The sequence below is a fragment of the Eretmochelys imbricata genome, chromosome 24 (assembly GCF_965152235.1).
Source record: "Eretmochelys imbricata isolate rEreImb1 chromosome 24, rEreImb1.hap1, whole genome shotgun sequence".
NCBI classification, from domain to species: domain Eukaryota; kingdom Metazoa; phylum Chordata; order Testudines; family Cheloniidae; genus Eretmochelys; species Eretmochelys imbricata.
Genome location: NC_135595.1, coordinates 5,626,232 through 5,861,225, shown reverse-complemented (window position 1 = coordinate 5,861,225; position 234,994 = coordinate 5,626,232). Strand labels below are relative to the sequence as shown.

At 52.8% G+C, this 234,994-nt stretch overlaps 7 protein-coding genes across 8 annotated transcripts; 3 read left to right on the top strand and 4 right to left on the bottom strand.

Moving 5' to 3' along the window:
* Positions 1 to 1,274: 1,274 nt before the first annotated feature.
* RXFP4 (relaxin family peptide/INSL5 receptor 4) lies at positions 1,275 to 2,504 on the top strand. The gene has a single exon (XM_077841603.1). The coding sequence runs from the start codon at positions 1,275 to 1,277 to the stop codon at positions 2,502 to 2,504; it is 1,230 nt and encodes a 409-aa protein (XP_077697729.1).
* Positions 2,505 to 18,955: 16,451 nt separating this feature from the next.
* On the bottom strand, positions 18,956 to 30,259 carry LOC144279897 (tyrosine-protein kinase Fer-like). The gene is made up of 12 exons (XM_077841602.1): positions 30,253 to 30,259; positions 29,045 to 29,190; positions 27,886 to 27,946; positions 26,866 to 27,164; positions 25,830 to 25,958; positions 25,362 to 25,415; positions 20,860 to 20,978; positions 20,673 to 20,767; positions 20,265 to 20,388; positions 19,895 to 20,052; positions 19,314 to 19,436; positions 18,956 to 19,098 (listed from the first exon to the last, which is right to left on the bottom strand). Exons 1-12 carry the CDS (start codon positions 30,257 to 30,259, stop codon positions 18,956 to 18,958), a joined length of 1,458 nt encoding a protein of 485 aa, XP_077697728.1.
* Positions 30,260 to 30,748: 489 nt separating this feature from the next.
* On the bottom strand, positions 30,749 to 122,005 carry ARHGEF2 (Rho/Rac guanine nucleotide exchange factor 2). Of its 2 annotated transcripts, none has more exons than XM_077841234.1 (22): positions 121,890 to 122,005; positions 71,400 to 71,550; positions 51,391 to 51,458; positions 50,480 to 50,543; positions 46,042 to 46,171; positions 45,597 to 45,706; positions 44,986 to 45,132; positions 43,426 to 43,676; positions 42,494 to 42,619; positions 41,886 to 42,003; positions 41,056 to 41,313; positions 40,627 to 40,703; positions 39,349 to 39,518; positions 38,479 to 38,546; positions 38,046 to 38,237; positions 37,316 to 37,411; positions 36,248 to 36,309; positions 36,008 to 36,049; positions 35,581 to 35,631; positions 34,412 to 34,843; positions 33,258 to 33,411; positions 30,749 to 32,635 (listed from the first exon to the last, which is right to left on the bottom strand). In XM_077841234.1, exons 1-22 carry the CDS (start codon positions 121,911 to 121,913, stop codon positions 32,550 to 32,552), a joined length of 2,877 nt encoding a protein of 958 aa, XP_077697360.1. In that variant the 5' UTR covers positions 121,914 to 122,005; the 3' UTR covers positions 30,749 to 32,549. The 2 variants fall into 2 exon arrangements, with proteins under 2 accessions (XP_077697360.1, XP_077697359.1); XM_077841233.1 differs by lacking the exon at positions 121,890 to 122,005 and adding an exon at positions 89,109 to 89,294.
* Positions 122,006 to 167,574: 45,569 nt separating this feature from the next.
* Positions 167,575 to 176,362, bottom strand: SSR2 (signal sequence receptor subunit 2). The gene is made up of 6 exons (XM_077841277.1): positions 176,282 to 176,362; positions 171,044 to 171,198; positions 169,658 to 169,756; positions 169,104 to 169,212; positions 168,742 to 168,819; positions 167,575 to 168,370 (listed from the first exon to the last, which is right to left on the bottom strand). The coding sequence occupies exons 2-6, from the start codon at positions 171,196 to 171,198 to the stop codon at positions 168,260 to 168,262; spliced, it is 552 nt and encodes a 183-aa protein (XP_077697403.1). The 5' UTR covers positions 176,282 to 176,362; the 3' UTR covers positions 167,575 to 168,259.
* A 3,711-nt stretch (positions 176,363 to 180,073) lies between these two features.
* TSACC (TSSK6 activating cochaperone) lies at positions 180,074 to 184,812 on the bottom strand. Its single transcript, XM_077841044.1, has 5 exons — positions 184,673 to 184,812; positions 183,667 to 183,735; positions 182,572 to 182,601; positions 180,851 to 181,009; positions 180,074 to 180,465 (listed from the first exon to the last, which is right to left on the bottom strand). Exons 1-5 carry the CDS (start codon positions 184,752 to 184,754, stop codon positions 180,257 to 180,259), a joined length of 549 nt encoding a protein of 182 aa, XP_077697170.1. The 5' UTR covers positions 184,755 to 184,812; the 3' UTR covers positions 180,074 to 180,256.
* A 114-nt stretch (positions 184,813 to 184,926) lies between these two features.
* Positions 184,927 to 200,671, top strand: CCT3 (chaperonin containing TCP1 subunit 3). The gene is made up of 14 exons (XM_077841043.1): positions 184,927 to 185,194; positions 186,782 to 186,843; positions 188,479 to 188,529; positions 188,616 to 188,678; positions 191,292 to 191,388; positions 192,380 to 192,497; positions 193,152 to 193,338; positions 194,875 to 195,024; positions 195,448 to 195,580; positions 196,313 to 196,394; positions 196,694 to 196,874; positions 198,369 to 198,614; positions 199,289 to 199,420; positions 200,286 to 200,671. Exons 1-14 carry the CDS (start codon positions 185,164 to 185,166, stop codon positions 200,388 to 200,390), a joined length of 1,638 nt encoding a protein of 545 aa, XP_077697169.1. The 5' UTR covers positions 184,927 to 185,163; the 3' UTR covers positions 200,391 to 200,671.
* Positions 200,672 to 206,435: 5,764 nt separating this feature from the next.
* Positions 206,436 to 215,291, top strand: GLMP (glycosylated lysosomal membrane protein). Its single transcript, XM_077841520.1, has 6 exons — positions 206,436 to 206,534; positions 209,473 to 209,730; positions 210,326 to 210,514; positions 211,806 to 212,024; positions 212,910 to 213,187; positions 213,692 to 215,291. The coding sequence occupies exons 1-6, from the start codon at positions 206,442 to 206,444 to the stop codon at positions 213,858 to 213,860; spliced, it is 1,206 nt and encodes a 401-aa protein (XP_077697646.1). The 5' UTR covers positions 206,436 to 206,441; the 3' UTR covers positions 213,861 to 215,291.
* Positions 215,292 to 234,994: the final 19,703 nt, after the last annotated feature.

Here is a 234,994-nt window from a genome sequence, read left to right as displayed (position 1 = left end):
AAAGGGGGTTCCAAAGAGGATGGCTCTAGACTGTTCTCAATGGTAGCAGATGACAGAACGAGGAGTAATGGTCTCAAGTTGCAGTGGGGGAGGTTTAGATTGGATATTAGGAAAAACTTTTTCACTAAGAGGGTGGTGAAACACTGGAATGCGTTACCTAGGGAGGTGGTAGAATCTCCTTCCTTAGAGGTTTTTAAGGTCAGGCTTGACAAAGCCCTGGCTGGGATGATTTAACTGGGAATTGGTCCTGCTTCGAGCAGGGGGTTGGACTAGATGATCTTCAGGGGTCCCTTCCAACCCTGATATTCTATGATTCTATGATTTGTATCCACTGGAATTTAAATTCAGGGCAACGTTGGTATTGACATTCGAATTTTGTTGCTACAAAACACCTGAATGTTGGACCCAAAAGCTGTCCTGACACTGGCCCTTTAAAATACACTCCCTCCCCCCTCACCACACACACACACACACACGCTGGGCCTGATTCTGATCTCCCTTCCTCCAGGGTAACTAGATTAGTCACCTGGTGCAGTGACTTAGACCGGCGCAAAGAGGGTGCCAGCCATGAGACGGCCAAAGGAGAATCAGAACCCACCCAGTTCATTCCTGGTTCATCCCAGGGCCTGTGGTCCAGCCGGGCTTGCTGCATGCACCAGCGGTTGCTTTGGAAGTCTCACCTTAGCATTGGCTGCAGGTAAACAGCTGAACAGAGAGTCCAGCAGCAAGGGGGGTGAGGAGGAGGTACCTTTGTTCCACCTGCTCCAGGAATGAAGGAGGAGTCTTGCCCTGCCCCTCGGGAGGGCCAGCCTTCAGTTGCTCGAGTGTCACACACACCCAAGACAGCTCTTCTGCCTTGCACAGTTCAGTCCACACCCCCTGCGCGGCTGGACTCAGGAGCGCAGGAGAGAGGAGGTCGGCCAGCCTGCATCGATTGCCACCGACGTGGGAGGCCCAAGGGCGATGCAGGAGCTCAAGGGCCGACTCGTGCCTGAAGGATTCCCCCTCCCAGCTGTGCGAGCCACCGCTGGCTTATTGCATGGGGCTGTCCCGGTTTCCGTGCCGCGGACCCAGTGGTGCGTGCATTCAGGGTGAGCGGAGCTGCATGGAAGAGCACTGACAGGGAATGGGCTGGCTTCGGGCAAGGATGGCTGCACTGGCCACGTGGTGAGTAGAGGGGCCACTCTCCTCCTCCGCGCGCCGGGTGCTGTACGTCCCCAGGGCCACAACCCCCCAGCTGGGAGGAGAGTGTGTTGAACATGCAGGAAGGGGGGATGGGGCAGTTGAACAGCTCAGCACGGCCCGACTTCGGGAACAAATCCCTGCTGGACGCTTGGGGGCTGAGCGGGGATGATGCGGCCTCCGTCCCGGCTGATGGGATCTTCGGCCTGCGGATCCTCATCTCCAGCATCTACTTGGTGGTGTGCACCGTGGGGCTGCTGGGCAATTCCATGGTCATGTACTTGGTCCGGGCCCAGAAGGGCAGGCCGGCCTCTCCCATAGACGTCTTTGTCTTCGGCCTGGCGCTGGCTGACTTCCACTTTGCCCTGACCCTGCCCTTCTGGGCAGTGGAGACGGCCCTGGATTTCACTTGGCCCTTCGGCAATGTCATGTGCAAGCTGGTCCTCACCTTGACCGTCCTGAGCGTCTACGCTAACGTCTTCCTGCTCACCACCATGAGCGTCACCCGCTACTGTTCCGTGGCCTCTGCCATCAGGCCCGGCCTCAAGCTGACCGCCAACCTGGCCAAGTGGATCACCGTGGCTCTTTGGGCCGCAGCCTTGGGAGCCACCGTACCCACCGCCATCTTTGCCACGGTGACAGATGTGGTCGGGGTGGAGTTGTGCCTGCTCAAATTCCCCACCAACCGGTGGCTGGGAGTGTATCACCTCCAGAAGGTGCTGGTGGCCTTTGTGGTGCCCTTGGTCATCATCTTGGCCTCCTACCTGCGGCTCCTGAGCTTCCTCCAACAGCACCGTGTCAACACCAACAACCCCAGGAGGCAGAGCCAGATCGCCACGTCCGTCTGGCTAGTGGTCACCTCCTTCTTCGTCTGCTGGTTCCCCAACCACGTGGTGACCTTCTGGGGGGCCCTGGTGAAGTTCAGGGCTGTCCCCTGGGACAAGACCTTCTACTTCCTCCACACCTACATCTTCCCCCTCACCACCTGCCTGGCCCACAGCAACAGCTGCCTTAACCCTGTCATCTACTGCCTGATGCGGAGGGAGTTTCGCAGGGCTCTGAAGGAGGCTTTCTTGAGCCTCTTGGCCCAGGCTTCCTCCTACCTGCCTTCCTCCACCAGCAAGGGAAGGGAGGAGGGCACCGCCCAGGTGGTACTGCCCTTGCACCAGAGGGGCACCCCCAGCAGCCTGCAGGTGGCAGAGAAGGAATACGCCCTGCTGTCTACCACCATCACCGTCATGCCTGAGCTGAGAGCCGAGGAGGCCAGCCCGCAGGGCGAGGTAGGGACGGCCCTGGGGCAGGCTTCAACGAGGAGATACTGAAATGACCGCTGGTGAATCACGGCCTCTAAAACACATGGGTGGCTTTTGGGCTAACATCAGAGGAGCCTGGGCTAGCAGGGCATGGGGCTGCCGTTAGCACCGGTCGTGCTACAGGCCGTGATCTTTTGCACCCAACCTAACTGGAGGTCTTTTGCGGTGAAGGCCGGCAAGAGCAGCGATTCCACTGTATTCCTGTGAGGAATGACGGGACCTGACTCTGGAGATGGAACTCCAGCCAGGGCTCCTTCCTCTAGCCCTAACACTCCTGAGACTTGGGAGAAGCAAAGACGGACTTTGTGGCCCTTATTTCCACAGGGCATCCCACAAGAGCCCCAGAGCCAAGCGAACCTTGGAGGAGCTCAGCCCCTTCCCTGCTGACGACCGGTCTGATGAGCCAGATGGCACCTGCATTTGAGTTTCGTGGCTCCTGGCTTTACATTTCCTTTGGCTTCATTTGCCTCTGTCAGCTGCTGATAGTGCAGACGTCACTGGAGATCCTGTCCTGTAGTGGTCTTGCCACCATCCAGGGATTGAAACCCACAGAGGACTCCAGATCTTAAGGAGGACTTCAGCACATGCCCGCAGATCCCAGGACCTTCCCCGCTTGCACCCACAAGGCAGCTTGGGACTTGAAGACCTATATGTGTGCACCTCTTGACCCCTCTAAGGAGAGTGCAGCGGGCTTTGGCATCTCCTGCCGGGTCTGCGGAGCAATGGCCAAGCCCAGATGCAAGAGCTTTTTATGGAGCAACTCTTCCCACGGGCCTGGGGTGGTACCCTCGCCGAAGAGGGCCAGGTAGGTTTCCTCTTCAGAGTCCTGCTGGCAGCCCTAGGGCGGCAGGGCCGTCTACCCTGAACAGCACAAATCATGTTCCCCGTTGGGGCAATTCCCCCAGCCTAAGCAGTGCAGGTGGGTGAGGAATTGAATTACGATCTCCCAGCAGGCCAGTGTCCCCGACCCACCCACCCACAAAGCACTTGGGGCCAAAGCAATCGTCAACTGCACTGTAACCCCGAGGCCAATGGGGTTGGTTACTCCAGGGGTCAGTCTGGCTTAGTAAACAGTGGCATAACTTTCCCTGGGCAGAGGGGTGAGCGTGTGTGCGGCCCCTCCGTACAAACTCACTTCTGCATGTACTTCCGGGATTCCTACATGCTCAGTGCATGGGGGTCCTTGCCCACTCACCTTAAACCCCAGATGTCCTTGTTCTTATTGCCCATCTCTGTTCTGCCGGGCGCCCCCAACCTCCAACCCTGGACAGACGGAAGATGGCTCTGTTTCACGGCTAGATTCAGCAAGATCGGCCGGGGGGGAAAAAGAAAAGCCAACTCTTTGGCTCCCAGATTTATGGGGCTCGCGTGAGGTATTATCGACTCCAGCCTGTGTCAAAGTCTAAATCAAGGCGGGGCTGATGCTGCTCCCAGCACCTGATTTGGCTCCAGGGAAGAGGTTAATGAGGAACTATACCGCGGCTGAAAACATAAGCCCTGGTAATGCTTCCAGCTGTGAGGAAGCACAAGTGTTAGCCAGGCTGAGGCTGCCCCTTCTCCCCCCCCACCCGGCCCCGCCCCGAACCGCTGGAGCAGATGGATTCCTTCGCGAGGGAATGTTCCACAGCATTATCCAGCACACGAAGGGTTAAAAGGGTTAAATCCATCCTAAGGGTTTGATTGTGGTTGGTGCTAAGCTCCATCCGCTCCTATTGAAGTAGGGCAGGAACGTCGTGGGTGGGGAGAGAACAAACCTGATCGTCACGCAGGGTTTGTGCCTGTTGAACAACTTTGGCCTGATCGTCCAACTGAATGGGATTAAATCAGTCAAACTCCGAGTGTGGATGTAATAAAGGTGCTGTGTGGCCTAGCAGATAGAGCACTGGGACTTAGGAGACATGAGTTCCAGTCCCTTCTCTACCACTGGCCTGCTGGGTGACCCAGGGCAAGTCAAGGCCCTGCTCTGTACCTCAGTTTCCCCACCAGTAAAATGGGATGATCCCAACCTCCTTTGGAAAGTGGTTTGAGATCTGTTGATGAAAAGCTGTAGGAATTATTATTATTATAATGGTAGAGCCCTTTCCCTTTTGGTCACAGGGACCACGCCTCCAGGAAAAGAGAAGTTTTACCCCTCTAGTATGGATACAGATAAGCAATACCAATAAAACTGCTTTAACTATACCAGTGTAATTAAAGCTTGTGTGCAGAGAAGCTCTTTGGGAGAAAATATGATTCACTTGTTCCTATAGCTATAATTCACTCCCAGCCATCTGATTTATGAATTGCTTTGCAATGCTGCAATTAACGTAGGCAGTACGTGTGGTGTGGTGTGTGTGGGGGGGGATCGTCATAAAGGACCATCAAGAAGGGACAAATCGAAAAGGTAATCAGCTCCCAGCCCTTGAGCAAACACAAAATCCCAGCCTGTTGGGGGACAAGCAGGCCCATTTCCTGTTTACAGAAATGAAATTTTGATTGGAGTCAACTCTGAAACCAGGGCCACTGTTTTGCTGGGAAAGGAGCAAAGCGATGGCCTAGACGGAGGAGTTTAATTGCACCCATGTCATGACTAAGGGGACGGAACCTTTTGCAGGGTTCAGCACATGGAGTCAGAGCAGGCTTTTTCCAAAGAGCCCATTGAGGTACCAAGATAAGTGGCTCCATGGTCAACGGAGCTCAGAACATTAAATTCTGGCCTTAAATATCCTAATGGGATGCTGAGCACTCGTGAAAAATCTGGCCCTGATTTAGGGGCATCAAGAGGAGATGAGCACTAGGGGAAATCGTAGAATCATAGAAGATCAGGGTTGGAGGAGACCTTGGGTGTCATCTAGTCCAACCCCCCCCTCAAAGCAGGACCAATCCCCAACTAAATCCTCCCAGCCAGGGCTTTGTCAAGCCGGGCCTTAAAAACCTCTAAGGATGGAGATTCCACCACCTCCCTAGGGAACCCATTCCAGTGCTTCACCACCCTCCTAGTGAAATCGTGTTTCCTAATATCCAATCTAGACCACTCCCACTGCAACTTGAGACCATTGCTCCTTGTTCTGTCATCTGCCACCACTGAGAACAGCCGAGCTCCATCCTCTTTGGAACCCCCCTGCAGGTAGTTGAAGGCTGCTATCAAATCCCCCCTCGCTCTTCTCTTCTGCAGACTAAATAAGCCCAGTTCCCTCAACCTCTCCTCATAAGCCATGGGCCCCAGCCCCTTAATGATTTTTGTTGCCCTCCGCTGGATTCTCTCCAATTTGTCCACATCCTTTCTGTGGTGGGGGGCCCACAATACTCCATTACCCCATTTGTGGGTGCTGGGAAATCGTCTTTAAAATCTGGCTTGACATGGGCATAATGGGGAGCAATGGTCAAGTTAAAAACAGTATTTACAGGAAGACATTTTTTTACTGGGGAAGTGTGGCCAACCCTAAGTGTTTAAAACTCAGCAGGTTGGGGGAAGGGGGTTAAGCCAATCACAAGATTTTGTCAGATCATTGAAAATCTTTTCTCCTACGCAACCTACCTATGGTATCATTCAAAAATCCTGAGCCCAGAAGGCTGATTGCAGATTTTCCATCAAAACTGATGTTTGAGGGGAAAATCGGGTTTTCAGCTAAATGGAATGTTTCACAAAAAAACACCTACTCTGTGCAGACAGTTTGATGTTTCATCCAAAAACCAAATGCCCCCAAAGTAAAACATTTTGTTTTGGAAATGCCTCCATGTGCTTCATAGGAATTGTAGTTTTAGGGCCACATGCTCCCTTTCTCCTCTATTGGCTAGGCTCCCTGGTCAGACAACTTCTCCCACTATGCACCATGGCCATGTGACTGCCATGATGCATCAAGAGGGGAGACTGTAGTGCATCATGGGAGATGGAGTATGACCAGTGAGTCCAGCCCACAAGGGGGAATGGGAGCATGAAGCACCCAAACTACAACTCCCACGATTCACTGGGGCAGCATTTCAGAATCACAATGCATTGGTTTTGAGAAAAGATATGAAAATTGTCATAAAAACTTTCCCAATTTTACTGACATTTTGAAATGTTTCACACCCAAAAGGGCTGGAAAAGGCAAGGCAAGGTCACAAACATTTTGTCGACATTTATTTCCACTTGTCGATGATTGAAAAAATGTCCACCATCTCCAAGTCAGAACTCCAACTCATGTGACACATGCAACTAACTGGTGTGGTGTGCATTATGGTGTGAGACCCAAAGAGCTAGCCAGATACCATTTGATCAGCAAACATTTGATAATTTTTCAGCCGGTTTGCAGACCAGTTGCAAAAAGGAAGGGAAGCAAATAAATTATTCACTATGATTTAGCTGGCAACACTAGCGATAGAGGGGCTGAGTCCTGTTTATGCTAAAGGCCTCATTCTGGTAGCATAAAGAGGCATTAACATGGGTACCATCCTGCCATTTCAAAGCTCTTTTACACTGTCAGGGTGTTTGTAAAATGGCCTTAGCTTGACCGACAATCTAGGGGGTAGTCAGTGTTCCTTCCAGAGGGGATAATCCCCGAGATGGTTATCAGCTGTTGTGTTTTCTTCCTGCTCTAAATGCACAGGAAAGCACACAGGAAAGCAACTCTGCTCATGGGTCTATTTTATGTTTCATGGTTTTATCATTAGTCCTGCTGGGGACAGAGACTGGGGGAAAACCTGGGTTGTTTAGCAATTAATCTCGTCTGGCTCCTTAATCAAGGCTGTACAAACCACGCAAAGAAACTCACCTGTTTCTGTTCCAGAAGAGCCAGCCGAGATTGGAAAGGGCTAGACACGCTACAGAGCATGAATCAACCTCAGAAGCTCTCCTAGGTCCTTGTCTGGCCCCCATGATCACAATGCCCAAGAACTTTACAATCTATAATACAGGTGTCCTCACAACGGCCCTGCGAGGCAGGGGAATGGAGACCCCAAGAGACTAATGGACTTCAATGAGAGTTAGAGGTCTAAAGACCTTGAAGGATCTGGGCCAAGATCACAGAGGAAATGTGTAGCGGAGCAGGGATTTGAACCCAGGTTTCTAATGTCCCAAGTTAAAGTCCTAACCATGTCCTCTCTTACCTGGTGGTTCTGAAACCTGCTAGCTGTTCGGGAGATACATCCCCAGGAAGCAGGTTATCCCTGCGCTGCCCCTTCCTCTGGGGCAGCTGGGGTGATGGGAAATCTGGTCTAGAAGGACCACAGGTCGGCTCGTAAAAGCGCTGAGGTCTGCAAACCTTCTGAGAGAACGCAGAGCCTGGGGCATCAGAAGAAACCCAGGAAGAGACTCAGGATGCTTGGCTGTCCTTGAGTTTATCACTCTGTCCGTGGGCCGACACCGGGAGTTCTAGGTGTGCAGGTCTCCGTCATACTGGGAATCTGACAGAGGCAGGTTCAAAGCCCCCTCTCTGGTGTTCAGGGGGTTTTGCATGGACAATCCAGTCTGATTCATCTCTAACGCATCCCCTCTCCAAAATCAAAGGCGGCAGCGTCCTTGCAGAGCTGAGTGAATTGCTCTGGAGTTAGCTTAGCCCGAGAGACCCTGTAGTGCCCTGTGTCCACACCGGCGCTGAACTCACTCGTCTGGGGCACATGCCATGGCTCATAGGGCCTGAGCCGGTCTATTAATTCTTGCACAGCGGAGAACTTGTCTGTCCTTTCTGGGCACATGGGAAACTTGGCCCACAAAACTCACATAAAGCCACCTTCCTCCCCAAACACATAATGGTTGCGGAATCGCCTGCAAGCCAAAAAGATACAGCTGTCACCCTAATCTTCTCTTTGCAACAGCCTGGCTGGTTGCCGTCGCCATATCGTATTGTCACCAGGGGAAGATTATGGCTTCAGGTGCTGGGGGTGGGTGGGGGGGGAGAAATTAGCAGCAGGTGCAGCAAAGATCTGGCGTTTCTTGCACTAAGCAATAAAAAATGTGGAGTGAAAAACGGGTCCAAAGCAAAGAATGGTTTGGAAAGTTTTCCTGCATTGGCGAGAGCGATTTCAGTTCCAAAAGAAAGGACAGGGGAGGACATCAGCCTGGGAAAAGCCATGCTGATTTGACTTCATTCCCGCAACACCAGGCAGCCTGACCTGTGAGCAGCAGTGCCCAATTCTCTCCTGCCCTGCACTGCGTGCAACGCTGCACACCAGGGCCAAGTGGGTGTGGAATGCTTCCAGGTCACGGCCGTATTATTAGTCACTAGTTTTAGCACGGCACTGCCCAGGGAGAGCTCAGGAGTGGATCCCCAATGCGCTAGGTGCTGTACAAACCCGGAGGAGCCCCATACACCCACTTTGCACAGCTGTCTATGATGCGCTAGGTGCTGTGCAAACCCAGAGGAGCCCCATACACCCACTTTGCACAGCTGTCCATGACTGCACAGGGTGATGGGGGGGGGGATTAGAAAGACAGCAGCTGTGTTTTTAAGGGACCCAATTCAAACTGTGCATGCAAAGCCATGTCTCTTTTTCAAGGGGTTTAGGGGAACTCTCTCCCTTTTCTGCTGAGCAGCACCCGCTCAGTCGATGAATCAAAGGGCGTTATTTCCATGCTCACTGGCTCCAGGCACCTGGACACTTACCTGGCAATGCTGAGAGCTGATTAACCCTTTCATGGGTGCAGGCTGCTGTCCATTAACTCAAGCACCTTGCTGCTTTCTCCTCTGCGGGCACCAACTTTCTCAGGCTGCTTGTCTAGGTACCTACCTATGGATTTAGGGGCCTGCCTGCAGGCACCCGAGTTGGAAAATATTTATTTTTTCAGGGACCACCATCAGATTCTCTCTCTATTGACTATGGCCACCCATTGCCATTATATCTGAGGACCTCCCGTGTCAAACCTGGGAGTAAAGGAGGGGGCTCATGGAGCCTCTGGCTTTTCTCCTTTCAGGGAATAAATAAATCTGCTTCTGGGGCAGGAGTTGTGGTTTGTTTTTAATGCTATTAATTGACTTTTTTTCAGATTGATTCTTTTGGAGGGAGGTGATTGGGGAGAGGTCCAGTTGGTTGCATTTCAGGGGAGGAGGGGATCAATGTGGCAAAATAAACCCTCTCAAAGCTCCTCCTTTCACCTCCGCCAAACCCCTAAGACTCACCCGTGTGACCCCACACCCAATGCGCATGGTGCTTTGTCCCCCTCAGGTGCTGGCTGGACCATGCCCCCCCGAGACATGGCTCAGCCATGACTGGGGGACAGTGCCCCCACCTTGCATGGGTTACCCCCAGTGGCTCGAGAGGAGCTGAGCTACGTCACGGACACAGCTAATCTCCAGGAAGAGACGCCTCGTCCTCCTTCACCCCTCCTCACTTGTTAGTTCCAGCCACCTGCTGCCACTTGCCAGCCTCAGTTGTTAGCTCCTGGGGCACTGTCTCTTACCATGTTTTTGTACAGCACCTAACACAACGGGGCCCTGCTCTCAGGTGGGACCCTGGAGGCACTACCGTAACAGAAATAATCCTTGAATAAAAATAATTTGTGGTTGTAATATTGTAAAGAGGGACTCCTTCCCCCATATGCAGAGAAAGTGACCTGTCTGCGTGGACCAGCTAATGGGATTTCCACCTTATACTGCAAACCGCCAGCCCCTCTGACTGCAGCTGTGAATGAGGATACTGGGTGCAAGGTTTGCCCCTCAGAAAGAAAGCTGGGCTGAAAACGACAATGCTTTTTTTAAAAAAAATGATGCATCTCCAAAAGGATATTCTGCTTCCAGCTTAAAAGCTAGAACCATGGCTTCAGCCTGCAGGCATCAGACCTCCTTCCCCCCCCCTGCCCTGGAGAACGGACGTGCGAATGGAGGATGCATCAAAGAGATGCGAGTGCAGACGATACATGGACGTGGTTGCCGGGCATGGGGCAGGCAGCATTTTCAGTCCTGGGGGATGGAGACTGGCAGTGCCCAGCTCTGGGCTGGGGAGAATCAGAGAGTCTTTTGCTCTTCACACAACACTAATGATACGAAGGACTCAAAAGGGAACAGCTGAGTTCCAAATACACGTTTACTAACGGTATAGGACCATGCTGGCCTTGCTACCTGCATCTAGCTGCTGTGGAGGATCTAAAACATAGAACACACTGAGCGCCCCTAGAAGGAACACATGGTATTTAAAGAGATACCGCTCTATTGCCATGCACTAGAGTAACCAGCCACAGAGCAGAGATCATGCCTTTGCGGCAGATTGGGGAAGAGGGTAACTGCAGGATATGATCATTCCTGTTTCTCTCTCATCATCGTTAAAAAAGGGATTTACGTTAGTGCCAGTGGGAGGGCCAGAGAGACAGACAGCAGCCATAGATTCTTCACTTCCTGTCCTGAACCACTGCACAGCGCCCCACCCCAGAGGTGGCTGCATTGCACTGCTGGGCGAAGTGATTCCTTTATACACCAAACACATTAAGATGGAAGGTGCTGGATTGAGTATCATTTTGCAAAGAAAATTAAACCTGACGGTTTGGTGAAGTAGGCAGGGCACTAGACTGAGACTCGGGAGACCCAGGCTTCATTCCTCTCCCTGTGCCTGACCTGCTTGAGTGACCTTGGGCAAGTCCCATCCTCTCTGTGTGCCTCAGTTTCTCCTCCGAACCTGTGTCTATTTGGACTGCCAGCTCTTTGGGGCAGGAACTGTCACTCACTCTGTGTCTATACAGCACAATGAGGCCCCAATCTTGGTTGGGGCTTCTAGGCAAAACTGGAATATTCACTTAAATGACATTATTTGTAACACCCCCCCCACACACACTAAACTCCCCCACCAGTCCCTCAAAATCCTGCTGGGCCAGGCTGCAGGCAAGTGGTTCTCAAACTTCTGTACGGGTGACCCCTTTCACATAGCAAACCTCTGAGTGTGACTCCCCCCCATATAAATTAACCCCACCTTTTAATATATTTACCATTATAAATGCTAGAGGCAAAGCGGGGTTTGGGGTGGAGGCGGACAGCTCGCGACCCCCCCTGTAATAACCTCGCGAGCCCCCCACATTGAGACCCCCTGCAGCGGAGGGGTTACTGGGAGCTGTCTGTGGTGCTGGACGTGCCCTGAGTCCAAGCATGAGCTGTCCAGTGCTGACGGGTCGCACTCAACCTCTAAGGAACTGGGGTTTTTAAACATAAGGTCAAGGTGAGGGCCTGGCCCTGGGACACATCCACAGCCCTCAGCTCTCACTGACGGCTCAGCACCCAGCTTTCCCTGTCCAAAACCATCGTTCCAGTAGCCTGTGAGACCCCCACCAACACAGGCACCGGCTTGTAATTTTCCCCGGGGATGTTCAACCCTCACTCAGCCCCAGGGCCTGCCCCCACTCCACCCCTTCCCCTAAGCGCCCACCCCGCTTCTTCCCAGCCCCACTCCACTCCTGCCCCCCAAGGCCCCGCCTCGCCTCTTCCTGCCCACTCCTCCCCTTCCCTCCCGCCACCTCCTGCATGCTGTTCTGTGCTGGAGTTGATCGGCGGGAGCTGCCGGCGGGTAGGAGTGTGGGGAAGGGAGGGGAGCTGGCTGCCAGTGGGTGCTAAGCACCCACTAACTTTTCTCCGTGGGTGCTCCAGCCCTGGAGCACCCACGGAGTCAGCACCTATGCCCACAAAGATCAGGGACCCATTGCACTGTGCAGACACATTCTGAGAGACAGGCCACAGAAGCTTACAGACTCAGGATACAAGACAGACAACAGACGGATTGTTACCTCTGTTTTACAAATGGGGAAACTGAGGCACAGAGCGATGATGTGACTTGTCCAGGGTCACACACGGAGTCTGTGGCAGAGCAGGGCATTGAACCCAGTGCTCCCAAGTCCCAGGCTAGTCCCCAAACCACTGGGCCTTTCTGTCACAGCTCAAGGCAACTGCCACCTGTATTCCTCCTCTATGATCCCTCAGGGCCTCCCATGCTAGGCTCCAGACTCCCCAGCCATCACCTCCTTTGGGTAAGGACCTGCATCTCTCTCCCTTCTGGCCTGGCTATTGCCAGGCTGAGGAATTCTTTGCCTTCCAGGTGCTATCTGACTACTTCAACAGGCCTGCATTGCTTCTCTCCGCAGAGACAGTTCCCAACGTACCACCCCAGTTCTAAGCTACCACGCCGCTCTTTCCCAGCAAGCAGGTTTTATTCTTAAGGTAAAAGCAATACAGAGAAAACATATTTACAATCATAAAAGAACCTACACATGTGCTGATAAGCTCCCCAGAGACCACCTCCAACTCCAACGTGGGCTCTGGCAGGTGAGCAGCGCTTCCAACCCCACAAAGGGGTGTCCTGGGGTGTGGGTCTCATGTTCATAACACCTTTTTGCTCAGATTAAGAACAACCCTTAGCCAGATCAGCCAGCCAATGGGTCTCTTCAGAAGGCAGGATTTGGGGGTGGGTCATTTGCCTTTCCCTCTCCCCCCACGTGTTTCCTAACAAATTCCCCTCACATGCAGTGTCCCCAAAAGTCCCTCATTTTCCTAATAGCTCCCTGAGGTTGCATTAGTCCCATCTTCAGCCTCAAGCAGGTCCATACACTCCCTCAAACATTTGCATTGTGAATAAATCGGGCTCCTAAAAACCATAATTCATTAAGGTTTGCCCAGGATATTGCAGGAAATCACCATCTGTTGCAGGTCCTCTCTCTCTCGTGCCGGGGATCAGTAAAGGAAGCCTACCACGAAATGGCTTGTGGGTCTGCACAATTGAAAAAAAGAAATTGACCGGGTCTTCTGGAAGAGTCTGCCAAACTGCATTTGCTTGGGGGGAAAGCTCCAGCACGAAGCAGAGAGGAAAAATGGAGGGACACTTGAGGGCAGGCTGGTGGGAGAACAAATGATTAACGTCTGCGTGTAATTTCCACAAAGCAAACAGGGAGGAAATCTGAGCTGCCAAAAACTGCAGCCATCGGAATGGAAGAATAAGGCCCAGCTTGACAAAGCCCTGGCTGGGATGATTTAGTTGGGGATCGATCCTGCTTTGAGCAGGGGATTGGACTAGATGACCTCCCGAGGTCCCTTCCAACCCTGAGATTCTATGAATTTTACCGAGCGCAGTTGAAATAGGCCTTAGTGACAGCAGACATCTCCAAGCATTACATTAAAATATAGGCCAGCCCCACAGCTAGTATGAACTGGCATAGCCCCATTGACTCAGATGGAGCTACACCAGCCGAGGATCTGGCCTCTGCTCCTTGGTATCTTGTCTTGCCTTTTTTGAAAGGACGAGCTCGTTAGAGCAAGGAACACATTTTTATCAATGTTTGTAAAGGGCTGGGAAACTTCCTGTCCTATTCATACGACTTCGGCCCTGCTACCAGAGGTGAAAGTAAGCCGGTGCGCCCCGGGGTGAATCGGCTTCCCCAGGAGCAATTTACAGGGCCTGAGGCTCTCAGCAGCGGCTAGAGCCCCCGGCCCTTTAAATTGCTGCCAGAGCCCTGCTGCCGGAGCCCTGGGGAAGCGGCGGTGGGGCTCCGGGGACGACTTAAAGGGCCCAAGGCTCTGGCCGCCGCTACCGCCCAGGGCCCTTTAAACCGCTGCCAGAGGCCCCAGCTGCCACTGTTACCCCGGGGAGGGGGAAGGAGGCACTTGCTGGTACAGGGTGGGCTGGGGCTGGCTCTGACCTCCCCCGGCCCCGCCCCTTTTGGGGGCCCCAGCCCTGTAGTGGTAAGTCCCTAGACTTACTTTCACCCCTGCCTGCAACCCACAATCCTCTGCCCTTCCACAGCATCTCAGGCTCTCTGGCTGGCATTAGTGAGTTTAGCCTCACACCGCCCTTAGGAGGGAGGTTATTATATCCATTTTACAGGTGGGGAAACTGAGGCACAGAGCAGGGCAGGGACGCCGTGGCAGAGAGGCATTGAGCCCACGAGGCCTGACTCTCAGCCCTGCCCTGCTCTAACCACTAGACCATTCTCTTCACATCAGGGGAACTGGAGGCAGCCCTTCAAGGAGGAAGGATGATCTTGGCCTTGGCCTGGAGATGTGGGCTCACTTCCCAGCTCAGCCAACAACTTCTTGTGGGACCCTGGATTCCTGGCTCCCAGACCAATGCTCAGACCCCCTCCCCCCACAGCTCCGTACATGGCCGACAGCAGCAATAGCTCCTCCTCCCCACCTCCATGCTGCTGCTCGGCCAGCAGGGCTCAACCCTGCCCTGGAAGTGGAGCACTTGCACGCCATGCCCCGTGCGGTCACTGGCCTCCCCATGAGGCCGCCGGCCATCCTGGTGTTCTGTAGAGATGCTGAGCTGCTGGCATGCCGCCAGATGAAATTAAAGTGCCAGGCGTTGTGGTCTCAAGTGCTGTGTTTAAGATGAAATTCTTCCCTAGTCACAGGACTCCAGGAGCTGGAGCTTCAAGCTTCGCATCACACACCACGAGAGCTGGCAACACTGCAAACCAACGGTGAAGTGCTAGAGCGTAATTCCCTGGGGCTTTAACCAGCCAGAAAGGGAAGAGCCACATCTTCCCCCCTAGCCCACTTCCACACAGCTGCCCCTTCCTTTCGTACTCCAGCCCGAGCAGTTGTGGGACCCATTAACCCTTTCCAGACGGCCATGCTTTTCCTTTGCCACAGCCTTGCTTTCCCTGGAGGAGCTGGCAAGGCTTCGGAGGACCTGGCTCATCGTAAAGCCACCTCACGGCCGACCCTTAACCCGAATCATTCGAGAGGATGGAAAGAGCCTTGGGCGATAGCTCCCCTCTAACAAGAAGGGGCTTGGAACCCAGCTGCCTTGCTCACATCCACACTTAGAACTCAGCGCTGGCGTAAGTGGGCCGCTGGCGAAACTGGATTCGAACCTGTGCCCAGGAGGCTCAGTCCAGCAGGGTGTTTATCAAAGGGCCATTGATAGGCAGTGCAATCTAGCACCATCTGCAGCCTTTCACTCCCGTAATCAGCTGTTCCTCATTGACAAGGGCCCTAGATCAACACAGCTGTGAGATAAGAGGAGCCTGTCTATGGGGTTGATTATTGTTCCACTGGCAGGAGTGCTGGTGGCCTCTCGCCCTGGAGACCATGCCAGGGTTTCATGGCAGAGCCGCCTACAGCCAGCGCCTCAGCTGTGTCTTAATTAAAGTCGCTGGACGGGGAAACGGGAGGTGGGTGCATCATCCCAGGGGCTGCCTGAGTGTCTGTGGTGATGCAGAAGGGGCCAGGTTGCTGCCCACTCTCTGAGGGTCAGAGTCTCCTGAGGTTCTCTTTGCAGGGGGTTGCTACAGCCCCGAGCTTAGGTGGGTAAGATGGATAATCTGCAAAATCTTGGGTGGGCAACGCTGCAGAACAGCTGGGGGAGCGAAGGGGTGGGCGAACTAGAGCCGCTGCAGAACAGCTGGAGGGTGGAGGCCCTAGGGGCTGGGAGATGTATTTCTCTCTGCCCCACACTGGAAGCCCAGCGAGATGCGCAGCCAGGAGCAGAGGATGCAGGACAAGAGTGCTGGGGTTTAATGTGGGTGCATGGGGAACGTAGGGCCCTTCTAGTGCCATAGGCTCTCCCCAATTGCCAGGGCTGGAGGAGCCATTCTCTGTTCAAGCCACGGCTGGTTGGGGTGGAGGGGAGGCAGAGAAGTGACTTGTGAGCTGTTGAGAAGCTAGACGGCCCAGAAGGAAAGGGTGGAGGCGAGTGCAGGGACCCGCAGCAGTGGAGTCCAGTCCAACTTCTCCGCGGAGCCAGAGGACATTGGTCTGCAGGAGGGTCTCGCTTCAGGCTATTTGCAGGGCCCAGCAGGGCCTGCCGATGAGCAAACGGTGCCAGGAGAGCTGCAGGATTCCCACTGGCTTTGCTTTTTCCAGGCGGGGTAGGGAGGGAAAGTGACAAACCAGAGAAGATCACACCCAGGCCTCACGCTACCTGGCCCCTCTGCTGCTAGAGATGCCCACGCACATCGTGACCATCTCAAACTGCACCTTCTAGCCACGGCAGTGCAGCGACCAGCCAGCTCCCGCCAACTTTATCAGCCTTTCACCATGCCCATCACTATGGGATTTGGGCACATTCCAGCCAGGCATCAACTGACCAGAATCCGTCACATGGGGCTCGAGACAAAGGGCGGGGAGGGACAGAGGCCCGGGGAGAGGAAGTGGTTGCCACAGGCATGTGTCCTCTGTCCTAGTCCAGTGCTCGGTCCTCTAGGCCATGCAGCCCAGCGCCTGCCTTCGAGCCTGGGATTCTGCCTCTCTGCAGCGATCAGAGCTCATTAAACTGAATGAAAAAAAAACATCCAGGAGGCAGGGCACCCCCATCCAGCCCAGACATCAGCCAGACACAGGGCGAGGGCTCCAGGACCACCGGCCCTGAGCAGATCCGGCTGCTCTGACCCCTTTATCATAGCAGGTTAGATGGAGGACGACACACCAGGGAATTATCGGTCTGCGCCGCTTCCAGGCTTAGGCCTTCTGAGGGCAACACACAGCCAGCACGCCTGGGGGTTAGGAGACAAGCCTGGATATGGAGAAACGCTGCTCCCATCCTCGGGGCTCTGTCTCTGGAGGGCATGACTCGGGTCGGGGGGGGGGGTGGAATCCCGCAACAGGGTGTGGAGAGATCGGCTTTCCCTTCTGTGCTACCGCTTGTGAGATAAACTCTGGCAAGCCTGTGCCCTGAGCCGTTAGCATTTACAAAGCACTATAAATCAGGTGTAAATCAACACGCTTGCTAAATGGGCCACAAAAATGACAGCCAGGGCCTTATCTCACTCCTGCATGGCCAAACACAACTGGCTGCACATCATGGCCTGTAATGAGTGTCATTTGGACTGTGCGTGTTTTTCTAATTGTTCTGCTTTTGCTTGGCTGCACAAGGATTTTTAATTTCCTCTTTCTATTTAACTATCACATATCTGGAGCTTTAAACACTCATCCTCCACATTACTCCCTCGCTGACTCTAGTCACTGCATTACACGCTTCATTTATTTCCAGTGTTTTCCCCCTACAAACAACTTCTGACGAGGACCAGCGAGACCTGAATAGGTTATCTAGGGAAGTGGTTGAAACCCCATCCTTGGGGGTGGGACGAACACCTGTCAGGGATGATCTAGGGCTAGGTTTATTTGGTCCTGCCTCAGCACATGGGGCAGGACAAGATGATCTCTCGAGGTTTCTTCTAGCACTATATTTCTATGATTCTACCATCACCCAGCCTCTTATCTTTGCCAGACAAGAAGGTGGATCTTGACTAGAGATTAGCCCGTTCAGAGCCAAACATTCCCAGCATTGTTGGAGGTGGGGGGAAGGATTTGGATCAGGTGTTCCCGATAAGATTCAAAAACTGATACGAAGCTGTGTGGTTTTTTCATGTATTGCACCGTTAATCCGTCATTGCCACAACGGATCGTTGAGGTTATGTGGTTCGCAGGATTCCAAAGAGGAAGCCAGATGGTCTAGGTATATTTAATCCTGCCACAGAGTGTGGGGATGGACTCGCTGACCTCTGGAGATTGTATGGTCTCATTAGCCGTATAAATCACAGAAATGCAGGACTGGAAGCAGAGGTATTGTAGCTCATACTAAACATCAAGAGATCGGAAGGGCTATAAACCTTTCTGTGTCAGTGCATAAACCAGCCTCTAACAACTGTGGGAAAAGGGGAGATTTCTGCAGGGGAAGGTTATTCCTACGGCAGGGTTCTTGCACTTTTCTCTGAAGCGGGTGGGGCTGGCCAAGGCCACAGACCGGACACTTGGCTAGACAGCCCTTGGATCTATAGGCATCATCTCCATGGGGGCTCCGGGACTCAAGCACCCACGAGGGAAAAATAGCAGGTGCTCAGCCCCCACGGGTCCCAGCTGTTTGGAGGCTGGGGAAGGCATGTGGGGAAGGGTGGAAAGCAGCGAGCAGCAGGGCGGGGATCTCAGGGGAGGGGTTAGAGCCAGGGCAGGAAGAGGCGGGGAGGGGGTGGAGCAAGGGCAGGGCCTCGGGAGTAGGGGCGGGGCCTCGTTCATGAAGGTGAACCTGTGCTGGAGTCCGATTTTCACAGAACCGTTAAATTCACAGGCCAAACCCAGACCAAAGCATCAGTGACCAGGACTTCATGGAAGACAACGAAGCAGCGCCCAGGCCCGCACTGGCCCAGCTGCTGTCGCATTGTTACCTGCATTCGGAACGTCTCCACCTACGTGCCGCATGCCCCATTGCTCAGCCCTTGTGGGTTTAAACTCTCCTTCAGAAGTGGAGACAACGTCTGAAGTTCAGGGCAAGAAAAATCACCAACGTTCCTCACTGATGAGCCAATCGGGAAGCAGAGTGGGTGCCTAGCCTGTCCAATTGGCTCATGGGGGAATCATTTTGACCTGCGCCGCAGCCAATCATTTGGCAGAGGAGCTCTGATTGGTTAACGGCGGGATGTAACGGAAATATTTAAAGTGGGCTCAAACCACCAGCCCTTCTAGAAGCCAAGTTCCAAGTATAGAGGGTGAAGGGCCAGGGGGGAAGGCCTGGAGCAAAGGTATTGAGAGGCTTTATATAGATTATTTCGGTGGGAGGGCGGATACATATTACAAAGGGGAAGTGGAGGCCCGTGGTCACTCCGAGTTCCAGCTGAGCTGCGTCATCTCCTGCTGGATGGCACTGAACTTGGGGCGCAGGCTGGGACTGGCTTCCCAGCACCTCAGCATCACGTCGTAAACTTCCACCGGGCAGCGCTTAGGAGCTCGCATGCGGAAACCTGCCAAGGCAAGAGAGGCTGGAGACACACAGCACGGGGGCCGGTAGCTCTGCGGGGGACTGGGGCAGGAGCTAGCCCTATGTACGGGACAGAGGTATTGCAGCAGAGCCAGGAACTGAACCTGGCCTCCTGAGCCTGAAACACATGGCCACCCACCACCTTGCGCCCCTTGCCCAGGACCTGGGCTGTGATAAACACCAGCTCGCGCTACTTGCCTCGCTCCACCTGGCTCACCACCTGCTGGTTCGACATGCCGGGGTAGGGGGCGGCCCCCAGGCTGAAGATCTCCCACAGCAGGACCCCATAGCTCCAGATGTCGCTCTCCGTCGAGTACCGGCCTGTTATCAACCCACACGGGGGACGTTAGTGAAGGGGGCCCGATCCCGTAGCCCTTTGCCACGTGATCAGCAGGGTTACCCGTGAGGCTAGGGTAAGCCACCACCGCGTCCCCAGAATACAGGACACTCCAGTGGTGTCATCCTGAACGAGAAAAGTACCGGTATTTCCCGAACTGCATGGGCCCGCCCCGGCCTGAGGGCATCCTGCCTTCACCAGTGAGGTCACACCGGGGAGGGTGGATCAGTGTGCTCTGCACCAGAGCATCCTCCGGTGTCCAGCTGATACCAGACAAACCCAGGAGAAAAATTGCTACTGTCCCCTCAAACCCTAATAGGGGGTGTGTTGTTGGCCTTGACCAGCCTCCCCTGCCCCAGACCTTCCTGGACCCTGGACCCTTCTTCCTGCCCCAACCGCTGTGAAATCTCAGCGAGGAGCAAGCTGTTCCCACGCCCCTGACCGTATCTCAGAGCCTCCGGCGCCGTCCACTTGATGGGAATGTGCTTCATTCCTCCCCGGGAGGTGTAGACGCCGTTGGCCTCCTGCCGCGACATGCCGAAGTCGCTGATCTTCAGCACGTTACCTTCCCCCACCAGGCAGTTCCTGGCTGCCAGGTCCCTGCGGGGAGAGGACGGAGGGCTAGACGCACCCTGGCGCTGGCTGGATACTCCCTGGATGCAACAGGCAGGACTGGCCAGCAGGGGAGCTAGACAAAGAACCTTAGTGCTGGACTTTGTTCACTCTTTGGGGCAATCGTTAACCCTCTGGGTGCCTGGGGTGTCACCTTAGCCTCCCGGCAGGTGCTGCAACGGGGGGGGTCTCATCCATACCTGTGGATGCAACCGTTTCTCTCCAGATAGGCCATCCCCGCTGCTGCCTGAACTGCAAAGTGGATGAGGTCTGGAATCCAGAGGCGGCTCCCCTCGGAGCGGAGGAACGATAAGAAATCCCCACCTAGGTGCGGGGAGAGAGAGAACAAAAGACCCAGATGATCCAAGCCCCTCACGCCAACTCACCAGCTATGGCGGGATTTCAATCTGCAGTCAAACTCAACTGCTGCTTTCACTAGGTTTTGCACAGGAAATAGGGCATGCATGGACTTCAGGCCGCGACCCCCAGGTGGTGACATTCCCAACCGTGTTGCAGCAGGCCTGACATTGCACCCAGGACGCAAGGGGCACTGAGGTCACAGGCAGACACGCAGAGCGTGCTGTTATGCAGAGAGTTCTCCTGCTCACCGGACACCAGCTCCATGACGATGAAGACAGGCTGCTTCCGGGCACACACGCCAATAATCCGGACGACGTTCGGGTGGTTGTAGCACCTCACGATCCTTAGAAACAGGAAGGAGCAGCGGGATGAGGCCCTGAGCCGACAGGGCGGGACCGTCGCCCGTTGGTCCGTCAGACCCCATTGCTGGCTGACCTGGCTTCCATGAGGAATTTGTGCTTCGTCTCCGGGGCCAGGTGCTCTCTGCAGGTTTTCACAGCCACGGGGGTGTTGTCATACGACAGGCGGCCGCTATACACCTCCCCGAAATTCCCCTGGGGATGGAGAAACAGCGGTCGGGGGGAAGCGATCGGGCAGTAGCGCAAGGCCTGCTCGGGATTACATGCAAAAGGGAAATCAGCCCCAGCCTCTCCATAGAGAGAGCACAGTGTGTGCACCCCGCACTTGGCAACATGCTGCAGCCACTGCCAGAACAAAAGGGCAGCTGTCTCCACCCACCGCCGGAGTGCTTCGAAATTTAAAGGGGCTGCACACCCAACTCCTTCCCCTCAAACTATGTCAGGGTTTCAGCCCGCGAGCTTTGAAGCCTGGAGAGCTTTCTAGCTGCCTGGCACGACGACCCCCTGCCAATGTGCCCTTGCTGGGAAGGATTCCCCTCTAGGGATTAAAGGAGAGTTTGGTCCCTTCAGTCCTTCTGTTCTATGCAGGTTCCTAGACAGAGCCCATCACCGTGGTATCTGGGCACTTCTCCTTGCTTTCGCTTTTGAGGCTGCAAGTGAAGCGGGGCCCACAGCACAGGTGGGTTTTTTATGCTGCGGACCCATCCTGCAAACATCATCCCGAGACCCGCCAGCTCATTTTGCAGAGGCCACTGAGCTCCCAATGATGTCAAGGCTGCACCTGAGATGCCAATCACAGCGCCTAACAACAAATCTTACAGCTCAGCGGCTGTGTGTCCTAGCGGATAGAGCACTGGATGGGGAGTCAGGGGGATCCGGGTGCTATTCCAAGCTCTGCCACTAGGGTGACCTTGGGCAAGTCACTTCCCCTCTCTAGGTCTCAGTTTCCCCATCTGCAAAATGGGAATAATGGTATCCGCCTCCTTTGCCAAGTGCGGGGCATTCTAATGATGAAAAGTGCTAGGTAAGAACTAGGGATTATGATGTATGATCCAGATGTCCACTGCTGCTGACTCAGACAGGCACCACAGATTCTTCCCATCATTGTCCTTCCCTCCCCTTCCCTTAGCAAGGCGCATTACATTCCTGTCCACTCTCTAGCCCCCTAGACCCACCGCCCCTCATCACTGCTCCGAGAGCCTTTTACGGGACGCAGCAGCACGAACCCGTCAGATCCAGATTTCATAACACGGGACAAAGATGGGACGGCAGCTGCTGCATGAAATATTCACGTTGCCCTGTGGTTAGCATCATTGTCTCAGAGCTGAGGACGTAGCTAACAAAAGGGACTAGGAAGAGAATGCCTCAGGCAGATACAAGCACCGCAGAGAGGTGTCACTTTTCAAGGGATTTTGTCCATATGCTACTAGACACGGCGGAGGCAACGAGAAGATACATTTATAGTTCCCTCTAGAGCATAGAAATGTCGGGCTAGAAGGGACCTCGAGAGGTCATCTGGTCCAGTCCCCTGCACTGAGGCAGGGCTAAGTATTATCTAGACCAACCCTGACCGGTGTTTGTCTAACCTGCTCTTAAAAACCTCCAATGACGGAGGTTCCACAACCTCCCGGCGAACTTGTTCTAGTGCTTAACTACTCTGAAAAATCTCTCTTGCTCCAATTTAAGCCCATTATTTCTTGTCCTGTCCCCAGTGGTTAAGGAGAACAACGTATCACCCTCTTCTTTATAACAACCTTCTATGTCCTTGAAGACTGTTGTCACGTCCGCCCTCAGTCTTCTCCAGACAAAACAACCCCAATTTTTTCAATTTTCCCTCATAGACCATGTTTTCTAATCCTTTAAATCCTTTTTGTTGCTCTCCTCTGGATTTACTTCCGTTTTTTCCACGTCTTTCCCGAAATGTGGTGCGTGGAACCCAACACTTGAGGCCTTATCAGTGCTGAGTATAGCGCAGGGGTGGGGAAACTTTTTGGCCTGAGGGCCACATCAGGGTATGGAAATTGTATGGCGGGCCATGAATGCTCACGAAATTGGGATTGGGGTGCGGGGGGTGAGGGTTCTGGCTAGGGGTGTGGGCTCTGGGGTGGGCCAGAAATGAGGAGTTCAGGGTGCAGGAGGGGGCTCTGGGCTGGGGCAGGGAGGGTGGAGTGCGGGGGCAGGGGTGCGGGCTCCAGCTGGGGGTGCGAACTCTGAGGTTGGGGCTGGGGTTGAGGGGTTTGGTGTGCAGGAGGGTGCTCTGAGCTGGGACCGAGGGGTTCAGAGGGTGGGAGGGGGATCAGGGCTGAGCTCCCAGAGGCAGCGGCATCCTTCCCCCCCTCGGCTCCTACATAGAGGCATGGCCAGGCGGCTCGCCTGCGTGCTGCCACATCCGCAGGCATAGCCCCTGCAGCTCCCATTGGCTGCGGTTGCCACGGAGGCAGTGCTTGGGGTGGGAGCAGCATGCAGAGCGGAGCCCCCTGGCTGCCCCTACGCATAGAAGCTGGAGGGGGGACATGCTGCTGCTTCTGGGAGCCGTGCAGAATGGCCCCTGACCCTGCTCCCCAGCTGGAGCACTGGGGAGGGCAAGCCCCAGACCCCGCTCCCCAGCGGAAGCTCAAGGGCCAGATTAAAACCGCTCGTGGGCCAGATGCAGCCTGTAGGCTGTAGTTTGCCCACCCCTAGTATAGCGGAAGAATTACTTCTTGGGCTTTGCTTACAATACTCCGAGTCCTGCTAATACATCCCAGAATGATGCTCACTTCTCCTGCAATAGTTACAGCATTGACTCACATTTAATTTGTGATCCACTATAAACCCCAGACCCTTTTCGGCAGTACTCCTTCCTAGGCAGTCATTTTCCATTTTGTATTTGTGCAATTGGTTATTCCTTCCTAAGTGGAGTACTTTGCATTTCTCCTCACTGGATTTCATCCTATTTATTTCAGGCCATTTCTCCAGTTTGTTATATCTTACATACTACTGAGCACGTGGAAACTGAGATTTTCAGAGGCTTATAATTTGGTCAAATTTGAGTGGAATTTCCAGGGAAAAGGCACTTCAGTGACCCCAGGGTGACTTGCTTGCAAAATACAGTCCCTGCTTCAAAGCATGGCTGTGTTAGAGCTTTGCAAGAAAACGGTTGGAGAATTCTTTTAATATGAGCAAAACAATCCTAATCACGTTCTCGGAAATGGAACCATTTTAGCTGCAACTTTCCAAAGAAATCAGCCCAGCATGGGAAATTTCAGCACAAATGGCTCAAGGCTGTTAAAGTTTATATGCAACTGAAACCAGCATCTTAGAGTGGAAAGTGCCAGATAACTTTAATTATAAGCATTGCTACCAAATCTGCCTATAACATTATAGATGCACAAAGAGAAAACACCCCAAATTGGTGTGTGTGTGTGTAAGATTCAATGCAAATCTGAGTCCCTGGTTCTGGAAGCTGAATCCCATCCCTGCCTCCCAGTATCTGTATCTCCAAACCCTGATGCTTTTACTTTTGGGGTACTACTCACTCCTTTAAGCTTCCAAAAAACCCCCTCTGTGCATGGAGAGAAAAGCCATTTGCAGAGTTAGAATCATAGAAATGTCGGGCTTCAAGGACCCCGAGGGGTCCTTAGGGCCAGCCCCCCACGCTGAGGCAGGATCAAGTAAACCTATATCCTCCCTGAAGATGGTTTGTCCAACCTGTTCTTAAAAACCTCCAGCAATGGGGAGTCTGCCACCCCTCTGGGATGCCTGTTCCCCTGAGAGTTGGAAAGTTTTTCCTAACATTGTAGCCTGAATCTCCCTTGCTGCAGATTGAGCCCACTGCTTCTTGTCCTGCCTTCAGTGGCCAAGGAGAACAATTGATCCCCATCCTCTTCATAACACCCAGAAGATATTTGAAGACAGTATCAGCTGCCCATTCAGTCTTTTTTTTTTCTTCTTCTCAAGACTAGACATACCCTTTCCCCCTAGATCGAGTTTTCGACATTTTTTTTTTTTTTTTTTATCAGTTTTGCTGCTCTCCTCCGGACTTTCTCCAATTTGTCCACATCTTTCCTGACGTGCGAGGCCCAGAACTGGACACAGGACTCCAGCTGAGGCCTCACCAATACCAAGTAGAGCAGGATAATTCCCTTCCGTGTCTGACATACAACACTCCTGTTGATGCACCCCAGAATGATGTTAGCCTTTTCCCCAACCGTCTCCCATTGCTGACTCGTATTTATCCGCTAGACCCCCCAGCTCCTTTTCAGCAGGACGACCGCCGAGCCAGCTATTTCCTTTTTTGCAGTTGTGCCTTTGATTTTTCCTTCCTAAGTCTAGAACTTTGTCCCCGTCTTCACTGAATTTCATTTTTGCTGCAGCATGGGGTGGGATGCACACACTGTGCTCTCCCCAGGGAGATGGCGGGCCTGATGCTCATTTATAGACTAGAGGCACAGAGGGGGCAGTGACTCGCCCAAAGCCAGGCAGGCTGGAACAGCGCCCTGGTGCCCTGACTGTCAGATTGCTGCCCTGTCCACAGTTCACATCAGGCTTCCTGCGTGGAGCAGTACATTGTTAACAGCCAAGAACGGAGGCACTTACGCTGCCCAGAAGCTCCCCCAGCACCACGTCCTCATGGCTCAGGTCCCATTGGGCCTACAAAAGAACAAGGCATCGGACAACAAGGACTGGAGACCACAGCACTGATAGCTTGCGTGGTGGGGCTGATTCTGCTCAGGGGCAAAGTCCCCTCGTTGACTGTGGGGATGGGATCGGGCCCCATGGGACAATGGGGACTGACGAGGGTTGGAGCAAACACAGAGAAATGGGCCTGATTCTGGGGCCGGCCCAAAATTTTCCATCCAAGCTGATTTTCACACCCACTCTTATAACCTTACCCATGGGGGCCCCATGCCCGCCAAGGGGGGGAGTGGAGCAGAGGTTAACCCCTTGTTACTGCCCCTGTCCCAGGCCCCCTTCTCCCATTGCAAGCCCCCACGGGATCTCTGCCATACCCCACACCCTCACCTGCCTGGGGGTCCCGGGCATGCAGCAGGGCAGCTGGCTTACCTTGGCGACCGGGTTCCGCAGGAGGAATGGGCACTTCGTGGTGAGCACCTGGCGTGATTGCAGGTGGTGGTGGATGAGCGAGGGGATGGTGGGTGCCCCCACCCCTCCAGGCTCAAGCTGGTACCTGCCCTGCAGAAGAGCCCAGATCAGTACAGAGTGAGCAGGGGAGGGGGGAAGTCAGCTGATTGGCACAGAAGCTGCCATTGCAGCTGATAGACAAGGGGAGTGTAGCGGCCAGGTTGGATGAGCCCGCTCTGGGGGGGGTCCCCAAATTTTAAAAACCATGGGAGGGAGCAGGGAATCAGCTGCCTTGAGTGAGCGAGAGCGTGTGCACTGCCCTCTGCTGGAATGAATCAGAACTCTACTGTGTGCGTTACAGGCCCTATACTGCTCCCAGCCAGTGGGGAGTCTCCCATAGCAGGGGGCCGTGCTTCTGGACCAGGTGGCTCTGAGTTCCAGCCCCTCTGCTGCCGTGCACTTCTGAACAGCAACAGCTGCGAAGCCCCCAGGTAGCCACTGATTGGTTACAAAACCCTATATTTGCATAGCGTCCTTCGGTCTACGCTGTAAAGATTTGGAGCCTGATTCTCCTTTATACTAAGGTCCCCTTTGCAGAGCGCTGGCTGCACGATGGGGCCAGCAAATTAGCATCACCATTTTACAGATGGGGAAACTGAGGCACAAAGAGGTCTAGTGACTTGCCCACAGTCTCAGCCGGAAATAGAAGCCAAAGCCCGTTCCTCTTTGGCGCTGCAAGTCCAGCCAGTGACTGCTGGAGGGACGGCCAGAGAACTAAGTGTCTTGATTCAGAGAGATCAATTCAACTACATGAACAAGCATGAGAACGGCCCTCCCACCAGACTACCATGTGACAGCACCTTCCGCCAATGTCCATGTGTCCTCGGTGGCCAGGCAGCACTCCTGGGGACCGGACGCTGGCTGTAGCCACGGCCTTGAGGCGATTAGCCCTTCGGCGGGCTGGCATGCACAGCCTGCGGGGCTCACCGTCACGTCCCCTCCCCACGGAGCTCCTCACCTTCCGGCACTGGATGATGAAATGCCTGCACTGTCCTCCAGCCAGTGCGGACAGGACATGGGCTCCTGGCCTCCCCTGGCTTGCGCGGACCAAGAAATCCCCCTCGCTGGTCAGCAAGGCCTGAGCCTCATGTCTGGGGAGCGAGCCGTGGTACCAGTCCTGCTGGCCAAGGGGCCTCTGGGCCACCGGCACCAGCGGCACCGGAGGGGGCAGCTTGTGGTCGTAAGAGAACAGGAGAGAATCTAGGGTTAGACGCTTGCCGGGCACCCATCTTTTTAAGAACTCACTGGGGCTCCTGCCTGGGAGAGGGGTTGGGGTGGCAACCCTAGAGATGGCAGACCGGGGCAGCCCCCTCCATGCCAGGCGCTGCTCCTTGCCAGCATGCCTCAATCCTACCCTGCAGCGCTCACCTCCCCAGCAGGATGCTCCGGGACTGTCACCCCCACCCAGACACTCCCATGCAGGGGCCAGGCCGGGCCAATGGACAGGGTGGCTCATTTGGGATGCGAATGCTTTTGCATTCAGTGCACCGAGACCTGCAAAAATTCATCTCATGCAGCGGCTATGGTGCAGCCCCTGGCAGGGACTAACGTTCCATCCTTGATGCTAGACACTGAATCTGGAGCAGCGGCCATTCCCCGTGGTTAACTGCAACTTCACTGGATCGTGTGAATTCCACCCACTCTCTTGCCCAACACCAGGGATTGAACCGGTGACCTGTACAGCACAAATCTCCACAACTTGAGCTAAAGCTCCCTAACCGGCTCTGGCTCAGGGACCAGCAACACACCCTGAGCTGTGGATCACACCAGCAGCTAAGCCTCCCCCCGGATCACTTAGGGGTTCCTATGGGGTTTATAAGGGACACACTTCTATGGGGCTTGCTGCCTCCCCCTTTCTCCGCATTGTCGCACTGTACCCGGATGGGTCTGATGGGGCGCAGCCTTTCGTAAGTGCAGCCCCACGCGTATTTCTGGCATGAGGGGCAGCTCATCCTTCATTCCACCTAGTGCCGTGCACCTGTAGGCCCTTGTAACGCAGCATGGGAACCTGCCACCCGGCCACACTCCGGGGAGCCTGTCTGGGGGGACAATGGGGTATTATGACATCAGCAGTCACGTGAGACCGGACAGACTCTGGGAGGAATGCGTAGGTTTGAGACATGCTCAGAGTTACACCCACAACAAGGCAGCACCGGCCCCACTGGCTTGGGCATGTAAAGCCAGGCTGGAAAATGACGCAGGTGAGAGTCCAACACCCCGAGGCTGAAGGAAGAAGACAGAAGCTGCCCCCAGAAGATGTGTGTGTATGTGTGAGGCGGGGGGATGTCCTAGAGGAAGGCAGGTCAGCCTCTGGGATCTGGCATTGAACAGAGCATGCTGGAGGGGGCAGCCCCGTTTGATGGCATTAACGCCAGGACATAGTCACGCGATGCAGGCCCTTTGTTAGACACATCGCGTCAATATACAATTCTATGCATTTAAAACCAATAGGACCTGATTCTCAGTTATGCTGAGGCCCCTTTCCACCGCTCGGGCCATGCCAGGGGACCTTAGAGAGAGTTTAAAGGGAATTTGTGCCCACTTTGCACTGCCAGAACTGTGGAAAGGGGCTTTAGACAAGAGTCTCCCAACCAGACCCAATCGGTTGTCTCCTGTGTTACCAGCCCCCCACAGAGAGGGGTCTGGCCGTAGAGACCTGACCTTCTTTATGTTTCCCCACTAATGCAGGCTGTTAGTGTATTGACCCTTCCCTGGGCTTGGCTCCTTCCCCTCTCTCTTTCTAGTCGGGTTTGCTAGAGATTTAAGGCCAGAGAAATCTGGCCTTAATTTCTCTTGGCCTCCCAGTCTGTAAAGCGGGGAGAATCACTGGCCTCTCTCCCAGCCGTTGTCCGTCTTCATGTCTATGGCAAGCTCTGCGGGGCAAGGACGCTCCCTCAGACCCGTGGTCGCTCCAGGCCCTCACGCAGTAGGGCCCTTGTCTCAGCGAGTGATGCTTTCATCCAAACAAACTGCAAGGGAGGCAAAAGACATGGAAAGAGGCCGCGCTGCTCGCTGTTTATACTTCAGCAACATCTGGTTCTTTTCCCAAGCTCCCTCCATAAGCCTTTTGACTCCCCGACATATTAGCGCTCCTGTCCCCTTTCCCCGCTCCATGCTAGTCCTGGGTGGTCTGTTACCGGCACTAGCAGCCGGAGCACCAGGAACTGTGCTTCAAAGAGCCCAGCTCCTGCGCCAACGGGCGGCGGAGTCTCTCCGGCAGGTGGGAAGTTTAACATCCCCCCCGCCCCGGCCTCTGTTGTCACAAACTCATGAAGAGTTTGCTCTTGGAACAAGGATCAGACCCGTAAACAGAGACTTCAGCTGCCGGTGGGAAGTGAAGAGGATCTGGCCTCAACCAGATTTTAACCCCGGGAAAGCAGAAGGATGACCCGTGGCTGGGTGGCCTGCAAGGACTGAACCCCTGGAGCTTAGAGCAGGATCACAGCCTCACAGCCTGTAGCTGACCCATCCATGGGCTAGCCACTCGGGGGGAGAGCAAGAGCCATGCACGGGTAGCCCAGGGCACCACAGCAAATCACTACATCAGCGGGTGAGCTGACTCTTCCTGGATTCCACGGGGCAGACACTGAGCCCTGCCCCAAACTGTGACACTAGACACCAGAGAGAACCACAGGGCTGCTGTGGGTCCAGCAGCCTCGCTGGACCCTGCCCCCCGACCAACTGATCAGTCCAGTCCCCTGCTGGGAGATGATGTCAGAGCTGCAAAGTGGAACCTGTGCAGAATGCCCTGTGTGACCTCCAGAAGGATGTCCCGGGGTGGCTCGTTAGCCCCTCCCAGCGAGGTTATGGGACAGGCTTTGAGTGTCCGAGTAGCACGAGCCAGACAAGGGGTCGCTGTGGACGCTTCTGACTTAAACAAAAAAAGTCCATGGAAAACCAGAGGGCTGCAACCCCTCCCCAAATGAAACTGGAAACATCTTATATTCAATACAAACCTCCTGCAGTTTGGACTTTTCATCCCCAAATCTCCCCCCCCACCCCCAATTACTGTCCCAGCCTTATAAACTGGATTCTAAATAACACGTCCACTCCACAACAATACAGTCACTCGGGGCCTGGATCTCAGATACTACTCCCTGCAGTACAGCGCCCCCTACTGCCACCCAGGGGTCAGCACGGACTCACTTCCCGCAGTAAAGCGCCCCCTAGTGCCACATGGGGGTCAGCACGGACTCACTCCCCGCAGTACAGCAGTTTGTCCTGCATCCCAACCGAAGTACAGTCGGGACGCCATTTGTCCCGATATTTTGTTTCGGGCGCAATTTTTTCCCCCTTAGGCAGCGGTGACAGGCCGGGGGAGCGCTTTTTCAATTGTTACACTCACCCGGCATGCCCAGGTCTTCGGTGGCACTTCGGCAGCGGGTCCGTCAGTCGCTGACGGGCTTCGGGGGCGGGTACTTTTCTTCACCGGCGGCGGTCCCGATATTTTGTATTTAGCATCTGGTCACCCTAACTGGGGTCAGCACGGACCCAGCGTGCCCCCTCCTCCTCCTCCTGTGCCCTACAGCACCCCCTCTGGCCCTGCACTCCGCACTGACCGCAGAGCGGACCCCTACGGAGCCACCCACACCGCCTCACGCAGCCCCCTGGGCTGCCAAATACAGCAACGGCTGAAAAGCACCCGTCCACTTTCCATTTGCCGATGAGTTCATTGGAGGCTCCTCTTTGCAGGATCGTAGCTGGCAACACTACCAGCCTCCTGAATCGTGTAAGCAACCAAGACACCAGTTAAAAATTCAGGAGAGATTTCTCTTGAGGAGATTGTTTTGACTCGAGTGAATCCAGCACACACATACACACACACACGGAGGGTTGATTTTTTTAATTATTTTTTTTAATACAGTTAAATCAACAGGAAACGATAAACCAATTAAAACTCCGTGTTTTTTTGGCGTTAATTAAAAAAAATTCCTCCCTTGCGGCAACATCTCTGGCTAAAGGTTTCTATTAATAGGCTTTATTGGCCAGCAGGTGTCTTAAAAAAAGAAGATTTTCTGTGGTCAGACTTTTTAAAAACCCAAACCTTCTGGGACTATTTCAGCATGCGCCAATCCCGGTTTTCCTCCTAAGATCCAGCTGGCTGGAGTAGATCTGCCGAATATTTTAAACACAAAGGCCAAGATGTTGCCGTGGTTCCTAATGGGTCTGCAGATCTATTCTGGAGTCCCCCGCCTTTCCCCCGCAAAATGAAATGTAATAAGGAGGCCGCATTTTATCAGCGGGCTGATGGTCTGTGCTACCCGTACATCGGACTCCTTTAAGGGAGGGCTCCAGTGAGGACCCCTGGAAAATGGCAACACCCCAAAGTCAATCATCCCTCTGGGAAATATCAGAGCCCCAAACTGTTTTTTTTTCCCTATCTTTTTTTTTTTCTTTTTTTAATTCTATTTAATTACAAAGAACTCCAGCTTTGGTACAAACCTGCCACCTGCTTCTCTGCTGCCCTCTGACACACCCCAGATCCCTTTGCTGGAGTTGCTGGATACTCACACGTCGGCAGGCAGCAACGTCCGGGAGGCCTTGGGATTTGGGGAATGCTCACATTCATCTGTTTTTCAGGGGGCGGGCAGGGAAGTGCCAGGACAGGGAACAGTGCTCCCACACTCCAAAAAAGTCTGGGAAAGGGCTGAACCCTGATGAGATCTCCCTCATTTCCAACTCCTTCCCCGCCCCCCCCCCCCAGCCCCTTTAAACATCACATTTATGAGCCTTTTTTAGGTTTAATCGTTTCTTTTAAAGGGCCAGTAGAACCACTGCTTATAAATACCCAGAGATGCTATTTAGGGCCATTCGCTGTATCTTTAAGGGATGCCGCCCGGCAGCTGTTCGAGAGCATTGAAAACAGACAAGGCTACAGCAGGAGGTCAGTTCCTTGCTCCCTCCCTTATGTTACACACAGCGTGGCTCTTCCCCAGAGTGGCTCGCACTTATCCTGGCTCAATGGCAACTCCGAGTCAACTGGGGTAAGCAATATCTTGCATAATTAACCAGTTCAGACATCCTTGACTGCTGGATCTTCCAGACATTGCTGCTGGGCACCACAGCAGAAGGGTTAAACCCTTCACCTCAACCTGCCAGGAGGCCCCTATAGTGTTGGCTTGTGCGTGTATTCGCACAGGCACATCTAGTGTGAGCTTCGTGCAACGTCACAGAGAATGGACCCAGACGGGAGGACTCATCCAGCTGGCATCTGACCGAACCAGCCAGGGGAAATGAATGTTTGTCCTGGATATCAGACACCTGTGGCTTCCTCCCAAGATCTGATCAGCTCCCAGCCAGGGACGGCAAATAATCCAAACCCTTCCAGTCCCTCCCGCCCCGACAAACTAAATAAATAAATTAATTGGCTCGGGAAGCCGTGGCAAACTGGCCACCCCCTCCCCAGGGGAAGGAATAAAAAAGGAGCTGTGGATCAAAGAGTTAAAAAACATCCCATGAGCCCAATGTCCTGGGGCAGCTCGGGAACCGGGCCATGGTCCTGCTCCCCCTCCACGATTTGGTTTGTATTTGGTGCAGTTTTTCCCAGGGTCTCTTCCCTCTTTTGGCCAGGGAAGTCTGTGGCAGCAGCTTCAACCCCTTGGCAATGGGTGGGCGGAGGGGTAGGGGGGTCGGTGCCCCTCTCTAGCTGTCCAAGGAACTGCCCTCCCCGTCCTTGATCTCCTGGCTGCTCTCCACCTCCTCGGGAATGTCCTGCATCCTCGAAAAATCTGCAAGGAACCGAACACCCCAACTGATGAGTTCATGCACCAAGACGTCATTAATTCACAGACTAACACCCCCTCCCCAGAGCACCAAGTCTGCACTAGGGGCATGGCATCATTCAGCCCCATTGTCCAGACAAGGAAACTGAGGCACAAGTGGGGGGGAGGACTTAGCCAAGGTCACCCAGATCCCAGGACTCCTGACTTCCAGCCCCTCCTGCTTGAGCCACTAAATCCTCCCCCTTCCCAAGGCTGGGAACAGAACCCAGGCGTCCTGACTCCCAGACGCACCATTCTGGAGAAGGGTCGGGGAATTGGGTGTTCCATTGTAATGCTTAGGGACACCAGAGACTGCCCAGTGCAGGACAGGTCCCGTCCCCACATCTCATTCACCCATTTCCACGTCGGACCCTAGGCAACCTTGCTGTCCTGAAGCCCCAAAGCTCCTGCTAAGTTGCACAGGGACGAAATGGTCCCCTACGTCCACACGCCTGGAGCAGGATCAATCCCAGCGCCTCCCGCACCGAGAGTGCAAACTCCTGCACTTGAGCGAAGCGTGCTGGTGCATTAATAGCTGGCTGTTGCCACGGCTGGGGGTGCCCCTAGAGGGTGACATCACCACACTGACCTCGAGGGCTGGGAGGCGGAGACGGATGGCTGGCCGTGCCCTCATCCTCAGACAGCGCCTCTAAGTCCTCGTCGCCCTCCTGCAGCTGGGCGGGGCCGTCGCCTAAGGGATGGTCACTTGGCAACAGGCTCCCGTGGTTGCTCCCTCGGCTCTGCTGCAGAGAGGGAAAAGAGGAGTCATGTGAAAGCAACACCGCGGCCCTGGGGGCGTCATCGGCAGCGGGGATCGAACACAGGACTTAGCGGCTGAACTAGGAGAGCCAAGGCAGGGCAGCCTCCTTGACATGGGTGTGTGGTCCAGCCACCACTAGAGGGGGACAGAGCGCCACGCGGAGTGGGCGTGGCTTCCAGCCCCACCCCTCCAAACGAAGCCAGGTTGAACCGGGGCAGGACAGCTGGGCCGCTCTAGGAACAGGAGGGCCAAGCACTCCACGGGTTTTGTGCCAAAAGATGGGAGGATCCTTGTGCCCCGGGCTCCCGAGGGGAGGGACCCTGCCAAGGATCTGGAGGGGGCGGTGCAGGGGGCGACCCTGCCCTGGGCGGGGGGCCAAGAAGCAGGTACAATGGGGTTGTGGGATTTATATAATTTTTTTCAAAAGGATGTGAGATTTTTTTTTTCCAGCCCCAAATCAAACTGCACCCAGGGCTTTTTACATCCTCCTCCTGCCCTCGCTGTCTGGGACACCGCACAGACTGACCGTGGGCGCCAGGAACCAGAGGTGCCCTGTGCTGGGGGCAGGTGCTGAGTCTCCAGCAGAGGGAAACCCCAGAGAAGGCTCCCGGCCGCCCCCCCCTTTCAGCACGTGGGGGCAACACGGCTGTTCTGGGAAGGGCGGCGTGTGAATTGCTTGGCTGGGGTCGAGAGCCCTGCGGACAGCAGGCCCCATTGGTTGATACAGCAGGGCGACCTCCCGCCCCAGCCCTGCCCTGCCAGGGACCAGCTTGCGCCACCCTTTTGCTGCCCCCGGAGCGGAGACTCACAAACGCCCTGAGGCTGGGTTACTCCCGACCCAGTGGGGAGTCGAACCGGTGACTGAGGGGCTCCCTGCCGCGCCCCCGACCCCCCGCCCCCCAGCCCAGCTGCCAGGCCTCGAGCAGCGGGCTCGCAATGCGTCCCCCGCACCTGGCGCCGCCGTGCATTGTGGGTAACCCTACCTGGGGCGGGGTGAAGCTGAGATACAGGGCGTCCCCCGCGGGCAGGCTCCGCCTCCGAGGCTCCCCCCGCTTCCGGACCCACACCGCCTCGGCAGCGCCCCCTTCCGGCCGCAGCGCGGCCACCTGCGTGCGGGCCTCCTCCGCCTCGCGCTCCAGCTGGGCCCGCTCCCGCTCGCTCTCCCGCAGCCGCGCCTCCAGCACCCCGGCCTCCTGCGCCTTCTCCTGGCACAGCTGGTGGCAGCGGCTCAGCTCCTCCTGGAGCAGGGTATGCTGCCTCTGCAGCAGCGCCAGATCCGTGGCCTGCTTCTCCGGGGCCCTGGCCGCCTCCCCCGGCGCCCCCTTGCGGGAGTTGGCGCGAGGCGGCTTCTCCTGCCGGCCGCCCCCGTCGTAGAGGTGCAGCTCCAGGGCGGTGTCCTGCTGCACCACGGCAGCCTGGGGAGGGGAGAGGAGAGGGCGTCACTGGGGCTCTCGCGGCCCCACGCTCAGCCGGACCTACAGGCCCCAGGGAGGGCAGGGGCGACCCCTAGGCTGGGATCCCGGCTCCGGCAACTCCCTGGCCACCTCCTGCTGCAAACGCTGGTCTCTCGCGCTCATTCTGTACCTGTGTACTCTGCCCCCCCCCCAGGGACAGCTGTGCCCCTGTCCCCAGGCCCTGTGCCTCTCCCTTCAGCCCCCTTCATCGGGGCTCTGGGCCTCCTCCCCGCTGGGGACTTCTCCTACCCCATCCCCAGTGCCCAGCTCTGCACCCCTCGGCCCTGGAACGCCTCCCTGTTTGCACTGAGCTCCACGCACCCCCTCTCCCCTCCCAGCGATTCTCCCCCCTCCTACCGCCATCCCTGGCACCTGGTTCTCAGAGCCCTCTCCCCAGGACTCCCCCTCCCACCTCATGCCCTGCCCTAGGGGTCCCCCTACCCTCTTCCCTCCATGCTACAGCAGCTCTATGACCCTCTATGCTCTATGACTCCCTCTGCCCTAATGACAAACCTAGGCAGCAACAGGGGAACCCCACCCCCACCCATAGGGACATGCCTCAGCTCCCCACCAGGATGGATCCCACTGCACCCACCAAGGAGAACCAAAACCTTGCTTTACAGCTGGTGGGGAGCACAGCTCGAAGTTCCCCCAGCCAGCGGGCATATGGGATGGGAGGGAGGTTTGATGGTACAGACCTGCAGGCCATGGAGGAGGGCGTAGAGTGCCACGAGCCGGTGAATCACTTCCTGGGAAGGAAGAGAGCAATAAATCCACATAAATAATAAATCAACAGCTCTTTCTAGCCGTAGATCTCAAGAGGCTTCAGAAAGAAGCTCAGTATCATTATCCCCATTTTATAGATGGGGAAACTGAGGCACAGGGGGGACAAATGACTGGCCCAGCAGGCCAGTGGCAGAGTTGGGAATAGAACCCAGGGCTCCCAGCCCAGGGCTCTAGCCACTAGGACACACTGCCTCCCCACAAATCCCCACACTCAGCACAGCTGTTTGGAAAACACACACTGAGTTACAGGGTGCAGAGCCAGGACTCCCCTCTCCTATTAACCCCTTCCCTCCAGCTGTATAAAACCCACCCCCACCCAGAGGCCGCCAGCCCCCGTACCTCATGGGGTACCTTCTGCTGCAGCTGGTTACCATTCCCGTCCTACAGAGACAGAAGGCAGAGATTAGCCATGTGAAGCCCCCCACAGCCAGCACCCCTAAAGTAAATGTGTGTGTTACAGGCCCCCCTCTGTGCTGATTTACAGGGGAGACGAATCTGTCTCCCCTCGCGCTAGCTGTCACCCCCCGCCGTGGTGGACCCACTGGGACTGGCGCCCTGCCGGGGCAGAAAGGGGCTTACCCGCTGTTCGGAGTCAGCTCTGCAGAACTCCAGGGAGCCGTTGAGGCTGCTGGTCTCGCTGTCTGCGGAGGGAAGAGTGAGCAGATGAGACAGGCCGCGCTAGCCCCTTCCTGGGCAGAAATCTGCCTGCTTGTCACCGACGCAGGAGGTGCTGAGGGGCTCGGCCCTTGCTACATCTAATTTTAGTGGATTGTGCTACGTAGCACCCCCATAGGGGTCAAGAGACCATTGTGATCAGCCAATCTGACCTCCTGCATACCCGAGAACCTCACCCAGGGACGGCTGCATCTGGCCGGGCTGGAGAGGCACTTTCAGGAAGAGACCCCCGGTTTTGATTTAAAGACTGAGGCCTGGTCTACTGCAGGTTTCGCTGGCCGAGCGGTCAGTCCCAGGTGCGATCCCCAACCCAGAGCGCAGCCAGCAACAGACCCATGTGTAGACACAGTTATACCAGTACAAAAAGTCCATTTGCCAACAGTTTGGGGAAAATGGTTGTATGCCTTTTGCGGGACCCCCACTAGGAGAATTGCCCAGTGGAGCTCTCCAGTATAGCTATACTGACAAGCCTTTCTAGTGTAGCCACGGCCCCAGGGGTGGAGAATCGCCCACATCCCTAGGCATGGTGTTCCAATGGTTAACGACCCACACTTAAGAATCTGCACTTCATTCCTAGCTAGGTCTCCCTTCAGCTCCCACCCATCGGCTCTCATTCGGCCGCTGGGTTAGACACCCTTCCTCCGTCACAAATCTCCTCCGCCCCGGAGGTGGTCCTGGGATAGGAACCCCGTCGCCCTCCATCTATTTCGCTTCCCACAAAGAGCAGGGGCAGCTCCTTAGGCATCTCACTGCAAGGCAGGTTTTTCCAGCCCGTGAATCATTCCCGTCCTTCGCTCTAGAGGCCTCTCCTATCTTGCAAGATACACACAGTAGAAAAGGAGCTGGCACAAGTACAAAACACTGATCAGCTCCAGGGTCTACATGGGCAGCATCTGGCCCTGCAGCGAGACTGCGCCACGCAGTGCCCCCGACAGGGCAGGGAGAAATCGGAAGGGAGGCCTCAGCTCGTACTCGGGGTGTCGGAGCCGGAGCCGCCGTCGGGATCAGCAGGGTGGTTCTGGTCTCGGTCCCTCACGGCTCCCACGAAGAGATCCTTCAAACACTCCACTGGGGGAGAAACGCATGGTGAACTAGGGCTGGCAAGACACTGATATTCCCTATCTTTCAGCACCGTGAATCCTCCTGCAGCCCTGGGGTCTGCTAGCAATGGAGCTGGGGAGAGGTTGGGCACTAAACCGAGACTCAGGACACATGGGTTCAATTCCCAGCTCTGTCACTGACTCCCTGCGTGACCTTGGGCATGTCACTGCCCTGCTCTGTGCCTCCGTTTCCCCATCCGTAAAATGGGGAATTAGTACAAATGCCTCTTTCCCACCCTGCGTCTGTCTGGTCTATGCAGACTGCAAGTTTTGGCCGATCGCTCCCTGTTAGCACCGGCTGTTCTACCCCTGACAAGAGATGAACACTGGGAAGGGGAAATCTTCCTGCTTTGGGCCTTAAAACTCATCCTAATTAGAGGTTTGGAGGAGACCCATTGTGGGCAGATTATCCCACAACTGTCCACCAGAGGGAGTCCTCGCCCCTTGCTCTGAAGCAGCTGGTGCTGTCAATGTGTGAGACCAGATACCGGGCTAGATGGGCCCGGGGTCTGATCTGGTATGGCAGGAGATCTGGCAGGCTGGCCCTGCAGGAGGGAGGGCACTGAGAGTGGGGGGGTGTTTAGTCCTGTGGCATCGGGTACCTTCACGGATGGCTTCATGGAGCAGCTTCTCTCCACGGGGCCCGTCCAATGACTCAGCCCGGAAGAGGCTGCGGGGGGTCGGGCAGGCTGGGGGGTCCTCGCATCCGCTCTGCAGGCTGAGCATTTCCGCAAACAGCCCCACCTTCTCCTCCAGCAGCTCAGTGATCTCCCGGTCCCGCTGCGCCATCTGGTCTGGGGAGATGAGAAGGGAGGGGGATGAATGACGGGGGCTGGCAGGGCAGCCTGGGCCGGGGTGGGGGTGGGGTTACTGCTGAGGTGGGGGGGGAGGGTCCGTTATTTCTGGGCCAGGGCACACTGGCGGTGACTGTTGGGGTGGCATGGCGTGGGGTGGGACACAAGGGCCAGTGACTGCCGGGGACACACCGGGCGGCGAGGAGGGGGCAGTCACTGTGGGGGCAGGGCGACCCCCTACCTTTCAGCTTGCGCAGGGAGGCCTCGCTCTCAGTCTCGATCAGGGGGAAATCCTGGCGACTGGGGCACCTAGAGCAGATCAGCCGCGTCAGGGGCTGGAGCCACAGGCTAGAAATCCCCAGCCCCCCTCCCTCGGCACCCTCTGACTGCAGATCCCAAAGCACCACCCAGACACTAAGGGCTTGAGCTCCACCCGCACCCCTGGGGGGGGGGGTCACGATCACTCTCCCCCCTGGGCCGCCAGGGATCACGGCTCCCTTCGTGCCCGGTACAGCTCGCAGCACTCTCCCTGAGAGCGGGGAATCAGAGCCGGCTTAGTCTGCCCAGCCAGACGCTCCACAGATCCACCCCAGCGGTGCCCCCTCCATAGCATCCAGCGCATGGGGATGGCTGCCCCCCACCCGCCACCTTTCCCCACGGGCACCCTCTTCCCGCTGATGCCATCTTCACCCCTCCACTGGCTGCTCATGTTGGTCACCCCCATGCCACCCAGTAGCAGTCTGATAGCTTATCCACTCCTCCCTCCCAACCCCCCAGAGGTCCCAGGGTTGCAGGCACCCCCCCACCCCATATCTCTGACACCTCCGTGCCCCACCTGCACTGGAGACAGGGAGTGCTCGCTGCTCACCCCCTGCCCCAGGGCAGGGAGACTCCCCCGGAACACAAGGCCCACCCGGGGCGTCACCACTTGGGCCAACAGCGGAACCAGAACCTGGAGCTTTTAGTGCTAAAAGCCCCAGCCTCTGACGCTTGAGCTGGAGAAGCGGCTCCCTTTGCCGGCAGCTATAGTAAAGCTTTTATCCTGCCCGTGCCGAACCGGAGGCAGACGGAGTCCCTCCCTCTCCCTCTCCCGCTGGGCGGGGGCACTCACAGGCGGACGGTTTGCTGGATGATCTTCATCCAGGTGTTGCGGTCGTCACGGGAGGCGGCATGGACCTCGTACATCTCCGGCGGGGTGGCGCTGATCAGGAACATGCCCTTCTCCTGGTTGGCGATGTCCCGGACGATCAGGTTCTGCAGCGAGATCACCGCCGGCTTGTCCTGTGGGAGGGGGCGTGGCAGCCCATTAGGGGGGATGAAGGGGAATGGGGGGAACCCAGGGGTTCAGGAAGAGAGAAGCTGTGAGGACTGGCAGAGTCATTATCTCCTAGTGTTCCCCCGTCTGTCTGTCCATCTCCACCAGCTGTCTCTTGTCATACTTAGATGGGAAACTCTCTGGGGCACTCTGTGGTGTCCACAGAGTGCCTGGCCCAATGGGGGGCCCAGTCCAGGATTGGGGCTCCCAGACATTACCGTAACACCAGATCCGTCCGAGGGGCAACACGCATGGGAAGGCTCACCCATGCCAGCGCGGCTAAGACGACCCAGGAGCCGGGGCAATGCGAGCAGGTGCTCAGGGTCCCGGGCCAGCCCGTGCGGTCACAGCGGCACAGCTGGTCTTCACCAGGCTAGGGCGGGTAAAGCTCGGGCAGGTCTGTCTACCTGGACTGCAGGTCAGACAGAGCCGTGGGTAACGAAGCCGGACACAGCAGATCCACCGGAGCAACACGGTTATTGGTTCAGGCTCCGGATGGGACTCTAGACAGCGACTGTTCCCAGCTCCGCTGCTGACCCGCTGGGAACAGTCAATGTGCCTCTGTTTCCCCTCCCAGCCTTTGCCTTTTCCATGTAGATCTGAGGCAGGGACTGTCTCTCGCTGGGGCTGTGCAGCGCTCAGTGCAATGGGCCCCTCTCCACTGCCATATAAACAACAGCGATAGCCGCAAAAGAGTGACACAGGGAGCAAGGGAGCAGACGCAGAGACCACCGGGCACAGGAGGGCTACGAGCCAGGCAGGTAACAATGCTTCGCTCACACAGGGCCTGCCACTGGAGATGCTCCCAATGCCAAGGAATTCACCCTCCCAACGGCCCCTGGGAGGGAGCGGGTCAGGATCACATCGGGTTTGTTTACAGCTGGGAGGCAGGCAGCTCAGGCAAGGGGCTCTCCTGCTGCAAGATGGGACCCAGAAGTCCTGACACCTAGCTGTGTGCCCTGAGCCCCAGCTAAGCCACCCCTTTTGCCAGGAGGCCCGGCTGTTTCGGAGCAGCCCTGTGGCAGAGGAGGAGAAGCTGGAGAGACAGACGCGCTCGGACCAGCAGCAGCTCACCAGGGTGGGGAAGGTGAATTTCTGGTCCTTCTCCTGGAGCAAGATGAGGACGTCAGTCATCAGCAGCACCAGGACATCTGTGAGCAAGAGGAAGGACACAAGGGCATCAAGGCGAGGGGCCTGCGGGCAATGGGAACCTGCGACCAGCTGCTGCAACCCGGCAGGTTCACTCAGCATCAGCCAGGCCGCCGCGGGAGGAGGGATGGAGCCTCTGCCGGCAGCAGAAGGAACCAGGAGCTGGGGCTGAGGGAGCTGGGCAGGGACACCCCGGGGAGCGGCCACACCTGGGAAGAGGCGGAGGCTGGTGCCCGTCATGGCTTCAGGCTGGGCTTCGGGGGAGTGGGGAAATTCAAGCCCACGTGGATGTGCCCGGGGGTGGGGGACGGAGCCTGTGCCGGGTTCCCCCCGGGATTCCCCCCTCGCCCGCACCTTTGAAGCGCCCGGCCGCCGTCTTCCACAGCAGGCATCCGTCATGCACCAGCTTGCGACGCCATAGCTCCTCTTTGCAGAAGGAGCCGCTGTGGCCCTCCCAGGCCAGCTGGGCCTTGGACCGCCCGTCCACGCGCCCGTAGATCTCCTGCAGCCGTGCGTTCTTCTCGGACTCGTGCACCTCCTGGTCGATGGCCGAGATCAGGTCCTTGACCAGCGTCAGGGCCGTGCCCAGGTCCTGCTGATCCGCCTCGTTCCCTGGGGAAGGGAGGGGACAGCGCCAGGAGTCAGGGCGGCTCCTTCCCCAAGAGCTGAGCCGGGCAGGGCACGGCACTCCCCACGCCCCTAGCTCTGCCCATGTCCCTCGATCCCGACCTGCAGCCCCCTACTATGCCCGCCCTGGGTTCCCCACGCCCCTAGCTCTGCCCATGTCCCTCGATCCCGACCTGCAGCCCCCTACTATGCCCGCCCTGGGTTCCCCACGCCCCTAGCTCTGCCCATGTCCCTTGATCCCGACCTGCAGCCCCCTACTATGCCCGCCCTGGGTTCCCCACGCCCCCAGCTCTGCCCATGTCCCTTGATCCCGACCTGCAGCCCCCTACTATGCCCGCCCTGGGTTCCCCACGCCCCTAGCTCTGCCCATGTCCCTTGATCCCGACCTGTAGCCCCCTACTATGCCCGCCCTGGGTTCTCCACGCCCCCAGCTCTGCCCATGTCCCTTGATCCCGACCTGCAGCCCCCTACTATGCCCGCCCTAGGTTCCCCATGCCGCCAGCTCTGCCCTTGCTCCTGAATCCCCCCCCAGCCCCTCCTCTCAGGAGCCCCTTCACCTTTGGAGTTCTGCAGGATGCGGTCGATGAGGACAGGGTACTTGGTGATCCTCTGGGTGACCAGCAGGATGCACTCCTGCACCCCGTGCCGGCGCAGCACCGAGGAGCGGGTCAGCCTCTGTTGGGAGGGGAGATGGGGACAAGGATCAGACGTCAGGTCAGCGCCCGGCCCATGGGCTTCCCGGCCTCGAGTCACCGCTCAGTCAGTGGCACGCTGCCCTACAGGCAGGATAAGCTCTGTGACCCCTCTATACAGATGGGGAAACTGAGGTTCAGAGAGGGGAAGGGACTTGGCCATGGTCAGCAGCAGAGCTGAGAACAGCAGCCAGATCTCCTGACCCCTCCCAGTGCCCGCTCCAGTCAATGGCTCTCCCCAGGACAGTGTCACGCCAGCCTCACCTCTGCCGTGCCCCAGGAGCCTGGCTCGCCAAGGTGGGACCAACCCACAGGAACAAGACCGAATTCCTGCCCTCCCCTGTGGCACCAGGGTCGATAGGAGAGCTGGACCCCGTTGAGCCTCAAGTGCCCCCCAATTGCACTGGACAGCTTCACCAGACCCCAACCTATACCCCGCTGCAGCTCCGGATGGAGGCTGGGAAGGGACTCACCCGTATGAACTGCTGGAACCTTTTGTCCCGGGCAAACAGCTCCTTGTAGAGCTTCACAGCCTTGTTGTGCCGGCTGCAAAACTCCGTATAGGCCTTCTTCATCTGCTCGGCACTGGGGCCGGAGAACTGCGGGGAGGAGACAGACGGTCAGGCACCGTCACCAAGCGCTGCTGCAAAGAGCCATGAGAACCAGCACACGCAGGGCTCCCCCGCCACGGAACTGCGGCCACCTCTGGGGGGCAAGAGATCCGGCCGCTGCTTGCACAGTGCAATGACGCCAACAGCTGGGACTGTGCACTGATCTCCCCCCTCCTGCTCTGGCAAAGAGAACTGCCGGGGGGTGGGGGGGGGCGCTAGGGAGGCAGAATGTTAATTAGTGGAGTTAACACCCTGACTTGTGCCGTGAGCGCGTTATCGCAGCCCAGCGCCCCCTGCTGGGTCCCTGCCCTGGCGGCACAGCGCCCCCTAGCACCACACTGGGCCATCGGGGTCAGCGCTGAGTGCGAAGGGAGACCATCCTCCCGTACCCAGCACAGCATCCTGCTCCCGGCACCACAGCGCCCCCCGGCACCACACTGGGGAAGTGCAGTCACCGCTGACCGGTACAGACAGTGCCCCCCCCCCGGCTGAAGCCCACACATTCCCTGCAGCACGGCGCCCCCAGTGGCTACGACACAGCGGCCACCCCACTGACTCAGAGGGCAGAGCGCCCCCTGCTGAGCTCCCCACCCTGCTCGCTGTAGCACGGCGCCCCCTAGCGCCATGCTGGGGCATTGCGGTCAGCACTGACTCAGAGGGGAGAGCGCCCCCTGCTGAGGGCCCCCCTCGCTCCAGTGTCCCTGGGTCTCCCATCCGGCCTTTGCCCGGCCTCCAGCTCCCAGCTGGCGGGGGGGGGGGAGTGTCCGGGCAGAGCGAGCCCCACCCCCTCCCACCTGCTGGATCAAGATGTCCCCCAGATGGTGGATGACGAAGTTCTTGTTGCTGTTGGTGGCCAGCGACTCCTTGCGCCGCTCCAGCAGCTGCACGAGGAAGCGGTCGTGGATCTCGCTCAGCTCGTCCACGCAGGGGAACATGCTCTGCACCAGGGCCGGGTCCATCTGCAGGTCCTCCAGCATCCCCTTGCGGAACATGTTGATCATGATCTTCAGGGTGCGGACATGATGCATCTCGGTCTGGATCAGCTCTGGGGAGAGGCGCGAGATGGGGAGATGAGAGGCAGAGCCAGGAACCCCAAGGCAGCCCCCCAGGGGCAGGTGCCCCAAGGCCGTGTTCATAGAATCATAGACTTTAAAGGTCAGATGGGACCATTATGATCATCTAGTCTGACCTCCTGCACAGTGCAGGCCACCGAATCTCACCCACCCACTCCTGTAACAAACCCCTGACCTATGTCTGAGCTACTGAAGTCCTCAACTCGTGGTTTAAAAACTTCAAGGTGTAGAGAATCCTCCAGCAAATGACCATGTCTCACGCTGCAGAGGAAGGCGAAACACCCCCAATCTGCCCTGGAGGAAAATTCCTTCCCGACCCCAAATATGGCGATCGGCTAAACCCTGCGCATGTGGGCAAGACTCACCAGCCAGACACCCAGGCAAGAATTCTCTGTAGTAACTCAGATCCCACCCTACTAGTGTCCCATCACAGGCCATTGGGTATATCTACCACTAATAGTTGAAGATCAATTAATTGCCAAAATTAGGCTATCCCATCATAACATCCCTTCCATAAACTTATCAAGCTTAGTCTTAAAGCCAAATAGGTCTTTTGCCCCCACTGCTCCCCTTGGGAGGCTGTTCCAGAACTTCACTCCTCTGATGGTTAGAAACCTTCGTCTAATTTCAAGTCTAAACTTCCTGATGGCCAGTTTATATCCATTTGTTCTTGTGTTCACACTGGTACTGAGCTTAAATAATTCCTCTCCCTCCGTGGTATGTTACATGCCCACAGAGGACCAGACTCCAATCCAGCCCCCAGCTGGGCAGCCTGCCTCCTTAGCTCCAGCCCCTGCGGCTCCCTGGTTCTGGCGCTGGGACGCCCCAGTGAATCAGCTGCTCTGTAACGACCCACGGGGCTGGATCCATCCTCGCCCGGCCCCGTAGCCGAGCCCAAGGTGGGGGTAAAATCACCATCGTCCCAGCTTGGCTTGGCCTCGCGCCCACGTCGCGAGCAAGCGGGAATCAGGCCTCTGCATTGTGAGCTCCTGGGGGCAGGGATGGGAGCTTTATCCCCTGAGGGCCACTCACCTTCAAAGCACGGGGTGGGGGGGAGGTGGATAGAACCCAGGAGTCCTGGCCTGCGCACAGCCATCTGCTCAGCCCCTCCCCGAGCAAGGGTGGAGTAATAAAGGGTCCCCAGCCCATGCCCTGACCCACCGGGGCTGCCCAGCCTGGGAATGGGGAGGAGCCACGTGCTCCGGGGATGGGAACGGGCAGGGTGGGGTGCGGAGCTGCGTCCCGGCCAGGCCCAGGAGCGCGCAGGGGGCCAGGGCTCACCGTAGATGACGTCCTGGCGCTTCATCACCTCCTTCTTGTGTTGTTGCAGGTAGTTGTTGTCGACTGCCAGGCTCCAGGAGTCGGCTGCAAAGTCCTTCTCGTCCGTCTCGAAGTTGCTCATCAGCTGGTTGTAGATGACCGTGGCCCCTGGGGCGGGGAAGAATGGCCAGTCAGGGGGAGCCTGGTCCGAGGGGTGAAGTTCCCCCACCCCACCCGGGGGGGGCGTGTGTGCACAGAACAGGAGAGCAGGGGGCAGGGCAATGCTCCCACCCAGCACCGGGCTCTGCCCTGCTCTGGCCAGCACATCGGGGTGTTGTTTCAGAACTGGGGTCCCGCAGACAGAATCACATGCTATGTTCTATTATACCCTGAGAAGGCGGGGGGTGGAGAGGAAGTGGAGCATACAGGCCTATGAGAAGTCCAGAGGGCAATTGCCCCCTTTGCCCCATTGCATAGCCCAGAACCCACCGCCCCTGCAGTGCTAAGGCCCGCCACCTCAGGTCTCCCACCGACGGCGAGGCTCTGGGCACTACCCCACCCGATAGCGGATCCGAGCGTCACCCAGATGTGCCCCGCCTAGAGACCGAGGGAGCCTGGCAGAGGGCTCACACCTTCGTCGATCAGCGACTCCACCGACAGTGTCCGGTTGCGTATGTTCAGGGAGTCGGTAGACTGGGACAGGATGCGCCGGAGCCCCAGGGGCGACTCGTCGTTGAAGTTCCTGGAGGGAGATGGGGGGAGAATCCCGGGTCAGAGAAAGCCCCCCAGATGGGAAACAAAAACACGGCAGCTCCTGGCCACGCACTGCGCCAGCCATCACCACACAGACAGTCAATTTCCCACAGCTGGGAACCCAGGCGCCGGGAGGAGACAGTCAGATGGGGGAGCCAGTGGCAACGCTGGGAATGAAACCAGGAGTCCTACCTCCCAGTGCCCTTGCTCTGATCACTAGACCCTGCTCCTGGCTCACAGCTGAGAAAAGAACCCAGGAGTCTTGATTCCTGGTCCCGTGCTCCAACCACCCGACCCCGCTCCCCCTCTTGCCCCAGCACTTACCCTGCAATGTTGGTGGTGGAGACGCTTTTGGAGAGGGACAGGGTGGGCCGCCCCCGGCGGGAGCCCAGCAGGGTCTGGCGGAAGCTCTCGGATGGGTAGATGGCCGAGTTGGGACGCTCCCTTGTGGTCGCTGCAAAGAGAGGGTGCAAACGGGCGCCGTGAGCTGGGGCACCGGGGAAGGGTGGGTCCCATTGGTGAGCCCACCCCGGCACGGCCTGACCATTTGCCGATGAACAGCATGGGCCACGCCAAGGCGTCAAGAACCAGATCACAGCACGTGGGTCCCCACTGAGCAGGACCCGGCCAAAGCATCCACCGCAGTAAATACTTGGGGACAGCATCCATGCTAGGGACCCAACCCTGTCCAGTGCAGCCCATGGTTCCCCGAAGCTGTTTCAGTAGCCATGCCCAGCAGGCGCGCTCTCCCCTGTTCCGGGAAAGGGAGTGGGGACTAGTGGTTGGAGCAGGTGGCTGGAGGAGAGAGGGGAAAACCAGAAAGAGAGAATGTTTGGAGTCCCAGCTTGGCACAGGCTCAAGGCCTCTGCTTTGCCCCCGCTGTCCACGGTGCTTATCTGGCCCCCATCACCACAGGGCCGGAGCATCTATCCTGTGCCAGGATCCCCACTGCACTGCTGGGGGACTGAGGTACAGAGAGTTAGGCCCTTGATTTTTAAAGGTAACTCCCGTGGGAGTTAGGCACCTAAGTACACTCAGAAATCTGGCCCTCAGCAACTAGCCTAAGCGCAGAGTCTCCAGCAGAGCAGGGAATTGAACCCCAGGCTAACAAGTCCCAGGTTAGTCTCTAAACACCAAGCCACCTTCTCTCGTCTTCACCGCCTGTTCCTGGCACGGGCAGGCAGCTTGGCCTAAAGCCTAAGGCCTTCGTCTGCAGCCAGATTAAAAGAGCAGCCGAGCAGCAGCCATTAGCTCACATTCCATCTAAATTACATTAAAACAATGTAAGATCCCCCATCCTAATGGCCCCCACTATTATCAGATAAAGAAACATATCTTAAGATGGCTAAAGAAAACTTAGTTTGACAGCATCCTGTCTGTCAAGGAATCACTTATCAACAGCTGTGGTTGTGAAATCCTCATTTCTTTACTGTTTTGTCGTTATGGTCCCCACTTCCCTATTCGCAAAAAGAAAAGGAGGACTTGTGGCACCTTAGAGACTAACCAATTTATTTGAGCATAAGCTTTCGTGAGCTACAGCTCACTTCATCGGATGCTGTAGCTCACGAAAGCTCATGCTCAAATAAATTGGTTAGTCTCTAAGGTGCCACAAGTCCTCCTTTTCTTTTTGTGAATACAGACTAACACGGCTGCTCCTCTGAAACCTGTCACTTCCCTATTGTTTATCTGTATGGTCTCTGTCTGGTTCTTTGATTGTTTCTGACTGTTACATAATTAATTTTGCCAGGTGTAAATTAATTAAGGTGGTGGGGTAGGATTGGTTCAAGAATTTTGTTATACTATGTTAGGATTGGTTAGTAAAATTTTAGTATAACGATTGGTAAAAAAGGACTCGAATTTCACTATATGAATTGGGGTCCAAAAGGAAGGTCTTTGGGTCCCAACTCCAGGACACAGCCCCAAGATCAGAGCTGCCAGACCTCAACACTCTGCCAATGACACCGTGCAGAAACTGGAGTTCCCTAGTCGAGGACCTGATCCTGACTGGCCATCAAGAAAAGTTCATCTGTCTTATTGGGAGTGGTGAGCACTGGGTGTGTAGCACGTGCGGTCTGGCTTTGGGGATTGTTAAGAAATAGAGGTTATGTAGGATATTACTGGGTAAGGCTCTTTCACTGGTAAAAGACTCCGTAAACCCACAAAGGATTAAGTCCGGAGTCCACAGGGAAAGGGTGTTTGCCCGGAGCCCACAGGGGAGTAGAGTCCTCGGGGCGTGTGGGAAAGTCTGGCCCCAGTGAAGTCAGTAGGAATGGTGCTACCAATTCCATCCGGGCCAGGATTTCACCCTCTGCGTGTGAGGCTGAGGGGCCAGCACCCCAGCTGGTGTGGGCGGGTTTAACTGCCTGGCGGGCAGCTCCACCGGCACAGAGTGGGGAGGGATAGCTCAGTGGTGTGAGCATTGGCCTGCTAAACCCAGGGTTGTGAGTTCAATCCTTGAGGATGCCATTTGGGATCTGGGGCAAAAATTAGGGATTGGTCCTGCTTTGAACAGGGGGTTGGACTAGATGACCTCCTGAGGTCCCTTCCAACCCTGATATTCTATGAACCCTCCTCGGGACGGTTAAGGTCTGGTGGAGTCGAGAGCCAGCTCCGAGTGCTGCAGACCCCGGGAACTTCACAGCCCCCCTGGAGAAACGACCTGGTGGCATTCTCCAGAGCTGCCTGCAGGGGAGGCTGGATGTAATCGCAGCAGATCATTCAAGAGGGGATCTACATCCTAGGCACCATGGAAAACCTCTCTCCTGGGGAGAAAGCCATCTCCACTGCCTCAGGGTGCAGGACCCATGTCAAGCCAGGAGGGGGCAGCGTAGCCCCATCACTGGAGAGCACCTGGGATTTGTTAGCAGCTCCATGCAGCCCTTGGAGAGGGGGTGCCATGGGACCAGCCCCACAGGGGGCAGACACCCTGCAGGGCTCAAGGGGTGTCAATCAGGGAGGTAGAAGCCCCGTGGCTGATGGGCAGACACATGCATGCAGCAGCCTTCCCCATTTCAGCTCCCCCCCAGGGCATTCAGTGGAGACCCCTCCCTTTCCCCAGGAGAGCTGAGCCCTGGGCTGGGACCCCCAGCTGGCGCTCTTGCAGTAGGCCCAAGGGGAGGCGCCAAAGAGCACCGAGGCCAGGAGGCATCGAACCCTGCTAGACCAGCCCTGAGGCTTGGGTAGGGGTCAATTCAGTCCGGCATCTTCTGCCGTGGCTCATCCCTGTGTGAACTGCCCTTCTCTGGGAGACGGGCCCAGAGGCAGAACCAGCCCCTGATGCTGCTGCGTCAGAATTTCCCTCTCCTAGATCTCAGGGCCACAAGCGACCAGAGCATCATCTGATGCGACCACCTGCAGAGCTCAGGCCAGGGGTACCATCCAGGACCGCGCCCAGTTGGAAAACCGAACCCCTTTTCATTTCCCCGAACGCCCCTTGTGCCTGGAACGAGGCAGGCTGAACGCAAGCTCCTGATGCACCTTCTCTAACCCTTTCGCTTTTCGACCTCTTTTAGATCCTGCCCTCTCCACCCGGGGGAAATGATCCCAGCCTCCTGCCAGATTCTTGTCACTTCTCCCACAGCCCCTCTAACTCTGGTGTGCTCCCTTTGTGATGGGGCGATCGGTGCTGCGGGGGTGGGGGGAGGGGAGCCCATTGATTTATATAAAAGCATTCGGCTCTTTTCAATATTACTCCCCATCCTTATGCAGCCGAACGCTGTGTGCGTGTCACGGGCACCTCAGCTCAGCAAACGGGGCAGGAAAGCCACGCTGGGTCAGTTTGCCGTGTCCTGAAGGGCTGATGCTCAACATGGGGCTTCAACACCGCCCTGGTCACGAGATAATGGCGTGGTTATTGCCTCCCGCTGCTCAGATTCTGATCAATAGCAGCCGTGGCAGCTTCCTCTCCGGATGGCCCAGAGCACTTTGCGAACTACACACAGCGCTGCTGGAATGCGGCCACCTCTGGGGCGGGCAGCTGCCAACTGGAACGCAGCACGCTGCGGTGGGACGTCTGGAGTCAAGGGGACTAAAGCAAGCTCTGCCACTAGCCACAGGACCTTTCGTGGCCACCTTTGGACCCCTCCTGGCAGACGTCTGCATATGGAGTAACGTGCATGGAACAATTTATTTCCCTGGGGCAGACAGAGGTCTGGGATGGCCCAACTGGGATCCGAACAAGGGGGTGTGGGAAGTGCAGGGATTTCGAACCTGAGGATTGGAAGCCTAGGCTGCCCCTCCCCATCCTGCTGCTTCGAGATGGAGAGTCAAAGGGACAGGAACTCCACATGGAGCGCTCACGTAAGGGGGGGGACAGAGAAACACGGCCAGCTTTGGCACTGCAGCCCCGGGCTATCACGAGCCATTGACTCAGCCCTCTTCAGCACCATCGCTGGGAGTAGAGCCCAGGAGTCCTGACTCCCAGTCCCCTGCTCTAACCACTTGTCCCCCCTTCCTCTCCCACAGCTGAGAACAGAACCTCCAGGTCCTGTCTCAGAGCCCCTTGTTCTGACCCACAAAACCTCACATTCCTTCCCAGGGCCAGGAATAGAACCCAGGAGTCCCGACTCCCATCTACCTGCTCTAACCCCTGGCCCCCACACCGTCCCAGCCCCCCTTGCTCTAACCAATAGACCTCGCTCACTGCCCACTAATCCAATTCCTTTAATAGAAGCAAATCGCTCCCGGCCCTCACCAGCCACCCCGGCACTCGGCCCCCTCGAGGGGCTCTTCCTTCCCGGCTCAGGATTTCTGGCTCACTTACTCTTGTTCCGCAGGGACACGCTCTGCAGCGCCGAGTTGTTCTTCAGCAGGGCGGCTTTCTGTTGCTGGGGGCAGAGGGAGAAAGGGGGACGAGCCAGGTTATCGCCCCAAGGTTTTGGTGACAGAACGGGCCTATGCGTGCACACACGCACTCTTCCCCGCCCCCCAGCTAACTTAATGTTGCATTTAGTGCCGCTGAAAGAAGCTGCATTCACAACGCTATAGAGTCCCCCGGGGCCAATGTTTAAAGGTATTTAGGCGCCTCCGTCCCATTGATTTCACAGTGGGCGCAGTGGGGTGAGCATGTGGGGCACGCTTCCCCCCCAGAGTGCCCCCTGCCTACGAGCTGCCGTCCTGCCCTCCAGAGGGGAGAGCACAGCTCAGCCCTTTCAGTCCGTGGCTTCCCAGCTGATTTGCACAATCAGCCAGCTCCTTGCACGAAAGGGAACCACCAAGGCAGACTGGAGCTGGCGATCTGGTGGTGAACATAAGAACGGTCCTACTGGGTCAGACCAAAGGTGCATCTAGCCCAGTGTCCTGTCTTCTGACAGTGGCCAGTGCCAGGTGCCCCAGAGGGAATGAACAGAACAGGGAATCCATCCTGTGTCACTCATTCTCAGCTTCTAGCAAACAGAGGCTAGGGACACCATTCCCTCCCGTCCTGGCTAATAGCCATAGGTGGACCTGCCCTCCATGAACTTATCTAGTTCTTTTTTGAACCCTGTTATGGTCTTGGCCTTCACAACATCCTCTGGCAAGGAGTTCCACGGTTGACTGTGCGTTGTGTGAAGAAATACTTCCTTTTGTTTGTTTTAAACCTGCTGCCTATTCATTTCATTTACTCACGCAATGCTCAAGAGAGGTGATGGGGGACCCCCCACCCCCGAGGTCCCAGCCCCTAGGGCTGCTCACCTTCTGCTTGACCTTGGTGCAGTTGGGCAGGGTGTCCTTGCAGCGGTTGTGAATGGTGACATTGCAGGCTGGAAGAGAAGGAGAGGCGAGTTTAGACCGGACACCAAAGTAATAGCACTGCCCCATTCCTAGCTCACTTTAAGGACCTCATGAAAACCCCCTGAGATAAGGGTTGAGCTGGCATTATGGCCTAGTGGTTAGAACAGGAGTCCTAGGTCCTACTCCTAGCCTGGAGTGCTGTCTAGAAGGTGTAGAACACAATTCTGGGAGTCAGGACTCCTGGGTTCTCTTGCTGGCTCTGGGAGGGAGCTTTGCTTAGTGGTCAGATCAGGGACAGGGAGCCAGGAATTTTGTTTTCTATTCCCAGCTTTGTCCTAATTCACTGTGGGGTGCTAGGCAAGTTGCTTAACCCTCCTGGGCCCCCAACTAGTAAAACAGAGATAACAATATATCCAGGGCTCTAAAGCACATGGATAGCCACAAGTGAAAGGTGCCGGTGCAAAGTTTGTTATGGTTATATACTTTGTCCACCACTGAAATGCAGCCACCTCTGGGGTGAGATGCAGCAGCTGTAACCATACAGAGAAACACAGGGCAATGCCGCTTCAGGGCTAGGGCTGAAGAAAAATCACGTTCAGCTGAAACTGCGAGGAGACAGAACATAGGGAATAGAAGTGGAATTTAGCCAGCATCTGAGGGGTTAAAGCTCTTCTTAGTTATATAATGGGACCTGATCCCAGGACTCCATTGTGCTAGGTGCTGTATGTACACAGACAGTCCCTGCCCTGAAGAGCTCAGGATCTAAACAGAGGATGGGAGGGGAAACTGAGGCACCGAGCAGGGAGGAGACTTGCCCAAGGTCAGGGCCAATGCTGGGAATTGAACCTCGACCTCCTGAATCCCCACCCAGTACCATAACCACAAGGCCATGCTTTTGCCCTAGGGCAGGGAGTGCAGAGGGATCTTTAACGACCCACCCTCACTCAGGACCTCAGCGTCAGAGCTCATCAGGAGGGTGCCGCGTTATTCTGTAACCTCCCCTCGGAAAGGCCGAGCCAGGCCTGTGCTGCTCTGCCCTGCCGAGCGTCGACATCCGGCGGTTTCCCACCATGACCCCGTATCATCCACCCTCCCCTGCTGCGGATCTGATCCGCCCAGCGACATCTCCGCACCCTGGCCATTTGGCTGCTGCCACAGCCTGTTCCCACCTCCTGCCTGGCGCTACCCAGGCACTGAGCGCCTGGTGGGCAGGGGTGTCTCAGGACGGAGGCCACGGTGGGGAAGACGAGGGTTCAGGCTCTGGCTGGAAGCTCCCCACCCTGTGAAGGGATGAGTAGAGCTGGCAAGGCCTGGTGTGTTGCAGACCCCGAGCCTTCGCGCTGAGCAACGATTTCCTCTGGCCCCAGACAGAAGGAGCTTCTCATCTCTGGACACACCGGAGACTCTCCACCATAAAGGTGCCCATCCCTGTGGTATCTGGGCATGCTCTACGTAGGCTCCCATTTAGGCTTTAGCAACCCAGTCAGGCCTGAATTATACCCTCCAGGAGCTGCAAACCCTGTCATCCCTGCTGCGGCTGGAGAGCACTGTTCCCAAGAGGGGCACGTTGCCAGCTGGGGCAGGAGACTCGGTACGCCTCCTGGAAAGCCTCTGCCAGCTGCTTATGGATCCTCATGTGCAACTGACCCTCCCCCCGAACAAGGGAGGGTGAGGGGTGTCATCACCATCTGCACTCCCCGCCGCCCCCGGGTGGAGGGGGGCACTCCCCTTGGAATGCTTGGCACCGGGGTGGCACTGGCTGCAATCTGCAGCTCGCCGTGCCAGGGCTTGGGGCTAGGCGAGTGACACCTGGTTTGGAGAGGCCCCCGTCCCCCGCTGCCAAGCAACAAGCCTCGGGCAGCCTCCCCACCCCTGCAGGGTCTGGGCACCAGATGGTGAGCGACGGGCAGGGATTCAGCGCTCGCGCCAGATGGGTCCCCCTTGCCATGCCGCTTGCCGAAGATGCGGGCGATGGAGGCGCCGGGTGCTTTACAAGCCTTCGGGGCCAGTGCCCCAGCTCAGATTGCCTGGAAGGTCTGTGCAGGGACAAGTGTCCATGTAGTGGGGAGGGGCTAGCAGGACTCTGGGGAGAGACTCACCCACCAATGAGCAAACCTAGCCCCCTTAACCCAGGCCACAGACCGCTCTTATCCCCTGCAAAGTTCGCTGCCTTCAACGGGTATGAATCTGGCCTCCGGTGTGTACTGTAAAATAAGAGGCAAGTAAGGACCTTTCAGGGGGTGTGGTGGACCGGGAGCCAGGACTCCTGGGTTCTCTGCCCAGTGCCATTGCTGGGCAAGTCACTTCTCCCTCCCTGTGCCCGCTGTGAAATGGGGACAAGAAGGTTGAGCTTGGATGAGTTAGGGGATAAGATTTACCCAGAGCAGGAGGTTGGCATAAGCTCTCATGCTCCATGCTTTACTTGCCGGGTGTCTTAGGTAATACGACTGATGCACTGGGGTGAAACTGACCCCAGTGTTTATCAAGCACTTTCAAGGCCCTTGTACGGGTTACAGTGGTTGAGGGCAAATATCAAAACCACCTCTAAGTCCTTATTGAACAACAGAGGGAGAATTTCGATAAGCAGTTACCCTCTTGCACTAGCCAGTGAGTGTCTGTACACTGAGCGATTGGGATCCGAAAGGTGCAAGAGAAAAAAGGTGGGTGTCCTTCGATACTTTGCCAGTGACAAGCTGCCATCTCTAGGGTGGGATGCCGCAGGGCAGAGTCACACCACGCAACTCCCCAGCAGGGCTTTTCCGGACCAAGAATGTGTTCAACTGAAACGGCAGGGAGAATTTAGGGGGATGGGATGTTGCGGCATCACCAACCCCAAGCATTCAAAAATCATGAGTCAGGACCCCCCAAAAATGAGATTTTTGTAAAAGAAAAAACAACCAACCAATCAAATGTTGGCTTCTTTCAATTGGTCTTCTGGTTTCCGAACCTTTCGGATTCACATTTTCAAACTTTTCTCTGCAACCACAAGCGCTAGAAATTATTTATATTTGAAATCAAAGTCGAGATTCACATGACTCCAGTAGCTGGCGCTTTAAGCCAAAACACCCACTACCATGATAACTGGCAACAGCAGGAAAGAGACTTAAATACAAACGTTTCCCCTGGGTTTCCAAGTTCAGTTGGATTGGGAGAATTCCCAGCCAGTTCTCCAGGGATTAGCTGTTGAACAGAATTCCTAGAACAAGTTAAATTCTCTCCACTTTGCCCTGCCTGTGATTTTTCGCTAAATGGATGGTAAATTATCCAGCCAATGATGCAATCCATGCCTCAAACGTTCAGCTGTCCTCAGGAGCAGATTAGAGAAACAGACCTCTGGAACCTAGCACCATGTCACTGAAAAAAAGTGGCGGGAGGGGAAATCTGACTGCTCTGGATTTCAAAAAAATAAACATTCTAGCTCTTTGCAGTGATTCAGTTTGAAGCAGACCCATCAAACTACTTTAGCCCAGGCTAAAGTTCCAACTCTGCTAATTACTTTCTGCCTCCATAAATTCTCCTTGTAGCTTCCAACATATATATTTTTTTAAAATGTCCTGTGCTAATCTGTCATGCTGTTGTGTGCTGTTAACACTTGCCACATTCCACACCAGAGGTGGCTGCATTTCAGTGGGAAAAACATTCCCCCTGCAGGTGGCCTAAAGAGCTCTGGGATCCCTGGTGAGGAGTAATAGGTGACAAAAGCCCTGGACGGGACCTACTCTAAACTTTATAACAATCTGGCAGGAAGACCGTGAAATTGACATAGCTCCTAGTCATGCTAGTCCGAGATCCAAAGCCATGCTTGATAGCAGACAGGGGGATTGGGGGCCCACCCAAACCCGTGAGCCAGCACTCTGTAAATGGAGAACTAACAGAGGGTCCTGCATGTGACTGGGTGAGATCACGAGCCAGCTGAGGCTATTGTGAAGTTCAAGCCACAGATCCGTGGCCAAGCTGCTATAGTGTCCATTGCTGGGCCTTTCCGCCCGCCAGAAATAACTACCATTGGTCAGATGCCAACCCTGCTTTGCCACCACTCATCTGATCTGCTCAAACACTTTACTCACAGGGAATTACACCTTGACGCTGGGGCAGGGGCAGATAAGACACAAACACCAAGTCACTGGTCTACGGTCACACAGTGAGTCAGAGGCCAGTTCAGGAATAGACCCCAGATCTCCAGACTTCACGTCCCATGTTTTAAAAATCACAAAACCATCCTCCCCTTCTCATTACTGGCTTGTTACGATTTGGTTGTCAGGTGGGAGGAAGATTGCGTCCCGGGCAGCTGCAGCCTTGAAGAGTCAGGTAACATTTCAAAAGAGGCAGATGGCAAATACAACCTAGCCTTTGATGTGAGGGGACCAGAGATTGCAAACAAAAAAAACTCCTAAAACTCACACACACCCCCTTATAAATACAGATCAGGGAAAAGATGATTTAAAAAAACAACCACCAGACACCCAAATTCTCCCAGAGCTGATGAGTCAGGACAACAAAGTGGTGGGGGGTGGGGGGGAGGAGAGAGAGCTGTGTCCCAGAGCTGTGTCCAAGGGGCCTTCAGGGCATCCAACTCAGGCCCGGCGTGGGCTGCTGCGTATGCACTGCGTTCGCCATCGCACGGCACTGTTTACAGAGAGCACACCCTATATGCAGAAACAGCAACCTGCTTGTTCTCAGAGGGACACCCACTGGTTACACACACACACACACAGAAGGAGGCTTGATTTTAGGATATATTTTGCCTTTTGTGTATTGTACGCGCACAAATTTTAAACACATCACCTGGTCAGGGTCAACTTTTGGGGCAGATGGGGGGGGGGAGCCAAGGGCTAACCCCCCATTAGCTGACACACATTACCATCACATCTTGCCTACACCAGGGTTTTAATCCGCTCTAGTTAACCCTGCTTTCCTAATGTAGACCTGGCCAATGGGCACGTGAGCCAAGTTAAGGAACCCCATTCAAAGTTGGTTGAAAAGTCAGATTCAGAGAGAGGAGCCGTGCCAGTCAGTGGAAACAGGCCCCAATTATCCACAAGTTGTGTATCAAAACAAAGGCAAGGAGCCATTGTTTGCATCCATATTGTGGTAGCACCTAGGAGTTCCAGTCGTGGACCAGGACCCCGGGGCGCTAGGCGCTGTACAGACACAACAAAAAGCCCATGCCCTGTAGCGCTGAGAGTCCTTTGCATTGTGCAGCCCCTAGCCCCACTGGGCAGAGCTACGATGCTGTAATACAGATCCTAATCCAACCCTGCAGATTTAGACACAGATTTTTCCAAAAGGGGCATTCAAAACTCAATGGGGGCTGGGTGCCCAACTCCCTTAGGTCCTTTAGAAAAATCCCAACTTCCAGTTAGGCAAGAAACCCCCACTTCTCGATTCCAATGGGAGCATCCGTAAAGGCTGCAGGGTCCAATCTCGTACCGGAGCCAAGGGCCTAGGAGTGTTTGACTCCAGAACCTGTCCCCCAGTTGGGATCTGAATCACACTTTACAGAGCTTTGCCCAACCCCATTTAAGGGCCAAACTCATCCAGTCGCTAATGACCCAGGGAGCGACTGTCCCTGCTGCACCATAAACCCATCGTCGGGGAGAGCGGGCAGCGATTGAGCACGTGCTCGGGCAGGGATAAAGCTGTTGTCACAGGGTGTTGCAGACGCAGGGGAACAAAAGCACCTTATTTAGCGCCCCGGAGCCTGAGGGTGCCGGTGCAGCTCCCCGGCTAAGCCTCAGCAGTGGGGGGCACCCACAAAGGGGACAATCCAGGGCACGCCCAAGGTGGGATACCCAGGAGCCCAAACAACAAAGCAGAAGATTGGAGAAGCTTCCTAACAGCAAAAATCTATTAGGCCCCCAAGAGCACTGACCAGCCCAGGGTAAGTGGTATCCACAGCAGGGTTTCTGTTAGGATAGAGGGGAAGGGTGGCCCGGTGCTGAGGACACCCGCCTTGGGAGTCATGGGTTTAATCCCCTGCCTCAGTTTCCCCAGCTGCCGCTGCATCACAGGAGGACTGTGAGGTGCTCGTGATGGGGGTCAGATAAGGACCTTTGATACATTTCCCCCCTGCACTAGCTTTGGGTTGGCTCCCTGTGGGTTTTCCGTCAGGCCTCCACAGTCTGCATCACTTCCTGTTTTAGGACGTGGGAAATACCGATCACAAGAATCCAGAGAGAGTGCGTGGCGTGCGTGTCTCTCCTCTGGAATGCGCCATCTCCACCGAGCACAAACTGGCTGCTGCCTCCATCAGGCCCCTAGAAAGGGGCAGACACGCAAGAGGGCATCATAAAGGGGGCAGAACTGGCTGCCTGAGAATCTCCACCCCTTTACCCAGGGGTCTTCCAGCCAGAATGCAACTGGTGTCAGGGCCCTGCCCTGCCCCCAGCGTCGGGGGTGTGGGAGGAGTGCACTGTGCTGTAGCTGTCCCTGCTCACCTGGGGACAGAGCCTGAGTGACAACAGCCCTGGGGCTGCTCTAATTTACACCAGGGCTGGGCAGGGCACTGCACAGCCCCAACATACAGGCGGTGCAAAGAGGGCATCAAGTGGCCTTATGCCCCCAAGCCCCAGCATGGGGTAACAGCCCCATGGCCCCACTCCTCCAGCTAGCTACACCGGCCAGGAGCTGGATAAATTAACCCCAAGTGCAAGCAACACACGCAGGCCAGCAGACGAGCACCCAGGCTCCTGTGCCAGCCAGGTCAGACGCTGCAGTCTGGTGACCGAGAGGAGGAAATGAAGTCATGCTCTGCATTTTTAAGAGGAAAAATATTGTTTTGGAGATTGGTGAGCCAGCTCTTGTGCAACTCAAAAGCGGCGGGGGGGGAAAGAGGACAAAACAAGTGAGAAACTCAGCGTTTAGGTGTTCCCACTAGCTAGCCACAGTCCAGATCTATTCCTCACAGCCCATGGCTCTGAACACCACTCAGCCGCGCTCCTCTTTGAAGAGCGGCCGAGGTTCTGTCCTATTAAACGTGAGCAATAGGATCATTGCAGGCCGGCGGGGAGAGTCTGAGCCTAAAAACAGGTTTATCGCCGAGAAGCTGCCAGGGCCCTGTTGTGATTAACTGGCTGATGGGCTCAGGGCCCCGCTGTGCGCATAATCTCTGCCCTGAAGAGTTTACCGTTGGGAATAGGCCAAGGCAGCAGCGGCAGAACTGAGGAACTGTGGCCTGGAGCGTTTAATGGATTTGCCCAGGGGAGCCTGTGCTTTAACCCACAGGACCAGCCTCTCTCCCCGGCCTGCAGCTTTCGAGTTGACAGGTACCACCTCCGAAGGGCTCAGCGGTCTGGGCCTCGCAGGATCAAGCCCCAGGCTTTTATCATCGCCAATTTTCCCTTCCACCAGTTACCCCCCGTTTAACACTGAGCCAGTCCATACAGGCACGTGCATAAGGCAACAGTTTTTCCACGTTTCTCTCCGCCTGCAACATACTAAGTTCATTTGCTCATGTTGCCCCCTGGTGGCTGGTCCACAAAGAGGATAAAGGACCTACTTCTACAGCCAGTTAAGGGAGCTCCTGCTTATCTGAAGCAGTAGAGGCCTGGCAGTTCGACTAGCCCCAACTTTCCAGCATGCCATTCACCCAGGGCTGTATGCACAATAGAAAAACCTCCGTCACCTCCCTTTGGCACAGGGGTGGGACCGGGCACATGCCTTTGCCAGTCAGTGGCCTTTCTGCAGCCTGGCTTTAGCAACAACTCGACGCTGCCCGGCCCTCTTGATTCTAGCTCAAACCCGTACAAAGTAGCCAAGAAGGGCAGGTAAAGGCTGGAGACGAAGCAGCTGCCTAGGAGAGACATTACTTCAGCGAATGAGCGACTGGAGGAGCCCGAGCTGCTCCTTAGACCGATTTGGCAGCTGTTTCAGGAAATGAGCTCAGATCAGCTGTTGCAATGCTGTAATTAGAGCTCTGTACCAAGGACGTCTGGGCGTGGCCGGGGGGGGGTGGGGGGAGACCTGCTCCAGGGTGTGCTGCCCCTCTGTAACAAAGGGCACGTCTACACTGCAATTAGACATCCCTGGCTGGCCCGTGCTCGCTGACTTGGGCTTGGGTTAAGCGGCTGTTTAACTGTAATGAAGACATCAGCCCAAGGTCTGGGACCCTCCCACCTCGCAGGATCCTAGAGCCCCAGCTCCAACCCTAGCGTCTACACCGCAATTAAACAGCCCTTTCGCTGAGCCAGCTGGCGTGGGCCAGATGCGGGTTTTCAGCTGCACTGTAGACATGCCCAGTGATCGTTCTGCCTTGCAGTGAAGTTGCAACAAGCAGCTCCAAAAATTCCTCTGTGGGGAGTGCAGCATCCATTAGAATCTCTAGCCCTTAGACGACACCTTTAAGCAGCCCCTGGGCATCCTGTCACCGCCGCCCCATGACTGCAGTCACCTCTGGGGAGGAGCACAGCAGCTGTTTCACAGCACACAGGGTGGACATGCCGCAGTTTAGCATGGGGGAGTGAAAAATGCTGCCTACGATTTGAGAAGAAGAATGTAATGGGCTAGAGGACAGGAAAGCTGGGCTAAGAGCCCTATGTTGTGAGAGGCAGCAGGGATTAATTGTGCAGGGATGCGACTGTGACTCGCTAAGTGTACGTGCAGCGCCTAGCGCAACAGGTTCCTGATGTTAATTAGGGCCTCCGTGTGCTACTGTAATACAAACAACAGGGCACACACGGCTTAGTCTCACTCCACATTTCCAACACAGTCAGGTCTGCAGACTCGAGCAGAAGACAATTTCTCAGTTCCCATTAGGGGTGTGTGTTTGTGCAATCTATTGGAGGATCTTTATTACTAAGGATTACGCAAGAGGCAGAAGGAAGCTAGCAGGGTTTTCATATCCCAGCACAGAGCGTTTTAATACAATGGCACCTGCAGGGAACCTGCTTTGCTCTGGAAATCCACAAGACAGGAGCCCGCAATGGACTTTCCCTGCAAAGTCACTTTCCAGCCTCTAACATTAAATTGCGCTTGAACGGCCCTGTAAAAAAGCCAGAACAAACAGGGCTTGCCACCCAGAGGGGTGCTTGGAGAAAAGCAATGGTGAAGCAGCCTGAATTAGCTACCAGCAGGGTGCAACTGCTCTGGGGAAAACATCATATGGCAAAGATGATAAGCAGAGCCCAGGAACAACTGCTCTTCCGGAGGGGAACTTGCAGAGATGAGGCAGCAGATCTAAACCTCAATTACTACAGAAAGGGAAGCCGCATGTTCTACAGACAGAAGTGGGAGTGGGGGCAGCATGTGGGCTGGAAAGTCAAGCCAGGCGTGAACAAGGACCAGCTTTTCTCTGTCTGTACAGCCCCTAGCACCCTAGCGTCTTGATCCACAGCTGAAACGCCGACACGCTGCCGGCATTCACCACCATGGGGAGCTGGCCTAGAAAGGGAAGTAGAAGTGGTACTCTCGCAAATCCCGCCCACAACCTAAGCTCCACCCACTCATGACACCATAGGGAGGTGACAGCCCAGCAGTGAAATACAGTAGTTGACAAGCGCGGCACCATGTAGACCGGCAGAGTTCCTGCCCCGCTCTGAATGGATGCAGGATAAAGTCCAGACTCTCCCCATCCCCCTGCAAGTCTGGCTTTTAAATGATAATTCAGCCTCACCTATCTCCCTCGCTTGGTCTTTCCTAGGGTTTCCCCTGAAGGACCCTTCTGTCCCAGACCCTAGCTCTCTCTGACCCCTAAGAAGGGTTGGGGCCTCTCTGATGTCCCAGCTGGAGCTAACCGAACCCGCTTGCTAGGCTGCAGAGCAAATACGCTACCAAGATGAACAGGGCCGTTCACACCCCTCCGAGCTGCTGTTTCAGGCTGTCTGCAGACCCAAGCAGACGTCACTGCGTCAACACGACGGTTAGAGAGTTAATGGAAGCTTCCCACAGTCCGACCCTCTCTACACTTCTCTTTGCTCTCCCCACCTCCCTCATGGAGGGCAAACGTTCCAAGGAGCTTTGCCCCCGGCTCACACAGAGAGAGATCCAACTAGTTCACCAACACCTCCACCAAATGGTGGTGTGAAAAAGGAATTTGTGTTCAGAAGCAGCTCCCCCCCTCCCTCCCACACACACACACGTGGGCGGGCGCACTCTCCTCGCTGCGTCGAGCTGAGGGATGGATCTCAGTGGTTTCCTGAGGAATGAGGAAGTTGAAACCATTTGCAAAACTAAAATGAAACCCCTTCGCGAGATGCTGATTTGGGTCTGGGTGGGGCGTGACACTGCAGAATCGGACCTGAACTAATACCACAGAGTCACCTCGCGAGAGCCAGAATCGAGGGAGGACCCCTTCCTGCAGAGGGAGAACGGCTCATCACACAGGTCCCCTCTTTGTAACCGAACAGCCTGGGTAATCGGTAGCCATGTTCTTCCTGCAAACAGCCCTGCTCCCCGGACATCGGATTAGTTACCCCCCCTAGGGCCCAGAGCTCTCAGCTTTCTGGACAATCTCTTCTGGGCAGGACCCTGCCCCAGCACTGCTTTACTGCAGGAGTGTGAGGAGAGACACCCGCAGATAATCAGTCACAACGTATGAAGGACTAGAGCACCCTGGGCATGGTCCAGTGTCCATTCCCCCTCCCGGGAAAAAGGGATCAATTTCAGCAACATCAGAGGAGTCACCTATTAGCCATGGTTGAACCTTCACATGGTTGAACCTGTCACACAGCTGTTACCCACACGGATGTGAGTAGTCTAGTGGTTAGAGCACTAGACCAGGACACCCAGATTCTATTCCCCATTCTGCCACTGGCCCTGGGAGTGACTGTGCGCAAGTCAGTTACCTGCTCTGTGCCTCAGTTTCCCCATGATCCTAACCCCCTTTGTAAAGCAGTCTCGGATCTGTGGCTGAAAAGAGCTAGGGGTTATTGCAACACGCTTGCAAACAGTTACTTCAGGCAGCCAACGCTGAAGGCGGAATCTATACCAGTTTCACCCAAATTGGACGTGTGGACACATATTTAGTTTACACTAGTTCCTGATTGACTTAAATAAATCCAGTTTAAACGGACGTCAGAGCATCTACCCAGAGGTTTGCACTTGTTCACTGGTTTAAAATCACATCTCGGGTTAAACTGGTGCAACTGTCTCATGTAGGCAAACCCCCACCAGGAAATGCAGAAAAACACACCGCTGTGCAGAATGGGAAGCAGAGTCCTGTGGGCTGTATAGAGACTGGGATTGGCTCAGTTTCCATTGGTTTCCCATAAGATCTGGGGGCCTTCCTCCCTCAGCCCCTTGAATCATTCTTGCAGGGATTTTAAAACTGGAATCTGACCAGGACGCTAGATCCGACATCCCTTCCGTTGCAAAAAGCATGGAGACACAACCACTTTGAGCAGCCCAGAACCGTGCTTCGACGGCCAGGCTGGTGTCAACCTTTCAAGGAGGATGGTGGTAAATTGGAGAAGGTTCAGAGGAGAGCCACAAGAATGATTAAAGGGTTAGAAAACAGGCCTTACAGCAATAAACTCTATTTATGCTTAAGAAAGAGGGTGAAGGGGTGATGTGATCAGTCTACAAAAGGGGAGAGTAACTGAACACTGGAACAATTTACCAAGGGTCTTGGTGGATTCTCCATCACGGACCATTTTTAAAGCAAAATTGGATGTTTTCCTGAAGGATCTGCTCTGTTTTGGGGAAGTTCTCTGGCCTGTGTCATCCAGGAGATTAGACTAGATCAGCGGTTCTCAAACTGTGGGTCGTGACCCCATTTTAATTGGGTTACCAGGGCTAGCATTAGACTTTCTGGGTCTGGGCTGAAGCCTGCGCCCCACTGCCCGGGGATGAAGCTGAAGCCTGAGGGCTTCAGTCCTGAGTGGCAGGGTTACGATTACAGGTCCCCTGCCTGGGGCTGAAGAACCCCTGGCCTAGATGATCACAATGGACCTTCTGGCCTTGGAATCTATGAAGCTACATCTCATCCCAGAGGTTGACACTTCTCTTCCACGCAGCTGGGCATGGATGGCACCACGACCTGATACGTGGGCATCACTTCCTGCAGCATTGCTCACTCGACACAGGTCTCCTGTCCCAGTATCAGCCAAGCCTGATCCTATGTAGCAAGATCTAATGAAACCACAACTGGGGGAGTAGATGAACCACCAGCAGCCTGGAGGTCAGGGATAGGAATGTTACCATAGATTTCGTGGGCCAGATGCTACGCTGGCATAGCTACACGAAAGAAGTCGAGGGACTTATGGCTTCACATCAGCTGAGGATCTGAAGCCCAATTACGGAATCAGGAATTTTCTGCGTATGCGGGAAAAGGCAGAGTCTGGAGAACACAATCAAGCAGTTTGGCTAGACAATGCCCAGGCTGGCCCCCCGGGGCTGTTCACTTCCATAAATACAATGAGATCAAAGCAGGGGAAACGGTCTAAAACTGACCCGACTGCAGCCCAGCTAGGAAATAACATTTAGCCGGCCACTGGGAGAGGGAGTCTGACCAGTGATAAGGGGGAGGAAACCTGCATCCCAGATTTTCCAAAGGGGGTTTCGCAAAAAGAAAAGGAGGACTTGTGGCACCTTAGAGACTAAGAAATTTACTTGAGCATAAGCTTTCGTGAGCTACAGCTCACTTCATCGGATGACGAAAGCTTATGTTCAAATAAATTTGTTAGTCTCTAAGGTGCCACAAGTCCTCCTTTTCTTTTTGCGAATACAGACTAACACGGCTGCTACTCTGAAACCTGTCAAAGGGGGTTTGAGATTTTGGGTGCCCACCTTGAGATGTTCCGAATTGGCTAGATTTTCGGAGAACTGGTGCCCAGCACTTCCTTGGGAAAGTCACTTCCCTTCCCTGTGCCTCAGTTTCCCCAACTGTAAGATGGGGATCACGATCCTAAAATGCATTGAGATCTACTGATGAAAAGCATCAAAGAGAAGGTAGGGGCTGTGATGTGCTTTCAGCTCCAAGCAGAATGAGCCTGTAGACACCACCCCAATCCAGGCACCCAAAAGCCATAAAATTAAATGCAAAGACAGTCCCTCATCACGCACCAGGAGAGGAGAAAGGATGGCAGAAAACACCACACGCCAGCCCTTCTCATCCCATCTGCTGTAGCCGGAGCTGCTGCCAGCACTTCAGCCCACGTGGAACAGGCAATATTGATCGGGAACAGCCTTGAGCGGTGATGCGGGTTTCGCTGCCTACGCGGGGGACAGTCTCCTCTCTCAGTGCCTAGAAACGCACAAGCCAGGCTGGCAGGATCTGCCCATTGAACCGCCCCCAATGAAATGCCACCGTCTTCCATGGGAACCACACAGCAGCTCAGTAAGAGGAAGGTGGGCTATTGGTTAAGATGGTGGGTTGGGACTCAAGAGATCTCTGGGCCTCAGTTCTCCCATCTGTGAAACGGGAAGAAGAATCCTCTGTCTGTCTTGCTATTTCGACTCTCAGCTCTTTGGGGTAGGGTCTGTCGCTCACCGTGCACTTACAGCACCTAGCACCAGGAGGCCCTGCTCTCAGTTGGGGCCTCTAAGCTCTACTCGAAATACAAACAATCGTCATCAGACTCGGGGGCCACGCAGCCCAGTCTCCTGGGCCCAACAGTGACCAGCCTGCCACTTCGGAGGAAGAGGCAAGAATCCTGATCCTCCGCGATAACCTGCCCCTGGGGAACATTTCGTCCGGATCCTATCAGAGGTTGCTCTGTGCCCTGAAGCATGAGGGTTTATAGCCCTGCTTGCTTATAGCCATGTGTCCGTAGCATCCACAGCTGTCTCTTCCCGGTCCATATACACGGGCCGACCCAGCTAGGGAAGAGCAAGTTGCAGTCTCTCCTACCAGCAGTAGCAGAATCAAGGGAATGCCAAGCACACTTCTATTGCTGTGCTGGGACACCCAGCCAGTTTGGCAGAGCCGGTGGCTCGTCACGCGACCTGTGACTCTTGTAAACACAGGCCGCTCCATGATCGTGTTTCCAGCCAAGCCGCTTTTCTGATTTTCTGATTGTTTTGTGATTTGCAATGCGATGGACGCAGGCAGGTGCTAAGGGGTTGACAGAGAGCAGACCTTCCCCTCCCCGTGCCATGGGGCCAGGATCCTGGGGCAGTGTGGGGAACGAGAAATCTGTTTCTCTTCCCACGGGTGAGATCCTCTCTGAAGGGCGACAAAAGCTGTTTACCCCAGAGCTGGCAGCTGCTTTGCAGACAGATGTTGCAGACACAAGGCCCCGATTGAGCCCGCGGCCACGGCAGCTGTTGAGAACCAGCATGCCGTCTAGGGTGGGAACAGCTGCGACCGTGGGACTCTGGAGGGGATTCGGGGAGCGGCTCCCACCCGGCCAAAACTGAAGTCACCAGCCCTTCTCCCAGGGGGCTAGTTCAGCTCCTATTTTATAACAAGGCTGCCATCTCAGGGCATTGGCGGTGCATACAGACCGTGCCGTGCCGTGCCGTAGGATCTCGGCGCAGAGCCAATCAGACCTCAGCCCCGTGGCCAATCCCAGTCTAGATTCAGCTCCCAAGTCGCCTCTTCCCTTCCCACCTGGCCCGGTTGGGTGTTGCTCCCATTAGGCCTGGTGTCCAGGAGAGAGCTGCACCAGTTTAAACCCCAGCGTGAATTTAAACCGAGGCACCAGGGAACTTGCTGCTAGAAGCTGCTGCAGACAGCAGCCTGCATTGGGATGGCTGCCACCTGGCCGTGCAGCCCTCTCGCTCTTTGTCTGTACCCCTCACTGCAGCCTTGGGGATGCGGGGAGCAGACAGGCGGTCCCGGCTCCACCCGTCACGGCCGGGGCAGACTAGACTGGCAGATGTAGACACATAACATACAAGATGCCCAATGACCGGACGTTGGATGGACTCCAGCAATGGATGGGAACGAGAGAGAAAGTTTGTTTATTAACCGCCACAAGGTCTCTGACCAACCCGGAGGAGGGGGAGCCGGTATCTGCCAACATTCCTGCCCAGCCACATGGCTGCAGCCTGTCTGCTGTTTCTTGGCACAGAGGAGCTGGATCTGTACTGGGCCGGTTGTAAATTAACCTGGTGCGGGTGAGGATTTAAAACAAGACCCGGAATCCGGCCCATGGTGGTAACGGCAGCGCGGGCTAGTGGGGAAGGTGCTGGGTTGGGAGTCGGGGTTCTCAGCTCTGCTGCTGACCTGCTCCAGGACCTTGGGAGAGTCACTTTTCCCTCTTTGCGCCTCCCCCGGCTTTGTCTGCCTCATCTATTTACATCTTCCGCTTCGGGGCAGGGGGACGGGTCTCTCAGCGCCTAGCAGAGCAAGGGCTTGATCTCGGCTGGGTCCTCTAGGCACTATCATGGCCATAAAGGGATAGGATTTTCCAAAGGAACCTCGGGGCTCTCGGCACCCAGCTCCCCCTGAAATGCAAACCCTCGGCTCAGACCCACCAAGCCCGTTTCCCGTAGGGCAAGGCAAGCGCATGCAGTAACCGGCTCCCTGGGCAGCAGAAAGCGCCAATGCCCCACACGGCCCCCTTTAACCCTTTCGGGTCAGGGCTAATCTGCATCAGCAGGACAGCGATGGGGAAGCTCACTTTGCCACTGCTCTGGGGGTGGGGTGGGAGGAACAGCCAGACAGAGGGCGTCAATCTGTGGCCAGCCCTGATTTCGCTTCGGGGCTGGGGGGGGAAGAGAAGCCGAGTGGGAGTCACACCTGAAAGCAGAGTGGGGAGGGATTCCTCCCACCGGGTGACTCAGCGCGTTATCCCCAGGGAAGCCGTTCCATCTCCTCCCCCGCCCGCATGCCGGAGAACCAGACAGGAAATGAACAACTTTCTGTACATCTGTACCGTTCAGCTGGCAGCCAGGAGGGAATACCGGCAGCGCTCTCGCCTCCTCCGCACTAAGCCCCGTGAGACTGCAGGGCCGGTGAGCCTCAGGTACCCTGTGCAAAGCCAGGTAACTCTCGAGACAGCAGCACCTGGGGGCGGCAGGTTATAGGGACAGACAGTGCTGGGGGCTGGGCATGGGATCTCCTTATATACCAGATTGTCAGAGACAAGCCCAGGTCGCCAACGGCTTCCTCTTCCAGAGCACCTGGTAGCCCGCTCTCTGTATTGCGGTAGTGTCAGTCATGGACCAGGACCCCCACGGCGCTCGGTGCTGTACAAACAGAACGAAGAGACAGTCCCTGCCACAAAGGGGTTCTGAACCACGAACAGACCTCTTTCCAGGCACACCTACAATAATGATCCGGAGCCTGTATTTATGCCCCTTCGCCATCTGCCATCCCAACGCACCACAGTGACAGCATGGCTCACCACCGAAGTGCGTCCACCTCTGGGGCGCAATGCGGTAGCGGTTTAGCAGCCACACAGCAACATCCTGGGGTGCGTTCGGACAGGAAGAAAGCCTCCGATTGAAACTGCAGGGCAGAGGAGGGAACGCTGGAGTCAGATGAACGGAATGAGCCGAGCTAGAATCTCTTCTCTTGCGTAGAGGAACCTTTAATTATCAGCCTAAGTTTTAACATCTCCTTAAAAAAAAGAGCAAGATCCAAACACAAGCAAGCAGTAGGTCTGCATGCAACAGCTGCCCATATACCACAGTGATGGGCAGCAGTATTAAACTCTAAAATAGGTTAACTTATATAGGATGGCCCATGGGATCCCAGCAGGCTGCAAAGACATCCCGGGTGTGTCACATATGGGTTTCCCTGGACCATGGTAATCCGCTTTTCTTACCAAGCGGGCCGAGCAAGCCCCAACATCAAACTTGCTCAGCTTCGATCCTGCAGCAGCAGGAAGGAAACACGCAGGGCTGATGCAATAGCTAGTTGCCCCCGTGGCATGCCACGAGCCTCCCATCAGAAGGAGACAGCAGAGAGCCAAACCACAAAACCCTTGGACAACCCAACTGCATACAGAGCGCACCCTCTTACTCTATAGCCAAGATGCGCGCACACAAGATCTGAACTCCTGCAGACACATTAGCCTGTACCCTATACCGCAAAAATCAACGCAAGGGCAGAACCCTGCCCTCAGACCTGCCTGGGTGTAGCCCCACACCCTGAACAGAGCAGATCAGACCATAGGGTCGGCGGCGGGACTCCAAGTCACGAGCACATCCACCGTGCCAAACCCGGTTCTCCCAGGCTGCACACGAGGGATGGGATGCTCCTGACCAACTTCCCCACCCAAAGAAAGGCACCCCCCAGCCGTCTAGGGTTTAGCATCTCTGTTCAAAGGGCTGGAGAGCAGGGACAAGGGGAAAGCAGAGTCTAGCCACCAAGCCCAGAGACTGAAAAAGAGAGAATTTGATATTTAAACAGCCTGATTAGTGAGTCAATGGGAGACAGCACCACTGGGAACAACCCTGCATCTCCAGTGAACTATGCCTCTCTTATTTCTCATTCACCTAAATCCTTCAAGAACACCTGCAGCAACCTTAGTGGGCAATCACCCCCATTTCACAACATCAGCCAGGCAGCAGGTGGGGATTTCCCACCATGCATTGCAGTGTCCTCTGATGCAGGTATTGGCAACGGGACCCCAGGCTGAAATAACGCGCCCCACCCCCCATACAGGCAATCCCTGAGCCGCTTTCGAAAATGGGACTTTGGCTTTGAAGTCATGTCGTTGCTTTTGAAAATTGTACCCAGCGGCTACAGAGATCTGGATGGTGGAAACACCAAGGACGCATTCCTAGGTAGGAACTAGGCGTGAGAGGTGAAGTTAAGGGAAGAACACGGGCAGGTTTCCTGATAATCAGCCTAACAGGGAGATCACCCGGCTGTGGAAAGTTCCCCCAAGGGGGGCATGATAGTTCCATCGCTCAGGGTCTTTACAACTAGCCTGGCCAAACACATATTTATCTGGCTCCCACCACCAGAGTATCCGAGCATCTCCCCATCTTTAATGTATTTATCCTCTCCTTATGGGGCAAGGCAGAGCTATTATCCCCATTGTACAGATGGGGAAACTGAGGCACAGAGCAGCTAAATGACTTGCCCAAGGTCGCACAGAGAGTCTGTGGCAGAGCAGGGAATTGCATGCAGGTCTCCCAAGTCCCAGGCTAGTATCCTAACCACTGGACCACACTTCCTTGGCAAAGAGCATGTGCTGTAGGGAACAATCCTGCCCTGGCTGGAAGCTGGATTGGGCGTGCTGAGGAATTCTGCTTTCCCGAGAGAAAGAAGCACTTTTAAACTCAATGAGGAAGAAACTTCAGCTTCTGAATGAAATCTCTGCTCCCCCTCGCCATACGCCACGAGCATCCCGCCCACTGATATCGAAAGGCATCGTGTTAACAAGACACAGCGAGGAGATAGAATTTCATTCTCACTCCCGGCCACAGCTGGGATTTGCCTGTTGGCTGGAGTCCGGGCAGGGCCTGTACGCACAGAGCCACAAGCTTTATTTATAAGCCATCCCATACACGAATTTAGCTCAGGGACTGATCCTTTGAAAAGCAGCGAAACCCAGCCGGAATCCAGTGCAGGCAAAACCCACCCCCAGCCATAGGACTCCCCGCTCATCCACGGCCCTCTGGCCCGACCACACACGCAGACACTAGGCTGTCCTTGAGGATTTGGAGAACAAGCAGTTGCACGATCCTTCGAATGAACTTAGAGTCAGGTCCCCAGCTGGTGTCTGTCAAAGCAGATCCACTGGAGTCAATGGGCCAGACCCCCCCGCGGGTGCGTATCAGTTTCATGCCAGTGACTCCACTAAGCCATGTCTACACTAGCAGCTCATTACTGGTGCAGCTGTCCTGGAGTACTCTACTGGCAACGTAGTCTTCGGGTGGACGCAACCGTACGACACCTTTAGCTTTGTAGGAGGTCTAGTGAAACCACCTCCCGTGAGCGAACAGTTACACTGGTAAAAGCACAGTCAGGATCACTGCGTCTACATGGGGTGCTTATGCCGGCACAGCTCTCTCCATCGGGCATCACCTCCTCACCCCCCTGACAGACACAGCTGGGCCGGCGACAGCTGTTGTGTAGACGTAACTGACGTCTCCCAGGCTTTCTCCTGGAGAAAATCTCACCCTAGAGCAAAGATTTTCACATGCTGCATCTCGCACCTCCCCCGCGCGGCCGATCAAAATCGACTAACAGAGCAGAACCAGGGAGCTTCCCCCAGCTATTCACGTATCAGGAGCGATTCTGGCGTAAAGAACTGCGCTAGGTCCCCATAACACAGAGAGCACAGGACATACTCAATTGATGGGGCAATGCAATGAACTGGAGTAGTTAATGCACCAAACCCTCCTAGAGCTAGATCAGGACCATGTGTACAACTAAGGTGCATATAAGAAGGTAATGCAGTTCAACCGAGCAGTATCCATCACAGTCTGTCTCCTAGGTGCCCTAAAATCTCTCTCCCGTCCTGCACCGTGAATCCCACTGACCACCACTGATCTCTTGTGCCAGCTGCACACTTGTCTACAGGCTACGTGGGACTTTACAGCCCCCCCCCATGGACAACACACTCCTGCATCCAGATATAGGTGAGCACACACAGAAATGCCCTCTCTCATTCTAACACCAATTCTCTTGTTCTCCATCAACCCAGTTATGGCCTTTCATGGGTAGTAGCCAGGGGCGTGTCAAGCCAGCCACCTCCTGCTGCGGGAAGGAGGGTTTTACTCTCCCTCAGGAGTGGATCGTGTTTTCCCTGCTCCGGGGCGGCTCGTGATGCAGTGGGATGGGCAGGAGGTTGCAATCGAGTTGTGGGGGCTGAGATAGAGAAGCTGGACGGGAGGGTGATGGGGGGAGGGAAGGGGGCAGACAGCGGAGATAGAGGAGATCATGAGGCTTGATGTGGGGAGGCAGGAGAGGCCTGGGGAGCTGGAGGTAGGAAGGAGGAGACGGGGATGAATGAAGCAGAGACTCGGGGTGACAGGGGGCAGAGACAGAGCAGCACCTGGAAGACGTGGATGGGAACACGGGTAGGTGAGAGGAGCTGGTGGGTCAATGAGGAGGCGCACACGAGTGGCAGGTGCAGATGGGTAAGGGGGGAGCAGGGGGGTCAGGGCTGGAGAACGCGGCTACTCACTGGGGCAGATGAGCGCCTCCTTGGCCGTGATGCTCTTGTTGCAGGCGAAGCACATGGTCATGCCCGAGACGGTGATGGTGGTGAAGAGGTGCCCGTTGGTGTAGCGGGCATCCTTCTCCTTGCCCTCTTTCATCTTCTCTTTCTCTTTGTTCTGTTGGCCGACAGAGAGAGAGAGTTAAAGCCTCAGCTCCACAGAGGGGGACCCCCGCCCGCCCGAGAACGGGACGACCACCCGAGAAGCCTCTCACCCGGGAGGCCCTCCCTACAGCGTGTGCCTTCCCGACAGTCCCTCCCTCAGCCAGTCGCTTTGCGTTCCAGCTCATGGTGCCAACCGAGGGGATCCAGGTATTAAACCCGGCCCGTGCTCCAGGAAGATCGGCCGATGCTGCGAACAGATGCGGGGAAGGGGTTTTATTGGGTCACCAGACCCCAGCTGATGTCACATCCAGCAGGACAGTCACACCAGGATGGGGTGGAAGGGGGGTGAGGGGTGGGGCTAGAAAAGCCAGCCAGATCCACGTGAATCCACGGCACGGCGATCTTAGGAGGGAGAAAGTGCATGGAGTAGAATGGGAGAAGACACCCAGTTATTTCAAATCCCCTGTACTTCCCTGTTTCCGATAACCATGACAACCATGTGTCTGCTTAAGAAATACACCCCCACCCCGCCGTGGATGCCTCACGCCATAGAGCAGCACAGAACCGGGTGTGATGGAACAGCCCAAGGGAAGATATACACCCGTTATTCCTGTAGAATGGAGGGGCCGAGTTACCCTGTGTAAAATGGGGCAGGAGGAATTGGATTTGGATGCTCAACAAAGAAAGGACCCCCACACACAAAAACAACCAAACACTGTGCAGTGAGTCTCCTAGTGATGCTTTAAAGATTTATCTGGTGCCTTACATATCCCACAGGGTCCCCAGGCAGGGTGCTCCTGAAATGCAGCCACCTCTGGGGTGGAAGACAGAAGCCAATCATTACTCGGGGTAAATGGACATCTCAGTGTGGGCTGTGAAAAAGCATCCGGAGCTTTCAGACTCAGCCAAGAGACCACAGACAGTCCGTTGTATGGGTCACATTTTATCTGCCCAACCAAGGGCTGAACTGATCCCACAGAGATTCAGACAGGCGGCATTTCAAACCCGACACTTATGCCGCAAAGCTAGTCAGCAAAGCCTTCCATTACTGCAGTGTTCAGGCCAGGACTCTCAAAGACGGCACGTGACAACAATGGGCAGCACAGATTGGGAGCCAGAGAGAGCCAGAGGGTCTGTCTGCGTCCCCCAGTCCCACTAAAAAAAAAAAAAAATCATCAATCCTCCTTCACACAGGCGAGTCTCATCTTATGCGCATTTAACAATGTGCGAATGCAGCTCTGTGCGGTCAGCAAAAACAAAAAAAGAAGAGAAAAACAACAATTTAAATCCTGTACCTGTAGTGTGGGCGATTCCGCCCGCCATGACACTCAATGTAATTTCGACTGTACGCGATTTTCGCTTTACACGCTGACTGCGGAACGTCACCCCAGCGTAAGAGGAGACTCGCCTGTACTAATTATACCAGAGACCTGGGCCTTCTCTACCACGCACGGGACGCTACAGCCTGCAGGCAAAACGACTCATGGCCCCTGAGATGGCCAGTGGCCAAGCTGGGCATAGAATCCAGGAGTCCTGACTCCCAGCCCCCTGCTCTAGCCACTAGACCACAGTCCCTCCCCAGAGCTAGGAACAGAACCCAGGAGTCCTGACTCCCAGGTCCGCTGCTGCTGCGCATTCAAGCACTGGCTTAAAGTTTTCACTACTCCCCGGAGTTCAGTTTCGATACAGGTGATGAATTTAGTGATTTTTCCCGAATCCGGGTGCCATTTTATTTGAACTGAACCAGGCATCTCCACCCATGCCGCAACACCCACCCCGGCCTTCGCGTGTGTGGCCTGGAGGTTTGAAGAAGACAAACCCTACAAAGATTAGAAGCTGCCATGGGGTAAGGATCTAGCCCCCACCGCTGGGCTGGCAACAGGCAGCAGGTTGTCATGGCACCCTCCTTTCAGAAAGAGGAAGTCAGCTGGTCACTTCCTGTTGCAAAGTTCTGAGTAATCCTAATCCTGGCTATTTCTGACTTTGAGTTAGCTTCGCATCAGGTGTCTTGGTGAGAGAAAACAGACTGTGTCGTCCCCCCACCTCCAAAGCTGCAAATTATTTATATTACAGAAGCACCTAGAGCCTCCAGTGAGAGCCGGGACCCATGGTGCTAGGTGCTGTACAGATTCACGGCAAGCGACAATCCAAAGGGTTGAGAGTTTAAAGAGACAAGACAGAAAGGGCAGGAGGGGAAACTGAGGCACAGAAAGGGGAAGTGACTTGTCCAGGGCTGCCCATCAGGTCAGTGGCAGAGCGGAGAATAGAACCCTGGTCTCCTAACTCCGAACCCAGGGCCCTAATCTCTAGACTATGCTGCCTACTATAATGCTGGTGTTTTGTCACTAATGCCGGTCTAATTTAGATTCCCAAATAGGCAGGGAACTGCTCTTGTGTGTCCATAACATGCCCCACACACCAGCAGCTCTCTGTAGAAGAGGAGCGAGATTTTGCCTTTACAGAGCACCTTTCACTCAAGGATCTCAAAGCACTGGAAGAGACACTTATCAGCAAGCTGGGCGACAGATCAGACTCTGAGCAGAACCTGCAGGAGGACAGAATCCCAAGCAATCACTGACCTCTCCTTTTCCTAAACTCTTCAAGCATCAGCATTCACCTCTGATCCAAGCGATGGGGTTGTCCAAAGTAACAGGGCTCAGCAAAGGATATTTTGCACCAAACAGACCTCACCCAGCAGAGCCCAAATACAGAGCCAGAATAGCTTCAAAGAGGGGACCAGCCCACCACAATTCTAAACTTCCAGTAGGATCATTGTTTGGAAAGGGTTTCCATCCCCTAATAATTCCCTGCAGCCCCACATCCTGTCTCCAAACCTCTATCAAATCCACCATGGTGCAGAAATGCAAGAGTCTTAAAAATAGCAGGCCAGATCCTCCACTGGCGTAAACTGGAGCTAAACTGATTTACACCAGCTAAGGATGTGGCTCACCCCCCTCGGCAAATAGGCAGCCAACTCAACCAGCTTGGCCAGCGGGTTAATGCAAGCTGCACCGTCTCTTAGCACCCTCTGATCTGGCAAGATAGCAATCCAGAGAGAAGAGCTTAAAATTGACAATTTCGGAGGGAAATTGACAAGATCAGAGAGCAGGAGCTTGTTGCTTTCAATCCCACAGGCAGGAACAGAAGGTTGGTGGGTGATTTGGCTCTAACCATTCAAAATCTCACCCCCTCTGTTGCTCAGGCTTCCCGAGAATCCGTGAGGGGAGGTGCCCCACAGGAGTCAGCAGATGAATTTTCTACTCATTTCCGCCACTGACAATATGGGGCATCAAGCTCTCACCCTCCAGGGCACGGGCCTTCTCCTGCAGGGGTCAGGAAGGAATTCCTGACCCAACTCCCATGCAAAATTAAGATCACGGTAAGGAGGTGCTGCCTTCCTCCAAGGCATCGGGTACTGGAGTAAGACAGACCAGTGGGCTCACCGGATACCCAACATCCTAGAGCAAAGGAAGAGCGTATGCAGGGGTATGCAGAGTGGTGAAGTCTGACCCACAGGGTTTAATCGTTAAAAGTCTTCCCCATTTAAAGGAGATTATAAAGCCAGAAGTGGGGGTGGAGAGGAAGAAGAGGCATCCAACCCTGGGAGCCCACGAGCGCCGTTTTCACTGTATACAGAAACACCCTCCCCCTCCCGCACACACACACAAACACAGAAATGTGTATACAGCTGCTCTTCTGTAATACAAGCCACAGACAGAGCCACTCGGTCCCCTCCCCTGTTGCTGGACTCAGTTCTGCTTTGTGTTCCCCAAGACACTGATTTGATAAGCCCAGCAACGGAGGGGTCACGGTTGCTGGAAATTAGGCATTTTCCTGACAGCTCTCCTCCGATAAACAGATGGTGTTTCCTTCTCCTAGCCAGGTTAGTCCCTCGGGGGGGATGGGAAATGAAGAGCACAGCTTAGATTATCAGACAGAATGGGGGTCATAAACCCTGTACTTCTCCTGCCTTCCAACCACCATTCAGACACAGCGACTGACTGACTGCCAGACTCACCAATGGTGCGAAGAGCAGCTGAGATGACACAGAGGAATCACACCTATTTACCTGACCTTGCTCTGGTCCAACAGAGCTGACAACCTGGGTGCCGGGAGAAGAGAAGGGGAGGTAACCCAGCACGAGTTTTTGGCTGGGGTGAAGAGGGGAAAATGGATTAGATCTTGTCCCTGCAGCAGGGCTGACTCAATCAACTTGGTTCCCCATCCACCAACCATCCATATTCAACTCCTGTCTCTTGCATATACACCCCCCAACACGCACTGTGCCCCCTTCAGAGATTCCCACTGGATACAAACACCGGGGCCAAGGCAGGCAGCTATGCTAAGAGGACAGGAATGCTACTGGGCTGGGTGGAAGGTTAAAACAGCTCTGCAGGGAGGAGGAAGATCTCCCCCTCCACACGCAGGGCATGCGGTCCTGCATAGCAATGCAACATCTGGTTAAAGTCATACTCCCCCAAGATGCATCAGGAAGGGGGGGGGGAGAGAACACCGCAGGGGATTTAGCCGAGAGGTGGGGGAAGGGGCCGTGGAGACAGTTCTTAGAGTGAGGGACGGTACCAGGCAGGGATCGCTTGGCTGGCTCTACACAGGAGAGCGCTTTAAGGGGAGAGTTGCCTGTTTTCACGCAGCACTCCCAGCCTTGGTCTGAGGGGGGCAATGGGAGGACAACGGGGTGCTGGGTGAACCCCCCTGCTGTTTGCTTTGTACGATTCCTCGGCTCCAAGCACAAAGCAGCAATGGCCAAGTGGGGCATCGCTGCTGGGCACCACAGGGCCGGACATCCACCACGAGTCACCCCGTGCTGCGCCAAGGGATCAGCGCTGCAGAGCTAAGCCAATAGGTCGGGCTTGGTGTGCGGGCGGTGGCCTGCGAGATACAGGAGGTCAGAGTAAAGGATCTGGTCCCTTCTGACTCTAATAGGATTCAGAGCCCTTTTCTCTTCCTCCCAGGCATGCCCATACAGCAGCTGATTGGGTGCCAGGCTGTTGCCCGCTATACCCCACAGCCTCCCCCAGGCAGGCACGTCATCCTCACGCAGCCGGGGACGTGCAGCTGGAGAGATCCCCCAGGGGACAGGACAGGAGCAAGCGCCCACCAGAAAGAAGCTGCACACCCAGCCTGTAAATCAACAGCCTACTTTGCACCAGAGGCCCATAGGCTAGGGAGGCACGGCCCAGGCAGAAAGGAACTCACCCACTCTCCGCAGAGCAGCCTCTCTGCCCCGGAGCCATCACTGAACGGGGAGCAGAAACAGCAGAGCCCCGAAACAGGGGAGCAGAAACAGCAGAGGCCTGGTCCAGAGAGCCCCGAACCACAAAGCATCCTCTCCTGGTGACTGGCAACAGGGGCTCCCTGCCAGCTGGAGAAGCTGCCAGGCTAGGAACAGGGTGGGTGGCAGGGGCCCTGGGCATATCATCAAGCCATTGTCCTGGGATTTAATTGTTCCTGGCACTGTTGTTTCTCTTTTTTTTTTTTTTTTTTATTTAAAGGGACCCCCACCGCACACATGCAGGCTGGGCTTAAATGGAAAGGGACCCACTTTGGGAGCCAGGGCTTCTAATTCTTGCATTACCATCCCCACAAGTGAAACTGCCCCCAGACACAAATTGGGGGTAATTTATCCTCACGGAGCCAGGCTCAGCTAATCTGGAGTTACCCCCCCTAGATTGCTGGCCTCGGTCACTCTGTTCCTGTGCTGGGGCAGCAGGGGCATGAAGACAACATATTCCATAGTCATGCAGGACCCTGCCCCAGCATAAAATTACAGCAACCCCAGGGTTGCCTTAGTTTACGCTCTGGTGCCTCATGGACCCTGGGAAGCAGAGAATACCTACAGCACAGCGCACTCTGGCCACACCCCCATCATCTGCCGGGGCAAAGTCCTTACCCCAGCTCTACGCTGCGCAGGAAAGATTCTCAAGGGGCTGTTTCCATCAGCTTTAAGGCCCCTTCATGCTGCCAGAGGGCAGCAGGAAAATGAGGCCCAATGGATTTACCGCAAATTCACAGTGGCGTAACAGAGATCAGAATCCAGCTCCCTTCCCCCGGTGGAAAATCCAGGCGGGCAGGAGGACTAGAACGGCAACCCTCACCCTTGGGAGCAGAGACAGGGCTGGGAATCCATATTGAGAAGCCAGGTATGAGCCCCGTACATAAAACAAACTCTTCCACGCCGCATCTGGAAAGCAGAGATTTGCACGCCTTGCTCGGCGAACTCGATCCATCATTAAAAGCTACCGATAAGAGAAATTCCACGGCGTGCAAGAGACCAGAATCTCTGCCCAGCTTCAGAGCTCTCAGGATTTCAAAGGATGAAAAACCTGCTTCCCTGAAAGACACCATCCTTGGAAAACAACGATCTCTGCAGTAGCCCCAGAAATCCTCAGCCACAGGGCATGCCGGGGGACGTTATCTTGTTCTGAAGTTCTCTAGCCCCTTCCGTCAAAGGATCTCAAAGCACTTCACAAACACCAATGCATCTACCTGGAAGATGAGGCAGATGATATTGACCCATCTGGCAGATGCTAACAACACTTCCCTACATTACAGGTGTGTGTGAGGAGGATACAACACATTAAAGATTGTGCGGTGCCCGATACAGTGGTGATGGGACCCGTCAATACTTCAGATTAAGAGATGGGGTTGCCCGTACAAATCCAGATGAGGGACTGGCCTGCACAAGTTTATGGCACCTTTATACCAGCATCCCCAGTAGGGGATGGTAAACAAACAACCCCCCCACCCCAAAAATCAGGCCCCTAACCAAAGTTGTTATCTTGGTTCACCAAAAAAAAAAAAAAAAAAAAAAGGGATTTAGAGCTGGTCCAAACCAGCAGGGTTTCCCCTTTTTTCTCATTGAAAAAGAATTTAATCTCAATGTTCCACAAAAACATCAATTTCTTTGACATTTGGGGGGGGAGGGACAGGGGAGGGACAGGGGAGATTTAAGACACGCTTTTTTTTTTAAACTGGAAAAAGGTGAGGGAAGGTTCCTTTTATTATTAAAATGTGGTCCTTCCCCCCCCCGCCCCCCGCCACACAAAGTTTAATTTAAAAATCAAAAAACCAGTTGTATGGTGGGGGAGGGGGGAATCTTTTCCCTACAAAAAGTATTTTTGTGGAATATCCTCACTCTCTCCTCCGAGTGCCAGGGATAGAACCCCTTTGGCTGCTCAGCGGGAACGAGTTTGCAAGGTCTCAGCCAGTTTTGGAAGCATCTATCATTGAACCAACAGTAACAATCAGCTCGGACCAAGCCCCCTCACGGAGTCTGATCGCAGAATCAGTTCTCCATGCTCCAGTCACCCGGAATGTACAGTCACCGCTTAGCAGTGAGTAAGAGGCCTGCAACACCTTCCCAGCAGCCAGTGGTTTTTGTTCCAGACAGAAAAAACAGGATCCTCCTCTTGCTTATGTGAGAGAGACCCAGTTCTCTAGAATAATAATCCCTCGCTCGTAGACGTCTCCTCAGCACATCTACAAAGGAGGTCAATGTCATTATCACCATTTTACAGAGGGGGAAACTGAGGCACAGAGCGGGAAAGTGACTTGCCCAAGTTCACCCAGCAGGTTAGTGGCAGGGCAGAAAACAGAACCCCGATCTTCCGAGTCCCTGTCCTGTGTTCCATCCACTAGGCCACATTGCCTCCTCAAGACTTACTTGAGACACAAACTTCAAGGGTCTGACCGTAAGCAGTCATTCAGGGTCCCCCCAGAACAGGGTTATGTGGGCAATTCTTCGCTTCTGCTTAGGTTGCTGTGCAGGGGTTAAGCAGCTGCCCCGTTCCACCCCAGAAGGGATTGTATTTCAGCAGCAGGTAGAGCACTCCCTGTAGAGCATTGTTATATGGATTTTAATCGCCGCTCTGCTCTTCCCCAGAAGCAGCTGCACTGCAGCAATGGAGACAGTTCGTCTATCAGTCCAGAAGGCTGCTTATTCCCACCTCGTGATGGCACAGGCTGGCTGCAACATCAGCATGGCAAAGTGGGGGTGGCTATAACATGAAAGGAGGAATAAGCACCAGGAGTGGGTGAAATCCCTAAAAGGCAAATAATAAAGATTTTACTCCTCTCGAGGGATTTTAAACATTTATATTACAGTAGGAACCGCCAGGTTGGGAGTCTCAGCATGACATATCAAGAGGATAGTCCTTGCTCCAAACAGCTCACCCTGTGAGACCAACTCCCCCCGCGAGTCCAGCGGCATCTCTGTTTTACAGACAGGAAAGCAGAGTCAGAGGCGGGGGAGGCCCCTTGCTTACATCTGGAGCACCGCAGGCGTCCTGACTCCCAGGCTTCAGCTAGACACTTCTTCCTCCGAGCGGGGAGAAGATCAGGTTATGCAGAGCCAAATGGGTGCAAAGCCAAACCCCTGGCCAGGTTTGCCAGGAGAGGCTGGACACCGAGGGAGGCTGGACACCTGGCTCCATGCCCCAAAGCTGCTCATTCGAATCCCCCTCCTCAGCGATCCTTCCCTCACCCCTGCTGCTCTGGAGAGGGCTGGGGGAGAAAGCAACAGGACCTAGTCCACCCCGCACCCTCCGAAACCCTCTTCTTCCTCATGCCATGTGCTCTCCTCCAGGCCCCGCATGCACGGTTAAACCGCTACCGACAGACAACTATGGAATCAAAGCCAGCAGCCAGCCTCCAGCCCTGGGATGGATAGATCCTTCTCTGCCACATACAATCCACAGGCAGCTGGCTGCCGGGCCCTCTCTGTCAGCTCTCTTCCCCGCGACTAGCAGAACTTTGTAGCTATTTCACGCTTCTGGGTTCCGCCCGTGCTACTGGGAAAGGAGCCAGCCAGGCGAGGCTGGAGACTTCGGTGCACTGGTGATCAGAGATTTTCCACTCACTTCCTCACTGCTCCCAAATTCCGGCGCCGAGCTGATCGCAGCCTTCGTAACTCAGCTAAATAAAGAAACACTCACCCAATCAGAGGGGGTTTTTTGGCTCTGGTTTGGGGTTAACACCGTGAAGTTTATACCCAGTTCCCTCAGAAGAGGGAAATGATTCAGCCCATGCGGCCTGAGCATTTGGGTTTGTAATGAAACTTGTAAGCGGGGCTCTTTGGCGGGTTTGAGGTCAGGTGGTTAAAGCAGGGTTCTGTTTTACAGGGTTGTTCATGGTAGCAAGACTCACAAGCGTAAGTGTCTACAAGGTCAGGAGAGCTTGGAATATGGCCCAGGGATATTGACTCCCTGGCTCCTGCTCTAGCCACTACACCTCGCTCCCCTTCAACTACTAGACAACACTGCCTGACAACTCTACCACTAACTAAAATGCACAGAAAGCTTGCCCCTCACCCCGAACCTTAAAAACAACAGGGTTGTGGGAAGTTGGACTACTGGGATCTATCCCCAGTTCTGAGAGGAGAGTATGATTTTGTAATGGGTGTGGGGGGAGCAGAGATCAAGACTCCACACAAACCTCCAGTGCAAGCTTTCACCTCCGTGCCTCAGTTTACCCATTTGTACAATGGGGGAAATCACACACACACCCCAGCATTGTGATGGTTAATTCATCTGTCTCAGTGCCTTGGATGAAAGAGGCAAAGGGAGCAGAGATCACTGAGGGTCTGAAAGCTGTGGGCACAGGGGTCGGGTACAGATCAGAGACCGAACGGTGAGGGGCAAGAACTCCGGACTGGAACAAACACTAAGGGAGGTGGAGAGGGAGGACAAGGACTGACAGTCTCTGCAGCCATTTGTCTCTCTGAACAATAGCTCAGGCCGTGCTGTGACCTCTTGGCCGTTCCAGGCACACATGGGACTGGGCAGACGTTTCGAGTGAGAAGCAGCCACCTCGGCAGGACAGAGCCACCACGCTGAGAACAGAAGTCACTCGCTGCCTCTTTTCTATCCCTAGCTCTGACCTCGATGGGCGCTATGGGTGTTCAGCCCCTCTGGAAGCCAGCTGCTGTGAGTGCCCGGCAACCCAGCCAACCCCACGTTAGCAGCCACGTCTGAAAAAAATCCAGCCCGTGGTGCCTCAGTTTCCCTCTCCTCAAGCTGAAAGCAGAGTTGCGAGTGCTGAACTTGGCTTGGTGAAGTGCAGTGGAGCGTGGGCAGGATCATCGCTCGGGGGCAGCAGGTGAGCAGTTGCAGATTTGGCTGGCAGACAAGCCCAACTGGACAGATCAGCATCCCTGGATTATTATAGTGCCCAGAGCCCAACTTGGAGAAACAAATTCCACAGGTTCCAACTGATCTGATTCAGTGTATAATACAATAGCCAGAGGCGGCTGGAGCAGAGGAGACGCATACTGGGGAGGCAGAGAGGCAAATGCAAGGGGTGAGCAGCGCCCGTGGAGTGGCTAGGAGACTGGGAGCCTGGACACCTGGTTCTGGTTCCCACTCTTGAGGAAGTGCGGTACAGTGGCAAGATCAGGTGACTAGGAGTCAACCTAGTTGCTAGGTTCCCATCTCCAAGGGCTGATCTCAGACACCAACAGGCTGCTGTTACCTTGAATAGAGCTACCGGACTAATCCTGTTCAGCAAAGCGCAGGGGGAGGTGTGAGACAGGTAGGAGGCGGCAAGACATTCAACCCACTTCACCTCCTCAGTCTCGCAACACCCTGGCGGGGGACCGGGCGGGTTTCCTCTTGCCCATTAGGTGTCAGGATGCGGGCGACTCCGAACGTGCTGGTACATTTCCACAGCTCTCGCTTGTGTCATCCTGCCCCTGGGAAGCCGTTCCGGGGCGCAGTCATCCGAACAAAGCACAGCTCGTGCACACAAGGGGCACGCGTGTCTTGCCTCCTTCCTGCATCCAGCTGTGGGCTGAATGAGGCCCTACCTATTCAGCCCAGCTAGGGGAGACCGCGTGGTCTAGAGCTCTGGACTGGGTTCTACTCCCAGCTCTGCCACTGGGTAACTCTGGGCAAGTCATTGAGCCCCTGGTTCTCCTCCCACCTGTAGTCTTGTAGATTGTGCTTTGGGGCAGGGGCGGTCTCTCACCAGGTGCACGTACAGCACCTAACGCAATGGGCCCAGATCTCAGCTGGGGCCCTCTTGGGGCTGCTGTAATATAAGCCATAAAGAGCAGCAAATTATTCAGCTGGTTGTCCCCAGAGTAAGCAGCCCTCACGGTCAAGACTGAGGCTCATCCAATATCATGCAGGGAGTCAGGGGCACAAGAGGAGCCTCCAGTTGAATCATAGAATATCAGGGTTGGAAGGGACCTCAGGAGGTCATGTAGTCCAACCCCCTGCTCAAAGCAGGACCAGTCCCCAATGTTTACCCCAGATCCCTAAATGGCCCCCTCAAGGACTGAACTCACAACTCTGGGTTTAGCAGGCCAATGCTCAAACAGTTCATCAGGGCCACAGATCTGATTGTCCTTTCAATAGCTTCAGGTTTTCACAGGGTGGGGTGGAGGCCCCCAGGTAACCTTTCGGTTTTGACAAATAAAAATTTTCTAAAAAAAAAAAAAAAAAAGTCTGTTGAAAAAAAGTTGGATGGAAACTTTGACCCCCCTCTAGTCCTGATTTTCGGAAGGGCGCCTGTCAAACACCTTCTGAAATCAGGCCTGATCTGCCAATGAAAGTTGCACTCCTAGCTATAGTGGTTAGGGGTGGGATTGTTTTTTTTTTAAATGAACACAGGTATCCTGGTACAAGCCCTCGTGCTGATGTAAATCAGCACACGTTAAGCAGTACAGCCTGTGTATAGACCAGGACTGAGGTGTCTCAAGCTAGTCCCCCCACCCCAAAAGTCACTAGTCCCCTTTGGAAAAATCTTAGCCACGTTTCACTTTTTAACCCATCAGTTGTCACAGCCAAGCTCCCCTCTCCCCGCCCCCATGCCGCTACAGGCAACGCCCTCCAATAGCAACCCAGCATGGAGCAGGGGGAAATCCACCGCCACAAAACGTTAACCTCCAGCTTCTAAGGAGTTAACAGGAAGAGACAAAGAGGGTCAGAAAAAGCTAGAAACAAATGAACCTCCATGGCTGGCTCCCTACTTTAGCAAATCCCAAAGGAGGAGGCGTCTGCTGCTCGAGAGAGCCCATCTTCCCCCAAAGAGGTGTCAGAACCTTCAGCCTTTATCCGTGCATCAAGAACGGGCCACAGCCATTTCAAAGGGGGCCATTGTTCCAGAGGTAGGGACAGGTGGTCTCTCTGCACAACTTGACTGGCCGGTAAGCCAACCGGAGCATAATGAGAACAGCCGGGATGCGAGACGCTGCTGACAGATCTCAATATTCCTCGCCATTTCAGGGTTGTTTATTCATGGATTTTAACCGGTGGGACCAGTATAGTGGAGCAGCAGCTCTGCTGGGAAGATTGAGAGTTGCTTACTGCCCTAAAATCCACACACCACCTCAGATTGTCTTGCAAATTACTGTGCCTCATGGGGATCCGGTGGAGGGTTAGTGGGCCAAATTTTGGGTGTCTCAAACAAGTGGCTCCGAGATAAAGCCCCCCTAAAAATCACGTGACAGCGTCTAGCCTGACCAGTGTATAGCACAAGCCAGAGAACCCACCCCAGTGATTCCTGCAGGCAGGTGGGTTTTTAAGATCCTATTTCTAGTGATGGGACCAAACTGCAATTTGTAAGTTACAGCTGAAGCTGATTAAACAGAGGCAGTGCTGCTGACTCCCAAGACTTATTGAGAGTCTTGCAATTGACAGGACTTTTTTTTTTCTTAAAGCCCCAGCTCCTGGAGTCAAGTGATGATGCAAGAATCTCAGCATTTGTTTAAAAAAGGGAAAAGTTTCTAGACTGCAAAGAAAACTTGAAAACATAATCCCTCAAACCTGAAGTCCAATCAAAAAAAAAGACACCCCTCCTTTAAAAGAGAGAGAGAACCTTATGATTTTTAAATGAAGTCTCACAACTTTGGGGGGCTTGAAATGTTTTGGGTCAGTAATAAGGTGCATGCTTCCAGTGCCTAGCACACCAGGGCTCTGGTCTCAGTTGGCCACTAAAATACCACCAATGAATAACAAGTTCCCCCCCCCCCAATTTAGATTATTTCACCCCCTCTCCAGAGGATATTTTGCTCCTTATCACCTTCCCCAGACATGCCTGTAACACAACAGCACAGCCGCTCTCCAGTTCCACTCTCCGCAGAACAAAGCAATCTTTCAAATGCCCAGTTCCTTCCTCCCCTTAACTTTGCAACAAAAGATGCCCTCAAACCCAAACACGCAGGGAGACGCCGGCAGAGTTTAAGGGGCGGGAGATCAAGCCAAGGCAGAGTTTGACCAGCAGTACAACTAGCTCCTTTCAGACAGGAGATGAAAGCAGGGGCGCTAGCCTCCGAATCACAGGTTCCCCATTCAGCCCTCATGACTTCACCTTTCCAGCAAGACCCCAGCTCACAACAGCCCCTTTATGCCAGATGCGCGACGGTGCCGGTCGACGCAAAAGGCCCGGTATGGAATAAACAAGGCTGAGCCAGCATCGCCCGCCCCCCCACATTCACGAGTCAGGGCCCTCCCCTTGCCCCAAAGTCATGAGATTGAATTTGAAAACCAGGAGATTTTGAAAACAGTAATAAGGCAGGGATGCTTTTATTTGCCCTCTAGAGTCTGAGAATTGGGGGGGGGGAGGGGGGTAGGGTGAGAAGAGTGTCAAATTTTCAAGCTTTTCTCTGCAACCATGAGAGACAGAAACTCATGTGGGGGGCGGGGGGGGGGGAGATTTTAAATGAAAACAGAGATTCAGGTATATTTCACATGATTTCAGGAGCTGGGGATTTAAGGAAACACACCAAATACCAAGTGACTTGGGATAAAATCATGGGAGTTGCTAACACTGGTCCACCTCCTGCATTCCATCCATTTCTGAGTCAAAGCTGTTTCCAGCCCTCACTTTCTACTGTGCCCAGTTTCTCCCACGGTGGGACTTTCCCACAGGGTCCAGATCCACAAAGTGTTGGTTTGTGCCTCAGTTTCTCTATCTGTGGAATGTGTGCAGAAGATGCAGTTAGCAGCGGTTCTCTTCTCCTCCCTCCCCCCCCCCCGGGAGTGGTTCCCCCATGGCCCATTCCCAAAAGTGTCATGGCCCCATGTTCAAACCTTCCACCACCCTGGATCCAGGACCAGACCCTTGCTCTTCCAAACCCTGGCAAATTCATTCGTCCAAGGTCATTTTCAGGCACTTCTGGGAGCAACCTCAGGAGCCTCTGGTGCCCAGCATGTCTGCTTGGAAGCCAGACCTCCCAGGAGGTGTGGCGTTCCTCATCCCCCTCTCTACCTGTTCTTGGAAGACCCTGCTCAGCCAAAAACCGAGGACTCTCGCTAGCAGAAGAGAGAGGGTGGGTGCACTTGGCAGGGCGGATTGAGGGGAGTTGGCAGAGATGCATGGGGAGATCCCAGGCTCGGGCCACCAACACCTCTTGCAAGGCAGCTCCCCGTGGCTTTGAGTGGGGGCGACTATTTTAAAGACCGTGACAGCTGCTGGCAGCAGCCTGCAAGCAGGGAGCGGGAGCCAGGAGGGGAAGGTGGCAGCTCTCCAAGTGCCTGGGATCCGTCATTCCCACTGCAGCTCTGCCCTCCACCAGGCCTCATGGGAGAGGAGATGCATTCAGACCCCAATGGGGTGTGGCAAGCAGGGCCGCTGATGAAATCCTCTGACATGCAAACCACCACTTCCCCCCGCCCCCCCCCGCATCCCAAGACGCAGCCGCTCATGACCAGCCCGCCCCTACCAGACCCTGAGAAAGCTCCACCTCAGCGTTTTCTTCCCAACGTGCACCGAGGGCTGCTACATATGAACGTCCGGTCAGGAGCCGGCCAGCAACAAAAAATCCTCCCCTGCACCGCTAAGAACTCTGACCGCAAGGCGGGATTGTCCCTGGGAACTTCAGCGTTAAAAGGCACCCGGTGAATGCTCTCCTGGAAATGCCATTTGAGGGTAGCGGTTGTAGGTTCTTAGCCCCCATGCAGGCCAGCCACCAGAGGGGGACACAGAGCAACACCAGTTTGTAGTTAAGCCTGAACCCCGGTGACACACACATAGAGAAACTGAGGCACGAAGGAGGCTGGACACCTAAGAGGACACAGTGAGGCAGTGGCTGAACTGAGAACAGGACCCAGTCGTCCTGACTCCCACGCCATGCTGGAACCAGGAAGAGAACCCAGGTGTCCCTGGTGCCCAGGCCCCAGTTCTCACAACTAAGATACATCCCCCTCCCAGAGCCAGGAATAGAACCCAGGAGTCCAGATACTGATGTCTTAACCACAACTCCAATCAGCACCAGCACAACACCCATCTATCGCCCACCAGGGCCTGCCAATCACGGGACTCAACGCGGCTGGCAGAGCAGTCAGCCACCTGTGCCAAGCGCAAGCACCAATCTGCCCCTCCGAGAGACACGAGCATCCTGCCAGTCTGCCGGGTGCAGCGTTTCCCCCCTGCCTGTTCTCATGGCACCAGCTGGGGCCTCAAAGCTTCCCATCAGCCAGCAGCCAACAAAAACACGGCTGCTCTGGGTTTCGAGATACCAAGGTCTCATTTCATCAGGCCAGCTCTTGCCACATGAGCAGGCAAGGGAAGGGACGTCCCCCCCCCCCCAACCGAGCTACAGTTCTCTTCTCAGTCTCCTTAGCACTGTAGCAGCTGGGGATTAGCAGGGAGACCTCCTCTCAGTGGCATTTCTCAGGTAGCCCCCCACCCCCACCCCAGCTCATCTGCCACTATCCTAAGCTTCAAGAGCAGAGATGTACCCGGAACCAAAACCCTGGTTCCAAGCATCATCATGAGATGGGCTTACTGACTCTGTGCCACCTTGGGAGAGGCGCTGCAGCTCTGTGCCTCAGTTTCCCCCACCTGCAAAAGGAGGGGGAATCATTCTTCCTGTCAACCACCCTTTGTCTATTTGGCAAGGACAGCTCCAAGCACAATGGGGGCCCGATCTAGAGCCTGTGGGTGCTACTGTAATAATAAATCAGAAGTCTGATCTTCCTTTACACCAAGGTCCCTTTACACTTCCAGCAGAAGGAACTGGTAAATTACACCACGCTGAGGCCTCTTATCTGCCAGATCGGTGTAAAGGGACCCTGGTATAAAGGGAGATCAGGCCCAAAAGCATGAGGAAGCCTGGAATCTGAATCAAGACCTGAACCCATCTCTAGTTTGGAGACAAACTAGAAGGACAAAGCTTATTATGAAATCACATGTGCTGGCTCGTTTCCTTTCTCCATGCCCCAGTGTTTGCAATGATCCCCTATTTCACTGGTGGAGCCAGGACTCCCAGATTGCTCGGATCTCATCCTGTGCAACCCCCTAGGCCTGCTGGCAAAGGGGGCCTTGGAAGGCTGGACAATAGCACCGTTTTAAGCTCAGCGCTATTTTAACCACCATGCTGGGAGCATCACATGGCTACGGAAACCACTTCATTGTGCCTGGCCGAGCTGATAAATTGCCCCACGCGGCAGCAGCTCCGGTGTCACCCCTGGGGTATAAATAGAGGCGCGGGGTGGGGGAAGCAACAAGAAAGCGGCGGTGGGTGGGTAGAAAAGGGGGGGTACAAAAATCCCCTTCTCAACGGCATCATATAGTTACACTGCTTCCCGGGACGCTACCCTGTGCAATGGGGCTGGTGCGCGGGGGGTGGGGGGTGCAATCTCTGGGTTTCTCTTTACAATGTTCTACCAGTTCTTCTTGTTGACTGGGGGGCGAAGCGGGGGGGATTTAAATACACGAAATCACCCCTTGCCATGAATATGGCACATACATGAAATCCCTCCCTGCCCCCAACTCGGAACCAGCACCCGGGCTCCAAGTTCACAGATCCAATGGGAACCCCCACCCCGAATCCAGATCCCGGCTGATGGATCTGACACCGCCCCCCCCCCCCCCACACACACACAGAAACACTTTGTAAGTTTTCTTTTTTAAAAACAGCTCAGTCTTTGGGGTTCCCCAGCTCAGCCCTTTGCAGGCACCTTCTCCCCAGCCTAAGTGGTTTTGCAGATGCCTGCTTAATAGGAACCAGCCACGGGGGCCCTTCAGATACAGATTACTCCCCCCCCCTCCAGCCCCAGGGAAGGGAGAGCTCAAACCAGACAGCGGCCGAGCCACAAAGAGCGGAGACAGCCAGAGTCTCTCTCTCCACACGCCAGTAAAGTTCTCCCCCTGCCCAAGGCTTGGGATTCCCCCGCTCCCCTAATGGCCGAGAGACCCCAGCGAGCGGCTGGCCAGCCCAGGGGCGGGGTGGGGGGGAGGTTTCTCTCCATCACAGCCCCCCACACACCCACCCCCACCCCTCCAGAGCTGAAGGCAGGGGACAAAATGCCATCTGCGTGCGTGCGTGAAGTGGGTCCTTAGGCGATTCTGGAGAGACTGATCTGAAACCGGGGGGTGGGGGAGAGAGACCATTTCTCCTCCCTCCCCCCCCCCTCGGGCTTTGGGGGAAGGCTTCAAATAAAGGATTCAACTTTCAGAGCGGGCGAAGGAAGACTTAGAAGGGAAACAGCTGCCCCCCTCCCTCCCAGACCCTGCGCCCCAAACAGATGCCCCCAGAACCCCCCCCCCCCACCCCGAGCCCCAAATATTGCCGAGATGCTTTTCCCGCAAAGGGGTGGGGGCACCGACCTTCCACGCGATGTCCTTTGTACGGTCAGTCCTGGTCCTGGCCAGCGATTGGATCCGCGACATAGTCCGGCGCCCCAGGCTCGGGAAAGCCGGGGCCGCGGGGGATTTGCCCGCCGCACCCCGGAGCGGAGCGTTCACACGGCCGGCGCTAGCAGCAGGGACCCCAGCGAACGCCTCAGCCCGGCTCCGGCGCAGGAAGTCAAAGAGCAGCGGAGCTGGAAGCGCAGCTTGGTTATTCAAATCAGTCTCCTCCTCTCTCCGGAGCCCGGCTGGGGCCAGCGCCCACCCATCTCCGAGCAGCCCCGGAGAGGCCGAGCCTCCCACGGGGGGAGGGGTGAGTGGGGCGGGGGGGGGCTGCTGGGGACTGGCGGTGGGGCGGGAATCCCCCCTCAGGGGCTACCGAAACTGTCTCGCTTGAGTTGATCTTTGTGAGGGCGAGGGAGGAGCCCAGTCCCTGAACTCTGCCCCGGGCAAACAGAATCAGAGCTGGGCTTTAGGGGGCAGCTCCCTCGGGATCTGGGGCCACCAGGGGCGAGCGGAGGGTTGCCAACCCCCTCTGGACTCTCTAGGAATTCAAGATTAATCTTTAAAAGTTTATGTCGTGTAATGAAACCGCCAGGAAGACATCCAACCCAAACTGCACCCCCTGGCCGCGCTTGTTTACTTCTTATTGTTTTTGTTTCTAGCGGGGTCTTCCCTTCCTCAGGGCTTCATTTGTCATGAGAGAGGTGCCCGGGCTCAGGCGATTTTGTTTTAGCTTCATCACTGATGCAGCAAATCCCCAGAGGTGCTGGAGCCCTGAACTGCCAAGCCTAGGAGTGGGGGGGCTATGAACTGCCAAGCCTAGGAGTGCTGGGGCCTGCCACAAAGCACTGCCAATCATACCATTCCTGGGGTTTAAGCCTTGAAAAGGGGGCTTAAAACAACACACACAACCCAAACACCCCCCACCCCACACACCCTCCCCAGATCCACCACACACCCCAGCTCTTTAGTTTAGACCCAGACCTGGATTGAAACAGCAGCTTCCAATCTCTGCACCCAATCCAAGCTGCAGCCCCTGGCTCAGAACCACCCACCTGCTTTCGGGAAGTTCAGGTCCAGACCCAGCAGCTGGAGCTGGAGTGTTGCAAACAGAACAGAGCCTAACCGGCATCTGATCGGCTGGCTGCTCCCCCACCCCTGGCAGTCACTTATTTACCAAGTTACATTTTACCAGCCAAGGTGTCCTCAAACAGCGGAAGAGTTGGGCAGAGAGGGCTAGGCCTAAAAGAGCTGCTCAGATGGGGCACACCTGCACAAGCAATCGCAATCTCAGCATTCAGATAGCAGAGTTTGCAAAGCTCTTGGAGACGGATAAGGAGCTAATGGTTCACCTCGGTTTTTGGCCTGAAATGCAGCTTCTTCTGGGGTGGGGCACAACAGCTGGCTGCCACCACCCAACGAGAAGAGAGTGGGGGGGGGAATACTCCGTCTAGCAGACAATGTACACACACCAGGAACCTGACCAGGGCAAACGCCTCAAACAGACCACAGGTTTTTCAAATGCAGGCAGAAAAACCTGCCTAAGATCTCTCCTGGACTACCCCAACAAAGCATGGGTGGTTCTAACCGGGTAAGGTGGGGCAGGGAGGGAGAGGAAGGGTTCGCAAACTGGGAGCAAAGGGCAGATCAGCAGCTGATGGAATTCAAAGGGAAGCTTGCAATACACACTGCAGGGGGCAGGGATGGAGATTCACTGCTCAACAGGGGCTTCCTGGCTCCCTGCTGGGACAACAGTCACTCAGGACAATAGCCTAGGAAGCTGCGGTAGTGGCTGGTGCTCAGAGGCTGATAAGGGAAGGCGGCCGGAAAGGAGCATACACATTCACGCTTTATCTACAGGGGAGGATATGTCCCAGTTGCAGCCATGGGGGTCAGTGCACCAGTGCAATCCCATAGCATGTCAGGACTCCTGGGTCGTCTTCGCAGCGCTGTGTGAATTTAGAGTAAGCTGCTTCCCCAGCTGTGAAATGGGGGTATAAAATATTCACATCATGGTAACTCCTAGGAGCCCCCCATCATGGAGCAGGAAGGGCCCCATGGTGCAAGGCGCTGTACAAACACAGAACTAAAACATGGTCCCTGCCCCAAAGAGCTTCCAATCCACCAAACAAGACCTAACTCACAGGAGGTAGGCGAGGCTAGTTTGCAGGGCACTGTGCCAGTACTAAGCATCAGCATCTTGCATTCTAGCAGCTTGATCAGAAGGGACCAGGTACCTCATTAAGTGGGTGATTTTTATTAGTTTAGCAACAACAGAGATTAAGGCTCATTGTCGTAGGTGTCAAGAGCCGCCCACCAGAAGCTATGTACAATGCACAGCAGGAAGCTTTGTGGGTCCTAGAAAACCCAGGATGTTCCTGATCGCCACCTACTGGCACTTCAGCTATTAACTCACTATGTATGTAACATATCCCTCTGTACACACACCAGAGAGTCTGTTCTCTGGGGAAACTGAGGCACAGAGCAGGGAAGTGACTCACCCAAGGTCAAACAGCAGGTCAGCGTCAGAGCCAGGGATAGACTCCAGGCCACCCGTGTCCCAGCTCAGTGCACTATCCCCTAGAAATAAATTAATTCAAGAAGAAAGCAGCCAAAAAGAGAGTGAGACAAAAAGCACCTGTCTCTGGTCACCTGTTCTTAATCGCTATCAGCATTGCAAGGCACAGAGCTGCCGCTCCTTTCTGACTATCAATACAGGCTGCTGCAGGCTACAGGGCAGGGCTCACCTGGATCCCCAGTGGGCTGATGAACAACCTCATTAGCTGCTGGGATGTCCTCACCTGTGTTTCCACGGACAGAGAAAGACTTCTTGGAGTATCTCTGCCCAGGCTGGCCCCCTTCTCTCGACAAACCAGAGACCCCGATTCCGATTCCCATAAAGGAGCCTCCTTTAAAGTGCAGCAGCCTAGGGCCCCTTCGTAAAGCCCAAGCGGCACAAAGAGAGCCCTGCTGGCTGATGTCGGGCAAGTCGCATCCTCGCTCTGTGCCTCAGTTTCTTCATCTGTAAAAAGGGGGATAATGCTACTGACCCCCTTTGTGAAGCGCTCTGAGGTGTAAGTACGAATAGTACATTAATTATAATCAAGGCCCAGAATCTCTTACAAAAGGAAATCTAAGGTCTCATGGATTCTGCAAAAGAAACAGGTTTCAGAGTAGCAGCCGTGTTAGTCTGTGTTCGCAAAAAGAAAAGGAGGACTTGTGGCACCTTAGAGACTAACAAATTTATTTGAGCATAAGCGCTGTAGCTCACGAAAGCTTATGCTCAAGTAAATTTGTTAGTCTCTAAGGTGCCACAAGTCCTCCTTTTCTTTTTGGAAAAGAAACAGGAAGCCACGTAATTGCTTCTGAGAAACAATCTTAAAGTTAGACAATGCCAATGTACAATTGACTCCTCGAGAATTCCTCCTAGATTATTAGAAGTGGAAGGTCAGAGCTGTGTTCTTGGAGAGGTAATTTCCCCTGCATACATTATATTGTTTGAGATTCACTGCATGGGCTGGGTAGACGCATTAACTCTTTGCCTATCAAAAACACTTTTCATCTAAAGCACCAGAACACGTTTTATAAGCTATACATTTTAAACTACTCTGTGTTGCCACCCTCATTTTTACAGACGTGGTAAACTGAGGCACAGCGACTTGTGCTGGGTCAGCCAGAGAGCGAGGTAAGGACCCCAGGAATTCTAGAACCCCTGTGCTGCCAACTGTCATGATTTTTTGGTGAGTCTCATGGGATATTAGGAGTTTTTTTGTTTAAAAAAAGTGTACCCCATCTTCTGGAGTCATGTCATTACAATAGAGCCTCGGCGTTATGAACACCAGAGTTACAAACTGACCAGTCAACCATACACATCCTTTGGAACCAGAAATACGCAATCAGACAGCAGCAGAAACAAAAAAAAAACAAAAAGAAAGAAAGAAAAAGCAGCAAATCCAGTACTGTTAAATGTAAACTACTAAAAAATAAAGGGAAAGCAGCGTGTTTCTTCTGCATAGTGAAGTTTCAAAGCTGTATTAAGTCAATGTTCAGTTATAAACTTTTGAAAGAACCACCATAACGTTTTGTTCCGAGTTACAAACAACCTCCATTCCTGAGGTGTTCGTAATTCTGAGGTTCTACCGCATGTGAGAATTTCCACTGTCATTTAAAAAACAAGTACCTTTGTTTACCTGATTTAAAAGAAACAAAAGGAAGTATTTTTTCACACAATGCACAGTCAACCTGTGGAACTCCTTGCCAGAGGATGTTGTGAAGGCCAAGACTATAACAGGGTTCAAAAAAGAACTAGATGCATTCATGGAGGATAGGTCCATCAATGGCTATTAGCCAGGGTGGACAGGGATGGTGTCCCTAGCCTCTGTTTGCCAGAAGCTGGAAATGGGCGACAGGGGATGGATCACTTGATGATTACTTGTTCTGTTCATTCCCTCTGGGGCACCTGGCATTGGCCACTGTTGTAAGACAGAAGACTGGGCGAGATGGACTTTGGCCATTCTTATGTAGCTAGCTAGGGATTGTACAGCACTTTTCATCAGTAGATCTCAAAGTGCTTTACAAAGGAAGTCCATAGTATCCTAATTTCTCGCCTTCACGGCTGCAAAAAAAAGCTTGAAAACCAGAAGGAAAATAAACAGGACCCCAATGTTTCTTCATTTTCTTGTTGATTTTTAAGCCAGGCTCATTATTTCTGAGCAGGCCAACATGATTTTTGATTGCTTGAGGTTCGCAACCTTGGAACCCAGCATTCAAGCAGTAACAACTTCTCACAGAATGCATGGTCTCTGCAGAGCTTACACACCGCCGTTTCTTTTACCTGTGAGATGTCTGGAATTTGTTTTTACAAGGAAACAGTCAAAACTCCCTTAAACAGTCAAAACTCCCTTATTTTCCCTTAACTGACACCTCTACAAATGAACAGTCCCTGGCTTTGGGAATCAGATTCTTAGAAAAATATAAAATGATGAATTATGCCCTGTTTTCCACCATTTGTCCATCATGCTTTTTCCTAAGCCCTTTTTGCACTGATCTGTGCCGTATTTATTTTAAAACAGAGTAAACCACTATTGTACGCTCCCTTCCCTGGAAAGATGTGTTAGAGACACATATCAACACCCCCTAGGTGACCAAAATCCTCCCCGTCTGCCTCTCAACATCACAACAAAGAGTAAATATTCTGCAAGACCGGGTGGTCCTGCTGCAGAGCGTTTACATCTTGTGATCCTACAAAGGCAAGATAAAAGCCGATTGTAAGCAACAGCAGCAAGGAAGATTTAAGAGGGGTGACTTTTGGAGTTTATTTAACTGCACAGACTAGCAGCCCTAAAAACTACCTCCTTTATCAAATGACTCAGCCTGCCAGCTTGGCCAAGCCATGGGAACAGTTACCCCAACGCAACGGGAGGAATTGGTCCCCAAACGATATCACCTTAAGAAGTAGCTAGATCTATGCATGAGCACTGTTCCTTCCAAAGAATTTGGCCAGCCCTGCTTCGGAACAAGAGCTGAACTTTCCAGCCCCAGAGGGATTTGGCATTCCTCTTGCAAAATAAGCAATAGTGTAACCACCACCAGAATTGCAGAGATGCTAAGCGGGCCTTCCAGAGTATGCTATAATTATACTTGGATCATGAACAGAGAGGAGGCACACGCACCCTGCTACAGCCTGCCAGACACGCAGACCTCTGTTTTGGAAGAAAAGAACAGATCGTATTGATCAAGAGCGGAGAGAGAGAGCAGCGTGGACAGAGGTGGGGGAGGTGGCGAGTCCCACCCGGTGTTCAGCGTCAAACATTCCCCAAGTCATTTTCTCCTCCAGCAGCCCAGTCACCGCCATCTTTGTTATTAGCAGGACCCCCCACCCAGCCCCAAATCAGTTTGCCAACAGAATACTGGGGCAAGGGCCTTGGAAGAGGATTTTCCAGCTGTGCCATGATATTCCTGTGAGCAAAGTGCCGGAATTGGGATAGGCTGCTAAGATCCTGCTTTATCCTGATGCAGGGTTGGAGCGTGGCATGTTAGACAGGCTCCTGGCCTAGACAGCTTATTAGATGTGGTGTTCCAAGAGACATCCCAACAAGGGCAAAAGCAGGTGCTTTGTATGTTTATATCTAGGGCCCTACCAAATTCACAGTCATGAAAAAATGCACCACAGACCGTGAAATCTGGACTCCCCTGTGAAATCTGGTCTTTTGTGTACTTTTACCCTATACTATACAGATTTCACAGGGGAAACCAGTGTTTCTCAAACTGGGGGTCCCGACCCAAAAGGGGATCACGGAGGCGTCGCCAGGTTATTGTGGGGGGGGACATGGTATTGCCAACCTTACTTCTGGCCTGCCAACAGAGTTGGGTGGTGGGAGAGCGGCAGCTGCTGGTGAGGCGCCCAGCTCTGAAGGCAGCGCCCCCCAGCAGCAGCGCAGAAGGAAGAGTAGCAATGCCATACCATGCTGCCCTTACTTCTGCACTGATGCCTTCTAGGGTGACCAGATGTCCCGATTTTATAGGGACAGTCATGATATTTGGGGCTTTTCCTTATATAGGTGCCTATTACCCCGCACCCCCGTCCCGATTTTTCACACTTGCTGTCTGGTCACCCTGTTGCCTTCAGAGCTGGACGGCCAGAGAGTGGCGGTTGCCGGCTGAGGGCTCAGCTCTGAAAGTAACAGCCCAGAAACAAGGGTGACAATACCATACTGGGCCATCCTTACAGCTGCAGTCCGGCTGGTGGCGGCTCTGCCTTCAGAGCTGGGCTCCCGGCCTGCAGCCGCTGCTCTCCGGCTGCCCAGCTCTGACGACAGCACCGTCATCAGCAGCAGCGCAGAAGTGAGGGTGGCAATGCCATGAGGCCGCTACAATAACCTACAATAACCACCCACCCTTTTGGGTCAGGACCTCTACGGTTCTAACACCCTGAAATTTCAGATTTAAATATCTCCAATCATGACATTGATGATTTTTAAAATCCAATAACTGAAATTGACCAAAATGGACCCATGACTTTGGTAGGGCTCTATTTATATCCCAAATTGGTAGGGACAAAAAAAAGCCCACTGCAGGAGTTTGTTTCACTTCCCCACATCCATGTCCAGCTCCGAGGAACTGACATAATGGGTCAGACCTCTGGTTTATCAAGTCCGGTGTCTCTGACAGTGGCCAGTGTGTAATATTTCACAGAAAGACAAAAAAACCCACCACACCATGCTCCAGCTGAATCACCTAGAATGCACTTCACTTGTTCAGCAAGATGGCACTTGAAAATTAAATGGATACTGTGACAGGGTCGGGCCAGATGGTTACAGGAGAGTAATAGAAGGCAGATATATTAGCCCCAGGTTAAGTAGGTCCCTTTCCCCTGGGTAAGGTAACAGGGAAGGTTCCAGACCAATCAGGAACCTTCTGGAGACAATTAAGACAGACAGGCTGATTAAAACACCTGCAGCCAATCAAGAAGCTGCTAGAATCAATTAAGGCAGGCTAATCAGGGCACCTGGGTTTAAAAAGGAGCTCACTTCAGTTTGTGGTGTGCATGTGAGGAGCTGGGAGCAAGAGGTGCTAGGAGCTGAGAGTGAGAACGCGGACTGTTGGAGGACTGAGGAGTACAAGCATTATGAGACACCAGGAGGAAGGTCCTATGGTGAGGATAAGGAAGGTGTCGGGAGGAGGCCATGGGGAAGTAGCCCAGGGAGTTGTAGCTGTCACACAGCTGTTCCAGGAGGCACTCTCGACAGCTGCATTCTACAGGGCCCTGGGCTGGAACCCGGAGTAGAGGGCGGGCCCGGGTTCCCCCCAAACCTCCCAACTCCTGATCAGACACAGGAGGAGTTGACCTGGACTGTGGGTTCACAAAAATGGCCAAACTGGGGGCTGCCGTGAAGCTCCAAGGCAAGCAAATCTGCCAATAAGCGCAAGACCCACCAAGGTAGAGGGGGAACTTTGTCACAATATGCATAATGTAGCTCCAGACAGTGCTGGACAGCCTGTACCACACTGGCTGTGATTTCTTCCTGGAGCGCTAGGAGAAAACAGAGTTAATAAGACAAGGGCACCTCTAAAGATACTACTGATTATATAAAAACTAACAATATGTTCCACATTTCAAGAACGATTTTTAACCAGTTTACCCAGAGGGTCTTCATGAAAAGGAAAAAAAGAAAACAAGATTATTTCTCAATCCACCATTCTGAGGGGGAGAAATTTGGGAAAAAAAAAAAACCCAACAGTTTATGGAGGACCCACAGAAATGTCTTGTGTTGTAGAGCTAGCAACGCTAAACAAACTTTTCTCAGGACTAGGGAGAGAGCCCTGGTTACGCTGGGAGCTGAAGAGGAGCCATGTTTACGTGTTGCCAGCTTTGCATCATTTTACCACGAGTTTCGTGACATTAGGTGTCTTTTCTTAAAGCCCCAGGTCCTGGAATCAAGAGAGAAACTGGGCTTTCATTTAAAACATAAATAAATGTCTAGAGAAAAGCTTGAAAATGTGACCCTAAAGACAAAAAAAAAATCTCTTGTATTTAAGATCACAATTTAAAAAAAAAATCACATGATTTTGAGGTGCCCAACTCGGGATTTTTTGAATGCTGGGGGTCAGCACCGCGGGACAGAAGGATGGGGAGTTTGTCAGCGACCCAAGGAAGCTAGACTATGCATGACTGATATCAAAGCGCATCGCGTGCCGTTCGGGAGAGCCTCACAATACAAGCTAGCAAGCATTGTCAGGTTTACAACAGGGCAACCAAGGTACATCAGGCTTACCTCCCCGATAAAATGAACTCCGAGAGCATGGCCCCAGGGGAGTCGTGCTAGGCAATGTGACTCTGCAGTCCGCATAGACTGAGAACATCGTGTTTAGCATCACGTCAGCTGGTTGTGGGTACCCTGATCAAAACAGGATGACCCGCAATCAACTGTCGAGGTGAGACATTGCTTGTCTCTGCTGTTAGTGTAGCTAGAGTCATGTTAAGCTAACCCAGCTCTTCACAGTCATGTTCTAAAACAACCTCATTTCTAGGGAAAACAGGGCTCAACGGAGGATACCATCCTTGCCCTAGATTGCAAACCGAGTCAATGGCACCGCTGAGAATAGAACCCAGGAGTCCCAACTCCCAGACCCCCCCCTTGCTCTAACCCTGAGGAAACACTACCTCCAGTTTGGCAGCCCACAGGGGAAATCTGCAGCAGTTCAGCCGAAGGCTGGTTACATTCAAGGCTGGCTAGCACTAGTTAATACGGCTTCTGATTAATTGCCTGCTCGGTAGATTCTGCATAAGCAGGAAGCTAAAAGATCATTATAAAGCATGACAAAAGCCAGAGGCAGAAGTTTTTCTAAGAGCGGTTACTCATTGCTTGCAAGCTAAAGGAGGGGAAGAATAAGGGAGCGTTTAGGAATCAGCAAAGCGGTTCTCTGCCATGGACAGAGAACCAGAGCCGAGCTTTTGGGGTGGGGAGGACAAAGGCACTGGATTTGTTCCAGTTTTGCATCATTCATGTGTAAAATCTGCAGAGCTGGTTTGTAGCAAAGTGAATATTAAGACGAGGCTGATACTTCACATTAATAACTATGGGAGGGCTGTTAACTTCTCTTTAAGGAACAGCGAAAGACAACAACTCTTTGCCCAGTTTGCCGCAAAGGGCAAGAATTTGGGCAACTGCTCTAGAAAATCTCACTTGTTTACCTACAGATCTCAGAGCACTTTGCACATGGGGGGGCGGTTTTCTTTTTAAAGGTTAGAAATCAGCACACAGAAACATAAGTTCTATCAAAGAGAGTGCAGCCTAGCAATTACAGCTGAGGATGGATGGGGAATCAGGACTTCTGGATTCTCTTCCCAGTTCTGGGATGGCAGGGTAAATGACTGGGCATTGGGGCTTCTAAATTCTATTTCGGACGCTGCAACCAATTTATCACATGACATTAGATAATCACTTCATTCTGCCTCAGTTTCCCCATTCTTTAAGAGTGGAATAACACGTTACCCACCTAACAAGGGCTGTCATGAAGATTAACTAAAATTTATGAAAAAAGAAAAGGAGGACTTGTGGCACCTTAGAGACTAACAAATTTATTTGAGCATAAGCTTTTGTGAGCTACAGCTCACTTCATCGGATGCATTCAGTGGAAGATACATTGGGGAGATTTATATACATAGAGAGCATGAAACAATGGGTGTTTCCATACACACTGTAACGAGAGTGATCACTTAAGGTGAGCTATTACCAGCAGGAGAGTGGGGGAAAAAACCTTTTGTAGTGATAATCAAGATGGGTCATTTCCAGCAGTTGACAAGAACATCTGAGGAAATGGGGGGTGGGGTTGGGGGAATAACCATGGGGAAATAATTTTACTTTGTGTAATGACCCATCCAAAAGAAACTACACCATTTGCTCAAGAAACTCCCTGAAAAAGCACAAGAACAAATCCGCACGGACACACCCCTGGAAACCCAATCTGGGATATTCTGTCTGCTACCCAAGATCCATAAACCTGGAAATCCTGAGCGCCCCATCATCTCAGGCATTGGCACCTTGACAGCAGGCTTGTCTGGCTATGTAGACTCCCTCCTCGGGCCCAATGCTACCAGCATGCCCAGCTATCTTCGAGACACCACTGACTTCCTGAGGAAACTACAATCCATCAGTGATCTTCCTGATAACACCATCCTGGCCACTATGGATGTAGAAGCCCTCTACACCAACATTCCACACAAAGATGGACTACAAGCTGTCAGAAACCGTATCCCCGATAATGTCACGGCAAACCTGGTGGCTGAACTTTGTGACTTTGTCCTTACCCATAACTATTTTACATTTGGGGACAATATAGACACCTTCAGATCAGCGGCACTGCTATGGGTACCCACATGGCCCCACAGTATGCCAACATTTTTATGGCTGACTTAGAACAACGCTTCCTCAGCTCTCGTCCCCTAACGCCCCTACTCTACTTGCGCTACATTGATGACATCTTCATCGTCTGGACCCATGGAAAAGAAGCCCTTGAGGAATTCCACCATGATTTCAACAATTTCCATCCCACCATCAACCTCAGCCTGGACCAGTCCACACAAGAGATCCAGTTCCTGGACACTATGGTGCTAATAAGCGATGGTCGCATAAACACCACCCTATACCGGAAACCGACTGACAGCTATTCCTACCTAAATGCCTCCAGCTTTCATCCAGACCACACCACACGATCCATTGTCTACAGCCAAGCTCTACGATACAATCGCATTTGCTCAAACCCCTCAGACAAACACCTACAAGATCTCTATCAAGCATTCTTACAACTACAATACCCACCTGCTGAAGTGAAGAAACAGATTGACAGAGCCAGAAGAGTTCCCAGAAGTCACCTACTACAGGACAGGCCCAACAAAGAAAATAACAGAACGCCACTAGCCATCACCTTCTAACCAACTAAAACCTCTCCAACGCATCATCAAGGATCTACAACCTATCCTGAAGGACGACCCGTCACTCTCACAGATCTTGGGAGACAGGCCAGTCCTTGCTTACAGACGGCCCCCAAACCTGAAGCAAATACTCACCAGCAACCACACACCACAGAACAAAACCACTAACCCAGGAACCTGTCCTTGCAACAAAGCCCGTTGCCAACTGTGTCCACATATCTAATCAGGGGACACCATCACAGGGCCTAATCACATCAGCCACACTATCAGAGGCTCGTTCACCTGCACATCCACCAATGTGATATATGCCATCATGTGCCAGCAATGCCCCTCTGCCATGTACATTAGTCAAACTGGACAGTCTCTACATAAAAGAATAAATGGACACATATCAGATGTCAAGAATTATAACATTCAAAAACCAGTCGGAGAACACTTCAATCTCTTTGATCACTCGATTACAGACCTAACAGTTGCAATTCTTCAACAAAAAAACTTCAAAAACACACTCCAACTAGAGACTGCTGAATTGGAATTAATTTGCAAACTGGATACAATTAACTTAGGCTTGAATAGAGGCTGGGAGTGGATGGGTCATTACACAAAGTAAAACTATTTCCCCATGTTTATTCCCTCCCCCCCTCACAGTTCCTCAGACGTTCTTGTCAACTACTGGAAATGGCCTACCTTGATTATCACTACAAAAGTGTGTTTCCCCCCCTCCCCCCGCTCTCCTGCTGGTAATAGCTCACCTTAAGTGATCACTCTCCTTACAGTGTGTATGGTAACACCCATTGTTTCATGCTCTCTATGTATATAAATCTCCCCACTGTATTTTCCACTGAATGCATCAGATGAAGTGAGCTGTAGCTCATGAAAGCTTATGTTCAAATAAATTTGTTAGTCTCTAAGGTGCCACAAGTCCTTCTTTTCTTTTTGCGGATACAGACTAACACGGCTGTTACTCTGAAACCTAAAATTTATGAGATGCTTTGATATCCACACAATACTATGTGGCACCTTTTATCCAATGATTACAAAGGTGAGAAAGTTTTAACACACTCCATTTCACATGTGGGGAAACTGAGGCATGGAGCGGTGAAATAATTTGACATCTTTCACACAGCGTGCCGGCCACAGAGCCAGAAATAGAACTCAGGGGTCCTGATGGCAAATCTCAGGCTCTAACCATGAGAAAAATGCTCCTTTTGAAAGGCAAATAAATACCAAGAGTTATTAGTACAATGTCGCTGAAGATGGACATTCAGAAATTAAAGAGAGACACGGTAGGTGAGGTAATGTCTTTTATTGGACCAGCTTCTGTAGGGAGAAGGGACAAGCTTTCTAGCTTCACAGAGCTCTTCTCATTTAGAAATTAGGTTGCTGGTGTTTTCTTTAAACCTACTTCAACAGCAGTTTTACTTTTAAACCTGCAATATAATCTGAAATACAAGGGAGTGGGGTTGCTTTGTTTGCAGGAGGAGTGGGGAGAATCCAGATTAACAGACAAAGATGTAAGAGTTTTGGGAAAAGATCAAAGGTGCAGAGAAGGGTCAGTTGAGGATTTCAGAGGGATTAGACTCTGGCCTTCATCCAAATGAGCATTAACTAATCAAAGGCAGGTGCCTCAACTCATTACAGCAAATCTTAGGGAAGACATGAGCAGAGGTAACCACCACCTAAGGATCAGACCCCAACAGAAATCCAGGCTAAGTACTTGCCTATGCACTCAGTAGTTAATTGGATACCCAGGGCCAGATGGTGCTGATTTGCACCACCGTAAATCCAGAATAATTAACACCAGTGTAACAGGACATAGCTCTGCCCATGTGACCAACCAACAGTGAGAGGGGCAGCCTCTGAGAAACACAGTCCCAGCGGATTTGTACATTTGAAGTCAAGCCCTATGTTACATGCAAAGAAAGAAAAACAGGTACATGTTAAGAGATTCAGAGCCTGATCCAAAAAGCCCATTAGAATCCCCTGTTGCCCACACTCATGAGTTTAATCACAAGCCATGTGATAGAATTAATCTTTCTTCTTAAAGCCCCAGCTGCTGGAGTCACGTGATTCTATGAGAATCTCAACTCTGATTTAAAAAAAAATAGTAAGTTTCTAGTCCTCACGGCTTCTTGGGGAAAAGACAAAACGAACTCCCCCACATCTTAAGCCAGAAGACAAATGAAAAGAATGTGGAATCGCTCGTGTTCGTACCACTGTCTCTGCTCCCCCTCTTCCATCTCACCTAGCGCCAGCTTCTTTTCCAGCCCCCTTCCCAAAACCAGGCCACCGGTGGCGCGAGCACCTTATCCTCTGCAGCTCCAAGCATTCAAGCAGTCCCAGCAACTTGGCGCACATGCTTGTTTCACAGGATTGGGGCCATGAATTGCAGCTTGCTTCATAGGTCTAAAGGCCAGAAGGGATCAGCTAGTCGGAGATCCTGCAGGAATTGCCGGGCAAATCTCTGGGGCATGGGCTATGCGGAAGGTGAGAGACAGGGTGATCACAATGGTCCCTTCTGACTTTAAAAAAAATTAAAAAAATCTAACACCAGCCAGCAGATTTCACTCAGCCCCGTGAGTTCAGCAGGCAGAGAATAGAAGCCAGGTCTCCTGAATCCCAGGGCAGCAACAGATCCACTAAAACCAACCCCCACTCCTCAATGCTAACACGCAGTAATTCCTGCTCTAACAAGTGACATTCATCGCCTGCAGTCAGCATCAAGAAAAACCCTGGCTTGCCTCTAAATCTACAAAATTGAATTTTGCATGGGAGCTTTTTCTTTCTCCCCGCTACCCAATAAAGCAATCACCATGCATGTGGAAGCGGGGGAGAGATCGGGGCAGAGAAATTGGACAGGTTAGACCGTAAGCCAATAAAGTGCTTTTAAAATACAATTTAAAAAAGGCACAGTAACATTCAACACTACCCAGTGTCTAAGAGTGAACCCAAGGCAAGGCCATGTGTGCATAAAGCGAAAAGCCAGCAGTACACGGCTTAATGAGTAACTGCTAAAACATCCCACCACTGATAAAGATGCTCTGTACCAAGCCAGGAACTATATAGCGCTACTGAGTGGAGTGTATATACAGATAAAGCCCCCTAGGGCAGGACTCTTTATACAAACAAAACTCCAACACAAAATAAATTCATTCTGTCCCACAAGACAGGCTGGAAAATGCAACGGGCTGGACGCAGAAGAAAAACATTAGTGTTTAGACAGGAGCACCAATGTTCTCACTCAGGCCTCTGTTCAGAACGGGGGGGCGGGATGCTGACGACTTTCCCAGCAAGAGAGCTAATAAAAGATTTACCTTCCCCTCCGCCCCGCCCCGGTGAGGCCACGCAAATAGGAGTTTCCCCTAGCGAGTTAACAGAGAAGGATTATTTCCCAAAGCACACAGGAGCAGCTGGAGTAAAGCCTGAAGTTTAAAGGGGCTGCATGGCCCAGTGGGAGACCCCGGCTCCCATTCCTGGCCGTCTCACCTTGGACAAGTCCCTCTCAAGGTCTACTTCCCCTCCCACCCTGGCGCAGTGGGGAGAACACTGGGCTGGCACCTAGGAAAGCTGGATTCTATTCCTGGATCTGCCACTGACTGTGTGAGAGACCTTGGGCAAGTCATGGCCCCACTCTGTGCCTCAGTTTCTACATCTATAAAACAGGGAATTAATAAAGACTCCTTTTCCCTACCCTTTGTCTTGTCCCTATGCAGGGTGGAAACTCTTGGGGAAGGTTCTGTCTCTCTGCTCATGTCTGGGCAGCACCCAACTTAATGGCGACCTGGTCTCGGGCGAACTCTAACTGCTACAGTAATTCAGACAGATAACACCTCCCCAGCCATAGATCTCCAATAGGTTTACAGAGGAAGGCAGTATCATTAGCCCCACTTTACAGATGGAGAAACTGAGGCGACATTACTTGCCAAAGGTCACCCAGCAGGCCAGTGGCAGAGCTAGGAATAGGACCCAGGTCTTCTTAGTCCCAGCCTTTGCACTATCCACTACACCACGCTGACCTATTAAGAAAGAAAGGGATTCGGAAGGAAACTTTTAAAAGCAAAAGGGCTATTTATCCTCCTGTCCTGTGCAGTAGGACAGATTTACTCTCCCCTATTGATTTAAGGGAACAGCAAGACCCCACCATAAGGTGTGACACACACACTCACAAACATATTTTTCTTTCCTCGCTTTGCTTCCACCCACCCAGCCCGTTCACAGTGAGCCCCACCCTACCCTCCCTTGCCAGAGCGTAGTCAACCCAGCTTCTGGGGCTGTGCAAGGGGGTCCAGTGAAAGCACTAGCCTGTGTAATTTAACAGGCGTCAGCATAGCCTAGTGGTTAGAGCAGAGGACTAGGAATCAGAGTTTACTGCTGACTTTGGCCAACTGAATTCCCCTCTCTCCAGCTGCTCCTCCTTTGGGCTGGGCTTCCCCCATCTCTTCTATAACCAAGTCACTAGACATGCAGCATGTCAAGTAGTTAGATTAGGAGGAGAGAGGCTGGGACTCAGGACTCCTGGGTCCCACTCCCAGCTCAGTCACCCCCTCACTCTGGGATCTTAGGTGTGCCACCACACCTCTCCCTGCCTCAGTTTGCCTTGCTCTGGAATGGGGATAAGATACTTCACCGCAAACAATACTTGGGGGACCTTGGAGTAAAGGAGCAGAGGTCTGAAATACAAGCTGCTGGAGTTGAGCAACCATGGAGACCTGGGAAGGAATAACTGGGTTTGAATGAGACATTCAGTCACCGTCACCAGAAACAGCATCTTCCAGCTCAGAACCTGCTGAACCAGAAAAGCAGCCCCAGAGGAACAAGGACACCTGCCCGCTAGGCGCCCTGCATCCAAGCCAACAGGACTCAGGAGATCGAGTTTCCTCTTTTTTTCACCATGGGAACCACCGCTGCTCCCCACTCCTCTGCCCCCATCCATCCCAGTGGCTGACGCCATTGCTTAATGAGATCCCAGCAACAGAACATCCGTTCCCTGTATGCTGAGATTTAATACAGGCTGGTACCGCCCAGAAATGGAAAGAGTCCAGTCCTTCCTTTAGACAGTGTTTGGGTCACCCAGCCGGCTGAGTTAGACCCCGATCCTGCAGACACATGAATAACTTCCCACAGGATAGTGGGTCCCATTAAATTATCGACACACAAATACCTGCAAGATCAGAACCCTTAGACCTTGGCTATATGCCACAGTTGCATTGTCTTAGCTAAACTGATTTAAACAGGTGCAAATCCCCTTAGGTGGACACTTAAATCTGATTGCATTTGGCTTAATTTGGTGTATCTTGGTTCACTAAATTAAGATACCTCAATTTAAATCCCAGTTACATAGTGCTAACTAAGAATAATATTTAAATATTAAGATATAATTTAAAAATTGAGATGAACTGTGCATAGATGTGGCCTATGTCCTTTTTGTGGCCTCGTATATTTCTAAAAAAATAAACAAACAATAAATCAGTAGATCTCAAAGTGCTTTACAACAGAGGTCAGTATCATTATCCCCATTTTACAGATAGGGAAACTGAGGCAAAGCAAGTGAGCTGTCCAAGGTCACCAAGCAGGCCGATCGCACAGCCAGCAATACAACCCAGTCTCCTGACTGCTGGGAAAGAAATAAGAGGTGGAAAGGGCTGCAGAGGAGAAGGCTCTTGCACTGACCTGAAGGAGATTACGTGTGGGAGCAGAGAGAGATGAGGCAAATAGAAAGGAACAAGACCCATGGAGAGGTGTGTAAAGAAAGGGCTCTAAAATAAGCTACTTATTAAAGCATATGAAAGAAATAAGCAAGCAGCCACCTTAGCTTTACCTGGGATGAGAGCATCCTGAATCTTTACCAGGTACCCACACAGAGAGTACATCTCTCAGGCCAAGCCCCAAGTGCTCATGGGGCTGGGAGCTACCATCTCTCTCAATTAATTAACCACTTCATCTTTAGACAGCCCACTGCTTTGTTAGCAGCAGCTGCCACCGAATGAGCCCTTTGGGGGGTGGAGAGGGAGTGCTGGCTCGCTGCCAAGGGCATTTTAATGATATCCACTAGCCAAGAAACAAAGCCAACCCCTCTCTCGCACCGGGATTGCGACACGCAGCTGGAGTGCCAAGCGTGGGCACTCTACCATCGGAGCTGAAACGGGAAAACACCATCCCTGCCAGGAACGCCGCTACCTGCTTTGCAGCCAGCTGTAGGGCAGAGGATCATCCCACGTTTACACCTTCCTCTGGAGTAGATGGTGTCAAGATACTGGGTTAGACCCACTTTGCTGCAAAGTGCAAGAATTTGGGCAACCGCTCTAGAAAATCTAGTATCCTCTATGAATGTGTCTCCGCTGCAGAGTTAGCTCAGCTGTTGGCCCTAATCCCTCTCCAGCCAAACCCTCTGACCTGAGTTTAGCGCTGCGTCCAATCCTGGGCTAGGTGGGGCGGGGGTTTGAGACTTTCGCTCTGTAATGTGGACCCAGGCTAAACCCCACGGGTGCCGCTACTCCTCCAATGCCTTCCCACAGCTTCCCTCTGCACCCATGACAGGTGAGTCCTCCCCCATTTCCCGGGGAATGGCTCACACAGCAGCTCCGCTCACTGCAGCCCAAAGAACCAGGGGATGGGCCCCCAGAAGTCCCAGCGACACACAGCAGCAGTGAGGACGCAGGGACTCGGACAGGGCTCTGCAGCGTGGCTGCTCACACCCAGGCGAACTCCGTAGTGAAGACACTCCCGAGCTGCAATGAGCCTTGGGGGTTTCAATCCCACCTCCCACTCTCACCAGCCCACTTTGCGCTAATGAGCCAAGAACTGCCCCCGGACCAGGGAGGCGGAACTGCTGCTGTTCCTTGCAGGAGTGCGTGTAGGACAGAGATTTGCTCTGTAGGATCTGCATTCCCTGTTCCCCGGGCGATGCCTTTGCTCCTGAGCCAGCGCACAGGGGAGACAAGAGGGTTAAACCAAACCCTGGGCTTTCTAAAAACAATCCCTCCTTATGTTTACCAAGCAGCCTCTCAGGACTCCACCTTGCCTGGCTGCCTTTCATAAGGGGAGAACCCTGAGATGGAAAAAGACCCATTTAGCCTTCTCTGCGGCGTGGGTAATTGCTACCTCTTGGTTCTGAGCCTTTCAATATTGAAGGCTGTCTCTGCAGGGCCGGCGGCTGCATCGGTAGGCAGCCTGTTAGGGAGTTGCACACGCTGTGCTCTCAATCAGAAGGACTTGACATTCGTTCTTTCTTGCTTGAGTCGTTCCCTAACCTCGATTAAGCCATTCAAACTGAAAGGACTACAGCATTCTCATGATTATTATTAGGTGTCATGTGCTCACAAGTAGGAGCCCATGTCATGGCCCAGGCCCCCTGGACAAACACAGAACAAAAAGACTGTCCCTGCCTCACAAAGAGATTACAATTAATTTCCATAATTAAAGCATATTTCCTAGTCCAATTGCCATGGCATGGCTGGGAAGTTAGATGTGGTCATTGCCACATCTGAAGGTAGCCCCAGCTGGCTCAGCTAATGAGGGAAGGCAGTGTGGGCTAGTGGTCAGAGCACCAAACTTTGACGCAGGAGACAGCAGGTCTGGTCCTGGTTTTGCCACTGCCCTTGAGCAAGCTGCTGTCCCTCTATGCCTCAGTTTCCCCTCGCACTCCATCTAGTCTATTTAAATTCTTTGGAACAGGATCTCTCGCTATGTGTACGTCCAGCGCCGAGCACGATGGGGCCATGATCTTGGGTGGGACCTCCAGGTGCTGCTGTCATATCTCTAATAATAGTTCAAGGGAGAATCCGCAGCAGCAAAGCGGCACCCGCACCGTGCAGAGAAAACCCCGGTGCGTCAGACTAACACATGGATGGGCGGCTTGTTGTTCCAGAGGCCCTGGATGAGACCGGTGTCTGGTAAGATCTGCTGTCAGTGGAAAGCCCCTGCAGCAGAGCTGATGGGAGGTCACATGCCAGGAAGTGGCCCCTTATGGGGAGAAAGGGAAGTGGCTGTGGGGGGTCCGTCTAGGTTAGTTTCCTTTTCAGAGGCTAGAGCCCTGGCGGAGAGGGTTATGAACAGCAGCTCCCTGGGGAAGGGAGGGGAAGACCAGGCTTAAATGGCAGAGTCCAGGCCCCAAACCAGCAGAGCCAAGGGCTCGTCCTCGTGGCTGGCACCCCCGAGGCCCCCTCCGCGGCACAGACGAGAGCCCGTTGGCATTGCTTGGGACCAATACCCTGCCGCATCCTAGCTCTCCCTCATAAAAAGAATTGGCTCTGGGAGTAAGACGTTGAGGGGCTGGGATTTGATTAGATCCTGAGGGTCAGGGAGGTGTCTGTTGAGCACCAGCAACAACCCCCAAGGCCTGAGGAAGCTAGGAACCCCTCCACCCCAATAGATCGTTAATGCTTTGGCTCCCCAGGGGGTGATGGTACCGAACTCCCAAGCTAAGCAGCCTCCAGTCCGGCTGCTGCTTGGAGGGGAAGCTGCCCTGGCGGTGAAAGGAAGGGGTGACGGCTGAGAAAGGGGGTGCTCTTTCCTCGAGTCAGGACCAGCTTCCCCCCTACGGGAGGGTAGCTCAGCTGCTGACGCATGGCGAGAGAGGCTCACTCCAGGCCCAGCGGGGCATGTTCCATAAGTGCTCCACCTCTGTCTATTCTCGGCCCCTGGGCCCCCAAAGTAACGCACAGGGGGCTGTTTCACAGCAGGAACGGGTGGGTGCAGCTGCCAAGGTCTCCATGTTCCCGACCTGCTCTGTCCCTCCCCCTTTTCATTTAGCTAATCCCTGCCTAATACAACCTATCTCCCCCACACCCCGAAAGTCATGACACTGACATGACATTGATCACTGTCCTCCTGTGTTCTGTCCCCAGCCTGGGTCTGTCTTGTCTGTCACACCGTGCGCTCTCCAGGGCAGGAACCATCTCCTACCCTGTATTTGTACCACACCTAGCCCCATGGGGCTCTGCTCTTGGCTGGTCCCTCGGTGCTACCCATGCCCGTGTTTGCTGCTCTCACCCCAGGGAGCCGGCCCTCGGCCATGCGGCGAGCTGCCAACTCACTAGGAAATCCATCCTCGGCCTCTCTTTTTAGCTGGATTCAAACCCAGCGAGGGGCTGCTGGGCCCACATGAGACATTCCACTGACTCACCCACCTCCTCCGAGGATGGCCATACATGGGCCTCTGGATCAGGCGTCTTCATTCCTCTGAGCCATGCAGCAGTACTGGGCGGCCGGTGTTCTTCTTATTAGTCCTTTTTTGAATAGCTCATAGAATTGTGGGACAGGAAGGGACCTCGAGAGGTCATCTAGTCCAGTCCCCTGCCCTCATGGCAGGGCTAAGTATTATCTAGACCATCCCAGACGGGGGTTTGTCTGACCTGCTCTTAAAAATCTCCAACGATGGAGATTCCACAACCTCCCTAGGTGATTTATTCCAGTGCTTCACCACCCTGACAGTTAGGACATTTTTCCTAATGTCCAACTTAAACATCCCTTGCTGCAATTTAAGCACATTGCTTCTTGTCCTATCCCCCGAGGTTAAGAAGAACAATTTTTCTGCCTCCTTCTTGTACCAGCCTTTCATCCCCAAGGGCTACGAAAGGCCAGGCTCTCTCAAGAGCGAGCCCACCACTGGTGAATGGGTTGCAGTGGTTTGTTTATCCACCGAATGGGCACTGAGTAAGAGAGCAGCGAGAGAGACCCCAACCTAGCTGCAGGCCCCATTGTGCTAGGAACTGTACAGTCGGTGAGGGACTCTCTGGCCCCGACAGCTTCCAGTCTAACCAAATTCAGCCCCCCCAAGTCATTTAAGCACTTTGGGAAAGGTCACCCTCTGCGACCTGCCCAAGATAAGGGCCACGTTGGAGCCGGGAATTGCATCCAGGTCCTGCATATCACACACGGTCGATGTAACCACTGACCCATCCTTCCTCTCCAGCACAAAGCATCCAACTGGTGGATGAGCTGTTTTATTCCAGCCTCTTCCATTTGCCTAGCTGTAGCCTCCCTTCTTCAGCTCCATTCTCTGCTTGCGTGTCCACTGCTCATGCTCCCTCTCTAAAAATACTTCAGAAAACCTCAGGTTAAAGAAAACCCCCACCAGGCCTACCGACGGGGGGGCGGGGCGCAAAGGAGGCAATTGCCCAGGGGGCCCCCAGCCACCCGTGGCAGTGTAGTGGGGCTAAGGCAGGCTTCCTGCCCGCCCTCACTCCGCACCGCTCCCAGAGGTGGCCGGCACGCCCCTGTGGCCCCTGGGGAGGAAGTCTCCACACGCTGCCCCTACGCCAACTCCGCAGCTCCCATTGGCCAGGAACTGCGGCCAATGGGAGCTGCAGGGGCAGTACCTGTGGGAAGCGGTGTGCAGCGACCCCCTGGACCCCCTGCCTAGGAGCTGCTGCCAGAGGGGTGTGCCGGTCGCTTTCGGGAGCCGCCCGAGGTAAGTGCCGACCCTCTGACCTCCTCCTGCACCCCAACCCCCTGCCCCAGCCTAGAGCCCACACCCAAACTCCCTCCCAGAACCTATACCCCGCACCCCCTCCTGCACCCCAACCCCCTGCCCCAGCCTAGAGCCCGCACCCAAACTCCCTCCCAGAACCTATACCCCGCACCCCCTCCTGCACCCCAACCCCCTGTCCCAGCCTAGAGCCCGCACCCAAACTCCCTCCCAGAACCTATACCCCGCACCCCCTCCTGCACCCCAACCCCCTGTCCCAGCCTAGAGCCCGCACCCAAACTCCCTCCCAGAACCTATACCCCGCACCCCCTCCTGCACCCCAACCCCCTGTCCCAGCCTAGAGCCCGCACCCAAACTCCCTCCCAGAACCTATACCCCGCACCCCCTCCTGCACCCCAACCCCCTGCCCCAGCCTAGAGCCCGCACCCAAACTCCCTCCCAGAACCTATACCCCGCACCCCCTCCTGCACCCCAACCCCCTGTCCCAGCCTAGAGCCCGCACCCAAACTCCCTCCCAGAACCTATACCCCGCACCCCCTCCTGCACCCCAACCCCCTGCCCCAGCCTGATGAAAGTGAGTGAGGGTGGGGGAGAGCAAGCAAGGGAGGGAGGGGGGATGGAGTGAACAGGGGGCGAGGCCTCAGAGAAGGGGCGAGGCCGTAGGCGGGGCAAGGATCTTTGGGTTTGCGCACTTAGACAGTTGGCAACACTATCAGGCGGGCATGTGGAAGCGCGGCCAGCAGCACAGCCGGCAGCTCACTGGGCACCAGCCAGCCCAGGCTCGGCACTGCCCAAACATCAGGCGGGCCGCGTGCCTGGGGGCCCGTTCACTCTTGTGCCCTGTTCTGGGGCCCGGAATTGCTGTCAGGGGGCCTGACCCCAACAACTGTAACCCAGATACAGCATAAAAAGTCACAGGCCGATTCTCTGCCCAGTGCCGCCGTCGTGGGCGCAGAGGGAATATAATACCAGGAGCCGGGGAGTGAGGGGTAAAGCAGGTGGTGCGTGGAATTCAGGAGCTGTTTCTGCCAGAATTTGTGGGGGCTGGTGTGTGGGGGTGTTGGGCTCGTGTTGGGTTTCAACAAAAGGTGCAACGTAGGGAACGTTACCAACCTGGTTCCCGTAGCAACTGAGGGGACTGTTTAAATACTAGGAATTGTCCGTGAGGCAGTGCGGGTGAGTGGTTAGCCCCAAGGAACAGGGCAAGCTCCGGCCACAAAGTTGCAACAGTTTAACACCAACGCTAGTGCACGGCCGCGGAATGTGAGCGCTGAGGGAGGATGGAGAGCAGCGGATTGAGGTGTGCGATTCTTCAGGCCAAAAATCAGCCAGGAGGATATTCAAAGGCAAACCCCCTAATGGCCACCCTCAGCCCTGGTTTGGTTTCAGCAGCTCTCTCAGCACAGCCGTATGATTAGGAGAAGACCAACAAATTCTGAAGCGCTTTTACCAAGGAAGGCTGCTAGCTGGCTGGCACGTGGGTACCAAAAGCTTCAGAGTGGCCCAATAAGATTGCCAGTGACAACATCAGCCGCATAGCCAGCCAGCCCACCTAGAGGACTAGCCAGAGACCAATCCAGGCGGTGCTTGCTCTGCAAGGAGGCCCATGTTCCTGTGGGATTTGCCCTGGTGATGAACTAAAGCTGTGATTCCAATTCAGTTTTGTACCTGGTGTGTAATCAAGCCCTGGCAAGCGAGAGCCACAGGTTCGATTCCTAGCTCTGCTAGTGGCTCACTGCGGGACCTTCTGTGAGTCCCTTCACCTTTCTGTCCCTCCGTTTCCTCATCCATCACCCCTGGTGCGTTGAGCAGGTCAAGCTCTGGACCAGGGACTCTCAATCTATTTCCCGGTAGTGGCTCACATCTTGTCTCATGGGCATTCCCCGCCCGTCAGCCCAATGTCTCTCCCACTTATGCTACACCACTGGATTGCTACAGTCATTGCTTAGATTCAGTTCAAGGGCAGCGAGGTTTTGTCCTTTTCAGTTTAGTCACCCTGCTTCCTTTGTTCTCCACTTCATCTCCCCGCTCCCCTCTGCTCCGCTCCTCTGAACAAGGAGCGGAAACCAGCAGCTGTATGTGATCAGCCAAGTCCCCTGCAGCGTGGGAACATTTCACACAGGAAGAGATCAATCATTACTCCCCTGTTACAGTGAGGAAAGCTGGGGTGATGTTTGCTCACCTATCCAAGCACAGCACCTAAGCAATCACCCCAACCAGCCCAGCTCTTATGGCTTCTATATGCAAACAGAAAAACTATACTTACAGTTTGAACGGTTTGTTTCAGAGTATGGAAAATCGGAACAATAAAGAACCAAAGTCAAGTCTCCCCGGGGAAGACCACAGTGTGTATAGCTCCTCTGTAACATGCTACACAACTCTGCCTGTCACAACAGGAGCTTCAGACACCTAATACATGACAGACAGCAGCTCTCTAGACATTTGGAAGGTGCAATGCAGAGAAAACAACATCTTAAGAATTAAAGTTTCAGCCATCACCATGGCTTGCTCCCCCATTCCCTACGGCTTCAATATGCCCATTATATAGATGGGGAAGCCAAGGCACAGAAAGAAGTGAAGTGACATGCTTAAGGTTGCACAGTAAGTTAGTGGCAGAGCCAGGAACAGAATCTGGGAATCCAGTGGTTACAGCAGGAAGCTGGGCATCAGGACTCTGCAGTTCTATCCCCAGCTCTATGGAGGGAGCATGGTCTAGTGGTTAATGCAGATGCTGGGGAGCCAGGACTGCTGTGTTTTATCCCCAGCTCTGATTTCATCAATCTTTGAGGAGTCTCTTCCCCACAAGCTGCCTCCTGGGAGGACTCAAATTCCCACTGAAGCCAGTGATCAGCATCTTGCCAGATCATGCCTTAAAACAGGGCCAAATGCAGATTCCCTGCAGCCCTCCTGTGGGCAGGGGAGTACTGTCTAGAGGTTAGAGCTGCGGGAGGGGCCTGGAAATCTGGACTCCTGGCTCTGATACTAACTCCCTGTTCATTCTATGTATTTCACTGGCACCTTTCACCATGCGACGTTGTGTCTGAGAGGTGTCCACCCACTGTGCCTAAGTTTTTCCATCTGTATAATGAGGACAACAACAACAACACCTCCTGTCCCCGGGGTGGTGCGTGGCTGCATTTGTGTTTGCTTGGAGATTCTGCTAGAGGAAGGCAAGGTATTATTATAGTGCTTCCTTGCCAGACCTCCCCCAAAAACACCCCCTCTCTTTCAGATCCTCCTCCATGTCTCCGTTCGATAGTTGAAATTATGCAGATTTTCCCCCACAATGGAGATTTGCTACATACTTTCCGACAATAGATACCACATAACCAGGGGGGCTGGAACAATTTTTATAGTGGGGGTGCTGAAAGCCATCGAACCAAACTGTGAACCCTGTATATGAAGGAAACCACTTCAAGCCAGGGGGTGCAGCAGCCCCCCTAGTTCTGGCACCTATGCAAATAACCCGGACCCTGTAACACCACCCCTGTCTGCATAAACTAACCCAACCTGTGTCTGATGCTTCCTCCTTCCAACCATGACACAGCCTGACTGGCAGCTTAATGAGCTTCCTTCAGTCTGCTGGAACGTCTCAATCACTAAGAATTTCTGTGTACAGGTGGGGATCCCACTCAGCTGTTCAAAACATTCCACTCCCATTATATCACCGCGGTCGCTCTTCAGCGGGGACTTTCCTACCCTATCACCTCTCATTACAGACCTACGTTTGCTCTCAGCTACACCCCCACCTGATGATGTTATCATGCTCAGTGTTTTACATGACAGAGGTGGGGCTGAACTCAAAATGTTCCATCACACACACACCCCCGATGTACCTTCCAGACCTGGGGAAGTTTCAACCCCATCGTTGGGTTCCATCCCTCGTAAGTTACCCACGTCAGAAATGCTGAGCAGTGTTCATTGTTGTTGACAAAAATCCTATCCTGTCCCATGTCCATCACCCTGGTATCTGAGCCCCTTCCAGGGGTGCATTAAGGAGCACAATTAGCATCTGTTGCATACAGTTTTTGCTTTCAACCTTCTGCCCATCAAGTAAAAATGGGTTAGAAAATATATACGTACATACACACTCTCTATAATCACACGCACACTATACATGTGTATAGGTAGATATAAAAATCACACAATTTACATATACAAATTCCACAGTGGTCACAGCGTTTGGTCCTATTGATTTCATTTTACTCTTGTTATGGATCCCAGCCACAAAGTTTGGACCCACTTTCGCTCTGTTCTGATCCAGGGACTTGGTTTGGCCCATTAGCGGGACAGGTGGTCAGTTAAGAAATTCTGATCTGGATCCAAGCTGGGATTCGCTCCTGCCTCCAGTACGTGGAGGTGGCTGGATCTGGGGTTCAACCCCTGTCCCTGCCCCCTCCTGGTCAGTCTTTGTCCCGCGCCGGCTTACCCTATTTAGATTGTGACGGGTTAATGTTTGGGGTTGCCAACCCTCCAGGATTGGCCTGGAGTCTCCAGGAATTAAAGATGACAATGTAATTAAAGAGGTCATGTGATGAAACCTCCAGGAATGTGTCCAACCAAAACTGGCAACCTTCTCCCTCTGCATCATAGAGCAGTGCCTGTAAAATTAACTTACACAGCTGAACCAGCCTTTGAGGAGACCCCTTCCCACAGCCTCCCATCCAAGCCAGGCATCAGCACCTTACAGGATCAGGCCCTATAACAAGCTGACCTGCAGATTCCCTGCATCCCTCAGGGCTGGGATCCTGTCTCTTTAAATAAATGAGGGCAGGTTTCACCTGCTTCTTAACAGCTGGATCTAAAGGGCCCTGCTGTCAATGGAAGCACTCAGTGGGCATCAGATCGGGTCCTAAAAGAGAATCTTTGAACTGCTGTGGGAGTGGCCATAGCATGTGATAAATCACTTCCCAGGAAGTTCTGCCTAGGCCCGGCCCCAGCCGTTAAAACAGCATCCTAACCGCTGGGATGGAGTGTTTTTCTTTGTTTTCATTAGCCAGTGAAATATTCAAACCAGTCCAGCACTGAATTCTATGTAATGCTCATGAGCACTCAGTGGGTTTATTTTTAAAACACACACCGTATTCTGATTTTAGAACATGAGTCACGTCTAAAAATAGCGGAGGTTGAAGAAAAGGGGACACTGGAGCAGTGTTTGGGCGGAAGAGCACTTCCAAATCTTTTGCAAACTGACACACAAACTGCCTGCTGCATTTGCTTAGCCCACCGCTAGAGAGCAGCTGCCTCTGGGGTGGAACACGACGACTGTTTAGGAGCTCACAGCCACAGTGGGCAGGGATCACTCAGCTAGCATGCAAATGCGGCCATCTCTAGGGTGGAACAATGTAGCTCTTTAGTAGCTCACAGAAACTCACCCACCCAGCGTGGAAGTGCAGCCACCCATGGGCTGGAACACAGCAGCTGTATCGTAGCTCACAGCACGGCTGCCCAGGGATTGCTCACTCATCACAGAAATGCAACCACCTCTGTGGCGGAACGCAGCAGCTGTTTAGTCGCTCACAGCAGTGCTGCACCCGGCTCGCTAACTCAGCACGGAAAGGCAGCCCTTTCTAGCGCGGAGCACGGCTGCTGCTCAACAACCGCACAGCAACTCGGCAGAACCATTTTGGGCAGGAGGTAAAGAAGAGTCTCATGCTCAACTGAAACTGCCTGGGGAATTGAAGGACGCGAAATGTGAGCGCCCACAAGGGACAGCGGCCAGGACTTCAGGGTTAACACTCGTGCAAAAAAGTGCCAAAGGACTGTGAAGAACCAGATATAGGTTCTGTTCCACCTCTCCTCCACACAACACTGGCTGTAACAGCAAATCACACACACACACACCCCTCAGCAGCACACTCCTGGGTCAGTTCATGGAGAGAGCCCCTCCTAGAGAATCACCTCCTCCTTCCCCCTCGCCCCCCCCCCCCAAGAACTCAGAGCCTATTGCACCGGCTGCCTGCTGGAGGAAGACTTGGGGAAATCCATGCAGTGTAGCATGGTAGAAACGGCTCTTTTTGGCGCTTATCGGGGAAGCTAGCTCCCGGTGATTAACCTGGGCAGCTAAGAAATGAGAAAGCCAGGTGACACACAGCTATAGCAAAATCCCTTGTTCTAGAATGGCCGACTGCATTACAACACGTGTCCTGCCGCGCCAAGGGCAGCCCGGGAGAGGCCCAACCTGATCGCTCAGACAGGGCCCTTCTCCCGTCCCAGAAACACCAAGCAGCTGGGCTCAATTAGCGGCTGAGTCAGGGAGCGGAGAGACGTCCGCTCCGTGCCACTTTGAAGGCGATTCAAACCCGCAGGCGGGCGGGTGGGCGGCCCCGTCGAAACTTATTGTTGGAGAGACAAAAATACCCCACAGGATCGGCAATCTGGGCATGTAACAGCTGGGCCACATTTATTCACCACTTGGGAAGTTGGCAGCACCCTAGAGCCCAGGAGGTAACGTGAAGGTGGGACCCCGGAGGTGACAGGGTGGGAACGCGATTGCTAGACACAGCGAGGGCAAGAAGGCTTCCAGCACCCCTCTGCCCACCTTCCGCTTTGGCCTCGCAACAGCTGAGAGCTCCCCATATACCAGGCAATCTCCTCCGCGACTCGGCACCTTCTCAGGAGCGTGTCCGGAGCATTATTAGACGGCAACTGCAAGGATCGGGGCACGAGGATCAGATCCTGAGCGAGTGAAAAGAGGCTGCCAACAGGCCAGTAGGGCTGCGTCGATTTCACTCTGGCCCCTAGTCTCTTTCCATGTTGCATAGTAGGGTACTTGGCAGTTGTATGGGGCTTTGCAATCCGACTGCCGCTTGGGAGCTGGGCAGTTTGGTCACCCCGCTTTCCCATTTTACAGATGGGAAAGCTCAGGCTTGGAGATCAAATGACATGAGGGAATCAGTGTCAAAGCCAGGATCTGACCTCAGGAGTTCTTGGGCCCCAGTCCTGTGCTCAGGCCATTAGGGTAAATTACTCTGCACATTTGTGTGTCACTTGCAAACAATCCCACTTGCTGCACAACTAGGAACTTAGCAGCATCTCCCCACTGTGCTGCAATTCATGACCAGGGATTTATTCCTGCTGGGAAGTTTGAGGATATTCCCAGCTTTTCCCAGCCACCTGAGAGCAGCTATTATTGTCACGTCCTCTTTAGCTATTGCATGGGGTCAGGATTTCCTGGAACACAGATCACAGGCAGGGGATCAAGCAAAGGGAGCTAATGTCAGAAATGGAGACACCAGATGCCGATACGGGTTCAGGTCCAAATTCACAGCTCGAATCTTTCTTTAGGGTGAGTCAGAGTCGAATTCTCCAGACATCAGCCAGTTTGGACTGGGATTTCCATATCTCCCCAACATCAGGATCTAGGTTGAGGTTCAGCCCCTAAGAGAGGCACAAAGTTACAGGCCGCAAAATTACCCAGTCCCTTTTAAAACACGAGGCTGCATAGTCTAGTGCTGGAACACTGGGCCAGCAATTAGGAGAGCCAGGTTTTAGTCCAGGCTCTGACCCTGACCTGCTGGGTAACCTCGGGCAACTCACTTACCCTCCCTGTGCCTTGGTTTCCCCATCTCTAGAGCAGGGATTCGCTCTATCTTGCTTTGGAAAGTGCTTTGAGATCCCTGGATGAAAGCCTCCAAGTACGAAGCATTATTGAGCTCTCTCATGAAGATCCCTGTGTTGATGAGGTAGGTTCTAAAGGCCGGTGGTTTAGTATTTGGAGGTGAAGAGCTAGTGGGGAAGGGAAGAGTTCGGGCTCCCAGTTTAAGCACATCCCTGTTTTGCTAGGCAGACAGAACGCCTGATGCAATTGTTACATGAAGCCCTGTGTGTCCGGCTGGTTTGGCAAAGAACGTCTAAACAGATTATTTTTCCCCGTCCGGCTGGAGATCGCTTTAAAGTCAGACAGAAACAACTGGTTCCTGACTACAGCCCTGCAACCACAATCCTAGACTTCCTGAAAGCAACCCTGCTCAGTGGAGAGAGAAGGGGGAGAGGCTAAGGAATGAACACCTTCTCCTTCCCTGAAATGAGAGACTCAGTCGGGTAACTTACTCAAAAGGAAATTTACGAAAGCAACTTTCCGGGGGCCCCTGACCCATGTCCCGAGTCTGATCCCTTCTAAGCAAAACAAACTAGCAACCGCAGGGCAGTTCAAACCTTGTTCTCTAGCTGCTTCTTGGGCTCCAGGAAGCACTTTGGATCCAAACCAGCTGACATCAGCTTCCCTGGGGTTTTCTAACCAGCCTCAAATCTTGGTCTTGATCATCTCTAATGCTTCCTCTGCACCCTCCAACCTCCAGCTAACTGCACACACAAGGAAAAGCTAGGCAGGAGGTATTATCCGATGGTTAGCACAGGTGCGGATGCCAGAACTCCTGGGTTCTCCAGGCAGTCTCTGCCACCAGCTTGCGGAGTGACCTCAAGCAAATCCCCTCCGGCCCACAGCTCGGTCTCTGGAAAGCAGGCATGCAGTGCTGCGAGGCTGAGCTCAATCGTGTCTATAAGACACTTTGAGATCCTCCAATCAAAGATGCTCCCAGTGGCCTGCTGGGTAACCTCTGGCATCTCCCTTTCCCCTCCCACCCTTTTTCTGGGGCAGGAACTTTCTCTCCTCGTGTGTCCGTAAGCACAAGGGGGCCCCACTCTCAGACAGGGCTCCCGGGGCACAGAGAGGTTTTCATTCCATTTCCCACCTTCCTCCCTCCCTCCCATGATTAATAAGCAACAGTGAAATGCACAGGAGAGGGTTTAAATTACTACAACCTCCTGGCGCCCCATGACTCAAGCATCAAGCGATGGCCTGGATCATCTCAGGCCAAGGGCAGGCCAGTGGGGAAACAGACTTGGAAACAGCTGTTGAATGGAGCGAAAAACAAGACCAAGCCAGCCTCTGAAGGAGAGCGGAGGCATTCCCTCTCCCTCCTCCACACCTGGGGGCCAAGAGCTGAAAGTTGCCAGCGGTTTCTTAACCGTGCAAAAGGGGGGGATGAGCAAGTCTGTACTCCTGGGCCAGCTGGTAACACTGTGAACAGCTGGCTGCTAATCCGCCTCGCCCCTGAACGGAGAGGAAGGAGGAAGGATTACATTGGGGAGACTGGTCGGGATTAATGGTTTCTGCCGCGCCTGGAGCGGAGGGTCCACAGCCCTGCTTCCCCTCGGCATCTGGGGGTGGGATTTAATCCTCCGGGCCCCCAGCCAGCAGCAGGGATGGAGTCCGTGTGCTGGGTGCGGCAGCCCAGGGTACGACAGAACCAGCCGCTCCAGCGCTGCGCACCCCTCACTGAAGGTAGCCTGGGGGCAGGACTGAGGTGCCCTAGGGACCCCGAGAGCAGTAAGAGCTGGGGCAGGATCCAACCAGCCCCAGGACTCTGGGAGGTGCGAGCCCCTTCTACTGGGCTCTGCACTGGTGAATTCAGCCCCATATCTGTGCTACGCATGGGATCAGGACAGAGAGGTCCCCACCCCACCCCACCCCACCCCCTAATCTCTAGAGGGATGCTTTGGAGGAAGCTGGGGGGAAACCCATAATGCACCCAGGCAAGCGTGCACAGCTGCACCTGTTCTGCACCCATGGCAGCCTGTTGTGCAAGGGCTGGGCCTGAGGGCTACAGAGCCAGAGCTCTGCAAAAGAGCCTCAGAGGGGTTTAACCCAGCTGCCTAATCCATGCTCACCAGGAGGAGCGAGGCTGCACCCTGCAGATGCTATCGAGAGAAAAGCAACATTTCCTGTTGTTTGCCCAGCCCTGGAGAGGAAGGGCGAGACAAGCCAGCATGGGCGAACATGCATGTGGCACCATTGGCCTCCAGTGGAGGGAATCGGCACTGCCCAGCTATGTGTCATGAGCCCTGTATTGGTGATTCCCCATTAGCTCAAGTCAGAAGGGGCCAACTAGCTGTTTCCTGGGGGCTGCCAGGCAATCCTAAATAATGGCTCTGAGCACTCACATAGGGCTAGTCACGTGTGGCTCTCAAAAGCATTTTTACAAAGGTGGGTAAATAACATTATCCCCCTGGAACAGGACACTGAGGCATGACAGAGCAGGACCATCACTAGGCCAAGGAGTCTGGGATAGAACCCAAGAGTCCTGAGCTCAGCGTACCCACTAATGGCTGCTGGTGCTCAGCGCTCCTGGGAGAATCTGTTGCCTGGGCCCATCTACTGGAAAGCAGTGGCAGGAAACTCTTTGAAACACATGCTCCAGGACCTGGACCTGACTAAAGGAAGCCGTGGTGGGCAAGGCAGAGCACTGCATGTTCTCGCTAGAGAAACCAACTCTTCCTGCTGCACCGACTACCCGTTCCTTCATGAGGCAGGAAAAGGTTTTCACTTCCGCGACCACGAGGCAGCTGCTTTGCAGATACACCCGGTTTTGAGGAACCAAGAGGCGGAGCAGATGACCCAATGAAGGGGAATTCCAGGGTACGGCAGGGGGGGTTACATCCCAGTGGAGCTGCCTGCCAGGGCAGTGGATGAATCGCAGGGAATCCGTCACCGTGAGGTTACTGATTCTGATCCAGTCTGGATCAAAAGCACCGGGGTAATGAGCCAACATCTCACAGAGAATGCCACTTACCTGAGCTGCCAGGCACCCTGGGAGGGGAGGTCTCCCACAAGTCCCACCATTTTCCTTAGCTGATGGGGTCGCAGCACCAGCAGACGTGGGCATCCCCCACCCCGCTCTAACCCTTAGACAACACTTCCTTCCCCCAGCTGGGAAGAGAACCCAGGAGTCCTGTCACTCTCTCACATGCTCTAACCAGCAGACTCCAATCCCCATCCAAAGCTGGGAAGAGAACCCAGGAGTTCCTCATCACAAGCTCCAACCAGGAGGCCCGGGGTTCCCCCCTAACAGCCAGTCCCCGGCCAGGTCACAAACCCAATGGTCCCTCCTACCTTCGACTTGCCCGTCATCTTCATGAAGAAGCTCAGGGTTCGTCCTAGAGGGCTCCCTTCCTGGCGCTGGCTCTCCTGGTCTCTGGCCTCCCCGGCAGCGTCCAGCTGTCCACAGCTCCCAGCATTAAAGCTGCAGGGGAAGGAGGATAAAAACAAAAAACAAAAAAACCCACAGGCGCTAAAGACAAACAATACCCCTGTTTTCTTGTTGTTGTTAAAAGGGCAGGAAATAGGGAGGGGCCAGCGCCCCCAGCTGGGGGAAGCGCACACAGAGCCCTCTGTTTGCTTAGGCAGCCTTAGATGTTGGGCTGGGCCACTGGGTTTGTAGCCTCAACCCCTTTGCACAGGAAGGAAAGGGGGGGCGGGATTTCACACACCCCTGAGCTCAGGCGCTCAGAAGCCACGGTGATGGGCAGCAGCTTATAACCCTGTTGATCCAGAGAGATGGGACACGAACAAGTCCGCACCAATCAACGAGAAGGGGGTGGTTGGGGGGAGCACCACAGGTAAATTCCTCCCATCCTCCCACCTCCAGCCGATCCCACTGTCCTGACATCAAGATTGGGCGCCCTTCGAAGAGACCTGCCACAAGTCACTGGGCCCCAGGCAGGAATCAGGGTGGGAATCTGCCGGCTGTACCCCGAGAGGAAGGATGGACTTGTGGTTAAGGGACTACCCAGGCTATGTGGGTTCTAATCCCAGCCCTGCCACTAGCCTCCTGGGTGGCCTTGGGCAAGTCGCTTGCCTGTCTCCGCACAGAAATTTCAGTCCCAAGGCTCGGTCAAAAGCCAGCGTTCCCCTTGCTGTCACCACCACCAGGAATGCAGACCCTTAGCACCAGGGTCACAGAAAGAGCCATCCATGGTAAAGGAATAGACGCCTTTCCAGCAGGGTAAGTTTCCTACATTAGCATTACGGGGGTCCCTCATTCTGGGTCTTTCGCTACCCGTGCCTTGCCAGGGTGAGGTGTGCTCCAGAAGTCACCCCTGCAGAGTCTACAAGTATGTTACACACACACACAGAGCGAGGACAGGGGTAGGTCCAAGGCAGAGACCTGATTCCAAAGCCAAGAGATGCAGAGCGATAAGAAAGCCCCCTTTCCCCCATCCCCCGAAACAGGCTCTTGTTTGGGCTGACCAAGGGGAAGGGAAGGCAGAGAGAAAAGGGTCCCATCCACGGTGTGAAACAGACGCAGATCTAGGCCAGGTTAGCACTGACGGCTCAGTGCCCGGCACATAGTCCAGCCCATGCAGCTTCCAGTTACCCTCTGTATACCCGGCGCCCTGCAGGCAGCCAGCGAGAGATCGGCCTTTATCAAAGCCAGGGGAGAGGCACCGCTCAATAATCCCAACCCTGAAATAACAAAGCCCCCAGCTGGCCGGTTCCCCCTAATGAAGATGGGAATGGGCTGTGACAGGGGATGGATGGATTGAGATCATGGTAATCCTCTCGGCAGGGTGGGGCTGGGGGGCGGGGACGAGGACTTGGACATCTGCAGCCTGGCATGGTGGGGAGGTGCCAGGCACAGGATCACAGTCAAAGCCAGCCCAAGGGCCTAGGAGGTGAGATGGGAGTGTGAGATTCCAGCTGCCTCGCACCTACAGCTGCTTTACGCCATGCTGGCAGCCACCTGGGGACAGACGTGAAATGAGCAGGAAGGTCTCAGCCTAGCCCCTAGCAGGACAGGCCACAGGGAGCCATCTCCCCTTGGCCCTAGAGGACACGGGCTCAGGACAGGCAGCATCTCCAGGTGTGGCCAGCACCAGGCACAACAGGGCCCTGCTCGTGCTGGGGTCTTGTGCTTTCCCCAGGGTTAAAGAAGATTGCAACACAGGAGTTCTTATTGCACCAGCCAAGGAGACAGGGTGTTCGGGGGGTGGGGGGCAGAGCTGTGGGGTGAGGCTGGAGGTGCTGCTTATGGGATGGGGAGCTGCTTACCCCAAGCCTGGGGCGAGAGGGAGCCCCCCTGTGCTCTTAGCAGGGGGAGCTGCATTCCTGCTCTGGGCATCACTGTCTTACAGATACTAGGGGACAGCACGATTGGCAGGGGTGGGGCTTGTCCTGCCACTGCCCCAATCCAGGGCCATGATCTGGCACCTCTCACATCGCCCACTGAGAACAACGGTGCCAGGGCCCTGAGCAAACATGGGCCAGGCTCCCAGGGGGCCGGCGTCGCGCACAAGGGCACCTCTGTCTGCGAAGCAGGGTGGGGAATGAGCCTTTGCGCTAATTAACGGTGGGGAATTCTGAGGACGGCAGACCCATTAAGGAGAGGTCAGTTAACATGTCTGCGTGGCCGCAAAGAGCTTTTGTCCCACACGGCTCGGAGGCATGCAGTGCGCCCGCTGGCTGGAAAGGGGGCCACGTTCTCATTGCAACCGCAGGGATAAACGGCAGCTGAAAGCTGGTTGGACGGGGTGAGCTGGTCACCCCCACCCCTGGCTGCAATCAACTGGGAGGGAAGGGAATACAATGAGGCCAGTGCATGCAGCATGGGCTTGGCTGTCAAGGACAATTCAGCGTTCCCAACTCTGGCAGTATCGTGTGGGGTTTTTCTTAAAGTCCCCAGCTCCAGGAGTCAGGGGATTAAGGAGGCAGAATTTCATTCCCACATGGTCCACAGACCCCAATTCAAGGTTTTTCCCTGACCCTTTCCTGGGCAGGGAGCCAGCACTCTTGGAAGGAGTAAAGATTTCCAGGGTGCCTTCCCAGGGTACCACCCAGCTCCCACCCAGCATGGCCCCACTAATTTTGGCCTTGTCTGCATTGAAAAGCTTTGCCAGCATAGCCACTCTAGCAAAACCCTCCTGGCCTGGATGCATTTATACCAGCAAAAGAGCTCATTGCCGGTATCGCTGGTCCTGATTTGGGGAGTGAAAAATCGACGACGGTGGCAAAAGCACTTTTCCACACTAGGGCTTTTGTGGCACGGTTGTGTCATTAAACAATCACACCCCTCACTGCTAGGCTGGCATAGATCTGGCTGTAGAGGGACTTTCCCAACAGGAGGAGGAAGTTTCCAGCTAAATCAGACTCAACACATGAAAAGAGTCACCTTTCACTTGTCCCCACCCACCTCACCAGTTTGCAACTATCTAAAGTCTTTCTGTTCCCTTCCCACCCTGCACTGAAGTCATATGAACCCCAGCACTCGTTTCCGGGGCGATGCACTGATGGCAGAATGATCTCAAATGGTGAATGGGGACAAAGTCAGCATTAGGCTGGGTTGTAAAAAGTTTTTAAAACCTAGTTTTTTAAAACCTAATGAGCGATCCCATTAAAAACAACCCATCGTTGATGTCTCAAGATTATCCTTCACCAAGCTTATTATTAACTGTTTGTATTACAGTAGCATCTAATATTTTATCATGAGCACCTAGAAGTCCCAGTCATGGACCAGGGCCCCACAGTGCTAGGCGCTGTACAGACACAGAACAGAAAGACAGTCTCTGCCTCAAAGAGATTACAGTCAGCTCGAGATCGCAACCAAGAGCGGGGGCCTATTGTGCTAGGAGCCCTACAAAGAATTACAGCACTGCAGGGCTGGAAGGGACATCAAGAGGTTATCAAGTCCAGCTGGGCAGGACCAAGTAAACCCAGACCATCTCTGACATCCCTGTCCTTAAAACCTCCAATGACGGGGATTCCACAACCTCCCTTGCAAGCCTGTTCCAGAGCCTAACTCCCCCGAGAGTTAGAAAGATTTTCCTAATATCTAACCTCAATCTCCCTTGCTGCAGATTAAGCCCATAACTTCTTGTCCTGGACACAGAGAATGATTGATCACTGTCCTCTTTGTAACACCTCCTAACATATTTGAAGATAGTTTTCAGCTCCCCTCCTCTCCCCGCCTGTCTTCTCTTCTCAAGACTCAACATGTCCCTACACATTAAAGGGATTGCATGGCTTGAACCATACTGGTGTGGGTGAAGTGGCACAAGATTGTGTGCGTAGAAAAGGTCCAAGAGAGAACACAAGTTTTCACACTAACTCAGCAAGAGAAGAATTATTTTCCCCCATATAACAGATTGGGAAACTGAGGTACAGATCCTCAGTCAGAGGTATTGAGGTTCCTAACTCCTATTGAAATCAATGGGATTTGGGGCACCCAAGTACCTTTGAGGATCTGGGCCTAAGTGACTTACCTAAGGTCACAGAAGGAAACCAGACTTGAACTCAGGTCTCCAGAGTCCCAGTCCAATGCCTTAGCTACAGCCTAGATGTGAATTCAACCTTAAATACAAATGAAACTGACTAGTCCCACTGAAGTCCAGCAGAGGTAAACAAACAGCAGAAATAGGGGAGGGTAAAGTCCAGTTTGGGTAGCTACATTCCAGCCACCTCCCCCTGCAGTTTCAATTGAATATGGGCTATGTCTTCACTTCCTGTCCTAAACCCTGGTAGTTCTAATAACCTGAGGTGCTTTTAGTAGCACAGGGACATGTACTGATTTAACTCACAGCTTTCACTGGATCCCTGGGAGTTCTGCCCCAGGTCAGCAGGATTTCACCCATGCTTTTTCACAAGGACTGGCCAGAATGAACAGATATTTTTCTTTTCAAGTCAGCTCCAAATTGGGAAGCTGCTCTCCACGAGCAATCGCTGGTAGCCCGTGGCTCCATTCATCCCCTCCCACCAGCTCCAGCGACAGATCCCTTGGCGCTGGCTGCCCCGCCTGACACAGACGCAAACAATGGAGGACAGTGTGTGACAGGCAGCTCGGGAGACATTCAGGGAAATGGTGGGGTCTAGCGGTCAGAGCAAGGGAATCACAAGCCCAAGCTTTGCATTCCCAGCCCCGAGAGTGGAGTCTGATGGTCAGAGCAGCAGGACATGGGTTCTCTTTTCTAGCTCTGGGAGGGGAGCCGGGTCTAGCGTAGGAAGAGCAGGTGGTGGGTTCTGTTCCCAGTTCTGCTACCGCTGGACTAGAGACACTTCATGGTCTATGCTGGCTTCTAGCAGCATAGACCCTGGCCACAGAAATCTCATTGAGGGAGGAGTTTGTGGTGGATGAAAATTAACGCAGCCTCCGTGTGCTCAAAAAGTGGGGGTGGCGGGCAAGTCCAGCACACATGAATACACTGGCTAGGAACATAATCATCATCTGTCCATTACGGATGGGGAAACTCAGGCACGGAATGGGGAAGCAACTTACCCAAAGTAACCCACCAAGTGGCAAATAGACAACAGAGTTGCAGATTAAAGACAGAAAGGATCTCCTCCAACCGTGTGCAGGATCTAATCTCTGTGGCCTGGGCTCTCACCAGTAGGCAATACTGGATAATGTCACAGGGATGGGGTGAACAACGCTATCTCAATGAGCACAGCTGGTTGAAACTTTTTTGTCCACATTTTTCCCCCAAAAAATACCACTAGAAACTTCCCTGAGGAAACCAAATTTCATCCAGATTTTTTTTGTTTAAAAAAAAAAGCCAAACCCCACAAACCTGAACACCACCCCCGCCCCCCCGCACCCTACCGCCAACTAGAAAAAGAAAAAAAGACTCTTGATTTTTGTTTTAAATGAAAACCCAAACAGGGAGGGGAAAACAACCCCCACTCCCCACTTTCATCAACTTAAAAAAAACAAAATGCATTTCTGAAACAACTCTACCAGTCATCCAGCTAGAGTCATCTACTCGAAGAGCCTAACAGGAGTATTGCCATCCCAAGCATTCCAAAATAATGAACCAGTCCCCTCCCCACAAAAAAGCCCACCCACCCATTTTACTTTAAAAATCCTGAAACTTTGAAAAGTAACTAATGTCGGGTGCTCTTTTAGTTTGCTTTCTGCCTTTTGAGCTTTTAGGGAATCACATCTCCAAACTTTACAAGAGAGCTAGAAACTTACTTTAATTAAAAAAAAAAAAAAAGAAAGAAAGCAGAGGGTCTCCCATCACATGACCCCAGGAGCTAGAGCTTTAAGGAAAAACCCCACTAAATAGCATAAGACTTGCAATAAAGCAGCCAGAGATGGCGATGCTGTAATATGCGAAGGCAGTGAACTATGACAGATCGGCCAGGCCTGAGACCGGATCTGTTAAGGCATTTTGGTGCCTAGTGTGATTTTCAGCAGGGTGCCTATCTGCATCTTCAAATCTTTACAAGTCTTGTACCAGCCTCCCAGGAATCTCAAACCCTTCCCTTACTATCTGCGACAAATACCCCCCTTCCACTGGAAGCAGAGACCAGCAGTCTCTGCAGATGCCAGGACACCCCACCTGGGGGAGGCTTTGCCCAAGGCATAAATATGAATGAAGCCTGTTAATAGCAGGCAGGTGGCCACAGCTGACTGTCCGCCTGGGCCAGCCAGTGAATGAAGTACGCCCCAATCCTGCCCTCTCAGCACAGCCCATGCTGGGTTTGTGACCACAACCAGAGGGGGATAAAACAGAAGCTTTCTACCCAGCTTGGAGCATCGCTAAAGATTTTCTCAGCAGGACCGCCTCTGCCCCTGCCTGCAGGTCCTTCTCCTGCCAGAAGTGGCATTCAAGCCTTTTCTACACCCCTAGGTTGGAGCTAGTCTCCTTCTAAAGGGCATATTTCTCTCTGGCCCCCTTACTGAGCCCCCATCACTCTGTGAAACGTTTATCCTCACAGCATCTCTGCGAGGCAGGAAGCACTGTTATCTCCAGCATCCAGAGGTGGAACTGAGACGTGCAGAGATGAAGGCCCAAAACCACACGGGTATTTAGGCCAGGGGCACTGGAACAGGGGGGTCCAGGGGGCCATGGCCCCATCACTTTTTACCGGCCATAAGGGTGAGCGATGGGGGGGCACGGAGAGGAGCACCTTGGGGGCAGAGTCTCAGAGGAAAGGGGAGGCACAGGGGTGGGGCCTGAGGGGAAGGGGCAGCACAGGGACAGGGCCTCAGGTGCCAGTGGGCCCCCCACCCACTTTTAGGGAGTTCCACTCCTGATTTAGGCCCCCCTAATTTCTGTTGAAGTTAGACACCTAAATACTAGGGCTGTCAATTAATCGCAGTTAACTCACGTGATTAACTCAAAAAAGTTAATCGCACTGTTAAATTTCAATTGGCATTCTCTTGTTTATTAAATATTTTTGGATGTTTTTCTACAGTGTCAAATATATTGATTTCTATTGCAACACAGAATACAAAGTGTACAGTGCTCACCTTATATTATTTTTATTACAAATATTTGCACAGTACAAAGGATAACCAAAAGAATAGTATTTTTCAATTCACCTCAGACAAGTACTGTAGTGCAAGCTCTATCCTGAAAGCGTAACTTACAAATGTAGATTTTTGTTGTTACGTAACTGCACTCAAAAACAAAACAATGCAAAACTTTAGAGCCTACAAGTCCACTCGGTCCTACTTCTTGCTCAGCCAATCGCTAAGACAAACAAGTTTGTTTAACTTTGCAGGAGACCCTGCTGCCTGCTTCTTATTTACAGTGTCACCAGAAAGTGAGAACAGGCATTCGCATGGCACTTTTGTAGCCAGCGTTGTAAGGTATTTACTTGCCAGATATGCTAAATATTTGTATGCCCCTTCATGCTTCCGTGATGATGATGTTCGTTACAAAAATAGTGCGTTAATTACATTTGTGACTGAACTCCTTGGGGAGAATTGTATGTCCCTGCTCTGTTTTACCCGCATTCTGCCATAGATTTCATGTTCTAGCAGTCTTGGATGATGACCCAGCACGTGTTTGATTTACGAACATGTCACTGCAGATTTGACAAAATGCAAAGAAGGTACCAGTGTGAGATTTCTAAAGATAGCTACAGTACGCGACCCAAGGTTTAAGAATTTCAAGTGCTGACCAATATCTGAGAAGGACGAGGCATGGCGCATGCTTTCAGAAGTCTTAAAAGAGCAACAATCCGATGCGGAAACTACAGAACCCGAACTACCAAAAAAGAAAATCAACCTTCTGCTGGTGGCATCTGACTCAGATGATGAAAATGAACATGCATTGGTCCGCTCTGCTTTGGACTGTTATCAAGCAGAACCCGTCATCAGCATGGACGCATGTCCCCTGGAATGGTGGATGAACCACGAAGGGACATATGAATCTTTAGCGCTTCTGGCACATAAATACTTTGAGACGCTGGTTACAACAGTGCCATGTGAATGCCTGTTCTCATTTTCAAGTGACATTGTAAACAAGAAGTGGGCACCATTATCTCCTGCAAATGTAACCAAACTTGTTTGTCTGGACGATTGGCTAAACAAGAAGTAGGACTGAGTGGACTTGTAGGCACTAAAGTTTTACATTGTTTTATTTTTCCATGCAGTTTTTTTTGTATATAATTCGACATTTGTAAGTTCAACTTTCATGATAAAGAGATTGCACTACAGTACTTGTATTAGAAGAATTGGAAAATACCATTTATTTTGTTTTTTTACAGTGCAAATATTTGTATTCAAAAATAAATAGAAAATGAACACTGTACACTTTGTATTCTGTGTTGTAATTGAAATCAATATATTTGAAAATAATCCACAAATATTTAAATAAATGGTATTCTATTATTGTTTAACAATGCAATTAATCGTGCAATTACTTTTTTTAATTTAAAAAATTAATCACGATTAATCGCGCAATCGCTTGACAGCCCTATTAAATACCTTTGAGGATCTGGCCTAAGTGATTTGCCCAAGGTCACCCACAGCCCCTGTGGTGCAGCAAGGAACTGAACCCGGTTGCAGGCTCCTGGCCTGTCTCCCCCAGCCCAAGAAGGGCTGACCCCACATGCCCAGACTCTTCTCAGCCCCTTTCTGAGGGGCACAGTTTGAGCTTCAGACACCCAACCCATCAGGTAACAACTCCCACACTGTACGGATGCAGCTCTTCCTCCGGCCCTCGGCACAAAAACCCACCCGCTTCCCGCCGGAGACGCACGCTGGCTTTTAGAGTCAGTTGATCAAGCCCAGCGGGAGGTAGCTGATCAGTCGCAGGTGAGACTGCACAGTGTATTGGAGTGGGCCTCCCAGCCCGGATCCGCAGATGGTGCGGCTCACGCTAAAACCTCTAGTCCTCTAAAACCAGCTCTGCTTTGAAGTTGTGCCTCAGTCTGGTGGCTGGGCTCTAGGACCCTGTGAGGTGGGAAGGCCCCAGAGCTTGGGCTGCAGCCTGAACTGAGCTCCGGCTGAGTCAGCTGGCAGGGGCCAGCAGCGGGTGTCTAATTGCAGTCTAATTGCAGTGTAGACGGCGGGTGTCTAATTGCAGTGTAGACATAGACTTAGCCAACTCACACCGGGGAGTCTGCGGCAGAGCAGGGAGCTGAACCTACTCCTTCCCATTCCTCTTGAGGTGGCTTTGGCCGGGGCCCCAAGAGCCGTAGCAAACCCCAGCATGCTGGCTGGGCTAATACAGCAGTGAGAACTGGGGCCCTGCAGCCGGGAGAGTCTGGCTGCCTGACTCAGACGAGTTACTCAGGGTTTGCATCAGTCACATTCCATGAGCCGACCGGGATCGTGACATCCAGGGGCCGCGACGCAGCAGCTGGACGTGCCCAGGAAAGGACTTTGGAAACGAGTGAGCTCAAGAGGATGCTTGAGCAAACCAAATGAAATTGACGGCTGGGACGCCCAGATGCATTAAACCCTCTGTCATCCAGAACTCCCTCTCATCGGAGTTAGGTACTGGAGTCCGCTGGGCCCAGATCCACAAAGGTATTTAGGTTCCTAACTTCCACTGAAATCAGGAGCCTAAACATCTCTGTGGATCGGCACTAGATCCTTTATTCAAGCAAATCTTCAGGCATTAAATAGCTCTCAGCAGCTTGTCGTCTGCTTCTATGACTCTATCCACACAAGGGAAACTTTTCCCACCATTGCAGTGCGATTTGTATCAGGAATCGCACGAATTAGGGCCCTACCAATTTCACAGCGGTGAAAAATGTGTCACAGACCACAAAATAAGCCCTTCCCCGTGAAATCCAGTCTCCCCCTTGCTGCTGGGACCGCCCCTGCCGGGAGCACTGCTAGTCCTGGCCAGGCTGGGAAGGGATAGGACTTGTCCTTCCCCTGTACTCCAGGCTCTCGGTGGTGAGATCAGACCCACCTCCAGAGGCAACACAGAAGGGAGGGTGGTGCATCCCCACCCTCACTTCGGCGCTGCAGCAGCCTGAGGGTGTCTGTGCTTGGGCATTCAGCCCCCCCGCTACCCCCCACCCCGGCTCCTGCTGGGGCTCAGGGTGCGCATTTTTCCGGGGGCCTCCAAACTGGCCGGGGTCCTTGGACACTGGTCGGGACTAGCAGCTCGGGGCCCCCAGCTGGGGCACTTCCAGCAGGGCAGGGGAGATTGGCGTCACCTCCACCTCCGGGAACCTCCTCCTACAGGAAGCCCCAGGGCTGCTGCATTCAGAGCTGGGCTCAGCGCAGAAGTGAGGGTGGCAATCCTGCGACACCGCCCCCCCCCCGCCTTGTGACCCCACCCCGCCATGATCCCCTTTTCAGTCGGGACCCCCAAAGTTACAACACCCTGAAATTTCAGGAGGTAAACATCCGAAATCGTGAAATTGACCAATTTTAAAACTCTCTGGCTGTGAAATTCACCAAAATGTTCCATGAATTTGGTAGGCCCTACTCATGATATTTGGTGTCTTTTCTTAAAGCGCCCACTCCTGGAGTCATGGGATTAGGAGAGAATCTCAGCTGTTGCTGCTTTTTTTTTTTTTAAGCAAGTTTCTAGCTCTCACAATTGCAAACAGAAGCTTGAAAATGTGAATCCCATTGGCTCCAAAACCAGAAGGTAAATAAAAAGAACCTCAAGTTTACTGGTTTTATTTTTTAAATCTTGTGATTTGCCGGGGGGAGGGAGGGGAGAAGGGCCTGACTCATGATTCTGAAGCCACCAATTCAGCAACAGCAAGGGAGGGGCTGGGAATTGAGGTTCTCAGCCCATTTGAAGCCTGGCGTCAATTAAACCTGCTCCATACGGTACTGGACTAACAGGGGTCCTTAGCCTCTTAACCATTCAGGGCTTGGGGAATGGTTTATTATTATTGTATTATGGTAGCATCAAGAGGTGGCTGCTGAGATCATGCTAGGCATGGTACACAGACCTAGTGAGAGACAGCCCCTGCCCTGAAAAACTCAGAAACATAGAAAAGAGAAACAAAGGGATAACAACAAGCCAAACAGTGATGAAGCTCCTCTCATGAATAGGTCTCAAAGTGCTTTAAAAGAGGAGGTCAGGATCATTAATCCCACTTTACCGGTGGGGAAACTGAGCCACAGAGCAGCCTTACCCAAGGTCACACAAGGAGCCTATACCAGAGCCAGAACCCAGACCGCCTGAGGCAAACACCTCCATCTTACCCACAGAGGACCATCCTCCTCCTCCAAGTACAGTCCCTCCACCGTAACGCACCCAGAAACAGCTTGACGATGAGCAAACGCCTCTGAGCCTTACCCATTGGTGAGGTCCGTCCCAGAAGCGAAGAGGGGGATTTCTGCAAAGGCGAAAACAAAAAGACGGTAGGAAGCCGTAGCCCAGAGGCCAATGAAGAGGTTCCCAGCACGATCCACGTCCTGTGGGCTACAGCTACACTAAACAAACCATTATGACACCGATCCAGCACCCTGCAGCTTCCTAGAGATACCGCAAGGCTCGGGGTCAGGACCGGAGAACACAGGAACGTAATAGCAGAGCGCCGGCTCCAGTTAACATTGAGTCTTGCTTTCTGTCTAATGGTCAACTACTCCAAGTGCTTTGACTGTCTTGCAACGTGCTGTGTCACCTTAGGGGGAGGGGTATGGCTAATGGTCCAGCTCTGGGGCCCTTTGAGTAAGGGGGTCTTGAGATACAGCCCCCTAGAACTAGCAATTTACAAAATTGCCCGGCTCTGATAACTTCTGTTGTGCACCCTGAGGGCAGGAATGAGTGGTTTAAGTTTCACCTCTCTCCCCATGCTGGCAGGGCTGCAGGCCACACTGGGCAACCTCACCTCGGTGCTAAAGTTTTTGGGGGTTTCACTGATTTAGGAGGGAAGCAACAGCTCAGCAGATGGCTCAGTACAGAGATTCAGAGCCGGGCTGGCCCGAGGGCGAAAGTCAGGGGATGTCATCGTGCTGCAAAGTCGAGGAAATCTCCCCACTGAAACCCAAGGCTGGGCCGGAGACGCACGGTGGGCTCAGGAAGGGGCGGCCCATAAGGCAGCGGTCACAAAGCCGAGGGCCTGGCGGTTTCCTTACAGACACAGGAAACAGTCAGCGTGCTGGAGAGAACACCGAGCATCAGCACCGCGGGACGGGACCCTCTCCGAGGGAAACGCTCTCCCTAGAGAGAAGTCGCTCCCCTCACAGGGGAGAGGGCACCAGCGAAAGGCTGATGTGCCCCTTACAGCCTGCTTGGACCTGGCTTTGGGCTGGCTCTCTGCCCCCAGCAGAGTCTCCCACCTTAGCAAGGGGATCAGGTGGGAAGCTGACCCAGGTCGCTTTGATCCGGCTTCCTCCCAAGGGGCAGGAGTCTGCCCTCTGCCCGGCAATGGCTATCACCGGGCGGGGCCTTCCCAATCTTATAGCTGCACTCAGTTGCTGGTGACAACATGGCCCAGTTCCTCTCCTCCCTGTCCGATGAGAGCATGGCGCGGGGGGCAGGCATAGGCACCAACTCTGGGGGTGCTCAGCACCCCTGGGGCTGGCCGCCAACCAGCTCTTCAGCGGCTGCCCCGCCACTGACCCTTCTCTGCCCCCCAGTGTCCATAAGGCAGGGAGGGGCAGGAGGCGCTCAGGGGAGGGGTTCTCAGGGAAGGGGGCAGAGCTGAGGTGGAGGGGCCCAGTGAGAGGCACCCACCATCAAAACCAAAAAGTCAGCACCTATGGGCTGGGACGGGGAAGGGTTTGTCCGAGGACTGCAGAGGGAGAGACCCCCCCTGTTTCCCAACCCTCCCCGCCAAGAAGGGAGGCTAAGCCAGGAAGAAAATCCAACAGGTCAAGCGCCCTGGAGCGGGTCCGGGGATTTCCTCTGGTCCCAGCTCTCTCCTTGGTGGCCAGTAGCCGGCACTGCCTGGTGGGGAACTTGGAGCATAGCGGGAGGAGGTTGTGGGTGGTGTTGCACAGCGGCAAGGGGGCGCCCCGAGCCTCTCGGGACGTCCTGTCCCCACCCCCCCTGCCCACCAGCACTTGGGGTGGCCTCTCAGGCTGGGGTTGGAGGAGCCAGATGGAGGGGCAGAGGGGCCTTCCCTACTCACCATCCGCATCCGGGAAGCGGTCGATGCCACTCAGGGAAAGGCACTTGGAGAGGGTGCTGGAGGCGGGGTTCTGCCCGGTCCGATATGCCTGCAGCCTCCTGGCATCTTCCTGGGGACAAGCGCAGGGATCGGTGCCAGGCAGCGCAGGGATCCAGCTGCCCCCGCTGCGCCAGGTGAGGGTGGGTGGCTGGGGGCAACGGCTCAAAAACACAGCGGTGTGACCACGGTTTCCCGCAGCACCCGCCCAGAGGGGGGCAAAGTCCCCGCCACGCCCCCTTGCCAGCAGAACATGGGTCCACAAAGCCCTGGCCAGGACCCCCACCCACTGCTCCAAGGAGAGCTGGTTGGGTTGCTGCGGTGAGGCGGTGAAGAATTTCGCCTCTCCAGACGCTCTTGCGTGGGCAGCTATGTAGATCGCTTCGGCCATCACTAAAGAGCAGCCACCTCTGGGGTGGAGCCCCACAGCAGCCACGAGAGAGCGAGAGGATTCAAGAAGCAGCCTGTACACCTCCACTGTCAGGGGCCCCTCTCACATTCTCGGTTGCCCAGCCCACACCATTCCCCATCACACACCATCCCCATGGCAGCTCACACCCGAAATGCACGGTGTGGATTTTTTCACTGAGGTGGTCTCATTCGGGGCAGAAATTAGTCACCCCTCTCCCCCCACCTTTAGCTCTTCGCTTGTCTTCCCCCCTCCCCTGTTCCTGTCCACTGTAGAGGAGGAAAGGGAATCCAGTGCCAGGAGACCAGCAAGCATCCTAGAGATCAGCAGTACTCCAGCCTGGGAACCTTTACCTGGCACTGGGCCTAAGGACCCCGGAGTACCATTCCCAGGTCTGCCGCTGGCCAATCCAGGACAAGTCACTGCCCTGCTCTATGCCTCAGTTTCCCCTCCCACCAGTTTTCTGTTTAGGCTGTCAGCTCTTTGGAGCAGGGACGGTCTCTCACTAGTGTAGGTGAAGCACCTACTGCAGCAGGGGTCTGATCGAGGCCCCTACCAAAATGCAGCGAACAGTTGTCGGTAGAATTGGCCCAGGCTGGAATTTAGCCAGGGGTTAAACACCCCTGATGTTTGTTAAAGCACCAGGGGACCTGCATCTGGCCCCAGCGTGACCACACCTGGAATCCTGGGCCCCCTTCTGGTGCCCACAAGTCCAGCAGGAGGCTGGTGAAGGTGGAGGGAAGAGGCAGAGGGTGAAAGGATCGGAGGACGCGTCCGAGAGGGGCGCGCACAAGCAGTGCCATCTGTTTAGCTTCACAAAGGGAAGGTGAAGGGGTGACTGGATCCCAGGCCGTAAGTCTCTACCCCGGGAATTAACAGGCTCTTCGGTCTAGTAGAGGAAGGGCGAGCATGAGCCAATGGCTGGAAGCTGAAGCCAGACAAATCCAGGCCGGAAACAAGGGGCAGATTTTTCACGGGGAAGGAAATTAACCATGGGAACGACTCCCCCGAGGTTGTAGTGGATTGACTTTTCAATCAAGACTGGACGTTTTTCTCTGAAATCTGCTCTAGTTCAAAGAGGAATTAACCCAGGGAAGTCCTATGGCCTGTGTTATGCAGCAGGTGAGACCAGGGTCGGGGGGAGGCTCCCTGTGAATGGAGGGTGGGGGGCAAATGGAGGGATAATGAGGAGAGCTACTGAGATGGGAGGTGCCCTGAGCTCCCCCGGCAGTCTCAATGGCTGGGACCCTGTGCACAAAAGCCCCCTCCCCTCTACCCTGTCCTGTCCCCCCCGGCCTGGGAGAGCCTGGAAGGAGGGACCAGGCTAAGCTGGGGTGTCCTACCTGCCACTCAGCATGATCCCACGCACCGCAGGGACCATTCCAGTCCCTCCTCGGCGTCCCACTCATCTCCTCTTTCTTCCCCCTGCCCCCCAGCACATGGAGTGGGGAAAGGGGCGGGGACAAATCCAAGTCACTCTAGCAAAGCGGAACACATTGGTGGGTGGCGACGTAGAGATGCCCCATGGTGGGCCTCCACCATGAATATTTCCATTGTGGGGGCACTAGGACCCCCCCGGCCATGGTTCCAGGGGGGCTGGAACAATTTGTACAGTGGGGGTGCGGAGAGCCACTGAACCAAACTGTTATCCCTGTATATAATGAAATCCACTTCAAGCCGGGGATGTGGCCCCCCACCAGCACCCAGGCATGGTTCCCCCACCCCGAGTCAGACAAGACAATCACAACGTCCCATCTGGCTCTACGATCTAGGACTGGACGGACGAGCGGCCAGGCCGTCGCAACGTGTCTCGCACGAGGCTCCGTACTTCACTTTTACTCCACGGGCCTTCGCCGACGCTGCTGGCCGTTTCCCTTCCCCAAAAGAGAAAAATCACTTCTCAAGGATAACGCCCCCGAACAGGAACTGTGCTGCCTTCCTCCTTCCACCGTGTGTTGACAAAGGGAGCCGCACAGCCAGGGTGAAAACAGATGGGGACTGGAGCAGAGAGCGCTGGGCAGGGATGGGAGGGGTTGCCTGGCTGGCTTAACCCATTGAGGAGTCTACTCTGAACTTCCCCTTACCCTCCCAGACTGCACTGCTGAGCCATCTCATTTTCCATTCACCTCCCTACCAGACCAGACTCGGTCCATCTCAGCTGGCATCCACCTTCCCTCCACAGCAGATTGGATTCCTGCCTGGTCTCCCCACACCTTGTATCAGACCGTTGGCCCATCTGAGTCAGTATCCCTGCCTCTCATGGCCCGTTTCCGGTGCTTCAGAGCAAGGCAGCTGCCCCTGGGGATTCAACTGCGGCCAGGTGCGTAGTGATGCGCAAGCGGAGGGATAATTCCTTCCTGATTCGTGTCAGGTGTGGACAAGGCCCTGAAGCATGAGAGCTGGTTGCATGATTGCTGCAAACATGCAGGTGCAAGTAGGTGGGGGCGGGGGGGGGAGAAGGGCACTGATCCTGTGAGGTGCAGAGCACTCTCGCTAAAGCCAGTGGGAGCTGAGGACACTCAGCAGCTGGCAGGAGATGCTCAGCCCCTTCCAGGATCTGGCCCTCCACCCCCTTCAGGCAAGTCCCCTGGTGCTCAAGGGAGGAAGAGGAGATGCATCCCCTACCTGAGCCCGCTCCAGGTCCTCCTCCTCATCCTGCAAGAGCAGGGACTCCAGCTCGTCATTGCTGCGGATGATCGGGGCCCGGCGGGGGTCCCTGCGGTGTTGGGAGAAGCTGTCCAACTGCCCCGCAGCAGAGTCGAGTTCCTCAGGAGCCAGGCCCTTCAAACTCACGCTGAAACAGACAAGGGAGAGCCAGGCTGAGAACTCTGAGGCTGGGGCCCAGAAACCTGCTAGCCACCTCCCCACCTCCAAATCCAAACTAACACACACAGGAACTGCTTCACCCCCTCCACCACATCAGAGGGCACCTCGCATGCCCCCCGGCTCTGCGCTCAGCACCGGGAACCAGAACTCCCACGCTCCCATCCCGGTTCTGACAGCAACTCCCCTCCAAGACCTGGGGATGGGTCCTGAGCTCGGAGCACTAAGCTGCGGTGCAGGTCACATTCCTGCTCTGTGCCTCAGTTTCCCCCCTTTTGCACAAGGGGAATGATAACACTGTGCTGCCCCTGCAGGGGCGGCGAGGGTTAATCCGTCCCCCTGGGGAATTTAGTAGTAGATGTTTCACACCAGCATAGTGGGAGGTTTGACTCTTGTTGCTGGCTTCAAAATAAAAACCCATTCTTTTTCAGGGAGGTCACAACCAGCTGCATCTCGGATCGTGCTGCTCTTTCCTGGCCTCTGGGGGACAAGGCAGGAACACCCCTTGCCGATAAAAGGGTCCAACAACCCACCCTCTTCCCCATCTTTCAGCATGGGAAAGCTGAATCCTAATTCAAGTTTTGCAGACAGCACTGGATCCTTAAAGCAACCCAAGGGAGCAGAGGCCAAGACAGAGCCCAGGTCTCCAACACCCAGGTTGCTTACCTTAACCACAGCCCCCCCGACCCCCACCCACCCCTAGCTCAGAGACCAGTAGTGAAATTGATATAGAAATCATTCCCACAGACCACAACCTACTCACCACAGCCTGCTGAACATGGCCCCTGGATGAACCCCTCCCTCGCCCCCGTCGCAATCTCCCCTTCCCCCTACTCCCCAAATGCCGATGCGTCTCTAGAATCGGTCTCTGGATCTCAGAGCCTGACTTCCTGCTCCGGGCTCCACGCTGTTTGCAGAAGTGGGGTGGTGGTTTGGGGTTGGTTATTTTTCAAAGCTGCCTCTTTACAGCAGACGAAAAAGCCAATCATCAGCCTGAGCCAGCCACTCTCAGAATGAGAAAAACCCAATGCTCCCCTCGGAGCAAAACGGTCTTCACTTCAACCGGACTCACCAAGGGGCCAGGGGGTGGGCGTCGTGGCAGGGTGAGATCAGAGGGGCCGGCTCCCCCATCACGCAAGCAGGGGGCACGGCTTCTGCTACAGACACCGGGGCTTGGATCTTGCCATGCATGGCTTTATTGGGGAGCTGAAATACTGTGGAACAAGGGACCCGGTTCTCAGCGAAGAAGGCCTCTGTCTTTGCCACGGGCAGGTGACCCACTGAGCGCGCAATTACCTCAAGCTACCAGCAGGGGGAGCCATCTGCCTACTTGGAGACAGGACCGGAACACAGGACCTGAGGGGACCACTGGGTCCAGCCCGGGCTGTCTCAGGCAGCCCCTCCAACCATCCCCTTCAGAAACCGATGAAGCACCTCCTAAAGCTAGTTAGGTTGTTGCCCCTAGCTACTGGGAGGCTGTCCCAGACCCTCCGTCCTCGGATGGTGGGAAAACCTTATAATTCCCAGGTGAAGTTTACTCATAGCCACTTTGTCCCCCTTTGATCTCACGCCAACATTTGTCCTTTAGCTCATCCCCCCTCCGTGGGGTTCACCCCAATGTCTTCACAGAGAGTCACCGGATCCCCTCCATCTCAGCCCTGGTTGTGCCACGCTGAACAAGCCAGAGACTTTCCTCCTGTAGGGTCGGCTCCCCGGACCGCTCGTGATCCCTTCTCGGCACTTGTCACCATCTGAATTCATCTCTCTTGAACTCGGCTGACCAGACTTGTACACAGGATGCCCGACGATGTCTTACCAGCAGCTTGGCGTTAATACTTCCCTCTCTCTACTAGACATGCCTCGCCTGGACATCCTAGGACGACATTTGCCCTTTTTCGAGGGAAAGGCCTGAACTGGATCCCGACCTGTTCAAATTCTAAACCCTGAATCCCTGGAGCACTTCAGTCTCCCATCCAACCCCTGGCCCAGCCTGGCTCTGCTTAGCTGGCAAAAGCCAACAAGCTCCCAAGATAAAGCAGCAGGTCGGCTTATCAGCCCCGTAGGGCAGAGCCCAGCGTGTGGGCTCAAGCCGGGCCAGCTGCCAAAGTGACGCTTTGTTGGCCGTTGCCATCAATCCCAGGGCCCATTCGCTGGGCCGAGCTGCCGAGGGGCGATAAAAAGAAATCAAAGCCGCTGAACAAAGGCAGACAAGATCAGAAACAACAGAGCTGCAGCCCCCCCCCCGATCAGAGCCCACATCCCCAACCCCATCTGAGACCAGTCCATGGGAGCCAGTCCACAGGGAAGCCAACGCAATAGAGCTGCATCCACCAAGTAGAAAAGGGCCGATGGTTAGTGGACAGAGGCTAGCACAGGAGGTGTGGGGGCGGCCACAGCAGGACAGGGCCATGGTCTATTATTATTATTTGGATTGGCGTCCTAGCCACGGACCAGGGCCCCACTGTGCAAGGTGCTTCACAGACACAGAACATGAATACCTAGCTCTGATACAAAGTTTTCCATCAGTAGATCTCAAAGCACTTTAAAAAGGAGGCCAGCATCATTTCACAGCTGGGGAAACTGAGGCCTGGAGAGGGGCTGTGGTTTGCCCTGCAGCAGAGGGATGGGGAGCCCTCTGAGATTTTTATTCCAGGCGGCATCACTGAGTGCGAGCCACGTGGTTTAAGCCTTTCAATGGTCTTGCCAAGCTTTGTGCAGTCCTGTGGCAAGCAATTCCACAGGTTAACAGTAGTAAGTAGTATTGCTCAGCAGATAGGCCCAGCAAGCCACAGCAGCCAGTTCCATGGGTTAACATCACACTGCCTGCCCCAAAAATACCCTTCAGAAACAAGATCCACAAGCCACACCCTTGCCCACATAACATTCTGCAATCGGTGTCAACACCCCATCTCCACCAGTAATACACCCCAGCAGCTAGACACACCCCAACCACCACCCTGCAGCAGCCAGTTCCAGGGGTTAATGCCCCACCCCCCATCACCATTAATGTCAAGCGGCAAGCACATTTTTTAGGTTCTGAGTCTGGTGCCAAGATGGCAGGAGTGGGGTGGGGGATCCAGGCTTCCAGGCCGTGGAAGGGAGGGAGGGTGCCATAAGCCAGGCTGGGTACCTCATTTGGTCGTAGTCTGGGGCGCTCTGCAGCTTCTTGCCCGGCTCCCAGCTGTGGCGCCGGTAGGAGTCCCGTTCACGGAAGGAGGCCCTCAGCGCGCACGACCTCCGCAGCAGCACGCCCAGGAAACGGTCTTCGTCTTCCTCCTCCTCCACCTCCCAATCCGCCGCCGGGTCGCCGTCGGGGCAGGAGCCCTGCTCCACGGCCGACATGCAGCGGCGTTTCTGGCGCTGGGCCCTGCAGGGGGCGCCGTCGCAGGCTCCCGGGGATTGCTCGGGGCAGTTCATCCTCAAGTCACGGGGACGGACGGACGCTGGAGGGGGGACAGACAGGACAGAGGGGTCAGGCCCAGGCTGAGTCAAGCAGCACAGTCACAGAGAGCAGGCTGGGGGTGGGTAGGGAGGAGAAGGGGGTTCCTAAGGGTGACTTGGGGTCACTCCCATCGGATGGCCGCCCGATGGGGCCTGTCAGCTCCAGGCTGACCACTAGACAACCCAGCGAGCTCAGCCGGTCCCAGAGACCCCCCCTCCACACAGTTTCTGCTCCAGCCCCAGCCTCCCCACTCCCGTCTGGTTCCTGACCACCTGGCTATGACTCCGGCTCACCCCTTGACCCCTCAACCCTGACTCCAGCTTCACCCTGAGACCGGTGCCTGCTCCCTGCCCCTACGCTTGTCATTACCCAGCAGTCTCCAGCTCCTACAGGAAACAAGTTGGTGGGTTCTCAGCTCTGCCAACGTCCGCAACCCCAAAGCCATCACCATCACCGACCAGCCCCCTCGCTGCCAGGGGACTGGACAGGCCCCCAGAGACCAAGCTGCCCTCCTGCCCCTACTCAGGGCAGATCCTGGGGATTACGGTGACCAGATTATCAATGGCCAGGACCCTGGGGCACTCCTCACCCAGCAGGGGCCCGTCATCCCCTCCCCGCTAGACTTGTGCCAGAGCTGGCCTAGTCCCACCCCTGCCAGCCCGGGGGGTACTGATGCCAGAGCCGCCGTCCGGGGCTCAGTGGTTTTGGTGGCACGGCTGATGGACACTGCTGTGCCCGCTTGACTTGGGTGTAGGGGGAGGAGGAGGAGCACGGGGAGCTACTGAGCATGAAAGAAGGACAGCTCAGTTGCCCGTTTTAAGGCTCCATATTTCCAGGCCAGAGCACGGGAAAAACCGGAACATGCTGGGACAGAACCAGGCTCGCTGGTCCCGTCAGATCAGGGTGGGGGTACATCCACAGTGGGCAGCCTCTTGTGTGTCTTGCTATTGCCCGTGTAGCTGAGGACAAAGTTTTGGGGGGGGGGGGGAGTTCCCAGCCTGCTCCATTCCCTCCCCACCAGCAACGCCAGACACACTGGGTCCGGCAACTCCCCCCTTTGCTGGTGTGTGTTGCTTCCCCTCTCTCCCACCCCTAGTTCCATCTGCCTGTTCGACCTGATAGGAGCCCCGTGGGCTAACTCACGGGTGAGAGTCAGCCAGTACGACGCTGCGGCTCTACGCAGGATTGGTGCCACTTACAACCCAGCTGTCAAGCCTTATCCTGCCATACTTGGGGGTGCTGATGGAAAACGGAGGTTCCTGTAAGCTGGTTGCTACAGCTGATCCTGTGCCCCCTGACCAAACCATCCCCCCCCCCCGCCCCACACACACACACTCTTTTTATGAGCTCTTCCATGGAAGCAGCCACCTTTCAAGTGGACATTAAAGCTTATTACAGTCGTAAAGAGGAACTGCCCTTGTTGGCCATTTCCTCATGCTCCCTTCAACAGACCCATTCAGCAAGCATGTCGTAAACCGCACCAGAGCCTCCCCCAAGGGGCTGACCTACAGCTCAGGGGGGAATGCCGCAGGCAGGAGACGAATCGGCCAAGAATCTGGGGCTCCAGCATCCCTGCCCCCAGTGGCACTTGACTGGGTCTCCCAAAACACAGCAGCTGGGCACTGTGGGGTGAAGAGACCTTGATTGCCAGCGACTCTTTGCCAGGCACTCAGGGAAAGCAGGACTCCGCCCATCCCCAAATGGCAGAGCAATTAGCCAAGCTCCTGTCCGTCGTACTCACCCCCCATCACTGCAGTAGCCAAGTACCTCACCATCTGTTACGTGTTTATCCTCACAACCCTCCTGGGACGCATGGCATTGTTGTTATCCCCATTGCACAGCTGGGGAAACTGAGGCTCCATGAGGCTAAGTGAGCTACTCACGGTCACATGGGAAGCTGCAGCAAAGCAGAATTTGAACCACTAGCCCAGCCCCCCTCTCCAAAGGGCTCACAGCAGAGCTGGGAATTCCTCTGGGATACTATCCAGTTGACACACACTCCTCCCTGCCTCTGCCTCGTGCAATCTCTCCATCCCATCTCTCTCCTTCCCAAGAGACAACGGATGCTTTAATGGGTCTGTAGCCACACTGGGTATTTCCTGCCTGAGTCTTCGCCACTTCACGGACATGGCAGGGACAGAACTCAGCTCCTCTTGAGCTGACAGCGCCGGGCCTGCTGCTTCCTGAGCTAAAGGAGAACTGGTGGGTCAGCAGTATAGGGCTTAGGACACACAGAGCTGAGCAGGTCCCATTCCAGGCATGAATGTGATGGCAACTCACCCCCCTTAGCCGCTCATCGCAATGCCTCCTCCAGCCAGGGAGTTTGAATGGACGGCCTGAGCCGAAGCCCCCTGAAGTCACTGGGAGTCTTTCCATTGGCTTCAACTTTGGATCAGTCCCTTCAAGGCACGGACCAGCTCAAGGGGCTGAATGACTCTGGCTTCCTCTGGACAGCTCACTCCCTCTTAGGCAGATGGGGGCGCTCCAGGCGGATACCGGCAGCAGCATGGCTAAACAGGCAGCTGCCCCTACAGCCAACCTGAGCAGCAGCCAGGGCTGTAAGAGGCGGGTAGGTCACCTATCGATCACTCCTCCTAAAGATCCCCCTTTCAGGCCCATTCGCTACAGCGCAGTGGAGCACACATGAGAGCACGCACCCCTTCCAGCCCTAGCATGGCTTGGGGCAGACACTGGAAACGGGGGTGCCTTTTGCCAAGGAGCTGGGAGGATGGCACAAGACGGGCCCCAGGGCAGGTGGAGTTACCGGCCCTGGATATTCCAGCGCGCTAAGAGGAAAGCAGAAAAAAATCTCCCCAAGCCAAGGGCCCCCCTCTCATCTCGCCACCTGAGTTACTCATTAAACAGCAAAGAATTCTGAAGGAAAAGAGGAGCCGGACCCACCCCCTCTCTGCCCCTAGACACACACACCACGCATGGTGCCTGGGTCGCAGGTTAAATGGACAAGTTTTGTGTGTGCGCGGGCCTGCCCCTCCTTGCAAAGACCACGCCGCTCAGGGGTCTCTAATAAGTTCCCGAGACAAGAGGGTACATTCATAGAATATATCAGGGTTGGAAGGGACCTCAGGAGGTCATCTAGTCCAACCCCCTGCTCAAAGCAGGACCAATCCCCAGTTTTTGCCCCAGATCCCTAAATGGTCCCCTCAAGGATTGAACTCACAACCCTGGGTTTAGCAGGCCATTGCTCAAACCACTGAGCTATCCCTCCCCGTGTCCATTCCTGGAGTCCACCCTCTGTCTCTTTCTATCCATCTGTTGTCTCGTGTCTCATACCTAGGCTGCGAGCTCCTTGGGGCAGGGACCATCCTTCTGTTCTGTGTTTCTGCAGCATCCAGCCCCGTGGCGTCCTGGTCCGGGACTAGAGCTCCTAGGTGCTCCTGCAATACCAACAGCAACAACTCGGACCTTTGCTATCCTACCCGCTGAACCATTTTCTTTGGGGGGACCTGACGACAGGGGGCGCAGTCTGGGAGCCTTCCCATAGTGCAGCATAAGCACCATCAGCATTTATTGCTCCTTCTTCCCACACCACTGTCCTGTGCCGACAGCAGCATCGCCCTTCTGAGAAGTGGGAGGAGGTGTCTTATGCAACCCCGGGACAGAGGGGGTCCAGCAGCCTGCCAGGAAATTCCTTCTCCCAGGAATCTCAGCCCACCCTCAATGCCCGGTTCCCATCAAAGCCCAAGGCAGGGCGGGTCCAGGCGGGTGGAAGGCAGCACACTTCTAGCCCATGTTTAAAGAAAAACCAATACAGTGGAGCTGTAGGAAGACCTTTATGGAGACGGCAGAGAGGTCAGCATTGCAAACAGCGTGGGCTTGTGTTTGTCCTGAGCAGCCTGGCTTGCCCAGCTTGCACTGCTGAGCTCTCCGTGTCACACCAAACGAGGCCCCTCCTGAAACGTGACCCTCTTTCTCCAGTCTCATTCAGCACACTGTGGCAGGGGGGTTCCCAAGGAAGCGAAGGCGCCTAAACCCAATGTAACTGAGGCTCCTAAATCCCTTAGGCTCCTTTGCAAACCCCAGCTGAAGGACCTGAACCAAAAATCACACAGGAAGTCTGTGGCAGAAGCAAGAATAGAACTCACGTGTCCCCACACCTAGGCCTGTGCTTTAACCACCAAACCATCCGCCTCGTCCTGCTGGTCTCTGTCCCTCCCCTGGTGCATTTCCCGTGTAAACATGCTACAGCATCCAAGGCAGCTCACTGCTGGACTGAGATCCAGATCTGATGAGCAATCGCAGCACCTGTTACAGCTTGCCTGGCATTTCTGACACCGACAGAAAACAGGAGGGGAATCACACTGGGCAGGGAGCGTAGTTGATACCTAATGGAAAAGAGGGGAATTCAGCATTTGGAAAGCAACCTAGAGCTGCCATTTAGCAATCAATCATTAGGGCTGAAGTTACATTGAAGGGCAGTGTGGTTCAGTGGTTAGAGCTGGCCACGCCTGCACTTTCATCCTAGTTTTTTACACCAACTCACTGAGTGGCCTGGATCAAGTCATCGTGCCTCAGTTTCCCCTGCTGTAAAATAGGGGTTAATACCTCCCAGAGGAAGGAGGGTGCAGTGGTTAGGGCGCTAGCCTGAGACTTGAGACACCCAAGTTCAATTCACTGCTCTGCCACAGACTCACTGCGTGACCTCAGGTGAGTCATCACTTCTCGGGGCCTCAGTTTCCTCATTTTACAATCATGCAAAGTGAGAGAGTAAACTGGATATAGCCAACAAAAGGTCTTTGCGGTAATGAAATTCACATCGTTTCTAGAGGAAATCCACCAGTCCAGGAGCACCATCCACTTAAGCTTGGTTCCAAATTCCAACAACCCAAAAGCATTTCACAAAACCTCAAACCGATTAGATTGTATCCACCCCAGAAGCCGTTTGATCGCTCCCCCACCATTGTCTGCAACCCAAACACTCCTGCACAGACAGCACCGAAAGTGAAACTGACCATAAACAGAAGAGAGATTCACTTAATTGACTTCCAGGAGAGAAATGCAAAGAGCAACCACAGAACTTGAAGAATGGGCCCCAAAAGTCATAGAATCATAGGGTTAGAAGGGTCCACAAGGGTCATCTAGTCTAATCCCCTGCCAAGATGCAGGATTTGTTGTGTCTAAGCTACCCAAGGCAGAGGGCTACCCAGCCTCCCAGTTTTAGTCCAGTTTACTTTCCCAGTCTTCAGCTGCTGGAAATCAGCAGAGCCCTGCTGAAGTTAGTGGAGCTGTGCTGACTTGTACCAGCTGAGATCTGGCCCTTAAAATGCTTACAGTAGGGCAGGGACTATATTTTTGTTCTGTGTTTGTACAGCGCCTGGCACCATGGGGTCCTGGTCCATGGTGAAGGCTCCTAGATGCTATGATAATACCTTATATAATAATAAAATAATAATAATAATCGGATGCCTTATTAGCCAAGTACAGAAATTGGATTAGACTACGACTGCTGTCATTTCTGCAGGTCTTGATGATCTTCACACCTGGGAAGACTTAGCCCAAGAAGTGGCTTTAATGATTCCTGGCCACTGCCTGAAATTTGTAAGTTGCAGAGAGACCATCATAAAGAGCTGCTCAAACATTCCTTTCCTTTGATTTCCACTTAAGTGCTCTTACCCAGAGACTGTTGACTCACAGGTCAATGTGGGGTCATGGTGCTAAAAACAAAAACCCTCCACAGACAGTGACCTGCTTTCAGTGCAATGGCCTTGAGTCAGAATGAAGAAAGAAAAAAGAGAAAAAAAGACACCCAGCCCCTGGTGTTATCTGAAAAGCTCACATGGTACTTTGAGGAGTCCATGAGACATTCTCCATCTGCTGGGGCTAGAGCTCCTGGGCTTAACTGGCTGCTGGTTTGATAGCCCACACTTTTCAGGTGCACTCACAAAAGTGATGCTATTAAAAATGAAAGGCCACGTTTATCCCCTCTCACTAGCTTCCAGTTCCATTTGTGAGAGAGAAATTTCCGACCAGCCCCACGAGATCTGAAAGGCCACGTCTGCTCTCTGCCCTGTTGTTATTATTCCTGCGATCGTACAGCATGGAGACCGCAGCAGAGATTGGGGCTCGACAGTGCTAGGCGCTGCATTGACACTGTAAGAGACAGTCCCTGCCCTGAAGAGCTTATTTAGGTGAGACAAAGGAAGGAACATTACATTAAGATAAATAAATAACCCCATTTTACAGATGGGGAATTGAGGCCAAGGGAGATTAAAGATACAGTATGTCTCTAGACTGCAGTTCCTGGCTGCTGCAGCTTCACTGTTCCAGGACCAGAGCTAGCTGGGGTATGTCAGCTCAAGCTGCAATCATAGCCACTGACTGAGGTCTAGACGTACCCTAAATGACTTGCCCATGGTCACACAGGGAGTCTGTGGCACAGCCAAGAATTGAAACTAGATCTCCTGAATCCCAAGCTACTGCCTTTAGCCACAAGGCCACCCATCCTCTCTGAGTGTCTCTAGTATTTATAATAAAGACTTTGCCTTTCTCTTTACTGTGTCTTCCAGATTAGGATCTCAAGATACCTAACAAGTGATAAGAAAGGCAGCCTTATGGGGTGGGGAATACTTCCCGCTTTCTGGCCGCCCCAGCTCTGAAGTCAGCACAGAAGTAAGGGTGACAATACTGCAACCCTCGCTAAAATAACCTTGTGACCTGCCCCCTGCAACTCCCTTTTGGGTCAGCACCCCCAATTTGAGAAACGCTGGTCTCCTGCATGAAATCTGTATAGTCTAGGGTAAAAGCACACAAAAGACCAGATTTCATGGCGGGAGACCGGATTTCACCGTCAGCGATGCATTTTTCGTGGCCGTGAATTTGGTAGAGCCCTAGTCATGGCCCTATCTGCACATAGACGATAACAGCCTACTGCTGCTGCCAACTAATGGAGTTACTCCTTTAGCTCAAGTAGCAGATAGTTGTGCTGCAGATCCTTCGTTCACACCCTGCTGATGGCCCAGGGAAGGTTAATTACATTGCAACGTTGGGAGCCCTAGTATGGACAGACCCCTGGCTACAATATATTATTACAGTAGCACCTAGAGGCCTCAACGTTCTACATGCCGTACCAGACACACAGTGAGAGATGTGCCCTGCCCAGAACAGCTCACAGTCTAAAACAGACAAAGGGCAGGAGGGAAACTGAGGCACGGAGAGGGGGAGTGACTTGCCCAAGGTCATGCAGCAGGTCAGTGGCAGAGCCAGGAATAGCACCCAGAAGTCCCAAGGCTCAGCCCAGCACCCTCTCCACTAGATCATGCTGCCCACGCTACAGCCATCTTCAGCACCATGCCTATTAGCCCTGCTCAGTCACCAACCAAACTGTGCGTTTTCCTCCATGTGTGATCAGCCCCACCCCTCTGTTCTAGCTGCCACAGTCTCACCCTCTTCACCTGCTCCTGCAGAGATCTGCTCCGGTCTCGGTCTGCACTGAGGCCCCCCGCGCTTGTGGCCAGCCTGCAGCGTCCTCCTCCCCCCCACCAGACATACACACTTCCTAGCTACCGCCCCGAGGCGAACGGGATGAGCTCAGCCGCTTTCCTGTTTTCGAGTGCCCACACACAGCCAGCCGACAAGAACTTTCCTCCCTTTCAGCCCGTTATCTGCTGTCAGATCTTTGCTGAATTGTCCTAGGGCCAGTTACCAATTTTCCATATATAGTGATGGAGCACAAAATGGGAGAGGAGCATGAGCTAGTGGTTAGAAGAGGGGACAGGGAGCCTGGGATCCATTTCCCAGCTCTGGGAGGGGAGTGGTGTCTATTGGTTAAAGCTGGGAGGCTGGGAGCCAGGACTCCTGGGTTCCATCCCAACTCTGGAAGGGGAGCGTGGCCTCTCTAGGGATTAGAACATGGGGGGCTGGGAGTCAGGACTCTGGGTACATTTAGCTCTCTTTTCACTAGTGTGATAGAGGATGGGACTGGGAGGAGCCTAGGTTCTATCCACAGCTCTGGGAAGGGGGAGTTGTCTCGTGGTTAGAGCTGGGACAGGGAACGAGTCTGGTTTCTATTCCCAGCTCTAATACCAACTCAGTACGTAACGTTGGGCACATCTGAGGGGTAGGGAAGAATCAAGAGCATTGGGCTGGCAGCTGGGAGCGGGAGACTAATGGGGACTCGTGTGGAGGGAGAGGAAGGATCTGGCTTGGAGAAGGATGCTCTAGGAGCCCTGGGGAAGGGGCAGTTTGGGTGGACCCAGCACCTACGTAACCACTCAGCAGGCCGGACCGAGCCAGCAAGGAGCTAACAGGGTGGGTACAAAAGCTAGCGAAGAAGCTGATCTAGAAGGCAGTCAGTTGATAAGGTCCAGGGTGAGAAGCGCTCCCATGGAAACCTGGGGGAGTGTACACAACACAGGAGGATTCCCCCTGGGGTGTGCGGGGAGGGGCGGGGGGTGAGGACAGCCCAGCCCAGGGCCAGCCTTTCCCCAGACAACCACTCCAAGAGGCCAGCGCCCATCTCAGAGCCACAGCTCCAGAATCAGGGAAGTGATTGAAAAGCAAAGCAAACCGTACCCCCTCTCCTCCGCCCCCCCCCGGTAGGATTCTCCTTCTGGGGCCACAATTAAGCAGGTGTAAATTAAGCAACGTAACATCTGGCCTCTGTGGTTTGTTCTCTCTCTCACCCACTCCCCAGGGGGAGAATTGAGTATTGTTTTGGTAGAGTGTGGGGTTTGGGGGTGTTTTTTTTTTACGTATGGGGAGACTCAGGCAAAGGGAGATGAAGTGACTTGCCGAAGGTCACCGAAGGAAATAAGTGGCAGAGCTGGGAATCCAGGAGTCCTGACGTCAAGTCCCCTGCTCTCACCAGCAGGTCCCACACTCTTCCTGGAGCCAGGAATACAACCCACAAATCCTGACTCCCCACCCAGGACCCTAACCCCTAGCCCACATGCAGCCTCCTTCTCAAACGGATCAAACAAGTAATTGACGATGACGCAGCCCTGCCTGGCCTTGTGTGCATCCTGCCTGTACCTTTAGTAGAAGAATTAGACAGTGAATGAAAACAGCCCATCAGCCCAACCCATCTTTCTAGCTTTAATCCAGAACAGGACTCACCCTCACACTCGGACAAGGGAGAGCGTCATGCACGCACCAGGCTGTGCGCTGCTGGGGAATGTAAACAGGCTTGAGACCCAAGCTGCTAAGAGGGGGAGGAACAGGCAAAAAAAAAAAAAAAAAGAAAGGCCAGGGGTGGGGGAGGGGTGGAGAAGAGGGATTTGGGAGGAGCGAGGAGAGGGCTGGGACAGGGCTAGGGACCAGAGTTGGAACACACAACGGCTCTTAAACCTCACGCTTCTGGGCCTGACCCACGTTCTCATCTGCTACTACAGGGATCCGGCACCTTCCTCTGAAGCAGCTGGTGCTGGCCACCGTCACAGATGAGATGTGGGGCTGGATGGGACCCTGCAGATCTAATTCAGTCAGGGGATTCTCATGTTCCACTCCTGATAGTCCTCTTCCATGACAGGGCCAGGCTCCCGTCGGCAGGAGCAGGGAAGAGAATCTGGAGGCAAATGCCATGACCTGGACAACCTCAGAGGTGAAGCATTTGCGAGTGCATGATACCCACCACAGGTTGAACTGGGGCCCGCTGGAGCTGAAAGCAGGGGCTGCTAGAGCAGGAGGTAGACAACCAAACCACCCAAGTGGGGGCTGTAACAAACTCATATCCTCTATGCACCAGCACCCTCCGTCACCCAGCGCTCACATCCCAAGGGAGAGCCCTAACCACTGACCTAAAGCTACAAGAAGGGAGGCAACGCCTCCTCCCCCAATTTTGTGACTCCAGCCTGAAAAACAAAATTGAAATATTTCAGAAACATCAAAACGAACCGTTTCAATTGGACCTTTCCAAAACTCACTCTATCCAGTAGGAAACACTTCCCTTCCAGAGCCAAGATTAGAACCCAGGAATTCGGGCTCCCAGTCTCCTGCTCTAGCCCCTAGAGCAGGGGTTCTCAGACTGGGGGTCAGGACTCCTCAGGGGGTCGTGAGGTTATTACATGGGAGGTTGCGAGCTGTCAGCATCCACCCCCAAACCCTGCTTAGCCTCCAGCAGTTACAATGTTGTTAAATATATTTTTAAAAATGTTTTTAATGTATAAAGCGGGGGGGGGGTCACACTCAGAGGCTTGCTGTGTGAAAGGGGTCACCAACAGGAAAGTCTAAGAACCCTTGCCCTAGGAGCCATTCACCCCTTCCAGAGCCAGGCACAAAACACAGGAACCCTGATTCCACATCAGGGGCTTTAACTGTCTGATCACATCCCTCGCTGGTGTTCAGCGAAGCCTCCCAAACTGAATGGGAGGGAGCCATTCCAGCATCGACAGTTTACGAGCTCTCCAGTCACCCTTGATGGAGTTACAGCCTTGTAACATGTGGGAGGTTCCTGGACGTTCTTACTGTTCTCTGGAGACCTTGGTTTTATAATGAGAACATGACCAGGAATGAAAAAAACCGAATAAAAATTGTATTAGTAGACTTGGCAGAATTCAACGGTTATGTCAATGGATAATATCAACGTGTATTTTTATCAATTTAAATTTTCAGAGTTGTGCAAAATTATGGGTTTTAAGCATTTTTTTCCCCTATTTTGATCTATTTAAATGTTCACAGATGCCGGAAATTATGGGAGCAGGTGTCAGACAATTACTGAAGGACAGCAGATGCCGAGACATAAAAAGCGAAAGTTTTATGACCAGTAAGTCAAAAACTGGCAACATCACATTTGAAAATACACATAGTAAATACCATAGGACTGGAAGGGACTTCGCAAAGTCATCTAGTCCAGTCCCCTGCCCTCGTGGCAGGACTAAGTATTATCGTTAAGTTAAACTCTCTCAAGCAGCATTTCTCCTGCTTCGCCTCGCTGTCCATTTCAATTGTTATTGATGGAAATAGTTTGTCCTCTCTTTGTGTGTGTTCTGAGAAATCAACCTCTATTGACATTTACCAATACAAACCTAACCCCTCCAAGCCTACTTCCTGGGCACCGCTTGGAATGTCAAGAATGTGAACATGGGAAGCACCATGTCTGAAGAGATGCAGGTGCTGGGAACTCTTTAAATCAATGAGCTAGTGCTGAAATTCTGACCGCGTTAAAGTCAATGGCAAAATTCCCCATGACATCAGCCAGGACGTACCCCTAGATCCTGATTTCACCACTGCCCTGCACTGTTTGGAGTCATTTACATAACAGCATCAACCCCATGCAATCCTGGGATCAGCTGACAAATCATGAGATTTAAAAAAAAATAAATAACAATTTTGCTTCTTTGCCTTTGCCTCCTGGTCTCTGAGCCTTTCAGGTCATGCTGGGATCATGTTGCCCAGCTTCCCTCGACAATCACAAAAGCTAGAAACTTACTTTAAACAAATCCCTGCGACTCTCCCTAAATCACGTGACTCCAGGAGTTGGGGCTTGAAGGAAAAAAATACTAAATATCACAAGAGTTGGGATACAATTGCAAGGGTTAGCACCACCGTTTACCCCTGCACAAAGTGGGTGGGAAACGCCTGGATCCAGCTGCATTTTACACTCAGCATGGACCGGAGCGGCTGCACAAGGCAGAGGGAGTGGAAAGTCAGGCCTGGAGGCTCGATAGTGAGATTTTTGTCTCCACACAGAAGTTGCACTGGTTCAGCTGAAATCCGTTCTTAAAGCAAAGTAATTGAACTGGAGCAAAGCACTTCACACTGGTGAGCAACTGGCTTAGCCCAATTTGAATTACCCCTGTGCAATTGGCACAGCCCATAATGCACTGGGCTCACTGGTGGCATGGATTGCCTTGAAGGGATCAAGTTGCCTTTTCTTCAGCTCTTCATAAATCCTGCTCGGGAACGTCCCCAGACCATGCAGGACTGATGTGGAGGAGGGCAAGGGATGCAGGTAGATCTACATTGAATGCTCTCCTGTTAAATAACGTCCCCGCAGCAACACGCCTCTATCAGGCTATTGGCGAACACAGGTCACCAGAACCCCTTGCTGGAGTCACAGGAATACATTACTCTTAACGCCATGTGCGGTTGCAGAGAACAAGATCCCTCATCCGGTAGCCTATGCAGGGACAGATTAATAATGCATCTAGCCATGGGGCCCATCACCTTCGTATCTGAGCACCCCACGAGCCTGTGCATACCCTCTCCACAGGCTGCGCAGTAGGGAAGTGCTGCTGTCCCTGTCTCACAGATGGGGAAACTGAGGCCCACAAATACTTGCAGGTCTGTTCCTGTGTCACATGCAATGCCCTTTCCGGCAATTGGGAAGCAAACCAGGTTCAATCAGACCCAGGCCCAGGAGTGTCCACTGTTTGAAAGGCAGGCTGCCCTCCAATGCTCGCTGATGTCCATGGGATTTGGGTGCTGGCCAGTGCTTAGAGCACCAGGCTAGGCAGCCCCACTGTGGATTCTGCCACTGACTCAGGGTGTGACCTCAGGCAAGTCACTTCCCCCCTCTGTGCCTCAGTTTATCCTTCTGTAAAATGGAGGGAACAACCCAGACCCACCTCTCAGGGAGCTGAAAAGAGGCATCAATGTCCACACAGCACCAGACTAGCAGCTCTCAACCTTTCTCATAACTCTCCCTTACCCTGCCAGGATCTAGCCTTCCATTCAGTAATATGAGCAGCCAGTCAGGACTCCAATTCCTCTCTGCCAACCCCAGGCTGAGAGCCTATGCCCTATATAAATGCCATGTCCTGTTAGGCTGGACCGTAAGTTCGTTGGGGCAAGAATTGTGGTTTTGTTCTGTGTTTGTACAGCACCTAGCACCCTGGGGTGCTGGGCTATGACTGGGGCTCCCGGCTGCTACCGCAAAACAGATGATAATAGATCAGGAGGAGACATTAAACAACACTCCCTTCTGCCCATGCAGGTGGGGCTTAAAGAAACCTGAGCGTGCTGCCCAGGATCTCACCCAAAGCTGGAGCGTGGGCGATTGCTTGGTGCACCAGCCTGTGTGGTATTCTGTCCTATTCACGGCAGTGTGTCACGTACCCAGAAGCCACATCAAAACAATGGCACAACAAATGGAATCCAAGGTGTGCAGACAACAGCAGATGGCAACGGCTGGCACTTAATTCTCTTCCTGCTGGCTCTGATCATGATGCTAACCGCTCCCCCTCTGCCTTGTAGACATCCCTTCTTCCTCTTCCATTCCTCCTGGCGCCCCTCCCCACAAAAAAAAAAAAAAAAAATCCCTCCCCCTTTATTCTCTGTTTGCATCATCTCTGCTGTGCATTTCTGGGCACTGGATCTGCAGGGTGCAAGGGTGGCCTGCCCAGGAAACACGGCATTAAGGTGTGGGTTGTTTGTGGAAGACTCTGTTTGCTGATCTTGGAGCCTTGAGTCATGAATAGTCGAGGGACCCAGCCAATCCCATGGGGCTATAGTGGAAGCCTCGGATCTGGCTAGAAGGGCATCTGGTAATTGCTAAACGCACTGCTGAATAGACCTCGGCATCAGCCCTACACAGTCGAGAAGTGGCTGCTTAGTGTTTTCCCCAGGAATTGAAATCAGAAGGGGTGTTGAGTTTACAGGGGGAGTCAGAAAACAACTAAATTGGCAACACTGTGACCACTGAAGGGGAGCGTAGGGAAATCCACAGACTCACAACCACTGTGGATTGGCACAAACGGGGGGCCTCACACACACACTCACCAGGGGTTACATGAGCCCAGGGCACTTCAAAGCTCCGTGGCCCCCTAAAACACATACCCTGCTGGGTCCCCACCCCAACAGCAGTGGGATTGGCTGGGTCAGACATAGTGATTTTAGGGTGCTCCATTGCAGGGTAGGTGATGGAGGGGAAGGGCTAGCCTGGGACTTGGAAATCCTGGGTTCAATTCCTTGCTCTGCAAGAGACTCCCTGTGTGACCCTAGGTAAGTCACTTAGCCGCTCTGGGCCCCTGTTTGCCCATCTGTATAATGGGGCTAGTAGTCCTGCCTCACAGAGGGGGGTGGTGACGATAAATAGAGGTGAGGTGCTCAGGCATTACGGTGATGAAGGCCAGATTAGAACCTTAGTGAGATATGCATCCAATTCCCCTGTTCCAGCACGGGGCATTATTTTGGTGGGCACCCCACAGCAGCTTGTATGGGGTCCTCACTAACAAAGCCATTCCTGGGAATGCTCCTACCCCAGAAAATATACCACTAAGGTGGATCTATTCCTGCACCCCAAGTTACTCCTCACAAAGCCAGCAATCCCCATACAGAATCCACTGCCTATCCGATGAGTCAATCTGTGAATTTAAGAGGTAGCATGTCCAAGTGGCTAGAGCACTGGACCAGGACTCAGCAGACCTGGGTTCTATTCCCAGCTCTGCCCCTGACCTACTGCGTGATCTTGGGCAAGTCACTGCCCCTCTCTCTGCCTCAGTTTCCCCATCTGTAAAATGGGGTCTGACCCGCTTAGGAAAGCGCTGAGATCTACTGATGGAAAGCACCAGCTAGGAGCTGGGTATTATTATTTTACCCAGGGAAAGGTTCTGCGAGACAATCTGCCCCCCTGCCAGCTTCTTCCCCTCCCTGCATTGGGGCGTGAAGAGCCTGGCTGCTGAGGAGCGAAACGTGCGCAGGTGGAAGGCGTGCCAATATGCAGGGAACAGCATGAAAACAAGCCAGCTCTGGCCAGATCCCAGAGAGAGAAAACAGGACCCATCCCACATCCAGGCTAGACACATTCAACAACCACAGTGCTCAGCCCCAGAACCTCGTGATCTTTAGCACACGACACAGGGCAGCTGCTGTTAGCTCCACTGTACAGATGGGGAACGGAGGCCCAGGCACTGGCCCAAGGTCACCCAGGGAGGCTACAGCAAAGCTGGGACTTGCCCCCCTGTCTTCCAAGCCCTAACCACTGCACCAGCCTGCCAGTCATTCAAAGCCAGCTGTCCAACACTCTCAGCTTGCTGCCTGGCACCTTTTCTAGCGTAGGCAACATTCTCTCCATCCACCAAAATACCTTCGACAGGTGCAAACACTGACCCTACATAAACACACCTGTGTACACAAAAGATTCAAACACACAGAGACACACCAGCCCTGTTGGGCTCAGTGATGCAGTTTGAAATCCAGACCTACAAGCACAAGACTATACCTCCTGAGCTGCGAGAGCAGCTCCCTCAGCTGGTAGCTGTAGTATACTCTTACCCTCTCCTGTGGAGCAGAGCAAAGGCTCTTAACACACTGTTTGATAGTGTAGGTCACTTATATGCCTGGACACACCCCCAGACTCAAACATACTCCTATCCAAACACACCACAGTGTGCATGAATATATTGAAAGCATCTCTTCCATTTTAAATGCCAGCCATTGTAAAACTTTGTTGCTCCAGGCTGAGTTTATATGCTGGGCTCAGGAAGACATGCCTTCGTGCTAAAGCAGGAGACATCCCTGCACATTCCTTCTAGGATCAGCCCCGGTTATTACAGGTCATTCTTTCTGCCAGGCATCGGGCTGCCTGCTAGATTCATCCCGGAAGAGCTCAAATCACAGCAAGGATTTGAGTCCCGGGGGCCCCCGGAAAGGAATCAATTGTGGTGGACTCAGTTGTAACTTACAAATGGGCTAAAATCAACACCCAGCCCTCTTAAAACCTGTGTTTATGTTTTGCAAAGAATTCCAACAGCCACCTGCCTAAGAGTGACAAAGCGGCTCATGGATCATGTTACCGGCTCCCGGCTCAACTGATGAGCAGCTTTGTTATCCTTACAACATAAGGGGGGTAGATGACAGGTAAGGCCTTGGGAGGTGCCACTGGAATCCCCCCACGGGATCCAGCTCCTCCCTGTCTCCTGACATAGGAACAAATAGATGGAATTATAGAATCATAGACTATCAGGGTTGGAAGGGACCTCAGGAGGTCATCTAGTCCAACCCCCTGCTCAAAGCAGCACCAATCCCCAATTTTTGCCCCAGATCCCTAAATGGCCCCCTCAAGTATTGAACTCACAACCCTGGATTTAGCAGGCCAATGCTCAAACCACTGAGCTATCCCTCCCCCCTCTGAGCTATCCCTCCCCACTGGCAAGTTCATAACCAATACATGGAAATACTTTCCCCTGTGGGGTATGCAGTTTGGCGGTAGAACTCATTGACACAGGATATCTCCGAGGCCAAAAAAGTCAGCAAGATTCAAAAGGGGCTTGGACACTTATACAGCGAGCAAGACTACCTGAGCTAGGATAGTGAATACAAACAGATTGTGGAAGGGATATTAAATCGCGTCGGGGTCAAGCTGGGCTCTGTCTGGGATCAGGATAAGACCTGATGTTGGGGGGGCAGATTATCTCACATCCACTACTGTGGGAGTCCCCTTGGGTCTGATCCAGTCTGGCAATTATGTTCCTTTCAGTGCTGGATTGGGGGAAAGTCCCCAAAGTACAAACCCAGGCACTGCTTAGGAGAGCAAGAAAAGAATAAAATTCCTGGGGGAGAGGGGATCAAAATCCTATTTAAGGGCCACTCCAAAGCCCGAGTCTGAAGTCAGCCGTAGTTTTTCCATTGGATTTCAGCACATGTTGGATCAGGCCCTGAGCTTATTGAGGGCTGGGGTGGGACTGATAAACAGCAGACGTGGGACGTCCATTCAGGTCCAATCCACCCCCAATGAAGATCCCCAATAGGCAATGGACAAGGTCACAGAATCATAGGGTTAGAAAAGACTGCAAGAGACATCTAGTCTAGCCCCCAGCCAAGATGCAGGATTTGTTTTGTCTAAACCATCCAAGACAGGTCCTATACAAGACTCAGTCCTATAGCCACAGAATAGGCCCGGCCCAGGCAATGACAGGGCAAGCTGCTCACCCTATGGGCCAACGTGTCTCGCTGCCACGGTAGACGGACCCCCTGGGGGATGAAAGAGGAATTCAGCCTCCACAGCCCATTGGAGGTAGAGCTGGTCTGGCCCATCCAGTGAAATATTTCAAGCTTAAAATTTTTTTCCAACCTGACTCAGGCCCCAAAGCCAAACATTCGGAAGCTTTTCTGAAACTAAATTTCAGGGGTGGGAAATCCCCTTCTAGGTCAATTGAAATGAAATGTTTTGATGTGACCGTTTTAAATAATTATACAGCATAAAGTGAATTTCAAAAGGCAAAGAAGTTTTGTAGGGAAAAAAAAAAAAGGGAAACTTTTCATCTGAAACATATTGCGGCATTATCCCAAAAGAAATTCCAAACGTGTTTCCTAAATGCCAGTTCATCGAACTGGATCCAGTTCCGCAAAGTAATTCAGCACCGTCAAAATGGCATTTTTCTGCTGGAAAACTGTTTTGACTGAAACATCGAGCCAGGACTAGCTCTGGGCTCTCTGGCCTCTTGGTCTGCACCTTGAGCTGGTTGTCGGGGCTGTTTTTACAATGGGTGCTGAGATCTGCCCCACTCATCTCATGCAGGCCAGTCATCTCGCCCCCACCCACGCAAGGGGTGAGGGCCGTGTGCTCTATGATAGAATGCTAATTGGCTGAGCCCCCTCCCCCAGGACCGAACAACACGCTTCAGACCAGATTCACACTGTGACTGCAAGCCATCCTCAGGAAAGGAGCCAAGATCAATAATCTGCATTACTGGGGCAGGGGGAGATGTGCTTCAAACATCCTTGGCCAAAGTGCATCCTGGCCAGAACTCCAGGGAAGCCAGGGGACACAGGGATGAGTTTGGTCCAGCAGCAGCAGATTTGCACTTGTATGGGGCCTTTCAGCCAGCACTTTGCACCCATTAGAAGCAAATGGGTTCCAGAGGAGAATCACTTGCAAAAGGGATGGGGCAGCCTCCCTTAGGGCAAGTTCAGAGCCAGGTTTTCCCCTGAGAGATAGTTCTTAAAAATGAAGTTGTGGGCTCCATGTTGATCACCTTCCCGGGATTCTGTAGCAAAGGGATCTCCCTTCTCCTTTTCTCCCCCCACTCCAAACACCCAGCCCTGCACACCCAGCTGGGGATCAGAGAGTCAGAGCCTGGATTCTTTCCACCTTGCACCTCAGCATCCAAAGTCTGCCCTCAGCAACACCCGAGCCTTCAATGAGGGCCAGCCAGGTGCAACTCCAGGGGAACAGGGTAAGCAACTCGATTGATCATGCATGAAGATACCCTTTAGTTCCCACACCCTTTAGTTCCCTTTAGTTCCCACACCCAGAGCCAGGCTGGCTCTGCATGGGACTATATTGTCATTTGTCACTAAAGTCAGCCCATCCGATACACACACGGAGCAGATCTGCCCTGTTTCCAGTGTCACTTTTCCGAGCTGACCCAAACTTCCAATATAACCAAACACAGCCACGTGCTCCTTCCCTCCAGATGGGATTTGCTGCTGCTGATGGGATTTGTCAGTATAGTTACACCAGTACCTGCAAAACTCTCTGATGTGGACACAGTTACATGGGGACAAGCGTGCTTGTCCCCGAATAGCTTACACTGCATAGTTCCCCCCCACAGCACAACTCTAACTGCATTGATACCCGGATGCTGCTGTAACGGGGTCTACGCTGGGGCTATTAGCAGCATAGCGTCATTGGTAAAATACAATCATTGATCATCATCATAATAAAATCACACTCCTAACCCACATAGCTAAAATTGGAGGGCAGGCCGGGGCTTAAGGTGGTAGAATTTAGAGCTGGGACAGACTGAAGGGTCTGGTCTACACACAGATTTTGTCCTGGTATAGCTCTGTTGGCAGGGGTGGGATTTCCCACTGCTATTATTATATCCATCCACTAGTGTGGACGCAGATACTGGGGTAAAGCTCATTATTTTTACCGTGCGGGAATAGCTGTTCTGGTGTCTGCTACCTTTAGCTACACTGCCTGAACGATCCCAGGAGAAGGATGGTGTACAGAAAAGGGCAAAAAGGCCATCCCCCGGGATGCGTTTGGCTGTTGAATGGCTGCTGTGCTAGACCTTAGCCAGAGCTCGGAGAAGAACTAGCTTGAGAAGGCGCAAGGACGTACCAAGCAACCCTACCGAGGGCAAAATTCAAACCACTGCGCTTAGGGAGTTTGGGGCATTTCACTTCCTCAGCTCTTTCCCAGACAGAGCCCTCTTTCGCCGCAAGGAAGATAGTCCCATGGCACTCCTAATCTGGGGGGCGAGCTCAAGCTGCTTTTTACTGATGACCAGTTCCCTTTCCCAGACAGGGAAACTGAGGCACGGAGCTGCTGAGCACCTTGCCCAAGGCCAGCAGGCAATTCAGCGGCAGGGCAGCTCTGGCCATTAGAGAACGCACCCCGTGGGTCGGGGTCTGGAGCCCTAGCTCCCAGCCCCCCCACCCACCACACTCCCGTCCTAGAGACAGAAAGAGGACCCAGGAGCCCCGCTCCCAGCCTCCCCTGTTCCAGCCACTTCTCCTCCACACGCCTCTCCCTTGCACTTTTTAACACCACAGCACTGGGCAAAGGTTACCCAGGAAGCCGCGGGATCGGCAACAGACCGGGCAGGCCGAGCCCCGGCAGGGGCCGAGCGCTGCGAGACCCATTCTCCGGAGCTCGCCCCTGGCCCAGCCCCCGGCGGGGTCGGCCCAGCCGGGCTGGCACCTGTAGCCGGTGATGGCTGAAAGGCGGCGATCGGAACGTACCTGCTGGGCTGGGGAGAGGGGGCGGGCTGCTCCCCCGGGCGGGCTGCGGCTCCGCTATGCCCGGGCAGGACCCCCCCACCTCCGCTCCTGCTTCCAGCCTCGCTTCTTCGCCCCTTGCTGCGGGTTCCTCCCCCGCCTCCTCGCTCACCCCGAATCCAACAGCCGGGACCCGCCCAGCGCCTCGGATCCTCCCCCCCGTTAACCCTTCGCCCTCGGGGCCATCACCAGGCTCGCTTCTCCTCCTGCAGCGCCAGCCTCTCGCCTTCCCCTTCGCTCAACGGGGCTGGGCTGGGCGCTGGGCTCCGCCGAAGGCAGAGGCGGCCACCGCGGGCGGGCGGGCGGGGGGGGGACGGGACTTTGATTCCGCAGCAAGGGGGTGCCTTTAAAAGGCTGCCAAATACCCAGGGTGAAGCCTGGGTCAAAAAGAAAACTTCCCTGAAAGTGCGAGCAGGAGGCTGGGAATGGGGAAGTCCTGAGGTCTCCTCCTGCCTCAGAATTTCCTGGCGGGGTGCCTCAGTTTCCCCACCTGTGAGAAGGGGGCCGCCGAGGTGCTAGGGAATCTTCTTCAGGCCCCACCGGGACAGGGTCCTGGAGCAGTGGTCTATAATGCAGTGACACAGCTCTGCGAGCCCGAGTTGGCTGGCCAGGGCCAGCCACAGGTGTCTCCTTGCTGCATACACCTACCCTGACAGTCACACAGCCTAGAGCGGGATTCAGTCAGGCCTTGCTAAGCCAGGTGGGGCGGGAGACTTGGGGGGAACAGGAGGTGCTGCAAAAAGGGAGCATACAGAGCCCAACATGGTGCTCAGGGGATGTAGCAGCCTGCAGATGGCAACTGAGATCAGCATCCCCCCTGGCTGACAGTGCTCCCCCTAGGTGGTGCTTGTCTGGGGGACCTCAGCTCCCCCCTGCAGAAGGGAAATTGGCTTCCCTGGAGCCAAGATCTGCAAACCAGTACAGCTTCCTCTGGGAAGTTAGAGAGCACTAAGCACCCACATGTCCTTGTACACAGGGACAGGGAGAGCGTGACCTCAAGGTTAAAGCAGGAGGGGACTAGCCCAGGACTCCTGGATTGAATTCCTGGCTGCAGTAGAGTGGGATCTAATGGTAAGAGCAGGAGTGGGCATGTGTTCCCAGCTCTGCCCCTTACTCCCTGGAGGACGCTGGGGATGACCTGTCCACATTTTACAGCTGGGGAAACTGAGGCTCGGAGAGGCGGTGATACCAAGCTACCTCCCTGGCTGGGTGAGGAGCTTCATTCATTAGCATGTGCAACGCACTCTGAGATCCCCCAGCGGAAGGTGCTGGAGACTCCAGGTGAATTATCGCTGACTGCCAAGTGAGGTGACAAGCCAGCCAGGGCCCCACCTGGGAGCAGTGATAAGGGTTTTGGGCAGGGCTGGACAATGGAGCTAACACCTTTTGCAGCAGTGACTCAGGCTTATATGACATCACCCTGCCCACACGATGCTGCCTTCTCCAAATAGTGGGTCCTGCCACTGCCTGCCTCCGAATCAGCTCCCAGCTTAGGGACTGTGTCTTCTTTGGCTTGCGGGGGGCCAGCGTGCTAACCCTTCGACTGCCACCAAGCATGCCAGGTGCACTGGGAGCAAGACAACGTACCAGCCACGTCAGGATGAAGCAGGCTGCCCAGCAGAAGAGGCCTGGCTGGGTGGAGGATGCCCCTGGTGGACCCCCAACCAGACCAGATGCATCGAGGTGGAGGATGCACTTGGCCATCTGCTCAATGCGTTAGGTGCTTCAGGATAAGGGTGGGATGTCAGATGGACCAGGTCTCTCGGTGGGGAGGGGGATGAGAAACCTACCCTGGCTGCTAACATACCAGATTAATTTCCAAGCTAGCAGGAAGGTTTTTAAAGCTCACAAGTAGAGCCCTGCAGCGGTACTGGGATCCCAGGGGTCCCACAGAAACCACTGCCATAATAGCAGGAACAAGATTTAAAAACAGCCCTCTGGAGGGCTCTATGCACAAACAATTAAGGCCTTGTTGATTTTAAAGGATCTCTGGTCCCGCATCGCAGCCCTGGTGGTGCACAGGGACATTACTTGAGAGGGACGAGCACCCCCTACTAACCACACCCACCCCAGCATCTGGCTGCTCTTCAGACAGTTCTAGCACTGATCCAGTTAGCCCTTATGTAGCATGAGAGGTTTCCCTAGCGAGAGCTGCCAGCAGCTCCCAGAGCTTGTACCTTGGCTCTGCCTGTGATTGTGCCCTTTCTTCCATATTCTGGCTAGTTCAGCAAACAGTTGACACCGGGGCCTTTGTGCAGGTTTCCAAAGATGAGCCAGTACCAGCAGCTGCCACAGGGTGTAGTAAGAATCAGGCCCAGCACAAGGATGACGGGCCCACCTGCTGCTTTAGAGGAGCCACGGCGCAATCGAATTCACACCACCACGTGGAGAGCTGCGGAGAGGCGACCTCGGAGCCCGTGGAGGCTTCCAGTCTCAGGATCCATTTTCAATCCAGCCTGGAGCAGGCGTAATGGAGCGGCAGGCATGGGACAGCTCTACAATGGTCTTGGTGTGTCTCCCTTAAGCTTTAGCAGGGGGTAGGCAACCTATGGCATGCGATCTGATTTTCAGCGGCACTCACACTGCCCGGGTCCTGGCCACCGGTCCGGGGGGCTCTGCATTGTAATTTAATTTTAAATGAAGCTTCTTAAACATTTAAAAACCTTATTTACTTTACATACGACAATAGTTTAGTTAGATATTGTAGACTTATAGAAAGAGCCCTTCTAAAAACGTGAAACATGTAATACTGCCATGCCAAACCTTAAATTAGAGTGACTAAATGAAGACTCGGCACACCACTTCTGAAAGGGTGCGACCCTGCTTTAGCACCTGAGCACCCAATACCTCAAGGGACATCATTTGAAACTGCAGACACCCAGCACCTGGGAAAGCCTGACCCCTAGTGGACAACGGCACCTTCATTCCTGAAGTCTCTGGGTCCTGCTGCCATGACTGCAATTGGCCATCATGGGGGGTAGTCTCCACAGAGCCCATGTACCCGATTTTCTCTCCAGTCCTCCCTCCTTCCTTCCTTCCACCTCAGAGATGGGGTGAGGCGTGAACCCCCTTCTCCCCAGTGACCAGGCAGGGCCTACAGCTAGTCCCACAGACAACTCCTTATTTAGGCTGCATCTGTTCCTAGAATCATCTCATCGTGAGCAAATGCACCAGAATGTCCACAAGGTAACAGTCTAAATGCAGGGCACTCAGATTCAGTTTTCCCATTTGTACAAGGAGGATAACACCCATCTCATGGGGAGGGGGGAAGGGAAGAGGGCATAAAGCACTAAGCTCCAGCCCTGGGAAGCACACCGTGCTATTACCCCAGGTAGAGAGAGCTGTGAAATTCATATATCTTAGATGTATGAAGTGTTGTTGTAACCACGCCAGTCCCTTCTGTTCACCAACAGCGGTTGGTCCAATAAACTATATGACCTCACCCACCTTGTGTCTTTCTAAATGTTAGACACAGTTTGGGGCCAGGGATCATCTTTTTGTTCCATGTTCGTACAGCACCTTGCATGCAATGGGGTCCTGGTCGGTGACAAGGGCTCCTAGGTGCTACCACAATACCAATAAATAATGCTACCACTGTAAGGTCCTGGCTTGACAGCGCCGCAGACCAAAGGCTACACAGATCAGACAGGACCAGCCTCCTAGTCTCCTCACCCTCAGGTCCTCCTAAACCAGGGGTTCCCAATCAGGGGCCCGTGTACACAGAGGTCTTCCCAGGGGTACATCAACTCATCTAGATATTTGCCTAGTTTTACAACAGGCTACATAAAACGCATTAGCGAAGTCAGTACAAACTACAGTGTCAGACAATGACTTGTTTAGACAGCTCAACATACTATACACAGAAATGTAAGTACAATATTTATATTCCAGTTGATTTATTTTATAATTATATGGGGAAAATGAAACAGCAAGCAGGTTTCTGTAATAGCGAGCTGTGACACATTTGTGTTTTTATGTCTGATTTTGTAAGCAAGTCGTTTTTAAGTGAGGTGAAACTTGGGGGGAAGCAAGAAAAGTCAGTCTCCTGAAAGGGGTACAGTGGCCTGGAAAGGTTGAGAACCACTGTTCTATGCAACCCCCAGCAGAACTTGAAAGGCAGAAAACAAAGCAACATGTGCGCAAGGTGTATCTTTTGGTTCTCACCTGTTTGCCTGCAATCCATCGTACCAGAGATCACCAGGGACCAGGAGAAGCAGCTGCAAGGGATGATCAACAGTCTTTCTTCCCAATGCTGAGGCTCACAAGGAAAGCTCCTTTGTTTGGGACACTTAACACTAGGCAGCACAAAGCAGTAACATGGAAGGAGCAATTCTATGCTGGGAAGTGGGATGCACCAGTTAGACCTGTTAGTTCAACTTCAAAGGCCCCCTCTTGCACACCCTTCGTGGAGCGGAGCTCCTTTGTTCAGCATTAGCATCAATGGTTTCCTTGATCCTGCCAATTGCAACACTCTTCAGTCAAAACAAAGGGTGAAACCGGTGGCGGCAGCAAGCAGTTGGGATGAGGGGGTGAGAAATCCTGACTGGGAAACATTGTTCTTGCGACAAAGCTGCAGTGTTTGCTTTCCACGGAGCCTGGGAGTTTGGGCCACCGACACGGAATTCTTGGATAACAAGACTACTTTGCTCTGAGTGGCCTCGGTTTCCCCATATGTGAAATGGGGATGGTTAATTCCAGTGAGGGACTGAAAGGTTTAATTCATGAATGGCCATGAAGCTCTCTGCAATTCTCATTTGGAAGGGGCTGGAAAGAGTATAGGTTCCAGTACAAGGTAGGAAATTGGCGCGGGTTAAATTGAATTGCGTGCGTGTGAATTTGGAGCTGGTTTGACAGCCCTGCAGGCCAAAGGCTTCTTTGCACACAACAGGGTGTGCAGTAGCAACACGGCAAACTCCCTGCTACATGCTGCCCTTGGGAATGGGCCTCAGACCTGGCCAATCCCTGCACTCTCTTCTGAGGTTGCCAAAAACACCCACTTCTATTCCCCCTAACCCACGGTCACATGCACCCATCTCCTCCAACGGGGACCTTCATTGCGGTTTGCCTGGCTTACATTAATCTAATCTCACTGCCCAAGGCCAGGCAGGGCTGATGAGAGACTGCAGAGCCCCCGCTCCACCCCAAATCAAGGCAGACCTCTCTAGAAGAGTAATTCAGAGAACTGGCTTGTAAGGAGTCCCCTCATTGCAGGAGGGCACAGATAAACTGCAATATGGACCTGCAGCACGAGAGGGCAGCATAGCCACCAGGGGATCCTCCTGGTCCTGCTTTTAGCTTATGAAAATATTTTTCATTTGAAAAAATAAGTCCCACTCCTGGGGCTTCTACTCTGAATCTTCTATAATTATAAGAAGAAAACCCAAGCAGTTAGGGAGCACAGGTACCTCCTGCCCTTGCTGGAAGCTAGGCTACGTATTAACCAAGTAATGTTCTGGGGAAGAGGACAGCACCCTAGACAGGGCGGCTCAAAACTCATCAGAAGACAGCGGCCGATACACAAAGGTACAGAGAGCTGGGCAGGAACTGCACATCCACTTGAATTTTCTCTCAGCTCTTGAAGGCTGTGAAGGTGTTTTACTCTACTCACCCCAGCGAATCCACTCCCCGGGGGCTAATACGGTGTCATGCACCACGCAGTCTGCAGTGTTTTGGGCAGCCACGTGTTTCAACGCTTCACGGCAGCCAGCATGGTGCTGAGCACACAGCACTGGGCTATGAGGATCTGCGTTCTATTCCTGGCTATGCAACTTTGGGCAAGTCACTTACCCTTGATAGGGCTGTTTCTCTCCCATCCTGTGTCTCAGATTTTAAGCTTTTTGGCCATGTCTAGTCTAAAAAAAGTGGATTTTTAAACACACGTTAAACTCATAGTGTAGATGAGGCATGTTGTAGTTCTAACACATGGCAACTGGTCAAGGGGGACCCTGGAGTGGGGGATGGAGTAACCCGCAGTAGGATTTTAACACGTTAAACACATACCATTAATCCTAGTGAAGGCAAGGTCTTGGTATACTCTTTCAGCTGGATCTTCCTCACTGCCCCTGCTGGCTGATGGTGTGTACAGACAGAGCCTCTACAACCATTGGATTTACTGCAGTTATACATATGGCTCCTGAAACCCACTAGTCCAACTATGGAACTTACTGATAGAAGAGACAGGCTCACTTTGTGGTGTTCATTTTATTATAAAACCCTCGGTGTGTACAGTCACACGTTTCTCAACAGAGTAATCAGAAAAAAAGAAACATGGCGGTCAACTGCTCACCAAAATACAACAACGTAGCCAACATTCCCTATAGGGCAGGCATCTTTCTATGGGGGTTTATAGGCCACCGCTTGGCTGAGAGGGACTGGCACTAATAAATCTGCATACAAAGGAGGTCTCCGTTACCATCACTTGATCGTTCCTCTCAGTGACAGTTGCAGGAAGCATAAAATACTGGGGAGAGAGGGTGATGGGCTGACCCAAGATCGAGGATTGTGGCATGAGGAGATCTGGCCACATGTGACTGGCATTTGGCAAGCAGCGGTGATGCAACAAATGCTGCAGAAAGGCTCTCACATCCACACTCCTTGGGTGTTATTAGCATTCTTGTACTGCAGCTGCGTCTGCAACTTAATTACAACAGAACCAGTGAGGTCTTTGCTCCAGATCTGCTGAGAATGGGTTAAAAAAAAAAACCCAAGAAAGTGACTGGCCACAAGAATAATACAAATCCCGCCCCTGCCAGCACTGAACTGTTGGCCCAGTCACTTGATTTGGAGGGTTGATTACCGCTACTCTGAGTACACTGTAATTCTAAGTGGGGTTCCTGAGCTCTGGGTGCTGGCTGCATTTGGCTTTCCTCAGTTCTTCTTGGTCTTGGGGGTATCGTATTTTCTCTTGCTCGAGTACCACAGCAACAGAGGGATTCCGATGGAGGGAAGGGTCATCACTCCAAAAGCTGCCCAATCAAGCTAGCAGAAGGAGAAAACCAATTAGAAGTAGAATCGAGATGGGTCATGCAGAGCTGAACTCCCAGATTCTCACACCTGAGCGCCCCTGTCCCCCTGCCCAAGCATTTTGATCTGAACCTGAACAACACAGACTCATTCCTAGAAGCGAGTCTAACGGACCATGATGAATTAATTGTCACTCTTCTTGCAAGATTTTGCAGAAGTTGCTCCAAACAGCTTAGGAGCCAGCGTGGCAATTTCCCAGGTGGCTTTTAAATTAGTGCCTGGGCTCCTGCTTTCATGCCATGAGCCAGCACACACAAAAAGGTCAATACTGATTTGAACTGTACAGTCACAGTGAGAAAACGGATTACTGGTTTAATGGTACTTACAAAGTGAGGGGAAAACCTCCTGTCAAACTCTCTCTGAGCCAAGATTCCTCCCTGCCCAGGGGCACTGGTGAAGCCAACCTGAAATGGGGGGAAAAGAAATAGCATTTGCCCACTGTTCCTGGCATTGCAGGCGCTCCGTGGCAAGCACTATATGAGAAGAGAAAGGGACTATCTATCATCCCTCTATGGTTGTGTCTAGGCGCACACACTGTGCGTCTCCGCTGTGAGATCTGCTGTTAGGATCCTGTATGTGATCAGGTTCACAAGAAAGGTAAGGAATACTTGTGGCACCTTAGAGACTAACAAATTTATTTGAGCATAAGCTTTCGTGAGCTACAGCTCACTTCATCGGAGCCACTCACCACAACCTGCCCTCCCTCCTGTGCCAAGTAGGTGATGGTAGCTGAGGTGAAGTTGAAGTACCCAGCTTTGAGGGGCCTCAGGACCACAGTGTGAGATACGTTGCTGGCTCTGAGTAGCAGATGGTTAAGGAAAAATTGCACTTTGTTCCAGGAGACAGGGGGAGCAAGACTCAGAACACAGGGAAGAGTCTAACCAGCAGGTTTGAAATCTTAAACCACCTGTAACTATAGATTCAGACCCTTATACAGGAGCAACTCATCTATTCCTCCTTCCCTGACAGATGAATGGAGTTCCATGCAATTTAATGTGAGGGGTAGCTATGTGACATGAGAACTAGTTCTTGTTTATAAGGACACTAGAGATCCCAGGGCACTTTATTGGGATTTGCCTTCGGAGCCTTAGCCAGAAGTCAGGTGTGCTGGCATTTCAGGGATGATGTATGGAGTTGGAAGTGTCTTGATATCCTTGGGCATCAGAGGGGACAAGGGGGAGCCCAACAACAGACCCAGGACATGGCAGGAGGGGAGATTGTTTCGAACTGCAAAAAAGATACGGCGCAATCCTGTCCCACTTGACGTTAAGCATTCCAGAGACAATGCCAAAATCTTCTGGGGGGAAAGAATCATCCGACAGCTCCACATCCAAAGCCGCGCTAAATACAACAGAGAGAGGAGTCAGGAACAGAGCCAGGGCTATGCATCAGCTGGAGTCCCACTGTGGGTTAGACTAGATGACCCTTGCGGTCCCTTCTAACCCTATGATACTACAGGCGGTTTCACAAACAGAGGAAAGTTCAGTGCTAGCTGCTGATCTGGAGTAAAAAGCCACAAAGATGAGAAGGAAGACAGTGTCAAGGAGAAATGACTGCCCGGCTGGACCTGGGGCATAGGAGAAAGCACAGGTGGGAAGAGCTGAGAGGAGCCACGAAGCCAAGGACAAGTAATTGGCTGGGGAAAGAGCCCAGGAAGCCAATGGAGATCTATGTACGCGAGGAGGGGAGCACTGCACTGGGGATATGGGTGACAGGAAAGGAAGGTGATTTTCATCTGAAGCATTTTGGACACTGGTAGATGATGCAGACAAAGACAGACGTGATGAAGCCAGGGATCAGGGCCGGAACAGAGAGGAAAGGGTGAACAGGGGGATTAAAGAGTGGAGTGCCAGAACGTGGTATGAACTTATTTTTGACAGCGAAGGGGAGAGAGAAGGCAAGGAATCTAAAATGGCATCACAATGAACACTGACTTGCTCCCATACACAGGAATCCACTTAGACCTGTTCAGAGCCTCCAGAATCACATTCGTCTCCCACCCCACCCCCAAAAAATACCCTGCACACTTCAGTCTCATTACCCTCGAAGCCTTGTATAATGCCCCTTCTTGAGTGGGCCTGAAAGGGGGCTCATACAGCGCAACCTTACTCCTACTCAAGTCAATCGTCCTATGGACTCCAGTGAGAACAGAGTCATTTTAACAGCAGGTTTCAGAGTAACAGCCGTGTTAGTCTGTATTCGCAAAAAGAAAAGGAGGACTTGTGGCACCTTAGAGACTAACCAATTTATTTGAGCATAAGCTTTCTTGAGCTACAGCTCACTTCATCGGATGCATCGAAAGCTTATGCTCAAATAAATTGGTTAGTCTCTAAGGCGCCACAAGTCCTCCTTTTCATTTTAACAGCAGTAACAGAAAACCTTAGGTGATCACAGTGGACCCTTCTGGCTTTATAATCTATGAATATAGAGATTCTTCCCCTCTATTTGCTCCTGCCCCCACAGTGCCCTTTGGGAGGAGTAAGGGAGGAGCTTGAGAAAGGCTTTTACTCTAGATGTCTCTCCCCTCCACGAGCTAGTGAAACACACATTGCAGAGACACAGCTCTAACACTCCCTGTCCTTCAGGGATAGGCATCTGATAGGTACCAACAACACAGACAAGCCTTACCTGGAGCCAACATTGTAGATGTTGTACTGCAGAGTCAGGTCCTTGCCCTCCACCGCATATCTGTTTAACAGAGATTTAGAGGCGAGTAGCCTGGCTCCCTCCTCACTGTGAGCAACAGACAGCAGGGCAAACACAGCAAGAGCGAACAGCTTCATCTGGAAGGGGAAACCATTCACTAATAATACCTGAGTTTCTAAAGAGGGAAAATTGGGGTTGGCAGCCTTCTGGAGCGGGCAGCAGCAGAGGGTAGAATAGATACGTGAGTGTAATGTGTTCTGAAGCACAGGCAGCTGTGTGGGTTAAGACATTGTACGCAAAAGCATCGTACCATGGAGGAGGGAGGGATCCGTCCCGTTCAGTATAGCGCCCGTGCAGTTGCACCTGTAAGATTGCGGACAGTTCTCTACCAGCATGAGACCACTGCAAAGCAATGACCTGATACCGGGTTTCTGTTCCCTGGCTGCTCTGTGAACGTGTGGTAAATTTATTAAAGAGACAGGGTGAGCGCAGTAGTATCTTTTATTGGACCAATGCCTGTCGGTGAAAGAGACAAGCTTTCGAGCTACACAGAGCACTTCTGAAGTAGCTCGAAAGCTTGCCTCTTTCACCACCAAAAGTTGGTCCAATAAAAAATATTATCTTACCCACCTTGTCTCTCTGATATCCTGGGACCAACATGGCTGCAACAACCCTAGTATATTTACTGTTATTTAACATAATTAAAGGCACTTGAAAGCATTAGGACACTCATTTTGTAAAGACAAGAAGCTACTACAAACATTGAATCATAGAATATTAGGGTTGGAAGAGACCTCAGGAGGTCATCTAGTCCAATCCCCTGCTCAAAGCAGGACCAACACCAACTAAATCATCCCAGCCAGGGCTTTGTCAAGCCAGGCCTTAAAAACCTCTGAGGGTGGAGATTCCACCACCTCCCTAGGGAACCCATTCCAGTGCTTCACCACCCTCCTAGTGAAACAGTGTTTCTAATATCCAACCTAGACCTCCCCCACTGCAACTTGAGACCATTGTTCTGTCATCTGCCACCACTGAGAACAGCCGAGCTCCAGCCTCTTTGGAACCCCCCTTCAGGTAGTTGAAGGCTGTTATCAAATCTCCCCTCACTCTTCTCTTCTGCAGACTAAATAATACCAGTTCCCTCAGCCTCTCCTAGTAAGTCATGTGCCCCAGCCCCCTAATCATTTTCGTTTGTCCTCCGCTGGACTCTCTCCAATTTGTCCACATCCCTTCTGTAGTGGGGGGACCAGAACTGGACACAATACTCCAGGTGTGGCCTCACCAGTGCCAAATAGAGGGGAATAATCACTTCCCTCGACCTGCTGGCAATGCTCCTACTAATAGAGCCCAATATGCCGTTGGCCTTCTTGGCAACAAGGGCACACTGCTGACTCATATCGAAGACCAAACAAAAGCTTTCTGCTATTTCTCCTTTGAAATCCAATAGAAACAATTTAACACACACTGCAACAACATTCCTCTGCAGTGTCTGAAACAAACATTTCAGCATTGTGCTAGCACCTGAGAATTGCAACTGATTAGAAATGACCTTGAAAATGATTAGCCTATATTTAGATGAGAGAAAAACAAATGACTTAAAGGGAAATGACCAGGGAAGAGTATAAAAATATTGATCGGGCATATAGGAATGAAATCAGGAGGGCCAAATCGCATCTGGAGCTGCAGCTAGCAAGAGATGTTAAGAGTAAGAAGAAGGGTTTCTTCAGGTATGTTAGCAACAAGAAGAAAACCAAGGAAAGTGTGGGCCCCTTACTGAATGAGGGAGGCAACCTAGTGACAGAGGATGTGGAAAAAGCTAATGTACTCAATGCTTTTTTTGCCTCTGTCTTCACGAACAAGGTCAGCTCCCAGACTGCTGCGCTGGGCAACACAGCATGGGGAGTAGGTGACCAGCCCTCTGTGGAGAAAGAAGTGGTTAGGGACTATTTAGAAAAGCTGGACGTGCACAACTCCATGGGGCTGGATGCGTTGCATCCGAGAGTGCTAAAGGAGTTGGCGGCTGTGATTGCAGAGCCATTGGCCATTATCTTTGAAAACTCATGGCAATCGGGGGAAGTCCCGGACGACTGGAAAAAGGCTAATGTAGTGCCCATCTTTAAAAAAGGGAAGGAGGAGGATCCTGGGAACTACAGGCCAGTCAGCCTCACCTCAGTCCCCAGAAAAATCATGGAGCATGTCCTCAAGGAATCAATCCTGAAGCACTTACATGAGAGGAAAGTGATCAGGAACAGTCAGCATGGATTCACCAAGGGAAGGTCATGCCTGACTAATCTAATCACCTTCTATGATGAGATTACTGGTTCTGTGGATGAAGGGAAAGCAGTGGATGTATTGTTTCTTGACTTTAGCAAAGCTTTTGACACCGTCTCCCACAGTATTCTTGTCAGCAAGTTAAAGAAGTATGGGCTGGATGAATGCACTATAAGGTGGGTAGAAAGTTGGCTAGACTGTCGGGCTCAACGGGTAGTGATCAATGGCTCCATGTCTAGTTGGCAGCCGGTATCAAGTGGAGTGCCCCAAGGGTCAGTCCTGGGGCCGGTTTTGTTCAATATCTTCATAAATGATCTGGAGGATAGTGTGGATTGCACTCTCAGCAAATTCTTAACTAGGAGGAGTGGCAGATACGGTGGCAGGTAGGGTTAGGATACAGAGGGACCTAGACAAATTGGAGGATTGGGCCAAAAGAAATCTGATGAGGTTCAACAAGGATAAGTGCAGGGTCCTGCACTTAGGACGGAAGAATCCAATGCACCACTACAGACTAGGGACCAAATGGCTAGGCAGCAGTTCTGCGGAAAAGGACCTAGGGGTGACAGTGGACGAGAAGTTAGATATGAGTCAACAGTGTGCCCTTGTTGCCAAAAAGGCCAATGGTATTTTGGGATGTATAAGTGGGGGCATAGCCAGCAGATCAAGGGACGTGATCGTTCCCCTCTATTCGACATTGGTGAGGCCTCATCTGGAGTACTGTGTCCAGTTTTGGGCCCCACACTACAAGAAGGATGTGGAAAAATTGGAGAGAGTCCAGCGAAGGGCAACAAAAATTATTAGGGGTCTGGAACACGTGACTTATGAGGAGAGGCTGAGGGAACTGGGATTGTTTAGTCTGCAGAAGAGAAGAATGAGGGGGGATTTGATAGCTGCTTTCAGCTGCCTGAGAGGTGGTTCCAAAGAGGATGGTTCTACACTATTCTCAGTGGTAGAAGATGACATGACAAGGAGTAATGGTCTCAAGTTGCAGGGGGGGAGGTTTAGGTTGGATATTAGGAAAAACTTTTTCACTAGGAGGGTGGTGAAACACTGGAATGCGTTACCTAGGGAGGTGATAGAATCTCCTTCCTTAGAAGTTTTTAAGGTCAGGCTTGACAAAGCCCTGGCTGGGATGATTTAATTGGGGATTGGTCCTGCTTTGAGCAGGGGGTTGGACTAGATGACCTCCTGAGGTCCCTTCCAATCCTGATATTCTATGATTCTAAAGTTTGTTTTTTAAAGTAATCAAATTAATATTAACTGTTAGAAGTAGAACAAAGAACATGTTATTTAAGACAAAGTTAACTTGAGGGCCCATTTAAAGAGTTCACATATTTAATATCTTTACTCTCACACACAAATATTCAATCATCAGCCCGCTCCCATCCAAACACTGTTTGGCTGCAGACACTTCCAAAGTGCATGCTCCTTTTCTTCAGCCCTGGCACAAACCTCCTCTTCCCAGACCAAAAAAGTGATAAGAGCTCTGTCCTGATGATCTGACACCCCACTCACACCACTAAGCTCCTATCCCCCCTTTGGTTTTCTGTACCCAACCTCTCTTTTGACAGCTGATAACCAGACCTTGACGATCAAGCCTGAAATTCTAGCCGATATAAATGCCTGTCCATATCTCTCTCAGGAAACCTCTCATCCTGAAGGTTCTGAAATTTCTAGACTACAGCACCATCGTCTTCCCTAGCCACAACAAAATCTTGAGCAATTGGCTAATACAGTAATTCCTAAACAGTGGTCTTAGATCACAGAACCCCTCCCAGTGGTTTGTGAAATTATATTTTGATAACCAAGTAGTGAGGCAGTTGGGTCTGGGAAAAGATCTACAATGTATTGGGCCCCAGCATGAAAAGGCTGGAGAACCCGTGATCTACCTTAAATGAAGGTATGAAAAAGGGGCTGCTAACTGTGCAGCTCTTTCACTCCCATCTCTGGCTCAGGCCCTGTAGAGAGCACAGTCATGTCTTTTCCCACCACCTCCTCCCGCAGCCACAGATCATTGCTTCCTTATGCCCAGTATAGTTCTGCCTGTCCCCAGCCGCTGTGGCGCACACAGCTCCTTCTACCAGGCAGCATCAGGGCCTGGCTGCTACTCTCAGCCACGTGTCTCCACTTCTGGAGCCAGAACAGGCAGCAAGACAGGAACCCCACAGCCTGATTTCAGGCTGCCTGGAGCAGGGCCTCCCTAGCTGCCTTTCCTCCATGGAGCGCTGACGTGTCAGAGACCTCCCCTATGTCCTCCTACAGACCTCCCGACCCCCCCCCCCCCCGGGCCCTCCAAAACTTCCTCCTCCTCAGGCCCCCCAAACCCCACCTTCCCCCCCCCACCCACACGGCTCCCCCCAACCGCCACCCCCTAGGCTCCCCTCCAAACCTTCCTTCCCCCTCAGACCCCCCAACCCCCACCTTCCCCCCAGATCCCTCCACCCCATGGCTCCCCCGCCACCGCCGCCCCCTGGGCTTCCCCCCAACCCCACGGCTCCCCACCCCAGATCCCCCCAACCCCACGGCTCGCCCCAACCACCGCCCCCTGGGCTGCCCTCCAAATCTCCTTTCCCCCCAGATCTCCCCCATCCCACGGCTCGCCCCAATCGCCGCCCCCTGGGCTCCCCCCAACCCCCACCTTCCCCCCAGATCCCTCCCACCGCCCTCCAGATCCTCCCAACCCCATGGCTCCCCCCCAAATCGCCGCCCCCTGGGCTCCCCTCCAAACCTCCTTCCCCCTCAGACACCCCAACCCCCACAAACCTCCCTCCCTCCTCAAGCCCCCCCCCCCGGCTCCCCCAATCGTTCTCCCCGGATCTGCCGTGCAACTCCCCGGGGCGCCGCGCCCCCCACCCCCGAGCCGCTCCAGCGTCTCACCCCCGGCCCCCCCGCAGCCCGACCTCGAACCCGCCTCGCCCTCCGGGGCCCCGGCCCCGGCCCCGCTCTCACCGCTCCGGCCCGGCTCGCCCTGCGGCAGCGGAAGCGAGAGTCAGCACTGAGCGCCCGGAAACCCGCCCCCGCCCCGGGGCAGGCTGGGAACTGGAGTCCGCTTCCGGCGCGGCGGCGGCGGGCAGGAAGAGGCGGGAGCTCGCGGCGCCTGCGCAGAAGGAGCGGCGCCGGCGGCCGGTCGTCCGCCCGCTCCTCCCAGGGCCGGCTCCGTGGGGGTCTCTGGGACGCGTCCCGTCGTGCCCCCCGCTGCGTTGTCCTGTCTCCGGCTCGGGGCCTCCCTCCTCTCTCTCCTTCCTCCTTATCCGTCCTTTTTTATCGATCCGTCTTTCTTTCTTATCCAGCCACCCATCTCTTTCTTTCTTATCCGTCCATCTCTCTCTCTCTCTCATCCATCCACCCATCTCTCCTTTCTTATCCGTCCTTTTTTATCGATCCATCTTTCTTTCTTATCCAGCCACCCATCTCTCTCTCTCATCCATCCAGCCACCCATCTCTTTCTTTCTTATCCGTCCATCTCTCTCTCTCTCTTTCTTATCCATCCGTCCATCTCTCTCTCTCATCTATCCACCCATCTCTCCTTTCTTATCCGTCCTTTTTTATCGATCCATCTTTCTTTCTTATCCAGCCACCCATCTCTCTCTCTCATCCATCCAGCCACCCATCTCTTTCTTTCTTATCCGTCCATCTCTCTCTCTCTCTTTCTTATCCATCCGTCCATCTCTCTCTCTCATCTATCCACCCATCTCTCCTTTCTTATCCGTCCTTTTTTATCGATCTGTCTTTCTTTCTTATCCAGCCACCCATCTCTCTCTCTCATCCATCCAGCCACCCATCTCTTTCTTTCTTATCCGTCCATCTCTCTCTCTCATCCATCCACCCATCTCTCCTTTCTTATCCGTCCTTTTTTATCGATCCATCTTTCTTTCTTATCCAGCCACCCATCTCTCTCTCTCATCCATCCAGCCACCCATCTCTTTCTTTCTTATCCGTCCATCTCTCTCTCTCTCTTTCTTATCCATCCGTCCATCTCTCTCTCTCATCTATCCACCCATCTCTCCTTTCTTATCCGTCCTTTTTTATCGATCCGTCTTTCTTTCTTATCCAGCCACCCATCTCTCTCTCTCATCCATCCAGCCACCCATCTCTCCTTTCTTATCCATCCTTTTTTATTGATCCATCTTTCTTTCTTATCCAGCCACCCATCTCTCCTTCTTTCTTATCCATCCTTTTTTATCGATCCATCTTTCTTTCTTATCCAGCCACCCATCTCTCCTTCTTTCTTATCCATCCTTTTTTATCGATCCATCTTTCTTTCTTATCCAGCCACCCATCTCTCTCTCTCATCCATCCATCCACCCACCCATCTCTTTCTTTCTTATCCATCCATCCATCTCTCTCTTTCTTATCTCTCTCTCTCATCCATCCACCCATCTCTTTCTTTCTTTCTCTATCCACCCATCTCTCTCTCTCCTTTCTTATCCAGCCACCCATCTCTCTCTCATCGATCCCTTTTTCATCCATCCATCTTTTTTAATCTCTTTCTTTCTCTCTCGTCCATCCATCTTTTTCTCATCCATCCATTCATCATCCATTGTTCTTTCTTTCATTCTCATCCATCTTTCTTTCTTGCATGCTTAATTTTACTTCCATGAGTCGCCTGGCACATGCATAAGTGTTTTCAGGATCAGAGCTGGCTGAAAATTTTCCCCGACACTGGTTTTTGATGTAAAATTGGGTTTTCAATTAAATTAATTTTTTTCCCACAGAGTGTGCTTCCTGGGGGAAAGGTTCAACTTTTTGTTGGAAAATAAATAAATGAAACTGTTTGGGCCAAAACCTCATCCCTGCTGACTGTCTGCCCTAATGATTAGGAACAGAGGAATTCAGAGTCTGGATCAAAAAGTCTACGCTGGCAATGCTAACGTGGCTTATGTCGTCGCAGCCACCTCCATGAGGGGCACAGCTCCCAGCACTGGTGCATTGTCTGTACAGGCACTTGCTGCGCTCAGGGGGCTGTTTTTTCACACACCCCTGAGCGAGAAAGTTGCAGCACTGTAAAGTGCCAGTGTAGACACACCCTGAGAGTCCATCTAGCCCTGTGTCTTTTTTCCAGCAGTAGCCAGCCCCAGCTGGAAGATACAAGAAACCCTGCAATGAAGGGATGGCCCCAGAGATTGTTTCCTTCTGATCTTCATGAGTTACAGGTTGACTCACGCTTTGAAGCATGGGAGTTATTGGAAATTACAGGTACCTGGCACCTCTCAGGATTTGGCCCTCAGTGTAGGAAGCTGTGCTTAGCTGGGAATCAGGATTCTTGGGTTCTAGTCCCATCTCTGCCAGTAACTCACTGTGTGATCTTGGGACAAGTCACTTCGACCCATTGTATTGGGGGATATGGTTCTAGTACCACTGTAACCGGTATCTGGATTATGCAGATTCAGCCTGCTCCCAGGATGCACAACACGCAAATTCGTGAAGCGTTCCATATTTTTTTGCTCAAATAAATGGGTTGGTCTCTAAGGTGCCACAAGTCCTCCTGTTCTTTTTGCGGATACAGACTAACACGGCTGCTACTCTGAAACAAGAACAATGGCCTCCTAAATCAGCTTGCAGGCTCAGCTTGGGGAGCTACTGCGCAAATATCGTGCAGCTTGGCGAATACTCTGCTGTGCGGTTAAACCCTTCTCACACAAAGTTCGTGTACAACTGAATCAAATAATGAAAACACCAGGCCAACGCCTCCAAAGTGGCTATCACTCCTCTCTAATACCCTGCCACCTAGGTGTTATATTGCAGCAAAGAACCTCCTTGACAAAAGCCAGGAGATGCCACAACTGCCACTTTTCAAAACCATATGGGAAGCGCCTCATCACCAACACATCAGCAGAAGACCAGTCTGGACTACCAATCATCTCTACAGCAAATGCTTTCACAGTGTGGTGAGCAGAATGGGAACGGGCTGCCCCATCTGTAAGAAACTCCTTCCTCGTCATGATGAGGACTGATGAGAGACTGCTTGACTTCGAGCTGCCACGCTACCTCTGGTGCAAGCTCAACCATTTCAGAGGTGGGGTGGGGAGGTATGCAGCAAGTGACCATAACTGGGGTCTGAGGGACAGCCCTCCGCGTGGCTGCGGTGTGGCTGAAGATGCCACACACCTTCTGAACGTCTGTTCATCGCCTGCTATCAGGACTTCCCAGACTCCACACATCTTTATGGTACTACCTGCATATTCACCAGCAATACCTGGGAGGATGCAGTAATTAGTATTTGCTAGAGCTTTGAGACCCTTGGATAAAAGTCACTCGTGTTAATCTTGTTGCAAAGAAATAAAAAAGCCGCTATGAAGGCGTTAGATGGGAAGCCAGGCAAAGTTCATACCTTTCCTCCCTCTCCTCCTGTGATCTGGCAGCTCAGAGGGACCTTAAAATAAGGAGAATCAGCTCGCTGGGAATCCTCCCTGCACCGGAGCCACCCCAGCTGGTATGGAGCTTGCATAAGGGTTCTGTATCCATCCTGCTCCCCATCTCCAGTGGAGGAGGCCTGGCTGGAACATACTGCAAGGGCCATGGGAGGCAGAGCAAAAACGAGAGTAGCCCCTGAGGCTGTTCTAATTTACAGCAGAGAGTCTGGCAAGCCCCCAGAACATGGGACGCATAAAGGGGCTTCAAGTCACCTGAACCCCAGGGGCATGGGCAGAGTAACCTCAGATCAGACCCAACGCGTCTCTCCCTAAGCGGATTGCTGTCCCTTCCCTGTGCAGCCTTCGAAGGAAAACCTCACACTGAAAGTATTTACAATAGTTTTACTTCCAAGCAGCACTGCTAGCGTAGCCGTATCAGTTGTCATGGTAACACAAACCCCAATCCTGTCGCCATACACTTGATAGCCAGTGCCAGAGTGAACGCAAAGGAGATGAAGCCACAGGGATGAGACTATGGGAAGCAAAGCTAGCCACCAAACCTATGGATATGTTAGGTGGGGGAGGAGGCTGAGCTTTGCAGGCCCTTCTGGTCTCTCTGCTCCTTCCCCTTCTCTTCGTTGCTAGCCAGAAGCAAGCTCATGGATTCCTGCAAGCCTTCCAGGATGCTCAACTGTGCCAGAGCGATCTGGGTTTGGATCTGGATGTTGTTGTGCATACACTCCAGTAGGCCGTAGCATTCCTGTGGCTGATGATCAGGGGCTGGAGAAAAAAGGGGCAGAGCGCTGGTTTGTTTTCCCCTTCCTCAAATGCTAAGTGATTCTTAATTCTATTGAAATGTTGCCTGTTTACAGAGACCTGCATCCCAGAACCTCGCTGGGCTTTGCCACAGCCCAGTGCACAGGGTATTATCCCCGCTTTACAAATGGGGAAACTGAGGCACCAAACAGGGAAATGATTCGCCCACGGTCACACAGACCTGGGAATAGATCCTAGGAGTCCTGGGCTCCTAGTGCCTTGTTCTAACCACTAACCCATGCTCCTGCCCAGAACCAGGATAGACTCCAGAAGTCCTGACTCCTAGCCCCCTACTCCTTACCGCTAAAGAACACTCCCTTCCCAAAGCTGGAGTGGTTCCAATACTTACTGAATTTTTTCTGTCCTTTCCATATCCTTGCAGCCTGGGCACAGGGCAGACTTGGGCTGGGCCTCCGTTGGGAAGATGGAAGCTCAAGAAAGCTGGGGGAGGGTTTGGCAGGACATAGCTTCTTAAAAGAAGAGGAAGGGCCTTCAAAGTTATCCTCTCCTGTCAAAAAAAGGCTTTGCATTACCAGGATGTTTTTCACTATTGAATAATAATCCCTAGCTCTTGTATAGCATTTTTCTTCAGGAGGACTCCAAGCACTTTACAAAGGAGATAAGTATCATTATCCCTATTTCACAGATGTGGAAACTGAGGCACAGAGCGGCAAAGCCCAAGGTCACTCAGCAGGTTGGGGGCAGAGTCAGGAGTCGAACCCAGCTCCCCTGAGTCCCAGTCCATCCACTCATCCACTAGGCTCACAGACTTACTATGTAGCATATTATGGATCTATTCCTTGTCACTTACACTAGTGCAAAACACCACCATTCTGATCCGGTAGCATTATACAGCTGCTTTGCACTGGTGAAAATGATGACAAAAGATGCAGGGTGATGAAAAATCAGGTTTTAGTTGTTAATGTTGCTTTGTAGACACTAACCAATTAATCCCTACCCCAACTCCATGGAGGGAGGAATCCTGTTAATTTTACAGAAGGGGAAATTGAAGCATAGAGGATGACTTGCTGTGTGGCCTCGGGCAAATCATGTCGGTAGCAGAGCCTGGATCGGAACCCAGGAGTTCTGACCGTGCAGTTCATGACCGTGTAGCCACAACATCATACTGCCTCTCACGTAATGTCTAGGACATACCACGGATAAAATACAGTTTTATATATATACACCTTTTGTTGTTGTTGTTTTCTGTTTAAATGGCAAACCGGGATCCCTAATAGAAATCACCCATTCTCAGAGTGCTCTATCTGACGTGTTACCAAAATGATATAGCCAATATATTATGACAGGTTTCAGAGTAGCAGCCATGTTAGTCTGTATTCGCAAAAAGAAAAGGAGTACTTGTGGCACCTTAGAGACTAACAAATTTATTTGAGCATAAGCTTTTGTGAGCTACAGCATCCGATGAAGTGAGCTGTAGCTCACGAAAGCTTATGCTCAAATAAATTTGTCAGTCTCTAAGGTGCCACAAGTACTCCTTTTCTTTTTGCCAATATATTATGTATTTTTAAGCGAATCCATGCCTATGCTAAAGTTAACCATTTTTCCCAGAAACCTCTATACTGAAATATATTAAAAACTGGAAGCTTTTGTTCTTGGTGCACACAGAGAAAGCAGTATTTTGCTGAGGTTTGTGAAAATAATAACTACCTGATATAACTGTTGCTAGAAACCAGGTACAAATTTCCAACAACCTCGGACAGCAAGTTCAGATTGCATCGGAATGGAAATATTAGGGTAAGAATGACACAGACTAATTTTGGGGACCACGGTAAAAGCGAAAGGTATATATACGCCTCAGGAGTGAATTATATTTCCAGAACAATCCATGCTGCTGGTTGTATCCCCAGCGTGACGAAGTGGTAAAGTATTTAACTCTCATCTTTCTGTATTTGTGCAGATTGATCTTTGACTAACACTCATGGGTTAACAAATTTGGTTGACTGTGATTATTTGATGTCCTATTGTTAAAAGAGCCTAATCTTTACATAACAATCATTACAGTAAAAGTAGGTATAAAGATTGGGGATTTCAGATTGGGGAAATACGTACGTGGGCTTTGAGTGGATCGTCTCGCTGTGTCTGCAAAAGAAACAACTGTTGTTACTGTGAGTTTCTATACTGATGGGGGTAACAAGACTCTGAAGGAAGAGTTCTTCTGCTGCTCTGATATCTTTTCTTTGCAATGAGCCCTTCAAAACTGAGTGCCTGATTCTTATTGACACTAAACTGCTTTACACTACTCTGCCTGTGCAAAGGGATGCTACTGTGAGTATAACTAATTTATGATTTAGGGTCCCTTTATACTGCCAGAGGGGTCCAATGGCACTTTAGGGTAAACAAGAATAATAATCGCTAGCTCTAATCTTGAGCTTTTAATCAGTAGATCTCAAAGCGCTTACAAAGGAGGGTAATATTATCCCCATTGTACAGATACGGAAACTGAGGTACAGGGAGAGGAAGTGACTGGCCTAAGGTCACCCAGCAGGCCTGGCAGAGCTGGGAACAGAACCCAGCTCATCTCAGACCTAGACCAGTGCTCTAGTCACTAGGCAACACTCTCCTATCTGCTTTTCATGAAAGTTAAGGATCTGTTCCAATAAGGTACTGAGCACCCTCCACTCCCTTCCGAGCTCAGCACCCTTCAGAATCAGACCCTCACAGTACTGTCTGTACAAGCAAAGATTTGCTACACTATCCCCTTCTCTTCTGCTGTTGTGCTATGTGTCTGTCATCATCTACCCCAGAGCTAGCTGCATTTAAGTGGTGGTGTGTATACATATAATAGTATGTGACACCTAACTTCTTCAAAGCAGTGTCCTCAACCCAGCCAGCAACACTTATGTATAACCCTAATGCCATGCAGATTACATATATGCAGGAATGATATTGTATGGAGTTGTAGTACAATCAGTACCTCATATTAATTATTTATTATTTGTATTGCAAATAGAACCCAGGAGCCTCCCTCATGGACCAGGACTCCATGGAGCCTGAAGCTGTACAAATACAGAACAAAAAGATGGACCCTGCCCCAGAGAGCTTATGTTTTGGCATGGGGAGCATTTATGTCAATTTCACTGCAAAAGTTCCAATTTGACCTTTAAAGGTTGGCTTGTGTCTGAAGTAGAAATGCATTGAACATACTTTTCCAGTGTTGTTTTTCTTCCTGAGCATCTGTTTCTGGCTCCATCTGAGGAGGAGCAGAGCTTGTGCCTATGGAAAGGAAAGCACTAGGTTATCTAGGGGAACATTTTAAAGGAAGGAGGTTGGAAAGACATAGATTAGAATGCAACTTTCTTCTCGGACGTGTGTGCTAGCCAGAGACATATATTCTTTCTTTTTAAACTGTGGTGGTTAAAATGAAAGAAAAAATGAGAACGTACAAAGAGATTTTATATCATAACGAAGCTGTGAGCACTTGGAACTTTACAGAAGCAGCTATATGGTTGATTTACACCATATAAATACCTAAGGTGGCTAGAGCTCAAACCCCCTGCTCCAAATGCACAGGCCCTTTGCTCTGATGCTGAAGGAGAATCTTCACTAGATTGTAGCAATATAGGGCCTCTGGCACTTTCTCTTTCCATCCACAGCAGACTATGACAACATGTGCGTTGGCTGGTTCACAGTAATGTTAACATGAAAGATAACACATTTACAAGTGAAGAACTTGTTCTTACAGGCAATGGCTGGTTTTGCACTAGAAGTCCCGGCTGCACGGGGGTGGGGTGGTCAGTGAGTGGCACCCAATGCGGCACTGGCCCGCAAAGATAATATGCTTCTCGGCCCCACGTTGTGCATGATAGGACATCTCTAGCACTGATGCTGAGTCATATGGCCCAACATGGCTCATTAACAAACTACAACTCCCATGAAACACCAGTGAGAGGAAGACCCCCTCCCCCGCGTAAGGCCTGCAGCTCCCATCATGCTTCGGGAGCAGGACGACAGAGTGTGGCCCAGGAAGGACTACAATTCCTAGCATGTCCAGGAGCAAGACTACAATTCCCATGATGCCCCAGTGTGAAAGAGCTCCGCGGGTAGGACTACAATTCCCAGCATGCCTCGGTGGAAGGGACGACGACTCCTGGGGCCCTCCACCGCGGCAAGAGCCAGCTGCCTAACGGGCTCTGCTCTCCTGCCCACTCGCCTCTACAGCCGGCGCGGCCGAAACCCGAGCGCGACGGACGCAGTCCGGAGGGCCGCAGGACAAGCTCCCCCTCTCGGTCCATCCAACCGCTGCTCGGAGCTTGTACGCATGCGCATCACCTCCCCCCCGGGCCCTGCGCATGTGAAATCACCTCGTCCGAATAATCGCGCAGGCGCAGTCTCCCGACTTCTGGAGGCGCATGCGCAGTATTCCCTGTCCCCTCCCAATAGTGGCAGTTCCAAGTCGAGGCCCCCCACGCGCTGAGAAGTCTCCTCTCAACCGAGCTTGTGGTGAAGTGCGGGGCGGGTCCTATACGTGGCGCCTTGCTTCCCGATTGGGTGCCGGGCGTTCGGCTCGGGCGGCGATTGGCGGGCGCGGCGGCGCGCCGGCTAGGGTGTCGCGCGGCGCGGTGCAGCAGCGCTGTTCGGAGTGTGTCTCTCTTGTCTCCAGAAGGTTCCGCGCCGGGTCCTCTGCTCTGAGCCGCCGCCAGGATGATGGGCCAGCGCCCCGTGCTCGTGCTCAGTGAGTGTGAGGGGCCGCGCCGCGCCCCGCCCCGCCCAGCGGCTGGGGTCCCCGACAGTGTGTCCCCCACCCCGGGGCCTCCCGAAACCTCCCGCCCCTCCCCCCACCGAGGTCTCCCGTAACCCCCCTCTGCACCTTCTCCCTGGGATCCCCGCCCCCCCCCCCCCCGGCATGGGTCCTTCCTATCATCGTGTCCCTGCTATCGGTCCCTCAGGCCCACACCCCCATGGGTCTCCCATAACCCCCCTTCCGCTTTCCATGGGTCCCCCCCATTTCCTTCCTCCCCCCCCTTGTGTCCGTACCCATCTTACATCTTCTCTCCTGAGGCATCTCCTCCGTACAGCTCTCCCCCCCCCGATTTCGTACAGCTCTCCCCCCCCCCCGCGGCCCCGATCCGTACAGCTCCCCACACACACATTGGGCCCCCTCCCTACCCAGTTCCGCTCTCATTGGGGTCACCCCCTCTATTGGGATTCCTTCCCCTTTGGGTCTCCATTGTTCCTCCTGTTTCTTGGGTACCCTCCCAAATTTCTCCCCCAACCTTGTATTACCCCTGTGTATTCCCCACCCATTTCTTCTTGTTTTACAGCCTCGCTTCTCATGTGTCCCATCAGTTTGGTGGTGCTCTCCAATTTTGGTCTCTCCTATATTAGGTGCCCTGTATATTCCTCTCCCACCTTGGGGTCACTCTTTGTAGTCCTCCACATTGGCATTTCTTCCTATTTGGGTTCCCCCTTCTCATCCCCTTCGGGGATCCTCTTTTGTAGCCCTCTTGTATTGAGTTTATTTCTGTTTTTGGGTCCCTCCTAGTATTGGGGGCAGGAGTTTTCACTCCTCCCTTCCCGTTATTTCACTCCACTTTTGTTTCTTCCCCTCTCCACAAAACGATACCTTGCTTATCCAAACTGGGTTTATAATAAAGAAATGACATCACATTTAATATGGGTGGGGTTTCTTTGGGGCAGACCCTTGTGACAGGAAATCACCTAATGTGGGTGTTAGTCTCAGTTATGGGTATAGTTAATACACACTATTTTATGTATGGCAGGTTATGGGTCATTGAGGTGCAGTATGGAGACTTAACATTTATAATGTTGTACCTATTATAGCGCTGAAGAAAAACTTCTTAAAACGATAATTTTTCAGAGCACCATAAAGTTACTATGTAGCAATTTTATAGTAGATTCTCAGGAATATTGACTCACTTGAACGTTGAGTACTATTGGCCCTCTTTTGGTGACAAGTCAAGACATCTTATATATTGCCTTATTTGGAAACATACTTTCTATTCATGAGACTTAGGTAATGGAGAAGAACTTAGAAATCTTTAATTTTGCTATTTGATATTCTTTTAAATTAAGAGGGGAAGTTGGCATAATTTTATTCTAGTGGCTGTACCTCTTGGGTACTCTCTTATTTAAATGCATTGCTCCATTTAGAGTTGGCCATAATTCATGTGCACATGCGTAAGATTACATCATTGATATGTTGTCCGTATTGCCTCCTCAACATTGGGTTTCCCATTAAGAGCTCATAAGATCAGTTATATTCATGCTGATGCTGTTTTTTGTTTTCTGCATGCCGTAGGTCAAAATACAAAACGTGAATCTGGAAGGAAGGTTCAGATTGGAAATATCAGTGCTGCTAAGGTATTGTTTTATGCTACCAAGTATGTTAGTGAACTAGATCAAAAGGGGGCAAATGCAGCATAATGAACTTGGAACATTTTTAGCAGGTCCTTTGATTTCCTGTAGTGCGCTTGTTGATATTTCTTTACACATCTCAAATGAAGAAATGCCGATCACTCCCTTGCTCTGCTAAAATAACAGGTGCAATTGAATAGAACAACTTTTTATTCTAGTGATGACAGTGTAAATAAAAAAAAAAAGTAAAAGAAAAGTTAAACTTCAATCCAGAACACTGCATAAGTCTGAACATTGACACGTTATTTAGCAAGTAGTTTGGGGTGATGTCTGAGAAGATGATTGTTAAAATATTGTGTCTGATGTCTGAATAGATGCAGCTGTTTTAACCTTTAAGCTGTATTGTCATGCCTAATTAAATCTTACTCTTGCTGCATCCAAGGAACTGCAAAATCATTGGGTCACTTATGTTAATTACAAGGTCTGCATTTTCTGTGTAGTTTGGAGGGATTATTCAAGTGCATTTAGAATTTTGAAGCACTAAATGTGGTGTTATGAAACCCTGACTGCTGGACTCAGGGGATTAAAGGGAGACAATTTAAAGTCAGAATGAGTAGCCTCGTATTTTAGAGTGCAGGGCAAAAATGGAAACATTAGATAAAGTCTGAATCAGTTCAGTTCTTCAGTGTTATTTACATACAGTTCAAAAGTAGAAACCACACACCTAATTCTTATTGCAACATTTACAGTGTGATTAGGAATTCGTAACCTCATGTGTGATGTCTAAGTAATGTGTGGCTATTTAAGTCCTATCTATTTCTTTGTAAAGAGTTTTATACTGGTATATAAAAGGCGCTCTGTACCATCAAACTCTAGTATATTGTTATGTAACTACCTCAGTAGTGACTAATTGCATGTAGTATTGAAACATTTCATGGGACGATGCTCAAAGAAGCAACCTTCATAGCCAAGGGTCCACCTAGTTCATTGTCTTACCCCTGACACTGGCGAATTCTGGATATTTCAGGGGAAGGTGTTCACTTTTCACAAGGGACAGTTTATGTATTAGATATCTATGGGCAGTGCCTTCCTACCCTCAGGATTGCTTATATTTTTCAGCAATTAATATCATAGTATTAAATCATGCAGGACAACAGTTTTGTCCAGCGCAATATCTGGCTTTAAACTAAAGTGTGTGCCATCTTTATATATGCTTTCCCTTCTACGTATACATCAAATGTTGCATAACTAGTACTATTATAGTTATATTAGAAATAGGAGTTTCAGATCTTTCCTGTTCATGTTTAACTCTTGATGCTGTCAGAATATATTGTCACTGAGCTTTAACACACAAAGTTCATGCTTAGTGGCAAAGAGGTCCGGTAGTAAGAGGTTAATGAAGTGAGGCAGTACAGACTAGGATTGAATTTTTCTCTCACCTACACTCTAAATATTAACACAGGTCATTTTTTGGTATAAAAACTAGGACATTCAGCTTAGTAGCCTATCACTTGATATTTTCTCTTCCCCTTCTCGTGAGCTTTGCTTTAAAAAAGGAAAAATAAAAGGGGTGGTGGGCGAGAGAACGTACATTAGTTCTGAAAACTCCTGTATCATCTCATTTTTCGTCTTTCATTTTAGACCATTGCTGACATTATCCGAACATGTTTGGGACCAAGAGCTATGATGAAGGTAAGAACTTTTGTTGTAGTCTTTGCATTAGAAATGCTGTGTATCTTAAAGATCAATCTAAATACTGTTTCTCTTCTCTAATGTAGATGCTTCTGGATCCAATGGGTGGAATTGTGATGACCAATGATGGTAATGCTATTCTTAGAGAAGTGAGTATTCCGTTTTGATACCTTTTTCTTAAGCAGATACTCAATGATTTCCACATTAAGTTGCCAATGTACATGTTCTAGAGTTGTCCAAATAACCGCAAATAATCATATATAGCCCTTATATAGTATTTAAAAACAGTATCCTCCCGCCCCAGACAGAGGATGGACAATGAACTTGTTGAGTTCTTGTCGCTGCTAAGGTTTCAGAGTGGTAGCCATGTTAGTCTGTATCAGCAAAAAGAACAAGGAGTACTTGTGGCACCTTAGAGATGAACAAATTTATTTGGGCATAAGCTTTCAGGGGCTAAAACCCACTTCATCAGATGCATGCAGTGGAAAATGCAGTAGGCCTACAGAACCACTTATAGCCTCATTCATGGTACATAAATGTGTTTCAGGGTATATGCATATGATAAAATTCATATACATGTAACTTAAACAGATTTCCCTCTGGAGCTTATGTTACCTTGCAACTGATAAATATTTAGTTGTCTTAAATTAAAAACACAATAAATGTTAATATTTGAAATTCAGATCCCATTACATCATTTCTGTTTTACTGTGGTTGGCCAAGGGGGTAAGTTTCAGTAGAGCTAATGAATGAGAAATATTTATTCAAAAATATGTTGGTGGCAAAAAACAAACGCCCAAATCAAGCCCACAACTCTGTAAAATCCTTATGCAGTAGATTCTGCTTAATAGCAACCCTGTTCATACGTTTCCTGTAATAGAAATGTTTTACCTAGAACCAGTGCTGTCCAATTGACTATAGTGTTAATTGGTCTGGATATTTGCAACAGGCTTGCCATTTATTAGCACCTTTTTTTGCCATGGTGGCCTGTGGCACCCCCATTCCATGCATCAAGTATCAGGGGAAAGCTGTGTTAGTCTGTATCCACAAAAACAAGAAGGAGTCCGGTGGCACCTTAAAGACTAACAGATTTATTTGGGCATAAGCTTTCATGGGTAAAAAAACACTTCTTCAGATGCATGGAGTGAAAATTACAGATGCAGGCATTATATATTGACATATGAAGAGAGGGGCGTTACCTCACAAGTGGAGAACCAGTGTTGACAGGGCCAATTCAATCAGGGTGGATGTAGTTCACTTCCAATAATTGAGGAGGAGGTGTCAATTCTAGGAGAGGCAAAGCTGCTTTTTCCACTCCATGTGGAAAGCCTAGCTGCTGGCAGATTTGCAGGACTGTAGCCAGGGACAGAAGTGCTTGGATGTGCAAAACCTGGGCCCCAGGTACGCTGTGGGCAGGTCAGCAGTAGAGAGGGGGTCTGCTGCCCAGACGTCCGAGCTTTCCATGGGGAGTGAGAGCACTGGGGCCCTGTGGGGCTGCATGGTACCTCTCCCTGCTGTCTCCAGGCTGCATCCTGTTCTGACATCAGGTACTCTGCAGCCCCAGGGCTTCCTTCCCTGGCTGCAGCCCTAGAAAGCAGGTTTTCAGGGCTGCAGCCCCGGAAGGAAGCATAGGGAAGCGCTGAACACTTGCCATAGGCACGTTTGTGTTGCTACTGTCAATGAAGGCATGTCCCAGTGCTCATTCTTATTAGCGACCGCTGGTTAGTGGCAACTTTTAGCCGTCCACTGAGAGGTTGCTAAGTGAAATCTGCTGTACAAAGCTGTACAAAGACCTTCCCTCACAGAGCCCATGAAATTAGAAGCTTGAAGTAATACAGCACATGGAGGATTATTGCAAATGGCGCTCTGTATAAGAAGAGTTGGACTCTGAGATCAATTATGCCCAGTGAATTTGACAGAAATTGGGGATAAGAAGGTTCATATTTAATTCACTTCCTTTCCCTGGCATGAGGAAGAGTCTTATGTGACAGAGGAATTACAATTGCTAATTTTGCAGTTAAATTCTCTTAAGTGCACATATGTCCCCAAGAGTAGAATTTGTCTCATTGTCTGAATTTTGTCTGTGTCATTATGACACTAATTTATTTAGTGCAGACAGTGGTCGGTGTTTTACTGACATGTTAGAGGCAAGGTCCCTGGCCTGGAACATTTACAATTTGTATAATTCCTATTAAATACTGAAAACTGACATTTTTACGAATGACACCCTACAATACACATTTTCCTTTTCAATTACAATAGAAGTAAGTCAACTTTCACAGTTCTATTGGTTTATTTGCTTGGGATGAGTAAAATATCATTAGTTGATTTTCATTATTCTTGCTTAACACAAGGTTATTTTGCACTTGGGGTAATACATTTTCATAATGGTTTTGCAAGGCTGGTGTAACTTCCACATTAATTTATTGTTATAATTGTGTGTTGCGTGCATCACTGGCTACTGGCTTTCACCAACTGACGCCTTCAGAAAGAGAGAGAGACACCGACCATTGCTGTCTTTCCACACAAATATTTTTTTTTAAGTATCGAGAATATTCCTAGTGCCTAAAAATCTACTGGAGATGTGACATAAATAACATTTTATCTTCTGCCTCAGTATTGGGAAGAAAATTTCTTTGCCAAGATGGGGTGAGACCTCTTTCCATGTTCACAACTGACTTCAAATTTTCCACTACCGCTAAATGTGAACAAGTACCTTGCATTCCAGACCAAGTGTTCCCATTTTGTTTTCTTCCCTGCAGATTCAGGTCCAGCACCCGGCTGCAAAATCCATGATTGAGATCAGCCGTACTCAGGATGAAGAGGTTGGAGATGGGACCACATCCGTAATTATCCTCGGTGAGGACATGCTTTAAATGAGGGAGGGGTTGCAGCTAAAGTTTGTTGAGTTTTGGTTAATATATCTATGGCAAAGCGATATTCATTTTAACATTCACATTGATGCTCTTCTGTTTCTGAGATATTGACAAATGCTGACTCAGATTAATGATGAGCCACTTTTTCTAGGCCTGGCTTCTGTCTTTGGCAAGCAAATCTGAAACATTGTACAACTTGCCCTGTGGATTGAAGGATGGCTAAGGGCTAAGCATTTTGCTTTTGTGCACCAGTTTTCTGTGATTTGGCACTGGGGAGTTACTATCTAAGGGGCACCTCCTTCTCTCTCCTTCCACCCCAATATGTTTCCAAGCATTGCAGCCTCTTAAAATTTTCTTTCCTCGTTTGCGCACTGGGTTTCTGAGAGTCTCTTACCAAGGAACCCACGCCTCACATTTACTCATGGGGATGCAGGGTGAATGCTCAGAGCATCCCTTAACAGTTTTATGCTAAGGAAAGCATAAATATGTTTTTTTATCACCAAGATGAGCTAGGCCATTTACATACAAGTAAAGGTATGTTGACACAGGAAAAAACGACAACAAAACCATGACAGTGAGTCTGAGCCCAGGTCAACTGAGTTGGGCTCGTGCTGCAGGGCTAAAAATAGCAGTGTACGTGCTCTGAGAGCCTTCCCTCCCACCAGGTTTCATAGGCCGGGCTCCAGCCTCAGCCTAGATGTCTTCACTGCGATTTTTTCATCCCACAGCGCAAGCCCCACAAGCCTGAGTCAGTTGACTTGGGCTCCGAGACTCATTGCCACTGGTCGTCTTTAGCTGAAGACAATTCCCTGTCCTCAAGAGTTTATATTCTAGTTTAAGCAAATGATCATGATTAAATATAGAAGAGATGTGTTGGCGATTACAAGGCTCCTAGAATAGGTAGCAGGTGCTTTAGGTATCCCTTATTTGATGTGCCAACAGTTCCCACTAACTTATCTTTGTTTTTTGTTTAGCTGGAGAGATGTTGGCTGTTGCCGAGCACTTCCTAGAACAGCAGATGCATCCAACTGTGATCATTGGTGCTTATCGTAAAGCTCTGGATGATATGATCAGCACTTTGAACAAAATCAGGTGAGCAGTGCTGTTTGGAGTTGGCATTATTTCTCTGTGCAATTCTGGGGAAAGATGAAACTCTGGTGATTCAGCCCAGCAAAGTGTAACTCAGATGGAGGTCTAGAAACCAGTTTGTATAGCCACACAAGTTAGCAGTGTCAACAGTGATAAAAAGAAAAGGAGTACTTGTGGCACCTTAGAGACTAACCAATTTATTTGAGCATAAGCTTTCGTGAGCTCACGAAAGCTCATGCTCAAATAAATTGGTTAGTCTCTAAGGTGCCACAAGTACTCCTTTTCTTTTTGCGAAGACAGACTAACACGGCTGTTACTCTGAAAACAGTGATAAAGTAAACCTAGTTCTCATGGCTCTATTTGGGAGAGAGGATGTTCTAAAAGAGTATTTCTGTGTTGCAGTCTGTTAATTATCATTGTACATTGAATAGATATTTGAATGGAGGTACCTCCAGGCTGTTGTTTCTGAGCAGACCCACAGTAATTTGCTTATTGCTAAGCAAGTCTGATCTTTAACCATCTTTCAGTGTGAGGAAGATCACTTCCAATAGGGAATAGTCTTGCAATTTCAGAGAGCTGGTCTGGGTTATTTAATAAATCTTTCCCTTCTGTACTGTGAATAATATCCCGTGTGCTGTTTGTTGTTCCTTGCTCTAGCACTCCAGTTGACGTGAACAACAGAGAGATGATGCTGAATATAATAAAGAGTGCTATAAACACCAAGGCAATAAGCCACTGGTCTGACTTGGCCTGCGGCATTGCTCTTGATGCTGTCAAGACTGTGGAGTTTGAGGAAAATGGCAGAAAGGAAATTGACATCAAGAATTATGCAAAAGTAGAAAAGGTAAGTATGCTTTGGACTCTCAGTTGTTTCTGTATCTCTCTCTCTAATGGCAGAGCAACTTTCTGAAGCTACAATGTATGCTCTGTGTGTGTACAGCACATTCCATTACTGGGGCTACTCAGCACTACAGTAATGTAAATACTAAACAATATTAATGGAGGACCTTGTGGGAAAGGTTTTGTATTCTACTGCTGCTAAGTCAACAGGAACTCAGTCCTTGGGAATATTTTATACTTTGTGCAATCATCTTTGATGCTGTGGCACAATGAAGGGAATGGAGTTGGGGAAGGAATTAATTTCGAGGTTTTAGAAACCAGGTTCGCCAAATGAAAAAAAGTAATATGGATGGGAGAGGGGAATATCTGATTTTTCAGACTTTCAGACAAGAAAGTATCAGCAACAATGGAATGTAAGTAGTCCCTGTGTAGTACATGTTTTCTCAGGTACTAATAGTTTAAGCCAGTTTGCAGTCGTTACCCTAGATCGGTCTTCCATGACCTGAATAAGTCATAAGTAGTTAGGACAGACTGCACATTCTGTTTTCAGTACTGAAACTAAGTACAGTTTTAAGCCCATTCATTTGATTTCAAAAGTACAGACACGCATTTTCATGGGATAGACTTCTGAGAGCTTTCCTTTCTGCTCATACGCTTATAGGCTTGTGCTCTTATAAACTAATTCTTAAAAATAAAGGCATTGGAACCAGTATTCAGCCATGTAGAGAGGAGAACTTATCATCTAGTGGTTAGAGCACTGGGGCTCCTATGTTCTACTCCTGGCTGTGCCACTGAGTTTTGTGGCCTGAGGCAGGTCACATGACCACTTTGTGCATCCGTTCCCTGATCCGTATGATGGAGATAACTACTTCAGAGGAGACCAGTGATGCTAATGTGTTTGAAAGGTACTATTGGAAAAGGAGAAGTCTTATTTTGGAATTCAGTTTTCAAAAGTGTCTGTCTAAAATTAGGCATCCAAGTGTAAAAACTTAGCCTGTTGTACTGTACAGTGGAAAAGGACAGCAATCAAAACTAGAAGCCACATGTTGGTTCCGAGAATGCTGTGGGATTGTAAAAGGGGTAATCAAAGTGTGTCAAAACATAGTGTGCAAAAGGAATGGAGAAGAAATAGGGTTAAAACTTAAAGACAACTGGAGCCAGCTTTACAAAAATATTTGGGCTCCTTGGGAGGGGATTTATGAAAGCACCTCAGTAGGTTCAGTGCCTAACTCCCATAAAGAATTGGTGGGAGTCAGGTGTCCAACCTGTGTAAGCGCTTTTGTAAATTTGTAGGAACCTACTAAGTGTCTAAATACCTTTGGGTATCTCTCCCCAGCCTTCTAAAGGGCCTTACAATTTGTTTGAGGCAACTAATTCCTCCTTAAGTATAAACTGGTTTGTTTGTTGTAACTTTAAAAATAAATTTGTGCTAGAGATTAAAATCTGCCAAATTTGTATTCGTTTTCCAGTCATCTGGAGAGTTACTTGTCTTCTCATTTGCTTCGATAACTCTCACTGATGCTCTGCATGTGTCTGTCAGATTCCAGGTGGCATAATCGAAGACTCTTGTGTCTTGCGTGGAATCATGGTAAACAAAGATGTAACTCACCCAAGGATGCGTCGCTATATCAAGAATCCACGCATTTTGCTTCTGGACTGTTCGCTGGAGTACAAGAAAGGAGAGAGCCAGGTAAGGCAGGTCTTGTGTAAAGATGTCTGCAGTTCTTTGTATGATGCTAGTGAAAAGAGCCAACAATGCCATTATTGGCAAGGGGTTTTGAATGTTTTCTTCTGTTTCTTGAGGGTTTGTTGCAGCTCGAGACTTACATAGAGCCGGGTATGAGTAAAATATATGTAGAAACACTTCCCCATTCTAATTAACAGTGAAATACTCTGGTGCTACACTAATGGCAGGACATTACACCAAGGCTTACTCATCGGATCAACGGCTTTCATTGTGTACTACTGATTCCTTTCGCCTCTTCTCTGTTCAGTCTGTGTTAGCACCAGTTGAACGGACAAGAAAAATGGAGTATGATTGTTTTAAGGGACATGCATTTATGTTAAAACCTTGTAGAAAGAGACTAAGCCTCTTAAACCTCTTTCTATGCAGACTGATATTGAAATTACCCGTGAGGAAGACTTTGCACGCATCCTGCAAATGGAGGAAGAATACATTCAGCAAATCTGTGAGGACTTGATAAGGGTCAAACCAGATCTCATCATCACAGAGAAAGGAATCTCTGGTAATGTATATGATTGAGTGTAGTGATGGACAAATATAACTGTAGTTGTGTTTCAACATGATCCTTTAGTGTTAACAAGTGAGAGAGTGGCAACGAGTTCTGAATATTGCCTTTCAGAGAGCAAATATTAAAGCAGGCTCTTAGATTTATGCAGTGCTAAAGATCCTCTCACTTTGTAGACTGCCAGGGTGGGTGGGGTAAAAGTTAAATCTCCAATTTGTTAATTTTTCTGGACGTGTAGCTTGCTTAGGGTCATTACCACTCTCCCCCTGTACACATACTTATTGGGAAGCTTGCGATCCCACTGGTTACGGTTCGTCAGATGTTGCTATACTTATCCAGTAGGATGTATAGTCTGTATGATTTATTTTAAGCTGATGGTTGACCCCTATGATTCCAGTGACTTCTGTGGATGCTTAGCTTTTCTCAGGGTTTGACCCATAGTTTGGTCATGTATTTAACACTGTTGAGAACAAGAACCTAGCAGAACACAAAGGAGCTGGGTCTGGAATGTCTAATATCATTTTATCCAAGCAGCACTGGAACGTTTTTTCTTTGCTGATGGTTTAGCAGAAGTGTTGAGCACCAGGTTCTTTTATTTCCATAATCCTTGGTGTAGGTTCCAGAGTGGTGATAAATTTTAAACCAAACCTACTTATCATCAGCTGTAGAAACTCAGTCTTTGTGGTGACTCTTCTGTGTAAAATAACTTATCTGCAAACTTGGTTTCAGACTTGGCCCAGCACTACCTGATGAGAGCCAACATTACAGCTATCCGCAGGGTGAGGAAAACAGACAACAACAGAATCGCCAGGTGAACAGACCTTAATTGTTGAGAGCCACGTTGCGCAGCCCTCACGCGCGTTGACACACGGGCATAGCACAGTTGATTTCCACGGGACTCTTGCTGTTACCTCAGTCCCTCCATGCAACTCTCCCTTATTTGCGTGTTGCACTTCAGCTTACAAACTAGTCTGGACATTTAGGGCATGGACTGTGTGTTACATGTTTGTAGCACACCCAGCAGAGTGGGGCCCTGATCATATCGGGCCTCTCCACTCTACTGCAATCCAAACCACAGCGACGGATTTCTGTTTTGTTCCTTTGTGGTAGGGCCTGTGGAGCTCGCATTGTGAGTCGCACAGACGAGCTGCGTGACGAGGATGTGGGGACCGGCGCCAGGCTTTTTGAAGTTAAGAAAATAGGAGATGAGTATTTCACTTTCATCACAGATTGCAAAGACCCCAAGGCCTGCACTGTCATGCTGCGTGGAGCCAGCAAGGAAATCCTAGCAGTAAGTTACGGCATGATATACCTTCCCTTGATGCCAGGAGGCAGAGTTCCCTGTGCAAATTGTACTGCTGGCAACAGGAGGGAGCATAAGCACTATCAAAGAAGTTTACTGATTCCATCATCATGGCATCTTTCTAATTGCCAGCAGCATTCCATTGCCATGCAGAGCCATCTTATGTGACAAGATTTACTGCTAGCAGGTATCTCTAAATTGTGAAATGGTGTGGAAAAACGGGAGAGTTGATGGTTTCCAAGGAATTCCAGCCTTAAACACTGCCTAGGGAAAGCAAAATCTATATTCCCCAGAGTAAACAATTGACCAGTGGACATCTTTGTGGATTTTAATAGCACTTCACCTATGACAGCTTCATCTGTGTAGCACCTTACATCAAGGATGTTAAAACACCTTTCAAATATATCCTTTATGCTAAAATAGTTTCATAGAGTTTAAGGACAGAAGGGACCATTTAGATCGGGGGTGGCCAACCTGTGGCTCCGGAGCCGCATGCGGCTCTTCAGAGGTTAATATGTGGCTTCTTGCATAGGCGCTGACTCCGGGGCTGGAGCTACAGATGCTAACTTTGCAGTGTGCTGGGGGGTGCTCACTGCTCAACCCCCTGCTCTGCCCCAGGCCCTGCCCCCACTCCATCCCTTCCCCCAAGTAGCCTGCCCCTTCCCCCACAGAGCCCTCCTGCGCATGTGAAACAGCTTATTGCGGCGCGCTCGGGGGCTGGAGGGCGGGAGCTGATGGGGGGGGCAGGGGGGTTGCTGATGTATTACTGTGGCTCTCTGGCAATGTACACTGGTAAATTCTAGGTCCTTCTCCAGCTCAGGTTGGCCACCCCGATTTAGGTCATCTAGTCTCGCTTCCTGTGTATCATAGGCCATTGAATTTCACCCTGTATTGAGCCCAAAAGCTTTTCAGTGCTCAAGGGCCAAAATGATGGTGTGGCATAAGGAAAGAACAAGTTGCCACCAATGCCCAAGGGCGCTGCAATGGCAGCGAATTGCATAGGTGAAGTAGGCCCAGGTGATCCCAACCACCCCCATGCTGCAGGGGAAGGAAACCCTCCCCCCCCCCCCCCCAAGGTGCATTCATGCCAATCTGATCTGGGTGCAAATTCCTTCCTGACCCCAAATCTGGCAAAGTGAGAAGTAAAATGAGGCACGTAATGGTCACCTGCCTTATCTAAGACCTACTGAACTAACTTGGTGGCTCCCAGATTTGGGAGTAGAACACAGATCTGCTGGTGCCTAATCCCATGCTTAAACCTGCAAGCCTTGCTGCCTCAGGTGAGAACTTGAAGCAGTATTGAGTGTTCTGTAAACAGGTAGCCATGTCATATTGGTGCAGATTTTAATACTGACCTTATTCCATGGTCCTGACTGTGTTCTGTAGCCTCTATCATGCTGCTGCTGCTTTTGGAGCCTGTTCTGCTTTAAATATGCAAACCTGTAAATCTATCACTTCTTTGCCTTTTTCTTTTTTTCGTAGGAGGTGGAACGCAACCTCCAGGATGCCATGCAGGTGTGTCGTAATGTCCTAGTAGATCCTCAGCTGGTGCCCGGAGGGGGCGCTGCAGAGATGGCTGTTTCTCATGCTTTGACAGAAAAGTCTAAAGTCCTGACAGGAGTGGAGCAGTGGCCCTACCGGGCGGTCGCCCAGGCTCTGGAAGTCATTCCAAGGACGCTGATTCAGAATTGTGGAGCCAGTACTATCCGCGTGCTGACCTCGCTAAGAGTAAGTCCATGGGACTCTAGCTGACGGGACAAACTTCTCCAAAGCGCGACTTACTATCAGCCTCTCTCTTTCAGCTATAAAATATATTTTCATCTTGGAAATCCTAGCTAGTTGTGTGAGTAGAAACAGCATGACGGATCGTTTGGTGGTGGTAGCATGTCAGATCATTGGGGACCTAGAGCTTTGTAACAGGTTTTTACAAATCCTAATACACACAGACACAATCTCCAAGTAGTGTTCGTTAAATCAATTTCTGTGCAATGTTTGTACCCAGATATTGCAGCTTTGGCTAGTGCATGAGAACCTGAAAGTGAAACTGACTAGTCTGTTCACTGTCTAAACTGAGTGAATATGCCAAAATTAAGCAAATGGCATAGAAGATTTCATATTAAATTTTTAGTTTTATTTATACTTACTGTCAGATCTTACTAACATAGCTGGTGAGTTAATTTGTCATCAGTTGATTACTCTAAATCTAGTTAGTGTTTAGTGCCATTTCGGTGCTGGTCTCCATATAAATGAAACGGCTGTCCCTTTAAAACTTACACGTTTATAGTTAATCTTAATGATTCCTTGCTATTTGCATAGAAGACTGACTGATTGAATGAATCAATGTTTCAGATTTCTTTCAGAAAGATGGGTTGGTTTGAGATCTTATTACCAATTTATTACAGGCAAAACACACTCAGGAAGGCAGTCAGACTTGGGGAGTAAATGGTGAGACTGGAGCCTTAGTGGATATGAAGGACCTGGGGATCTGGGAGCCTTTAGCTGTCAAATTACAGACCTACAAGACAGCTGTGGAGGTAAGGAAGCAACTGATGAGTGATTGTGTGTTGCTGACCCTTTGTGCTTGAGTGTCTAGAGCAGGAAATCGTGTGCGGGAAGGGAAGAAATTGCTACGGTGTCTCCATCCCTACAAGGTCGGTAGATATTATAGCCCATGCAATCTATGTCTGGGTGTTGCCACAGACTCAGAGAAATCCAGGTCAAAGAACATACCTCTGGGATCTAGTTGATAGGACCGTGTGTACTGCACCGTGGTTGTGGTGAGCTGATTGGTTTGATCAAACGACCCTTTCCTCTCTTCCCCCACAGATTAAGATTTGAACATTTAGTAGAGTGGTGGTGTATGGTAAATTAAGCCAGTTGTGCTCTCCCTTCCTGCACATCACCAGAAAATTTTAAATATTTTCCCCATCAACTTCGTCTCCCAGCCAAGTTCCAGTGTGTCTAAATGCCTTCCACCTAGTTACAGCAGGATTCAGTATTTTCAGTACTTCCCACCATGTCATATTGCCGTGTGCTGTTTAAAGCAGCTACCATGTTCCACCGCAGAGGTGGCTGCATTGCTGTAAGGTGTGAAGTACTTTGGGACTCTTGGGTTGGCTGTTGTTCTTCTGTGATACAAATGTTCAAGCTACCAAGAGCTGAAAGCAAAGGCTGCTGATCAGATTTAAAAGCGGGCATTGCAGCATTCAGTGGGGTGTCCCGCCCTGGATTGAGCACAGGTTTTTTTTACACCACTTCAAATTGGTTTAAGAATCAAATTAGTTAAATTGGTGGGAATACAATGTGTGCAAGCCCTAAGCGAAAGCTGGCTACCTCAGCAAGGTGCCCAAGCTGCAGCACGTCCTCTCCCTGACCCGGCCCTGGGATTTTTCTCCCCAGACTGCTGTCCTCCTTCTCCGTATCGATGACATTGTTTCGGGGCATAAGAAAAAGGGGGATGATCAAAACAGATCGCCTGGAGCTCCAGATGCAGCCCAGGAGTAAGAGGAGATTGAGGAACCATGCGCCTTGAACTACACTATGGAAACAGCCGAACAAAATTTACTGCTGCATCTCCTCAGTCTGGGCCTGGGCCTGGACACAGTCTGAGTATTGAGTGTTAGTTTGCCTGAAGTCAGTGGGTGGGAGGGAAGGTACATGACTGTGGGGAAGGGGCTGCTGTCACATGTGCGTCCCTCTCCTGTTTGGAGACACTGACGCTTAATTTAAGTATATACTGTAACTTTTGCTGTTTGCTTCGACAATAAAACGTGTCACTCTGTTCAGTCCCTTGTGTCTATCTCTAACACGACTCACTAGCCTGGAGCTGCACGGTGGGGTGTTCGGTTAGCCATTTCCAGAGTGGGGACAACTAGTCCCAGGCAGGCCTCTTTCAGAAATCCTGTGTCTCATCCCTTAGCATGAAATCCTTCCTAATGTGCTAGTTCACTGGAATATCCCACTGTGCTGTTTCGTAGGAATGTCTGTCATGTCCATTACTAGCAACCAGGACTGAAACTATGCCAGTGCTGTCCTAATAAAGGGATAAATCCCCTGTGGGGAGTGGAGGAAAAGCAAAACTTGGGGTGGCTTTTGGGGGTCCCTGAGGTTTGGGGGCTTTAACACCTATTGTGTCCCCCACCACCACCACAAAAGGGGTCTGAAAGAGGCACTAGTATATATGGTCTTTACGAGCAGCACTGAGGACATCATGTCTATTTCAAAACCACCAATGACCATGGCTCTTGTGTTGGCAATTCAGAGCTGGTCAGGCAAACTGAATTCAGTGCTCACCAGGGCTGAGGTTCATCGCGGGAGGGCAGAAATCTTGAGTTGCTTTTGCCCATTCTCAGTTGGTTCTATCTCCCAGACTGTCAGTTCCCCCATATTTGATTAAGTCCTGGGCCCCCTCCCTCATCTGAGGGGTAGGCCTTCTGTTAGATTAGTGGCTAGTGCCCACCAAGTAAGTAGGCTGGCATCTTTCACTGGCACTAAATAAAATTTAAAATCGTAAGGTTAGGATTTGGATGTCCAGTGTCTTTAAATTAAATGGGAAATGGGTTTCTAACTCCCCATGGAACCTGGAAATCTCAACCCACATATATTTTCTTCTCCCCCAACCCCCACCAAAAAAAAGTATGTTAAAATGGAGTTAGGGCTGAGGATAAGTATCAGGGTAAAGGACCTCATAGGCATATCGTCATTAGCCCAAGCCAAGCATTGTAAACCTAGGAAATTGAGGATTAAGGTTAAACTGAAATTTGAACGTTTTATGGTAAAGACACTCAAATAACCTTAACTCTGCCCTGCAGTGACCTTCTGCAGTAACTACTGTACAGTTAATACTGTTCCTTCAGGCTGCCACTACAGAGCAGTGTTACGATCGTTTAACTGAACACTGTGATACCTGGAACGTATTTAGATTCGTCCTCCTTTGACTCCTGTGGTTTAAGTAACATCACGGTGCAGATCCAAAAGCAGGCAAGGAAGAATTCTGCCCCATCGGCTTCCACTCACCTATCACTTCATTCCCTGAGACTTTGGGTTTGAGTGGTGCCCTGAGCTGCACATCTTTGAAAGGAGAGATCATTCTGCCCGTTTACCCTGCATGTGAGCTCCAAAGCTTGGCTACTAAAATAGCGCTGGGGCTAGCTGGTAGATTTAACTCTGCCTTGTCTGAATGCTGGAGGTGGGGCTGTGCAAGATTTGGGAGCTCCCTTCTCCGACTTGCATTAAAATGGATTAGTCCAAGGGGAATTAATTACCTGCCGCCTGTGGTGTAAATAGTTAACAGAGTTGATGTGTAATACCTGAAACTTCAAATAGCCACCTTAGGTTGGTGCTTTTACTTGAACAAACTCCTGTTTCAAAGTAACAGCCGTGTTAGTCTGTATTCGCAAAAAGAAAAGGAGTCCTTGTGGCACCTTAGAGACTAACCAATTTATTTGAGCATGAGCTTTCGTGAGCTACAGCTCACTTCATCAGATGCATACCGTGGAAACTGCAGCAGACTTTATATGCGACACTGATGCAAATCCACCACTATGGAGGCCGGGGGTGTGGCTAGCATTTTAAAGCAAAGGGCTCCTGAAATCAGGGCGGCTGGGTTCTAGTCCCGACTCTGCCAGAGACTTGTGACCTTGGGTAAGTCCCTTCACTTTTCTGTGTCTCAGTTTCTCCTTGGGGTAATACTTCCATGGTGGTAGAGGTTCTGAGGCTTTATATATTCCCTCTAATGTGCTCTGAAATCCTCCAGTGGGAGGTATACGTGTATCATAAAGGAGCAGCAATCCACAGGCAGGGACTAAGAATTCCATGCTAGCAACCACATCGATCCATGTATCTCACACTGGCTTCGGAACGGCATGTGCTAGGCTTCACTGCTCCCCTTGAAGCACCCACTGACGTGCTCCCTGTGTTATGTGCCCATACCATGGCTGTGATCTGTGCCCTCTCCTTGTTACCCACAATTTACACGGTCTCAGAAAACTATTTTCAAATCAGTAAGAGGTGTATTTCCTGCTAGGGTGGGTATGTATTTAATGCTTGCTGGGTGGTTTACTCCATTTCAGGCAACCTGATGGGGTCTGTGCTTCCTTAGCTACCATGTTTAATGTGTCAACCTGTTGCTGGATCATTCTGTGCCAATACAAATGGATTTAAAGCAGACTGGTCCTGATGGCCGATTGCTGAGTCCCATCTTTAGGGATTTGACACCATACATCTCTAAACCACAGGAGGGTCCAGAATATCCCAGGTGGATTTCCCAGCCGCAAGAAGGTGAGCCTCAGTCCCCCAGCTATTTATCCATTGCGTGCCTCATACCCACTTCCAAATCTAATTCCCATCTCTCTGTGGGCTTGCTCCACCCAGACCTCTGACTTCTTTCTGCCTTCCCTGGATCTCAAATCCACCTTCACACACCCTTTGCACAGTTGCGGGGTGCTCTTGTGCTTTCCCATCCATCTAATCCTCCCCTTCTCCTTTCCAAGACTGACTCCCTTCCCTTCTTTAAATTTCACCTTAAAACCCTCCCGTTCTCCTTCACTTACAGCCAAAGTCTCAAGCAGCATGTGTGAGTGTGCCTGAACAATGTCAAGAGAAGAGGGATTGCATTGTCAGAAGTGTTAGTATGTTCTCTCTCTCTCTCCCGCCTTTGGACGGGGCACACAAGCTCCAAGTTAAAGGCAGCAGGGGGAGAGGAGAATGCTCAGGGCTAAAACTGTCTTTTTTTTTTTTTTCCCATTGACTCATAGACTTTAAAGCCAGAAGGGACCATCGTGTTCATCTAATCTGACCTGCTGTATGTTGCAGGCCACAGAACATCACCCAGCCGCTCCTGTAAAAGACCCCTAAGCTCTGGCTCAGTTACTGACATCTTCAAATCATGATTCAAAGACTTCAAGTTACACAGCATTCACCATTTACACTAGTTTAAATGTACAAGTGACCCAGGCCCCATGCTGCAGAGAAACCCCAGGGGCTCTGCCAGTCTGACCTAGGGGAAAATTCCCCCCCCCCCTCCATCCCCTCCCCTGCAAATCTGGTGATCAGTTAGACCCTGAGCATGTGGTCAAGACCCACCAGCCAGACACTTGGAAAACAATTCTCTGTTGCAACTCAGAGGCCTCCCCAGCTAGTGTCCCCTCTCCGGCCATTGCAGATAGTTACTGCTGGCAGCCGCAGATCAGCTACATACCACATTGTAAGCAGCCTTCTCCTACCATCCCCGCCATAAACTTATCAAGCTCAGTCTTGAAGCCAGTTGGGATTTCTGCCCCCACTGCTCTTCTTGGGAGGCTGCTCCAGAACTTCACTCCTCTGATGGTTAGAAACCTTCATCTAAGGTCAAGCCTAAACTTCTTGATGGCCGGTTTATAGCAGTTTGTTCTTGTGTCCACATTGGTCTTAACTTAAATAACTCCCCTCCCTCCTTGGTATTTATCCCTCTGATGTATTTATAGACAGTAATCAGATCTCCCCTTAGCCCCTTTTGGTCAGGCTAAACAAGCCATGCTCTTTGAGTCTCCTCTCATAAGGCAGGTTTTCCATCCCTTGGATAATCCTCGTTGCCCGTCTCTGAACCTGTTCCAGTTTGAATTCATCTTTCTTAAACATGGGAGACCAGAACTGTGCACACTATTCCAGATGAGGTCTCCTCAGAGCCTTGTTTAATGGTACTAACACTTCCCTGTCTCTACTGGAAATACCTCGCCTGATGCATCCTGGGACTGTAGTAGCCCTTTTCACAGCCGCATCACATTGGTGGCTTACAGTCATTCTGTGATCAACCTGTACACTCACGTCTTTCTCCTCCACTGTTGCCTCCAGCTGTTAAGTCCCCAGCTTATAGCAAAAATTCTTGTTGTTAGTTCCTAGGGCATGTCTTTGCACTATTAAATTTCACCCCATTCCTATTACTCTAGTTTTCAAGGTCATCCAGATCGTCTCAAGTACCTCAGGATCTGGGCCAAAGTTCTTGCAACCAGAACGTAGGCCTTACCTACACATGTTGCTTAGTGCACGAAGGGACGGTGCTCAGATACTGTGGGGATGATGAGCGTGGTATAAGAACCTCTGTAGAATAGAGCAGACATAAGTTGCACCCATTTAACTATAATTTCAAAAATGATGTAGCTAAACCAATACAAATGCCCATGTGGACATGCTTAAGTCAGTTTACAGCTCACTAAGAGCAGTTTAGCTTGCATTAGTTTCAGTAAAATCAGGGCCACTTCTGTGTGTAGACAAAATGGTGTTGTCCGTGCATGAAGCTGAATGGAATAGTCCTCACATGCCCGTAGAGAAGCTGATCTACAGACTCCTTTGCTGTTATGCCTTGACAATGAATAGGTGGCTGATGGGCTGAGACCACTGTCCAACACTGTGACCTTGTCTCATTGTTTCCTTGTGCTCCCCTGCCTGGCTGTATTTACCTGGGGTCTCTTGCCTTATACTTAGATTGGAAGCTCTGTGGGCGGGGACCATTTTTTTGTGTTTGTACAGAACTTTGCACCATGGCGTAGGCTCCTAAGCACTGCTGCAATGCCAATAATACATAATAATAGGTCATGGTAATGGGAGACCATTGAAAGGGGAGATGTGGGAAGTTATTAGAGAGAATAAGTCCCCCCCCTTTCTCCCAATAAAGGTTGTATTAAATGCTTCACAGCTCACCCTCGATTTGTGTTGCAGCTACGGCGTTTCTGCCATGGAAATCTTAACAGAACGGAGGCATGGCAGCAAGGTCAGTGTGCTTGTCTTTTGCCACCCGTACATGGTACAGCTGTGGTGTTCCATCCCAGAGGTGGCTGCATTTCAGAGGTGGGGGGAAGGATCCTTGCAGATATACAGTGTCTGTCTACATTGCACATTACGCCCGGGCTCTGCCTCAGGTTTGAGCCAAAGCCCCCCCGCCCTTCCTTCTGCAAACAAATCCGTCTGACTCCAATCAGCAAGGACTCATGGCCTGGGGCGTGGGACCCTGCTGGGTGGGGGGGTTAGAGCCCGAGTCCTGCTGCGGCTCGGATCCGAGCCCGGTCGTTCTGCAGCGTGGATGCCGCTCAAGCGGCAGACCTGAGTCAGGAGGTCTGCGTAGTGCAGTGTGGATGCAGTAGCTCGGTCAGGAGAGCCAGGTCCAGCCCAGGCTTACAATGCAGTGCGGATGCTCAGGTGCGGTCTTGGAAACACCCAGTCCACGAGCTCGGGTCCCCAGACCCGGACTTACGATGTAGCGTCGACGTCCTCACGTAGGCCTAGATCTTGGGCCTTGTGGGAGGCAGGCTGGCTGTGAACCAAGCCCAGGCTCAGGGCCCTAGCGAGCTGGATCAACGCGCTTTGGGATGGCAGATGTCGACTAAACACCGGACCGTTAACTTTATGCGAGTGAGCGGTGAGAACAGCCTCATTTGGGCTACACCCCCCCTCCTCCTCCTCTTCTCCCCCCTCCCCTCTTTTCAGGCGGCGGCTCCTTTAAGAGGAGACAGCCCTGCCCCTTTAAGGGGGGACGAGCCGGGCGGGCGCACGTGAGGCGAGAGTTGCAACACAGTAGCCAGCATGCCGGCGGGAGGCCGCCTCCTGCTCCCCGGCCTGTGGCTGCTGGGGGGTCTCTCTTGCCTGCTGGCGGCCGCGGGGGGCGATCGGAGGCAGGTGAGCGGAGGGGACCCGGGGGCTCGGCTCCTTGGCCGCCGAAGCGGATTTAGTGGCTGTAGCCGCGTCTGGTGTCGGGCCCCGGGGACGTCCGTGCAAAGAGGGGAGCGATCAGCCGGCGGCGGGGGGGGGCTCTGCAGGCTGGGCTGGGCTGGGCTGGGCGGTGGTTTTGTTTTTGTGGGTGGCTGATTGGATTCATGCCATTAGCTCTACCTGCGTCCCCGTCCCCCCCCCCGCGCTCTTCCCCCGGTGTTTCTCTCTGTGCAAGTCTGCGACCGCCCTGCCTTCCCTCTGGCTGACTTTGGGGTTCGCTGTAGCCTCTGCCGAGTCCTAGAAAGGGAACAAGCTGCCCGGCCCTGGGGAGGAAGCTGGGGTGCAGGGCGAGCGCTGGCTCTCCAGGAAGCTGGCTTCTTACCCTGGCCCACCGGCTCCTACTGATCCTTCCCTACAGCTGGGCCAGAGACAAGCCCAGGAGTGAAATAAACCAGAGGCCTGTAGCTTGGAAGCCCCAAATAAGCAGCTTGAAGAAATGGGGGGGGGGGGGGGCAGAATCTCCCACATGCGGAAGCTTGGATCTGGGCTCAATACCCCTCTCTGGCTCTGAGGGGTCCCATAGCCTTAGGGGGCCCTTTCTGTGAACTGGGGTCTGGCCCAGTGTGGGGGGCTGGGGGGCTCAGAACCCTGCTAATGGCACCGCATGGGGGCCTGCCCAGTAGTAACTGAGGGTGTGCCCTCAGTGGGGAGACTCTGCAGAGAGAGGGCAGGGAATGCCTGGCTCGGGCAGACCCTGTCGGCCCTCTAGGGGGGTCCCAGCAGATCAGTATGGTAGTGAGTGCTGGGGGGATGTTGTCCTGCAAAAAGAAAAGGAGGACTTGTGGCACCTTAGAGACTAACCAATTTATCTGAGCATGAGCTTTCGTGAGCTACAGCTCACTTCATCGGATGCATACCGTGGAAACTGCAGAAGACATTATATACGCACAGAGACCATGAAACAATACCTCCTCCCACCCCACTGTCCTGCTGGTAATAGCTTATCTAAAGTGATCATCAGTTGGGCCATTTCCAGCACAAATCCAGGTTTTCTCACTCTCCACGCCCCCCCCCCCAAACTCACTCTCCTGCTGTCTTCTGCAGTTTCCATGGTATGCATCCAATGAAGTGAGCTGTAGCTCACAAAAGCTCATGCTCAAATAAATTGGTTAGTCTCTAAGGTGCCACAAGTCCTCCTTTTCTTTTTGTGAAGACAGACTAACACGGCTGTTACTCTGAGAGTTGTCCTGCAAGTATCTGGTCTGTGGCTGCAGTGGAGGTCGTCTGTTCTTGGGGCATATTCGTTCCTGTGTGTAGTTAATGAATAACACACACCCTGGTGATCACGGCCAGCTATCCGCCCTCTCTTCTCAGCACCCTCCTAGTTGTCAACAGCCGTCTGCTCTCCCCAACAGGCCTCTTACTCCTGACTCATGGGGGAATGACACTTGGTTAGAGAGTTCTGGCTTTCCCTGACATGCCCTTTCGAAGCAGGAAGTGGAACTGCTGAGCTGGTTCCTTTCTAAGCTTGCAGGCTCCGGGCTTGCAACTGTGGGGCATCTGCTTCTGCAAAGCGCTCTGGCTCCTTGGGACTTTACTTTTTAGTTTGATCAAGCTTGGAAGAAGGGAAACCTCTTCAATCTGCTTTACTTAATCCTGCCTTGGGGGGTGGAGATGAACTAGATCACCCCTTGAGATCCCTTCCCTTCCTACATTTCCGTGGGTCTAGGAAACACTGGGTTTGTCCCAAAATAACTGTTCGTTAGGGGTGCGATTTATTTTAACTTCTTTGATTTTCTTTTTTTAAAGCAATATAATTACACCAGTACAACCCTCCCAGTGTGGCTGCAGTTATGGTGTACAGTTGTGTACTGGTGTAAAGGTGCCTTGTACTGGTGTGACTTATTTTCCCTTCTCCTAGAGGAATAGCTATACATAATCCCATTTATGCTGCTTCCACACTTGTATGGCTTCAGCTATCCTGGGATACAACTTCTTTGTGGGTTTTGACAAGGCTTCATGATATGCCTGGGGAGTGTGTGTTTGTCTGTCCCGTGTAATCCGAGCATTGAAGCAAGGCCAGCAGCAAACCTCTTGATTCTTCTCCCATTTCCCCTGCATCAGAAAGAAACTGAAAATCGATGTCCTTCCCTTCCCTTGGTGGTTGACGTTCTGCTCCTTTTGGTCAGACACTTTGGCCGAAGTGAAGCACACAACAAAACCAGAGGCTGCTCAATGATGGGAGCTCTGTGTAGATGGCTTGGGTGATTCGATGTGTCTCTTCCACCTCTTAACATCTGGAGCCTTGTGTGCCAGACTGACGATATCTGGGGCAAACCTGATGGAATTAGGAGAAATCTTCTTGAACTGGGTTTAGTACCTGTGGGGTCCACTGTATTCAAAATGCAGTTGTGTGCGTTACAGTGGAATTGTACCTCACTCCTGTAGGAGGAGCAGGAGTGAAGCCCTCTCTGCTGGGGAAGGATGGCCTAGTGGTTAGGGAGCAAGCCTCAGGTCTCCCAAGCCTGGGTGCAATTCCCAACTCTGCCCCAGACTCCTTGTGTGAGATCAGGCAAGCCACTGAGACTTGCTGGGCCTCAGTTTCCCCCTGTCTGAATACTTCGCTACCCCACAGGCGGTGTGTGAGACTGAAGACGGCAAAGGTTTTCTTATGCCTAGATGCTGTGGTAATGGGTCCTAGACAGGTCGCTAAGACGTTGTATGGCAGCTTAATGGGCCCATATAATGCAGCGCTCCAGATCCCCGGTGGCCCTAAGGAATCCGACTGTCTAAACTTGTCCTGCTGCTGCCCAGCGGGGCACGTGCTGAGTGGAGTCTAACGAGCTCAGGAACGGTCTGTGTGAGTTAATAACGCCCTGCCCGCTCTCTGCCTCCCGCCGCCCAGGTGACCCTGCAGTACCTCCCTGGGTCGAACAGCTCCTCCGCCAGCCTCCTGCACGTGCGGGCCGTGGGCCGGAACGACACCCTGCACTACGTGTGGAGTGGAATCGGGGCGCCCACCGTGCTGCTGGTCTACACCCGGAGCGAGAGCAGCGCCCTGCACGTCAACTGGACCAAGCTCCTCTCGGCCTCCCCTGCCGGGGCCGTCTGGATCGAGCCGCCCGGCAGCGTCGTCTACTCCACCGCTGTCGTCTTCACGAAGGTCGGGGTGGCGGTGCGGGGGGGGGGGAGGAGGCTGGGTCAGAGTCGCAGGGGCCGCCCCAGGAAGGAGCCACCTACTTAGCTCCCGGCACAACTGGTCCTAGAAGGTGGCGTCCAACTCTGCCATGTAGGACATCCGGCTGCCCTCCGTTCGTGCCCATTTGCTGCCTGATTGGGGGGGGGGGGAGAAGAGCTGTCCCTACACAGCCTTCTCCAGTGCGCTGTCCCCCTTCCGTTTCCCGGGGTGGGGCGGGGGCACACCCACCGCTTCCTTTGGGGTGGGAACCCTGCTGTGGTTGCAAATTGGGAAACTCTGCTGCCTCTTAGTCTGTGCTGTGCCTTGAAATGTATGGCAGGAGGCAGCTCCTTTCTGGGGAGTGGGGGGAACAAGCCCCAGTGAGCATGCAGGTGGGATGAAAGGAGCGGGAGGGATTTGCAATGGAGGGTGCCTCTCAGTAGTCAGGTGAAATAGGTGGAACGTGCCTGGTGCCCTGCGTTGCCGAGGGGCTGGGGTCAAGTACGCACGTGCATGGTGGTGGGGGGTGTTTAAAGTCTCTTCCCATGCAAATCAAGGCCCCTCTCCCTCCTGCTTCCAGGTGTTCGAATACAACGGGACCAATGCGTCGGGACTCTCCAAGGGGCAGGAGGAGCCCTTCTACCCCTCCTATGACCTGGCTGGCTTCTCCTGGCAGATCGTGAACCAGACGGCCCTCATGGCCAAGTTCCAGGGGAGGAACACCGTGGACCCTGGCGGGACCTCCCACAATGGCACCATCTCCTTCCAGGTGAGGCAGCCCTCCCCCGCCTCGCGTCCTTCCCAGGGGAGGGGTCTGTTGCCGCTAGCCGACCAAGGATGTGACCCAATGTCCATTGAAAGTGAAGGGAGGCTTCCCAAGAGCTCTGGATAGGGCCCCTTGGGCCTTCTTGACTCTACCCCCTGTGCCATTGGATATATGCCACACGCTCTCCTGCTCTCTTACCCTCCAGGCACCCCTCTATGCACCTCTCCTGCCCCCCGCTGGGCTCTCCACTGCCTCTCCTCTGTTGCTGTCCACCCACTCCCTGTCCTGTGCTGGTGCTCTGGTCCCCTTCCCAGCCCTGTTTGCATTTCCCGAACAGCATTCTTCCCCCTACACACCCAGACATATATACCCTTCCCCTCACCTCTTCCTGATCAAGTAGGGGAAAGGGCCTCCTCCCTGAGCTCACAGCAGGGCCATGGTTAGGTGGGGCTGCGTTGGGACCTGCTTCCTGACTACCAGAAGCCACACACCGACTCCGCCTCCCCCCCCCCCATTATATCCCTCTGGGAATAGAACCCCGGAGTCCTGGCTCCCAGACTCCTGCGCTGTAGCTTGAGAGCATTTCCCAGAGGATGGACCACTCCTCACTGGTTCCCCAGTGGCCCAGCAAGACCCCAAGATTTCTCTGACCTTCTCCCAGCCCCCAGGACTATTTGGAGGAGGTTTGCAGGGTTCATAGATTAAGGAGAGGTGGGGTCATTCTGATCCTCTGGTCGAACCTCCTGTATAACACAGGCCAGAGAACCTTGCCCACCAATTGCTGCATCCAGCCCATAACTTCTGGGGGAGCTAGCATGTCTCCCTAAGAAAGACATCCAGGCTTGACTTAAAGGCTGGAAGAGTTGGGGAATCCTCCAGGGCCTTAGGTGCATTGTTATTCCATATATTATGTTATTCCAATGGTAACGCCACTGGGCTGGGTAATCTGGCAGTTTCATCACTGTAGGCTCCTGGTTGCTGTAGGGCATATGGAGCTATAAGGGGTGTCGTGACGAGTCCCCCATATCCTTGCTGTAACACTTGTGTTATGGTAGCACTGAAATTGGACCCCCTAGTGCTGCGTGCTGAACAAACACGATGCAGCCCCTGTCTGAAAGAGCTGACAACCTGAATGGACAAAGGAGGGTGTGAGGGGAAACTGAGGCGTGAAAAGGGGACGTGACTTGCCCAAGCTCACCCAGCAGGTCAGTGACAGCGCTGGGAGCAGACCCCATGAGTTCTGAGTCTTGGCCCGCTAGACTGTGCTATTCCTCTCGTATGCCTCCGCCTCCAGGTGACTGCCTACGAGGAGGGTGGCCGGGACGGCCCCCTCCCTCGCCTCCTGCACACCGCCAACAGCTCCAAGGTGGAGTTCATCATGGACAGCGTGGCTCCGCGCGGCAACAAGTCTCGCTTCCTGCTGGAAGTGGTCACGGTGGAGGAGAAAGGGGGGCACAAGAGGCTGCAGTCGGTGCGGTCCATTGATGATGAGTACACGCCCACCATCTTTGAGGTGAGGGATAGGGGGTGCTATGGTGCTGAAAGCCATCTAGCTGCCTAGACAGAGGCTGATTAGGAGCTCAGATACCATGGTAATGGGCACCATGTAGGAGCTGATATAGAATAGAATGGGGAGGGAAGAGGCTGGAGTAGGCGTGAATGTGACCCATGCTGGAGGTGTCCCATTCTAATAGCTGACACATATATTGAGGATAAGAGTCTACTACCAGTGACAGCAAGTGGAGTTCCTCCTTTAGCTCAAGTGGCAGAGGTGCAGGCCCTTGGTGCTACATGTTGCTAGTGACCTGAAGAGGTTGTGATGTTGGCAGGGGAGGACATGCAGGTTTAAGTCCAGCTTGGCTGGAAAACAAAACTTCCTGAGAAACGTTGCTTGTTTGGTTTGGAATTTTGTCTTTGGAGACTTTCCCAGCTGCTATAATTCTTAAGCTTCAAAGGTAAAGGTTAAGGTTAGCAAAGGGCCCTTCGCCTAATATTTGTTCCCACGGTGTTTTGTTTATGGCTTCTACAACCTGTCTGTGCTATTCAGGCTCTTAAGGGAAGTTTCAGCTTGTGGGGGGAAATCCAGGCACGAGAAAGTGAAGTCACTTGCCTGAGTCAATGCCAGAGCTGGGAAAGGAACCCAGGAGTCCTGGCCCTCCGCTTTGACCAGCAGAATGTGCTCTCCTGGGTTCTGTCCTTGGCATTGGAAGGAATCCTGGCTCTCAGCCCCCTCTTGCTCTAATCACTAGATCATGCTCCCTCCCAGTGCTGGGGACAGACCCCAGGAGTCCTTGATCCCAGCTCCCCTGCTCCAGCATGAGAACAGTTGGTCATTATGCCCTTGCTTTGTCTGCCGCCTTAACGTGTTGCTCTCTCTCCTCTGTCTGGGTGGGGACAGATGGCCCAGCTGGTGTCTGAGCCCCGCAACGACAGCGTCGGCCCGAGCTTCTTCCAGTGGAAGACGACGGCGTACGGCTCCAGGGATGCCAGCCGGGAGAACGCCATCCGCTGTCGCTACTACCCCCTGCAGACGGCCAACCGGACGCTGCCGGGGCCCAGCATCGCGCACGCCTACTTCGGGGAGGGTCTGGGCCACAGCCACAGCATCGCCGCCATCAATATCTCCTTCAGCGGCGAGGACGGGGAGGTCTACGCCGAGAAGGGCTACCTGAGCTGGTGAGTGGTACCTTCCTTCTGCTCCCCCTGCCTGTCTGAGTGGTGTCTCCCTGCCCCCCCCCAGCAGTGCTGTCTTCTACCCACTACCCTGCAGAGTGCTAGGTGCTGCCCATGTGCATGGATGGGTGCAGCCCCTGCCCTGGAGAGCTCCTGGCTGAAGGCCTCTGTTTGACTCTCGTTGCTCCCTGTGATTGGCTGCTGCTGCCCCACTCCCCCTCCCGACAGGCCTGTGGCTTGGAAAGGTCAGTCACTGAGCCCCATCTCTGCCTGCCCTCCAAGTAGCTTCCTGTGTCCTCCGCCACGGGCTACTTCAAACTCCACCCCGCTATCTCTGCACAGAGGGGGAGTGACTGGCCTGCAGTCTCCCAAGTCCAGTGCCTTAGCCCCAAGGCCATCCTCTGTCCCCGTTCCCGGGAGGAAGGAGGCTATGGGATTCGGCTGATTGGCCCAAACAGGCCTCTTCATCGCTGGCTAGCCTCTTCCTTTGCTCCCTGCCTCCACCAGGTCTGCCTTGCTCGGCTTCGGCACGCCCCCGAAAGACGCCTTCTCTCCCCTCGTGATGGCCATCGTGGCTGTGGCCCTGGGCACCCCCGTGGTGCTGCTGCTGGCGGGGGCCCTCGTGGTGCTGTTCGCACGGAGGAAGCGCCATTCCCAGTACGAGCCCATCAACTGACCAACGTGGGCAGGACTTGGAAACAGCTAGCGCCGGCCCCTGTTCTCTTGCCGGACCCTTGGGCTCTCCCAAGGCTCCTGAAGTGGCTGCTCCTGGGAACTTATTTATTAACTGCCATGGTTATGCATCCTCTTCTCTCTCGCTCTCTCCGTGGTCCTGACCCCTCGCCAATCCAGGCTCAGAGGGGAATAGTGCAATGATCTGCAGTGCGACCTCTGCACCCTGGATCCGGGCTCTTCAGAGCTTGGCATGGTGGGGTGGGAAGGAGACCCGGCCTGTATTCATAACTGTTCGGCTGTCTGATGCCTTGAGGATGGACTGATCCATTTCTCCCTTACTGCTTCTTAAAGTCTTTTAGAAGCAGTATCTGGCACTGAGGTTCTCCAGAGGGGCTCTAGAATACATTCCAGGGCAGGGCTGGGATCCAGCAGGGCCTGCCAGAGAAATGTGTCTCGTGGGGGGTGGGGGCGGTCAGAAGCATTAGCAGTTTCTAGTCCAGTGTCTAGCTTCTCCCTTCACTCCACCCATCAGCGCACCTGACTCGGCATTCACAAATGCAGAACCTTCCCATAGGGTGCTTTGCAAGGTGCTACCCAGCTTCTGGTTTCTAATCACTGCTCTTGTTTTAAACCAGCCAGTGAGGGATTGTGGCTCGGGGGGCAGGGCCGGTTGTGTTCACCACTGGGAGAAATGATCTTCTGTCTCCTTAAAAAGGAGAAACCACTAGTCGCCTTCTCCCACAAGGAGACATCAGGGGCTGGGTCACAGAAGGCAACACGCCTTTGCTGTATAAATCACCAGCTTGTGAGCTGATCAGCAACCTACTTACACCCCCCATGCCACCCACTTGAGTGTTCGTAAAGTCCCCGATTCCCTGGAGGGAGAAGCTGGTGTCTCACAGCTCTAACACTCGGCCGTATGCTCACCAGTGAGGCAATCTGCTGCCCGTGAATTCAAACCGTATCTGGGACGGCGAAAAGATTGCCTTTCGCCAATAGGGCGGAGGCTTTTCAGAACGAGCTAATGACTTTGGGGTGCGTCAGTGTTAGGTGTCCAACATGAGCCCCCTCAAAAGGGGCCAGATCTTTTGTCAGCGGGTTGGTGCTTGGCCCTGCCTGCAAAACGGGGCCTCTTCAAGTTGGGACTGGTGATTTTTTTTTTTTTTTTGGTCACCCTTTTGAAAATCATGGCCTGAAAGGTCTAATTCTGAGTGTCCAGCACTCCCCCAGCTTGCAAGTTCCAGATCCCACTGTTGTTACACCCTTACTCTCACTCTGCTGAGTTTGCTCAGAGGAGCCAGCTCTGAATGTTACTTGAAATCTCACCCAGCGCCTCACTGTGCTCTATTTAATTCACTCTGTGTTTTGTGAGTTGGTGGCAGGTTTTCTTCAGATGTTTCTATCTTTGATCTGCCTTTTGGACCAATTAAAGAATATTTTTAAGACCTCTGTGCCTTTCGGTGGCTTTGTACATCTGTAGGGCCAGGCTGTTGGTACACGTATATTCGAGTGGTGCCTGGGACCTTGGGCTAGCTGCTGTGTGAACACCGAAGTAGACAAATTCCTGCCTCACAGATTGAAATAAATTGTCATGTGTCCTGCTCGACCAGGACAAACCATTGGGGACAGCAAGACCCAGTGGTCAAAGGTCATTCCAGCTTCATTGCAGGAACGTCCACCTGGGATAATGGTGAAGATAGTAAAAATTATTAAAAGGGAGTAAGTCTTCACTGATTTCCCTATTGAAAGGGAAATGAAATCCTGGTTTCTTTTCTCTAGTGCTGAATGGGTCCTCAGCTCTCTGGTGGCCTATTTTAATTCAACTAGTTTTACAGTTGAGGGCTTCTGGCTCTTGTGTGGGTCACAGTGAAAAGCCAATCCCATAAGATCTCCCAGGTGAACCCGGCTTGGCTGGTGCCTACATGGCAGACCGGTAGAGGAACTGGTCGTGGCTGATTTGGTGTGGTGGTCTGATGCAGTGCCCCCGCTGGGGGTTAGGTGGGATTGTGTTGCTGGAGGGATATCTGCTCAGTGAAATGAATTGCCCCAGGTCATTTTAAACATCAAAGATGGCTTTTGGGTACGAGGGCAGCCATTTAAAGTTAGTGTCCCAGCCAAATTCCAGAGATTTGGAATTTACCTTTCTCCCCGCAGTCTCAGTTGGCACCGGATGTTGCTCCCCTTTCTGGCTTACTCTTTACTGTTTCTGTGCTACAGTGTTCCGCCCCAGAACTGGCTGCATTTCCCCAGTGGAAGAAATAATTCCTCGGTCACGCCAATCTGTTTGTGATCAATTTTTAATGGTTGCCAAATAGCTTAAGGTGCCAGGTAGCAGAGTAGCAGCATTTCTCTCTGCCTGGGTTTGATCTACGTTCATCCTGGTTGCTAACAGAGCAACGTCTGAGTCCGCTCCCCCCTAGCAAGTGACAGCAAGATGCTGGAGAGTAGAGAATCCAACTGAGCCTGGCCTAGCTGCTGGCTCTGGGCCTGAGAGAACTGGTGTCTTAGCTGGTACAGGTTATGTCCAGATCTCAAACGAGGCATGGGTTTGCCAACTGCTCTATTAAGCGTTATTTAGTGCTATCCTGCCTGCCGTGTCACGTGAGATGACCCAACCTCGGAGAAACAGGTGAGTTAGCAGTCACGTTGGCTTGGGTAAGGCCCTAGAGGGTGGGCCCAGTGTTTGAATCCATACTCTATGGCTGCAGGGTGGTTGGTTGAGAGTTTCTGGTCCAGTCCATTTCTAATATAAACAGTTCTTGCCTTTATGACAAGGGATCAGTTCTGGCTCCATGCCTCCAGCTGTCTTTGGGGCGGGGGGGTTGGGGACTGTCTGTGATGTATTGCACACAGGCCTAGAAGTGTAAAGGGGAGCAGAGAGAGCTTTAGCATGGACGGCACTGTCCCTGTCTGGGATGAACTTGTCCCGTCCTCCCCAAGCTAATTATTTAATGGGACAACGGTCTGCTGTGTATATAAATAACAGTAATAACCTCTAATGCTATCTCGCTCTTTTCACCAAAGGAGTTCAGTGTCACTATCTCCACTTTACTGATTGAGGGGGGGGACTGAGGCCCAGAGAGGGGAAGTGACTTGCTCATGGTCACCCAGTAGGCCTCAAGCATTGCTGTGACAGCGTGGTGCAGATGTGCTCTAGTGATGAAATCCTGTCTTCTGGTACCACTCACGCTGAGTTCCCAGCAGCCAGGGTTTCACTGCAGGAGCGTGGGTGCGGTTGCACGGCACTGTAGACATGGAGTGTCTAACCTGTGGGACTTTCTGCTTCAGGACTCCAGCTGGATGATTCTTAAAAAGACAGGATTGTGTGGTGCTCGGCTCCAGTGTTGGTTGCAGATCAAATCCCCCACACTTGTGCTGAGCGTTCATGGGCTTTGGAGCTGAACCTGCCACCTTTGTGATGTTTCTGTATCTACGATTCTGGGCTAAAGCAACCCCAACCTCTTGCTGCAGGGTTGCAAGCCTGAAGGAGTCAGGAATTCCACACTGCTGGTGGTTTCATCTTCCTCGGGCTGTTCCTGCAGATGAGACCAGACCAGGAGCCTGTTGCAGTTTGGATGATTTTTTTTTTTTTTTTCCAGGCTGCTTGGAAGAACGGTGGGAAGAAACCTTTTCCTGTTGGGAAATGGGGTTTCACCAACACAACTTTCAGCAGGAAAATTTAAGCACTATCTGTGTCTGCCTAAGCTACCGTGGTGCCTCCTGCCCTTGTTCTCCCTAAGGAGTCCCTGACTGGACTATGTCTCCCATGATTCACTGAGCAGCATGAGACTGCAGTGGTTCATGGGAAATGTAGTCTAACCAGTGAACTGAACCCACAGGCAAGCATGAGTCCCAGAACTATAACTCCCATCAATCATTGCAGCCTCTCAGGAAGGCAGAGAGCTTAATATCAACCCGCAACAATTAGACACTTGCAAATGGGAATTTTTTTAGAACTCTTTAGACTGGATACTGAGATAGATGGACCATTGGTCTGACCCACTATCCCCATTCTTATGTTCATGAAAAGTTTTGAGACTGTTTTTCCCCCAGTTCAGCCTGGAAACAGATACAGACATACTGGAATTTCCTGCAGGATAGAAAGCCTGATTATTTTTTTTAAATCTGCTCCGCTCCTTTTATACACGAACTTCCAGGTAGTTCAAAGTGACTGAACCAAGTTACACAACTTACGAAAGTAAAAGGTCCTTTATTTATTTATTTTCCCCACTGACATAATGCAAAAGCAATCCCTCCCCTACTTGCTTTCTCTTAGGCCCCCATCCAAAGCCCTCTGCAGTCAAGGGGAACTCATCTGTTACTGACACGCGGCGTTGGATTGGCCCACATCCATCATTACCCCCTCCTTTGGGAGAACCATTCACCCTTGACAAGAATGTTGCAGCTGGTGTATCGCAAGTGACGCATGAACAAGAAAAATAAATTTGAGGCAGGGCCTAGTCGCCCAAAAAGAAAAAAAAAATCCTTTGAGGCTGTGGTAGGTGCCAATTCTTTCCTGCATATGAAATGCCTCTCTAAGAGGGAGGGACAGCTCTTCGTACACAACACTGGCTTGCCTACCTGGCAGCCTGCAGCTTGCGTAACACGCTTGCAAAGGAATGCATGGAAGCCTAGGCTAGGTTTTAGCCCCTAACTTTTACCAGGCAGGCTGTGAGATCAGTGTTTATAGGACAAATATTGATGTCTCTTTAAAGTGTGGTGATAGACCCAGGCCAGTTGGGTACAGCAGAGTGGTAGAAGGCAGATATACTGGCCACTGGATTAGCAGTTTTCTGTTTCCTGACTGACCAGAGCAGGGGCTATTCCAGGCTCAGGAGAACACCTGACTCCAATTAACCTGCAAAGAGTCAGGTGAGGTCATTAAGGTAATATGAACACCTGACTCTAGTTATGGCCCTTCTGATACTATAAAAGGGCTCACTCCAGTCAGGCTGAGGAGAGCCAAGGGAGAGGAAGTGCAGCCGAAAGGCTGGTTAATGAAGACACCCTCAAGCCCTCGGTAAGGGTGAAGAAGCAGGAGAGCTGTGGGGAAGTGGCCCAGGGAAATGTAGCAACTCTGGCAGTGAAAGGTCGGCTGCCAACAGCTGCTACCATTAGGGCCCCTGGGCTGGAACCTGGAGTAGAAGGCAGGCCCAGATGCCCCCCAACCCACCACTACAGAAACACCTCGTGGGAGGGGAAGACAGGCCCCTGTCAGGACAGGAGGCAAAACTGTTCTGGAATAAGCCCTTAGGGACAACAGAGACTGTGGGAGTTCTCTCACCAACCTCCTTGCTGGCTTATGATGAAAAGGGCTCAGTAGACTGTAACTCTGGCCCTAGAGAGAGAAGGGCTACGTGGAGGGTCGCAGTGAGCCACTGAGGCTAGCATAACCTGCCTGGAAGCGCGGGACCCACAGGGCCAAGGTCGGAGCTCTGCCAGAGTGTTTATATAAAAAAGTGGAAGCTCTTTTTAAAAGAACAGAGTTGGCTAAAACCAGCCTTTGGAAAAACAAATGTTGGCATGATTGTAAGCAGTAGAATTTTGTTTCAATGCTTTAAGGCTGCAGCTGGTGCCTTCTGTACCCTGCAGGTTTTTCTCTAGCGCCTCTCAACCATAGGGTGGAAGCCCAGAGACACCTACCCCCAGGTAGATGGCAAAGACCAAGATTTGCAAAAGCGATAAGGGACTTCGGGGTGGGGGGAGGTGCTCATTTGAGCAGGTGCGATGGGGAACAGGGCAGCTGCGCGGTTTTCCCATTCCCACAGGACCTGCAGCCTGGCACTAGTGTTCGTTCACTAACAGCGCTGACGGAAACGCTTGGACAAGGCTGCTGCTGGGTGGCAATCGCGTGGGTGCCCAAAGCTTCGGGGGTACGAGAAGATCATCGTTGATGGATGTAGACTGAACAGCCAGGCAGTCTTAAGGACCTAGCTAGAGATTGCATGGTACTTGATCTGCAGGGAGGCTACAGAATTTGCCCTGAGGAAGGGGAACACAGGAGAGGGAAGGCCATGACCAGCAGGAGCTGCTGCAGGGACGGAATGACAGAGGGGAAGACGGGCAGGGTGGAGAGAGAGAAGCAGAGATCGTAAAGGGGATCCTGCTTTCCCATTGAACACCCAGTCTGAGACCTCCTTAAAAGGGCCTGATTTTCAGAGGGTGCCTGCTTGATCTTTTCTGATAGTGGGGGGCCTCTAAGGGGACTCAGACAACCTAAAACGCAATTAAAAAAAAAAATCTTAACCTGAATCCCCCCCTGCTTCTGGCCAAATCAACCTCCTTCCCTAAATTGTCCCTCTGAAATGCACACAGACCATAACAGGCTCTGTGGTGCTGCTGTGTTCCAGCCCAGAGGTGGCTGCATTTCACTGGTGCCCTGCTCCTGTCTAGAAGAGGTTGCAAAGCTGCCATTGATTTTGCTAGAATGGAGGATGGGCGGGAAGTCGAGCACTTGGAAGGCACAAAGGGCTTAGGTGTGAATCTGGAAGGTTTCAGGGGTTCTGCTGTGGGACCCTCCAGCTTGGGTTTATTCTCCACCATTCTAAATGCTGCGCCCTGGAGCATGTTAAGGGGAAAGTGGTTAATGTCCCCCATCGCGTAGGGAGTATCGCTGGGACGCTGAACGGCGGGTCGCTACTCCAGCTCGGAAGGACGTGGCGGCAGGGAGGAGAGAAGCGGGTCTGAGGCATGGCCGGCCCCGGGGAAGAGATCAGCTCTCTGAAAAGGGGTGAGATGGACAGGGTTAGGCCAGTGCCCACTCTCCAGTCTCAGGATCCACTGCTGCATTGGTTTCTGAAAGAATGGCAACCAGGTCTGTTTAGTAACCGCCCCTCACTTTTATCTAGTGCTTTCCATCCCGAGAGCTCAAAGCCTCTTACAAAAGAGAGTAAGGATCATTAGCCCCATCTGTGTAATGAGGAAACCAGCACAAAGAGGGCCCTAAAGGTCACCTAACCTACCAGTGGAAAAACAGGGAACAGAACCCACATCTCTCAAGTTCCAGCCACATTACTTCCCTCTAAACATCTCTAACATCGTCAAGAGGAGTGGGGGGGAGAGGGCGAGGGAGTGGCTGTGCTGGAATTAGACTCCTCCCACTATGCCAGACTAGCTAGTTCTTACTGCTGAAACGATCAGCAGTGAAACAGCTAACAAGGACAATGTATGGGGTTTTGGTCAGTAGGTTTCAGAGTTAACGACCAATTATGGGAGCAGTTCTCACCTCTCCTACAGCTAGCATTTCAGGCAACCTGCAGCCTCACACAGTAGCCTTAAGGGCTAACCCGGGGACTAGGCTACTTGAACTGCAAGGTGGGGCTGATTGTATGGGGAAGCGGAGCCTAGGGTGTCCAAACTGGCGTGATATGACTTACCCATGCAGGAGGCCCTAGGAGATGGGGGCGCGCTGGCTGGTAGCAAAGGAACATCTGAGGAAGGTACTGCAGGTAGCAAGGCAGACGCCAAGTTGCTGTGCAAAGGCGACTCTCCCATGCTGCTTAAACACATCTGCAGATACTCCCCGGACAGCATCCCCAGCTGGCCTGCCTGGTGCTCCAGGGATGGGTGAGGGCAGGGCGCTGGGTTGCAGCTAAAGGTCTCGGCTGAAGGCACCTCCGGGGGTAGGATCTGCTCCAGCTTGGCAGCTGTTGGCCTGGCTTCTGCAATGTCCTCCTGGGAGGACTCCATGCTTTCTTGCGGGGGCAGCTGGGAGGGGACACCGGAGACCAAGTTAATGGAGGCCCAGTGCCCCACCAGCTTCTGGGATGGGTCCAGCCTGCTATCTAAAGAGAGGGAGAGCGAGAGACCAGCATTGGAAAATGAGGGCGACAGCCGCATTATCTTTTTGATAAGCATCATGTGTACCTCGGTTTACCTGCTTACTATTATTCTGTGTGACCGTGTGGCATGAAATCAAAGGCGGCTGCTAGCGGGGAAGCAAGCAGGAAACAGAACAAGGAGGGAGACAGAGAATACCAAGGGTCCTTAAGAAATCAATGGGAGAGCTACTAATTGGGAAATACCCACCTGGCCAGTTTCAGCCAGGCTAACAGGTTTATTTTTCTCAGGCCCAAGCCTAGGGTCAAAGGGACACTAACCTATTAAAGACCCCCAACTAGAGAGGAACGGGAGGGGTTAGTAGCTTCTCCGGAGAGAAGGAAGGAGGTTCAAGTCAGGACTCCTGGGTTCCATGCCTGGCAGGTGGGCAAAGGGAGACAGGACCTGTGGGTATCCCTACCTCTGAGAAGCAGGGTGGACGAGTGGTTAGAGAAAGGGGGGCGCTAGAAGTTAGGATGCCTGTGTGGTTATTTGCATTGCAGTAATATCTAAAGGCCCCTGCCCCACGGTGGTAGGTGCTGCACAGACACATAACAAAAAGACCGTTCCTGCCTCAAAAAGCTTGTGAGCCGAGTTCTGTTCCTGTCCTTAGAGAGAGTGGGGTCTAGGGGTTAGCGCATGGGACTGGGAGGCGGGACTCTTGGATTCTATTCCTGCCCCTGGGAGGGAGTGGGATATACTAATCAGAGCAGTGGGCCCTGGGGGTCAGGACTCCTGGGCTCTATTCTTCTCTCTGTAAAGGGATTTAGGGTTTAGTTAATTCAGATTCAGGCAGGGCTGGGGTCAGCACCCTTTCAGAAGTGGTGTGCCGAGTCTTCATCTAGTCACTCGAATTTAAGCTTTCGCGTGCCAGTAATACATCTTAATATTTTTAGAAGGTCTCTTTCTATAGGTCTATAATATATAACTAAACTATTGTCCTATGTAAAGTAAATAAGGTTTTTAAAATGTTTAAGCAGCTTCATTTAAAATGAAACTCCAGGGCAGAGCCCCCCCCCAGACCGGTGGCCAGGACCTGGGCAGTGCGAGTGCCGCTGACATTCAGCTCATGTGCCACCTTTGGCATGCGGGCCGGAGGTTGCCAACCCCTGAGGCAGGGTGTGAATTTAAAGTGTAAACAGCTATTCCTGAGTAACTCCACGTGTGGGCAAGTCCCTCCTCAGCAGAGCAGTGGGGACCGAGAGGTAGGACGCCTGGGTTCTACTCGCAGCTCTGCCACTGACTTGCTGTATGGCCTTGGGTAAGCTGCTTCCCCCGTGCCTTGGTTTCCCCCTCTGTACAATGGGGAGAATGATACTGACCTAGCCCTGGGAGGTGAGGCCTTGTTCACTAACGTTTGAGATCTCCTCATGAAGGGCAAGAATAGGAGCTGGTTTGTGTTTGTGACCTAGGCCCTGATTCCCGAGGATCCTGGGCACTCCCAGCTCATGTGGGGGAGGTGCTGAGCGCCTTCTGAAAATCATGCCCATAGGGCATATACCAGATCTATTTTATTACGGGCCCAATCCTGTCAGGGGCTGGGCCTCTTCGACTCCCCCCGGAGCACAAGGATCTTCAGTGCCACACTCAGGGCTGGATCCAAAGCCCACCTGGGTCCCAGGGGGAGCCTTTCCAGTGATTTTCATGGGCGTTGGATTGGATCCTTGGTGCCATGGGAATAATAGCAGGCAAAGAGACAGAGGTGTAGGTCAATATTGACCCAAGCTCCAGCCAGACCAATGCAGTGGGAGTTGCAGCTGAATACAGTTTCCCCATTATCCGTGAAACAATTAGTGCTGTTAGTCACTCACTACTCCAGTTGTGAGAGAAGGCCTTCCACACACACACACACCCCACCCCACATCTCCTCCCTCCACCCACAGAGACCTCCCTCTCTCCTGCTCCACCTCAACACAGAGGCTAAAACACAGCCAGTTAAGCGGGTGCTCACCTCCCCTGTACACCTCTCGGCCAAATTCAGGGGGTGCAAGGTGGTCCCAGAAGGGGTGTGAGTGAGGGGCATTTGGGATGTGTAATTTACAAGCGGAACTGACCGAGCAGGCAAAACAATTAACACAAGTGGGGACAAATGAAATAGCCTCCCCAACACCTTTCAATTTGGGTCACAGGCACCGTAGCCCACAAATCCATCCCCTCCCCCACAACACACACAACCAGGCCCCAACCTGGGAACCTCCTTCCCCACAGGACAGGATGTGTCCGTTTCATCATAGGGAAGAACCTTCTACTGCTGAAGCCAGAGGTCTGACTCTTTTGAGTGTATTTGGTATGGATGGGAGAAGTCTTAGGAAGAGGGTCCCCTGGGGCTGGCAGGGATGGGACGAGGCCATGAGGGTCCCCTGGAGGAGGGTCCCTGGGGCTGGCAGGCAGGGGAGGAAGGTTCTCTGGGGCTAGCAGGGTGGATCTCCTATAGATGGCACGCACGGGACAAAGGTCCCCTCTTGGACTAGTTGGGGGGCTGTCCCTGGGGCTGGCAGGGGTGGGACCAAGGTTGCTTGGCCTGTGGGGGGTCACTGGGACGTGTGGGGGGAGGACTAGGGCCCCTGGGGCTGGCAGGGGGTCCAGGGTCGCTGGAGCAGGGTCCTCTGGGGCTGGCAGGAGAGTCACTGGGGCTTGCAGGGAGAGGGGGCGGGTCCTGGGTCATTGGGGCTGACAAGAGAGCCCTCAGTGCTGGTGTGGGTAGGACCAGTGTCACTGGGGCTGGCAGAGGTGGGAGCAGGGTTGCTGGGTCCTTGGGGGCTAGCAGGGGGGTCCCCTGGGACAGGCAGGGGTGGGGGCAGGGTGCCTCGGGTGGGAGGTAGGAGATGGGAGCAGGGTCTTCTGGGGCAGGCAGGGGGGGTCCCTTGGGCTGGCAGGGGTGGGACCGGGGTCGGTAGGGCAGGCAGGAGACAGGAGCAGGGTCCCCTGGGGCTGGCGTAGGTGGGAGTGGGGTCGCTGGGGCTGGCGGGGGAGGGACCAGGGGCTGTGGGGCAGCAAGGAGACGGGAGCAGGGTCCCTGGGGCTGGCCGGGTGCGTCCCCTTGGGCTGGCAGGCAGGGGAGGAAGGTTCCCTGAGGCTAGCAGGGTGGATCTCTGGGGCTGGCGGGGGTGGGACTGGCGTCCCTTGGGCGGGCTGGCAGTGGTGGGATCGGGGTCACTGGTGCTGGTGGGGGAGGGACCGGGGTCGCTGGGGCTGGCATGGGAGAGTCCCTGGCGCTGGTGGGGGTGGGACCAGGGTCCCCTTGGGCTGGGAAAGGTGGGATCGGGGTCCCTGTGGCAGGCAGGGCTGGGAGCAGGGTCCCCTGGGGGTGGGAGCAGGGTCGGTGGGGCAGGCAGAAGTCGGGAGCAGGGTCCCCTGGGGACGGGAGCAGGGTCGGTGGGGCAGGCAGGGGACGGGAGCAGGGTCGGTGGGGCAGGCAGGAGTCGGGAGCAGGGTCCCCTGGGGGTGGGAGCAGGGTCGGTGGGGCAGGCAGGAGTCGGGAGCAGGATCCCCTGGGGGTGGGAGCAGGGTCGGTGGGGCAGGCAGGAGTCGGGAGCAGGGTCCCCTGGGGGTGGGAGCAGGGTCGGTGGGGCAGGCAGGAGACGGGAGCAGGGTCAGTGGGGCAGGCAGGAGTCGGGAGCAGGGTCCCCTGGGGGTGGGAGCAGGGTCGGTGGGGCAGGCAGGAGTCGGGAGCAGGGTCCCTTGGGGGTGGGAGCAGGGTCGGTGGGGCAGGCAGGAGTCGGGAGCAGGGTCCCCTGGGGGTGGGAGCAGGGTCGGTGGGGCAGGCAGGAGACGGGAGCAGGGTCCCCTGGGGGTGGGAGCAGGGTCGGTGGGGCAGGCAGGAGACGGGAGCAGGGTCCCCTGGGGGTGGGAGCAGGGTCGGTGGGGCAGGCAGGAGACGGGAGCAGGGTCCCCTGGGGGTGGGAGCAGGGTCGGTGGGGCAGGCAGGAGACGGGAGCAGGGTCCCCTGGGGGTGGGAGCAGGGTCGGTGGGGCAGGTAGGAGACGGGAGCAGGGTCCCCTGGGGGTGGGAGCAGGGTCGATGGGGCAGGCAGGAGACGGGAGCAGGGTCGGTGGGGCAGGCAGGAGACGGGAGCAGGGTCCCCTGGGGGTGGGAGCCGGGTCGGTGGGGCAGGCAGGAAACGGGAGCAGGGTCCCCTGGGGGTGGGAGCCGGGTCGGTGGGGCAGGCAGGAGACGGGAGCCGGGTCGGTGGGGCAGGCAGGAGACGGGAGCAGGGTGGGGTGGGAGCAGGGTCGGTGGGGCAGGCAGGAGACGGGAGCAGGGTCGGTGGGGCAGGCAGGAGACGGGAGCAGGGTGGGGTGGGAGCCGGGTCGGTGGGGCAGGCAGGAGACGGGAGCAGGGTCCCCTGGGGGTGGGAGCAGGGTCGGTGGGGCAGGCAGGAGACGGGAGCAGGGTGGGGTGGGAGCAGGGTCGGTGGGGCAGGCAGGAGACGGGAGCAGGGTCCCCTGGGGGTGGGAGCCGGGTCGGTGGGGCAGGCAGGAGACGGGAGCAGGGTGGGGTGGGAGCAGGGTCGGTGGGGCAGGCAGGAGACGGGAGCAGGGTCCCCTGGGGGTGGGAGCCGGGTCGGTGGGGCAGGCAGGAGACGGGAGCAGGGTCCCCTGGGGCTGGCAGGGCTGGGATCGGGGCCCCCTGGGGCTGGCGGGGGCGGGACCGGGACCCCTGGGAGGAGACGAGCCCCCGCAGGCGGCCCCTGGCTCAGCACCCGGCCTCCGGGAGCCGTCCCGGGGGCGCCGCCCGCCGGAGCCCGCCCCTCTCCCCGCTGCGGCTCCTTACCGCGGGGGCCGGGGCTCCGGGCCGCCTTCCGGAGGGCGCTGCGGAGCGGACACGGCTTCCTGCGGCCGGGCCCTAGCTCGGCGGCCATGGTCCGCCCGCGTCTCCGGCGGCGGCAGCTCCCGGGGACGCCGGGGAGGGGATTGTGAACGGCCGGGCCGCTCCCCGCCGGCGGGCCACAGCCCCGGGCGCGGGTGGAGCCGGGCTAGGGTTGAGGTGCGGATCGGTTTGGAAAGGGGGCGGCGGCGGGGGGCAAAGGTGCGTTCACACCCACACGCCAGACTCTGATCTCAGGCGGGGGTCATTCTGGAGTCCCTCGTCCCAGTGACCCCCACAGGCCAAGCAACCTTGGTCCCACCCCTGCCAGCCCCAGGGACAGCCCCCCAACCAGCCCAAGAGGGGACCTTTGTCCCGTGCGGTCCACCCTGCTAGCCCCAGGGAACCTTCCTCCCCTGCCTGCCAGCCCCAGGGACCCTCCTCCAGGGGACCCTCATGGCCTGGTCCCATCCCTGCCAGCCCCAGGGGACCCTCTTAATCAATAAAGTCAGGGCCAAGTTGATCTCAGCTAGGCTGAAAGAAAAGGAGTACTTGTGGCACCTTAGAGACTAACCAATTTATTGGAGCATAAGCTTTCGTGAGCTACAGCTCACTTCATCGGATGCAACAGCTAGGCTGGTGTCAATCTGGATTTACTCCACTTAATCAGTGGATCTGTGATGCTGGTGTAAATCTGAAGGCACGCCACGCCACTTAATAGTCAGGGCCAGACTCTGATCTCTGTTACACTGAGGGTAAATCTAGAGTCATTCCACTTAATCAGTGAAGCCGGGGCCACACTGATCTCAGTTATGATGGTGTAAAACTGGAGTCGCTCCACTTTAATCAATGACCGTAGGACCAGAATTGGATCTGTTACACTGGTGAGTTACTCCGTTGAAGTCAGTGCAGTGACTGGCTTTACAACGGATTATACTAGAAAATTAGGTCAGTTTAACAGAGGGCATGGCTACACTTGCAGATGTAGAGCGCTTTGAGTTAAACCCGCCTTTGAAGAGCGCAGTCGGGAAAGCGCTGCAGTCTGTCCACACTGACAGGAACAAGCTCACTGTCGTGGCCACTTTTGCAGCACTTGCAGCAGCGCATTATGGGCAGCTATCCCACAGAGCACCTCTTCCCATTCTGGCGCTGTGGCTTGTGGGAAGGGGGCAGGGGGCATTCTGGGTCCTATCCCAACGCCCCATGATGCATCAGTTCGCATCCCAGCAATCCCTGTGCTTCCGTCCACATTTGGCGCCATCTTTCAACGGTTTTTGCACTGCGCGCTCTGTCTTCCCTTTCAGTCTGCGGGAATGGAGCCCGAACTGCTGGGGAGTATGCTGACGAGTCTCGCCGCCACGTCACGTTTGGCCGTCGAGTTATCCCTCCCTTATGATCCAAAGTGACAGTGAGGGCTCCGACGATATCGACTCGAGTAACGCATGCGACACGAGTTTGCTTGGGGCATTCACGGACATGCTCACCACCGTGGAACGCTGCTTTTGGGCTCGGAAACAAGCACTGAGCGGTGGGATCACATCGTCAGGCAAGTCTGGGATGACGAGCAGTGGCTGCAGAACTTTCAGATGAGAAAAGCCACTTTCGTGGGACTGTGTGAGGAGCTAGCCCCCACCCTGCGGCGCAAGGACACGAGATTGAGAGCTGCCCTGACAGTGGAGAAGCGGGTGGCTATCTGGAAGCTGGCAACTCCAGACAGCTACCGATTGGTCGCTAACCAGTTTGGAGTGGGAAAGTCGACTGTTGGAATCGTGTTGATGCAAGTTTGCAGGGCCATTAATTGCATTCTGCTCAGAAGAACCATGATTCTGGGTAACATGCATGACATCGTGGATGGCTTTGCACAAATGGTTTCCCTAACTGCAGAGGGGCGATAGATAGCATGCATATTCCAATTCTGGCAGCAGCCCACCTAGCCTCTGAGTATGTTAATCGGAAGGGGTATTTCTCTATGGTTCTCCAGGTGCCTGTGGATCACTGCAGGCATTTCATTGACATTAACGCAGGCTGGCCCGGAAAGGTGCATGACGCACGCATCTTTCGGTACACTGACCTGTTCAGGAAGCTGCAAGCCGGGACTTTTTTCCTGGGCCAGAAGATCACCGTAGGGGAAGTTGAAATGCCCATTGTGATCCTTGGAGACCCCGCTTCCCCTTTAATGCCGTGGCGCATGAAACCCTACACAGAGAGCCTTGATAGCAGCTAGGAGGGGTTCAACAACAGGCTGAGGCGGTGCAGAATGACTGCGGAGTGTGCTTTTGGCCGTTTAAAGGGCCGCTGGTGCTCTCTCTATGGGAAGCTGGACCTGGCCGATGACAGCATCCTCGCGGTTATATCTGCATGCTGTACCCTCCATAACATTTGTGAAGGGAAGGGTGAATGATTCACTCAGGCATGGAACTCAGAGGTTCAACACCTGGAGGCTGAATTTGAACAGCCAGAGAGCAGGGCTATTAGAGGGGCCCAGGGCGGGGCTGCAAGGATTAGGGATGCCTTGAGGGAGCAATTTGCAGCTGAAAGCCACCAGTAATATCTGGTGCCCTGCATGGGAGTGAAGTGCAATGGTTCCAATGTTAGTAGGAATCTGTGTTTGCTATGCTGACTTGCAGTGCCTGTTTCTTTCCTGGGCTAAGGTATCTTTTACTTTATGCAATAAAGAATGTTTTCAAAGCCAAAAAATCCATTTATTGAAAAGAATTCATTTATTGAAAAGAAACACAACTGCTTGGGAAACACAAAGGGCAAGGGGGTGGGGTGGGGAACGGTACAATCACAGGTTATGCGTATGTTATCATACTCAGCCTTCCTGTCTGGAGTGGTGTGCAAGGAGTGCTGCACTTCAGGATGGCTATACTGCATGGTGGTGGGGGTTGAGTGCAGTGGATAAGGGTCGTAGTTTTCAGGGCTGGGTGGTGAAGCTCCAGGTGTTGGAGGCAGCTGGTGGTGGTAAGAACCCGGAAGTTGGGGAAAGCGCGTTGGAGGTGACATGGGGGCACAAGGGAAAGAGTTTTGGGACAAGGGCTGCGGGGGGGGTTGGGCACGGTAGTGTTCCACCTGCATGGCTACGAGCGCCTGGATCAAGTCCACTTGGCACGCCATGATGCTTGTCAGCCGCTCCGTGCTTTGCTGCCGGAGCACTGCGCTTTTGCGCCGGCTCTCCTCCTTCTGCTGGCGGATCCTCCTTTCACGGTCCCGCCACTCCTGCACTTTTCGATTTTCATTACTGGCATGCTGCATTACTTCATGCAACATGTCTTCCTTGCTTCTACGTGGCCTCTTTCTGATTCTTTGGAGTCTTTCGGCTGGTGATAACACGGACGGCTGAGAGCTCAAGGTTGCATCTGTAAAGGCAAAATGCAACACTTCACAGAGGCAGCATTGTTCACACCAGACAGAGCAATGATTCCCCCGTACTTAAGAGCAAGCAGTCTACACAATAGCATAATTTGCCCATCCCAAGGTGAGCACAGATAAACCCACGGGAGCCCCAAAATGGTGAATAAGCAAAGGGTCAAGGAGGACTGAATCTTTCATGGCTGTACTGTCCTCTGCGCCTTGGGGAGAGCCAACAGCAGCAGGGGGCCCCTACACTGAACACTGTCCCCCCATTTTCCACAGGAGTTCGTCCTGGAAGAGATCTCGCTGCTGAGGGTGACCAGGGAAGCAAGGGAGGATCTTCTATTGCAATGCGGCTTCTGCCCTGGCCCACATGCATCTTGCCTGTGTGCAGCAATGGTCCCCCCGGCCCTCCCGGCACAGTGGCACGGACATGTTAGCCTGACTGGGACAAGGAACACAGCAGTTCTCCCGAGAAACCTGCGCAAGTGTATTGCCCAAGTTCTAGATGAGACCTCTGAGGAGACCACAGGCCGATTGCTGCGATGTGAGAGAGCACCTCAATGCCCTATTCCGCATCTAGGCAGGCATGCGGCCCTAACCCTTCTCGCCCCAAGAGCCCGCACCGAGTAACTTCCTTCCCAAAATAAAAGCCGCTTACCGGGAACCTCCTCTGGTGTTTGTCCTTCCCCAAGCACTGGCCATCACAACTGGCTAACTTCCTCCTGGCTTGAGAACAGCTCCGGTCTGCATGAATCTAGGGATTCTGGGGTGTCTTCTTCCGCCTCAGCACCCTCGCTCCTGCTTTGCTCCTCCTCCTCCTCCTCCTCCTGCCTTGTTGCACTGGGCTCTGAAGTGTCCAGGGTGGTACTCGGAGTGGAGGTAGGGTCGCCCCCAAGTATCACATCCAGCTCTTTGTAGAAACGGCAGGTCGCGGGGGCAACACCGGAGCAGCTGTTTGCCTCACAGGCTTTGCGGTAGGCATTCTGCAGCTCCTTCACTTTAACCCTACACTGCAGTGCGTCCCGGTCATGGCCCCTTTCCAGCATGTCCCTTGATATCTGCCCGAAGGTATCATAATTCCTGCAGCCGGAGCGCAGCTGGGACTGGGCAGCTTCCTCCCCGCAAACACTGATGAGGTCCAGCACCTCGCCATTGCTCCATCCTGGGGCTCGCCTGGCGCGTGGCGGCATGGCCACCTGGAAAGATTCGCTGAGAGCACTCCACGCCTGGCTGAGCAAACAGGAAGGGGATTTTCAAAATTCCCGGAGAATCTGAAAGGCAGGTCTGAGGGTTGGTCACCGGAGGGCAGGGCAGTAGAGTGCAAAGAGTGGCTAGCACAGGCGTTGTGGGACCCTTCTGGAGGCCGATCAGAGCGCACTAACAGCCCAGGGCGTCCACACTGGTGCCGCGGCTGGAGTGTTACTCCACGCGCCGAGGTGGAGTGCCAGGAGCGGCCCAGCCGCGGAGTCAGAGCGCTCTACGTGCCTTGCCAGTGTGGACGGGGCTGAGCTAGCGCGCCCAGGGCTCCGTTAGTGCCCTGTAACTCCCAAGTGTAGCCTTTAACACCAGCCAAAGGAGGGACAGTTCCCCTCTTGCTCCCCCAGCACCTTCCTTATTGTCTAGCTCTCGCCCAGGCTGGCGCTAGGGCCTGATGGGTGAATAAGAGACATGTTGGGAAATAGCCCTCAGGGGTAGAGGCTGTGATGAGGAAGGAGGGGCTGGTGGTTAAGATGCGGGTCTGGGAGTTGACAGAGCTCGGGTCTGCCACTGACTTCCTGCTCGAGAACCTTGGGCGAGTCACATAATCACTCCATGCCTCAGTTTCCCCATCTATAACATGAGGGCAGTAGCACTGCCCTGTGCTGTGAGGATAACTACACTGACGATGGCGAGGTGCTCAGATATTCCAGGGATGTGGGCCACCGAAGTACTTAAGGTAGACAGGAATGGCAGGAGTTCCAGGAAAAAAGGGATGAGGAACCCCGAGTGATCCGTACAATCCTCTTGACGCACCCAACCAAAGGTGTAAAAATAGGAATTTCCCCATAATTACTTGCCCCACCAGCAAAGAGACACAAGCTCCAGCCCAGGGCCCTTGTGCATGAGCACACACACAGACACAGACAGAGTTTCTTCCGCGTTGCTTGGCTCACCCAGATCTAACCAGTTACAGGAACAAAAGCTGAGCTGCATCACAGATCAAGAGTCACCGTGTCAAAAACAGGCCCCGGCCAGTTCAGCCGGAATTTTGCAGTTGTTTGGGCTCGCTCAGAATTATTCCTTGTCTAAGCTTGTAACCGCGGGAGATGGGAGAACTACTGGCAAGGGTGTGAAGAGGGTAAACAGGGAGGATGGAGGTGGGTTAGGGGGATCCAAGAGGGTGTAAACAGGGGGAAAAGGGAGTTAAGAAAAGGAACTGGTTGTCATTATTTTGTATGTTATAGTAGTGCTGAAGGTTCACAACGGAAATCGTGGCTGCATTGTGCTGGGAACTGTACGTACACCTAGTGAAAGGGAGCCCCTACCTCCAAAAACCCACAGCCTAAATAGACAAGACAAAGGCTTGGGAAACTGAGGTCTACAGTGGGGAAGTGACTTACCAAGGTCACACAGGAAGGCTATAGCAGTCGGCAGAACCGGGAAGTGAACCCTCATTGTCTGACTCCTACTCCTCTGATGAGGAAAAACATCTCCATGGTGAGGCCTCTTAGGGTGTGGAATGGTCTCCAAAGGGCACTGGGGGAGCATTGCGTGGGACGCTCAAGACTGGTGGATGCACTACACTGGGTTGGGGGATGGACTAGCTGGGTCCGAACGGGTGTTTTCCATATCTGGGCTGCCTTTCAGATTTGGAAAATGCAGGGTCACCTCGTAGGAGGATTCTCCACCCAAACTTCTCCTGGTGTTATTATTTGTATTGCAGTAGCACCTCAGGACCCATCATGGAGCAAGAGCCCATGGTGCTCTGTACAAACTGAGCCAAAGGCCGGTCCCTGCCCCCAAAGAATAACGCTCGTCTCCCTCACCAGACATGGTCTGGCTATTGCATTCTCCACAGATGCAACTCCACTTTGTCCTAGATCTCTGATTCCATTGTCACCTTCCTTATCTCCTTCAGCTCCAGACGTACTGGGAATTCACCTCCAAGCCTATGCTTCTGGCCTCTTCCCACGCTCCCTCTGCTGCCTCTGGCCTTTGGAATGTTACCAGAATCCAGAGCTGCCTCAACCCAGCCTCTGCCAAAAGTCTCATTTGTGACATAATCACTTCTCATCTCACTTATTGCAATCCATCTTTAATAGCCTTCCATCCCTGCTTCGTCGTGCTGCAACTGGCATGCTCTGTCACTGCAGGAAGTTGGGCCATTTCATCACCATCCTCCATTGATCTGCCTTGGTTTCCTGTCCATCTCTTGCTTCAGTTTAGAATGAGATTTCCTGGCTTTCAAAACTCTTCAAATTCACTTCACCCCTCCTCTCTGGCCCCGAATACAACCACTCCCTCTGCTTCTCTGATTTCCATCCAGCTTCTCCAATTCACTCTTCCAAGACCCATCCACTTACTTCCCCAATCCATGCCTCCAACATCCATTCAGATAAGAATTTTGACCCAACCTCATCTCTTACCAAAAACCACCAAAGCATTCTGTTTGTTTTTTCAGACTGGTGCTGAGCATCTACCCTCAGAAAATTAGGCCCCTTTTGTGGTGTATCAAAAACAGTGCTGAAATTACAAACTATCACTTTAAGTGAAAGGGTTTTCCTGGGTTTGCTTGCAGGCTAGAGGGGTTTTGAGAGAAGTGTTTGAGCAGAGGAGCTGGTAAAGAACCAGCTTAAAGTAAGGTGGGGTGAGCTGTTCCTCGCTGCCTTAAGGAGCAGCCTGCTTTGTCTCTTTCTGTTTTTGTGTGTTATTGTTCTGAATTCTAAGCTATAAAGTAGTGTTACATTGCAACCTTTCAGCAAGAGTACTTTATGTTTCTATGTAACTTCTCGGTGTATGCACTGTGAACATAACCCCTTTATGGTGTTTCAAGGTGGACAGCCAAAATCAGTAGGCATTCTTGAAAATCTTAGGTAACATACTTTGCTAAGCTATAACTAGCCTAAAGGGGAAAACAAGGAGGGATGGGAAACCCATGGGAAAGGTTTTATTCATGCATATTGCACACAAAGATGATAAAATCAGTACCGAACACAGAGTACTTGGACATGGAGCTGTTTTACACCTTGCACTGTATTTAGCAAAAGCGGTTACCAAGGCCAAAAAACCACAAACCAAACAAAAAACCCGTAACTCTCCCCTCGAAACAACACAACAGCCATCAGATTAAAACAATCTATTTAGAAACAATAAACTTTGCATGATGTGAAGGGTAAAGCTGGAAGGTAAAAAGTAGAATTGAACCCCCCAAATGCCCTGTTGCCAAGCTGGCAGCAGTCCCTGTCACAGCCCCCAGGGTACATCACTCCTGACAGAAGCAAGGACAGCCAGCACAAGGGACTGTACAGAGATGCTTTGCTTGGCCGGGGGCCACGCGCTGCAAAACTATGTGGTCCATGCCTTCTTTTCCTTACGCCCCACCTCTGTGCTGCTCTCTGCAAATGATTTTTTTGGGAGGAAGGTGATGGCTAATGAAGGCCTGGCTGCCTGGGGGGTGCCAGAATTTCAGTCAAAGACGTTTAAGGCCAGAACTATATTAATAATAATCCCGAGCTTTTCTATGGCCCTGTACATCACTCAATCTCAAAATACTTTACAAAAGAGGTCAGGATCATGATCCCCATTTTACAGATGGGGAAAATGAGGCACAGAGCAGGGAAGCAACTGGCCCAAGATCACCCAACAGGCCCGTGGCAGAGGCAGGAATAGGACCCAGATCTCCTGAGTCCCAGTGCAGGCCACTAGACCACACTGCCTCCCTGACCTCCTGTATAACACAGGCCTGAAAACGTCTTCAAGTGATTCCTGCAGCAAGCCCACAGCTTCTGGTTGAGCTAGAGTATCTCTGTCTCAGCTATCCAGTCCTGATTTAAAGACTTCAAGTGATGCAGACTTCATCACATCCCCAATGGCTAATTTGGCCCTAGCGCTGTATAGGTTAAAAGAAAGAATGTATATTCAATCAAACCAGCCACGGGTGGATTCACATTTTCA

Coding starts and splice junctions, on each gene's coding strand:
- RXFP4 (XM_077841603.1), top strand. CDS start 1,275: ATGGGGCAGTTGAACAGCTCAGCACGGCCCGACTTCGGGAACAAATCC.
- LOC144279897 (XM_077841602.1), bottom strand. Junction 20,979..25,361: donor TGGGGGAGCTTCTGGGCAGC/GTAAGTGCCTCC, acceptor CTCCATCCCCAG/GGGAATTTCGGGGAGGTGTA. Junction 20,768..20,859: donor AAATTCCTCATGGAAGCCAG/GTCAGCCAGCAA, acceptor CCTGTTTCTAAG/GATCGTGAGGTGCTACAACC.
- ARHGEF2 (XM_077841233.1), bottom strand. CDS start 89,171: ATGTCGCGGATCCAATCGCTGGCCAGGACCAGGACTGACCGTACAAAG. Junction 39,519..40,626: donor AATTCACCTTCCCCACCCTG/GTGAGCTGCTGC, acceptor CCCCTCCCACAG/GACAAGCCGGCGGTGATCTC. Junction 35,632..36,007: donor AGCAGAAGGTACCCCATGAG/GTACGGGGGCTG, acceptor CTTCCTTCCCAG/GAAGTGATTCACCGGCTCGT.
- SSR2 (XM_077841277.1), bottom strand. CDS start 171,198: ATGAAGCTGTTCGCTCTTGCTGTGTTTGCCCTGCTGTCTGTTGCTCAC. Junction 169,213..169,657: donor AAGTGGGACAGGATTGCGCC/GTATCTTTTTTG, acceptor TCTGCTACTCAG/AGCCAGCAACGTATCTCACA. Junction 168,820..169,103: donor AGGAGGGAGGGCAGGTTGTG/GTGAGTGGCTCC, acceptor CCCCCATTTCAG/GTTGGCTTCACCAGTGCCCC.
- TSACC (XM_077841044.1), bottom strand. CDS start 184,754: ATGGACCGAGAGGGGGAGCTTGTCCTGCGGCCCTCCGGACTGCGTCCG. Junction 181,010..182,571: donor ACGATCCACTCAAAGCCCAC/GTACGTATTTCC, acceptor TTTTTTTGACAG/GAGAGGATAACTTTGAAGGC. Junction 180,466..180,850: donor GAAAGGACAGAAAAAATTCA/GTAAGTATTGGA, acceptor TTTTTTCTCCAG/CCCCTGATCATCAGCCACAG.
- CCT3 (XM_077841043.1), top strand. CDS start 185,164: ATGATGGGCCAGCGCCCCGTGCTCGTGCTCA. Junction 191,389..192,379: donor CACATCCGTAATTATCCTCG/GTGAGGACATGC, acceptor TTTTTTGTTTAG/CTGGAGAGATGTTGGCTGTT. Junction 193,339..194,874: donor ATTATGCAAAAGTAGAAAAG/GTAAGTATGCTT, acceptor TGTGTCTGTCAG/ATTCCAGGTGGCATAATCGA.
- GLMP (XM_077841520.1), top strand. CDS start 206,442: ATGCCGGCGGGAGGCCGCCTCCTGCTCCCCGGCCTGTGGCTGCTGGGG. Junction 212,025..212,909: donor ACACGCCCACCATCTTTGAG/GTGAGGGATAGG, acceptor GGGTGGGGACAG/ATGGCCCAGCTGGTGTCTGA. Junction 213,188..213,691: donor GAGAAGGGCTACCTGAGCTG/GTGAGTGGTACC, acceptor TGCCTCCACCAG/GTCTGCCTTGCTCGGCTTCG.